General features: G+C 56.5%; 15 protein-coding genes, 1 long non-coding RNA gene, 1 other non-coding gene and 1 pseudogene across 57 annotated transcripts in view; 8 read left to right on the forward strand and 10 right to left on the reverse strand.

Moving 5' to 3' along the window:
* Positions 1 to 22,945: 22,945 nt before the first annotated feature.
* LOC125087330 (heterogeneous nuclear ribonucleoprotein A1-like) lies at positions 22,946 to 23,855 on the forward strand. Its single transcript, XM_047707536.1, has one exon. It carries the CDS (start codon positions 22,961 to 22,963, stop codon positions 23,687 to 23,689), a length of 729 nt encoding a protein of 242 aa, XP_047563492.1. The 5' UTR covers positions 22,946 to 22,960; the 3' UTR covers positions 23,690 to 23,855.
* Positions 23,856 to 27,519: 3,664 nt separating this feature from the next.
* CNTROB (centrobin, centriole duplication and spindle assembly protein) lies at positions 27,520 to 47,939 on the reverse strand. Of its 10 annotated transcripts, none has more exons than XM_047707753.1 (20): positions 47,805 to 47,939; positions 46,823 to 46,970; positions 45,936 to 46,020; positions 45,638 to 45,719; positions 45,016 to 45,172; positions 43,780 to 43,896; positions 43,450 to 43,566; positions 43,003 to 43,101; positions 41,799 to 42,035; positions 41,356 to 41,502; positions 32,531 to 32,664; positions 32,070 to 32,195; positions 31,737 to 31,899; positions 30,730 to 30,985; positions 29,686 to 29,822; positions 29,399 to 29,462; positions 29,052 to 29,222; positions 28,817 to 28,949; positions 28,280 to 28,352; positions 27,520 to 28,082 (listed from the first exon to the last, which is right to left on the reverse strand). In XM_047707753.1, the coding sequence occupies exons 2-20, from the start codon at positions 46,901 to 46,903 to the stop codon at positions 27,957 to 27,959; spliced, it is 2,505 nt and encodes an 834-aa protein (XP_047563709.1). In that variant the 5' UTR covers positions 46,904 to 46,970; positions 47,805 to 47,939; the 3' UTR covers positions 27,520 to 27,956. The 10 variants fall into 10 exon arrangements, 6 of the variants coding, with proteins under 6 accessions (XP_047563709.1, XP_047563704.1, XP_047563703.1 ...); XR_007123436.1 differs by adding an exon at positions 28,442 to 28,545 and having other exon boundaries at positions 28,001 to 28,082; positions 28,300 to 28,352; positions 46,823 to 47,939; XR_007123437.1 differs by adding an exon at positions 28,442 to 28,523 and having other exon boundaries at positions 28,014 to 28,082; positions 46,823 to 47,939.
* Positions 47,940 to 48,105: 166 nt separating this feature from the next.
* TRAPPC1 (trafficking protein particle complex subunit 1) lies at positions 48,106 to 49,812 on the forward strand. Its single transcript, XM_047707755.1, has 5 exons — positions 48,106 to 48,189; positions 48,300 to 48,398; positions 48,548 to 48,618; positions 48,981 to 49,119; positions 49,416 to 49,812. Exons 2-5 carry the CDS (start codon positions 48,300 to 48,302, stop codon positions 49,542 to 49,544), a joined length of 438 nt encoding a protein of 145 aa, XP_047563711.1. The 5' UTR covers positions 48,106 to 48,189; the 3' UTR covers positions 49,545 to 49,812.
* Positions 49,813 to 51,013: 1,201 nt separating this feature from the next.
* KCNAB3 (potassium voltage-gated channel subfamily A regulatory beta subunit 3) lies at positions 51,014 to 58,369 on the forward strand. Its single transcript, XM_047708774.1, has 14 exons — positions 51,014 to 51,685; positions 52,976 to 53,019; positions 53,106 to 53,143; positions 53,361 to 53,440; positions 54,620 to 54,664; positions 54,747 to 54,791; positions 55,056 to 55,099; positions 55,302 to 55,388; positions 55,664 to 55,749; positions 55,876 to 55,996; positions 56,080 to 56,174; positions 56,254 to 56,377; positions 56,563 to 56,651; positions 56,917 to 58,369. The coding sequence occupies exons 1-14, from the start codon at positions 51,444 to 51,446 to the stop codon at positions 56,992 to 56,994; spliced, it is 1,218 nt and encodes a 405-aa protein (XP_047564730.1). The 5' UTR covers positions 51,014 to 51,443; the 3' UTR covers positions 56,995 to 58,369.
* A 3,651-nt stretch (positions 58,370 to 62,020) lies between these two features.
* On the forward strand, positions 62,021 to 64,741 carry RNF227 (ring finger protein 227). Its single transcript, XM_047707075.1, has 2 exons — positions 62,021 to 62,648; positions 63,178 to 64,741. Exons 1-2 carry the CDS (start codon positions 62,144 to 62,146, stop codon positions 63,231 to 63,233), a joined length of 561 nt encoding a protein of 186 aa, XP_047563031.1. The 5' UTR covers positions 62,021 to 62,143; the 3' UTR covers positions 63,234 to 64,741.
* Positions 64,742 to 65,527: 786 nt separating this feature from the next.
* Positions 65,528 to 90,226, reverse strand: CHD3 (chromodomain helicase DNA binding protein 3). Of its 14 annotated transcripts, none has more exons than XM_047707047.1 (40): positions 89,922 to 90,226; positions 85,229 to 85,341; positions 84,550 to 84,720; positions 84,190 to 84,314; positions 82,680 to 82,963; positions 82,428 to 82,558; positions 82,106 to 82,256; positions 81,729 to 81,922; positions 81,229 to 81,462; positions 80,831 to 81,034; positions 80,261 to 80,472; positions 79,211 to 79,342; positions 78,706 to 78,805; positions 78,148 to 78,339; positions 77,752 to 77,952; positions 77,280 to 77,417; positions 76,934 to 77,055; positions 76,607 to 76,780; positions 76,337 to 76,478; positions 75,949 to 76,080; positions 75,217 to 75,334; positions 74,917 to 75,041; positions 74,482 to 74,713; positions 74,036 to 74,202; positions 73,441 to 73,618; positions 72,976 to 73,041; positions 72,426 to 72,511; positions 72,153 to 72,286; positions 71,478 to 71,622; positions 71,029 to 71,191; positions 70,805 to 70,926; positions 70,576 to 70,711; positions 70,361 to 70,462; positions 70,053 to 70,184; positions 69,595 to 69,703; positions 69,280 to 69,412; positions 68,772 to 69,013; positions 67,589 to 67,752; positions 67,235 to 67,361; positions 65,528 to 66,776 (listed from the first exon to the last, which is right to left on the reverse strand). In XM_047707047.1, exons 1-40 carry the CDS (start codon positions 90,196 to 90,198, stop codon positions 66,536 to 66,538), a joined length of 6,351 nt encoding a protein of 2,116 aa, XP_047563003.1. In that variant the 5' UTR covers positions 90,199 to 90,226; the 3' UTR covers positions 65,528 to 66,535. The 14 variants fall into 14 exon arrangements, with proteins under 14 accessions (XP_047563003.1, XP_047563018.1, XP_047563005.1 ...); XM_047707062.1 differs by having other exon boundaries at positions 68,818 to 69,013; positions 81,729 to 81,904; positions 84,190 to 84,311; positions 89,922 to 90,225; XM_047707049.1 differs by having other exon boundaries at positions 84,190 to 84,311; positions 89,922 to 90,225.
* On the reverse strand, positions 71,868 to 72,012 carry LOC125088264 (small Cajal body-specific RNA 21). The gene has a single exon (XR_007123660.1). It is a non-coding gene; the product is annotated as a small Cajal body-specific RNA 21 (non-coding RNA).
* Positions 89,701 to 96,365, forward strand: LOC125087118 (uncharacterized; annotated as a pseudogene).
* Positions 96,366 to 96,442: 77 nt separating this feature from the next.
* On the forward strand, positions 96,443 to 105,296 carry LOC125087119 (uncharacterized). Its single transcript, XR_007123356.1, has 3 exons — positions 96,443 to 96,607; positions 103,463 to 103,596; positions 104,952 to 105,296. It is a non-coding gene; the product is annotated as an uncharacterized LOC125087119 (long non-coding RNA).
* A 3,556-nt stretch (positions 105,297 to 108,852) lies between these two features.
* On the reverse strand, positions 108,853 to 113,959 carry LOC125087114 (cytochrome b5 domain-containing protein 1). Of its 4 annotated transcripts, none has more exons than XM_047707072.1 (5): positions 113,583 to 113,959; positions 113,402 to 113,478; positions 113,048 to 113,266; positions 112,282 to 112,423; positions 108,853 to 109,337 (listed from the first exon to the last, which is right to left on the reverse strand). In XM_047707072.1, exons 1-5 carry the CDS (start codon positions 113,782 to 113,784, stop codon positions 109,285 to 109,287), a joined length of 693 nt encoding a protein of 230 aa, XP_047563028.1. In that variant the 5' UTR covers positions 113,785 to 113,959; the 3' UTR covers positions 108,853 to 109,284. The 4 variants fall into 4 exon arrangements, with proteins under 4 accessions (XP_047563028.1, XP_047563027.1, XP_047563029.1 ...); XM_047707071.1 differs by lacking the exon at positions 108,853 to 109,337 and adding an exon at positions 110,127 to 110,940; XM_047707073.1 differs by lacking the exons at positions 108,853 to 109,337; positions 112,282 to 112,423 and adding an exon at positions 110,127 to 110,940.
* Positions 113,960 to 114,348: 389 nt separating this feature from the next.
* NAA38 (N-alpha-acetyltransferase 38, NatC auxiliary subunit) lies at positions 114,349 to 115,177 on the forward strand. The gene is made up of 3 exons (XM_047707077.1): positions 114,349 to 114,485; positions 114,680 to 114,863; positions 115,021 to 115,177. The coding sequence occupies exons 1-3, from the start codon at positions 114,405 to 114,407 to the stop codon at positions 115,131 to 115,133; spliced, it is 378 nt and encodes a 125-aa protein (XP_047563033.1). The 5' UTR covers positions 114,349 to 114,404; the 3' UTR covers positions 115,134 to 115,177.
* A 475-nt stretch (positions 115,178 to 115,652) lies between these two features.
* TMEM88 (transmembrane protein 88) lies at positions 115,653 to 116,758 on the reverse strand. The gene is made up of 2 exons (XM_047707076.1): positions 116,407 to 116,758; positions 115,653 to 116,300 (listed from the first exon to the last, which is right to left on the reverse strand). The coding sequence occupies exons 1-2, from the start codon at positions 116,614 to 116,616 to the stop codon at positions 116,031 to 116,033; spliced, it is 480 nt and encodes a 159-aa protein (XP_047563032.1). The 5' UTR covers positions 116,617 to 116,758; the 3' UTR covers positions 115,653 to 116,030.
* A 125-nt stretch (positions 116,759 to 116,883) lies between these two features.
* On the reverse strand, positions 116,884 to 138,680 carry KDM6B (lysine demethylase 6B). Of its 7 annotated transcripts, none has more exons than XM_047707069.1 (24): positions 138,529 to 138,680; positions 131,629 to 131,745; positions 126,578 to 126,697; positions 126,194 to 126,336; positions 125,959 to 126,100; positions 125,648 to 125,746; positions 125,324 to 125,543; positions 125,143 to 125,235; positions 124,897 to 125,058; positions 124,595 to 124,795; positions 124,155 to 124,499; positions 121,865 to 124,044; positions 121,652 to 121,778; positions 121,441 to 121,546; positions 120,452 to 120,657; positions 120,273 to 120,337; positions 120,119 to 120,187; positions 119,884 to 120,032; positions 119,588 to 119,702; positions 119,298 to 119,485; positions 119,034 to 119,175; positions 118,623 to 118,749; positions 118,343 to 118,513; positions 116,884 to 118,228 (listed from the first exon to the last, which is right to left on the reverse strand). In XM_047707069.1, exons 5-24 carry the CDS (start codon positions 126,093 to 126,095, stop codon positions 118,205 to 118,207), a joined length of 4,926 nt encoding a protein of 1,641 aa, XP_047563025.1. In that variant the 5' UTR covers positions 126,096 to 126,100; positions 126,194 to 126,336; positions 126,578 to 126,697; positions 131,629 to 131,745; positions 138,529 to 138,680; the 3' UTR covers positions 116,884 to 118,204. The 7 variants fall into 7 exon arrangements, with proteins under 7 accessions (XP_047563025.1, XP_047563019.1, XP_047563020.1 ...); XM_047707063.1 differs by having other exon boundaries at positions 120,119 to 120,190; XM_047707064.1 differs by lacking the exon at positions 138,529 to 138,680 and adding an exon at positions 134,267 to 134,407 and having other exon boundaries at positions 120,119 to 120,190.
* A 449-nt stretch (positions 138,681 to 139,129) lies between these two features.
* DNAH2 (dynein axonemal heavy chain 2) lies at positions 139,130 to 218,912 on the reverse strand. Of its 6 annotated transcripts, none has more exons than XM_047707042.1 (88): positions 218,833 to 218,912; positions 217,173 to 217,355; positions 213,664 to 213,725; positions 211,918 to 212,088; positions 203,982 to 204,210; positions 203,290 to 203,400; positions 202,876 to 203,114; positions 201,532 to 201,723; positions 200,907 to 201,064; positions 200,412 to 200,499; positions 199,709 to 199,914; positions 199,187 to 199,316; positions 198,795 to 198,977; positions 197,816 to 198,030; positions 188,832 to 188,978; positions 187,912 to 188,068; positions 187,458 to 187,697; positions 187,000 to 187,188; positions 186,654 to 186,801; positions 186,030 to 186,222; positions 185,445 to 185,645; positions 185,197 to 185,353; positions 184,715 to 184,889; positions 184,169 to 184,332; positions 183,147 to 183,308; positions 182,959 to 183,062; positions 181,736 to 181,892; positions 181,521 to 181,603; positions 181,226 to 181,406; positions 180,736 to 180,874; positions 179,153 to 179,370; positions 178,790 to 178,891; positions 178,339 to 178,464; positions 177,937 to 178,047; positions 177,495 to 177,683; positions 177,085 to 177,188; positions 176,789 to 176,978; positions 176,089 to 176,269; positions 175,515 to 175,642; positions 175,092 to 175,244; positions 174,698 to 174,823; positions 173,741 to 173,959; positions 173,444 to 173,561; positions 173,145 to 173,281; positions 172,529 to 172,666; positions 172,291 to 172,449; positions 169,210 to 169,362; positions 169,001 to 169,092; positions 168,549 to 168,747; positions 168,238 to 168,462; positions 167,398 to 167,502; positions 166,492 to 166,680; positions 166,301 to 166,386; positions 166,028 to 166,158; positions 165,783 to 165,932; positions 165,354 to 165,521; positions 164,954 to 165,114; positions 164,669 to 164,808; positions 163,494 to 163,626; positions 163,252 to 163,391; positions 161,830 to 162,040; positions 161,413 to 161,529; positions 161,100 to 161,241; positions 160,249 to 160,418; positions 160,015 to 160,131; positions 152,047 to 152,211; positions 151,419 to 151,544; positions 151,123 to 151,271; positions 150,931 to 150,997; positions 150,662 to 150,812; positions 150,315 to 150,463; positions 150,010 to 150,143; positions 149,748 to 149,892; positions 149,465 to 149,664; positions 148,340 to 148,466; positions 146,863 to 147,049; positions 146,616 to 146,764; positions 146,329 to 146,502; positions 145,926 to 145,958; positions 141,895 to 142,086; positions 141,576 to 141,760; positions 141,127 to 141,355; positions 140,898 to 141,049; positions 140,657 to 140,771; positions 140,081 to 140,257; positions 139,905 to 139,979; positions 139,589 to 139,739; positions 139,130 to 139,445 (listed from the first exon to the last, which is right to left on the reverse strand). In XM_047707042.1, exons 2-88 carry the CDS (start codon positions 217,339 to 217,341, stop codon positions 139,291 to 139,293), a joined length of 13,365 nt encoding a protein of 4,454 aa, XP_047562998.1. In that variant the 5' UTR covers positions 217,342 to 217,355; positions 218,833 to 218,912; the 3' UTR covers positions 139,130 to 139,290. The 6 variants fall into 6 exon arrangements, with proteins under 6 accessions (XP_047562998.1, XP_047562997.1, XP_047563001.1 ...); XM_047707041.1 differs by having other exon boundaries at positions 145,926 to 146,116; positions 146,319 to 146,502; XM_047707045.1 differs by lacking the exons at positions 139,130 to 139,445; positions 139,589 to 139,739; positions 139,905 to 139,979; ... (3 more) ...; positions 141,127 to 141,355; positions 141,576 to 141,760 and having other exon boundaries at positions 141,902 to 142,086; positions 146,319 to 146,502.
* A 5,738-nt stretch (positions 218,913 to 224,650) lies between these two features.
* Positions 224,651 to 230,859, reverse strand: EFNB3 (ephrin B3). 2 transcript variants are annotated; one of them, XM_047709085.1, is made up of 5 exons: positions 230,219 to 230,859; positions 227,755 to 228,047; positions 227,468 to 227,560; positions 227,253 to 227,357; positions 224,651 to 226,017 (listed from the first exon to the last, which is right to left on the reverse strand). In XM_047709085.1, the coding sequence occupies exons 1-5, from the start codon at positions 230,338 to 230,340 to the stop codon at positions 225,755 to 225,757; spliced, it is 876 nt and encodes a 291-aa protein (XP_047565041.1). In that variant the 5' UTR covers positions 230,341 to 230,859; the 3' UTR covers positions 224,651 to 225,754. The 2 variants fall into 2 exon arrangements, with proteins under 2 accessions (XP_047565041.1, XP_047565040.1); XM_047709084.1 differs by having other exon boundaries at positions 225,876 to 226,826; positions 230,219 to 230,858.
* Positions 230,860 to 232,443: 1,584 nt separating this feature from the next.
* Positions 232,444 to 243,208, reverse strand: WRAP53 (WD repeat containing antisense to TP53). 2 transcript variants are annotated; one of them, XM_047706891.1, is made up of 10 exons: positions 242,707 to 243,208; positions 242,451 to 242,549; positions 242,082 to 242,193; positions 234,679 to 234,767; positions 234,358 to 234,448; positions 234,118 to 234,250; positions 233,358 to 233,566; positions 233,041 to 233,144; positions 232,797 to 232,931; positions 232,444 to 232,708 (listed from the first exon to the last, which is right to left on the reverse strand). In XM_047706891.1, the coding sequence occupies exons 1-10, from the start codon at positions 243,060 to 243,062 to the stop codon at positions 232,462 to 232,464; spliced, it is 1,575 nt and encodes a 524-aa protein (XP_047562847.1). In that variant the 5' UTR covers positions 243,063 to 243,208; the 3' UTR covers positions 232,444 to 232,461. The 2 variants fall into 2 exon arrangements, with proteins under 2 accessions (XP_047562847.1, XP_047562848.1); XM_047706892.1 differs by having other exon boundaries at positions 232,470 to 232,708; positions 232,802 to 232,931.
* A 1,214-nt stretch (positions 243,209 to 244,422) lies between these two features.
* On the forward strand, positions 244,423 to 257,511 carry TP53 (tumor protein p53). 3 transcript variants are annotated; one of them, XM_047706893.1, is made up of 11 exons: positions 244,423 to 244,580; positions 253,296 to 253,397; positions 253,560 to 253,581; positions 253,672 to 253,905; positions 254,251 to 254,437; positions 254,524 to 254,636; positions 254,865 to 254,974; positions 255,254 to 255,390; positions 255,475 to 255,548; positions 255,896 to 256,002; positions 256,570 to 257,511. In XM_047706893.1, the coding sequence occupies exons 2-11, from the start codon at positions 253,324 to 253,326 to the stop codon at positions 256,649 to 256,651; spliced, it is 1,140 nt and encodes a 379-aa protein (XP_047562849.1). In that variant the 5' UTR covers positions 244,423 to 244,580; positions 253,296 to 253,323; the 3' UTR covers positions 256,652 to 257,511. The 3 variants fall into 3 exon arrangements, with proteins under 3 accessions (XP_047562849.1, XP_047562850.1, XP_047562851.1); XM_047706894.1 differs by having other exon boundaries at positions 253,684 to 253,905; XM_047706895.1 differs by lacking the exon at positions 256,570 to 257,511 and adding an exon at positions 256,499 to 256,553.
* A 5,861-nt stretch (positions 257,512 to 263,372) lies between these two features.
* ATP1B2 (ATPase Na+/K+ transporting subunit beta 2) overlaps positions 263,373 to 269,057 on the reverse strand; it is a 5,993-nt gene continuing 308 nt past the window's right edge. Inside the window, exons 1-7 of the mRNA XM_047706897.1 lie at positions 268,626 to 269,057; positions 266,719 to 266,847; positions 266,264 to 266,368; positions 265,965 to 266,170; positions 265,682 to 265,738; positions 264,855 to 264,953; positions 263,373 to 264,735 (exon numbers count right to left, since the gene is read on the reverse strand). The exon at positions 268,626 to 269,057 is cut by the window's right edge and continues 308 nt beyond it. Coding sequence (XP_047562853.1) covers positions 264,571 to 264,735; positions 264,855 to 264,953; positions 265,682 to 265,738; positions 265,965 to 266,170; positions 266,264 to 266,368; positions 266,719 to 266,847; positions 268,626 to 268,737 — 873 coding nt within the window. The 5' untranslated portion in view covers positions 268,738 to 269,057 and the 3' untranslated portion in view covers positions 263,373 to 264,570. The remainder of the gene's footprint in view (positions 264,736 to 264,854; positions 264,954 to 265,681; positions 265,739 to 265,964; positions 266,171 to 266,263; positions 266,369 to 266,718; positions 266,848 to 268,625) is intronic.

Genomic DNA, 269,057 nt, shown 5'->3' on the forward strand with positions numbered 1-269,057 from the left:
AGACAGGCAGTGTGAAAGCCGAATGGACAGCTGAACCCTTGGACAGCGTGGTGAGTACGAGACTCAGTCCTCATGGGGTTGGAAATTCGCACACAACTAGTGACTCCTTCCTAATATAACCAAGACTGGAAGTCTTACCAAAAACAGTCGGTGAAGTCATATTGTGTATGATATATGTATTCTGCACTGTGTTTTTAAAAATTTATTTATTTATTTATTTGACAGAGAGAGAGAGATCACAAGTAGGCAGGGCGGGGGCGGGGGGGGGGAAGCAGGCTCCCCACTGAGCAGAGAGCCCAATGTGGGGCTTGATCCCAGGACCCTGAGATCATGACCTGAGCCAAAGGCAGAGGCTTAACCCACTGAGCCACCCAGGCGCCCCTGCACTGTGTTTTTACAATAGAGTTAGCTAAAGGAAAGAAAGTACACTTAAGAAAATCAGAAGGAAGGGGCGCCTGGGTGACTCAGTTGCTTAGGAGTCTGGCTTTGGCTCAAGTTGTGATCCCAGAGTCCTGGGATCGAGTCCCACGTCAGGGTCCTTGCTCAGTGGGGAGCCTGCTTCTCCCTCTCCCTGCCCTCCCCCTGCTTGTGCCTGCCTTCTCCAGCTTGTGCTCTCTCTCTCTCTCTCTCTGACAAGTAAATTTATAAAATCTCAAAAAAAAATCACAAAGAAGAGAAAATACATTTTCAGTACTGTGCTGTATTTACCAGGGGAAAATAAAATCCTCATAGTCCATGAACCTGCGCTGTTTCAACCCGTGTTGGTCAAGGGCTTTGCAGAGGGCTTCCCCAGTTCCCCGAGTAGTGGAGCCGCTCTGGGGCAGCCACAGGGAAAAGTCTAGATCGCACCTGGCACTGGCAGATTCTCGGTCTTTCTCATCCACCCTGGTTTCCCACAGCGTGTAGAGGGTGTTCAGGGAGCACTGGGACAACACGAGGCTGCTGGAGTCCCACGGGGACACTTGTCCACCCTACAGGGCGGCGATCTCTTTTTAAATTCAGGACAGAGACCCTGAGAGCTGCAGAAGATGGCTGAATAGCACCCATGGAGTCTGGTCTGCATCCTGACCTGCCTCGAATGAGAAAACCCTAGACCTCGGGTTGATGCCACCCGTGTGAGGGGACAAGGACTGGGGCTCTTGTGGGAGGAAGCATGTGTGTCTTGTGGGCAGCATGTGGACTGTCGTGCCCGGAGTAGGGGCTATGGGAGACACACAGTGTGACTTTGACAGCAGTAGAAGTAAAATATCTCGCTTCTGGGGTGCCTGGGTGGTTCAGTGGGTTAAAGCCTCTGCCTTCGGCTCAGGTCATGGTCTCAGGGTCCTGGGATCAAGCCCCACAGCGGGCTCTCTGCTCAGCGGGGACCCTGCTTCCCCCTCTCTCTCTGCCTGCCTCTCTGCCTACTTGTGATCTCTGTCTGTCAAATAAATAAATAAAACCTTAAAAAAAAATCTCACTTCCTTCGACTCTGGAAGGGCTTGTCATCAAGGCAGAAGGGCTGCTATGAGCCTTCCTGGGAGAGGTCATAAAAGCCACCGCGTCAACAATCCGAGCGCCCTGAGACCACCTAGAGACCAGCGTCTTGCACACAGATGGGGAGGGGAGCGCTTTTGCGATTTTTCTTTGTAATCAGAGTTATTGCGGTACAATTCACAAGCAATAAAGGCACCCGTGTTCAATGTACACTTTGCTGGGGTCATGACACTTTTGGGCACCTCTGTAACCATCACCCCAGTCAAGAAATGGAACATTTGAGGCACCTGGATGGCTCAGTTGATTAGGCAGCTGCCTTTGGCTCGGGTTGTGGTCCCGGGGTTCTGGGATCGAGTCCTGCATGGGGCTCCCTGCTCAGCGGGGAGCCTCCTTCTCCCTCTTCCTGTGCCCCTCCCCCTGCTTGTGCTCTCTCTCTCTCAAATAAATTTTTAAAAAAGAAAGAAATGCAACAGTTTCACCACCTCAAAGTTTCTCTTGTGGCCACTTGCAGTCAGCCTTTTCCCAGCCCCAGCCACAGGCAACCACTTATCTCATTCGTTCACTCTAGATGAGTTTGGTTGGGCTTGAGTGTGTGTTTTGTAACTGATGTATAACTGACATATAACATTGTATTTCTTTTAGGTATACAACATAATGATTTTATATCTGCACATGTGGTGAAATGATCACGATAAGCTTAGTTAATATCCATCACCACACATTGTCAAAAAAATCTTTTCCTGGGGCTCTGGGCTGACTCAGTTGGAAGGAAGAGCACATGACTCTTGATCACGGGGCTGTGAGTTCGAGCCCCACGTTGGGTAAAAAATGTACTAAAATTTTTTTAAATAAAAGAAAGATCCTCGGGGTGCCTGGGTGGCTCAGTGGGTTAAAGCCTCTGCCTTCGGCTCAGGTCATGATCTCAGAGTCCTGGGATCGAGCCCCACATCGGGTTCTATGTGCAGCAGGGAGCCTGCTTCCTCCTCTCTCTCTGCCTGCCTCTCTGCCTACTGGTAGTCTCTGTCTGTCACATGAATAAATAAAATCTCAAAAAAAAAAAGAAAAATCCTTAAAAAAATTTTTTTTCTTATGATGTGAAATTTTAAGATCTACTCTGTAGAGCCCTGCACATACACAACACGGTATTAACTATAGTTACTACGCTGTACTCTATATCCATGGGACTTACTTTTTTAAAAAGATTTTATTTATTTGTTTATTAGAGAGAGAGAAAACAAGTCGGGGAAGGAGCAGGCAAAGGGAGAAGCAGGCTCCCCACTGAGCAGGAAGCCCAGATTTGGGACTTGATCCCAGGACCCTGAGATCATGACCTGAGCCAAAGGCAGAGGCTTAACCCACTGAGCCACCCAGGTGTCCCCTGTGGGACTTACTTTTCTTACAGCTGGAAGTTTGTATCTTTTGACCATATTTACCCGTTTTGTCTACCCACCCCCCTGCCCCGCCACTCCCTTTCCCAGCAACAACCCATCTGTTCTCTGTATCTGTAACTCTGGGTTTTTTTTAGATTCTACACATAAACAAGATCATACCTTATTTGTCTTTCTCTGTCTCACTTATTTCACGCAGCATAATGCCCTCAAGGTCCATCCCTGTTGTCCCAAATGGCAGGATTTCCTTCCTTTTTTATAGCTAAATAATATTTCATTGCACACACGCATGTGTGTCTGAGTGCAGAGTGTGGACTGACTGTGTGTATCACATTTCGGTCCATTCATCCTGGTTATTGTGAATGACGCTGCCGTGAACATGGGGTACGGAGAGCTCTTCTAAACAATGATTTTGTTCCCTGCAGCTAAATACCCCTCTTCTTCCTTCCCACGCACCCACAGCCAACCCGAAAGTTGGCGAGCCTCAAATTTCTAGAAATTCAGCTCCAGATTTTTAAATCTACATTTTCACATTGTATCTTTTCTATCTTTAGGATTCCTTCTCAAACATTTAGGACCAGCAGTTAAGACTTAACCACATGTTCTGGTTTCCTTTTCCCACCATTATTTCTTGTTTATCGTGTTTGCCATTTATTGTGTTCTAAATTCTGCCCCGTGTTTATGCAGCAGGGCTGTAAATCTCTGCGCACTTTCAGAAGTGCGACAGAGGCATTCCGTGTCTGACGATCCTTTCTTCCTTCCTTTGTCATCGCTGGCGGCAGGAGAAAAGACACTCATGGGATGGGTCATGGAATCTGTGTCCTGCAGATTAGATGTTCTCTCTGGAATAAATATACGGTCATTTCCAAGTTTACCTTCGCCCCAAAGGCTGTCCTCCCCCTCCTCCTCGTCGACTTTCCCAGGGATGGCTGTCTCTGTGTTGCCCTGGGCTGGGTCAAGGTCACCAATAAGTCCCACCCAGCCTGGGCCATGCTAGGCTCTCTGTGCCCACGGCCATTGAGGCCTCCTCTCTTCAACCCAGGTCTCGACTGGTTTGAGGGCTTCTCAGCCGGTTGGCATTCCCTCCATCTCCACGCCCCGATCTCCCCCATCGCACACAATCTGAGGCTTTTCTCTGCCCCCTCCCCCTCCCCCCATCTCTTCTGTGCTCCTGCTCCCATCCCTGGTAGACCTGGTTTGAACCATGTCCCCAGTGCATGTCCACAAGCTCCCCCACACCCTTCTGGATGGTTCCAGCATGCCAGGACCCCACAATTCCAAACCAGGAAGGGGAAAGAAGAACATGGGCCCAAGTTCCTCCACACACCTTTCTTTCCCCCTTTCCTTATCCTCCAGCACCTCAAGAATTGGGCTTTGCCTCCTCAGGGTGAAAAGCTAAGGTCTGTCTCTTAGGGATTGCCCCTATGTTTCCCTCTCTCCTGGCAGGGACCCTTAGCCTGGCTTCTCAGTCTTGAGTTGGGGGGGGAGGGTATAAGAGATGCTTTCTTTGCAGAACAGAATGATCCCTATGCCTTGGCCTTGGTAGACCTGATTTTTTTTATATTGGAACCACAGACTTGTCTGGAAGGAGGACTTGCTAAGGATGGGTTGATTATAAACCCAAGGAGGGTCCTCAAAAATGTTGTAAGCGAGTTCCTCAGCTGGCCTTGTAAATCGCGAGGTTTTTTGTTTTGTTTTGTTTTTTTTAAAAGATTTTATTTATTTATTTGACAGACAGAGATCACAAGTAGGCAGAGAGGCAGGCAGAGAGAGGGGGTGGGAAGCAGGCTCCCCGCTGAGCAGAGAGCCCAATGTGGGGCTCGACCCCAGGACTCTGGGATCATGACCTGAGCCGAAGGCAGACACCCAATGACTGAGCCACCCAGGCGCCCCTAGCTTCTGCATTTCTAAGAATCCTTTTTCTCTGCTCCTTTTTCTACAACAGGTTGGTTTGGGGAGGGAGCAAGGCTTTTTATTGTAGTAAAATACATTTAACCTAAAACTTACTATTTTAACCATTTTTATGTGTGCAGTTCAGGGACACCTGGCTGGCTCAGTCAGTGGAGTGTGTGACTCTTGATCTCGGGGTTGTGAATTCGAACCCCGCTTTGAGTGTGGAGCCTACGTAAAAAAAAGGTGTACAGGTCACTGACATCAAGTACATCGTGTAAACATCATGTAGAATATCTACACCCCCAACTCTTCTACTGTCCCCAACAGAACTCTGTGCCCATGAAGCAATTACTTCCCCTCCTCCCCTCCCTATAGTGCCTGGTAACTGTTGTTCTACTTTGTGTCTCTAAACACTCGCGTATTTTAAGGGTCTCACACGGGTGGAATCTATCCTTCCACTCCGGCTTACTTCACCTGCTACAGTATTTTCAGGGTCTATGCATGGGATAGCGTATATGGAAATTTTATTCCCTCTTACGGCTGAATAATATCTCATTGTGTGTGTGTCCCACAAACCAGGTTGGTTTTTACGAATACGGCATGCTGTCGTTAACATTTTCGAGGTGCTCACGTGATTATCTTTTTTTTTTTTTAAAGAGTTTATTCATTTGAGAGACACAGATCACAACTAGCCAGAGAGGCAGGCAGAGAGAGAGGAGGAAGCAGACTCCCCGCTGAGCAGAGAGCCCAATGCGGGGCTCGAGGGATCCCAGGACCCCGGGATCATGACCTGAGCAGAAGGCAGAGGCTTTAACCCACTGAGCCACCCAGGCGCCCCAGGGTGCTCATGTGACTACCTTAAGCACATTTGTTTTCCCTCCATTCCACTGGGGGACATTCCTTTCCAGCTTGTCCTTCCCAATCCCCTTTCTCAGGACACAGACCGTCCTTGCTCGTGAGGGGACCCTCTGTCCTCTCTTCACACGGTTGGTAGTGGACGCAGAGAAGGCGTGCAGGCTGATGTGAGCAGTCTGGGTGTTTACCCAAATAATTTCTTGCTTCTTCCATCAGGCCCCATCCCCTCGGTTGGCAGAGTGGAGGACTGTCGGCCCTTGGTGCTGTGTGAGTGGAGATGAGGCAATGGCACCTGTCCCTGCAGGGACAGGACCAGCCACCAGGCCCCCCAAGGGTAAGACGGGGACTGAAGGTGCTGGAGTGGATCAGACCCAAGGGCACCTGGGGGTTACTCTGCCCCCCACTCCGTGCAGCCAAGGCGGGGCAGGTCCCCTCTCTCCCCAGCCTCCCCTCCCATGGCTGTACCCTTAACCTATCTGGGTAATAACCTCTCCCAGCCACTTGGATGGAGGCCTTGGCAAGTCCCCGGCTGGCTTAGTGAGGGAGGAAGGACAGCGTGCTGGGCCACTAGGCACCAGCACAGCTCACAGACCCCCTTTCCTGGGGGTGCAGGCCCCCCTCCGAGGCCGTGAGCTCAGCGCTGGGGCGTGTGCAGGGGGTGCTCTGGGAACGGAGAGGTGAACGCAGGGGCTTGTCTTGGAAACCAGAAGCCAGTGAGGTCACACTTGACCAGATTTTAACATTCTACCACTTACAGTTTTCTGTTTTTCTTCTCTCCTCCTTGTTTTCCTCTTTTCCGATAGTTTCAAGAATGGATTCCTAGTGATCTGGCATGTTCTAATTTCACTTCGTGATTTTGGGAAAGCCCCACGAGCATGTTTTGTTCTGGATTATAGATCTGAACTACAAACTGTGTTGGGAAAGGACCGTAATCCAAATTATAAACAGCTGAAAATACAGATTGTGTGAACTAGGAAATCTGTTGTAAAGTAACCCAGAGAGACTCGGACCAACAAGACCCTTGGTAGGGCTGGAAAAAACAATGTTTGCCACCAGGGGGCGCTGCCGGCCACGCCTGCAGATTTTTAGGGGAATTGTTCTTTGTGTCTGTCTTGGGCCGCGTTTGAATGTGATTCCCCTGGCAGATGCAGCGAGGGCCAGAACACCAAACGGGCTCTCGGAAAGCCTGGAGGGGCTCGTGTTACTGAAAGCTCGAGAGATTGGGCTCATTTCAGGCACGGCTAGGTTTAGGCGCAGGCAACCTGTGTCATGTGTCAGACTTGGCTCTCGTCAGGGATGGGCTTTATTGTCCCCAGGGCTCTCCTCTCAGTGGCAAAGCGGTTGCAGCGGCTCTGGCCCCCCAGCCTCCCACTCACAAAGACCCCACTCGCCCGACAGTGTTAACACAAGTCCACGAATTGGGTCTCTGGGCTCCGATGGGCCTGACCTTGGTCAGGAGCCTGCTCCTGAGCCCAGCTCAGTCCCTGACAGCGGGATAGACTGGGAGACCCTGGGTCACAGGGGACTCAGGGTGGGGCCAGCCCAACCCAGAGGACAGGGACAGAGGGTGAGGGTGGAGGGGCCTGCAGACAAGACCAGGCTCTGCTCCTGGGAGCTGGGTGAATGCGTGCTGGGCGGTCCCCAGAAAACCTGGGGAAGACGCCGGAAATGGAGGGTCTCAGGCAGAGGTAGGGGTGAGGGTTGCGAGCACAGCTGGCAGGATCAGCTTCAGACCAGAGGAGAGACTCCTGGGCCATGGTGATGGGCAGGCAGGGCTGAACCGAGACTTCCGAGCTGGGGTGGTGCGGGGAGAGGGGATGGGCCCCCCAGAGTTCGGTCCTGGGAGGGCGCGGCTGAAGCAGGTTCTCCGCATGATGCGAGGAGGCCAGGGAACCAAGGGGACAGAATGATGGACAGACCCATGGCAGGGCCAGGGGCAGGGGGTGAGGGGGGCGTGTCTCTGGAGTCTCTGGAATGAGGACTGTCCTCTGGGATGTCCACCGGGGATGGGAGAGACAATCAGCGTGCTCCTCACAAAACTGCTGGCAGCGAGGAGAACACTGGTCCCAAACCTCCCCGCGCTGGTGTTGCGGAGGCCGGGAGGACCCTCCGAGCAGAGAAGCCCGTGGGTAAGAAAACAAGTGGAGGGGAAGGTCCGCGCATGAGGGACGAATTCAGGAGAAACAATGAACCCACAGATCGGTCATCTACTTATCTCCGCTCCATCCGAAAGCCCCACGGAAATAACCCTAAAGGAATCAGAAGGACGAGAAGGATGGGGGAGGGGATGAGAGACGCTGGCATTCTGGAAACCAGGGAGACGGTGGACATCCCCGCTTGACCTGGCAGAGAGGAGACAGCTCGACCCAAGGGCTGCTGGGGTTGCACATCAAAGAGGCAGAATCCTGGAAGCTTCTGGAACTGGAAATTTCACGTGTTTTGTCTCTTGGTTGCTCGGTAATAAAATGCCCAGACATTTAGTGACTTGTCCCTTGAGTACAAGCAGCCGTGTGTGATTTTATGATCTGTGGGTTGCCCTGGGGGGCTCTGCGGCCCCCCGTAAGGCCGACTGGGCTCTCAGGTGAGGACCTCTGTCCTTCTCCATGACTGTCTCCCTGGGGCCTGGGCTTCCAGCTCGGTGTTGCTGAAACCAGCCGATGGTTAGCTAAACAGGGCTCTTCCTCAAGCCGGTTTTCCCAATGCATGTGAGTATTAGGATCAGTATTATCATTAGACCTATTCACGGGAAGAGGTTGAATCGTAGCGATGGGGTCAGCAGACACAAGCTGAAACCCCAGAGCCAGACGATAACTGGCCCGTTAATAAGGTCCTCTCTGTCATTAGCCGTCAGTCCTGCCCATTGTTGCAAGCAGTGCCTCTTCGAGAGATGCCGGTCGGGCATGCAGGCTTTGATGCTGTTAGGTTCCAGAAGCTGGACTGGTCTCAGCGACATCTGGCTCCATGGCATTCTGGTCACTATCCCAAGAGGCAAAATCATCCCTTGCTCTGAGCCTCTCTCAAGGCATCGATACAGGGGCGCCTGGGTGGCTCAGTGGGTTAAAGCCTCTGCCTTCGGCTCAGGTCATGATTCCAGGGTCCTGGGATTGAGCCCCCCATCGGGCTCTCTGCTCAGTAGGGAGTCTGCTTCCTCCTCTCTCTCCCTGCCTCTCTGCCTGCTTGTGATCTCTGTCTGTCAAATAAATAAATAAAAATCTTAAAAAAAAAGGTATCGATGCAATATTGGATTTCTCTCACAGACCCTCACTTTCCTCCTCTTCCCTGTTTAGACGGGAACGTCTCCACCTTTGGAGGGGACATCAAGGTTGCCCACTGTGCTGGCCCAGAGTGTCCTCGGAAGCCACGTTCTGGCAAATGCCTCCCCCTTGGTCCCTGCTGTTCACCTAGGTAGGATCTCCGGGTACAAACTAGTGGTCTCTCCGGACTTTTGGGCAACACGCCGTACTCAACGTTAACCCCAATGTCGCCCGAATAGGTGAACACACAGTGCGGGGGTGCCTGGGTGGCTCAGTGGGTTAAGTGTCTGCCTTCAGCTCGGGTCATGATCCCAGCGTCCTGGGATCAAATCCCGCATCAGGATCCCTGCTCAGCAGGGGGGAGTCTGTTTCTCTCTCTGTCTCTCCCCCTCCTCCAGCTTGTGCTCTCTCTCTCTCTCTCCCTCTCGCTCACTCACTCTCTTTCTCAAATAAATAAATAAAAGCTTAGGTTTAAAAAAAAAAAAAAGGACAAAGCATGAGTCCATTAGAAATTCTGACACAAGGTTTAAGGGTGTAGTTTCTTTCTCTGAAATCACACCCCTGCTTCCAGTACCCACCGTTGCAGCCCGGTCCTGGGAACCAGGATCAGTAGGAAACTGGGAACCTGCATCAGGTAGGAAGAAAGAAAACAGGGGCTCCTGGCTGGCTCGGTGGGTGGAGCACACGACTCTTGAAACCGGGGTTGTGAGTTCGAGCCCCACGTTGGGTAAAAAGCTGACTTAAAAAAAAAAAAAAAAAAAGTAAGTAAGTAAGTAAGTGATATGGGAAAGAACAGTATGACTGCGTCAGCTTCTCTCCCCAGATCACCTGGAAACACGGAGTGATCTGCATGGTGGCTGCCCCTGTATGGATGTGGCCCCATGCTCAGGAAGGCGTGCAAGCCAGCTCGTTATGCCTTTGTCTTCCCGTTTTGGACAACAGACGTTCCCACCGTGTGTTCTGATTCCTACCCAGCCGTTACTCTGAAGACGAAGATGTGTTCCTGGGGTGGAAACTACGGCCCAGAACCATGGAGCAGTGCGGTGCTTCCTGTTTTCATCCTCCCGTAGCGTTTCGGGCATTGGCACCCGCCACCGAGTATGTAAAGCGTGTTCCTTCTTGGGCCCATTGGTGGCCACCTGCAGTCCCCGCCTCTTGCTGCCAGAGAAAAGGCTTCCGGCTGGTACCCCGCGCTTCCCAGGGCGAGGACAAGATGGCCTGACTCAGCCCAGCCCCGCTTTGCTCCAGGACATACACCCGTGTCCACCTGCTTTACGGACGCTGGTGCTCTCTTCGAGGAAGCCCACCAGGATATGCCCGGGCACCTTGACGTCACTGTCCAGCTCGGGAAGGGGGTTCTTGGGGTGGGCACTGGCGTGTCCTGCTTTAATGCACCCCCTAAATTCTCAGTGATTTTCACGGAGCCACACTGCACAGGGGTACCCTTCCATCATCCAGTCTCCTCTTGGTCCTCTGCGGGACCCTACGCTCAGGCCATCGGCCAGCACCCTTGCAAGGGTAAAAATTCAAACAGTGGGTCAACCCGCACGCCCCTCAGCCTCCTGAGCTGTCACCTGTCCCTGCTTCGATTAGAGAGGGGTAGTGGTCTTCTAAGCAGTGTTGCATGTTCATCTTGGAACTCCCATCCATGAACCAGGAAGCTCGCGACTGGCCCACAGAGAGCTGTTCCGAGGACCCCACCATAAGATCAGCACCCCTTCGGCTGGTTCTGGAGTTGGCCCTGGGGGAGAAGAGGTTACTGGCTCTGGAGGCGCTCCTGGCATCCCCCTAGCAGCACGTTCCAGCATAAACCGTTTCTGTTTTGTCGTGGAAGTCTGCCAGGCGCTGCCCTCCCCATTGGGCTGCTTCTCCTGCATTGCCCGAGGCCCTACAGGCATTCTGGTTCAAGATTCTTCTCTATCCTTTAGTCATGGGGGCCGTTTCAGTGAGCATCCTACAGCAAGCTAGTGATTGTCTCTCAAATGGAAACTCTGTGGCCCCAAATCCCAGGGCGCACTGGTGGTGGCACTTTTGCCACAACCCAAGCCCACGTATGTGGCTGTCGTGGGGACAATCCGTGGACACAGGGGCTCTAACTGCTAACGGGCAGGACACTGTGCTCTTCCATGCTCTGTCGAATTAACCACCAGTGTGGGCGCAGGCGAGTTTATGGGTCCCCAATTAGCGTGACCAGTATTGGCAGAAGGAAAGATTTACGCGCTTTTGGTATGAGCGCACCAGACAGGGGAAGCTGTCTCTGGGTGGATGCAGTGGCCGTCCCCAGAGCCCGCTGGTGTCAGGGACACCAGACCACCGCCCACGAAGCCTGTCCACACGTTACGATTTGCATCCGAAGTTTCCCTTCCGTCCCATCAGCTGCGTTCCCAAGTCCTCGCAAGCGAACCATAGCTCCCTTGGGGACTCACCACGGATCGGGAACCCTAGTGTTTGGGGGCTTCGATGCCAACGCATCCCAGAAGCATCTGTCCTTGGTCCCCTGACAGTTTTACCTACTCAGGAGCGAAGGCCTGGCGTCCCCAGCCAGGGTGGGGCCCAGGGACACAGGCCCTTTCCAAGGTCCTTATTTGGTTAGACTGTGGGACCGCCCTCCCCTGCAGTCTGAAGCGAGATTTTGTTGTTCTCCAAACTGCGGCAAATGAAGCAGACTTGCTCAGGGTCCCGCAGTGCTGATGAAACGGCAGGAGCTCCCGAGCCCACCCACGTCCCCAGGGTGCTGCAGGAAAACCTTTGTTTGGCCTCACCGTGGAGGTCCTTTTCACTCATCCCATTTCTTTTCTTTTAAAGAATGTATTTATTTATTTATTTATTTATTTGAGAGAGAAAGAGAGAGGGTGATCCGGGGGAGGGAGAGAGAGAAAATCTCCGGCAGATCCGGTGCTGCTGATCGTGGAGCCAAACCCAGGGCTCGATCTCACCACCTCGGGATCATGACGGGAGCTGAAACCAAGAGTCAGAGGCTGAACCCACTGACCACCCAGGTGCCCTGTCTCATTCCTTAATTACTCTTGAAAGATCTCCACCTGGCTGGGAAGGGTCCTTGAACTCCACGCGCTCTCTTTTCCCCATTCGCTTACAAACCCGTCTGTCTAACTGTCTTGGCTCTGGGTTGCTTCAGCACAGGGCTGACCTTTGGCAGTGACCCTGAGGCTTGCAGCTACAACCGGGACTGGCTGGAGGGCAAGGCTGGCCCAGTGAGACCCACCCCAGCGCTATCCCTTTCATTTCCGGGATTATGGAGATCAATGCCCGAGAGAAGGTTCGTTGGAATTTTGCACATCTTCATCCGTCTAGCGAGCAAGCTCGTCAGGAGTTCGAGGGACCATTTCTAAACCTCACAGGTAAGTCTGACCTCCCATAACGGATCACTGCGCCGCTGCAGTGTCGAACCAAGGGTGACCCACACTCAGACAGCAGGAGTCCCTGGGGGCCGCCTTGGGTCACCACCATGCAGGGTCATTTATTTCTAACGATGTCCCTGAATCATTGGGGAAGTTAGATTATGTCCAGCGGGCTCTGCTTTTTAAGGAAAGGGTTTGGGGACTATTTCCGATAAAAAGTGGCTAAAGTTGGGGCACCTGGGTGGCTCAGTGGGTTAAAGCCTCTGCCTTTGGCTCAGTCATGATCCCAGGGTCCTGGGATCATGGCTCAGTCATGATCCCAGGGTCCTGGGATCGAGCCCTGAATTGGGCTCCTTTGTCAGCGGGGAGCCTGCTTCCTTCTCTCTCTCTACCTGCCTCTCTGCCTACTTGTGATCTCTGTCTGTCAAATAAATAAATAAAATCTTTTTTTTTAAAAGTGGCTAAAGTGATTTAAAATGTTGGATCCCCGGTTGCCTGGGCCATCCACTTCTTTCCCGTCCTTCCTGGAGGGATGGTCTCAGCCCCATTTCTCTTGTGAGTGGGTGAACTCTTCTCTCTTGCTCCAAGGCTTCCCCAGTCCCGTGTCAGTTGCCTCAGGTGCACGGTCACTCCTCCACGGTCCCTCTCTGGCCCTGCCCGTCCTAAGCGACCTCAATGCTGGACTAAATCCTATGCAGAAACTGCACCCTAGGCAGCAGCGGGTGACCAGTTGTCCGGAGGGTGTGGGTTTTTTGTTTTGTTTTGTTTTGTTTTTCTGGACACCCGTTAATACAAAAAGCGATCTGTATTCTTGCCTCAGTTTGTGCTGTGTCTTCTTCAGGAAAAGGACCTCCTGCTGGAGATCCTTTCCCCAGAAACAGAGTCATCGGGGTCGCAGAGCTTAATTTCTCTCACCCTCTTCACTAAAGCAAGTGATTTATCCTCTCTTAACCTTAGTTTCTTTCATCTGTGTAGGAAGTAAAAATACACAACTAGATGAGTTTTAGGGTGGCGTCCTTCCCCAGCATTGTCAGGCTCTGCTCTCCCGTCCGTGGATCCCTGAGCTCCTGCTCATGTCCGTCGTCCCAAAGAATGGGGTAGAAGTCCCGTTCTACCCTCCCCTGCTGACCATCTCTAAGTCGTGGGGACCTTTTCTGGTATAGAGTGAAAAATCACAACCATAGAAAAAGGCATCACTAAGAAGCCAGGCTTTCTCCCTTGCCTGCCTCACTTTTCCCCTCCCTCCAACCCCTAGAGACCTTTTTCTCCCCTTTGTTTACAAATACGTATGCTGATCACCCTTTATCCCTAGGAAGCAGCAAGCCCTTTTTGTGGAGCAATAAACCAGTAACTCTAAGTCAGTACATGAAGACCCTTTTCTTCTCTCTGCCCACTCCTAGGCTATGTGGTCCCATTATGTACCTGCTTCATAATGTACCCACCAGTTCCCATTAGAGGACACTTTGTTGCCCTTACTGGATTCTTTGTTTCTAGCCTTTTGCTGTGAGACTGTCACATCTCATTGTCACGCACGGATCTCTATCTTGTGCACATGGCTGGGTCAAATGCAGAGACCCATTTGGATAAGGGATTCTTGCTCATCTGTTGGGTGGGAAAAAATGGTGTCTCGCTACAGTTTTCATTAGAATTTCTCTTATGAGGACGATGGAGCTTCTTTCCATGAACTTAAAAGATTTATTTTACCCTTTTGGGGAAACTACCTCTTCGTGTCCTTTGCTCACTTTTTTTTTCCCTATGGGATGGAGTGGCCTTTTTCTTCTCAATGTCTAGAAGCTCTTCGTACGTTCAAGCCAGCACTTGGTCTCTGATATGAGCGGCAAATATTTACCACTGCTCGTTGTAGGTCTTTTGACTTTACCATTTCTTAATTACATTTTTCATTTGGAGGCATGTGTAGATTCACCTACAGTAGTAAAAAATAGTACAGAGCTATCTCGTGTACACTTTCCCTAGCTTCTTCCGGTGGTAAATAAGCCTGCAAAATTATGGTGCGATATTGCTCCGATTTTTGTTGTTGTTGCTGTTACACAAAGTTTGGGGTTTTTTTGTTTTGTTTTGTTTTCTTCTCTTTTTTGGGGCTTTGACGGGGTGGAATTATCCGCCTGTTTCCAGCTCCTGGATTTGCCTGCAGCCACAAAGCTCCTTTTGCAATCTCGGTGTCACCGCTGGGGGAAGTAGGAGCCTCGGAGAATTTCCTACTTCCTTGGGCAGGGCAAAGGGGTTCCTAGGGAGGTGGTCTTGGCTCTCCCCGCAGAACCCACCTCCTGCAGCCTCCTCCTCCCACCCCTGCCGGGGGTGGGGGGGACAGGTTCTGGCCACCTGCCGCCCTATAAGTCTCAGGTCATTGTCAACGTCCCCTGCGTCTTGTGGCCATGATCTCTTGTTGCTTGGGGCAAACCTCTCCATGGCTGGTTTTGCAGCAGCGGATGGCTCTCCACTCTCCTGCCTTTCCTGTCCAGGAGAGAGTCAGGGACTTTGAAGTCAAACTCATCCCCAGGCTGCTATCGATCACCTATCATTTCTGCTGCTTAAGCCACAATTACTGCGCTTCCTACACTTGACCTATAATTGAATTTCCTTGGGAACTCAATGACAAGATTGATTCAGCCTAATTGAGTCAAAGATCGACTCTCGGTGCCATTCATCTAGTCCCTGTCTCTGCCTGGGGCTCTCGCCACCGAGGCTCCACGGCTTCCACAGATTTGGTCTTAAAAGTCAAGAATCAGGGGCACCTGGGTGGCTCAGTGGTTAAGCCTCTGCCTTCGGCTCAGGTCATGATCCCAGGGTCCTGGGATCGAGCCCCACATCAGGCTCTCTGCTCAGTGGGGAGCCTGCTTCCTCCTCTCTCTCTGCCTGCCTCTCTGCCCACTTGTGATCTCTGTCTGTCAAATAAATAAAATCTTAAAAAAAAAAAGTCAAGAATCAACTGATAACTTTTATGTATCATTTCTCCAAATGATCCTATGCAACATTATCTTTCTTTGCCTTCCCCTTTCGTGGCCAGCCGAGAGCAGAGGAAACCTGTTTTGAAGCTTGCTGGTGCTCTCTTCCCATGGATACTAAAATGCAAGTCCAAGGGAAAGATAAACCTGGTCTGGCTCAAAGCCAGGCTGGGAAATGTGTAAGGAGTCGGCGTCTGGGCCGTTCAGGAAATCAGCAATTTGTCCTTTCTAAATTCTCATGCTAGGGCTCAATGAGAAAAAGAAATGTTTCCCCATAGTAAGATGGGTAGAGGGTCCGGATAGACGTGTCTAAAGCAGATACACAAACAACCAACAAGCAGGAGGAATGATGCGTATCATCACTGGTCATCGGGGAACCCCAAGTCCAAAGCCCAGCGAGCAATCGCTTCACAGCCACCAGGATGGCTGGAAGCAGCCAGAGCACAGTGTTGGTGAGGATGTTGGGCGACTGGACCCCTCACGGGCTGCTGATTGGTGGTGGTGGGGGTGGTGTGCTAATGTTGCAACTGCTTTGGAATCAGTCTGGCAATCCCTCAAAAGGTTAACCACTGCCTTACTCCTATGACCCATCAATTCCAGGTCTAGGGATACTCCCTAGAAAGGAAAACAGGGTTTAGGGAGAAACATGTACACAGTATCCAAGCAGTAGTACCATTACTGGGGGATGGGTGGAGAGAACATGGTGTATCCACGCAGAGGAGTATTAGCCCGCCATAAAAAGGAACAAAGTAGGGGCGCCTGGGTGGCTCAGTCGGTCAAGTGTCTGCCTTTGGCTCAGGTCATGATCTCAGGGTGCTGGGATCCAGCCCCGTGTTGGGCTCCCTGCTCAGTGGGAGCCTGCTTCTCCCTCTCCCTCTTCTCTTCACCCCACTCCACTCATGCTCACTCTCCCTCTCAAGTGAGTAAATAAAATCCTTTTTAATATAAGGAACGAAGCACCGATACCTACTTCAGCGCAGATGAGGCTTGAACACACTCCACGAATGAAGCAATCATGGAAGGGTACATGGTGGAGAATTCCATTTGCATGAAGTGTCCAGAACAGGCAAAGATAATAGAAACAGATATCAGATCAGTGATTTTTTTTTAAAGATTTATTTATTTGAGAGAAAGAATGCGAGAGAGATGGGCACCTGGGTGGCTCAGTGGGTTAAGCCTCTGCCTTCCGCTCAGGTCATGATCTGGGGGTCCTGGGATCCAGCCCCACATCAGGCTCTCTGCTCGGCGGGGAGCCTGCCTCCCCCCACCACCTTTTTGCCTGCCTCTCTGCCTACTTGTGATCTGTGTCTGCCAAATAAATAAATATAATTTAAAAAAAAAAAGCTTATCTGGTAATCTCATGAATTAATGGAGATAAATAAAATTTTAGCAATCCAAATCTAATATAACTTTAAAAGGAACACATTACCCATTCCTGGGTTCTCTTTATCCCACTGAAGCTCAAGTCGTCGACATAATCAATAATATTATTGGAAAAAATTGTAAGAATTCACATAATTATTTCTATAAATGCCAAAAGGGGATTCTTCATTGAAACGCTTGCTGAAAGCAAGAAAAGGTTGCCTCTTTAGCATGACAAAAGGCTCTATTGAAAACCAAAAGTCAAAATTACACTTAATGGAGAAACATGAATTATTCCGCTTTGAAATGGGAACAAGGCAAGGGTACATTATCAGCACTATTTAACTTTAGCTCTAAAAAATCTGACAAAGCTCTTTGAGGAGAGAAAGAAAGATACACATAAGGGGGGGGATAAAACTCTGTTTTGTAAATGAAATGAAGAGCTCCTCAAAATTATGAGAGCTAATACTTGAGCATCAAAGAAACAAGATATAACACAAATTAATTTTGGAGAATTTCCATCGCTACCATAGTGCATCTCTTATCTTTGTGGGTTTTTTTCCATTTATCCATTTTTTAAAATTTTTCAGTAAAGCTTTACAATGTGATTCCTATAGGTCTTGCACATTTTAGTGTCCATCGCCACGGTGAACGGAATCTTTTCTCACCATTGCCTTCCTTTACTTTCTCCGCAAATATTTTAAAGATGGCATTTATGTGGCATCTGGGTGGCTCAATGGGTTAAGCATCTGACTTCAGCTCAGGTCATGATCTCGGGGTCCTGGGATGGAGCCCGGTGTCCCTCCCAACTCCCTGCTCAGCAGGGAGTCTGCTTCTCTGTCTGCCTCCTCCCCTGCTCGTGCTCTCTTTCTCTCTCTCTCAAATAAACAAAATCTTTTTTAAAAAAAGTAAATAAAAAATGTTTAGAACTCCAATCTCACTGAGAAAAAAAGAAATGTTAAATAAAACCGTAACAAGACACCAAAACAACAAATTGGCAATTTAAAAAAATAATCCCAGCCAGAAAACAAAAACAAAACTAGGCGCTTATGCCTTGCTGGTGGGAATGGAAATCAGTACAGACTCAAAATGGCATGTGTGCCCCAAACCCAATGAAGCCTGTGAAGGAGGGAAAAGGACGGTGGGATGAAATGATTTTCAATTTTTGGTTTCTTTTTTGTACTTCCCAAATTTTCTATGTATGTTTTATTATCTTATCTTTTCCTATTTTATCTCATTTTATTTTAAAGTAGGCTCCATGCCCAACCCGGGGCTTGAACTCACAACCCTGGAATCAAGAGTCACTCGCTCTACTGCGTCAGCCAGGTACCCCTCTGTGTATATGTAAATATGATACTTTCCTAATAAAATTATGCATATGCAAATGAAAGCCACAGTGAGATTTCACTAAACATCCACCAGAATGGCTAAGAAGAAAAAGATCAAGGATACTGAGTGCTGATAAGGGCCGGGAGTGGATGGGACGCTCACATATTACTAGGACCTGTAGACGCTGTTTCAGTGGCTTTGGAAAAAACCACCTGACGCTCTTCTGCTACAGCTCAGCAGACCGGCCAGCAATTGCATCCCTGGGTGTATACACCATGGACATAAGTGCGCATGCCCACTGAGAAAGCGTACGATGACATTCACCATGGCTTTCTCAGGTCCCCAGACTGGAAGCAATGTTAAAGGACAATGGGTAGGTTTAGTATATTCCAACATCAGAATACTACAGTGCAGGGGGAGAAGACAGAACGAGTAACTGAGAGGTATGATAATACCGATGAATCTCCCAGACGCGGTGATGGGACAAAAAGCCCAGGGGCCAGAGAGTGAGTATTGATGATTTTATTTATATGAAGTTCAAAGAGAGGCGAGAATATTAAATAGCGACGGGTCATAGTAGCCATTGCTAGGGAGTGGGTAGGCATTGACTGGGCGGGACACGGGAGGCTTTCTGGGTGATGAACATGGAAACGCTGTGGTCTGGTCTAGACATCTGTCTTTGGCTCAGGTCATGATTCCAGGGTCCTGGGATCGAGCCCCGTGTTGGGCTCCCTGCTCAGTGGGGAGCTGCTTCTCCCTCTCCCACTGCTCTTCCGCTCACTCATGCTCTCTTTCTGAAATAAATAATTTTTTAAAAAGAAGAAGAAAGAACTGGGGTCCTCGCACAAACATTTCTATACAGAGATGTTCAAAGCAACTCTGTATCACTACAAAGCCTTGCAGAGGAAACCCTACTGTCCCAGCACCAGGGGATTGATGACCCACAGTCATGGGACATCTGTGTGATGTAATACTCCACGGCCATCAGAATTCAGGATGTCTGAGAATGTTTCGTGGTCTGAAAAAAATGCTCATATTCACAGTATGAACTTATATTTAACTAATAAATAAGTTAAAGTTGCAAAACAGTAAGGACAGGCGTGAGTCCGATTATGTAGAAAGCAAAAGTAGATAAGCATAGAAAAAAACTGGGAAAAGCAGACATAATACTGTATTGTCTTTGGTTCCTGGAAATACAGGTATGCCTGCAAACATTTCCCATTAGTGACCCCTTTTTCTAGGATTAATTGAGACCTGCACTGAGGTGGCCTCAGTGCTCCCCAAAACCTCAGGCTTCCTTTGTAATTCTTCCTCCATAGCTTCAAGCAAGCATGTTCCTACTGTGAAAATCTTTAAGGGGTTTGATAGAAACCACTTCCCTGTGGAGGGTTGTCTGACACTAGAGTCCCTCTGTGGAAGCTGGAGTCCCTAAATTCTACCTAAAACTCTAAAATTACTACTTGTGTTGAGGGGGAAAAAATTACCTTTCCTCCACCCTCTTAGGTGTGGTTTTGGGACCTGTGAATTAAACTGACAGGAGCGAACTTAGCAAGACAAAAGACAAAGTTTATTCATGCGTGCATGCAGGAATTCACAAAGTAATTTGGCTCAATCACTAAAGATGGGAGCATATATAAAATTTATATATATTTATATATGTAATATATATTTATATCTATATAAATATATATAAATTTTATATTAACTTAAATTACATACACACACATACATACACATACATACTAGCAGGAGAAAGGGAGTGGGGAGGTAAAAGCTTCTATGGGAAGAACAATGGATTTCTTTAGGAAAGATGAATGGGCTTTTTGGGGAATAAAATGGGAGACAGAATGGTTTGTGATGTTGCCTTCAAGGCCATCTTCTTCAAGGCCACGAAGCTCCTCCAGAAAAGGGCTTATTATCATAGTTTCATGCTTGACCTCCTTCTCAGGAACGAAGCCACCCCAAAGAGGAGATTTATGGCGATCTCACTCCCAGAAGCTCTACTTTTAGTCAGCTAAGGGAGGGTTCAGGCAAAGCCTCTTCCTGCCTCTGTTAACTCTCAGCTCTCTTTGGCTCAAAATAACCGTTAGGCTGCTGTGATATAACGGGGATCCCTTCACTTGCAAAGAAGGATAATATTTTGAAGTATTATCCAGCTTTTCTCCACTTTTCCTGTTAAACACTCACCCTTTCCTCCTTCATTCTTCCAAGTAGTTATTCCACATTTACGGCCTCAGAGAAAGGGCAGTGCTCTCCAAACACAGAAGGAAAAAGTCAGCTTCCAAAGTCAGGGCCCTGTGGAGAACGGGGAGGATTCCGGCAAACAGGGTGCAGCTCCACTCTTCTCTCCCAAGACAGGAAGGCTGAGGGCAGAAAGAGGAGGGGAGTGTGTGCTGAACCCTCACCCCAACACCGGGCTCAACCCAAAAGGTGGGAGGACAGAATCAGAAATCCCAGATATGGGGTGCCTGGCTGGCTCAGTCGGTTAAGCATCTGCCTTGGGCTCAGGTTGTGATCTCAGGGTCCTGGGATCGAGCCCTGCATCCGGCTCTCTGCTCAGAGAATCTCAGGGGAGGCTCGAGGGAGTCTGCTGGAGATTTTCCTTCTCCCTCTGCCCCTCCCCTTGGTCTCTCTCTCTCTGTCTCTCAAATAAATAAACAAAAAGAAAAGGAGCTCATCTTTTGGTCCAGAATCTCCGTGATTCTAATTCATGGACCAACATGGCTAGACCACAGCACAGAGGTAGTTGGTCAAACACTATTCTAGATATTGCTGTGGATTCTAGATGTCTGTAGATGTTTTTTTCCAGGTTTTATTTATTTGAAAGAGAGAGAGAGACAGAGCATGGGGGGTGGGGGAGAGAGGCAGAGGGAGAAGCAGGACCCCCGCTGAGCAGGGGCTCGATCCCGGGACCCTGGGATCATGATCTGAGCGGAAGGCAGAAGCTTCACCGACTGAGCCCCCCGGACACCTAAGTCTGTGGACTTTGAGGAAAGCAGACAGCTCTGCACACAGGAGGTAGGCTCGTCCCATCAGAGGGAGGCCTGACCAGGAAGGCTGGCCTCTCCATGCGCTGCTCTGGCCGTGGCCGGCAGCCTTCCGTCTGAAACAGCAATCTTGCTCTGGTCCCTAGTCTGCCGCCCTTCCCTGCAGATCTGGGACCTGCTAAGCCTTGCCAGTTGCACGAGCCGATTCCTTAAAATAAATCTCTCTCTCTCAATACATGTACGTATTTATTTACATGTACACATACACCCTGTGGGTTCTATTTCTCTGGAAAGCCCTGACTAATACAACCTATAAATATTCATGTGCCATATTCACCCCCCCGCCCCCCCAAAGACTTCCCAGTGCAAAAAAAAAAAAGGCTTAATATTATGATGCGCGCAAACACTTACTTTGTGGCTGTTGCTCGTTCTTCCTCAGTCCGCCCAGAAGGCAGGGGTGATAAATTATTATCAACATTAGCTGCACTGACTTCTGCCCTGATGCGGCAGGACCCCGGCCACCAGCGCAATCCTGGTCTCAGAGCCCACAGCCTGGCTTTAAATCATGTCAGCGCAGCTACAAGGAGACGTCTTGTTCACTAGCTCCTGACCAGGAGGTAGTATTATATTAGAATTTTAAAAGAAACCTCACATACATGGTAAAAAAACAAAAAGACAAAACAAAATTCAAACTACAGAAGGAAAGGTCTCTTAGAGGAGCTCAGAAAATGGGGCGGCGGGGAGAAGGACACCTGCTTTTTCTTTTCGGTCTTTTTTTTTTTTTTTTTTTTTTTGCTTTGGTTGGTCTCTGCCCCCAGTTGCTGACACAGCACTCCTGAAACCCTCGTCATCTCCCGGGGAGTACGAGTAGCTTTCCTTCTACTGGGCCGGCTCTGGGTGGGCTCGCTCCTGCTAGGGGCTGAGCCATGACTGCGAGCTTGGAGTTGGCAGCTCGCCCCTCCTTGCCCCCCAGTCTCTCGAAAAGGGACAAGGTCTGGAAATAGACTTAGTGATCCATTGGGCATGGGTGATGAAGCCCCCATCAAAATCCCAGCAGTGTGGGGTCTGGGCAGTTTCTAGCTGGGTGACACACACCCCCGTCCCCCAGGGCAGGACATCCCCTACATTTTTTCACTGGTCATCGGCATCCATCCCTTATGATACCCTTTAATGAAATGGTGAGCCTGCGTGTTTCTCTGAGGTCTGTGCGCTGCTCCAGCAGATTAATCCAGCCCAAGGAAGGGGGCGGTGGGACCCTCCAACCTGCTCTATCACACAGCAGCTGCAGGTAGCCTGGGGCACCCACCCACTTGCAATGGTTTCTGGAAGGGGGGCAGTCGTGTGGGCCTGGGCCCTTAGCCTGTGGAAGCTGACACTGTCCCCAGATAGATCGCGTCAGATTTACCTTGATCCTGGGGAAATCCTGGAATTAGCCGTTTCCCCAGGAGTACTCCTTCGTTTTTGAGCAGAATGGCTTTCAAAAGGCAAGAGCTGGCTATTGCTAATCCCATTAACCCCACTGAACTGTGTCCCCCCAAAAGATATGTTTAAACCCTCACACCCCGCCCTGGACTTCTGAATGTGACCTTAGGTGGAGACAGGGTCTCCAGAACTTATATTTAATCAGTTTAATTTAATTTAATCAGTTAGGGCGTCCTAATTTAATCAGGACGAGGTCATAGGGGAGTAGGGGGTCCTAATCCGACGATCTGAGCCCTTAAACAGGGCCCGGCGAACACACAAGGGACCATGTCACATCGACTCGTCCCTCCGGAGCATCTGAGCATGTGGCCAAGTGGGGTCCACGGGGGTGCATTCAAGTTCTAATCCAAAACCGCCGACTTCCAGCTTCCTCCCTCTCCGCATTTTCTGGTTCTTTCTCCAGGAATGAAAATGCCAGCTTTCTGCCCGTGGACGCCGCCGAGCAAGCATCGTTCAAGTCTCCCCTCCCACCGCCTTTCATGTCCAAGTCAGAGTCTCCCAAAGAGCCCGAACAGCAGGTGGAAGCTCTTCATGGGAGGTCTGAGCTTTGAAACAACCGATGAGGGTGTGAGGAGCCATTCTGAGCACTGGGGAGCACTTACGGACTGGGTGGCTATGAGAGATCCAAACACCAAGTGCTCCAGAGGCTCTGGGCTTGTGACATATGTCCCTGCGGAGGAGGTGGAAGCAGCCATGAACGCATCCACACAGGGTGGATGGAAGATTGTGGAACCAAACAGGGCTGTGTCGAGAGAAGCTTCTCAAAGACCTGGTGCCCACTTAGCTGTGAGAAAGATTTTTGTGGGTGGCATTAAAGAAGTCACTGATGAACGTCATCTAAGAGATGATTTCGAACAGTGTGGGAACATCGAAGCAACTGAGATCATGACTGACCGAGGCAGTGGCAAAAAGAGGGGTTTTGCTTTTGTAACATTGGATGACCATGACTCTATCAACAAGGCTATCATTCAGAAATCCCATCCTGTGCATGGCCATGGCTGTGAAGTCAGGAAAGGGCTCTCTAAGCAGGAGATGGCTCGTGCTTCATCTGGCCAAAGAGGTCGAAGTGGTTCTGGAAACTTTGGTGGTGGTCGTGGAGGTGGTTTTGGTGGGAATGACAACTTTGGTCACGGAGGAAACTTCAGTGGTCGAGGTGGCTTTGGTGGCAGTCAAGGTGGTGGTGGATATGGTAGCAGTGGGGATGGCTATAATGGATTTGGTAATGATGGAAGCAACTTTGGAGGTGGCGGAAGCTATAATGATTTTGGCAACTACAACAATGAATCCTCAAATTTTGGACCCACGAAAGGAGGCAATTTTGGAGGCAGAAGCTCTGGCCCTTAAGGTGGTGGAGGCCAATACTTTGCCAAACCACGAAACCAACATGGCTATAGTGGTTCCAGCAGCAGCAGGAGCTACGGCAGTGGTAGAAGGTTTTAATTACTGCCAGGAACAAAGCTTAGCAGGAGAGGAGAGCCAGAGAAGTGACAGGAAGGCTACAGGTTACAACAGATTTGTGAACTCAGCCAAGTACAGTGGTGGCCAGGCCTAGCTGCTACAAAGAAGACATGTTTTAGACACTACTCATGTGTATGGGCAAAAAAACTCGAGGACTGTATTTGTGACTAATTGTGTAACAGGTTATTTTAGTTTCTGTTCTGTGAAAGGTGTAAAGCATTCCAACAAAGGGTTTTTTTTTTTTTAAGATTTTTATTTATTTATTTGACAGAGAGAAATCACAAGTAAGCAGAGAGGCAGGCAGAGAGAGAGGAGGAAGCAGGCTCCCCGCTGAGCAGAAAGCCCGATGTGGGGCTCGAACCCAGGACCTGGGATCATGACCTGAGCCGAAGGCAGTGGCTTAACCCACTGAGCCACCCAGGCGCCCCCAACAAAGGGTTTTAATGTAGATTTTTTTTTTTTTTGCACCCATGCTGTTGATGGCTAAATGTAATAGTCTGATCATGACGCTGAATAAATGTCTTTTTTTTTTTTTAAAGATTTTATTTATTTATTTGACAGAGAGAAATCACAAGTAGGCAGAGAGGCAGGCAGAGAGAGAGGAGGAAGCAGGCTCCCTGCTGAGCAGAGAGCCCGATGTGGGGCTTGAACCCAGGACCTGGGATCATGACCTGAGCGGAAGGCAGAGGCTTAACCCACTGAGCCACCCAGGCGCCCCAAATGTCTTTTTTTTAAATGTACTGTGTAAAGTTAGTCTACTCTGAAGCCATCTCGGTACATTACCCCAACAGTGTGGAGTTAGAATTCCTTCAGGGTGATGCCAGGTTCCATTGGAAATTTGGGCACAGAACCCATTGTCTCCGCCAAGTCTTGGTGTAGTTGAACTGACAGTAAATGTGTTGTGACCTGGAGTTCCCCATTAAAAGGTCACCCAAGCAAAGTCCTGAAGTTGATTTGGTTATTAATAGGATTGTTGGTACATCCTATGCAATATATCTAAATTGAATTATGGTATCAGATAAAATTATAGATGGGATTAAAGCTTGTGTATTATCCATTATCATGTGTAATCAATAAACGATTTAATATTCTCTTGAAAAAAAAAAGAATGAAAATGTCAGCTCTCTCTATCTGGATCGCCCCCCACCCCCTTACCGCGGACGCCCCCCGCCCGCCCCCCGCCCCGTCTCTGCCCCTCCCCCTGCTCGGACCACCCCACTCCCAGCCCTCGTCCACCCGGTCAGCCCCGCCTCCACTGCCTCCAGCGCGGAGCCCGGCGCCCGTCGGCCCTTCTCACCCCCTTGGGCTCCCACAGCCGCCCAAGTGGGATCGGGCCGCTCGTTTTCAAACTTGGCACGAAGAGCGCAGTGTGTATCTTCTGCCTTTTCCACTGGACATCCTGTGTGCGAGACCCGTCCCAACGCGTGTCACGAGCTCACGGCCTGGCGCCGGGGGGCTGCGTCCGTTATGGGACCCCGGGCGCTGGCGGGCTTCGGCCAGGACCTTCCGGCACCGGCGCCCCCGGACGAGTGTTTCTAGAGCTGGTCTGTACGGGTGGATTCGCGCGTCCTGTAGGTGGGCATCCCCCGCCCTTTACTAGGTGACCCCAAAACGTCCCCCAGAGGGGCCCGCCGGTTCTCTCCTGGGTCCCCTGCAGCGGAGTGTGGGTGGACGTCCCGCTGCCCCCCACCCCCCACCCCCGGCCTCGACGACCCCGGAGGCACGTGACCGTCGACGCGGCCCGCGCAGTGGCTGGTTTCGCAGTCTGCACCCGTGGGGCTGAGCTCTGGCTCCCGCTGTCTCGGCCCCTGTTCCCGCAGCATCCAAGGGAGTGCCCCTGGCCCCGGGGGGCTACACTGCTAGCTGCCCACCCCGAATCCATCCTTCCTTCTTCCCTGGTTCCTGCGTCCTAACAGAGGTGAGGGCCGCACGGCCATCTTCCGAGTCTCCTGTGACTCAGGTCCTGGCGACGAACCGTAAGCAGTGCTGATGTGTGGCATTTCCAAGTATGGGTCTCGAAACACCGGCCTCGGGCTCTTGCCAGCCGGGAGTCCCACAGGGCCTCCAGCTTGCTTCAGCCGCACAGATAATGATGCTGATCTGCAGGGAGCAGCGGACCGAAGAGCTGGAGGTCCCAGGTGACCTCGTGGACCAGGGCCCCCTGCTACTCTGGACTGTTACCAGGGAAACGCACTTGGCCCCGGGACCAGCGCACCACTGGGTTTCTTGGCTGTAAAGCGGCCTCATCACCCCAAAATATTCCACCGACAGACGCCCTGTGCCCACTCCCAAGGGGCTGTGGGAGGGCTCAGGGACAGAGTCTCCCGTCACACCCCGTCCACACTAAGTGAAGCCTTGAAAGCCTGCACCCACCTCCTTCACGTGTGGATGTTTCTAGAACTCGCAAAGTCTTTAATTCTGTCCTCCCTTGGAATGTTCCCAAGATGATTATGGGAGAAAAAAGTTGGAGGGCTGCTTGTCTGTGGCTTTTCTCCCCTCCCCAGCCCCTCCTTGCCAGTCTCCAGTGAAGAGACAGGCTTCTCGCATACACGACATGCATGTTACATGTAAGTACACAAGTCGCACAACGTGGTCCTGTCAGAACTGTGCCCCTTTCTGATTTTGTTCCCCAGAGTTGGGCAACGTTCTCCAGACCATCCTTCATGTCCGGAAAAATGTAGGGCATGGTGACAGATGGTGGCAAGCTGGAACCCAGGTGACGATGAGGTAAGACTTGGTGTGTTCATGTCCCCAGCTTTTAAAAATGGCATAAGAAGACGTCCTAGCAATGGCGACCGCATGCCACCAACCACAGTTTGTTCAGGTCAGTTTTAGGCACTTAAAGTAAAAAAGAGCAAGGTTAATGTTGTCCTAGGTCGGTAGAGGGACAGACGGGGTTTAGAGAGTGTCTCTCTGCCTGAGAGCGCAGCCCTGAGCGTGGGCACCGAGGCCGGGCTGTCCTGGCCAGAGCTGGTCCCGGGACTTCATCTCTCGAAGTTTCTCCGTGGAGGCCTGCCAAGACCCATGCGAGTATGAAATGCTGAGGTGTGTGCCATCGCGTCTATGCTGGCACTAATCTAGTAACTGGGGGGCAAAGTGACGCACCCTCCAGTCACAGAAGACACCCCAGGGCGGCCCGGCCCTTCAGAGCCGTACCTGGCGTCCTCACTGCCCGCCCTGAGCTGGGAGCTGCAGGGGCTGTGGGTCACGGGGTGTCATCCTGCGGACTCCTGGCTGTCCCTGTTCGTGCGGGGACACCAGGGCCTTCCATGGCTTCACACTCGGGCTTGTTCTTTCTTGTTCACTCTGGTGAGTAGGACGACACCAGGTTTGTAATGGTGGCTTTTTTCTTTTCCCCTGGCCAGCAGTCTAGTCTTTACCCCATGTCTTACCGCTGCAGTGTGTCTGTGGGTCAGGTCGGTCAGTGCCCTACTGATGCAATCTGCAAGCTTTACTCAACCTTATGGACCAATAATCTTGGGGCACCTGAGTGGCTCAGTCGTTAAGCCTCTGCCTTCAGCTCAGGTCATGATCTCGGGGTCCTGGGATCGAGCCCTGCATTAAGCCCCGCATCGAGCTCCCTGCTCAGTGGGGAGTCTGCTTTTCTCTCTGCCCCTCCCCCTGGCTTTGCTCTCTCCCTCTCTCACTCTCTCATAATAAATAAAATCTTCAAAAATAAAAAATAAAAAAGGAACCAATACTCTCCCCCCACAATCAAATTTTTACTCAAACTCTTTATACAATAATTTACTTTTATTACAAGTTTGTTTTTTCTGATTAAGTAATATACGCTTGTTTTAGAACATATGGAAATACAGAAACGTATAAAGAAGAAAATTAGAATCTTCCATAATTCCACCGCCAACTGCGGCTAAAATTGCTCTGCATGTTCTACTCTCGAAACACTGAGCCTCAGCTCACGGGAACTTCTCAGACCCAGCCAGAGGCTGTCTTTCTTCAAAGGCTTCATGTCTTTCCCACAGAATAGAAAACAGGAATGAACAACATAGAAAAAACATACTCAAGCAGAATGAGGTTTTTTTACAAAGTAGTTTCCTATAAAATCTCCATTTCTGCAAATGCCTAGCAGTCAAGAGACTTGAATGCAGACTCTCAAGCATTTATTAAAATAAGAGTAGAGAGGGCAGGGGGCTCATCTCCAGATGCCCCCCCGACTCCTCGTGCTGTGGGGGGCAGTGTGGCCACCTTTCCTGCGAACTGGAGGTTTTTCGGTCTTAGGGGCTGCAGCAAGGCGGCGAGGGAGCCCTTGGGAGGGGATCTGGCGTGAGGAGAAAAGGAGGCAGAGTCAGCCTCCCCGCCACTGCGGAAAGGCACCGAGCGCAAGGGGCCATGGTCACTCAGCAGAGGGGAGAGACCACGCTACGGAAGATGGACAGGAAGCAGGGGCCAGATCCAGCTGGGGACCGGTCAGTGAGAGCCCCTCCACGCCCCCATCCCTGCCCCACTACCCCTCACCTCTTTCCGGGGGATCTCACCCAAACGGGAGTCTGTGTTCCTTCTGGGGACGTCATCCCCTCGGCTGTCGGTCCTGCCACACAAACGGAGGGATGAGGATGGGGAGCTGCCCCCCACCCCACTCCCCAATCTGTCTTGGGAAGAAGAACAAACGAGACGGACCTGGGGGTCCTGCGGAAGGACACCCGGCGGACTCGCTAGGGAGGTACACTAGGAGTCACAGTCCTAGATTCTGAGCTCTCAGCTTCGGGGTAAAGAGCGGAAAACTAGGAGGACATGAAGACACAGAGGTGGCAGTCACAGGTGAGGAAACGGACACTAGAAAGGAAGAGACCAGAGAGAGGCGGGAGCCCCGAGGGACAGAGGAAGAGAGAAGACTGTGGGTCCACTGCTCCCCGCGCTTCCTTCCCCGGGAAGGAAAAACGGACGCCTCTCCGTGGCTCTGTGGTCCACACCTGGCCCGCTCCTCCCTGCCTGAGCCGGGCTGCCCATGGGCCACCCCCCCGCCCCATCCTGCACTGCCCTCCAGGCTGGTACCTGCTGTGTTCCTGCCTCTTCAGGTAGAGCAGCAGGTCCTCAGCTGGCAGCGCCCCCCAGCCCCGAGCCTGGTACAGTCGCAAGAGCTGAGACACGTCCATGAGCTGCCCCACGGGAGCCAGCCCGTCTCCACCTGAGAGGCGCAGCGGGAACCCAGAAGGGCCTTCAGTCCCAGGTACTGGCTCCGCACCGAGACATCCCCTGTCTATGTCCCGGGAAGCCATGGCCCGAGTACCGGTGTCTGGGGAGCTGCCGCTGGGACCGCTGCTCTGGGACTGGCTTGAAGGAAGCTCGTGCGCCCGGAAAAGACTGGACGCCATGGCCAGGGGCACTTTGGTTTTATGAACGGGGGGTGGGAGGTGTGGCACGCGCGGGGCTTCCTCCCAGGACGGGACAGCCAGCGGACCTAGCAAGAAGGATGAGATGCGACAATCAGGAAAACGGGGCAAGGGACAAGGAGATGTCCCCCCACCCCCTCTGGCCCTCACGAGGGTCTATGACCTTTGCCATCCCCCAAAGGTCCACAGTCAGATCCCGCCTTCCCCAACCCCGGCCCCAGCCTTCTCCAGAGTCGGCCCTCACCAGACTTCAGGGGCAACAGATCCACAGAGGGGGCCTCGCTGTTCTGGGGGACCGTGTCCAGCAGCTGTGGGGACAACACAGTAAGGTTCCCTGAGGACCAATAAAGAAAGACACCTGGGTCTGGGAGGGAGGCAGAGGCCAGGGAAAGTTCCAGAAGGGGGTTATGAGACAGAAATCAGAGGAACTGGGACAGAAGCACCAGTCCTGAAAGGGGGGGCAGCTCCAGGAGGAGAAAATGGAGAAGGGGAGAAGGAGGTGAGGTGGGACGGGCAGGGGCCCTCTCTCACCTGCTGCAAAAAATGCTTGAGGCCCTCAAGCTGGGAGGGGGGCGGCAGCCCCTGCTTGAGGAAGCTGTCGCCGTCGGACCCAGGATCTTCCTCAGGGAATGGCCGCTCCGGCCTGTGGTCAGGGTGGAAGGTCCCGGCTGGAAAGGGAAACAGCCTCGTGTGTGTTGTAGGGGAAGGGAGTCCGCTACAAAGGAACCCCAAATGCCCAGAGAAAAAGGCCTATTAGATACAGCAGGGGCATCCCAGCTGGGAGAAGGGGAGGGTCGGAGTTTGCAGCCGCTGGAGAGAGGCCCAGCTGGGTTCCGAGAAGCGTGGCGGGGAGGGGAAGGCTGTGCCACAGGGACTCTGAGCCAAGAAACCCCACCACAAGCTCCCCGAAGGCCAGAAGCTGATGTTCAGAACGGCTTGAAATTAAGGGACATGCTCTGGCGCGGAGGAGAACTCGCCCTCATTCTTTTTAATTGTGACTACTTATTTCTACATTTAAAGTTGTGATGTCACCCATCCCTCATTCTTCACTGGACCCGGGCTGTCGGGCCTGCACCCCAGAGCGCCTCTGTCCACCCAAGTGGACGCTGGTGAGCCAGGAAACGCCACCGCACCCAAGGAACAGTGACCGACCCATTGGGGCACCTCTCCTTGAGCTGGACCTGAGACACAGAGACACCGATGTCTCTACCGTTGTCTGGAGTACCGGCTGCGACCAGTGTCACAGCCAGTCAAACGGCGGAGGAGAGAAGAGCAAGAACCCGGCAGAGAGCATGATCCACTGAGGAAGGAGCTGTGCGGGGAGAGGCAGCAGCTGCGCGGGAAGAGGCAGCGTCAAGGGCCCACGCGGCCCCAAATTGGCTCCGGGGGGCACCCGGTCCCAGCTCCGCTTCCCATCAAGCCCAGCGGCGTCAGACTGCCACGAGCTCTCGCTCCCTCTATCCCGGCTCCTTGCACCTCCTGGTCTCAGAGACGGCTGGGGGCTGGGAGACTGCTGGAGCCCCACACAGAGAGGAGGTAAGAGGCTGCCTGTGAGGGACGCGGGTCCCCACTTACCGGAGGATGAGGTGAGCTTTGGCTCCAGGGGCTGGAAGGAGTGCTGGCTCTGGAAGGAGGGGCCCAGCAGGAGGCTGAGGTCCTCGGAGGGGCCGCAGAGGACAGGCGGCGGCCCTCCGAGCGACTCCTCCCCAACTTCCCGGCTCTGCTGCAGCGCGGGCTTCAGGGCCACGGCCACGGGAGGCAGAGGCCACAGCCTCCGCTCCCCCTTCTCCGGCTCCTGAGGCCCAGGGCTGGAGGGGCTGGTGGCGGGGACCTGGGCACAGAGGAAGGAAGGCGGCTCACGCCCTATGCACACGGACCCGAGACTGGGTACAGGCGCCTTGATTCCAAGCTAAAGATGACACGTGAGCAGAAAGCCCCTCGGAGGGGATCTGATAACAACCACCACCTCCCATCCCATTTTCCAATGCTTATTTTCAACCTCTCAGTTCCTGCTCCAGAAGCTGTACAGGTAAGACAGGCGGGCACGGAGACGTGTGCGAATGATAACTACATCAGCTCTGTGCGTGGAAGCAGGATGGAAAGGACGACTTTGATGCCACGAATGCACACTTGAGTCAAGTGAGAAGTCCCGCCGCCACGCACGGGAGGCCACCGCGGGGGCTGGGCGAGCACGAAGCACGAGCCTCGGGGGCTGCTTCCGGGCAGAGCGCCAGAGCCCATGGGCAGGGGAGGACGGAGAGCACGTCCCTCCGCACGCCTTTACAAACTGTTTGATTTCCCTTTTTTCACGTGCACATTATTATCTCTTCCAAACGAGATTTTAGCTTAAAAACTGACGAATTACGGCCAGGAAGTGGAAGATGTCGCCAGGACAAGGCGGGGTGAGACTCCTCTGGGGCTAGGGGAGGAGAGCTGGGTCCCCCCGGCCGGGGCCACCCTGGTGGAGCGGCGACCATGGCGAAAAGACTTTCTTCCTCTTCAAGGAAGCACACAAGGGTTGCCCCCCAATATGGTTCTAGGACCAACCTCAGGACCAGCCGAGTCCGAGGGGCGATGCCTACCGGGGGGTTCGCAGGCAGGGTGGGGGCGCTGAGCAGCTGGTTCGCTTCCTCCCAGTGGGCCTGCAGCATGGCCTGGAGCCTCTCCACCAGCTCAGCCCGCTGCTCCTCCAGCTGCTGGCGGCCGCTCTGCAGGTCGTGCACCCGGGCCTGCTCCCGGGCCAGCCTGGGGGAGAGACGACAGAGGGGATGGGCGGCCTCAGAGCAAGCGGGCACTCGAGACTCGGAGAGGTGCCCGGGCCGCTGCAGACGCGGACAGGCCCACGGAGGGGGCAGCTCTCTGCCCTGCCTGGTTTGGGCTCCGTGAGCGGGAAAGGGCGGCCGCAGGGACCGGACCTGAGCTCGTAGTCCTGCAGCACCTGCCGCTGCCGCTCCTCCCGCTCCGCTGCCTCCCCCTTGAACTGGGCCAGCTGAGAGGACAGTTCCTGCTGGTGCTGTGCGCTCAGGTCCCGCAGCTGCTTCCTGGGAGGGCGAGGGGGAGGACGGAGAGCTGAGCCCGGAGGCCAAGGTCATCAAAGGGGAAAGGGCCAGAAGCGGTGCCTGTGAGGGCGAGAGCGCCAGCCAGCCTGGTCGAGGCCTGGCGGGGTTCAGGAAGGAGGGACAGAGCGGGCGTCTCAGAACGGGGTCCCCGGGGGCAGACCCTGAGGTGAGGGTGTGTGGGACAGTGGCTCACTGAAGAAGTGTTTCCAGAAAACGCTAGTCGGGGAGAGGGGAAGCGGGAAGTAGGCCTGGGAGGGGCAGGGGAGGCCCAGCACTGTCCCCATCCAGGCAGGGGAGCACCCAGGAGGGCCCAGCACCTGTGGTGCTCCCGCAGGGAGGCGGCCTGCCGGAGGCTGCTCTCCTGGGCCTGCGCCAGCCGCTCGGTCACCTGCTGCTCCAGCCGCACGGCCAGCTCGGACTCCAGCTGCAGCCGCTGGCTCTCATAGCGCGCCTGGGGGCGAGAAGAGGTGAGCTGAGGGCTCCCCGGGCTGGGGCTGAGGAGGGAGGAGGGAGGCAGACAGAAAGGCCAGGGCCCCCGGCCCCACGCCAGAGGGAGGAAGAACAGGGAGGAGGGAAGGGAGGCTCCCAGGCGGGACTCCGGGCTTCATGCGAGGGAAAGGACAGGTGACACCGGACAAAAGAATTATCTGTGTAGCCTAAAGCAGGGGCAGGTCAAAGGAGCCCATCTTTATACGGGCAGTGAAGGTCCCTGTCCCCTCCGCCTAATGCATGGTCGGGCCGCATCTCAGGCTCCTTCCTCTCCTTCCTCACAGTCCTTCTGCGTCTCTCCAAAACCCGACTTCCCCACGCGGAACCGGACTTCCGAATCCCACAGTGATGATTCCTCATCTCTGTCTCATGGGGTCCTGCCTGCCGCACTGGCCACCCGCCAGCCCCGCAACCCCGCGCCCTCTGCTCCCCCCTCCAAGTGCCCAATGGGGGCGGATGCTTTCTCCAGATCCGTCCTCAGTCCTTTCCCCAACCACCTCCTAACATTCCGGGTCCCAGAGGCTTTCACGTGTGTTAGTAAACATGGGGCACTCGGGCTATGTTTTTTCTTACCATTTATACCTTTCTAAATCTGTCTCTTTCGCTGGACTTTTATGCCCACACACCCAGAAGCCCCCTGAATAAGGGTTCTTGGCTTACCTCAAACAAAACAGCTCCAACACTGAGCTCATCTGGTGTTTTATACTCGAACCTTCTCCTCCTACGCGACTTCTTGCCTTGGTTCACGGCATCGCTCTCCATGGGGACACCCGCACTATAGGTCAGCCCTGACTCTCCTGCTTCTGTCCACCTTACAAAGGGCCTTTCCGTTCTACCTCCTGAACATCTCCTGACTCTAGTCCCCCGCTCACGACTATGGCCATTCACTACTAGGTCACGCCTACTTGATCTGGCCTCTCTTCTACCCCGCACCCTCTCTCACGTTGCCCCAGGAGATCCTCCACTTTGTGCCCGAGCGAAAATTCTAGAACACAAATGTGCTCAATTTTTCCTTGTTTGAAACCGTCCAAAGGCCACCGCTGCCTGAAGAATGGAGTCTGGCTGCCCAAAACGGCTTGCACGGCAACCCCACACGGTCCGCTCTCCTGCCATGCGAAACCCTTCACGATTCTACCAATGTAGTTTTTTTTTTTTTTTAATTTTGTAAAAATTGTGGTAGAAAAAAGCACGTAATATAAAATTTACCTTCTTAACCACTTCTAAGCGTACAGGTGAGTAGTGTTAACTGTATTCACAGGACTGTGCAGATCTCCAGGAATTTTCATCTTATAAAATGAAAACTGTATGCGCTGTTCCCCATTTCCTCCCACTCCAGCCCCGGTCTAACTTCTGCGTCCCAATACTGACTGCTCTAGACAGCTCACTGCCTGCATTCTCCTGGTGGAAAACTTAAAGAGCTACTCCCTCGGAGCCGCCGATGGCCCTTAAGTAATCTGCTCTACAGAACGGGCGTCCAAGGCTTACGTACAATGACGCTCACAGCAGCACTACTTTCATAGTGAAAAAATTGGTGTCCGTGTACATTTCTCATCGAAAGGAAAATGCTTAAGAAAACTTATAATGCCCCCATTCACTGTGACATTACACAACTCTTCAAAGTCACGATGTCCATCTTTCTGCACGTACTGCGCGTATGGGATGTGGAAAGATGTCTCTATTAAGAGGTAACAGTGACAGGTTGCAGCAAATACATGTTTTTTTAAAGCAGCAACCCACAGGGCGCCTGGGTGGCTTGGTCAGTTAAGTGTCCGACTCTTGGTTTCGGCTCAGGTCATGATCTCCGGGTCCTGGGACTGAGCCCCTCACCTGGCTCCTCGGAGGGAGTCTGCCTGGGATTCTCTCTCCCTCTGCCCCTCCCACCACCCCCAGCTCCTTCTCTCTCTTCCCTCAAATAAATAAATACATCTTAAAAAAAAAAAAAAGCAGCAACGCACAGACTCAAATGAAAAGATCCTGAAAGGACACATACAAAGGGGTGTGGTAACAAAGGCAATCAGGAGGGCACCTGGGTGGCTCAGCAGGTTAAACCCTCTGCCTTCAGCTCGCGTCATGATCCCAGGGTCCTGGGATCGAGCCCCACATTGGGCTCTCTGCTCAGCGGGGAGCCTGCTTCCCTCCTCTCTCTCTGCCTGCCTCTCTGTCTACGTGTGATCTCTCTCTGTCAAATAAATAAATTTAAAAAAAAAAAAAAAGAAAGAAAGGCAATCGGGGCGCCTGAGTGGCTCAGTGGGTTAAGCAACTGCCTTCGGCTCAGGTCATGATCCCGAAGTTCCGGGATCAAGTCCCACATCAGGCTCCCTGCTCCACGGAGAGTCTGCTTCTCCATCTGACTTTCTCCCCTCTCATGTTCTCTCTCACTATCTCTCAAATAAATAAATAAAAATCTTTAGAGAAAAAAAGAAAGGTAACCAAGAGTTTCTACATCTGTACTATTCAAACTTGCCTGACAGATAACTTTTATATCATAAAAGTATTTTTAAAATTTCTTTGGGAACCTCCCAGCCATGTTGATGTTGGCTCCCTTCTTTGTCCATAATATTTACCTCCAATAAATTCACTTTGGCTGAAGTATGCGTGTTATAATTTCTAAAGTAACTCCTAAACAGACAGAAACTTTAAAACCACCTGACAAAAGAAGGAAAATGAGAAAAAAGTAATGAATCTCAAAGGTGACAAGGAAGGAGAGAAGAATAAACATTAAGTAAGACAAAAGGAAATCTAAAGTTAAAACATAGACCCAACCATAAATAAATAAACCGAATGTAAAAGCATTTGATGCTCCAATTAAGAGACAAATATATAAAGGCTGAAGTAAAGATTACAAAACTATTGGCCAGGCAAGCTCTACTTTAAGGAAAGAGCTTAAAAAATATTTTTGAAAAGGCTGGTGTAAGTCTAGTATCATCGTATTATGAGGCAAAAACTGATTCTAAGGTAAAAGGCCTGTAGAGATAAAGAGAGTTACCTCATATGGATAAAACATCCAATTTACCAGAAAAGATGTAGAATTTTAAAACTTATATGTGCTTAACAATGACCTTAAAGGGGCGCCTGGGTGGCTCAGTGGGGTAAAGTGTTTGCCTTTGGCTCAGGTCATGATCTCAGGGTCCTGGGATAGAGCCCCGCATCGGGCTCTCTGCTCAGCGGGGAGCCTGCTTCTCTCTCTCTCTCTGCCTGCCTCTCTGCCTACTTGTGATCTCTGTCTGTCCAATAAATTTTAAAAACTTAAAAAAAACAAAAACAAACAGAAAAACACAATGGTCTTAAAATGTATAAAGCAAAAATTGACAGCCTACAGGAGAAATAGAAAAATCCACATTCAGTAAGGTGTTAACAGAAAAAAAAAATCAATAAGGAAACAATGATTTAAATAGCGCAATTAAACTCAACACACATACAAATAGACACATACATAACACTTCACCAACAACTGTAAGATACACATTTTTAAGCACACATGAGACACTTAGAATAATGGACCATAGATTAGAACAAAAAATATGTATAAAAATTTTCAAAGAATTTAAGTAACAAAAATGATATATTCTCTCACATCTGCAAGAAACTCTCCAGTGATGGGGGCAGGGGAAGGGAGAGAGGGGGACAGGGAGGTGCAGCCAAACGGACGAATGTTGCAAAATGTCAACAGGTGAATGTAAGCGTCATTCATTATACTATTCATGCAACACTTTGTTAAGATAGAAATATTCCAACACACAAAGTTGTGTGGAATACACTTAAGCAATTTTTTTAAAAAGACCATACTCTGTAATCACAAAGTTAAGCTATAAATCAATAATAAAAACATAAGTAAAGGGGCGCCCGGGTGGCTCAGTGGGTTATGATCCCAGGATCCTGAGATCGAGTCCCGCATCGGGCTCCCTGCACATGGGGGAGTCTGTTTCTCTCTCTGCCCCACCCCCCACGTGTGTGTATGCGCGCGCTCTCTCTCTCTCTCTCAAATAAATAAATAAAACCTTTAAAAAATAATAATAAGTAGGGGGCGCCTGGCTGACTCAGTCAGTAGAGCATGCAACTCTTGGACCTCAGGGTTGTGAATTGGAGCCCCACATTAGGTGTGGAGATTACTTAAAAATAAAATCTTAGGGGCGCCTGGGTGGCTCAGTGGGTTAAGCCTCTGCCTTCGGCCCAGGTCATGATCTCAGGATCCTGGGATCAAGCCCTGCATCAGGCTCTCTGCTTAATGGGGAGCCTGCTTCCCCCCACCCCCCCACCTGCCTCTCTGCCTACTTATGATCTCTCTCTCTCTCTCTCTGTCAAATAAATAAATAAAATCTTAAAAAATAAATAAATAAGGGGCGCCTGGGTGGCTCAGTGGGTTAAGCCTCTGCCTTCAGCTCAGGTCATGATCTAGGGATCCTGGGATCGAGCCCCGCATCAGGCTCTCTGCTCGGTGGGAAGCCTGCTTCCCCCTCTCTCTCTGTCTGCCTCTCTGCCTACTTCTGATCCCTCTCTCCCTCTGTCAAATAAATAAATTTTAAAAATCTTTAAAAATAAAATAAAATAAATAAATAAATAAATAAAATAAAATCTTAAAAAAAAAGAGAGAGAGAAAGAGGAATGAGATTTGACAGGAACGTCTCCTGTGGAAGCCCAGACATTGGGATTACTAATCGAAGACATTGAATCAACATGCTTAAATATGCTCAATGAACTATCTGGACAACGAACTGGAAATCGGAATAATGAATGAACAAAGAGAAAAAGTCAACAGAGACATAACTTAGAAACAAACCAAACAGAACTTCTGGAGCAATAAAGTACAATTGATAATATTAAAGTTTTACTAGGTACCACTCCATACCCCTGTTTCACTATACACCCCTACTGAAATAACCGAAATCCGGAACGTTGACCACAACAAATGTTGGAGAGAATGTGGAGCAACACGAATGCCCGTTCATTGCTGACGGGAATGCAAAATGGTACGACAACTCTGGAAGACACGGTGGTGGTTTCTGACAAAACAAAATGTACTCTCACCACGCAATGCAGCAGCCATGCTCCTTGGTATTTACCCAAAGGAGTTAAAACACTTAAGTTCACACCAAAACCTGCACATGGCTGTTTACAGCTTTATTCTTAACTGCCAGAAATGAGAAGCAGCCAAGGTGTCCGTCAGTAGGTGCACAGCTAAATATACCGCGGCACACCCGGACGGCAGGATATTATTTAACACTAAAAAGATATGAGCTATCAAGCCACGGAAAGACACGGAGGAAACGTAAATGCCTACCACTAAGTGAAGGAAGTGAGTTTAAAAAGGTTACGTATCGTAGGACTCCAATTATATGACATTCTGGAAAAGGCAAAACTACAGAGGCAGTAAAAAAGACCAGTGGTTGTCAGGGGCTAGAGGGAGGAAGGCGTGAACAGGACATGCGCCAAGGGTTTTTAAGGCAGTGACACTGAGTGTGACACTATAGAGGTGGATACATGTCATTAGAAATTTGTTCAAATCCATAAAATGTACAACAGCGACAGGGAACCCTAACGTAATCTGTGGGCTCTAGGTGATAACGACGTGTAAGGGTAGGTTTGTCCATTGTAACCAACGTTCGACTCTGGTGGGGGACGTTGGTAATGGGGGTGGCTATGTGTCTGTGGAGGTAGGGGGTATATGGGAAATCTCTGTACCTTCTGCTCACTTTTGCTCTGAACATATAACTGCCCCCCAAAATAAAGACTATTTAAAAAATTCACCAAAGGGACTCACTGGCAGAGTTCAGCAGGAAGAAGAAAGGGCCAAGGAACCGGAGGATAAGCAACAGAAATTGTGCAATCCAATGAGCAACAAGAAAAAACCATCAAGAAACTGAACAGAACCCGAGGGACCTGTGGGACATCCCATAGATGCATTAGCAAAGTCCCAGAATGACAAGAAAGAGAGAAAGAACAGGAAAAAAATCTGAAAAAACAAAACAAAACAGCCCAAAACTTCCCAAATAACAGACATAAATCTACCCATCCCCCAAACTCAACAATCTCTAAACAGGATGAACTAAAGGAGATCCACACTACGACACAGCACAGTCATACTGCCAAAAGCCAAACACAGAGGGGCACCTTGGGGTTCAGGCCGTTAAGCGGCCAACTCTGATGTTGGCTCAGGTCGTGGTCTCAGGGTCATGGGACCGAGCTTGTGCTGAGCTCAGCGTCCGGCTCCCTGCTCAGCAGAGTCTGCTTGTCTCTCTACATCTGCTCATCCCCTGGCTCATGTGTACATTCTCTCTCAAATAAATATAATCAAATAAATATATAAAAATCTTAAAACAAAACAAAACAAAACACAGAGAAAAGAACAAGAGAGAAGCCCCTTGCCCCCTAGGATAGCACCTCTGTAAGACTGACTGCCGACTTCTTGTAGGAAGTCAGGGAGGCCAGAAGGCAGTGGAATGCCACATTTCAAGGGCCAAAAGAAAATCAATGGTCAAGTGAAACAAAATAGGAAAACCTTCAAGAACAAAGAAGAAATTAAGTCATTCTTGGATAAACAAAAGTTAAGAGCATTCATTTCTAGGAGACCTGACCTACCAAAAATGAAGGGAGGCCTGCAGGCCCGTGACCTGAAGCCATACGAAGAAATAAAGAACGCCGATGCACGCTGCTCCGTGAGTGAACACAGACACCTGAGCTACCGAGCTTTCCGTCGGTAGCTCCTTTCTTCCTATGGGATATAAAAGGCAGGTGCACCAAACAGGACGATTAACCTGTGTCTGTAAAACTGTGTAAGTGGAGAGACGCAGATGTACGGAACACTGGTTGTGCACTGTTGAAACTGAAGTTAGTGTCCTTCACTAGTGACCATTACTGTAAGACATTAATTGTAACCTCAAGGGAATCATTAAGGAAATGACTTTAATATAATGTACAGAAAAGGAAAAATGAAGAGAATCAAAAACGGTACACAAAATATTGATGAAATACTCCAAAGAGGGAGTAACGGGCGACTGAAAAATAGAAACAAGGAAGACGTACGGAAAACAAATAGTTAAATGGCAGAAATCAGTCCTTCTTTGCCAGTAATTACTTTAAATGTAAATGAATTAAACTCTCCAATTAAAAGGCAGAAATTGGCAGAAGGGATTAAACAACAAAATAAAACAGGATCCACTATGTGTGGTCAACAAGAGACTCACTTTAGATACAAAGACACAAAAGCCTGTTAAGTAAAAGGATGGAAAGAGACAGCCCATGCAAACAGGAACTAGGAGAGCTAGGGTGGGGACAAGATGATTGTTAGACAAAGTAGATTGTAAGCCAAAAAAGGTTATATCAAGGAAAAATGACAATATAAACATCTATGTACCTAACAGAGCCCTGAAATATATGAAGACAAACGGGCAGACCGCCGTGCAGTAGTGGCTGAAAGCATCAAGACCTCCCTTTCCATAACGGAGAGAACATTAAGGAAATCGATAACTTGAATAACGCTAAACCCGGGCACTACTGCGGGATTCGACGATGAACAAAAATCCTTGCCTTCAAGAAATCCACAAGATTTTAAAAGGGGCAGAAAGGAGCATATTAGGAGAAAAATTCAAACAGGAGAGGGAATGGGGATCGTCAGAGGCTGCGGATCCTACTCAGCGCATGAGGAAGACCTCACTGCAAAGATGACCCAGAGTCAAGAATCGTTCAGTCGCTCGACAGTCATCTATCACGCTACTTCAAGAACGTGTGTGCTAGACAGCCCCCCCCACAAGCTGATGGCTCCCCGTTGGGCCAGGACAGTTCCCAGCTCCCAGGACGCAGCACCCACAGCAGGGCTGTTGTGCAGACTCGGTGAACACCTGGCGAGCGGCATTCCGGAAGGCTATGGCCGCTCAGGCACCGCTGCGGAGCCGGACCAACATGTCTACCCTCGGTCCTCCACCAGTAGTTAGTTTCCACGTGGTCAGTCTGCCACTCCTGCGGGCTGGGTGAAAAGTAAAAGAACGGTCCTCTTCCCAACACTGGCCTCACTACCCCAGAAATTGGGTGTGTCCCCTTACATGCATCGTTAATGAGGAAAGTCACTCAGGCTGACTTGCTCTGGGAACCTGACAGGTGTGCACTTACCACAAGCTTTACACACATAGTAGTCCCCCCTCCACGGTTTTGCTTCCGGCCCTTTCGGTTATCTGCGGTCAACTGTGGTCCCCCAGCAGGCCATCCCCCTCCTGATGCAGGAAGGTCGGTAGCAGCCTAACACCATGTCCCATGCCTGCGCCCGCGCCTCCTCCACCCCCCCAGGTGGGCACCTCCCCATCTCATAACCTCACCTGGAGACCGGTGAGGGCGTGACAGTGAGCAGCGCAGAGAGACCATATTCGCATAACTTATCGTGGTCGGCTGCTCTAAGTGCTCAGGTTGAAAACTAGTGACCGTCCATCTCCTACTGTGAATACCTTGTAAATTAACCTTGACCGTAGGCGCGGCCGTACAGAAAACACGTGGTACATACAAGGCTTAGCAGGACGCGCGGTCTCGGGCACCGTGTGCCCCGCAGACGAGGCAGAAGGCTTTAGGGCTCAAAATTCCCATAAAAAATGGCAGCATTGGCCATGACTCCCAAAAGGTCCCTAGGCCTCAGACCGATGGCAACCTCAGGACCGCGCCGCCCCCTGACCTGCACCAAGCTCATCTCCAGCTGCAGGGCATCCTGCTCTCTCCGGGCTGTGTCCAGCTCGCCCTCCAGCCGCCGCACCTCCGACTGCACCAGTGCCAGCTGCTGCTGGGCCTCCCGCGCCGCCTGCGCCTCCCTCTGCGCGTTCCCCTGGGAGAGGAGATCCAACTCAAGTGCGAGTGCCCCTTCCTGCCCCCGGTCACCTCCCTTCCCCAAGGCATCCTCCCTCGCCCTGAAACCCAAGCTGCTGCTCGCCCTCTTCACACCTGACTCTCTGCTGGGCTCTGGGGCATCTCCCTCTTCGGTCTTCTGGGTACCAGGTGCCCCCCCAGGCCCCTCCTGCTGGCCCCGCCCCATGGACAGTTCCTGGCTCTCCAGCCCCTCCAACCCACATTCTGACGCCCGTCCCATTCTGTGGTCTCCCACCCCGCGACGGCTGCTCTAACCTTCTCCTTTTCCAGCTGCGCGCGCACCTCCTCCTGCAGGGCCCCGCAGCGCTCCTGCAGCTGGCGCTCCTGCTGGGCCCAGGCCTGCCGCTCCTCCTCCAGGGCCAGCCGCAGCGTCTCCAGCTGCCGGTGCTCGCTCAGCTGCCCCGCCCGAGCCTCATCCCGCTCCTCCTGCAGGGCCCGGCTCCGCTGCTGCTCCAGCTCCAAGTTCAGGGTCAGCGCCTGCCGCTCCTCCTCCTGGAGTCCCAGGGAAAACCGCGACCCTGAGCAAGCCCTCAAGAGACCAGCCGTCTGCCCCCGTCCTGTGTACCCGCTGAGAATCGTGTCCCCTAAAAACGCAACAGCTGTCAGGCCCACAGGCCCGTGACATGGCAAACAGGAGCGTCTGTTCCAGAACTCGGTACATCCAGGTTCAAATCTGTTTGCGTCCCAGCTGTCACTCGCTACGTGTTCGTAGGCACACCTATTTCTCCGCCCAAGTTGGCCTCATATCTAGGGCCTGCCTTGTGAGGATTACGGCAAAGAGCACACAGAGAGCAATGAGCCGCGTCGGGCACGCACTCAGCGCTTGATACGCAACAGCGGTCGCTATCGCCATTAAAAGAAGCTGCACCAAGACTAGAAGGTCCAGCCTCTGGTCATGAGTCAGCCAAGCAGCAGCCATGACCTGGGGCTGCGGGATAAAGCCCGTGAAGAGGACAAGGACCAGCTCGCATGTCGCCAGCACGTGTCACGCACACGACCAAGTTCCAGACCCGGCTAATTCATACGCATAATCATCGTACCATTTCAGCAACAGGAAACCTGACGCAGTCTCCCCCCATACTTATTCTGGCTCTGCCCTAGACCTGAGTCCCCAAACCTGGCTGCACAAAACCACGTAGGAAACTGCTGATATTTCGGCATATTTCAGGTCCCCAGCCCCACAACATATCTACTGAGTCAAAACCCCCGGCGACAGGTCCCTGGAATCTACACTGTAGGCTGATCCCCCAGAGGGTTCTGGTGAGGCGATGATTTGGAGTCTCTCAAGCCAACTTGGCAGCCAAGCCCCGTTCACAGAGGACCTAGCAGAACGAGCGTTCTAAGGGACAGGCTTGGAGAAACACACCCCTGGTGCAGCTCCCACACCCACCGATGGCCCACAGCACTCTAGAATTCGTGAGTGGCCTCCCCTGGAGTGCACCCAGCCCGGCCCTCTCACCAGAGTCTCTCTTTCCCGTTGCTGCAGTCTCACACTTTCCTGCTCACGAGTCAGGGCCTCCATGGCCTCGGAAAGGCTCTGCTCCAGGTGGGTCACTGTCTTTCAGGGACAGGGGAACACAGGACAGAGGAACGGAGGGGAATCCCCGCACGTTTACACTGCAGAAAGCTTCCGCAATATCAACTTTAAAAGTGAGCCCTAACTCCGTGACTTGGGGGCCTGAAGAGAAGACTGCGCAGTGTGGGAAAATCTAGGAAGACGTCGAGGACGCAAGTCTGGCAGCAGGAACAGTAAAGGCAGGGAGGGGGATGGGGACAAGAATGGCCAAGCTTGCAGCTCCGAGACTGAGCTCAGACTGCTGGGGACCCGGATTCGGAGCTATCTGGACCCCCTTCCCCTATCGATCTGCACCGCAGGCGCTCATGCTGTCCAATGCGGGTTGCCCACCTCCTGCTGCTTGATCCTGGTAAGCTCAGCTGCCTGCCGTTCCTCCTGGAGCCCCCGCAGCACCTCTGCCCGCTCGGCCTCATGACGGTTCCAGCCCTCCACCACTCGGGCCAGGGTCTCAGGGGAGGAAAGGCAAATGGAATTTCACAGTAATTTTTTGGCCCTGGTTCTGCCCGTGGGGGCGGGATCAACAGCCACTTTCTCCCGGTGGTCGGTAAACCCACCCGCAGCTCCTAGCATGAACAAAGAAACGCTGGGCGGCCACCCTGCCTTTCCTGTTTCTCGGCACCCCCCACGGAGAGACCCACCCGCCTTCTGCCACCCTGGCACCTTGTCCAGCTGCTCGATCATGACATCCTTCTTGCGGTCAGCAGTCACAGCCACAACTAACTGCTGTTGGAGCTCCAGCACCCGGGTCTGGAGGCTCTGAATATGGCGCTCACAATGCTGGGAAGGAGGAGGACAAGCCTGGGTGTCACCATCTCTAGTCTGATGAAAGCATCAAACTTCCCAGCGCCTCTCAGTGAAAATGGGCTGGAGACAGGGAGCCCAGGTGCCAAGAACAGAATAGGTCTGGAGAAGAAGAATCAGGAATCCTGAAGCAGGAATCTGGAGGCCAAGACCAGCTCAGGAGACAGGGCTTGGTTTCCAGGCTATTCTGTTTCCTGGATCTCCCGAGGAAGACTCCCGTGGACCTTCTGGCAGGACAGCAACAGCCCACACTGCAGAGTGGGAGGTGACTCGTGCCTAAAGCAGCTCACTGGGCACAATGGTTAAACGTGGCCAAGGAGAAAGGAGGAAACCTTTCATTCAGGCCCAGGCAGTTTCAAACAGACGAACAGACGGTTCCAAAAAGGACAACACAACCAATGACTGTAACCTTTCCCCTGCCTAGTCCACCTCTTTGCCCCCTTCAGATACGCTGAGGCTTGCAGAGACAGTCCATTGTATCACCAGTAGCCACAAAGCCTTTGCAAAAGCCAGCAAGGCCTGTTGTTCATTCCCTACACGCTTCTGGAACATATCCTTGTGTCAGGGACATTCCAGACGCTAGGAAGACAGTGCTGAACAAGATAAGGTCTGATCCTCAAGCAGCTTAAATTTTAGAGGAAAGAAGCAGACAAGATATCTGGGACTGTGATAAGCTATAGATATATATATATATTTTTTAAAGATTTTATTTATTTGACAGAGAGAGACAAAGCAAGAGAGGGAACACAAGCAGGAAGAGTGGGAGAGGGAGAATAAGGCTCCCGGCTGACCAGGGAGCCTGATGCGGGGCTCAATCCCAGGACCTTAGGATCATGACCCAAGCCGAAGGCAGATGCTTAACCGACTGAGCCACCCAGGTGCCCCTGTGATAAGCTCTATGAAGGAAGCACCCAAGGGACCCGAACGCCCACCCAGAGGAGAGGTGTGCATCTTAGACGGGATGGTCAAAGTCGGCCTCCCTGAAGAGCCACCTGAGCAAAGTCTCAGGTTACAGGCCCTCAACCCTCAGCCCTTCCCAGCACCCAGCCTATTTCTAATCTTTGCTACTTTCGAAAGAAAGCCTTGGTGACTCACCTTGCGACGGGTGTGCTCAGAATCCAGGGCATCTCTCAGGCCTTGGAAATCTGGGGGATTGACGGGGGGCCCTGGGCGAAGACTGGCGTAGCGGGGAAACAACTCCTCCAGGGCTTGGGCTGAGCTAGACGGAGACAGGTCTTGCAGGGGCCGGGTGCTGAGCAAAGCAGGCAGAGAGTTATCAGGCTGTGGAAAGCTTTCGAGAGCCCCTAGTCCAAGTGTGATATTTTACAAACAACGAAACGGAAACTCAGAAAGAGCAAGAAACTTGGCCAAAGTCATAGAGCTGGACAGCACTTAGGTACTGTGATTCACTCCGCACTGCTCCTCCCTACCACGCTCCTAGCAGTAAAAGTTTTTGCAGGAACAAGCCAACTCTTCTGGCGGAAGAAGGACTAGAGGTTGGGAGAAAGCCAGGTACTAGGCAACAGATGCCCACGTTCAAGGAGTAAAGGGGGATAGAAAATAAGAAAAGGAAAGGATGAAAACCAAAAAAGCTAAGGGACAAGCCTCTTAGGTCCCAAAGAGACAGAAAAGCAGGGAAGACAGAACTAAGGAAGAGAACACGCAGCTTTCCGGAAAAAAAAGCTTGCAAACTAGGAGAACCCCAAGGGGAACTCACTTAAGCAAGGTGGCTGTGCTGTCACTGTCAAAGGAGTCCTCTTCTCGTCTCTCTGAGCCGGGACCTGGAGTGACAGGATCGCCTGCAGGCAGCCAGAGGGACCGCACAGCCAGAGTCAGGTAAGGATAGGAACAGGGAGCACTTGAAGACGAAGAGAGGAGAGGGCCTTTCCTTTTGACTTTATGCACTCCTCCAGCCGCTCTCCCAAAGAACTGGAGCCTTTCCTCCTGCCCTCTCTTGTCTCAGATGCCTTCCACTCTCCGCCTTCTCCCACCCCTTAAATCTGGGTTTAACTCACGATAGGCCACATCCCGGGAGTTCTGGAGCATGCTCTGTAGTTGACCCCGAACACTTTCCATCTCAAAGATATGCTTGGACCCATCCTAGAAAAAAAGCAACATGGAGATCAGAAGCAATCTGAATGACTTATGTTCTACCTATTGCCAGGGTCCCTGGCATCTGGGTCCTCTAAAACCCAAGAATTTTTACTCCAGCACCTGGGATAGCCAAGAAAACTGGAACTGACTCAATAAGGGTTGAAATTCAAATGTCTACAGAAACCAGGTAAATAAATAAATTAATTGGGCACATTAAGACAAGCCTGGTGAGGATCCTTGCCAACTAGAGAGCAAATACCTCATCTAAAGACCATACAGTCCGGGGCTATCAGTTTTCCAAACTGCTCCTAGTGCCTGTCACAAGATACCTCCGGTTTTCCAAACCCAACCAGTGTGCAACACTAATAACCAACCTCTCTGTGACATGCATAATTGATTAGACTGTGTTTTAATGATTGTCATGCCCAACTGTAAACCATACAGTCAAACTAGCTTTGAGCTGGAAGGAGCTTAGCAAATTTTGCTATCCTTGCGTTCCTAGCTCCCTCTTGAGTTGAAGAAACCTTATCCTCGTTCAGTGCCCAAGTCAAGGCACAGCAACCAGTCCCATGGTGCAGGTGTCTCTGAACACAAAACCCTAGAAGCTTCACAATTTTCCAAATTATGGCATCCCCCAGGCCACTTCCACCCCCATAAACATTTGCTCCCAGGAACAAGTAGAAGGGACTCTGTCGCTTAAAGGAATTTGAAATCCAACAACAGGAGTTCAAGTCTCAGAAAAGCAACATTTTTTTTTTTATTTTAAACCAGCGCCCATTCCAAGATCCTAGAGGTCGCCAAGACACACCTCTCTCACCTTTTTCTTCAAGTTGTTCTCCAAGCCAACCGACAAGCTGCGACTCAGCTCCTGGGCCAAGCCATCTAACATCTCATGAGGAGGTGGGGAGGTGGTGGGGAGATACAGCTGGGCTCGGGCGGTGGCCTCCGCCTGGCGACTAAGGTGCAAAGAAGCATAGAGCTGGGAGGTCACCTCAGAGGACACTTGGTTCAGCCCGGGGGCTTCTGATGAATCACTCAGGAGATCCTCAGCCCGGAGAGGTGAGCCGGGGCTGGTAGCTGATGTCGCCATGAGTACAAGCACGAGACAACTCCAGACAGCAGAGCTGGGAACTCCCGGTCCTGCTTTAGGAGACCCCAGGGGGGCAAGTGCACCCCGAAAGAAGATCTGGGAGAAAGGAGGACTCCAAGCCAAAGATCCTTGGTGAGTAACAGCAGGGAGGCTTTCTGGATAGAGGAAAGGTTTCCAGCGGTTCCAGAGGCCATGGGAGAGGGCAAAAGCATTTCCTTCCACAGCCCCTGGAACCGGTGGAAAAGGAGGGTGCAGCGAGGTGGGGGTGGGGACAGAAGACCGAGGGGCGACAGCACAACTGCAGGTCCCCTGGAGTGCTGAAGACCAACTTCTGGCACAGGCTCTTATACTCTCCCACCCAGAACGTGCAAACTGAAACCCAATCCAACAGGGGCCTGATTTCCCTCCAGCAGTCTTATTTGGCCTTCACCTATCCCCGGGTCTCCGAGAGACAGGACCCTCACGCTCCCCACCTCCTCACGGCCCCCGCCATGCACCTGTTCTACACACGGTCAACCCTCCTGTGTATCCCCTCCGACCGCTCCTGGCAAGAAAGCCATAGCAAGGCTCCTCGGAATCCCTCCTCCGTGAACCTTAGGCCATCCCCTCAGACCTCTCTAAAAAAGTCCGCCGCCCTCCAGCCTAGCCTGAGACCCTCTATCCCGACCACCCCTAACGACTCCCCGCCACACAACCAGACCTCAGTCCCGCTCAGTTTGCCAAAGTGTGGACCAGGGATTGTCCCCCTCCCCTGGGCCCCGGTCCGGGAGACCAAGGACCCCTGCACAGCCAGCCCCGCCGCCCTCCCCACACTCAAAACCGTTGGCAACCTCCCGCCCACCGTCCGCAGCCCCGCCTCGCTCTCCTAGATGACGTCACCAGCTCTGCGCTCTCCCTCGCCGGCGCCCAGACCGCTTCTAAAGCCCGGGAGCCCTAGATGCGCGTGCGCGGCGCCCGGCGGCACGGATTGGCTGAGGGAGGCATGGGGCGGAGTTATGGCCCCACCACTGAGGTTTGAGGAGCCGGTGGGGCGGGACTCCGCGGAAACCGGAAGTGTCTTATGACGGGCACTAGGAGCAGTTCCGGTGAGTCCGGGGGAGGGGTTCCCGCCGGGTTGGGGGAGTCAGGGACCGGGAACTGGAGCCCCCGGGGTGTGGGCGGTCTCGGAGCGAGCCTTACACTCTCTGCCCTACAGATGACTGTTCACAACCTGTACCTGTTTGACCGGAATGGAGTGTGCCTTCATTACAGCGAGTGGCACCGCAAGAAGCAAGCGGGGATCCCCAAAGAGGAGGTGACGAGAGGGCCCCGCGCAATCCGGGTGACCTCTCATCTCCAAACGCACATAGTCTCAGCCCAGCCCTTCTTCTCCAAACCCCATCTGCTTCCCACCCCTATCCCGTCTCCAACAACCGAGAGCTAACTCTGTCCTTCTCCCTCCAGGAGTACAAGCTGATGTATGGGATGCTTTTCTCTATCCGCTCCTTTGTCAGCAAGATGTCCCCGCTAGACATGTACGCTGTCAGAGCGGATGCTGAGGGAAGGAGGGCTAGCCTTGGGAATTTGGGGGGCGGGGGAGATTTTGTGGAGTGGAAGAGACATTGGCCCCCAGGAGAGGGAAAGGAGACAGAGAGAGAGGGGAGGGAGAGAAAGAGGCTGAGTCTGGACCGAGAGCTGGTCTGAGAGGCAGAGGGGAAGATCTGAAGGTAGAGAGGTTGGGTGCGGGGGCTAAATTGAGGAGTGAAGGTGGGAGGTGTCTTTACTAAATCAGCCTGCTATAAACGATGATGTTTAGGGAGTTGACCTAGACAGGATCAGAAGTATCTCTATGGTAGAGATCATGCTCCCACTCCTTAACATCCTCCCATCTCTGCAGGAAGGATGGCTTCCTGGCCTTCCAAACTAGCCGTTACAAGCTCCATTACTACGAGACGCCCACGGGGATCAAGGTTGTCATGAATACTGACTTGGGTGTCGGACCCATCCGGGATGTGCTGCATCATATCTACAGTGCGGTCAGTGCCAGCCCCGGGGACCCTTCCCTTCCCTAAAGCTCCTCAACAGCCATGGCCACTTAGTGAAGCCTCAAGACTCCTTGAGCTTCCCTGCCCTAACCTTACTGTACCATAGCTCTGTTGAAGTCAAGAGTTTTCTCAAGACTCTTTAGGTCCTGAAACACTTTCTCGTCCGGGAGGCTTGCATCCCAACCCTCGATGCTTGTGCATTCGCACAGCCCTGAGATCCCATTAGGTTTTGGGGTTGGAATCAAGAAGGATCTGAAGCCTGGCTCTAACACCCTTCCCCTCCATAGCTGTATGTGGAGCTGGTGGTGAAGAACCCCCTGTGCCCACTGGGCCAAACTGTGCAAAGTGAGCTCTTCCGGTCCCGGCTGGACTCCTACGTCCGCTCTCTGCCTTTCTTCTCTGCCCGGGCTGGCTGAAGGAAGCACCCTACCTCACCCCCCAGGAGAATCCCTGTCTTCCTGGGCCCCTTCCTAACCTGTTTTATATGAAGGTCCCACTGTGTGCCCCTCTACCACCTGCTGTTCCAAAACAGCCCTCCCAGGGCAACAGTGTAAAGCCTGCCCTCGTGCCCTCCCGGTCCAAGGAAGGAAGCCTCCAGGAATCCCTACACTCCAAACCAGGCCCTCTCCAGTTTTATCCCCTCCCTGATGCTACAACGTACAGAATAAACTTTTTGTCACCCTCTACAGCCTAAGCGTGTCAGTTTGTCAGTTTGGTTGGTTCGTCAGGGTCCTGCCCCATTCAGGAAGGCATAAACCGGGTGGCCCCATACTGTGAGCCTGTAAAGAGGCTTTGTCCATGGGCATCTCAACAATGACAGATCTCACTCCACTCACAATGGGCTTACGTCCAGATAAACCCATCATGAGTTGAAAATATAAGTCGAGGGACACCTGGGTGGCTCAGTTGGTTAAGCCACTGCCTTCGGCTCAGGTCATGATCCCAGGGTCCTGGGATCGAGTCCCACATCAGGCTCCTTGTTCTGTGGGGAGCCTGCTTCTCCCTCTGCCTCTGCCTGCCACTCTGTCTGCCTGTGCTCGCTCTCTCTCTCTCTCTCTGACAAATAAATAAATAAAATCTTAAAAAAAAAAAAAGAAAATATAAGTCGAGAATGCATTTAATTCACCTCCTCTAGCAAACATCATAGCTTAGCCTGGCCTGTCTTAAATGTGTCCAGAATACTTACATTAATCCACGGTTGGGCAAAATCATCTAATATAAAGCCCATTTTACAATAAAGTGTTGAATATGTCATGTGATTTATTGAATACTGTACTGAGAGTCAAACAACGCAACAGTATGGTTTTTAAGTGTATGGGCAGTTTACACTTGGGATCCAGGGGCTGAGTGGGGGCCGAGACTGCCCTGCCACTGCCCAGCATCAGGAGGTATCATGCAATATACTGTCAGCCCAGGAAAAGGTCAAAGCTCAAAGCACAGTTTCTACTGAATGTCTGTTGCTTTTGCACCATCAAAAAGATAAGAAAAAAAAATTGTAAGTCAAACCATAACTAGGGACCGTCTGCACTGACAGTTTGGGGGCAGGGGGAGCTGTCCTGCGTTTTGTCCTGGCCGTCACTCAAGCTGCTGAGAGCACATCTCCACCCCCCAGTCCCAGTCACGACAGTCAAAAATGTCGCCAGACCTTGCCACGTGACCCCTAGGGTACAAAATCACCCCCCACCTGAAAACCACGTTGCTGGAGGAAGGCGGACCAGCTGCGGGTCCCAGCAGGTGTGATAACCACCCACCCGGGTTCCGCCATCCCGGCTTCTCGGTGCACACAGAATATCCAAGCTGCGGAGCTTTCGAAGGCGGGGCTTATGCAGATGAGCGGCGGGGTTGGCTGGGAGGCGGGCGGTCTTATGCAGATGAGGGGGCGGTGTCTGCATGTTGATTATTTGGGCCCGCTGCCGACGCTGCTGGGAGCCTGGCGGTCCCGCTGCGGTTTGGGCTGAGGTGGCATCTCCCTTCCGCCACCGCCCCTCGTCCCTAGGTCCCTATCCTCCGAGGACCGCCTTCGACCTTTACCCTCACCCATTTCCCCTCCTCCTCCCCGCCCCAGGGACCCCGTATCCGAATATCTGCCCTCGTGCCAACCCCCGCGTTTCTCCCCCCCGCAGCAAACCCCGCGACCTCCAGCAGCCCGCCCCCGCGGGCCCGATCCTGCCTGGCGGCTCCCGCCGCAGCCTGCACTGCCTTCCCGCTCTCCCAAGACTCGCGCCACTACACTCCCCGCCGTCCGCGCCCGGGCTTCCCTGTTCCCGACTCCTCCCGCCCCCTCGGAGCCCCCTCCCCCGCCCCGGCCAGCTGGCATGCAGGTGTCTATCGCGTGTACCGAGCAGAACCTTCGCAGCAGGAGCAGTGAGGACCGTCTGTGTGGACCCCGGCCGGGCCCCGGGGGCGGTAATGGCGGGCCGGTCGGCGGGGGGCATGGGAATCCTCCGGGGGGAGGAGGGTCTGGCCCCAAGGCCCGGGCCGCACTGGTCCCCCGACCCCCAGCGCCCGCTGGGGCCCTCCGAGAGAGCACCGGCAGAGGCACTGGCATGAAATACAGGTATGGGGGTGGCCGAGCAGCCCACCCCATCTGCTCCCCTTTCCTAACCCCTTAGGCTTCCTGGGATGCCGCCAGGAGCCCCTCAGTCTTGCTAAGAAGGTCCCAGCCAGCTCATTCCATCTCTTCCTCCCATCACCGGGGCGCTCCCTTACTTAGTCCCTCTCTTTGTCTCCGACGATACCCCTGACTAGGAGAAAATCAACTTTACCAAGGTTGACCCGTCCTGTCAGAGCCAGGCGATGCTCCTGAGCTTGTCTCCTTATCCCCAGGAGGGCCAGGGATACACGGATCTCCAGGCTGGGCCCCCTCTGGGATGGCGTGTCCTTGGGTCGATGTCCTGGGAAGGGGGTGGGGGAAGGAAACAGCTTCTCACTCTGGCCGCCTCAGGATGCCTGACCCAGATACTGCCCTCACCTGCCCCAAGGACCAGGTATCCTGCAACCTTTCTTGGTGGGGAGGGCACTGGGGCTCTTGGAAGCATGGACCACATCTCTCAGCCCCATGCTGAGGACAGATGGGGGCCTGGTGGAGAAAGTAGACGGAATTGTAGCGGACTTTTTCAGAGAACCGCTGGACTCTCAGAACTTGCATAGGGGAGGAAGGAAGGGGCTCCTGCCTGGGAGTGAGCAGAGGTCGCTCATCTGATCTCCTCCATGTGTTGGCTCTGATTGAAAAACTAAGCCAACGACCTGGGTGAGGCGGCCTTGGGAGGAGGGGGCTGTCTGGGTGAGAGGCAGACGCCACAAGCCCACAGGAGTGGAGGGAGCCGACGAAGGAAGAGGGACAACCGGCCTTTCCTGTCACACTCCCCACCCAGGTGTCCTACCTGCGTTTGGGGGGCCCATTTACCTACCCTGTCCAAGGACCCCTTGCCTGCCTGAGTGCCTGAGCCTGACTTGGTTTACCCCTTTGCACTGGAGTGTCTGCCCCTCAGTATAACCCTCTTTATCTGCGGGTCTGTTTCCACAAACTCATCCCCGTCAGCCTGTCACGTTCCTCCCAGCCCCAAACTGCACACATCCCAGAGATGACGCAAACACAGACGAGACCTCACCATGAGAAACACAAACCAGGAAGCAACAGAGGCTCCGGATGTTGTCTCTAGAGTCATTTACTCGTTCACTTACGCTCCAGGCGGAGCCCTGCCCAGCTCGGTGGGCCCACTGGGCCTAGTTCCTTTGGACTGAGCTACCTGAGGGCTTCTGATTCTGGAAGGAGAGGAGCTGGGGGCTGATGGTCTCTGTCCTTAATGGAGGCTCCACCCCTTCCTGCTGCTTCTGTATCCTGCAGGAACCTAGGCAAGTCTGGTCTGCGGGTGTCCTGTCTTGGCCTAGGTGAGTCAGACAGCAGAGGAATGATGGGAGGGGGCATTCGTGCCTTGCCGCCCACTGTGGTCCCATGCCTGGCTTCTCTCTTGCAGGCACCTGGGTCACGTTTGGTTCTCAAATCTCGGATGAGGTATGAGTGATGGGCCCTAGAAGCAGGGTGAGGGGGTGGGAGGGGATCAGAGAAGAGGGGAGTGGACTTGGAGAGGGGTTTGGACGACAAGCACGGGGAACTGTGGGCCTGAGGCTGGAGGCTGGGGCTGGGGCGGAGGAGCAGTGGGGCTGGGCACAGAGGGAGCTCAATGAGGGCCACAGCCATTGACCTTCATCTCTTTCTGTCACCTCCCTAGACGGCAGAGGACGTGCTGACAGTGGCCTATGAGCATGGTGTAAACCTGTTTGACACAGCTGAAGTCTACGCAGCGGGGAAGTAAGGACTGGGGTAAAGGAGCCAAGTGAGAACATTGGGGGCTTCTTATTTCCCTCTAGGGAACCCTGGGAACTCCGTGAACACTAAGTTCCAACCTTCCAGCCAATGGGCTCCCGATGCACTATGGGAATTGTAGTCCCAACATTAGTCCCTCTTCAGTGTAGAGCCCAGAGGGTGTCCTGGACAGTCCAAATAAAATAAAGCCAACACGTACCCATGGCTTCACGCTGGGTCCTGTCAAACCTAGCCAAAACCTAGGAAGACCTTCCCCCACGTCTTCTCCTATCTGCCACACTCTCCTGCTCATCTTCAAGACTTGGCCCGATGTCCGCTCCTCCAAGGAGCCTTTGCCCAGCTCCCCAGATTGGTCAGCACCCACCTCGGCTCCCACAGCACTTATACTGTCCTCTGACCCACCAGCTGTCAGTTACTGGTTTATGTAGCCGTGTTTGCTGCTCAACTGGGAAGCTCCTCCTTCCATGGAACTTGTCCAAGTCACCTATGTCCCTACACAGAGCCTAGCCCAGAGCAGGCACCACTTGTGGGACGACAACATGCCCTCCCAAAACTCACGGTCAAAGTGGTCAAGCAAACTGAAAACACAAGGAGATATGAGAGGTTAAGTAACAGGGAAACCTCGGTAACCATCAGATGTAACAAATTAAGACCTGTCACAGACTAGTGCATAATTAAGTGCCAAAGGATTGAACCAGTAGGAACTATGGAAGGTGACAGGAAGGGCTGAGCACAGACCAGCAGAGAACATTTTCAATAAAATGAATCAGAATCCAAGCTGAGCTTTGGAAGATGGGATTTTGCAGAGATTCAAAGAAGGGGGAGGGCAATGCAGATGGTAGGAACAGACAACAAGGTGTCCTCCCCGCTTCCCTAGGCTGTCCCTGTCCCCTCGTACTCTATCCCTTCGACACCCGGAACAGAGCTTGGCACATAGTTAATGTACAATTGATACTTGTCGAATGAATGAAAAGTACAAGACCACACCCCAAGTGCTGGGAGCCCTTCTTATTTTGTCCAGGATGGGGCTGACAGCCTAATGAGCTCGTGGTCTATGGTCTGCTTTACCAGAGAGGAAATGGGTAGAAGGGAAGGGTGGGGAGGAGGGGAAGGAACTGAGCCATCTTGGAAAAGTCGGTGTTTCTGACATGATCTTCCTTCCAGGGCTGAAAGAACCCTCGGGAACATCCTTAAGAGCAAAGGATGGAGGTGAGTCTGGGTTTGAGGGGCTGCCAGGGAAGTACTCATCCCAAATCCCTTTTCTTGCTCCTCTCTTTTTGTCTTTTTCCAGGAGATCAAGCTATGTCATCACCACCAAGATTTTTTGGGGAGGACAGTAAGTGGCTGCCACACTCTATTTGGGGAGAGCTATAGAGAACGTGTGAAGACACATGGGAGAGGTGGGGTTTGGCTGTCACCCCAGATCCGCAGCGTGCCCCTGGGGGATCCGTGCAATCCCAGTCCCTCGGGGGTTTGGATGTCACCCCAGATCTGCAGCCTGCCGCTGGGGACCCGTGCAATCCCAGTCCCTCATGGCGCCAGGCCATCTCTGCTCCCCTGTCTTTGCCACACCTCATCTTTGACTTCCCTTTTCCTGCAGGGCAGAAACTGAGCGAGGCCTGAGCCGTAAACACATCATCGAGGGTGAGAGTTCGGGGCTGGGAAGAGCGGCTGCATACAGAAGCCAGAAGAGTTGGGAACGTTCTCTGAAACTTTGAGTTGGAGGCTGTGCATGGAGAGCTGGGAGTTAGGCGGCTGTGGCAAGAGGGTAATGTCTGAATCCTGAGCAAAGGGAGGCTGAAGCACTTACCTTCCTCCCCCCCCCACCACCCCACCCCTGCTCCAGGCTTGCAAGGATCCCTGGAGCGCCTCCAGTTGGGATACGTGGACATCGTCTTCGCCAACCGCTCAGACCCCAATAGTCCCATGGAGGGTAAAAGCAGAACCCCCACCCCGGCCATCCTTCAAAATGGCACTTCCTCAGACTCTCAGCAGGAAGCCAGTCCCTGCTCAGGAGGCCTCCCAAGCTCCACGGTGGGGGGCTCAGACCCTAGCTCTTGGACAGGGAGGGAGGTGAACAGCAGATCCCCATCTCTCTGATTAAACAGAGATGACCGGGGTCTTGGTGGGGCCAGCCAAGGTGCACAGATATGGAGCCCTGGATGCCAGGAGCCTGACAGGGAGGTTCTCTCTCTCCCGTGTGCCTAGAGATTGTGCGAGCCATGACCTATGTCATTAACCAGGGCCTGGCCCTCTACTGGGGGACATCCCGGTGGGGAGCTGCGGAAATCATGGTGAGTGTGCCACCCCGCTTCCCCCTTTTCACACGGCCACCCCAAAACCCACTCTACCGGAGGAGAGGCAGTGGAAGAAAGTGGGGAAGAGTACTCTGACCCCCGTCTCTTCCCTGCCCAACCCAGGAGGCCTACTCCATGGCCAGACAGTTCAATCTGATCCCCCCAGTGTGTGAGCAAGCTGAGCACCATCTGTTCCAGAGGGAGAAGGTGGAGACGCAGCTGCCGGAGCTCTACCACAAGATCGGTTCGCAGCCCCCCACCCTACCTTTCCCTGGGCCTATCCATCACTTAGGTCCCTGTCCCCACATCCAATCCTCTTGCCCTTAGGTGTTGGATCAGTCACTTGGTCCCCTCTGGCCTGTGGCCTCATCACTAGCAAGTATGATGGGCGAGTCCCAGATACCTGCAGGGCCACTGTCAAGGTGAGATCTAGGGGCTCGGGATGGCAGGACTGGGCCATCTGGGCCGCTCCGGGTGGTGCTCATTCTCCTTGGCCTCCAGGGCTACCAGTGGCTCAAGGACAAGGTGCAGAGTGAGGGTGCCAAGAAGCAGCAACAAGCCAAAGTCATGGACCTTCTTCCCATCGCTCACCAGCTGGGCTGCACCGTGGCGCAGCTGGCTATTGGTGAGCCACCACCAGCCCTGGGCCCTGTGGGGGGTGGGGGTGTCCTCACCTCCTGCCAAGACACCCCCAAACCCAAGACTGGTTTGCCCCTAGGGAGGACCTCTTCCTCAGAGACACTCCTCAAGTGTGGGTGCCGAACGGTGGCTGTTGCCATCAGTTCTCTTTCTTTTCTCCTCTGGCCCCAGCGTGGTGTCTCAGCAGCGAGAGTGTCAGCTCGGTTCTGCTGGGGGTGTCAAGTGCAGAGCAGCTGATGGAACACCTAGGAGCCCTGCAGGTGAGCTGGGGACTTAGAGGCGGAGCCCATCTCTGTCCCCTTCCCCGGAAGTCAGGTCCTCGTCCTCTCTGTCCACCCTGGAATGGGCTTGGGAGGTCAGCCACTACAAAGGCCTCTCGCTCCGCAGAGGACAGGTCCCGGGGCCACAAGGCGAGGCTCTTTTCCCGCCACCTGGCCCCGCAGCTCTGCTCCCCTACCCACTCACATCCCTTGCTCTTCTTCCGGGAGCCAGCATGTGCCCCCACCCCACTGCCTTCCCTTCCAGGTGCTGAGCCAGCTGACGCCGCAGACGGTGATGGAGATAGACGGGCTCCTGGGGAACAAGCCGCATTCCAAGAAGTAGTCGGTCGGGGGCGCAGGCACCCGCACCGGGGCCGCCGCAACCGCCAAGGACCGTCTCCCGCCGCTGCCTCCCGCCCGCCCCGAATCCCTCCAAGCCGCGGCCGCCGCCAGGGAGGCCCCACCCCCGAACGAGTCCCGGCTTCGAGTAGCGACGCGCATGAACAAAGCCATATCCTCCCGCAGTGGGGCTCGAGAGGGAAAGTAGTGCGCCGCCCTCCTCGCGCTCCGCCGGGCCCTCTTGCTAATCCCGAGCATGAACCACCGGGCCGTCCCCTCTCTGCCCTTTGGTTTCGCTCCCTTCTCTTCTTCCCCTAATCGCCGAGGCCCAGGGGAAAACAAAAAACAGAGCAGATCCAGGAAACATGTCAATTACCTCAAAAGTGGCCCTGGAGCTGTCATCGAGGGGTAATAACCTAAGAAACAAGTAGTGACGCCAGCTGGGACAAAGGAACCGGGGCTCTTGCGTTACTCGGTACAGAGGAAGCCAGGCTGGTCCTGGCGGGAAGTAAATGCTGATCGTTGAGGACCCTGCCTCCCAGCGGAGTTGGGGGGGGGGGGCTTAAAACGAGCGCCAGTCAGTACTTTGTTCTTGCAAAGAAGGGGGGAGTGGGGGGGGAGAGATGCAGTGACAGCCCTGAAGCAGGTGAAGGGAAGTGTGCTGGCAAAGCAGTGGGGATGGCCCTGGGGAGAAGTTGGGCTGTGCTTTGCAGGACATGGTGACAGCCTTTGGGTCACAGCAGAGACCTGGGGCTAGGATGGTCATGTCTGGGGACAGACTTTCGAGCCTGGAGCAGGATTTCCTACCTAGCAGTGGAGGACTACAGTCTTTCTCCTGGCAATAATCTTAAAGCAATAATGCCGGCCTTTCTTCTGTAAGACTTTTCCCAGGAACTATAAATAAAATCTCAGCTTGGTCCTCACTCCTGGTGTCTGAAATTGCAGGGGTTGGGAGGGTAGGACCTCTGTCTCTGATGACTGGCCCTTGTCTAGCTCCCTGCCATTAGCTACAGCGGGAGCTTTCTCTCCGCGGACCAAAGCATCATGCCGCTAGTCACTGCCAGCCACTGCCCTCGCTGAGGACCCAGGTCCTGCATACCCCAGTCCCTGGCCCCCGGCTTTCTTCCTTCCTGTAGTCACCACATCCCTCAGAGCCCAGAGATCTGGCTTCATAATTTCGCTGCTCCTCCCTCTGACACCCTTGTCTTTGTTTTGTTTAAAGTTGCATTAGCCACCCTTCTCGTCCTGTACTTCTCATCTCCCTTCTGATACCCACACAAATGCTGAGGAGCTCTCTGGAACTCTCTGGAACTCTTTCATTGTGGCTGAATGAGAGGGGCTGAGCTGAGGCTGGGGCGTTGGGATTTGGTGAGGGAGAGGTAAGATGAAAACTGGCCTATGGTGGAGATGACATGGAGGGAGGGAGTTATCATAAAGGAAAAAGGGAAACCAGTGAAAAATCAGCTTTCAGGGCGGCAGAAAAGCAGACTCCAATGTGATCATGTCAGAAACGACCCTTAGTTTTCCCCCAAAGGACTCGGATTTCCCTGGGACACAAAGTGGGTGGAAAGTTACAACCCTTAGAGATCACAAGACAGGAGAGGATGCTCTCTGCCTTCCTTAAATTACAACCTCCCCGTCTCCCTTCTACCCATCCTCACCCTTTCCTCGATCCTGAAACCGAGAGAGCAGCATAAAACCAATTTCCAAAAAGAGAAAAGTCAGCAGCCTGCGATTTGCTGGCTAGCAACCAACCAGATCAACTAATGAATACTTACATCCACTCCTAACATCTCCCACTCGTTTTGGAAGACTGTGGAGGAAACAACCAGGCACAATGGATGGCTAAACCATGATTAGTTATTCTGTAATAAACATACAAGAATTCATAAATTCAAAATAGTATTCTCCTTAAATGGTTACTTTGGAGGACTCCTTCTTCATTTCAATAGAAATATCTCCCCCCTTGCTCAAAACATTAAAAAAAAAAAAAGTCCTTTTAGGAATTACCTTCAGGGGCTGTTTGGAAAGCCCTTGTAAGAGGCCTTCCTTCATCCATCGTCACACCTCATTTGCCATATTTGTCACCTACTTCATTCATTAACTTAACAAGTATTTAGCTACTGAGTCCCACTATGGTACAGGGATACAGTGGTGAGCAAAACCAGACTCGTAACAACCTTTGCAGAGTTTACAGATGGGGGAGAAACCAACAAATAGCCAGCAAACAAACACAAGTTGTCCAAAGTCCAGAGGTGAGCGCGGGCCACTTCCAGAGTCTACAGTGGCATCTGACAAGGTGAGGCCGTGCTCACTGGTGAAGGGTCAGCAGATGAAAGCAAGAGGGCTAGGAGAAGCGTGCAGAAGGGAACATGCACGCCAAAGGTCTCCAGAGCTAGAGGGTGCCAAGAGCGGATGGAAGCAGAACGAGAGACTTGGGTAGTTCGGAACATACAAGACCACATCGGGCACTTTGGAATATTATCTTCATCCTAGGGGGACTAGGAAGCCGTTCCTATCAGTTATTCAGTGATACATACAAATCACCCCTCCCCCAAATTTAGTGGCTCGAGACAACTTTTTAAAACTTTATTCCCCCCCCCCCCCATTATTCTGTGGTTTGGCTGGCCCCTCTGCTCTTTGCACCTGGGCTCACTCATGTGGCTGGAGTGAGCTGGCAGGTCAGCCATGCGAGAACATCAGCTGGCCTCATTGCTACATCTGGCCATTGGCTGGGACCTCTCAGCTCTCCATGCAGCCTCATCTGCTGGTAAATTCCCTTACATAACAGACTCAGGGCCGGGATCCCAAGGGATGAAGGCAGAAGCTGCAAGGCCTCCAACGGACCGTGCCCCAGAACTCACACAACATCACTTCTGCCACATTCTGTTAGTAACAGGAAGTCATGAGCTGAGCCCAGATTCCAGGGATAGGGAAACAGACCCCCAATTTTTGCTGGGAGAAGCAGCAATGTCACATGGCACAGGAATTTGGGGCTACTGAACTGAACTATTACCACATGAAAAGATTTTAAACAGGAATGGAAATGATGTGTGGTAAGACCTGGTTAGGCTTGAGATCTGGAAAGGTCACTGGTGATCTTGGGAGGAGGGTCCTACCAGGGTCTGAGCAAGAGATGATGGCAGCCTGGACCCGGCTGGTGTGCTGTGGGTGGAGAAAAGTTGGCGGAGCAAGGAGACATTTAGGAGGCAAAATGAACAGGGCTTGCTGAGAAGTTGGTAAAGGAAGGTGACAGCAGCAGGGAGGGGGTGGTTAAGGATGACACTTTGGTTTCTGGAGCTGGGTAAAGAAAGACGTGGGAAACACTGGAGGAAGTGAGGACTTGGGACAGAGAGATCATCACTTTGGGTTTCTGAAGACAAGCAAGAAAGGAAGGTCTGGAACTTAGAGAGGCTTTGACTGTCAAACATTTTGCGTTGAACATTTATATAACACATCTACCCTAAAAGTTTAAGATGTAATCATCTACCAAAGATATCAAAAAATGTGAGGACAGGGTGCCTGGGTGGCGCAGTTGGTTAAGGGTCTGCCTTCAACTCAGGTCATAGTCTCATGGTCTCAGTGTTTCAAGGTCATGGGAGACCAAGCCCTGAGTCAGGCTCCCTGCTCAGTGGGGAGTCTCCTTCTCCCTCTCCCTCTGCTCCTCCCCCTGCTCATTCTCTCTCTCTCTCTCTCAAATAAATAAATAATCTTAAAATAAGTAAATACAAGATGTGAGGAGACCTCTGAACAACATTCCAAAGAGAAGTTGCCAAACAGTTTTGTTGGCATAAGTCGATAGCTTCCCCCACGTGACCGTGAAGACACTACAACTCAGAAGTTCTGAACTATTTGCTAGCAGATAATGGTATACCTCCTTGCAAGAGAGTGTCTGTCAGGGCTGTGGCAATCTAGTTAAAGAACAAAACCAGCTCCCACTGCTTGTTAAAGCCAGTCCATGCGATGTGTGTAGAGAAGCCCACCTTGTACTGACTGAGAGATGGGTGTTGCCAACGTTGGGTACTGAGAAAACGCAATGTACGCTGGGGGCACAGGATAAAAGCAGCGAGCACGGCCTGTTTTCTGTGGCCAGGCCCTGTTCTGAGCACCTTGCTCATTCAATACCATTAATACCCACACTGTCCAGATGAGGAAACCAACCGGCCCAGAGAAGTTAGGTCACTTGCTTGGGATGTCACAACCCCTGAGTGCTGGAGGCTAGGATCTGACCTCAAGCCAGCGGGCCATAGAATCTGCCCTACTATCTTCACAACAGAACCTGGGCGGCAGGTCCAGGAGAGGTGGGGTGGGGAGGCAGTCGGAGGTGGGCGTGGTACCACGAGGCAGCGTGGGCTGTGTGTTATGTCCTGTTTACTCGTGGGGCAAATCACACCCTGAGTCAGAGCTCAAACTGGGCTGCTTTGCTGAAACCATCATGGTGTGTGGGTGTCCAGGCCTGGCTACTCCCGAAGGAAAGGATTCCCAGCATTCCTGGGAGGAGGCCCATCCAGGATCCTGGCATCCAGGTGTCTCCGTAGACTGAGATGTCAGCTGAGAGGCGAGCAGTTTGAGAATGAGTCTGGGAAGCTGGCCTTACGAGAAGCCAGGGAGGGCATGTATAATACAGCGAGTTGAGGGCTGCGTCCGTGCCAGTGTCCAGGAGCCCATAAAGATGGGCAGAACGGGCAGTGCCATTGGCTCCGACGGTCTGTCTGGGTGGGGCTGTGAATGGAGAGGGCGCAACTAAACCAGCAGGCCAGACGGGCTGCGGGGACCTGACCAGTGGGCAACCGAGGGCTGGGGTGCTGCAGAGTCCTGGAGATTTGCACACTGACAGGGGGAGGGCCAGCTCGGTGTTGGGGGGCGAAGGAAGGCGCGGAGGGCGGGAGGGGCGGCGCGCCCCCCACCGTCCCCCGCCGCGCAGCCCGGGGCCGCCGATCCGGCACGGCAGTCGCTGGCATCCCCGGCTTCGCGCCTCCGCCGCCCCCACGCGTGCCGCGGCGGGGAGCGGCCAGCTGGCGGTGTGACGCCTCGCGGGGCGGGGCGGGCTCTCGCTATTAAAAGGGGCGGGAGGCGGCGGCGCCCGCCCCAGGAGCCGATCCAGGCGCGAGGAGGGCTGGCTCGTCGCGTCAGCCGAGCCCGCGGCGGGCACCATGCAGCTCCTGGTGAGGGTGCCGTCCGTCCCGGAGCGGGGCGAGCTGGACTGCGCCATCTGCTACCGGCCCTTCAACCTCGCGGGCCGCGAGCCCCGCCGCCTGCCCGGGACGGCGCGCGCCCGCTGCGGCCACACGCTCTGCACCTCCTGCCTGCGCGAGCTGGCGGCGCGCGGCGACGGCGGCGGGGCGGCCGCGCGTGTGGTGCGCCTGCGCCGCGTCGTCACGTGCCCCTTCTGCCGCGCGCCCACGCCGCTCCCGCGCGGCGGGGTCGTGGAGGTCTCCGTGGACCCGGACTTGTGGTCGCGGCTGGAGGACAGAGCGCGGGCGGAGCGCAAGCCGGATGAGGCGGGCGGCCCGGTACCGGGAGGCGGCGACGCCGACGACGAAGACCAGAGAGAGGAGGGGGCGGGACCCAGGAGCGCGGGCTGGCGCGCGCTCCGGCGGCTGGTGGAACGGGTGCTGGCGCCCGCGCGCCGCTGGCGGCGGCCGCTGCCTAGCAACGGTGAGGGGCCGCGGGGGCCCTGTGGAGGCGCCCGGGATAGCCGCGGGAGGCTGCGGGGGTCGGAGGGTGAGGTGCGGCCGCCGGGGGCGAGGTGGGTGTATCCAGGGTCACGGGGGAGTCTCGGGGGGGCCGGTCTTGGGGGCGCCCTCGGAGGCGACGGGGTGGGGGGATTGCCGGGGGAGGTTCCGGGGACAGGTGAGTGGACTCCCGGGGAGGCGGGGTGGGGGGATGCCCGGGAACGCCGGGGGAGGCTGCGGGGACCGGTGAGGGGACCCCGGGGGAGATGGGGTTGGGGGGCTCCCGGGATGGCCTTGGGAAGCTGAGGGGGGGGCGCTGGAGGGTGAGTGGGGCCGTCGGGGGAGGCTGCGGGCGCCGCGGGGGGGGCGTGTAGCGGGGTGGCCGGGAAAGGCGTCCGTGGCCGGGCACCCGCAATCGCCCGGGGAGGCTGCCGGGGTTGGGGTGGGGGCGCCCGGGATCGCCAGCCTGGCCGCACCCTCCCGCTGACACTGACCCTCCCCGTTTCCCCCAGTGCTGTACTGTCCGGAGATTAAGGACTTGGCTCGCATGAGCCCCTGCACGCTGTGACCACGGCGGAAGGAAGGTGGGCGCTGCATTCTCGAAGCGTGCTGGAGTGCAGGAGTGAGGCCAAGGCCACCGCGCGCCGGTCCCGTGATTGACTTTTGCAGGAGTTAAGCCTAGGGCAGGAAGGGCCGCCCTAGCGAATGGCCCCGGCAACACGGTGTACTGACTGGGCGAGGCTCGCGTCCTCGGGGGAGAGGCCCCGGGATGGTGGAGACGGGTCCGCATTCTGGTGGGAAGGACAGTGTGTGTCCTTAGCTGTGACTGGCTTTTGTCCAGGGCAGCTCTGGCCAGTTGGAACAATCGGGCCCATTCTAGCAATTCTGTGTCAGTGGTTTTAAATTTTTTAAAATGCTAGGGCAAAGAGGCGGATTTCTGTGTCCTGTTAACTGTCACTTCTACGGCATGTTAGCTGAGAAAAATTGTTATTTTTTTTTTTGCCCAGGGCTGGTATGCTCGTCTGCCCAGAAGGGTAGTGTGTTCCTAAAATTATTGAGATGCCTCTGTGCCTCACTTCATTTCAGTCTCTCTTCAGCCTGTGAGGGCAGGTATCAGGGTCCAAAGGGCATTCATCCGAGGCACCTAATTAGGGCCAACCAGGGATAGGAAAGCCATTTGGTAAAGGCATCACATTTTAACTTTTTTTTTTTTAAGATTTTATTTATTTACGTATTTGTCAGAGAGAGAGAGAGAGCGCACAAGCAGGCAGGCAGAGAGAGAAGCAGGCTCCCTGCTGAGCAAGGAGCCCGATATGGGACTCTATCCCAGGACTCGGGGATCATGACCGGAGCTGAAGGCAGTGGCCTAACCAACTGAGCTACGCAGGCATCCCTCAAATTTTATCTTTTATCTGTCATCTTTACAATCACACGGAGAACACGGTCACGACTGGAAAAAAGACGTGTATCCTACTATTATTATTATTATTTTTTTTTTTTAAAGCAAGCACTCGAGGGGGCGGGAAGGACAGAAGGAGAGGGAAAGGCGCTCAGGCAGGCACTCCACTGAGCCCGGAGCCTGGCCTGGGACTTGAGCTCATGATCCTGACTGACACCATGACCGGAGCTGAAATCCAGTGGGAAGCTTAACCCACTCAGGCACCCCTTATCATGCAACTGCATGATCTCCCCCTGGACTTGGTGCTTTCTATTTTTAAATCCTATAAATACCTTAGGAGAGTAGAGTAGAGTGCGGAGCCACAGCCACATCACTGGAATTACAAAATCTCCAGATTCCCCTTCAGACTCTGAGCGTTAACCAGAATCCTGGGTGATGTGTAGGCAGGTAAACATTGCAGCGGCACCGACTGCGGTCCTAGACTTGCTAGGACGTCCCCTTCTGTGGGGGCAATATTTGGAACAGTTGGTATAAAGGATATAAATTTCACTGGAGGTTGTAAAGGGATGTTCTGTGACTGAAGAAGTCTGTGTGTGTGTAGTTTATTTATTATGTGACATTTTCCTGTGTTAAAAATGTGAATTTAAGAAATATAAACTTCTATTTTTATAACCGTATCTTGGCATCTTCCTGTGCTCGAGTTTGTTTCCGTGTTCCCTCTTGGGGGAGGCCCTTCTCAGTGCTCCCCGGAGCGCAGCCCCCACCCTCCCAGGTCCTGTTCCAGAATGTCTGCCTTTGTTTTCTGAGGTGGGAGGGCAGAGAGAGCAGTGACTGCCCTGTCACTGTGGTGGCTGCTGGCGTTCCGGGGGAGCGGGTACTCAATACAGGTTTATTGCATTTAGCCTCAAAACCGAAGTGTCTGGTCCCAACCCCTGAGAAGGTCTGGGGGTAGTGAGCACATGTCAGGAAGGTACTAGCAGTTCAAATCTTCCACAAGGATGACCCGGCCCCCCAACTCTTTAAAAAAGGGGGGGCTCTGCTGCAGACCCGGGGTTGCACCTGCGGAGCTGTACTGACCTCTGCTGACTCTTGGGGGAACTGGGCAACTGGAAGGCAGAAAGAGGCTCCGGAAGGGATGAACGAGAGGCGGTTCAGATCCTGCCAGGCGCCCTCCCGCTTCACCTCTGCCCAGTAAGCCCTGCCATGCCCTGCTCTCAGCTTGAGGACCGCGTGGGCGTCCTGGCGCTCACCCTCCATCTCTCCAGCAGGCTCTTCGCGTGGGGGTTGGGGCCAGAGAAGGAGCCTCGGAGTTTCAGTTGATGATCCAAGGAAAAAAAAAATAGGAAGTCACGGGATCAAAAAAACCAGTGGAAGACGGTGGAACATGAGAAAGCAATGCTGGGTCTTTGCTTACCCCTCCCCCCACCAGAGAGGTCCCGCACTCAAAAACAACAGAGCACACAGAAAGGAAAGTATAATTTATATGTACAACCAATACACCTGATACAGAAGAGGGGGTTGGGACAGCCCGGGAGTGGGTGTGAAGAGACCGGGAAAGGGGCAGCGAGAAAGGGAAGGGGCCGCGAAGAGGAAGTGGGGGGTTCGCCATGCAAACTGCCACTCTCCCCGGCCCCTCCTGGGGGGGAGGACATGCCCATGTCTCCCCCGCCTGCCCTCTGCTCTTTTGTTCTGGTCCCAAAGGCAAGGCAGTCCAGCGACTACGTCCCCTGCCTGATCCACTCAAATTCAGTCCGTATCGAGGCCTTCAGGAGGGAGGGTAGAAGTACTCCAAGGACCCGAGCCCCTGAGCTGGGGGCTCCCCCACTGTGGGCCTGTAGCGTTTTCTCCCACCCTTTCTAGGCGACCCGGGTCCCTAGAACAGATTGGGGAGCTCCTCTTTGGCTTGAGGGAGTATCGCCCAACCATCACTCTCTTTGGGGAGTCCCTGGTCCCTAGGGAGAGGGGAGACCCCCCCCCCAACACAACATGCCATACGCACGAGGTCACTGAGCCAGGGAATGGCGCCTTTATTCTGAGGCTGAACAGCAATCGACTCCCTCCCCTGCAACTGCTCCACCCTCGTTTCGGGGAGAGGAAGGGGAAGGAAACATGCAGCTCCCCCCTCCTCTTCCCTTCCTCCCTCTCTAAAGTCCCCTTCCTCTCTTCAAAGCTCTTCCCACCAAAGTTCCTATAGGACCGGCGAGGCTGATGCCCCACGTCTGTAGATGGAGCTAGGACTGCAGGGGTGAAGGCGGCCGCTCCGCCTCTCTCCTCCCCCCAAGCACATCTTGGGAAGCCGCGCCGTGTTCGGTGGGGGGTGAGGATACTTGGAAGACCCTGCTTCACCGCCTCCCACCCAGACCTCTTCTCACCAGCACAGTCTTCGAAGCGTGGTGGGAAAGGCGCAGGGGAGTGGAGAGAGACAAGGGGCCCTTCTCAAAGAGGAGTCATAGAGAGGGGCAGGGGGGCGCCTAGCCCAGAGGTGGCCCAAGGGGTGGGGAAGGTGGAGGATTGGCAGCAGGTCCCAGAGCCTGAGCTGGGGGTCGGCCTCGGACACGGGGCCTGGGTGATGCGGTGGCCTGGGAGCCCATCAGTCGTCTATACAGATCACCTCCCCGGCTCGGGGCTCCTTCCGATCCAGCCCGTCTGACACCAGCGCCCCCACCATTTCCTTCTCCTTCTTCACCAGCACTGGAGGGCCGTTGGTGGCGGCTGTTTGGGAAGGGGGCAAGGGCGTGAACCCCAGCTTCGCTCCCAAACGCGGCCTCTTGACCGTTAGCATGTGACAGCTAGGTTATCTCCTGCCACTGCTACTTAGTTCCCAGGGCAGCAGGAATGGGAGCAGGGCGAACCCCTGTCCCTGGGAGTCCCGATGCCCACAACAGATCCCCGTGCTGACTCTCACCACACCCCCTTTCCGAGCTCCGATTCTCCTTCCTGGAGGTAACCCAGGTGGTGGGGGAGGCTGGGGAAAGCCACTGACACCTTTGGTGGCATTTCGGACAGTGGGAACGGAAGAGAACTCGGGGGTGGGAAGAACAAAGACCAGAACGACTCCATTCCGTAAAACCGTAGAAACTCGCAAGGAAGCGAGATGGGCTGGACCGGCAAAGGGGGGCTAGGCAGCGACGAAGCTCGGACAAGCAGGGAGTGGGAGGGCACCGGCTCACCTGTGATGAAGGAGCCTGCAGGCATCTGGCTGTAGTTGGCGCCGGCGGCGGCCAGGGCCCCGACGGGGGCGGCGCTGAAGGCCGCCCCGTACCCCGGAGGTGTAGCATAGGGCCCCGGGGGAAAGGCCTGGAAGAGAGCGCATGCCCACGTGAGAGGCTCCGAAGTCCGAGGGAACAACGGGGACCCAGCTCCGGCACTCCCGAGGGGATCACATACAGGCGGGGAGACTCGAGGGTGAGGAGTGTGTCCCAGCAAGTCGTTCCTCCACACTGTCGAGAGCTGCCGGAAGCGTGTGTGTGGGGGTCGGAGGAGGACCAGCAGGGACAACTGGAGTTGGGGGGAAAGAGGGTTACCGGTGTGGGGTGAGGCTCCGTGCCCTTGCTGGCCAACCGGCTGAGGATGCTGCGCTCGGACATCTGTAGGCGGGCTGCGATGGGGGGGATTCGGGACAGCGTGGCCGGCAGGCGGGTCACGTCCGCCTTCATGTCGCTCAGCAACTCCTCCAGCTGGTTCAGAACTGGGGCCCGGGCCACGGAGAAAGAAGGGCAAGAGAAAGACAGGGAAAAAGGGAGGGATGGAGCCAGGAAACGAGGAGTCAGAGGAACAGACACACAGAGAGACAGAGAGAGAGAGAGAGGGAGAGACACCACGGAACCAGAGACCAAGAAGATGACAGAAGGAGACAGAAAGAGCGACTCGGAGGATAGAAAGAAGGAGAAAGACCAGATGAGCGGAGGACAGACGGAGAGAGCGCACAGGACACGGGAGGCAGGAGGACATCGGGAGACACGGGGCGGGGGGTCGTCAGAACATTCCATACTGCAAGAGTGACGTTTTGGGGGTGGGGATGATGGGGAGGAAATAGGAGACGTGGGAGGCGGTAACTGGTGTCACAGATTTCAGGAGTCAAGGTTTTCATGTGTGAGGGGAAGGGAGATTAGAGAATCAGCATTACAGATTCGGGGAATTAAAACAGGAATCCAAGGGGCCAGGAGTCAGCTGCTAGTCGGATAGGGTTAGACAGTTAGAGAGGTCTGGAGTCGAATCTATCATCATCAGGGGAAAAGGGTTTGGGAGGAAGGGTTGGAGGTCAAAGGGAAGTTTCGGGGAGAGGGTCACAGGGTGGGACGGGGGTAGTTTCTGCCTGGTGGGGTGAGCGAGACGCGGTGGGGGGGTACATGACTTGTGCGATCGGGGGTAAGGACTCTGGGGGACTACACGCAAGCCACGGCCCCGGAGAGGGTGCTGTTAGCTGTATGGCGGGCGCGTGGGTCAACAGAGGAGTTCAGCCCTGCGGAGGGATGAGCCACAGTCTCACAGAGTCTGGGCGAGGGGGACTGGTCCTTCCATCGGGCACTGGTGTGAATGCTCTTAGGACGGACGAGGGCCGGCTTGCACAAACCCAAGAGGCTCAAAACCACGGGGTGGCTGGGGTGGGGGGTTGGAGGTGGGGGCAGAGGTCAGAGGGGGGTGGTGCGGAGGGTAAAGGGGTCAGAGGGGTGGGAAGATTTTGAAGGGTGCGGGGTGAAGACTTACGCAGCGCTGTGGGCCCTCCCCCGCGCGGGGCCGCCGCGGCCCTTACCCTTGTGCAGGACGGCGTTGGCCGGCTTGTTCCCCGCCAGCGACTCCTTGGAGAGGTGCTGGTGGCTCTCGGCCAGGCATTCGGCCTCGGCGAAGCGGGCGTGGAGGGCCATGGCGGGGTGCGCCGGCTCCTGGGACAGGTTCAGGTAGGCCGCCCGCCGAAGCTGTTCCTCGATCACCAGCGCCTGCTCCAGGAGCTGGGGGCCCACGGGGGAGTGGGGGGGCGTGGGCATCTGCCAGCAGCCGGGCCCGCTGGAGACCCACGCTGCCCTCCCCGCCGGCCCAGAGCACCCCAGCCTCCCACCAAGCCCACACTGACCCCACACACCCCGGTCCCGGACACAAGGGTCCGCCCCGCTATCCCCCTCCAGGCATCAGCCGTCCCCGTGTTCCAACCACACCTGGACCCCCACTCTGACTCGAGCCCCTCTTCAGCACGGTCCCTCCTCTCCCAGGTCCCCACCTTGAATCTCCGGGCCAGGAACTTATTTTTCATCTCCAGAAAATTCCCCTTATTAGCTTCAGTTTTAAACGGCTCATTGATGATGGCAAACTGAGCGTCATTTTGGATGTCCTGCCACCGTGCATAGCCGTGGCTGCGACACAGGAAGGGGCCGTCAAGGAACCAAACAGGGAGGCACTGCGCGGTCCGCACTCATTTCCTCTTGCCCGTCCCCCAGGGTGGGATACGACACCCCACCCCTTCCCGGGGTGTGGACTCCTCCCCACTCCAGATTGAAAAAACCACTTTTTTTCCTGTGTTTCTATCGAAGGATACAGCACGATCCCGGCCAGAAGCCAATAGTCATGTCTTCGGTGCCAGATCTCATTGAGTTTCCCAGAGCAAATAGCCGCTCGCTCCTCGTTCTGCCACAGCGTATGAAGCTCTGGAAAGTGGGCCGGAGAGAGAGACACGGGGCGTCAGCAGTGTGGGAACGACGGCCAGCTCGGTGGCAGGCAGAAGGGAAGGACCCGAGTGGGGGGAGAGCACCGAGGGCCCTTTAGGGAGAAGGTGGAAAGGTCTGGTTCTCGCTGAGGACCAAAAGCTGTTACAAGCAAGGCTCAAGTTCAGACCAGGAATTGAGGAGGGGTAAAGAGGGCTCCGGAGTCTGGAGTGCGGCCAAGGAAGACCGCAGGTGGGGTGTGAGCTTGCCCCACCAGCAGCAACTTGGAACAAAAGGCAGGCACCACGAGGGGCCCCGGGAGGGCAAGCACATCCCGGTGAAGGGTGCCCACCTGTGAAGCCTCCGTCTGCGATGTTGAACATGAACCGGGGCTTCTCCGCCTTCTCCTCGCGCCGGCTGTTGGGCCGTGGCTCATCCCGGGGAGGCCCCGGCCGCACCTCCCGCTCCCCTTTTACGTCTTCTGCTAGGGTAGACGGGGCAGAGCTCATCGCCGTGCTCGGGTCCCTTCCGGCTCCCAACGCTACACCCTGGACTGGCCTGGCCTGGAGCAACTACCCCCCAGGCCCCAGGCTTCGGCTCCCCCGGACTCCACCTCCCGATGCCCTCAGGGACCCGGGGCACAGCGCTTCCACCCATTACCTCTCTTGCCCAAATCCCCTGTTTCCCCCTCCGGCCTCTCCCTGTGCTCCTGGCCATCCAACGGCTTCTCCTCCCCCCTCTCTCCTGGCGTCGACTCTGTGGCTGTGGGAGGGGGTAGGGGACAGGAAGGGAGGATGTCACCCTCATCCCGTGGCCCCAGAAGAGGGAGCTCCCGGAGTCTAAGCCCCTCATCACCCCTAAGCCCATGCACCCACCTGACTTCTCTCTGTCCCCCCGGTACCCAGGCTCGGGCTCCATTTCTCCAGGAACTCCAGGCACCTCCTCCTCTAGAGGGATCTTCCTGGACTCCAGCCGCTCCCCAAGTGATGGGGCTGGGCTAGGGACATCAGCCTAGGAGTCAGAATGCAATCAGGATGAAGCAGAGCGGTCCCAGGCACCAGGCCCTCTCGCTCACCCCCCTGCGGGAGCCAGGCAGCCATGTACCTCTGACTCCATCTTCTCCCCGATTTTGCTGTTCTTCTCGGGCTTCTCCTCCTGGTTTTCCGCTTCATCCTTTTCAAGAGGTGTCCTCACACCATCTCCTTTCTCACTAGGAGCTGGGGTAGCTGCAGCGGGAGGCAGAGTGAGGAGGCAGAAACCCCCACCCTAACTCCAGTCCCTGCCGTAGGGCTCCAGCCCCACCCCCATCTCTCCTGCCGTCCAGTTACCAGGCTTTGAAGTGCAAGGACTGTTGGTAGCAGAGGCCTCAGGGGTGGTGGGAGACGTTTTGGTAGGAGAGGAGGCTCTGGAGGAACGCTTAGAGTCGGCGCTGGGGTCGGGCATCAGCTCGGGCATCGACCAGCGCCCATTAATGTGCTCAAATTCCTGTACCTGAGAGCAGCAGGGGGCGGTAGGGACGGGTCAGCTACAGGCACTGAGGGGGTAGGGGGTGATAGGGACGGGTCAGCTGCAGGCACCAAGAGGGGCAAGGGGTGGTAGGGATGGGTCAGCTATAGGCACTGAAAGGGGCAGGGGGTGGCAGGGACGGGTCAGCTGCAGGCACTGGCCACACAGGAAGCTCTCCCACCAGTCTGAATCCAGAACCTGGGGATGCCAGGCAGCGTGGGGATGGGGCCTAGGGAACCCGCTCGACTCTGGGTGAAGGACAGACTGATACCTTCTTCTTGACAAGAGACATGACTCCAATCCGGGTCAGCACTTGCTGGCGACTCAGGCCCTCCCGAGGGACGCCATCAGCAAAGGTCTCCGAGCCATCTGCCCCAGGCTCACAGAGGTGACGCATGAACAGAGACACATAGGCTCTGGGAAATGTAGGGCAGGATGCAGGTTAGGAGGGCCGGGCAGGGAGTGGGGGTGATGAGGTGGTGATGGGGGCACAGGGCTTACTGACACCCTAAAACCCTACACTGCCCGGGGCCTGCCAATCTCCCCACGACCAGCCCTCCACACCCCCCCACCGTCTCTCCCCAGGGTCCTTGGCCTTGGTACTTCGTTCCTAGGCCCCATCAGTCAGCTCATCATCCTGTCCACCAGCTCCCTGGCCGGTAAGTGTGAGGCCAGGACAGCCCGGGGCCAGGCGCCCGTCTCCAGGGCCTCTCCCCTGCAGGCAGAGGGCAGCCAGGCCTCTGTGCTCTAGGCTCGGCTGAGGGGAGGTGGGGCAGGCTGAGCCCACGTCCCAGGAAATCGAGCCAGGAAAGACCGAACCAGACCTCGTGGCCGAGAGCATGGCGGTCAGCTGAGTAAGGTCACATCACGTGGTGGCTGCCAGGACACGAGCACACCCAGAGTTCCCCCGGCCCTAGCCCACTGGGCCCGCAGCACCCGCGCTCACTTGAACTCCTTCTCTGTCTTGCCCCTCAGGTCCCGCACCAGCCACTGGGTGGTGAAGGCGTCCTGCGGCGGCATCCCCCAGCGCATCACGGCGTTGAGGAAGGCCTTGCGCTGCCGGGTGTTGAATCCCAGCACCTGGGGGCCGCAGGGGAGGGCATGGGCCGTCAACGTCTGGTGGGGAGGGTCTCACTACTGGGAACCCCCAACCCCAGGGAACTCAGCCTCGGGGCCCCACCCCCAAGGGGACCCTTGGAGGCCTGAGGCCGGCTCCCACCTCAATGTTGCCCCCAACTCGCGCCAGCAGCGGAGGGAGCGGCTTGTCCTTCTCATTCCGGAGCTGCCTCTTTGACTGTCGACGCCCTGGGTGTGGGGGAAGGGAGGGTGGCCTGGTTAGGGGGTCCCCCACTTCCTCCACCCCTCAATCCTTCTCCACACCCAGCCCCCAAGATGCAGAATCCAGGGAAGGCCTAGCTCAAGTCTCAGGCGCTTCTAATTTCCTTTTATGCATTTTTCGACCCACCCAGCAAGGAGGTCTAGAAGAAATGGTCTAAAAGAAACGGGTTCCCTTAAAGAACTAGTAGCCGAGCCAGCGGGGAGAATGTTAACTATAAACTTTCTCAATTTTCCTTCTAGACATCTCAGTCCGTACGATTCTCTACGCCCCATTTTGACAATGGAAAAATTATGGACGTTCCGTCTTTTTTATCTGCGACCTTTACTCAGTCAACAGAGAAGCACTCGTTTATGGAAAAACCGCGGACTTAAGGGACACCAGGGAGTGAACCGGGAAGAGCTACAGCGGGAAATCAGGAAACAGGTGCCACCTTCTGGACGCTCATCGAAATCTTCATCCTCCTCCTCTGATCCCACTGAGTACTCAGACTGGTTATCTGTGGGGAGAGGGCGCCACATCAGGGCCAGCTCCCGAGGTAAGCCCACGTGGGGGCTCTTTCTGGCTGGAGCCCCCCCAGCCAATGCTGTCAGACTCTGGGGCCACATATCCTGGATGGGGTCCAGTCACCATGAACCCGGTCCCCAGCCCTGCACCTCGGGTGCCAGGCGAGGACCCTGGGTGTCCGGGGGGCCCCTGCAGCCACCAGCTGGCTGGGACCACCCGCAAGCCCGCCCAGCCTCTCTGGGCAGCTCCCACAGACCCTTCCAAAGCTCCTGCCCCTCCGGGGGGGGCCCTGACCCTGAGGCCTCCCTCTCCATGTGTCCGCCCCCTTGCCCAGGCCTCCAGGCTCCTGGCCAGAGCACCTCCCTTCCCGGTCCCTCCCTCTGGGGCTCACCCTGGTCCTCCTGGGCGGCGTCGTTGTAGTTGACCTGCTTGCGGACCCGCTTGCCCTTGCCCAGGTTGCGGGCCAGGTCCTCCTGCTGCTGTTCGTAGTGGTGCCGCAGCAGCTTCTCCCAGTAGTCGGGGTCCACGTTCTCCTCCTGCTTGATGATCTCTCGTTCGATCTCCTCGATCTGCAGGCAGCACAACGCATGCTCGTGGCTTCCCTTGCCACTGCCCAGCGCTCACGGCCCACAACCATGTGCCTACTTCCCGTTGCCTGGCCTCCGTGACTTCTGGATGCCGCACGTCCTCCTCGTGTCTTACCTGCAGCGGGCTTCTCCTCCCTGCTCCCCCCGTCTCCCCTGAGCCTGTCCTCCGGTGCCGCCCGTGTCCGTCCCGCCCTGACTTGCAGACACTCTCTGTGTTTTGGTACTTTCTCCCCCCAGGTTCTCCCCAAAGTCTGGTCTCACCCCTTAAACCAAAGAGCTGTTCCGCCTTTTGCCTGGCGCTACGGTAAGAGCTCAGACTCCCTGCAGACTCCCCGCAGACCCACGGACACTTACCCGCAGAGGTGGCCTGGGGTACACCGCACCCCCCCAGCCTCTCACCTTGTCCTCCTCCCGCACCACGTACTGGGCCACCTTGAAGGAGCTGAGATACTCGTTCATGTTCTGCACATCCGTGTCCTCCGTCGCATCCTGGTTCCGGTCCAACAGCCGAGCAATGGCCTCATTGTCGTAGTGAATCACACTGCTGTCCTCCTCCTTGTTCTCCCCTGGTGGAGACGGGGAACCAGAGGGGACTGTGAGTTCCAACCGGAGGAAAATCCGCGCAAAGCTTTCTAACTTCGCTTCCTTTTCACGGGAGCACTGAAGAAGAAGGCCCTTCCCCAGGGAGTCTGCGGACATGTGTTGGGCCTTCCAACCCTCAGTGGAGAAAGGGCCACACTTCTCCCAGGGGCCACGTGGAAGAGCTTTTCTTCGTGGGTTCCCGAAGACGAGTGCACCCAGGAGCACAGGGCCTGGCTCCAGGAGGCCGCAGGGCAGGTTCTCACCCTCGTTCTCGTCCTTGAACAGCTCCTCAGTGCCGAACTTGAGTATGTCGTCCAGCTCCTGCTTGGACATGGAGCCGGCCTTGGAGCCCAGCCCGGGCCGCACCACCAGGTGTGTGAGCATCATCTTCCTCTTGGCCACTTGGGTGATCCGCTCTTCCACGGACGCGCGGGTCACAAACCGGTAAATCATCACCTTGTTGGCCTGGCCGATGCGGTGCGCGCGGCTGAAGGCCTGTGCGGGCAGGAGGCGGAAGTGCGATGGACGAGGGGAGCGGCCGGGGAGATGGGCCCCACGTGCTGGGGAAAGGCCGCCGGCAAGGAAGGGTCTCCTACCCCCACTGAAAGCTCTCTCTCTGACCCTGGACATGACCCCCTCAGCCAGAAACCTGCATCCCCCTGCTACGGGCACGGGGGATCCAGGAGGCCAGCTCCCACCTGGATGTCGTTATGGGGGTTCCAGTCAGAATCGAAGATGATGACCGTGTCGGCAGTGGCCAGGTTGATGCCCAGGCCCCCAGCACGAGTGGACAGCAGGAAGCAGAACTGCTGGGCTCCGGGAGCTAGGAGGGGACAGCAAGATTCGGCAGCCGTGCTGTGCGGCCAAGTCCAAGACGCTCCCCGGCCACAGACCACCATGCCACCCACGCAGCAGCCAGGTGACAGATACCCTCCCGTTTCAGGGACCCAGGTGCAGGTGGCTCAGGCCTTGCGCGCCCAGCAGGCATCCCCCCTCACCATTGAACCGATCGATGGCCTCCTGCCTCAGGGCACCCGTGATGCCGCCATCAATGCGCTCATACTTGTAGCCTTCGTAGTCTAAAAAGTCCTCCAACAGGTCCAACATCTTGGTCATCTACGGCAGGAGAGAAGGACGGAGTCTGGAATGACGAGGCAGTGGGCCAGGCACAGCGTGTCCTGACCACCCTTTGTTGCTGCCACCCCCCTTGCCCGTGACGCCCACTCCCCGGGGGGTACTCCCCGACCCTTGCCCTTCCTCGCCCCGCTTTCTTGTCACACGTGCTTGACTTAGCATCCCTTCCCCTCTGAGACCAAGGTTCCAGGGACATCTACAAATGCCCGGAAAATCTGTATGGAATTGTCTGTCTGGGTGGCTTTCTGGAGAGCAGACCCATTGCTTCCATCAGCGTTCCAAGACCTCTGTGCTGTGCTCTCCTCTCCTCTCCTCTCCCATGGCTAAGGAACACTACCGGTCCCAGAGACGACCTCCAGGAGACGACCCCGAGGAGACATGGGCTCCCCCTCCCCCAGCTCCCCGTCCGGCTTCCAAGAAGCTGGCGGGCAACTTCCAATGACCTAAGCTAAGAACAGGGGTCAGAGGCCAAGAGGAATGCCGCCAGACCAGAGCCTCTCGAGTGCCACCTCCTAACCTCTCACACCACGGGAGCCATGGGGAACAAGGTAAGGGACTGGCCTTGGGGGCGACACAGAGCTACGGGTGCGGGTCACCTGTGAGAAGATGAGCACTCTGTGTCCTTGCTCCTTCAGCTTCCGTAACATCTTCTGCAAGAGCATGAGTTTGCCAGACGCCTTAATAAGCGCCCCACCCTCGTAGGCCCCACTGGGGAGTTTGGGGGACTCCTGCCAAGAAGGGAGCAAAAAGGACGAGAAGGTCAGGGAGTGCGCCCCCGTGTTCCGACACACCCAGAAAGCCCGGGGCCCGAATCCAGTCTCCGCCCCTTGTGACCTCCTGCTCCCCTGGGCAATCCCATGCCCGCACCCCACCACAGCCCACCGCCCAGCTCCAGGCCTGCTTCCGTCCCCCGCCCCTCCACTGGCAGCCCGCCACCCCGTCTTCGGACAGCAGCACGCCGGCAGCCCCCCACGGGTGCGTCACCATGGCCGCCACGGGGAAGAGGTAGGGGTGGTTGCAACACTTCTTCAGATCCATCATGATGTTGAGCAGCGACACCTGGTTCCCGCCACCTCTCGAGTTCAAGGCCTCAAAGTTCCGAGTCAGGATGTACTTGTAGTATTTCCTGAACACCAGGGTGCGGGGCGCGGAAGAGACGGGACCAGGGGAGCAGTGAGGAGGCTGCCGCCTCCTGGAAGGCTGCCCTCGGCGCCCCCAGCCCCCTCAGCCCAGGTGGCCCAGCTCTCGTCTCACTTCTGCATGGGGCTGAGCTCCACCCGGACGATGAGCTCCGTCTTGGCCGGCATGTTCTTGAAGACATCGGCCTTGAGCCTCCGCAGCATGTGCGGCCCCAGCAAATCGTGCAGCTTCTTAATCTGGTCTTCTTTGGAGATGTCCGCAAACTCCTCCAGGAAGCCCTCCAGGTTGCTAGCAGGCAGAAGGAGACAAGGAACTGAATGGGCCGAGTTCTTCGTGCCTGGCCTCAGGCTTCCTTCTTCACCTCGGGGAACCCTCCGCCTGCCCCTGTTCTCAGCCCCTCCTCGCCGCAGCTCCGCAGACCACCCTGGGGGGGTCACTTACTTAAACCTCTCTGGGGTGAGGAAGTTCAGCAGGTGGAAGAGCTCCTCCAAGTTATTCTGCAACGGAGTCCCGGTCAGCAGCAACTTATGATCTATCTTGTAGCCATTGAGGACCCTGAAAAACTAGAAAATGGGGCAAGGAGAGGCAGGAGAATGGGCCCGTTAGTGGCACGCGGCTGGACCACACACCCCGACTTTTCCTCTGCTCCGTCCCGGATTACAGGCCCCGAATCTCCAGTCCTCCCTCTCCCCTAACCTGGACTCCTCCCTGTTCTGGGCTGCCGAAAGTCCAGAACCTTCCTTCTCACACAGAGGGCCAGACTCAGAGGTCTGGGTGCATCACTCACCTTGGACTGGTTATTCTTGAGCCGATGGGCTTCGTCTACGACGAGGCAGGCCCAGCGGATGGAGCCGAGGGCGGCCTGGTCGATGGTGATCAGTTCATACGAGGTCAGCAGAACGTGGAACTTGACCTGGGCCTCCCTCTGCCAACACAGCCATGGTCCGTGCGGCTGCCACTCGATGCCCGGGCACCCAGACCTCTAGCCCCGTGCTTTCCCGGACACCCCGTCCTGCCTGCGCCTGCCAGGGGGAGCCAGCCACCCCATCCTGCCATGTGGGCTCCACGCGGGGATGACTGGACATAGCCCCAAACCTCTACCCCATGTCCAGGATGGGCAGAAGTGTGTGTCTCCAGCACAGGAGGGCAGGGGTGGGGCGGGGGGTGGAGGAAGGAGAAAGCTCAGAGGGTTAAATGCCAGTGGGGGACAATGAAATAACACCTGGGAGTCTCCGAGAAGACGAGCTCAAGGGACGTACCTTCATCTTAAAAGCTTTCTTGCCACCTTTGATGGCGTTGTCTTCAAAGGAAAACTCATTCTCACGGATGATGGCCCGGCTGTCCTTGTCACCCGTGTACGTCACCACGTAGAACTTGGGTGCCCACATCTGGAACTCCCGCTCCCAGTTAATGATGGTTGATAGGGGGGCGCTCACCAGGAAGGGACCCTTCGTGTGGCCCTGGGAGTCGAGGGTGGGGCGGGGACTGTCATTTGGGGGTTGAGGCGGTCGCCCCAGTCCTCTGGCTGCCGCCCCCCTCCCCGCAGTCCTCCGGCTGCCACCCCCCTCCCCGCAGTCCTCCGTGCCCTCAGCCTCCATCCACTCCCACCTTTGAGAACCTTCCCCAGTCCCTCCGGGAGCCCCCGTGTCCAGCACCTCCTTATAGAGCGAGTAGAGGAAGACGATAGTCTGGATGGTCTTGCCCAGCCCCATCTCGTCAGCCAGGATGGTGTCGGTCCCCTGGGCCCAGGAGAAGCGCAGCCAGTTCAAGCCCTCCAGCTGGTACATGTGCAGCGTGCCGCCCGTGGCCGTGATAAACCGCGGCTGGCTCTCGTATTTCACCGTAGGCTGTGGAGTCAAGACGTCCGAGCACTCAGGGGGACGGTCAGGGCTCCTCCGCCCCCCTCGCTGGCATGGAGCTCAGGTTGGATCACGGTTCCCTCCGTGATGCCTGAGCTTTCAGAAGTTCTAGACTTCGGTCCCTCCCCCTCCAGCACTGGCATGAGGAAGGCAGCAAGGATGGGGGGAGCCCCGGGTGCTGGGGCGTCAAGCTTCTCTCTGGCCCTTTAGGCCGAGTTCCTAGCCACGCTTGGGGCAGGCTGGACACCGTCCAGGGAGGCTGCTGAAACTTCGGGAAGTCCTGTCCAGAGGCCCGGGGCAATCTGCAATCACCCAGATCTAGAAATGGAAGAGAGGCCGAGAGGGAGGACTTACGTCGTTAGTAGGAGAACTGGGTGGTCCGTCGCCCTGCAGCTCCTTCTTCTTCTTCTTATACTTGCGGGGCTGGGCAGGGTCCTCCCCCATGATCAGTTCTCTGGGAGAAGAGCGGGTGTGAGCGAGGCCTGCTCCTCCGGGCCTCGCTCTCCTCTGAACCCATTCCAGACCTCCCTCCCACTTCCCTTAAACATCTCATAGTTCCTTTCTTCCAGAGTTTTTACCTTCACCCCTTTTACGTCCAGTGCCAACAGCCGCCCCCACCCCTGCCCCAGTCCTCGGCATCCCCTCTCCCCATGACGGGCACCTGACGTCTGTTCCTCACACTGTTCCTTCCTCCACCGGTCCCACCACAGACAACCTAGCACCAGCTGCCACTCCCTCAATTTCAGGTCGGCTCTGCCCCTCCTGGCCCGCCCCTCCTGGCCCACCCCTTGCTCAAGGGGCTGTGGGCTTTCGCTCCCCTGTCCTCAGACTCTCTCCACCCCATGGCCCGGCCCCTCACCGGTGTCTCCAGTAGCTCTGTTTGTGGTCTTCATACTCGGGGATGTTCATTTCATCCTCCTCCCACGTGGACTGGTCATAGGGCAAGTCCCGCCATTTCACGAGATAGTGGTAATTCCCCTTTTTATCCACACTGCGGGACAGAAGACCAAGAGAAGGAGCAGGAGGAGAAAAAGGACACGGACCACAAGCAGAAAGAAATCATCATAAACATGATTATCAGCCAACGGCTAGTCTTTGTTGCCTCATCCTCAATGAGGGGCCCCTGGGAGGGAATTTAGGACGGCTGAGTCCCACCCTATGCTTTCCAGCACCGCTGCTTAGAAATCTATGACCAGAGGGGCACCTGGGTGGCTCAGTCGTTGGGTGTCTGCCTTCGGCTCAGGTCACGATCCCGGAGTTCTGGGATCGAGCCCCCATCAGGCTCCCTGCTCGGCGGTAAGCCTGCTTTCCCACTCCCACTCCCCCTGCTCCTGTTCCTGTTCTCGCTATCTCTCTGTCGCTGTCAAATAAATAAATAAAATATTTTAAAATTTAAAAAAAAAAAAAAGAAAGAAAGAAATCTGCGACCAGAAAACCCCTCGGGGCTTCGTCTAATCGGTCTTAACTAAACAGCCATTGGGCGGGAGGCCCCGTTCCGGGTGGGGCTGACTCAGCAGTGAGGCACCAACAGACAAAGGACCCCAAGTCCACGGAGCTCACGCTCGGTGCGGAAGGCAGTGACGACCCGGGAAACATGAGCGTGGAAAATGTTTGGTGATAACGTGCACCAAGCAGCACGACAAACACGGGCCCGGCTGAACCGTGTTTCTCGAGTTGGCTTTTGTGGCCTGATACCCAGCCTCGCAGGTCATTAGCTCAGAGGCCACGGGGAAGGGGTCACTCAGGCCTGGACTCTACACCTGGTTTCTCTCCACCGGGACCCCCGGGAGACGAGGCCGGAGTCCCGCAGGCGCACCAGGTGCCAGGCGCGGTGACACAGCCTCCGACAGGGTGGCAGTGGCAATAGGGGAGGGGATGGCGAGGGTGGACGAGGAGGCCGGAGGCGCACCTGTGGTTGATGATGCGGTGGACGGTCATCCACTCCGGCTTAATGCCGAAGCGATAGTACTTCTCCTCCATCTCCGCGTAGTGCGGGTCCTTGACCTTGCGCTTGTCACTCTTGCCATCGTCCTCGCCGGAGCCGTAGTCCAGGGGCGGGGGCTCGTCCATGTCGTTTTTCCTCTGGTAGTTCCGGTACATCACCAAGTGGAAGATCTCCAGCTGACGGGGCACAGAGGGAGGGGCCGAGATGGTCCCAGCATCCGAAGAGGACCGCAGGGGACAGGGGACCAGCCCCCGGGGGGAGCGGCACAGGAAGGACAGATGCTCAGCGGACTGGGCAAGCACGTGACAGGCTGATGGGAGCAGGAACACGGTGGACCGAGGGCAGAAAGGGAAGGGAGGCTGGCGGCAGGAGGAGTGGAGGCTGAAGGAGACTCCCACGGAGACTAAGGACGGAGGGAGGGTATGAGGGCCGGAGGCCCGAAGCGAGCAAAAGGTCTGGAACAGCGGGGCAGGAGAGAGGAGTGAGACGAGCGGCGCAGGGGGTCCCAGAGAGCGGGAAGGACAGGCCGCGTACCTGAAGCTCCTTGGCCCAGGAGCAGTGCCAGTAGGACAGTCCTACCCACTTGACAAAGAACTCTCGCTCCGATCGGCCTTGAAGAGGACGGGGTGGCGGGGCATCGGGGTTCCCGTCGGCCTGCTGGGGTGCCGGCACGGACACGGGCGGCTCCCCCCACCGCCAGTGCAGGATCTTCTGCACACGGCCTTTCAGCACGGGGCACTTGGGGACAGGCGCGCACAAGGAGGAAACACGGGGAAAAAGTGCCATCATTAGAGGAGGAGGAGTTCGGGGTCCCACGAGGGAGTCAAAGGCCAAGTGCAGGGACAGGAACGGAAAGGGGAGCCGGACGGTGGGTTCCCAGAGATGGGTAGAGTTGGGGCTGCCAGAAAACCCGGTGGGAAGGGCCGACTCACCGTGCATCGGGGACACAGCCATTCCCCATTGGGGATGTCGGGCAGGGGTGGGTTCAGACAGTGAATGTGGTAGGAGGAGATGCACGCGTCGCAGCACAGGAGCTCTCCCCCGTCCTTACACACGCGGCAGTACTCCATGTGGTCGTCCTCCTCCTCCTTCTCCCCTTCTTCCTCTCCCTCCTCCTCGTACTCCTCCTCCTCCTCCTTGGCCTCCCACTGCACGCCCTCCTTCTCCTGGGAGACCAAGGCCCGACACAGAGATGGGCAGAAGGGAGAAGACAGGTAGTGAGACCGGAAGCCAGGGACAGAGACGGGACACCTGACTGCCAGAAGGGCAAAGGAGGCAGGCGGGAACGAAGGAATGGGACACCTCCATCCCCAGACACATGGATGAGGGAGCAGAGGGATGGGGGAGGGGCCTGGCCAGGGAGAAAGCCAGGAGTCTGGGGGCAGCAAGCAGACAGGTGGGTCCCCAGGGGGAGGGGGGAGCAGGTACTCACGCAGTGGGGGCAGCTCCATTTGCCCTCAGGAGCTCGGTCCAGCTCCGGATCAAGGCAGACGAGGTGGTAGGCACGAGGGCAGGTGTCGCACAGAATAATTTCCCCACCCTGTTGGCACACCTCGCAGTAATCCTGGTGATCCGTCTCGTAGCCGTCAACCTCGTCCTCCCCGGCCACTGCGGGACAGCCCAGGACTGTCATGTACACCAGGGCAGGCAAAGGGCACAGAGCGAGAGAGAGACAAAGAGAGAGAGAGAGAGAGAAGTGATGGGAGAGAGAAAGGCTGAACAAAGCAGTTAGAGGGGGACACAAAAGGGGCCCTCAAGGGACGACAGGTGACCAGACGGACAAGGTCACACACAGCTGGTACCCCTTACCCTTCCGCTTCTTCCTCCCCGGCCGACCTCTCTTGAGCTTCTTGGTGCGGACAGGCCCGTCCGGCCGGCCCGAGGCGCTATGGACGCTGCCGCTGTCCAGGTCTGACTCCTCGGCCTCCGGCTCGGGGCCCTCATCGCTCTGCAAGACATACTGCCCGGAGCCCCGGGGCGGTCAGGGAGGCCAGCTTCACCGCGCTCCCCTCCCCAGGCCTCCGGCTCCTGCTTCCCTCAGGGACCCCTGTGTCTGGACCCCTGTGTCTTCCCTCTGGACCCTGACCACCCCAACGCCGGAGCGCTTAGCCAACGGGGACAGGCTGCTCACCGAGCCTCCCTTCTTCCTCTTGCCACCCAGCAGCCCGAGCTTGATTTTCAGGGGCGCCATCTTCTTTCCCCGAAGCTTCTTGCGTCCGTCAGGCACTCGGGGGCTCTTACTCCGCCTTTTATGGCCTGGACCTGAAGGAGGAGCGGGGTGAGGGAGACACATCGGACGTCACGACCTTCTGGAATAACGCAGTTCACGGAGGCCTCGGAACCCCTGGACAGCGGTCCTAAGCAGGGGGGGGGGTCCCCTCACCTTTGCCCTCTTTGGTTTTGGCTCTTCGGATGGGTGGGGGCTGGGTATCGGCAGAAGGAGGTGGCGGGAGGGTGGGGGGTCCGGAAGGTGCTATGGGGGCGGCTGATGACACGGCAGCTGACACCTGCTCGGCCACAGCTGCGGCTGCTGCCGCCGCCGCCGCCGCCACCGCAGCTGCCGACCCCTTGAAGGGATTGTTGGCACTGAACTCTCTCCACTTGGCCCCGAGGATGGTCATCATCTTAGACATCGGGATCTTAGGATTCTTCTTCGCAATCAGGGGCCTGTAAATGCAGGAGCAGAGGACATGGGACCTTCACAAATGGTCCGGACTCTGCCACACCCCTCAGGGGCTGAGTCTGTGTTCGTGCTTGCGCTCCTGGGCCGGGAGGCTAAGACCCATCAGGAACGACCTCGCTTTAAAGGTAACCCGATATAGAGCTTAAGAGAGAAAAAACCAGGGGCGCCTGAGTGGCTCAGTGGGTTAAGCCTCTGCCTTCAGCTCTGGTCATGATCTCAGGGCTCTGGGATCAAGCCCCGCATTGGGCTCTCTGCTCAGCGGGGAGCCTGCTTTCCCCTCTCTCTCTGCCTGCCTCTCTGCCTACTTGTGATCTCTGTCAAGTAAATAAATAAAACCTTTAAAAAAAGAGAGGAAAAAAATAATAAAAACCAAGCACACGTACGAGGAGAAAGGAAACGTACACGCACAGCAGATGAGAAAAGATAAAACAGACAAAGACGATGATAAAAACGCTTCCAATCTTTTCCAGTTTGTAAGATCCTATCACATATATTAGCGAGGTCGTGTTTCATCCTTGTGATGATACCATGAGTTGCCAGGATTCTCTGCATTTTTCCAGCAGTTCCATGGGCCCTAGCATATACAGCCTGACAGGCCAGGAGGATTAGGCTCTGTGGCGGGGTGTCAGACTTTCGTGAGGACACGGGTGACCATGGTGCTCACAGCAGCACGATTCTCAGTGGTGAAGCAGGAGAGACAGGGTATGACGACAGGGAGGGAACACTCGCCGGGCTTGGGCCACTCTGCTATCATCTACTCTACTCGGAGAGTGGGGGGGAGGCGCTGAAGCCCAGGCTCCACAGCCAGTGGGGCGTGACTGTTAATCACGGGGTCCTAAGCCAAGGACAGAAAGGACTTGATAACTGAGCAAAGGAAATTGGGCAACACTCATTTCTCTCGGTTTCAGTGGAGAGAGAAGTCCTGCGGGGGGAGCCAAACGGTTGGGGCGGGGAGGGCCATCAGCCCTCACTGTCTTCTGTCACTAGGGCTTTCAAACCCTGCACTGGAATCAGGACCACCCCTCCATCCTCTCGTGAAGGGATCCTGACCGGGGTCCCTGGACCCTGCGGCAACCAGGGTCCTCTCAAGTTCTGTGCAGAGTGTGGTGTGTCTGTGCCGTGCGTTTCTCTGGGGAGCAGCATCCGAGAGTTTCTGAGGCTCTGCAGGCCAACCCCACCCCCCCGGAAAGTGTCCACCGGCCTGTCCTACCTCATGAACTGGCTGAAGGCTTTGTAGTTGGTGAGCGTGTGGTAGTCCTCCTCGGAGAACACATGCTCCACGTCCTCCAGGCCCCAGGTCAGAAGCAGAGTAGCAGACGACTTCTGTTCTACCTGCTGCGAGTGACAAGGTGTCATGGGGCTTTCGGGGCGGGGGTTCCATGAGGCAGGCGCTTCCCCGGCCCCCATCCTGGGCCCCCCACATGCCTCCCTCCCTCCCCACTAGCTTCCAGCTGAGGCTCTGGGGTGACTTCTCTAGCTTCTCCACTGAGCAGCCCCTCCTTGGGGTGCTCCCTCCCCAGCCCCGTCTTCAACACTGATGTGCGTCCCCCCAATCCCTAATTCTACTCACCTTTTGCCCCCCGTCTCCCTCCCCCTTTTTCCGCCGCTTGGTCTTCTTTTCCTTTTTTTCTCTGTGCTTCCGCCTCCGTTTCCGACCTGGTCCCGTTCCATATTCGCTGCCCCCACTCTCTGACTTCTCCCGGTACTCATCGCGCTCGGAGCCAAATTCCTCCTCACTGTCCTGAGGGAGAGAAATAAAAATAACATTTCTTCAGTCCTACCATGTGCCAGGAACTGTTCTTAGCCCATAACACGTATTATCCCTTTTAATCTTCACAACAATTTTCTGGAAATAGTAACTTATCTATTTTTAATCTGCTCTTTTTTTTTTTTTTTTTTTTTTTTGCAGATAAGGAAACTGAGGCACGCGGAACTGAACAAACTGGCAAGGAGACGTGGGGCTGCTAGGCTCTGGAAGCATGCAGTCCGTGCCCACAGCCTGCTCTCAACGGGGGCTCCAGGCTGCTAAGGTGAGTCACGTGGACACCGGGGGCTCTGAAGCTGGGGTCCCAGACCTGGGAGCTACAGGGCCGAGCCGGAGTGGGGAGGGGGCGTCAGACCTCCCTGACTCCCGGATGCCCCCTACCCTCTACCTCCACCCTCCACCCCGGAGAAAATTCGAGAAAATGAGGGTGCCTGGGAAGAGGTCTGCTGAGCCTTGCGTGCAGACAGGAGTCCTTCACACTTACAAGCTTCTTGCGTTTCCGGGGTTTTCCTGGCTTGTTCTCCTTCTGCTTCTTGGGTCCTCGTTTTCTCTTCTTTACACCCAAAGCTGAAGGCAGCAGCCGGATGTCATCCTTATCTTTGGAGCAAAGAGCACCAGAAAACCTAAGCCTACAGGTTCCCCGGCTCGGCGGCCCCTAGACCTCAGCCCTCCTCACCTCTCCCGTTCCCACTCTCTAGGAACTAGGACATTAACTCCTCCAAACCTCGCCTCCCTTCACTGGGTGCAAACAGAGAGTGTTTCGAGTACTCTGGGATGCTTGGGTTCTGAATGGGAGGTCAGGGGTCAGAAAGGAAGAGAGGCCAAACCACTCCCTCCTCTCTCCTCCTACTAACAAGGGAGCAGGCTCTAGGCCATGGGCTCGGACTGTGGCAGGTCCTTTCAGTCGCCGCCAGGGCTCCTCCTGCCTTCCCCCTCACTTAGCCAGCTGGCATCTTGCCCGGGAACTGGGGAAGCCATGCCCAGCTGCTGGCCTGGCCTGACCCCAGCACTTGGAGTGGGGAGACACAAGCTGGCAGCTCCCTGAGCCAGATGCTGAGACGGGAGAGCCAAAGGTGGACACCTGGGATCTCACACTAACACCCGGGGCCCTCACATCCCTTCCGCCACGAGGGAGGCCTCTATTTATACTTCCTCAGATGATCGCCAAGCCTCCTGTCACCCTAACACGGCCCTGGAGGAAAAGAAGTCCCTGCCAGTCATTTTCACATCTTGCCCGCAGGACCGCAGCGTCTGGCTCGACCATCATACCCTAACCCTACGGGAGCAGTCTCTGAATTACCTAAGCATTCCTCCTCTTCCCAAGTAGCCTGGAACCTCCCCTCAAATCTATTTCCGTAACCTTGCTCCCTCGGAGAACTCAGGGGCCCTCCCCTTTGTCCCCTGGTCTCACCCTTCGCCTCCAAATTTAGTCCCATTCATACAGAAGCAGCAGGGAGACCCAAACAAAGCTGGAAACAAAGACACACCCAGCATATGCGTTCTCAGACGCACATGCGAACACAGGCCTGAGCACAAATCCAGACGGCGGCTGCGTCTACCTGCTTTCAGCAGGCCTAGGTCCCGGACTTTCTCCCTAGATGTCTCTATCAGGGCCGGGGCTTCCCTAACGTGTTCCCCAGCCCAATTCTCCATGACCCCGACCTCAGGTCTGGGGAGGACATGGATGCCACAGACCCGGGGCCCTACTTGGCCTCCCTCCCCCCCAGCAGGCACTAGACTAACCAGCCAGACCTGTCCTGCTCCAGGCAGAGGAGGAAAGCCTGGGCCTGGCCCAGCCCCTTGCTCTAGGACACACAATTTTTCGGCCCACAACAGCCAAGGGAAAATTAGCCACAATTAACAAGGCTTCCACTGCCTGGGGATCCCGGCACCTCCTTCCTCGCTACCTGTCCTCAGAACGCCAGTATCCTGTGTCTTCTGGTGCAGGATCACCCTCTAGGCCGGGGCCTGTGGGGGGGCCGTGCAGCAGGCCCTGGGCGTGCAAAGAGCGTGCAGACTAGAGTAGGAAGTCAGCAAGACGCCATGCCCCCCCCCCCTGCCCCCAGCAGCCAGCTCTCCCCAACCCCCCGGGACGTCGCTTAATGTGAACATGGAAACGGAGGCCGCCGGGGCGGTGGCAGGGGCAGGCCAACTGGCTCGGCGTCAGGGACGAGGCCTGGGCCGCCACCCTCCCCTCGGGGGGCTGGGGCACCTGCCCCGGGGACCTCAGCCGCCAGTTCGCCGCCCTCCCCGCCCCAGCAGGAGGCTCCAGAACTCGCGGCGGCGGCGGGGAGAGGCAGAGCGGAGCGGCGAGGAAGGGAAAGGGAGGGCAATAAAGCAAACCCAAGTCCCAACCTCGGTCTCAGCAGCCACTCAATGCTGGCCCGGCGCCCAGACTCTCCCACACCCCGGCTCGGATCCCGGGAAGCGGGCGGGGGCGGGGGGCGGCGCGCGGCGGGGGCGGGGCCTGGCGCGCCGGGGCAGCGGGAGGGGGGGAGGCGGGCGGAGCCCGGCCCAGGCCACGCCTCCCGCCCGCCCCGCTCTCCCTCTAATCTCACCATCAATCTCTCACACATATATTTATTTTTTCTCAAATTCCCCTCCCTCCCCCACAACGCACCACCATAATAGGTCTGCTGCACATGCGTACTGCACGCAGGGGGTGGGTTTGTATTTTCAGACCTTTTGCAAAGAAACTACCAGAATTTTCCGCACCACCCACAATCATTCCCCACCCCCACCCCCAAGGAATCACATCTATATATTATGTTATATTATTTCTCGAGACTTGCCAGAAGGGGGAGGGAGGAGAAATGAGTTTTGGCTTCCTGCTCCCTTCCCCCACCAACACAAGCGCTATTATTTTAAACGTTTAACAATGTAAGGAGCCGAGAGGGGGGGGGAGGGATAAAATCGGTCTTGGGTAAGAATGTAAAACAAAATGGTGAGAATCAAAGCCGTCAGAATGAAAAACAATAGACGTCTAAGACGCGCAAATTCACACTCCGGAGAAGGATGAGGGAGGGCAGCCCGCACACATTTCCTTCCAGGAGGCTTATTTTGCCCGCACTTAGGTAGACCGAAATAACGAGCGGACCAAAAATATTTCCCCAAAGTTTTGCCTCCGAAAGTCATCTGAGGGTCTGCATCTGGGTCACTCATTGGACTCGGAGGCTGAAAGGGGGGCGGGGATGCAACGGCCCCCAGGAGAGCGAGGAGGTGGGTTTTCATTTCAAATACAAATTTTTTTTTAAAACATTTGACGTTTTTTCTCGGCTGTTGAGAGAACAGAGGGGAAGAGGGGGAGGGAGGAACTGACACAAAGACCCACCTCGACCTCAGATTCTTTCATGCCCCTCGCTCTCTCTCACATCCCCAAATCCGGGATCAAAAACACCCAAATACCACATTCCACGTTGGCCGCACAAATCAGGCCCTGACACAACCTGACATCCTTTCTTTCTCTTCTTTGCTGCGTCTGCCCGGCTCCAGGCATCCCCCTCCCCACGATTTTTTATTCCTTCTCCCTCTTGCAAATCCATGGGTTCTCTGGGATAACTTTGTAAAAACTTTTCCCTTTTTCAGACAGGCCTGGTGGTGGTGGGGGGTCCCTGTTTCCATCAGACACGCACCAGCCTCCACCGCCCCCACAAGACACCCCTTACTCCCTTCAAAGGTGCTCTCAATTGAACAGGGACATTTGCTACATCACCCACACAGATCAATGTGACAGTTTTACAAAGAGCGTCCTGAAGCTTGGTGCATTTGTGCTGCGTGGCACCCAGAGGCCTGGGAGTCTGGATGTCCCCTTTCACGCCCCCAGCAGATGTGAGCACCCCCAAAGTGCTCCCCTGTCCTCAAGAAGGTTAGAAATCACTCCACTAGGAGGGTGGTCTGAGTGGGGCCCTTGCTGCCCCCCCCCCACCATGCGAGGCAGCAGTGTGCCCCTTCCACCCCTGGGGGAACTGCCCAGAGAGCGGCCCGGGTGCCTTGTCATCCCCAGAGAGAGGTGCCGAGTGACGGTCAAGCTGCACAACAGCTGGGTGGGCAGTTCACGCCCCCCAGCGTGATCAAGGTGCGGGTGGTTTCCGCGAGAGAGTGAGTGACAGTGAATGGCAGCCACGTGAGAGTCACAGCTGGGCAGCTCGGCCACCCCAGACTGACGGGGTCACGCTGGGGGGGGGGGGGCGCACTTGACACAAAAGAGCCCGGAGCAGAGTGGAGATAAAGGGGGTGGAGTTGGGGGCATCTGGTTTCCCAGACACTCTCCCCGCGCTCCCCAATGTTAAAGGAGTGCTCTCCCCGGGACGAGCTGGGGGGACAGGCTGCAGCATCAAGTCTGACTCCAGGAAGTGGTCTGCGTGGAGTGCGGCCACCACCTGCCCCCGGTCCCCAGCCGCCCGCAGACATTCACGCGACCCCTCCCCCACGTGCCACCGCACGCCCGGGAGTTGGCGGGCACCGGGGTCCCCGCAGGTGGGGGTCCGATGGAGACCCACCCCCGCCCCCGGCCCCCGCCCCCCCCAATCCTGAGGTGGGGGTTGCTTAGGCCCGCGATCCGCTCCACACGCGGAAACCCCCCGTTACCTCAGTGCAACCCCACTCGGGCCGGAGCCCCAGGGGCGCCCGCGCGGCCGCCCCTCCCCCACGCGCCCCTCCTCCACGCCGCCGTCCGGCCGCCAGGGTCTCCGCGGTCCCTCGCTCGGCCAGGGAGGGGGCCCTGGCTTCGCCGCGGCCGTTTCCTGCCTACCCCCTCCCCGCCGAGGGTAAAAAAAAAAAATCTCCTCCTCCTCCTCCCCCGAAAGCCGCGACCGAGTGGCCCGGTCCGCGCGCGCAGCTCGTGCCCAGCGCTCTCCAGCCCGGGCGGCGGCGGCGGCGGCGGCGGCGGCAGCGGCGGCAGCAGTGGCGGAGGCGGCGGCGGCGGCCGCGGCGGCGGCGGGGGAGGGGTGCGGCGGGGGAGGGGAAGAGGCCTGGCCCCGCGGCGGCCGCCGCAGCCCGCCCGCCCGCCGCCGCCCGGCCCGCCGCGGGGCCCCGGGCCCGAGACTGGCGCCCCGCGCCCCGGATTCGCCTCGGCTCGGCCGCGCGGTGGGTGCCTCGCCCCCGCCCGGCCTCGCGCGCCCGCGGCTCCCGCTCGGGCTGGGGGGGGGGTGCGGGGGGGAGTCGGGGCGGCCGCTTACCTGGCGGCGGGGGCGGCGGCGGCGGCGGGGGCAGCGGCGGCGGCGGCGGCGGCGGCGGCGGGAAGAGGTGGCAGCCGGGGGGGCTGTGGCGGTCGCGGCCCCGGTCGTGGCCCGGCCCGCGCCCGAGCGCTCCCTCGTCGTCGTCCTCTTCGTAGTCCTCGTCGGCCGCCTCCACCTCCTCCTCCTCCTCGTCGCCCTCTTCTTCCTCCTCTTCTTCCTCCTCCGACACCACCATCTCCTCCTCCTCCTCCTCCTCGTCCCTCAGAGGGGAAGCCATCCTGTGGCTCTGGCCCCCCCACCACCCCCCCACCCACCGCCCGCCCGCCTCCCCCACCGCTACCACCACCACCTCCTCCTCCTCCTCCTCCTCCTCCTCCTCCTCCTCTTCGGCGGCGGCGTCCTCCTCCTCCTCCCCACCGCCTCCCCCAGCCCCCCAAACCCCCGGGCCACCCCCCTCCAGAACCCCCCCCTCGGGGCCGCCGGCTGAGGAGGGGGGCCGAACCACCCCCAAAAATTGTCTTGGAAAAAATTGAGAGACTTTTTTCCCCCCTCTCCCCTTCCTCCCAAGAGAACAAGAAAGGGGGATTAAAAATATATATATATATATAAAAGTTTTCGACTTCTCTCTGCCCCCCTCTCCGTTGCTTTAAATATATTTAAATTCTGAGGGGGGCGCTCAGAAATATTTCTCAGAGCTGAGGCACTAAGATGGCCGCCTTGAAATTATTTTTAAAACAACCCCCCCCCCAGCACCGCCACCCCCTCCATGAAGAAAGGGAGAGGGGGGAAAAATCCCCTTTTAAAACAAAATGGCTGGCTTAATATTTCAGTTTTCACCCCCCCATTCTCCTCCCCTGTTACACCCCCATCTCCAAGCCTCTACCCAGAAACCCACAAATTTCTCCCTTTTTTCATAACTGATTAGTGCACAGATTAATAGAGATATTTTCCTTGTGTACTGTGTGTGTGTGAGTGTGTGTATGAGTGTGTGTGCGCGCGTTGGGGGGGGCATGAAGGATTTCTGCATAAAACAAAAATGGCTGCTCTTTCTAACTCCCCCCCCATAAAAAATATTTGAGGGGGGGCATTAATCAGTACTCATGCTCAGTCTGACATCAGCATAAATTGTTAAAGGTTAACTAGTTAGATACTAGTCCAACTAGATTTAAATATTTTTCTTTTCTTTACTAGTCTCTTCCTCCCCACCTCCCTTCTCTTAAAGAAAAGCTTTTTTTTTTTTTTTTTTCTGAATACTTCAGAAGGGAGTGGTTTGATGTGAAGGGTTTTTTTTTTTTCCCCTTCAGGCTTTGAAAAGGAAAAGATGAAATATATGTTTATATATAACTCTGTTTCTGCATACCTCACTGGAGTCAAAACGCATTTAATTGTGTACGTATCCTTCAAGTGAGGAGCGGGGCTGGGTTTTCTCCCCTTTCTTTTAAAAAAGTGACAGAAATTCTAGTGACTTTTGGGGGAGAGATATGAATAGATACAATGATTGAGTTTTTTTTTTTTTTTTTTTTCAAAGGAGTCCATGTTTGATTCTCCCCTTTGCCCAGGCTTTTCGGTGATTTATAATTGTTGTAAATTCTATCTGCACTCTTTTCTGCTTTACCTCGCCCTCCCCTCCCCCCATGGCTCGACGATAAAATTCATCTGACTTGGGAAATTAATTTAGGGGTCAGGAGTACAGATTTTTAGAATAAAGGGGAAAGAGTCAAGTCGGAAAAATTGTGAAATTGTTTTCTCTTTTCTCCCTTTGCAGTCTATTTCCCTTTTCTCCATGATCTCCGACACTGGTACAGTAGAAGAAACTGAGGTACCGTGAAACAGGAAAGTCTCTGGGACTGAGAAAAAGAGGTAGGGATCCCCCTGGCATTTTCATCCCACTTGCCTGGCGCATGGTGTCCCACCGTATCACAGTGTTTATCTTAGGAGTGGAGCCGGGAATCGGATGGAAGGTTGGAAAGGAGTCCCAAAGTAGCTCTCTCATCCAGAGATCCAGCCGAGAAGTCCTCTAAAACTTGCCTCTTGAACAGGGCCGGCAAAGGAAGGAGGGCAAAAAGCTCCTTTCTACCCTTTTCTGTCCTTGTCACCTCTCCTAACTCCAGCTTCTTCCCATTCTTCTGATCTCCCTTTGCCCCGTCCTTGCTTCCCCTCCCTTTCCCCGGGTAGCCCTTTCTCTCCTGGGTTATTTCTCTGCCCCTTGAGCGGAGCTACCGTCCCTGTCCCCCCATTCCCCTGCAGGCCCAGCAGTGCTCAGGAGCACCTCAGGCGGGAGGGGTAGGTAGGCAGCAGACAGAAAGTAGGAATGAGAGGGAATCCTGTGCCAGCTTTGCTTAGGAGGCTAGAAAATTCTTTATTGATGCGCCACCCCCCCGTACGCACACACTGATGCACTTGACCGAGCCAGGAGCTCTGTCTCTTTCTTAACCCGGCCTTTGAGAGTCTCCCGGCCGCCTCCTGCGTCGGTCCTGCGCCAAGTCTACCTCCTGTCCCTCCTCTGTTCTGTTCTGTCCTGTTCCTTCTCCGGTCCCTTTGTGCAAGGCCATCTGGGTATCCCCCTCTTTTTGTGCCGGGGCTTCTCTGTATGGGTGACTTTATTTCCTCACCGACACTGACTCCCGGCCCTCCCTCCGGGCTCTCAGGCTCTGTCACCTCTCAGTGACTTTCCACCCCTGTCTTGTTTCTGTTTACTTCTGTCTTCTGGGCGCTGCCTCCATGTGTCTGTCTCTTCCTCTCGTGTGCCTGGCTCCCTCCTCTCCCTGGCTCCTCGGCGTGTGTCGGGGAGGAGTGTCCCCACGTGGATGTGGGCCACCCCTGCACACCGGGTGCGCCGCAGCCTGCCTGCCTCGGCGCCCCCTCCCCGTGGGCCGGGCACCCCTGCCCGCCCGCCGCCATGTGCCAGGAGCTGCAGGTGCGCCCCTGTCCCCACATTCGTCATTCCTGCAAGTGTGCTTTACGTGTGGATCTGCTCGTGGGCTCCCTTCTCTCTTCTGTCCACGTCCCCCTCTGTCCACCCACCTCTCCTCTCCTCTCTTCTCTCCCACCGACCTCTCTCGCTTTGCCTCCCTGGATCCTGATCCCGCCTGCCTCTCTACCTGCTCATCCTGTTCTGGTGTCTGCCTGCCTGCCTGTCTGCTCCTCCCTGACTGGCTGGCAGCCTCGTTCTCTGGTTGTCTGTCTGCTCTCCTGGCTGTTTGCCCACCGCTCTCTCTCCAGCCATCTGTCTCCCCGCCTGCCTGTCTCTGTCACTTTTTTAGCCTTAGTCTCTTGGTTTGTCTACCTTCCAGGCCCTGCCATGCTTTCCTATCTGGGTTTGCCTCTTATCTTTCTCCTCTCCGTGTTCTTCCCCTTGTGTATGCCTGCTAAGTCCGCGATTTTCTGCTCGCTTCCCGGAGCGTCCGTCTGCTCGCCAGTCCGCCCTGCCTACTCTGCTGCTGCTGGCCGCCCCCCCCGCCCCGTCCAGGGCTCGCCTCCTTTTCCTCCGGTTGCACGTCCACTTGGGCTCCACGGAAGTGGCCTCACTACCCCAAAGCTGTCAGTAACTCCCTTGCCCTGACATCTCTGGGCCTTCCTGTCGCACCACCTGCCCTGCCTTTCCCCGCTGCTGGCCTTCGCTCAGGGCGGGCCTGCTTCTGCTGCATCTTATCTCTGGCCCCTGCGATGCTCAGGCCACATCTCCGGCCACATCGGGTCCACATCTCTGCCCGCCTTTCTTCTCTCGTGGTCTTGGTGCGTCCCTCCGCCTCCCAGTCAGTAGCCCACACGCGGCACAAACGGTGTGAGGCGCTAGTGGAGTCCCAGGCCGTGTGGGCCACCCCCTGCCCCACCCCACCAGTCCCCTGCCCCTGAGGCAGCCGCCACTTCTTGCTTCTCGGACGTCGTGCCAGATGAGGGTCTCCGAGGATCTCAGTCTCCCCTCCTCCCTGCCATTTGCTGCCCTCCTTCCTCCTCCTCTCCCAGTCCTTCCGGATGCTGCTTTCTCCGTCCCTTTGTCACTGGGCCTGCCGGTTCTTGTCCCGTCTTTTCGCTTCTACTCTAGGGCACCTGTCTTCCTGGCTGACCAGCTGCTCGCGGCTTGCTCGAACTGCCAGGACCTGGGGCGCACCTGTCCCTCCCAGGGGCTTCTCCTCCGTGTAGGGAGCTGCCTGCAGAGAACCGAGCACCACCGACGGTCCCCTCACGTCCCAGCCATGCATCAGCTGAGACAGGACGTGGGGGCCCCCAAGGACCTGAAAAGTACCGAGTCCGTCCGTCGGGTGCGGTTACTAAGGGAGCCCACGGGCCCAGCTCATGTGCACGCAGAGTGCGGGCCTGCCCTGCCTCCCTGGCACGTCTGTGTGCACGCGGCGTGTGCAGCCCTCACAGGCCTCTGATTCTCCACCCCTGGGCCTGGGCAACGAGCGCGGCCTCTTCCCGATCTGAAACACCGCTTCCTCCTATGACTTTTCTCCCTCTGCCTCCTTCCCGTGGGCGCCTCTGCCCTGCCACCTCAGGGATGGGGAGGCTCAGTCCTTGGGGGGGAACAAAGACACGGCCTCTGTGCGGGTCTCTCCAGGGGGACGACAAGGAAACTTCTGCACAGGATGCACTGCTCTTTACCTGCCCGCGTTCCTGAACCGCACTGTGGCAGCCCCGGCCTCCAGGCCTCTGGCCCCTTCCCCCCCCCCCCCCCCCGCCCTCTCTCACTTCTCTTTTCTCGGTTCTGTCTTTCCCCTCAACTGTCTGTCTTGGGCTGCATTCGAGCGTCCCTCTGATTGGCCACCTTCCCCCTCTTCTGTCTGATTGGCCTGCATCCCTCCATCACCCCATCTGTCTGCTGGATTCTCCCTGTCTGCCTGCAGTAATGGATGTGATGGCATTTATCCGTCACACAGCCGCGTGCGGCCGCAGACTGTTATCACTTTGTCTTCTCTCTCCTCATTCTCCTCCTTCCTTGGTCTGTCTGCCTTCTTGCTCTCCCCACACCTGTTTGTCCAGCCGCGTCTCTCTTGGTGCTCTCATCGGCCTCCCTGTCACTCATTCCCCCCCACACACAGCCTGTCTGTGTGTCCGTCCTTACGCCTTTTATCTGGGCCTGCACGTCTCCCCGTCCCTGGCCACTCGTCTCCCCACCTGCCAGTGTCCACGTGGACGCCTCTCCCTCCTTGTTCCATCCCTCTGTACTTGAAAAACTAAAAATCCAGTACAAAATTAAAATGCCATACGACTCACAGCTAGAGGAGGATGGTTTTTTTTTTTACTGAGAAGACCATTAAGGTGAGAACAAGGAACTTAGGCACACAGCCTGTCAAATGCAAACCAGAAATCAGACGCCCCCTCCCGCTACGAAAGAACTAGAAGAAAACAGTGAGGGACTCCTTAGCCACAAGAAGATTATTTCCTTAATGCAAAAGTAAGAAACGTACCCAGAGCAAGAGCTTCTAATCTTTTTTGGTTCGTGGAAAGTTACAAGCCCTTAAACAGCACGAATTTGAACTGCGTGGGTCCACATACGTGCAGATTTTTTTCAATAAATATATTGGAAGATATTTTGGAGATGTGCAATAATTTGAAAAAAAACTTGCAGATGTGCTCTATAGCCTAGAAACATTGAAAAAATTAAGAAAAGTATAGGTATTTCACAAGTGCGTAAAATACACACAGGTACGATTTTATCATTTGCTACCTGAAAATATCACCCAAATCTTTTTTTTTTAAGTTCGAACTTATGCACAAAAACAGAGACCACATGCTTTCTTTTTATCTTTAATGTCTGGTATTAGTAACTCACGTCCACCGTGTATAAGGTCTCGAGGGTATCGTGTCCTGTCAGGCAGTAGAGGCCAAGGTACTGAGAGATGGTTTGTCTCGTAAACAGATGATGTAAACTTACAGAATCATTAAATACAGAACTATAGGTGTATTTTCCTTACGATTGTCTTAATAGCATAGTATTTTCTTGCAACTTTATTGTAAGAATATAGTATATATACATGTAACATGCAAAATAGGGGTAACCAACTTTTATGGTATTGCTGGGGCCTCTGGTCGACCGTAGGCTGTCATTAGTCATGTTATGGGGGGTTGAGAGTTTTTCCACTGCACAAAGGGTCAGAACCCCTAGGCCTTGTGCCGTTCAGGGATTTTGTTGGTATATGCAGAATACCACATACATTTTTATGGTATTAGGAACACCCGGACGTCTGCGGACCCCAGGTTAAAACTCTGATGTAGGGACCAGTGACAGCGATTTGTTGGGCACAGACGTGTCCTCATGTCCCCCAGGCAGGTCAAAGGACTGAAAAGATCACTCTGCACTCAGTGATTTTTCTACTCAAGGAAATATTAAAGAGGTTCCTAGTTGTCTTTGGAGATATATAGATGAGGGATCATGAAAGTCACATAAATATGGAGGATATTCCAGACTTAATCATGGAATTTTATTTTATTTTTTTTTTAGATTTTATTTATTTGTTTGACAGAGAGAGACACAGCCAGAGAAGGAACACAGGCAGGAGGAATGAGGGAGGGAAAAGCAGGCCTCCTGCAGGGCAGGGAGCCAGATGCGGGGCTCGATCCCAGGACCCTGGGATCATGACCCAGGCCAAGGACAGTTGCTTAACGACTGAGCCACCCAGGTATGCCTCATCATGGGACTTCAGAGAGAAGGGTGCCTTGACCAGTGGTTTCCAGATGGCTAAGTAAGCTTGCTGCTTGTCTTTCCCTGGGAAGGTCTGTCCTTTGTTTTGAGGTTACATGTTTTTCTATAGATTTTTATGCGGCGTAAATAATAGAATATACTATATTATATATAACAAGTATATGTTACGTGTATATGAATGCTTACAGATTAATAGCGTATTTGTTAAAAAGGTCCTTTCTAAAAATGAGATTGATCTGCATGGAAGGAGGGCCATCATAGATTTTATGAAGGAAGAGAAAGGAAGACTTTTTATACTTCTATACAATTTGAAAATTTTTCAACATGTACTTCTTTTATAATCATACGACATTTTAACTTCCTTTTTAGTAAATAACAGAGATAGGTATATAGGTTTGAGTTTTGTTGTTCTTAATGTACTTAAGAAAAAGTCAGCAACTCCCATGTAGATCACTGACTTTTCGGGTTTTTGTTTGTTTGTTTTTACATTTTGCTGGTTATCAAAATCCAAAACTCTGGGATCTACAGCTTTAATCTACCTCTTCTTGATTTCACAAAGAACTTCAGTTCTTCGTGTATCACATTCATGTTTGGCTGTATTTGCATACTGCCCTGTACTGTGGTCTGCTTGCTAGTTTTCTTTAAGTCGTTCACTTTAAGTTAAAGGTCCTTCAGAATTTTTTTTTTTTAAAGATTTTATTTATTTATTTGACAAACAGAGTCACAGGTAGGCAGAGAGGCAGGCAGAGAGAGAGGAGGAAGCAGGCTTCCCGCTGACCAGAGAGCCTGATGCGGGGCTCAATCCCAGGACCCGGAGATCATGACCTGAGCTGAAGGCAAAGGCTTTAACCCAATGAACCACCCAGAATTTTTGTTTTTAAAATTTTTGTTTTTAAAGTTTATTATTGGGGCACCTGGGTGACTTAATCATTGGGTGTCTGCCTTCGGCTCAGGTCATGATCCCAGGATCCTGGGATCAAGCCCCTCATCAGGCTCCCTGCTCGGCAGGAAGCCTGCTTCTCCCTCTCCCACTCCCCCTGCCTGTGTTCCCTCTGTCTCTGTCAAATAAATAAATAAAACCTAAAAATTAATTAATTAATTAAAAAATAAATATAGACCTTGCTACTCTAGCTAATGTAAAAAATAATTAAGTAACTAAGTTTATTATTATTTTTTAGTAATCTTTACACCCAGCATGGGGCTCAAAGTCACAGCCTGAAGTCAAGATTGCATGTTCTATCGACTGAGCTAGCCGGCACCCCAAACACATGTTCTTTAGAAGGTAAATTTCATGTGACTGAGAAAGAGTATCTATAAACCCTTGATTTGACGGTGTAATTACTTCCTAATTTATTTTACTTTTTAATATTTATTTATTTAGAGAGAGTGCAAGCAGGGGGTGGGGCAGAGGGAGAGTGAGAGAGAGAGAAGCAGACTCCCCAGTGAACATGGAGCCCAAGGCAGGGTTCAGTCTCATGACCCTGAGATCATGACCTGAGCCAAAATCAAGAGTCAGACACTTAACTGATTGAGCCCCCCCACGCACCCCATTCCTTATTTATTTTAAGCTACAAGTAATTATTAAAATAAAAATCAAGAGGAGCTCCTGGGTGGGTCAGTCAGTTAAGCGTCTACCTTCTGCTCAGGTCACGATCTCAGTCAAGAGCTCCCTCTCCCCTTCTCCTCTGCTTGTGCTCTGTCTCTCTCTCTCTGTCAAATAAATAAAGAAAATATTTATTTAAAAAACTCAGTAGAAATGAAAACATCTTGCCTGCAGTCAATGGTGTTGAGACCGTGTTGTAGGAAACCTCATTTCATCTAGTTTTATGGTAGAGAACGGGGGCCCACAAGTGGAAGTGATTGCCTGAGATCAAGTTGGTTGTTAGGGACAGAACCAGGACATGAGCTTCTACCTTCCAATTTCTAGTCTGCTGATCTTTCTACTACATATGAGATGACTTCTAAGTCAATGAGATGTCCTCAGGTCTTAAAAGAATTAATATGTGAAAGTGATGGCCATATATATAACTTATTTTCTGTAACAACTATATTGTAGGACTGGCAGTAGTCAGCTTAATTGTGTCTAGTACACTTTTTTTTTTTTTAAGATTTTTTATTTATTTGACAGAGAGAGATCACAAGTAGACGGAGAGGCAGGCAGAGAGAGAGAGAGGGAAGCAGGCTTCTTGCTGAGCAGAGAGCCCGATGTGGGACTCGATCCCAGGACCCTGAGATCATGACCTGAGCCGAAGGCAGCAGCTTAACCCACTGAGCCACCCAGGCGCCCCTGTCTAGTACACTTTTAAACTTTTATTTTTTAAGTTATGTATCTGCTCAATGTGGGTCTTGAACTCACGACCCTGACTACTGACTGAGCCAGCCAGGCGCCCCTCTAGTACACCTTTAAACATACATGTTTTCTTTTTCTTCTTTTTTTTGTTGAGATTTTATTTCTTTATTAGAGAGAGAGCACGGGTAGGCAGAAGGACAGATGAAGAAGCAGGCTCCCCGCTGAGCAGAGAGCCTGATGCAGGGCTCAATCCCGGGACCCTGGGATCATGAACTGAGCTGAAGGCAGAAGATTTAACCCCTGAGCCACCCAGGCGCCCCCAGAATCCCACTTCTTACCATCTACCCTGAGAAAGTCATCACACTTGTGCGTGCACATGAAGGCACGTCCAGAAGATAACCTGTACAAGACTTCCATTACAGCATTATTTGTGAGAGCAAAAATTGGAAACACCCACATCTCTGATAGTAAGGAATAGCTAAATCAACTACCCAGCAGGTAAGAAGTCGGTTACATCTACGTGGTAGGATTCTTTCCTAGATTACCGAACGGCAGAAAGCAATGTATACTTTGTAATATCATTTAGCTTATGTCCAAAGAAACTGAAATCAGTGCTGTATATTTCTAAAGACTCACACACACACATAAATACGTAAATGCTTTTAAAAATTCTGGACATGGGACGCCTGGGTGGCTCAGTTGGTTAAGCAACTGCCTTCGGCTCAGGTCATGATCCCGGCGCCCTGGGATCGAGTCCCGCATCGGGCTCCTTGCTCAGCGGGGAGCCTGCTTCTCCCTCAGCCTCTGCCTGCCATTCTGTCTGCCTGTGCTCACTCTCTCTCTCTCTGACAAATAAATAAAATCTTTAAAAAAAAAAAAATTCTGGACATAATACCTATCAAATTGATAAGAGTGGTTACTTTTGGGAAAGAATAATGAGGGGTATTTAGCTCTATTTAGAATTCTGAATTTTTACAATGAGAAAATATTATGTGTGTGAACAGGCGCACCTGGGCGGCTCAGTTGGTCGAGCAGGTGACTCTTGGTGTCTGCTCAGGTGTTGATCTCAGGGCTGTGAGATCGAGGCCCGTGTCAGGCTCCACGCTCGGTGCGGAGCCTGCTTCTACCGCTCCCTCTATACCCCCTCCCTCACAAATACAAAAACCTTTAAAAAAAAGAAAAAGAATTTTAAGTAGCCCTATGATCTCATTAGCACGTGAAGCCAAGTGGGACAAAAGGTAGTATAATTTCTCTAAAGAAATCACTCTTCACTCATTTCTAACTCTTTGGGGAGAAAAATACAGAAGCAAGGTATAATCAATGAATGTGATGTAAGTTAAACTTTTGAAAACAATCGTGAGGTTCAAGTTTAAAAAGGAATAAAAGTAGGAAGGGAAGAAGGTATAGAAGATCACAGATATAATATGGTATTGTTGATGAGACAAAAAATATGTAAATATCCATGAAGTATTTCTAGAATATATGAGAAACTGCGATAGTTACCACTGGGAAGGACAATATTTTCTCTCTGTGCATCTTTTAAAGCAGCCTGGGAATTTTTTAGTGACCAAGGGATTAGCTGGGAGGAGAGCCATTTGAGTTCAGACATAAACAAGCCAAACCGTTAATTAACAATGTGGGGTAGTGATCATTGCTATGGGCTGTGAAATCAGAATTGAGAGAAGAGAGATCTTGGTGGGGAGAGGGGGATCACTGAAGACCTTTCCTGTGTAGTTGCATCTGAAGTAGGCCCCCAGAGAGCACTAAGATTTATAGCAGATAGGAGGAAGAAGGGCGGTCTATGTCGATTAAGAAAGTACTTAGCAGGGGCGCCTGGTGGCTCAGTGGGTTAAGCCTCTGCCTTTGGCTCAGGTCATGGTCTCAGGGTCCTGGGATTGAGCCCCACATTGGGCTCTCTGCTCAAGAGGGGAGCCTGCTTCCCCCACTCCTGCCTGCCTCTCTGCCTCCTTGTGATCTCTTTCTCTCTGTCAAATAAATAAAATCTTTAAAAGAAAGAAAGTACTTAGCAAGTAGTGTGTTGACCCCATCTGGCTAGGGTGGTAAGGTCGTGATAGAAAGTTCTAGTAGATGTTGGTAGCCCTTGAAAGGGTAAGAACTGTTGGTTTATCAAGTAAAGAGTAGAGGCCAGACCCTTGGAGGAACTTTGAAGAATGGGCGGGAGCGAAGAGAAGCCAAAGGGAAAACAGAAGTTGCTAGAATGGTAGGAGCGCCAGATAGGGTTACTATGGTGGAACAAGGAGACAGCTTCTGGAAGCAAGCATGATGGGTACCGTGGGTTGCTTCGTGGAGGGCAAGAAAGGCACCAACTGATGCTCCTCGAATCGTACACACAGAGTTGCCACGTGACCCAGCGACTTCTGTCTTAGGGAGAAACGAGATACAAAAAGCTGTATATCGTTTTCCGCTTCTGCTAGAGGTCAGAATAGATCGATTCATAGAGGCAGAAAACAGAGTAGCATTTGCCCCAACTTGACGGGAGAAGACCTTGGGGAATGAGTGCTAATGGGTCGGAGTTTATTTTTGTAGTGACAAAAACACTCTGGAATGAGGGAGTGGGGATAGCTGCACAGTCTTGTAAACCTTCTACCAAAAGCTCGGGGGCGCCTGGGTGGCTCAGTTGGTGAAGCGTCTGCCTTGGGATCAGGTCATGATGCCAGAGTCCTGGGATCGAGTCCCGTGTCCAGCTCCCTGCTCAGCGGGGAGCCTGCTTCTCCCTCTCCCACACCCCCTGCTTGTGTTCCCTCTCTCGCTCTCTCTTTCTCTCTCTGTCAAATAAATAAATAATTTAAGAAATAAAATAAAAACTCTTGAACACTTTAAAATCATGAACTTCATGGGATATAAATTATATCTCAGCTTTTTTTTTTTTTTAAGTGCAAACCGGGGTAAGTATTCTCTTTGGCAGTGTCACTTTTTTTTTTTTTTTTAAGATTTTGATTTTTTTTTTTTTCAAGATTTTATTCGTTTTTAGAGAGAGAGAGCACGAGTGGTGGGGAGGGGCAGAGGAAGAGGGAGAGAATCTTAGGCAGATTCCCTGCTGAGCGTGGAGCCGGAAACAGGGTTCGATCCCACGACCCTGGGATCATGACCTGAGCCAAAACCAAAAGTCAAGACCCTCAGCCCACTGAGCCACCTACATGCCCCAGATTTTAATTTTTTTTTAAAGTAATCTTCTACATCCAGCACAGACTTAAACCCACAACCCCAAGGCCAAGAGTCCCACACTCCACGACTGAGCCAGCAGGTGCCCCAGCAGCTGGCCACCCTTCAAGGGAGTTTTGGTGAGAGAGTCAGATAGCAATGAAAGATTATGAGAAATGTTAAATGTTACTTAAAAATGTTACTTGTGGAGGTTTTTAATTGAAAATTTTTGATCTGTTATTGAGAACTATTCCAGTCTCCCAAGAATAGATGTGACATGTGTCAGCCATGAAGACTATTCCAGGGGACATGTGACTCCATCGTCTGTAACAGACATGTAACAACAGTGATATTTTTTAAAGCCTTGTCTGATCTGTATACCGCTTTTTTTAAAATTTGTGTTTAAATGCCAGTGTAGGGGGGTGCCTGGGTGGCTCAGTGGGTTAAAGCCTCTGCCTTCGGCTCAGGTCACGATCCCAGGGTCCTGGGATCGAGCCCCACGTCAGGCTCTCTGCTCTGCAGGGAGCGTGCTTCCTCCTCTCTCTGCCTGCCTCTCTGCCTACTTGTGATCTCTGTCAAATAAATAAATAAAATCTTTTAAAAAATTAAAATAAAATAAATGCCAGTGTAGTTAACATATGGTGTTATATTAGTTTCAGAAGTCAAGGTCCGTGATTATAGTTGCCTAGAACACCCAGTGCTCATCACATCACGTGCCCTCCTTCATGCCTGTCACCCCGTGCCCAGCCCCCCACCCCCTCCCCTGCAGCAACCCTCAGTGGGCTCCCTATGATTAAGAGTCTCTTAGGATTTGTTTCCCTCTCCGATTTCGTCCTGTTTTTCCCTCCCTCCCCATACGATCCTCTGCTTTGTTTCTTAAATTCCACATATGAGTGAGATCATGAGGCATATGTCTGTCTCTGACTACTTTCACTTAGCATTATCCCTTCTAGCTCCATCCATGTCCTCGCCAATGGCAAGATTTCATTATTTCTGGCTGAGTAATATTACCGTGTGTGTGTGTACCATGTCTTTATCTGTTTGTGTACCGATGGACACCTTCTGTGCTCCGAATTGGGCTGTCGTAGATGATGACGCTATAAACATCAGGGTGCGTGAATCCCCTTGAATTCGAATTTCTGCGTCTTTTGGGTAAATACCAAGTAGTGCGATTGCTGGGTCATAGGTAGCTCTATTTCTAAGTTCTTGAGGAACCTCCATGCTGTTCTGCAGAGTGGCTGTCCCAGCTTGCCCTCCAGCAAGAGCACAGGCGTGCTCCCCGTTCTCCACATCCTCACCAACACCCATCCTTTCCTGACTTGATACCTACATACTCTCCTCGATTCACTGATTAACCTTTTCCCCATTGACAAAATGGCACGAGCAGATGCTCCCGATCTGATTTCATTTTGGTTTTTGTTCGCTCGCTTGGGGGTTTTTCAGGCGTACGTTTTGGGTTTGTGCAAATATGTACTCCTGTGTGAACACCATTCCAGTAAAGATACAACGTATTTCCAGCACCCCAGAACTTTCCAGTGTCTTTCTGGTTTGTGCCTCTCCTAGAGACAACCACCGTTGTAAGTCCTACCCTGGTTCCCTTTTAACAACTTACGATCTGATGTGAGTCGCATAAAGCAGTAGAAAATCATACGTGTAGTATAATCGCAACCACGTGGGAAAATACTAGGAGGATGTGGTTAGGACGTTAATGCGAGTTTCTGCTGAGTGATAGGAATAACAGCGATTTTGTTTTGCATCTTTACGCTTGCCTTACCTGGAATTTTCTGTGAAGGGCCCGTGTTCTACAACGAAAAGTAAAACGAAGCTTAAAAAATTTTAACTTAGGGGCGCCTGGGTGGCTCAGAGGGTTAAGCCTCTGCCTTCTGCTCAGGTCATGATCCCAGGGTCCTGGGATCGAGCCCCACGTCGGGCTCTCTGCTCAGCAGGGAGCCTGCTTCCTCCTCTCTCTGCCTGCTTCTCTGCCTACTTGTGATCTCTGTCTGTCAAATAAATAAATAAAATATTTAAAAAAAATTTTAACTTAAAAGACAATACGGGAAGAGAAAGGATAGGAGATGACATCAAATATTTGGTCACAAAGTTCGGTGCGTTTACAGTAATGTGGCAAATAAGTCTAGAGACCACACATACGTAAAGGAATCTATTTCTTTTTTTCTTTTTTATTTTATTTTATTTTATTTTATTTATTTATTAGAGAGGGAGAGAGCACATGAGCAGGGGGAGGGACAGAGGGTGAGGGAGAAGCAGGCTCCCCGGCCCAGGGATCGTGACCTGAGCCGAAGGCAGATACTTACCAGACGGAGCCATCCAGGTGCCCCAAAGGAGTCTGTTTCCCCATCTCTGGGGTTGACTCCAGGTCCCCAGTCATGGGGGGCCTGGAGCTTCCGCAGCCTGGCTGGGCCCCCCGACACTTCTCCTTCTGGCCACATGTGCTCGTCCTGGTCCTGTCCCTCATTCACTGAAGGGCACCTGGTTCAGTCCTGCCCTCGACTCCCTAACCGGAGACCTTTCTCTCCATTCCACGCCCGTCCCACCAATGTACTTAATCTCTTCCGAAGTTCTAGATTCAAGCCCCCTGCTTTACTTACAACTTTCTGTCTCTCCCGCTCTCATCTCTGCTGCTCTTGGACCCATAAGACACTCTAATGCCTTCACCGTCCATTATCCCTGTCCAGCTGAGAGCCCATGCTCAGTCATTTCAGCCACTGTCTTGCCAGGGGTCTCCGTGCCCTGTCCTCGACTTCCTCCCACACACCTCGAACCATGGCCACTTCTGCTGCCTCTTTATACCCGGCATGCACAGCGCAGCCCAGGGAACCGCCCCCCCGCCCGTCCCTGCTCAGAAATCCTTTGCCCTAGCCTGCCACCTTTCCATTCCCCATGGTGACTTTTCCCAACCTTCCTCCTCCAGGAGGAAACCTTATCCTCGCCTTCCAGGAGCCAGATCGCCAGATGAGGGCTCCCCGGAAACAGCCACACCCAGACACTGAGCCTGCGGGCTTTCCTCCTCCCTCCTGTTGGTCCATCTGAAGCTGGTCCCTCAGGGGGGGCGGGGGGGGGGGGCCCAGGGCTCTGCCTCCCACCCCTGCCGCCTTCTTGGGGCCCAAGGGTTCACCGAGACCCTTACTGCTCCTTCAACTTGCTCCTTCTCAACCACGTCTCCTTGTCTTTAAAAGAAGTCCTCTGGGGGCACCTGGGTGGCTCAGTGGGTTGAGCCTCTGCCTTCGGCTCAGGTCATGATCCCAGAGTCAAGGGATCAAGCTCTCTGCTCAGCGGGGAGCCTGCTTCCCCCTCTCTCTCTGCCTGCCTCTCTGTCTACTTGTGATCTCTGCCTGTCAAATAAATAAATAAAATCTTAAAAAAAAAAAAAGTGCTCTGGACCCCCGCCACCCCCCACTGCCCCCCACCTCCCTGTGCCCACCGACAGCTGCACTTCCTGAAGGAACGACCTGCCTCCCTATCCGGTGGCCTCCTTGAATTTCAGTTGGTACCTGCTGCCACCAGGCGACCCCCAGCCCCTGGACTGCCAATACAGAAGCTATTTCTGAGTCCTTCCCTTGCCACCCCCTTCTTGAAATAGTCCTCGTGTGGCTTCTGTGATCTCACATCTGCTTACACTTCTATTGCTGGCTTTTCGCGAAATCCGTCCCCTTGCTCTTGGTTGCAGAGGAAGCTCGAAGCCTCAAATCACTGTCTTTCTCTTCTCCGATCCTTTCAGACCCACACCGCTGGTCAGGGAAGCTGAGGGGTCCTGCACGAAACGGCCAAAGGCAACCCCTTCCCCCCACTTTCGACATTGCCTTTTAACGGTGTCTTCACACTGCTCCACTGGCCAGCCAGCTGGAAATGCCATCTAGTGTCAGCCAGCTGTTTGAGCAGGATTGCCCTGACACCTTCCCTGGCTGATTAATTGTCTTTGAGATTATAGATTTGTCACGGTCAATGCCAACCCCACGCTGGCTCCCTCCTGCCCCTTGGCTGGGCTTGGGCCTTTTTGCCATCTAGCTTTCCAGACAACGAGAATCATTTTGGGGTTTTGTTGTTGTTGTTATTGTTTTGTTGTTGTTTGTTGTTTTTTTGTTTTTGTAAGATTTACTTATATACTTTAGAGAGAGAGAGCACGCATGTGCGTGAGCAGGGAGAGGACAGAAGGAGAGAGACATGGGGACGTGTGTGACACAGGGATGTGAGGGCCTCCCTCCCAGGGCTGTCGGGATCAGGGGAGCTACCTTGCAGAGAGCACGGGCTGTAAGATGCGCAACAGTTGGTAGCTGTCACCCTAAAGCACCCTGTCCACGGTGGGCATTTCTCACCGTGCAGAGATTCACTTAGCGTGAATGAAGGAGAGAAGATCTGCAGCCTGGGGTACAAACAGCACTTCCCCTGAAGGGCTGCCTGTAGCTTCTCCTGCTCCCAACAGTTGGCCCCATTTCCAAGCTCTTCCCCGGGGCCAGACAGTGGGTTGTCATCCTCGTCTCCTCCTTCTGCCCCACATCGGCCCCCATGTAGTCATGGAGCTGGGCGATTCTGTCTTCACTCTGGTCCGCCTTCCCTGACTCCCACGGCCCTGAGCTTAGTCCCCGCCACCTCCATCCCTCTCCAGACCATCCCCACTTTTCTCCCCTCCCGTCCCTTCTTTTGACATTGTAGGCAACTCACCGCTTTATAATGCAGTTCTGACTGTGCTGTTCTCCCTAGAAAACCCGTAACCCTGGAGCGGTCAAAGGGTGAATTTTACAGCCCAGCAAACAAACCAAAGCCAGGTTCGGAGAGCCGCAGCAGACCTGGTCTGGCCTCCACACCCCTCATGGCCTCTGTCTCTTACCCAGACCTGGTCTGGCCCACCCTCCCTGGCCTCTGTCTCTTACCCTAAACTCTGCCCTATGCGTGCTGTTTATTCTTTGTGGGAAGCCTTCTGTCCTCTCCTGCTCCTCCCTCAACTTTGGCTCTCAGCTGCCGGTGATGCCTCTCCCAGATGCCCTCACTGATCTCCCCAGACGTGCCTCATCTTAGCCTTTTTGTAGCATTTATCACCTCTTTGAGTAACTGCCCTGGGCTGAGCACCAAGGGAGGGAGGTGCGGGGCTGTCTGCCCCCTGGAGCTTCGAGTCTATGAAGGGAGGAAAGGGACACTAGACTGAATTACACTAAATACTTCCATTGCATTGAGAGAGAGAGAAGGAATGTTTGACATGGCTGGAGGGGTCTGGAGGAGGTGACACTGAGCAGAGCCTCTAGGGGACAGAAGCTGGGGCAAGCCAGGAGTGGGGGGGGTGGAGTGTTCGGAACAGTGGGGGCCGGGGGGGGGGACAAGGTCTTGCCAAAAGGGAGCCTGGGGGGGTTTCAGAAGATCTCACGTCCAGCCCGGATTTACTACAACGTAACTCTGACCCCTTCCCTCTGAGCAGCGAGGCCTAGTCCCCCTGGATGGGAGGCTTGCTTCCTCCTGCTTGTCCAGAGCTTGTGCTCTAGCATCCCACCCCCGGGGAGGAAGGTCACGCTGCCTCATGGTGGGGGGGGCACACAGAGGGATGCCCACGGCCAACAGCACCTGGGGGCCGTGCCCTTGAGCCACTTTGCAAGTGAATCTTGCAGCTCCACGTGCCACTGGCCTGGTTCCCCAGACCCTGCCCACATCCCAGGTCCATTAGCAAAATAAAGATCGGGGCCCTTTGAAGGCCCCCAAGTCTTGGGCTGGCCCACATCCCAGGTCCATTAGCAAAATAAAGATCGGGGCCCTTTGAAGGCCCCCAAGTCTTGGGCTGGCTTTGAGCAGCAGCCACCGGCAGCTGGACCAGGCTGGTGTCCTGTGTGTGTCCAGCGGCGGGTGGCAGGTGGCGCTCGCTTGGTGGCTAAGTGGACGGCCCTCACCAGGCCTTGGTTGGGAGCCCACCGCGGCTACTCACCGCGTATTTGTGTGACCTTTGGCAAGTCCGTTCATCGCTCTCTGCTCCCGTGTCCTTCGCTGCGCAGTGTGCACAAAACAGTGTTTCCGTTTGTTGTGACGGCGGGTGATGGAGTAAGTGACGAACGCAGGTGAACGCAGGTCTCCAGGCAATACAGACCGGCCGTGGCAGCGTCGGGACAAGCCTCAGGGCGGCTGACCGTGACTGTGGAGTGGCTCTGTTTCTGGTTTTAGAGCATGCGTGTGCGTGCACGTCTCTGTGCTTGTCTCTGCGCGCGTGTGCGCGTTTGCCTGCGTGCGCGCGTCTGTGCGCACGCGCACGCACCTGCCGCATCCGCTTTCAGGCCCATGTGCCGCGGCGCTGTCTCTGTGTTCACCGTTTATCCCACGAGACGGCCGAGCCCAGGGCCCGACTCGACTCGACCCTCCTGCATACCCAGGACCCGAAGCAGGCCCGCACGCGACGCGCGTGACAACTGTGTGGTTAATGAGTGCGCGCGCAGCGCTTGCACGAGACGTGCGAAGACAACCCCGGTCCCGACCGGCTCCCGACCGGCTGTATGTAGGGTCCCTCCGCAGCGCGGCCCCTGCCTTTGTCGTGCGCGTCAACAGAAAACACGCTGTCCCTCCGCCCTCGCAGCCAAGGGTCCTGTACTACCTGCGTCCTCTCGGATGTGCTTGGGGGTCGGCCAAGGACTGCTGGGAAAATACTGAAGCTTCACCAGGCAACTGCTTAATTGCGGGCAGTGGTAGGATAGACAGCTCAATGAGACAGAACGTGTGCTTGCTTTAGAATGAGTCTTTTTTTTTTTTTTTTAAGATTTTATTTATTTATTTGACAGAGATTACAAGGAGGCAGGCAGAGAGAGGGGGAAGCAGGCTCCCCGCTGAGCAGAGAGCCGGTTGTGGGGCTGGATCCCAGGACCCTGAGAACATGATCTGAGCTGAAGGCAGACACTTAACCCACTGAGTCACCCAGGTGCCACTAGGATGAGTCATATTTTACTTGTCACTTCGTCCTTCCGTTCATCACTGTTTGTTACAGGCCGGTGTGCTTTGCGTCAGTCCTCATACTCAGCAGAAGGAGACGCTGAGGCAGTTGAGTTAGTGCAAGACCTGGGGCATCCACTTGTGACTTGCCCTGAGGGTGGAAACCTTTTCCAGACCCAGACTTACTCCGTGGCCCAGTACTGTCTTCATTCAGCTTTCACGCGTGTGGGTTTTATCCTGTGACAGCAGGCCGCCCATGCAAGGACATAAGGGTCTTGACTCTCCTCAGCGATCCGTGCTCACAGGGACGGCGGCTCGTGGGAAATCTCAGCCAGCTGAGTCCCTTGACGTCACTGTGGATGACTGAGGACAGGCCTGTCACTCCGCCTGTCACCACACCCGGCTGCAGAACGAAGGAGGTCACCACAAGAGGACTTGGAGCCCACGCTCGTGTGCTGTCGACTTTCTAGATTTTTGACGAGGCGTTTATTTACATTCTCCTCCTGCAAAGAGCCGGCCTTGGATGGGTAGGGAACGGGAATGTCTCGTGAAAAGCTTCACTTGCGCACACACACACACACACACACACAGACACAAACACGTCGGTAAGTATCACTAAGGGAGTGTACCGTATCCTCATTGAAATGCACGCTCTGTATTCCTTCCACAGTTCTGCACGTCGCCCTAAACACACCCGCATCTGTCATCAGAGCCCCTACCTGTGCCATCCCGTGGGTTTTATCCCTCAAACTGGACTCCTTTCCCGCTTGTGGACAAAACCTAGACTGGAATGTGGACTAACGCTAATGAAACAGTAGCCACCTGGTGTTTCCTTTTTCTGGGTCCTTCCCTCCCACCTGTCCATTTCAGGGAACCACGTTTGATTGCGACCTCTTTAGAGCTTGGGTGGGGTTTCCCTCCCTTGCCCCCCTCCGGACCCCCCCAACCTGCCTCTGTGGGTGATGACAGCCACCTGGTGGCCAAATGGGGGAATGGCAGGTGGATTCCCCCCAAAAGGGAAAGAGGGGAAGGCCTCTAGTGAGTGGTCTTCCTTCTGAGGGAACAGGGACAGGGAAGCCTGTGATAGCGTGGGAACCAAATGTCCTGCTTCTCGGTCTCTCCTTGCCTCCCAGGACACAACGTCCCATCCACACTCATTCTTATGGACAGATGAATTCACTCAACAGTGAAGGACATTCCATCAAAATTTATTGAGCAGCCACTGTGTGCCTGACACTGGGAACACGGTGGTGACCAAGATGGACATGGGCTCTGCCCTTGTGAGCTTAGAGTCCAGCCGCCAGCCAGCCGATCACATCCGTAATCTTAAAATTTACACTGGATTAGTACTCTGAAATAAGTGTGATGCTAAGAGACACTCTAATAGAAAACACTGCTTTCTACACCGAGGAGTCAGAAGAGATCCCGAGGAAGAAGCATGTAGGGTCAGCTAGTTGGGGGATGGCAGGAAGCATGTGGAGGCAGAGGGAACAGTGTGTGTGAGGACTCTGGGGCAGGGAGACACTCCGTGGGCTGCGAGACGGCCCGTGTGGCCGGGACACAGGGAACAGGAGAGGCATTGGCAGGGGACGGGGCACCTGCTGGTTTGTGCAACATCTCTGGATGGACGGGACTTTGTTCCCGAAGCACCCAGGAGGCACTGAAGACTCTGAAGGAAGGAAAGTCAGATGCCTGGGTTTGGTTCTCAGCGCTCACTCAGGCTGCTGTGTGGGGGTCAGACGTGGAATTGGGAGGCTGGTGGGAACGTGTGCACGGCAGTCTGGCCAAGCGGTGATGACGGCCGAGAGGAAGAGGACGCGTCCCAGAGGCACTGTGGAGCTGGGGTCTATTGGAGAGTGACCAGGGTGCGAGGAGAGGGGGGCGTTTCCAGCAGGAGGCGCTGCGGTGGGAGACTCTGGGGGTGCGGGGGGTGGGGGGGGCAGTTTAGGCAGACCAGAGGCTGGTGCTGGAGCAGCAGCATAGCTTGGGTTCTCCAGTCAGTGTCACTGAGAGGACAAGATACACGTGAGACCACTGCAGAGCTGACTGCACATCAGAAAGCTTCTGTGAATTCACGGCCTCTTGTATCACATGGGCCTGAGTGGAAGCCCTCAGTCTCCTGTGATTCAGAAAGTCCTGAGGCCGGGACAGGTCTCCGCCTCTGTCCATGCCTTTCCTGGCCAGCCTCTCCGAAAACGCCTGGGCAGCAGGCCCAGTGCTTCCTCTCCCCTGCCTGGGCTCTGGTGCCCCCCCCACCCCCCCTCCCTCCTGCCCCACTCTGGCCAGGCAGGCCCATGCACCTCTCTCCCCGATCCTTTCTGGCCCAAGACTGTTGAGAAATTCACCTCCTGTCATCCTCATTCCCCTCCCTCACCGGGGTTAAAGGAGACGAACCCGGCCACTCTCCCCTCAAAGGTGGCTGTCTTTTGTGACCAGCCTAAGACAGGGAGAGCCTCTCTACACAGGAAGAACATCAGCTTCAGATTTAGACTTGAGTTTGCACCCTGGCCACTAACTAGTGTGCCTTCCTGCCCTAAATCTTGCCGAGCTTCAGGAGTTCCCTCTACTTGCTGGATGGGATGCTGCCTGGGGTCATCAATCATTTACTAAAGCCAAATATGGAAAGAATCTTTTAAGCTTCAAAAAGAAATCTAAAAATCGTGTAAAATCGTGGTGATGGTGCCCATCTCTCGGAGTAGTTGTATTTAAAAGGGTGTATGAGGCACGTACCATAAGCTCCGGACTGAATTACCAACTACCCCTTCACTTCCTTTCTTCCCTTTGGGGTTTCAACTATCAAGTTCAGAAGGCAGATCAGCCAGTTCCGTATGGCCAGCGATGGACACTTCCCGTTCCTGTCTGTGGCAGTCCCATCCTCCTGCAGCCGTCCCCATTCCCATCACTGCCATGAAACTTCTCCCATCCCTCATCCCTGTGTAGGACTCCTCCCTTTCCGACCATCAGAAAGTTCTGCCTGAGCTCTGGCTGTCTCCCTAATCCAAAATACTCATCTTCTCGTGTCACTCCTGAGAATGAATGAATGTGCTTCTAGCATTCTCCCTAACTTTGAGCTAATCACAGTGGGCCTGGGAAGTAGGACCTCTACGCTTCAGAGGGACACGGGAACCACAGGCCAGTTCCCAGAGTGGAGTGGAGGTCTACGTCCCGCACCCCGCACCCCGCACCCCCCCTTCCAGGGCACAGAAACAGCCAAATTCAAAATACATCCTGAGTCTACATAAGCTTTCGGCTCCACTCCTACAGCTCTGTGAGGTCATCATTGAAGTAGAGCAGAATGGCAGGTGTGTAGAGGGCACCGTCCATGTTGAGATAGTCAAAATCTTCACCCTCATCCCGGATCCCGTTCTCTTCCAGGGTGAAATCCATGTTCAGTTTCTTGCCCTCATACTTCCATGTATAGCTGGCTGCGTGTGCATTATAGGGGAGATAGCGGTGCAGGATCTCCCACATGGACTCCTCAGCCCCCACCTGCAGAACATGAAAGTGCCCCCCCCCCGATTCTGGATGAGACAGACACAGGTGCATGTGGGCCCCAAGCCAAGGCCAGGAGCACAGATGGTAGTGCTGGGACCAGCATGTCTCCCTTGGCAGCCTCTCCCAAATGAAGCCAGAGCGCCAACGTGCTTTGAATAGCCCAAAAGTGTCACCTGTCTCTGTGGCAGCCACTTCTAACAAACAGATGGCCCTGAAGGGTCAAAGTCACTGCCCCCTTTCCCCATCCCTTCCTCAGAGAACATTAATAAGAGTCCGACTGCAAGGGACGCCTGGGTGGCTCAGTTGGTTAAGCAGCTGCCTTCGGCTCGGGTCATGATCCCAGCGTCCTGGGATCGAGACCCACATCGGGCTCCTTGCTCAGCGGGGAGCCTGCTTCTCCCTCTGCCTCTGCCTGCCACTCTGCCTGTGCTCGCTCTCTCCCTCTCTCTCTCTGACAAATAAATAAATAAAATCTTTAAAAAAAAAAAAAAAAAAGTCCGACTGCAAATGCTACCCAAAACACAGCTCCCACTGGTTACGGAGAGCCGATGGCCTAAACATCTCCGAGGTTCGCTGGGACGCCCAGTTCCCGCCGACCTGCTGCCGCCGGGTTCTCACCTCCAGCGTGTGCTCCTGCGACGTGAGCGTGTTAATGATGCGGATGTTGCGGGTCTTGGCAGACAGCCGCCCCACCTCATAACGCACCCCCTGCCACCAGGGCTTCCCGAAATCATTGGCCCAGTCTGAACGCGGCAGCTGCGGCGGGACGTGCAGGAAGCGGCCCCGGGGGGTGCGGTATCTCAGGGTGCCGGTCAGCGGGTCGACGTGCTTGCGGATCTTTAAAGCAGCGATCGCGGGAGATCGATCTCCCCCGATCTCCGGCTCCAGCCAGCTCCCGCCTTTCCCCCCGCCCCGTCCCGCGCTCCCGCGGCCCGATTCCGCCCTCCCACCCCGGGCTCCGGCAGGACTCACGTCTCCGGTCTTCGCGTCGAACCAGTGGCTGATGTCCTGGCCCGCAACTTCAATGATGGGTTTTAGCAACAGGTCTCCTGGGAAGGAGCAGCCGCCGTCAGTGCCAGCCGCCCAAGGACCGGGCACCTGACCCCCACCCCCCGACGCACACCCTGACCCTGGCGTAAGGCGCGGCTCTGACCCTTGTACTTGCGAGCCAGCGGCGTCAGGTCGTACACGGATCCCAGGTAGGACACCCACAGGTCTTCCGGCACGTTGTGCTGGGCCACCTCGGCTGGCGTGAAATAGCGACGCTGGAAAAACTCAAAGTCCGGCCCCTCCACGAGGCCTCGGCGCGGCATGGCTCTTGCACTACCGGCCACCCGCATCTCTGGTCGCTTCATCGTCCTTCAGCACGCACTCGCTCACTCACGGCATCTTTCCCCTGGCGAGCGCGTGGGCCCGCTGACATGGAAACCATTGTCCCTCTCCGGCCACCGTCTACTGAGATCGGACGTGGGTGCGGGGTGGGGGGTAGGGCGGGAGCTGTGCGCGCTCACGGGAAATGTAGTGTGAGTCTGGCTTTCAAGTAACTGAGTTCCCTCCTCCAGAGGTCCGCGGGAAAGCGCACGCTCCCCGTTTTCAGAGTGGTCTGGGCTGGAGCGGATATTCAGGACTAACTGGCGAGGCAGAAAAGCAAGGGAGGATGGGGTGGAGTGCGATGACAAGAGGAGGTCATTCCGCTCAATTCCAGGCCTTCTGAAGGAACTGTATGAACCTAAAGCGGTGAAACTTCTCGCGATATATTAAGACAACCGGCGCCATAGGGCGCAGTGAGCCCCGGCACCCGAGGAGTGGGAGAAGCTCGCGAGATCTCTGCAGTTGCCCCGGAGACGAAGACGAGGGGGAGGAGGAGAGGTGATCTCGTGAAAGAAAAGAGGTCGGGAGCACTCGCGAGATCTCAGACCAACGGACTCGAAAGGTTCTTAGGAAGTTGACGAGCCCTGAAGAGGCCCCAGGGCAAATGGCCGGGGCTGGACCAACCATGCTCCTACGAGAGGAGAATGGCTGTTGCAGCCGGCGTCAAAGCAGCTCCAGCGCCGGGGTTAGCGCGGGCTCGGGTTCTGGGATCGAGGGGCAGCCTGTGAGCAAGATGGGGGGCCGGAGGGGGAACCACAGCTCCCGGCAGCCTCTGGGTTGGGTGGGAGCGCCCCGCGGGCTGTCGGGAGCTGTGGTTCCGCGGCGGGGCGGGGAGGGGGGGTTGCGGTGCAGTCTCAGCGCGTGTCCCGCCCTGCGCAGGACTCGGACGGGGAGCGCGAGGACTCGCCGGCCGCGCGGGCCCGGCAGCAGCTGGAGGCGCTGCTCAACAAGACGATGCGCATTCGCATGACAGATGGACGGACCCTGGTCGGCTGCTTCCTCTGCACCGACCGCGACTGCAATGTCATCCTGGGCTCGGCGCAGGAGTTCCTCAAGTCGTCGGGTCAGTGCCTGGGGGATGCACGCCCACCTGGTGGGGCGGCGCTCCCTCCTGGGAGGCGCTTCCCGCGCACGGTCTGGCTGCACCCCTGCTTTCTGGGGCTGGAAGGGGCGGGACCGACGCCGGCCTGCCTCCCTGACGCTCTGCCCCTTCTTTCCAGACTCCTTCTCTGCGGGGGAGCCCCGTGTACTGGGCCTGGCCATGGTACCCGGCCACCACATCGTTTCTATTGAAGTGCAGCGGGAGAGCCTGGTGGGGCCTCCCTATCTCTGACCGCGGCTGCGCGTGCTCGGCAGACCATTAAACCTGCAACTAAGTGCCTTGTGTCCGAATGTAGCTGGAGTGTCGGGAGCACTGTCAGCCCGCCTTCCCCACCCTGGACGTGCAGGCCCCAGGGTGGGCCCCTCCATCTTCCCTCCCACGCCACTGCTCCAGGACTGCGCCTGGAGGGGGTGTCATCCTGCTCCGGAAGGCCCATTGTTTCCCTCCCCGGCCTGGCAACACCGAGTTCCTCCAAGCTGGGGTCAGAGAACGGGCTCGGGTCCCCAAGGGGAGCAAGGCAGGCGATAGAGGCCGGGCCCTCTCCACTCTATTGAGGGGGAGGTGACTTGAGAGTCAGGGACAGAGCTCTGGGGTCTGGCCAGGAAGAACAGGCCACCGCGATAAGGGAAGGCCCCCGGGAGGCTGAAGGATGCGCTCCGCAGCCCTGGCCCCATGTTTCCTGCTTCTGGGCACAGGGCAGGAGTGACAGGAATTGTGCCATCCTCCTGTTCACAGGATCCCAGGGACGCATTCAGCTCATTCTTTATTGATGTGCGGTCGCTCCCCCTCCAATCTCGCCCCCTCAGCCCGTAGATCCCAGAGGAGCTGCACCAGCCGAGGGACCACACGAGGTTCAGTTGTCCTGAGGGACGGGAGAGTGGGGGATGGGGGTGGGCAGGGTCCAGCCCAGATGTTCAGGATTCAGGGAGGAAAGTGGGTTTTCCGGGGTGTGGCGGATTTCCGCCAGCTTTGGGTCCACGAAGGCTCCGGTTTCCCCGAGGGGATGCTGGAACCCGCACAGGTGGCAGCGCAGTAGGTCAGGAGACACCCCCCACCCCGTTTTTTTCAAGTCCTTGGGCCAACTGGAAGTGGGGCCAGTCGTCAGGGTGGTTCTTGACTCGCGGGTCCTCAGACCCAGACCTTTCCTGATGTGGGAGCGGCCTGGGCCCCTGGTGAGGCCCGGGTCTGCCGCGGCTGCGGGGCGCGCCGGCGCCGGTAGAGGGCTCGGCTGTAGGGCACGAGGCAGTCGGCCAGGCGGAGGCGCAGGCAAAGGCGGCGGTAGCTAGCCAGGGCTAGCACGAGCAGCGGCACGAGGAGCAGGAATCCGGTGACCAGCAGGGCCGTGAAGCCCGGGTCCCGCAGGTGCGCGGTGCAAGGAGGTGCCTGGGAGCGCAGGAACTGTGGGAGGAGAGCTGGCGTCAGGCCCAAGCCGGCCGGACAGACCGGGAGGGGAGCTGCGGCCCGCGGACCCCACCGCCACCCGCGCACGCAGGGCCGAGCTCACCTGGGAGTGGCAGAGGAAGCCGAAGCCGAGCATAGTGACAGCGGGTAGCAGGATGGTCCCCAGCACCAGCGCCAGCAGGAGGAGGTTGAAGGCGGCCACCAGCAGGTTCTGGGCCGTGACCAGCACAGCGCAGGCCCAGCAGTCCAGGGGGTCCCGAGGCTCTGGGCCGCCACCGGCAGCCGGTCGCTGCGCGCCGGGGACATCCGCCATGGCCTGCCTGGCTCCCGCCCGCCGGGGCCACGGCCCTTATAGCCCTCTTTCCTGCCCCTCCCCCGGCCCAGCCTCTCCCCACCCCCCCTCATCCTGGAATGCAGCTCCAGGATTAGGCACCCCCCAGCCCGAGGAGCGGACCAGCGCTCTGGACATTCCACAGGCGCCTCGGGGAGGGGCTCGCCCCGCCGGGGTCTGCGCAGCCGGGCCCCGCAGCCCTCCCCCGCGTGCGCGCCCCGCGAGCTCCAGCACGTTATCAAAACCGGGTGTTTTTCTCTGATTTTATTTTTCATATTAATATTCTCACACAAAAATCACCGAAAATAGGGGTAGGGTTGGGAAGACCCCTCTGCCCCTGGGGCAGAGAGACAGTGCAGTGCGAGGGGGCGGGGCTGTAAACCCCCCAGCCCTCCGCAGCCCCAGCGTGGGAGAGAAAAACCACCGACCGAACAAAAATAAAGCCCCGGAGAAACTCATCCCGGGGTGTCCCTGCCCCAGTGAGGCCCTGGCCCTGGGCTGGTTCACGCTTAAAAAGAAAAGGGGAGGCGGGGGGATGGGGGGTGAGGGGAAGGTCCGTGTTTTTAAAATTGGCCAGGGCTGGGAAGGACGGGGTTCCTTTCCTCATAGTTCTTTCTTTAAAACTTTAAATTTTTTTATTTATTTATTATTATTTTTTTTTTACAAAATACCATTTCAGTTCCCACTTCTTCCCCTACAGTACAGGAGTCGCTCACCCTCAGGCGGGGCTGGGGTCGGGTCGGGAGTGGGGGCCTGGTCCGAGAAAGTGCAGGACGTCGGGGAGGGGAGCGGGTTTGAGCACCATGAGAGCCCGGCGGGCGCCGCGGGCGGGCGGGCGGGCGGAGACGGACGGCCGGCCCGGACACACACTGGGGCGCAGGGAGAGCCCCAGGGCGGGCGGTCCCCGGAGGGGCGGGCGGGATGGCTTAGGGGAAGGGGGTGGGTGCGGGAGGTCGGGTTTTCCCAAAAATGAATAAATAGAGGTGAGTGGGACTGTTATAAATTAAAAACAACAAAAAAAACCTAAAAAACAAAACAAAAAAAACCCAGAAAATACAAATCATAACCAAGTGAATAAACAGAGACATGTACAGGGGTCACAGCTAGCATTGGAAGTAAAAAAGGAGGTCCTGGGGGAGGGGTAAAGCCCATAGAAAGAATCTCATTAAACCTCGGCTGCCGTAACGTCTATGTACATGCACGGGCCGCGTGCGTCTGCGCCGGGCGGGCGGGCGGCTGGCAGGCGTGAGGGAACCCGTATGTGACCCCCGCCGCCGCCGGAGCCTGGTCCTTGTGTCTGTTGCTAGAAAGGCCAAAGTCGGTGAGGGGAGGCGCTGGTGGGCGAGGGGCTGCCAGCCCCCTCCCCCGTCTCCCATTTTTTTTCCTTTTTTCCTCTTATTTGTTAAAAAAAAAAAAAACTTTTTTCTTAATAAATTAAGTGAAGGGGAGCTGCCAATGGGGTGGAAGGGCTGGGCCCGACCCCCTTCCCGGCCAGAGGCGGGACCCAGGTCCAGCCCAGGCGTGTGCTGGTGGCCCCGCGGCGCCCTGCGGGCGGGCGGGGCGTCCGGCCTCATCGCGACGTGCTGGCGGGGGCCTGCGGGGAGAAAGCGGGCCCTAGGCTCAGCGGTGGGCTGGGCGGTGGCGGGCGCGCCGCGGGGGTGGGGTGGGGGGAGAGCCCGCCCGCCGCCGCGGCTGGCCCGGGCCTCACCAGCGAGAAGGCGTCGTAGGCCTGTGCCAGCTCCTCGGTGCGATACTGCTCCAGGACCACCACGCCCTGCAGGCCGGCGCTGCGCCGCCGAGCGCACGCCTCGCAGTGCACCAGGTACGTGTTGCGGCTGCCATTCTCGCTTGTCACGAACAGGATGTTGAACACCTCCACCTGAGACCCGGGGAGGGGGGGCGTCAGCGGGGAGGGGGGGGTTAAGGGGTGGGGAGGGCAGTCCCAGGACGGACGGGGAGGGGGGCAATCACGGGTCGAGCGCACTCACGTCGCACTCGTTGCAGTAGTAGGCGGGCTCGTCCTTGACGCGGCCCTGGTAAGCGATCTTCTTGCCGGCGCGCACCAGGCTCTCGCGCTGCACCTGGCAGTGCTTCATGGACTGCAGAAGGCAGAACCTGCACATGGTTGGGGCGAGGGCGTGGTGAGGGCCGGAGGGGGGAGGGAGGGGTGTCACAGCCCCTGACCTGGGGCATCTGTCACAGCTGACATTTCGTGTGGCTTTTGTCTACTTGGATCAGAGAAAAAGAAAGCGCCAGGGAGCCGGGGCCCATGGCCATCCCAGCGCCGGCACAGTGCGGGACATGGGGGCAAGGTGGGGCGGCGGGTGACGCTGGACAGGAAGCACTAGACCGGGGCCTGCTCGGATGGAGACGGGCTGCTTCCCACACGGGGCCCTCACTTGATCATCTTGAACAAGTCCGGGTCGCTGATCTTGACGGTGCGAGCCACGTTCCAGGAAACGTGAATCATGGGCACGATGGATTTGACGTTCTTCACCTCGTTCCACTCGTATCGTTCCAGGGCCAGCTGGTACTGATAGGCTGCGGGCCACAGGGGGTACTGAGGATGCGCCGCCAGCCCAGACCATGGCGCAGGAGGGCAGCGACAGGCCCCTTCCTCACAGCGGGCTGCACTCCCGCCCCGCGCGCCCCCGCCCTCTCACCGGTGAGGGGCCCCACGTTCCAGGCGATGTTGTTGCACCAGCCGGTGGCCTGCACCCAGTGCACGGTGCCCGCATTAATCCACACGAGGTCTCCAGGGCGCTGTACGAAGCGGTACACGGGGATATTGGAAGCATAAAGGTCATCCAAGATCGGCCACCAGGAACCAGTCAGGTAGTCCACACCATGCCTGCAGGGTGGCCACAGGGTCAGAGGGGAGGGGAAGTCTGAGGACCCCGGGCCGGGCCTGCGGCGGGGCGGAGGGACGGGAGGGAGGCAGGGCGGCACGCACCGGTCGCAGAAAGCACTGATGGTCTCCCAGTAGTGCTCGTGCACCGCGAACCACTCGCAGTCGCCAGGGCCAATGTTGATGTTGACGGAGCAGAAGTTGTTGTTCTCCTGGTGGCCTGCAGGGGGCGACAGAGAACGGCGTGCCTGGCCAGGGTCGAGCCTGCGCTCTGCGCCCGGCCCACCCTCATGCCCTCATTGGCTGGCGGAGCCCCCCCCCCCCCCCCCCCCGCAGCAGCCCCGCCCTCCGCCCCCCCCACCTCGCGCACGCGCGCGCGCCTGCCCCCGCCAGGAGCGCACCTGGAGTCCGGCTGCCGGGGACCTTCATGTATAGCTGCACCGTGTTCATCCCCAGGATGGTGTGGCCCACGTGGCTCAGCATGTTGCCGGTGGACGTGACCCGCATGAAGGCGGGCAGCTTCAGCAGCTCCTGCAGCTGGGGCTTCCACCTGCGGGGGCGAAGGTGCCACGGAAGTGAGAGACTACCCCCCCAACTCTGCCCACCGGGTGGCGCTCCAGCCCCCGCCCCACTGACCTCTTGGCATCGGACAGGTCGATGTTGGTGCCGAACTTGATGATGTGATGGTTCTTCGGGTCAGGCGCGCTGCTGCCAGGGCAAAGGGCACATGGGTTGGTGGAGAGGCACGAGAACCAAGGAGTGGGGAAGGGGAGGGCCCAACTGGACCTACCTGGGAGGGGTCCCCGTGGTGCTGTCCGGCTCCTCAGACTCCTCATCCTCGCTCTCCTTTTCCTCCTGCTTGGCCACAGAGGGGTGGGCGCAGGCCTGGGTCAGCACCCGCCCCCGGGTGCCCCCGCGGCAGCCCCCAGATCCTGACCCCCTGGGTCCAGCCAGGCATGTGCCCCTCACCTGCAGGGACTCCTGGAAGGATGAAGCCTGGTACTGTGCATACTTGGCAATGGTGGTGTGGGAGCGGGAGCTCTCGCAAGGCCAGATCTGCCGCGTGCCTGTCAGATCCCAGTTCTCGTCCGAGGGTTGCTGCACCTGCGTGCGCACCTCCACCGTGTGCTCGCCACTCGCCTCCACCAGCGTCTTGGTGGAGAAGAGGCCCAAGTCTGCAAGGGAGGACCGAGCAGGGCGTCGGGGCAGGGGCAGAGGGTAGGGAGCTCGGGCCTTCTTACTCCCTGAGCCCCTGACGCAGGGTCAGCCCAGGAGGACAGGTGACGAGGCCGGCCCCACAGGCAGCTGGCGCGGTTGGCCGTCCCGGGACGTGGCTCTCATCTCGGTCACCCCCAACGCCACCTCCCACTGCTGCCCCGAGTTGGGGCCCCTCCAGCCGTGTCCTTGGGTGTGCATGGGGCCACAGGCGCATGCCACCTGGCACTCAAGAGGTGCTCAATGGGTGGAAGTTTCCTTATCACTGGATCCAAGGAGATGGGGTGAAGTGAAAGCCTAGAAAGTGCTTCCAGGAGCTCAGCTGAGAGAAGGGAGGCTATGTGGGGAGAGAGGACGCTCCAGGTACACGGGAGATGTGATTTTTATGCTTCTACATGGTTTCCCTTCCTACGTCTATACCTTTGTCTGAAATTCTGCACAATAAAGGACTGGAAGAGGGAAAGCCTCAAACCATGGGCTGGCCGAGGCCCTGTGTAATCCATGCCCTCACTCTCACTGCCAGGAAAACTGAAAGGGACTCCAGCTGGATCCTGAGATACATCCCTTTCCCTCTGCCCACTGCCGGGGACACACAGATGGGAGAAAAGCCTGAGACCGGCGGACTCATCACTCAGAGTACGAGCTACATAGGACTGAGGAGGGCTTGCACTGGCCGCCGGCCGGGGATCTCCAGGTTCGGGGACCCTCAGATGGCTCTGCCCCACACCCCCTGCCACACTCACTGAGCCGCAAGGAGCCCGCCAGGCCCCGGATCACGGTGATGGGGTTCCGAGGGTCTGTACAGAACTGCAGCAGCACCGGCGAGAAGGCATCCCGTTTGCTCTCCAGCTGCAGCAGGAGAAGACAGGGCAGGGGTGAGGCTCAGGGCCCACCCCCCGCCCCCCGCGGCCCCCAGCACGGCCGCGAGCCCAATGGCAGGGGTGACCCACGTACATAGATGCTGGGGGTGGGCGGGTTGAGTTTTTCCCGGGGCAGCTTCTCCTCAGTGTTGATCTTCGGTTTCACAGACTGGGCAGGGGAAAGGTAGGACTCTCGAAACTTCCCTTTCACCTTGGCATTCCTGTGGGGAGGACAGAGAGATAAGGGCAGGGCTACCAGGGTGACCCGGCGGGGACAAGGGGTGCCGGGCGCCGGCCCCTCGCTTACTTGCTGGCGCGCACCACGTCGGCGGCGCAGTGGCTGATGGTGAGGTCCGCCATGCGCAGCCTCCGCTCCTCCACCTCAGAGGCCATGAAGGTCTCCTTGTCGCCGCTCTCCACCTTGATGAGGCGGATCTTCAGCTCCTTGGGGGGCCCCTCACTAAGGGAGCGCAGCTTCAGCATGTCAGCGCGGCTGACGCCGGGGGGCCCTGGCACTTCCTCCCGGGTCTTCTTCCCGGGCGCGGGGGTGGAGGGGGGCATGGGCTGGGCAGAGGGCGCGGGAGCCGGTGGAGGGGCCGGAGCTGCGGGCGGCTTGGCCTTGGAGGCCCCACCGAGATCGGGCCGGGCCTTCTCGCGCCCCTGGATCTCCTCGCTCTGCAGGTCCAGGTTGCCCAGCACCCGGCGGCTCTTCTCTTTGGGGGCCTTGGCCTTGGTCTTTGCCCTGCCCTCTCGGGGCCGCCGACCCACGCCATCCTTGCAGGTCCGCCGGTGCCGCCGGTGCTCCTTCTGGTGCTCCTTCTGCCGCCGCTTGCCGCTGCCTGGTCCTGCCGCCGCCCCCGCCCCACCACTCTCCTCCCGGGCCTGAGCAGGAGGCAGCAGCCGCTCAGTCCCACTGTCCACCAGGCCCGCCGCATCCACCGGGCCCACCGCATCCACCGGGCCCGCCGGGTCTGTGGTGCTACGGCCCACCCGCTCCACGAGGGTCTCACAAGCCCGACTGATCTCTTCTAGCACCTCAGACTCAGACCGAGCAGGGGGCAGAGGGAGGGGTGGGGGCAGCGGTGCGGGGGTCATGGGGCCCGGGGCTGGCTCTTCGCCCGCCCTGCGCTCCCGGGCCCAGGGCCCGCCTGAGGTAGAGAACTGAGATGACGAGGAAGCGGAGGGCTGTGGGGAGCCCTGGGCGCCGGGGGCCGCTGAGGTGGATGGTGGGGCGGTAGCACCTGACGGGGGGCCGGGGGAATACTGAGTGGCGGCCAAGGGCCCAGGCCGGGTGGCAACAGCTGCTCCAGACCCCCGGTAACAGTACTTCTGTCCCTCCAGCACGGAGGCCAAGGACTTGAGCAGGCCGGCCGGACCGGCCGCTGGGGGCAGCGGGGCAGCCACGGGCGGGGGCTGGGGTGGGAACTTCGCGAGAGGCGGTGGCGGCGGCAGGGCTGGTGGTGGCTTCTTCTCCTCTTCCTGGGTGGCTGTGGCGGCGGTGGCGGCCGTGGCGGTGGTGGCGGCAGCAGAGGCGGTGGCGGCTGGGGCTGTGTCACTGGGGAATGGAGGCTGCAGAGATGGAAAGGGCTCCTTCAGGGGGGGCGGGGGGCCCACGCCTGCCTCCTGCTGCTGCTGCTCTTCCTCCTTGCGGATGGACTCGTCCAGCATCTTCATGATGTTGGCCAGCCCGTCGGGGAGGATCTTGAACTCGGCCGGCTCCTCGAACTGGTCCTCCAGCGGGGTAGGGGGAAAGTCGAAGAGCCGTGGGCCTCGGGCAGGCAGCTCCCCAACCCTGGGCGGCGCAGGCTGGGGGGCTTTATTCAGGGGGCCTGGCGACGGCCCCGGCCCCACCTCGGGGGTCTTTGGGAAGGAGACCCTGGGCCGAGGGCTCTCCGGGCGCCTGAAGCTTCCTGAGGTATTTTGGTGGCAGGAGGAGGGAGGAGCTGGGGGCAGGGGAAGAGTCAAGGGTGCGAGAGGTGGGTCCTGGGGGCTCAGTGTGGGGGTGGGGGGCCGGGGAAGGGGGTCCAAACTTCTGGCCAGGTAGGGAGGCGGGGGGAAGGACACAGGCCCCGTAGGGCTGCTGCTGCTGCTGCTGGTGGCTGGGGGGGCGGGAGGGGTGTGCGAATCCTGAGTGCCCACAGAAAAGCGGGGAGCCGGAGGCCCCAAGAAGCCCTCACGGTGGGGGAGGGGTGGTGGGGGAGGACGGGGGCGTCCCTCAGCCCCGAAGAAGAGCTCCTCTAAGATCTCCCCATCCTCGCGGGGTGCCCGGCAGGCCGGACCCTTCAGCCAGGCAGGGGGCGGTGGGGGACGCAGGAGACGGGGACAGGGTGGCGGAGGAGGTGAGGGGGGCCCGGGCGGCAGGGACAGGTGAGGAGTGGCAGCGGGAGCCGCCAGGAACGGTTTCCGACTGCTGTGTGCGGAGGGCCCCAGGCGGCCTTGGTGAGAGGAGACGTCCAGCGCAGGGGTCTGGTAATGGTCAGCGCCGGGCTGCGAGTGGAGGATAAGGGTGGCGGGGGGGTCAGAGTGCCACTCCAGCTCCCCCACCCGAAGAGGAGCTCCCAGGCCGGTGCCCCACTGCGCCCACCGCCAGCACTCACGATGCCTGGGCTCGGCTCCGTGCCCCGGAGACCGGTGTTGCTGCTGCTGCTACTGCTGCTGCTGGTGGTGCCGGGGAGGCCAGGGGGCCGGGAAGGGGCGTAAGGCACGCAGGCGGTGGTTGCTGCTGGTGAAACGCTGGAGTCCATCCGCGACCTCTGAACTCTGCTCTCTCTAAGGTCACTTCCGGGGGGACGGGTGGCAGGCGGGCAGCCATGGCTCTCTGCTCCTGGGGGGCGGGGGCCGGGGCCTGGGGGTGCGGCCGGGACCAGCCGGTGGCCAGGGGGGTGCGCCGTGTAGGCCGGAGCCGGGTATGGATACGGGTGGGGTAGCGGGTGCCGCTGCTCCTGTGGGAGAGGAAGGAGGGCCACCAATGAGGGACAGAGGACAGAGGACGCAGGCCTGGCACCCAAGAGGTAAGGGGCAACGGACGGGAGCTCACCTGGCGCTCCGGGGGTGCCGAACCCTTGCGCTCGGGGCCCCAGACATCTCCATGCAGGGTACTCCAGAGCCCTGGCTTGGTCAGCTGAAAGGGAGGGCTAGTGGCTAGGCCAGGCAGGGGTGGGGGCGGTGGTGGCGGCGGTGGTGGCGGCGGCGGTGGCAGTGGCGGTGGTGGCAGCGGCAGCCCTGGGGGAAGGCCGGTCTAGAAGGAAACAGAGCGTGAGACCCCACTCCGTTCCCCAGTCCTGCCCTCCGGCTACTTGCCTGCCCACCGGCCCACACACGGCCCACACACAACCGTACCTGCTCTGAGCTGCAGCCTCTCCTGCGCTTGCCTCCAGGGCTAAGGCCCTCATCCCCCGAGGGGCCTGAGAGTGCCACAGGAGGCACGGGCTGCACCACTGGGGGTTCAGCGGCTCGCTTCACTGGGGGACCTCCCCGCTTGGCCCCGTAATTCCGCTTGTGCTGAAGACAGAAAGGGGAGAGAGAATGACACAGCTCCATACCTGGCCCAGGCCTCCTCCCTAGCCCAGCCAGCCCCGGTCTCACCTCGAGGTGCAGCAAGTTCCACACTTGCTCCAGGGGAGGCAGGACCTTAGCTCTGTGCTGGCAGGAGCCAGCATGAAAGTTCCAGAACTGGGCCTGAGGACAGAAGCACACACTAAGATGAGGGTACTGAGGGCGGAGGCACAATCCTACCCCCTCCATCCCAGGGTCTGCCTCATCCCACCTGCTGCAGTCGCCCAATGCGGGGCCCCAACTCAGCCAAGCTTCCTCCATATCGAAGGGCGCTGTGGTAGCAGCGGATGGCCTCCTCACTGTCGTGCTCAGACTCGTACAGCTGCCCAAGCTGCTCCCACAGCCCTGGCTGGGCCGGCTCTCGGAGCAACGCCTGCACACAGCCATGCAGGGATTCCAGCTTCCCATGGAGGGGTCTTGGAGTGGGGGTCCTACAGAGCAGAAGGGGTTGCAGGCGTCGGGGTCAGGCTTCGGGGAACTCTTCCCGGACCCCAGACTTACCTCCTATCTCCAGCACGTTTGAATCCTCACTCACCCTGGAGCATAATACGGTTTGTTCGGGTGCCCGGAACTACTGCCATGTGAAGGGGGTAGGGGCGCAGAGAGCGGGGGCTGCCCGATGCTGGCAGAGCACCTAGAGAGAGAAGCGGTCTGTTAGCACGCAGTAACGTTACACAGTCCTGTCCCTACCTAGGAAGGAGGGGACTGAGGCTAAGAGACAGCAGCCGAGGATGGCACTGAGGTCCACAGAATGGCAGAAACCCAGAGAATGACACAGAGACTAAGGAGTCGAGGGGATAGGAAGAAGGGTGCCTGGAGACAGAGACAGAGGCCCCAAGTTCTCACCTGCCTCCAGGCAGCCATGCGCTACGAGGAGGGGGATGGGGCGGGCAGGAGCTCCAGGCCCCAGCACAGCTCAAGCCCCCAAGGGCAAAGGCTTCCCGTGCAGCGCGGGCCCCTGGAGGGTCCACTGCCCGATGCATCCAGCCTGAGCCAGGAAGAAGAGATTACGGTCTCAGTGGGGGCGCAGCCTGAGCCAACAGCCTGCACACCGCCAACCCTGCCCCGGCCTGTCCCTTACCAGGTCAGCAGTGGCCCCAGGAGCCCTGGAGATCGGGCACGGCCCCCTGCCCCAGCTCTCTGGGGCGACGGTCCCGCTCCAGCCGCTCTGACAGGAGTGCCCACTGCCCCCAGACGGCAACCCAGGGCCCTTCACAGCCAATTCTACAGAGAAGAGGAGGAGGAGGAGTGAGGTGAGCAGGCCAGCACACCGCGGAGGCCCGGGGCTGGGCCGGGCGGTCATCTGCACTGGGCGTCCGCCCCGGCTTTCCCTAAGCGGAGGCCCCCTGCGGCCCAGGGCGGCGGCGAGGCGCCGGGACCGGCGGCGGAGAGCGGCCCGGCCGGGCCGCCGGCAGCTCGCAGTCGGGACCCACTGGAGCGGACCCGCAGCGGCGCGGCGGCTTACCCGGCCTCCGTGGGAGCGTCCTCTCCCGGCGTCGGCGAGCTCCCGAGATCTAGCCAATCACAGGACTTCCTCTCTCCCCAGCCAGCCAATCATCACCCGTGTCTCCGCCTCAGTAACAGCCTGGTCGGGACCAATGAGAGCGAGGTGAGCCCGGCCGGCCGCGGCCGGGGGAGGAGGGGCGGCGGAGCCGGTCAGACGGGCTCGGCCTGGGGTGACCCCGGTGTGACCCCGTGGCTCCCACCTAGGGTCTCCACCTCGCGCCCGGCGCTCGGGCTGGCGGCGCCGGCGGGGCCCGGGACCCTGGCGCGTGAAGGCGGCGAGTCGCACGCTCGGGCCCGCCTGGCGGACGGCGCTACCCTCAAGTCCCACGCACCCGCGGAGCCACCGGCGCTCCCGGCGCGACCGCCGAAGCCGCCCCGCGCCCCGCCGCCGTGAGACCGACTGACGGCCAACGGACGCCCCGCGCAGACAAAGGGGTCGCTCCCCTTCCTCACTTCACCCCGCGCACTGCCTCGCCTCCCACCCCGAGTGCCGCCGGGAGCTGCGGAGGGCTGGCCGGTCACGGCGACTTCTCCGGTACCCAGACCCTCCCGCTCCGCGACCTGAGCGCCCCATCCCCGACGCCTGACCCCATCCCAAACCACGGTCAGGCCCCCGGCCTCGTACCCAGTTCCTTGAGCTCCTCCATTTCCCCGCCTGTCCAGACCTTCAATGCCAACCGACCCCCCAAACCAAAATCTCCCCTCAATCCCCCCAACTTGTGAGAAGTCGCGCACCGCGGTCCCGAGTGGCCCCTGTCGCGTGGCTCCCGTATCCTCTGTGCCCTTCCCCGTCGGGGCCACGCGGTTCCCCGCGGCCCACGTGGCCCCCGCCCCCCAAGGGAGGGGGGATTTCGGGGGTTGCCCGTGACGTGGCTACTTGCGCAGCGGAAGCGGCGTGTGTAAGTGTAAGGGGGGGTCCTTCGGGAGGGAGGAGGGCGGGGCCCGACAGGCGGTGACATCACCCCTGTCCCACTCTCACCGCCCACTCCCTTAAAGAACCCAGAACCCGTTTCACTTCCTCCTTCACCGCCACCCCCCGCCCCTTCCCGTCGATGCTGCCTCGACCCACGACGGGCGCCTTGCTCCCCTTCTGGGCACCTTCCCTTTGGCCCCAGTTCTTCCCTCTCGCCTCTCTGAGCCCAGGCTCCCCGTCCCCGCGCCTCCCCGTCGCCTACCCCGCGTCCCCGCAGGTAGGGCGCCGGCTCCGCTCCCGGGATCGGTCCATTGAGAGTCTAGAGTACAAAGAGCTGAGAGAGGCGAGCGTAGAGTACAAAGCGGCGGGGGCGGGGCCAGCGCTCCAGCTGGAGCTCGCGCCGGGCAGGAAGCCGGGGGAGAGCGCGCGACGAGGGGCTGGGGGCGGCTGGAAAGTTCGCCTTCGCCGAGAGAAGTCTGCGCCGTGGGGAAATTTCCACCCAGCCCGCAAGGGCAGGGGGGTTTCTGGTGAAAACAGTCCTCCCTCCGCGGGGCAAGGTCGTCTGTTTACAGGCTAGCTCTCGGACCCCGCAGGTCCCGGCGCGCCCTCCCCGCTGAGGCCGGCTCACGCCCGGGCTCTACGGACCCTCTCCGCCGCTCTGGCGGAGTTTCTGCCCCGAGCTCTCTCTCCTCGCCACACAGACTTTCTCTCAGTTCCCAAGCCCTGGCATGAGCAGAGCGCTTAACGGCGGTCCCAGTGTAGCCCCGGCCAGAGTCCCCCACCCAAGTCCCGGACCACGCAAGGGAAGACGGGGTGGGGAGGGGGTCCGGGGATCCGGGCATCAGGGGAACAGATCCCCGCTTGCGAAGGGGCGCCCAGGGCGCCACCAGTTACCAGGAAATGCAGCTTCCCCTAGTGCGATGATGACACTTCCCCTCCACCACTTCCCCTTTCCCACGGGGAACTGACTCAGCTTTCCCTAAAGCACTGAGCCCCGTCCCTCCAAGCCCGTTTCCACCTTTGTCCGGAACCCCCCACGCCGGCACTCAGAACACAACAGCCCTCACTGGACAACAAAAACTTCCTGTACACTAAGCACACACTCACTCTCGCCAACGACCTCGGATCCCTGTCCCCACCGGGGACCCAGGCTCCTGACTCCCCCCGCTACCCCCCTCCCCACACACACCATCCGCCTCCGGTACAAAGACCTCCCTCGGGGTCTGATTCAGGTTCGGGGTGTGGGGGGGGAGCGTGAGTCACCCAGAAAACCTTCCCCTATTCCCACTGACTCAGTCCCCGCCTCCCTGAACACACACAGACACACAGTCAGAGGCAGACACAACTCAGCCCACACACCGCTCACCACCGGTCCCGCGGAATTTCCCCTCTCGTCTTCCCCTACGACGGCCCCTCCCCGCGAACGCCAGCCTCGACGCCCCGCTCACACCTGTTCCCGCAGGCGGCTCGCGGTCCACTCTCACCTCCACTCTCGCTTTGGGGCAGGAATAGCCCTCCCCGACTCCCGGTGTCCCTACTAACCAAGGGGAGGGGACAACCACGGGCAGGCACAAAGACAGACGCCCACAGACTCCTCGAAGGCAGATGAGAGGAAGACGCACGCGGCCGGAGTCAGGCTGAGAGGACGGTATACTTCTGGGGCAGACATTCCATTCCAGACTCTCCCGCCCGCCCGCCCCGTGTCCCGGGGGGCCAGCCGCCCAGAAAGGGTTAATTCTTCTCCTGCCGAGGCCACGCCCTCTCCATCCGGGCACTCCCGGCTGAGCCCAGCTCCGCCCCTTCCATCCGGGCTCTGGACTCAGGGACTTTAACCGACCCCCTCCCCCGGAGCCGCGAGAGAGACCCACTCCATCAATCACACCCACTTAACCCTCTGCGGGCTTGAGCCCGAGAAGCCCCTCGGCGCAGCGCTGGAGCCGCGCGGGGCGCGGGCTGAGGGGCCAGACGTGCGCACGCAGACTCACATGCCGGCCACAGACAAGACCCCGCAGACACGGTGTTCCCCGGCAGGCGATCGGCAGACGCGCGCCACGCGCGCCGAGGGGGTGGTCCCGGAACCCAGCCCCATCCCGGTCCCCGCCAGGCCTCCTCCGGCCCGGTGGAAGCGAGGGGTTACAGGCTCGCTTCTTACCTGGGGGAGGGGGAGGCGGAGGGGAGGGCCCCCGGCTGGGGCGCCGCTGTGACTCAGCCACCCGGGCAGGCGGCCCGCTCGGGATTCCCTTCCCCAGCCTTCCCCCGCCGCTGGCCCCTCCCCGCCCCCCACCGAGGAGTGACAGTGCCGGCCCCGGCCCGCTATGTGTCACTGCGAGCCTTGTGTCTGCCTCTGACTGGACCGCTGTGTTCCCCAGTGTGTCTGACAAGGTCGGCTGTGTGTGGGTCCCGGTGTCTGTCTCAGTGCACCTGCATATCTGCTCATCTTGTCTCCTTCAGGGCCTGCGTCGGACGCGTTCCTGTCATTATGCCTGTCTACATGACTCTGAGGGGCTGTCTCTGTCTGTGTGTCTGCCTGGCTCCTGTCTCGGTCTTTTGTCTGGGTCTGCCTCTGCATCACTTGCGTGATCACGTGTGTCTCTGCACATGCCCTTCTGGGTTTGCCTTCATGTTCCTGAACAGAGTCTGGGAAACACTGGAGCAGGCTGACCCTGCTGACTCCTCGCCTCACTGCCCGGAATCCTGACGCTTGCTGGATCAGTGATCCTTCTGTTTGAGTCAAATATTTGGGCGTCTGTCTGCCTTCAATCAAGTTCTGTCCTATTCCTTAAGGTCCTTGCTTATCCTCCCAGGTCCCTGCAGCTCCCATTATGATGATAATTGCTAGCATTTTGTGAATACTTATTACATGCCTGCCACCGTGTTAAACACTTCACATACATTTTTAAAACTTCCCCCCACCACCACCCCAAACCTAAGGTAGGAGGTACTTTTTTTTTTTAACCCCATTTTACAGATGAGGAAATTGAGGCTCAGAGAGGTTAGGTAACTTCGCGAATTTCACTCTGCAAGAGAGTGGAAGGGCCGGGCTTCTTCCCAGGGCCTCAACTCTTTGCACTCTTCTAAAAGGCCTCTGTCCTAGTCTCCATCCCTTGGTTTTATCCTCACAGGCCATCTCTTGGGTCAGCCTGCCCCCGGGGTTCTACCCCAGGCATCTCTACCATCCCAAATGTCTCACGTCCTCTAGAGCGGGTGTGGGCAGGAGACTGTGTAGCAGATCTCAGAAGCCATTACTTTCTTGGCAAGAGAGCGCATTCAGTTAACACATTCATTCAACACAATTCCACTGAGGTAACCCAATGTGCAAACCATCCTTCCAAACAGACACAGAGGAGAAAACAGTCCCACTCAAAAATTCAGTGAATAGTGGAGAAGAGCGGCACACGCTCGGAGAACTCAAGTCCCCGGCTTAGGTATCATCTTTTCTCCTAAAGAATGAGGGATGGAGGCTCTGGCCTACAGAGCTACAGGCAGAGAACTGGCAGAAAGAGAGGCGAGGAGAAAAGGGGTAAGACTTGAGGCGCCGGGCAGCAGGCAAATGCTGTAGCGCAGTGGGAACAGGACAGAACAGAAAGGGATCTGGAAGGAAAGGTGAGATGCCACGATTGCCATGGCAACAGCAGGCGCTTGTGCCAGGGGCCTCCACTACCTCTCAGAATCAATTTCCAATCACCATCCAGAAACCAGACTGTTCAACAACTCTTCTAGGGCACCCCCACCCCATGAAAAATCCCTCCAGGGTAGCTCACCTCTACCGCCCGGCTTGCAAACTAGCTCAAGTCCATTCAATAAGCAACTGGCTTGTAGCACTGGGGTGGGGGGCGGGGGCTGGGGGGGGGGCTTGGTGGTCGTGGAGAGGCTGTGAAGCACCGGGCTGAACCACTCAGAGGCAACAGAGGGGGGCTCCATAAACCAGGAAGGCTGAACCACTCCAGCACCACATGGGGGGGGATGCATGCCACCAGCTGGACTGGACCATTCTGGGGAGTGGGCATGATGCAGACCGTACCACTCTTCCTCAAGTATGTTGCACCGAGCTGGACTGTTGTGGGTGGGGGGAGGTGTTGCTCGGGGGCAGGACTTACCAGATGGAATCTGATGTGTCCTGTCTCATTGGAACCAGTGCCCCAGCAGTGGGGTGCAGCAGACCACCGTGGGTGGGATGGGTGGTACTACGGGGCTGGCATGGTGCCTGGGGGAACCTGAAAGAAAAAAAAAAAAAGCCAGTTAGAAGTGGGGTCTCCCAGGCTGGAGAATCTTCCTGTGCTCCCTGTCTTCTTGAGGAGCAATCAGCCGCTGGTGGTCAGATGGGATGGGAGAACCTGTTTCCGTGGCAACCAGAAAAAGCCATCCCCAAAGTGGTCCTCCAGCCTTCTTCCCCTTTAGGAAGCAGCTTGGAGCAGGGGGTGAGAGGCACAGGCGATGGCATCTGTGTAGGTCCTCGGTGGACACCCAACTCATGATGCCTCCTGGGACTGACCCCTCCCGCTGAGTCCTGGGTCCCAGAGGAGCCCCCTCGGCCTCTGACCTCCGCGCCCAAGTCAGCCTCCATCCCGAGCGCTTCCCTGGCCTTCAGCTCAGCCTCCTCCCTCACCTTATCACACCAGTCAACCCCACCCTCTGGACTCTGCCCCCTCCCCTTTCCCCAGGCAGGGCGCAGGCAGGTCTCTGCGAGCAGCACAGGTAGCCAGACAGGACAAACGGGCCCAGCGTGGAAGAGCCTCTCTCTGAACAAGGACTGACTCCGGGCATGGGTCTGGACGCAGGCCTCCCTTCCATCCCACCCCTCAAGGCCATATCCTGTTTCTCCATCACCTCCTTCCTCTAAGTGGCCCAAGAAGGTGACAGAGGCCCACCCCTTCCCCTCCTGTCACAGACAAACAGCTAGGTCTTTTAACAGAAGTCCAGGGCCAAGAATCAGGTGTCCACCTCGGGTCACACCTAAGTCTTGCCTGTCCTCAGACTCAGTCCTCCTCAGGGACCCATGGTTTCTGCCTCCTTAGCCACCGTGCTCGGCCCTTAAGGTCCCAGACACTTGGGCTCCCAGTGCAGTCTCTCCATTCCCTGGCTTTCCAGCCGACATCCTTCCTCCTGCCCCAGAGACTCAGGCCTCCAGCCCCCAGCCTCCATGATGCAATGTGCAGCAAGGTGCCTGGGCTGCTGACGACACAGCCCCGAGGGAGATGCTACTCCTGACCCGGGGGGGGGCTGCTCTGTGGGCCAGGTCGCAGCTGCAGGCTAGGGAGGCCAGACAGGCAAAGTTCTCCTGTTGGAGAAGGAACCTTCCAGGACAGAGATGCTGAAAATGTGGGGGAAGAGGGAGAGAGAGAGAGAAAAAGAGATAGAGAGAGAGAGAGTGTGTGTGTGTGTGTGTGTGTGTGTGTGTGTGTGTGTAGTGTTTGTGTATGTGGTTGTGTTGGAGGGGAAGGTCAAGCCTAGAGAGAGGGGAGTGGCAGGCCTCAGGACACACCAAAGAAGGAGTGAGGGGCAGCCAAGGGGGTCACAGAAGTGTGTATGGGGTGTCTGGACACCAAAGTGGGGGGAGGGGCCAACAGCCATTTAAAGGGCCAGCCCCAGAGCTTTAATCCCTCACCAGCCCTGGCCCCAAGCCGGAGGCTCTAATTCATCTGTCCAACAGCTGGGGTGGGTGTGGGGGGGGCATGTGGATGGGAAGGGGAGCTGGGGGAGGGGCTGGGGCTTTCTTGTGCACAGAGCCAAACAACAAAAGGGGAAGCTGCGGGCCAGCTCCAATGTGCCCGGGCCAGACTGCTGACCTGCAGACCCACCAGCGGTCCCCACCTGATGGCCCACAGACTCCACAGTCTGCACTCAAGGGCTCTTGGCCAAGGAGTCCAAGCACCCAAAGGTGGGGCCCAGGAGAAGGCCCAGGCTGAGTGCCTCCCTTCCCCCGCAAGCTGTCACCCCTCCTTGCAGGTCTCAGCCACACCATCCTGGACCTGGCAGGCCCCACTACAGATCCAGCCTCAAATGCCCTGTTCACCGGCCCAGCCTCCCCAGACACGGCCTGCCGGCTCCCCCTCCCGCCGGCTCGGGGTGGCAGTGGCCACACCGAGCCTGTCCCTTTAAATCATTACCACCCTTGATTGTGTGCACAAACCGAGGGCCCTACCCCCCAGGCAGGCAGCTTGCCACCTCCCCCCCCAAGAGTCCCCAGAAATGTGAGGGCCATTTAAAGGGACAACAGGGAAGCAGCCAGGTCTCCAAATGCCCCCACCCCCACCCCCCACACACTCACAGACCCTTTCCCCAGCGACACACAGCCCCTTGCCCCTCCAGAGGGCCCCCCAAATTCCGGTTCTCTCCCCACCCCCAGAGACTGCTAGAAGGAGAAAGGGGGCCAGAGTTGGGGGGGCGGGGAACAGGGGGGAGCGAGAAAAGGACAGGGACTGCCTCCTTACTCAGAGCCCCAGGGGACAGGTCGGAAGGAAAGCAAAGCCCAGAGAAGCAGCGAGACAGAGCCCCAAAAGGTGTCGCGGGCAGACCTGGGGCGCAGAGGCTGCCGGGCGAGGGGAAGGGAGTCGGGCTGCACGAGACAGCGGCACGGCCAGCGGGCGACAAGCCCAAGTGGGGGTGATGGAACAAGGAGGGCCAGGGAAAAGAGGCAAGGCCGAGGAAAACGGGGAGACAGAATCGGGGAAAGGGGTCATCCGGGAGGGTGTGGAGGAAAATCTGACAAGGGAGGGCGAGCCAGGCCGGGGTTACCTGCTGGGTGTCTGTCCCCCGGCGGTGCCCCCGGAGTCCGGGTAGGGAGGGGGGGAGCAGCGGGGGGGGGGGAGTGGGGGCTGGGGGGGCGGGGGAGACGGTCCCTCCTCTGCCTCCTGGGCCTGCCCCGGCGCTTGCAGCCTCTGCCTCCCTCCCTCCTCCTCCCCGTCCCTGAGTCCCGGAGTCAAACAAAGAACTGTAGCAGGCTCTCCCCAACCCCCTCCCTCCTCCTCCTCCTCCTCCTCCTCCTCCTCCACCTCCTCCTCCCCTCCCTCCCTACCCACCAGTAGGCTCCCTCCTCCTCCCTTCCGGTCTCTTCCTTTAACTACCCGCCCCCCCCAGCCCCCAGCACTAGTCTCCCTCCACCCACCTACCCAACCTTTTACACACCCCTCAGCCAAGCCCAGTCCCCGAAAAGAAAACTGTGGAGTCCCTCTGCTAAATGGAAAGGCCCCAGAGAACAACATGGGAGGGGACCCGGGTCTTGCTTAAAAATCAGGAACCACAATACAATTATTTTATTTTCACGGCCAGAGGAATAGTCTGAGCTGTTTCTTCTCCAAGAGGAGAGAGAAAAAAATAATAATCCTAAAGAAAGCAATACAAATCTGACTAAAGCCCTCATCAAATAAAGTGCACAACGCAGGGAAAGCTAATCCCGAGCCCCCCTCCCTCCCACCCACCAAATTAACACCAACTCTCCACTCCTCCCTGACCAACCCCTGAGGTCCTGGCCAGGCTGAAGCCGGTGGAACAACTATCATCGTAAAAATAATAACTATCCCCATTTAACGAGAAATAGCCTTTCCTAACAAGCATTCATGCAGTTTTTATTCTGTGCCAGGCCCTGTGCTAAGTGCTTTGCATAAATTATCTCAACCCCCCCACTTCCCCGGCCTAGAAGGTATGTATTGATATTTAAATTTTCCAGATTAAGAATATAAGGCTCTGGGAGGTGGTGACCTTTCCAAGTCCCTATAGCCACTAAGTGGCAGAGCTGAGAAAGGAATCCGGGTCTGATCTGACAGCTCTAAGGTGCATTATAAGAAAAATGAATTTTTTTTTTCCAATTATCATAACCAAACCCCAGGACTTAACTCAATAGGGAAAAGCCCCTGCAGCTATGAATGGAGTTCTCCTCCCTCAGGAAAGTGATCCACCCACCCACACAGAATAAAGACCCTGACTTTTCAGTCTCATACAGTTTCCTGACCCTCTTCCTCACTGCTGGGGTGTCACTGATCCAGGTCAGAGGTGAGCTGCGGTCCAGTGACCCCTCCCACACCACACGCAGCTCTCCTGGGAGTTGCTATCTTGCAACCACTCCCCCTTCTACTCAAAATGGGGAGAGGGGCAACAGGACACTTGGCAATGCAGCAGGTGGGAAAACAGAAAGACGGCTGGGAGGCTCTTTCAAGGGGAGGAGGAACTGGGAAGGAAAGCTCTCCCCACCAATCTGGGGCAAAATGCCGCAAGGTTCCCGTAGCCCAGCTAAGGGGCAAAGTCTTCGGGCCACACCACACCCGTGCCCCTCCCCCTCAGAAAACTCCAGGCCAGGGTTTCCCACCTGCAGGCTGCTAAGGCCAAGGGAAGGGAGAGGGGGAAAAGATGGCACGGGGTTGGAACCGGACTCGGGGCAGAGGTTGGGGGGCGGGGGTGCGGGGATAGAAAGGGGAGGAGGCCTCCAGCCTGGCAACCGTCCCAGGGCACGTGCACTGGTGACATCATCCCAGGCCACCTCTAGGACAGACCTTTGACCCCTAGGGGCGGAAAGGGGCCTTTGGCTAAGCTTCCTGGGAAATAGCCTTAGGAATTCTGGGAGCCCAAAAAGCAGGGGAGAGAAGGAACCCAGGCGGCTTGCCTTTATTTCTTCTACCCCCAATGCGGCTCCAGTCCCCGGGACTCGGGCTTGCTAAAGCTCCTCCTCCACGCCTCCAGCCCTGACCTCCCAACCCACATTTCTGACGGAGTCCCGACACGCCTCTCGCAGATACTGTGCCTTCTCTCTCCCGGGCGAAATCGCGGGTAGGGGGCGGGGGCAGAAGGTGAGGGACGGGGACACCGGGTCCCGCGGGGCTCCGTCTCCCATCTGCGGGATTCCCCCGTGGCCCAGCCGGCAGCCAGCCGGAACCTGTCTGGGTCCCCAGCTCTCCTGCCCCTCCCCGCGCTGTTCCAGGGCGGAGTCTGTGGAGTTGAAACCAGGACACGGCGAGAGGAAGAGTTATATAACCGGGAGAAGCCGAGAAGGACGAGTGGAGACCGGGACACACAGCCCGGAGGGAGCGCCGAGAAGTGCAAAGAGCACGGGGGAGAGCGGGGAGGACACGTTAAGGATGGAAAGGATTCTGGTGTGCCAGTCGAGGGGAGGAATTCCCGCGAAGGGGCATCAGGACCCGCAAGAGTCACCTGGGCCGTCCGGGGCTTCCCCGCAGCGCCCTCCCCCGCCACCTACTACAGCTGAGCTCGAACAAGTGAAGCTTCGGGAAGGGGCGCAGACACCCGTTCCGTTCCCCTTGGGGAGGCAACCTCAGCCGGAGCCCGGGAAGGCGCCGGCGGAGCCTAAGGGGCCGGAAACCGCAGCTCCGCCCAGCCCACCTGGGAGAGTGGGGCGCCAGCTGGGGGGTCGGTGGGAAACAGGTAGCCGGCCCCGCCCACACAGGGCTGGGCTGTAAAGGTTCGAGACCCAGCGAGAGAGGACCGGCGAATCCAGACGCCCGGGTCCCCAGAGGCTGAGGAGCGCAGCCCAGGAGTAATTTGCAAACACAGACTCAAATGGGGGTGGGGGGAACGTGTGCGGCGAGCGCCGACTCGCCGCGCAGGCGCAGGGGGGCACCCGGGCGCGTGCGGAGGAGGGAGGAGGGTGGGCGCGAGCGTGTGGGAGTGCACGTGCGGGTCCCGAGCAGCTACCCCCCTACTCCGCCAATCTCCTCCTCTCCCCTCGCCCCTTTCCCGTGGCTCTATGAAGCCTCCAGCACATTGGCTGCCAGGGCCCTGATGTCAGGGCCGTCCGCCCAAGCGGATTGGCCGGACGCGAGAGTTCGGGAATCCGGCTCCCGAGTCTGGCTCTCCAGTTACTCGGGCAACAGGGCAAGCAACCCCCGGGAGGGCCAGCGGAGCGGCGCTCGGGGCCGCGCCTGGATCCCGCCTTCCCCCCGGACGGTCGCGGCGCCCTCCTCTGCGGCAGCGCGGCTCACGCCGTCCCTTCCGTCCTTCCCGGGCTCTCCGGGTCCCGGGGAGCAGGCGCCCGGCCCTCGACCTTCCCCGCAGTCGGCCCGCCCCCCGCTCGCCACAGACCGCCCCCCCACGCCCGGTCCCCAAGTAACGGCCACCAGCCGCAGCAGACAGGAAGCGAATCTGCGTTGCTTAGTAACCAAGCCGCGTGCCCCCTCCCCACCATTTACCGCGGCCCGGGGAGGCGGAGACTGAGTCCCAGCCCCCTCCCCACGTCTTGCACTTCGCCCTCCCGCCCACAATTTCCTGTGAGGGGCCGAGATGACAGGAAGCCAGAGGCGCACCGCCGCCCACCTTTCTCTCCCGCCCGGCGGGGGGCTTCGGCCGCCCTCCGGGCCACAGCGCCCACCCCGCTCCCGCGGCTCAGGCTGCGTGTCTCGCCCTCGCCATCTCGTGGCTGCGCTGGGAAGGTCCGCACTTAGCCGGGCCCGGCGAGGGCGACGAGCGGCCGAGTGGGGTCGGCCCAGGGATGGAGGGGCTAGCGGGGTTCGGCGGAGTGGATGGAGGCGAAGGCCGTGACCGGGAGGCCGGCTGCCGGCGCTCCCGCCGTGAGGGGCAAGGCTGAGGCGACACACTTCACCGTGCGGAGAACCGGAGGGACACCCAGAGGTGGCCCCGGGCCCGGAGACCCCTGCCAGACTGGCCACGCCCGACCTCAGGGGGTGGTCGCACCCGCCCAGCTGCGGACTCCGACCTTCGGTCCTGCCCTTCTGTCAGGGGCCGCCGCACCCCGCCTCGCCCCGCCCAGGGTCGGAGAGGGGAATCCCAGCCCGAGGGGGACTGGGAGCCCTTTCAGGCCCTTCTGGACACCCGCACCCCCAAGTCTTCCGCCTCCCCGCTCTTCCCCCACCCCACCCCGCCCGGCACTCTTCTAGGGAACCCTGGCGTCCTGCGCCCCGCTCTCCTTTCAGTGCCTTTGCCTAGACCCAAACGTCCATCCCCGGCTCTACCGGTCCTGAAACTCGGGCGTCCCGCCCCCCTGCGCGGAGATGGGTTTCCCCCTTTCAGACGCCCTCGCAGCTCCCCGTTACCTGTTTCTGGGGAGTCCCAGGTGCTCAGGCTCCCCGAGGTCTCCCAGGGGGTCGAGCGGGCCCCCCCTCTCCCAGGCCAGGGCCGGGGGGGCCGCTCCGCCCCGTGGCGCAGTTGGATTTTCCAACACAAACACCGCCCCCCCTGCGCCCCAGCCCCGCCCCCTTCCCCGTGGTCCCGCCCCTTCTCGCGCCGGAGTCCCTCTCTCGGGCCCCGCCCCGCCTTCTGCGGGTCCCACTAGCCTCAGCGCAGGTGCGCAGGAGGATGCCTGATGCGGGGTGCCGGGTTCGGGGTGCAACGTACCGGGTCCAGCCCCGAGCCCCGCCTGACAAACCCTTATTCCATTCGGATCACGCGCCATTCCGAAGTAAGCCCCGCCCCACCTGCTCAGGGCCAGCCCCGAAATTTAGCCCCGCGCGTTTCTGGTCCCACCGCCCGGCCCCTCGCTCAAGGCCACGTCCCCTTCCTCTCCTGGCCTCCCACTTCCCTAGCAACTTCCCCATCCTTTAGCAGCGCGCGGGAGTACCTTCCTCCGTAAGGCCTGGGCTTCCTCCCTCCCCAGACTCCCGGCACCCCATTGAGAGGCTCAGTCAGGGCTACGGTTGAAGGCGTTTTACTGCTCTGAGTTCCTATACAATTCTTCCACCTTTATGGCCAGTACACCTAGCTGTCTCCCGGCCCCCATTCTGTGGCCCCCGTTAAGTCCAGCCTCCGTCCCCAGAGTCCCCGACCCTCCCTCAAGCCGGGAGGAAGAGGAGGCCTTGTCAGTTGTCCAGGCTCATGAGCAGAGCAGTGCCCCTCTTGATCCAGTGATCAGATGTCATGGTCCCCGACCGGAGGTCGATGCCGATGACGAAGGAGGCTCGGTCTGAGCTGCCCGCCCGGTTGGGATAGTAATAGCAGGGACAGGAGTACAGACCTGGGGGAAAGGAGAGGAGGAGGAGTCAGGAGTCAGAGCCCCGGGGCGCCTTGGAGAGAGCAGGGCCCCAGCAGGTGTGGGGGCGGGGGGGGGGGGGGCAGGGTGGGTTGGGATCCAAACGAAGTACTGGGAAGGCAGCCTACCCTTGGCGCTCTTCTTGCGACTTTCTGTAGGCCTGAAGTGGATGGTGGGCATGAGGCAGACAAGCTGCATGGGCTCCGCCTCTACCAAGCAGGAGTTCTTCCTGTCCCAGCCAGCACCCTCCAGGTACAGGCCACGGACCCAGACTCCATCCTGGAAAGACACGTTGGGGGGCGGGGGGGGGCAAGTTGGGGGAGAAGTGGAGACCTTTGGCTGCCAGCACCCCCGAACTGCCACCTCTCTTCTCCCTTCTTAACCAGTTGAGTAAACCCGCGGTTTACTCCCAGCACCCCCACCCCCCCAGACCTCTGCTCCCACCTTGGGCGGATACACTAGGTTGCTGTCATCCACGGTGGAAACAATGAACTCCCAAGAGAGGTTGTCCACCGGAATCTGGGGGTTAAGGGGGAGCATAAGGGAGGACCCTTAAGGAGCAGAGCAAATCCGCACCCCCAGCACCCACCCCCATCCCGCCTCCCACGCTGCTCGCTCACGTTGTTTTGGCGGGCTGAGGACTGCAGCACCGCGGTGAGGAAGCCGGTGGGAAAGGTGAACCCAGACAGCCAGAAGATCACGGGAGGCCGGGCACGGCTGGCCCACAGCTCAAACTGTTCCACACGTGTGGCCAAGTCCCGGGTCCAGGAAGCCAGTGGCTTCTGTGAGGGATATGCCTGGAGGAGGAAATAGGGCGTGTTATATACTCATTGACTCGCGCACTCAAATCTTGATTTCGAGCGCTTGGCGTGCAGACCTGGAAGAAAATCTGTCGTGTCAGCCCATTTCCCAGCTGCCGCTGGGCCAAGCTCTCCAAAAGCCAGCTCCCAGGAAAGAAGCACCGACTGAGAGGGACGCACAGTACCGAGTATCCTTGAAATGTCCTTGGGGGAGGCAAGGAACTTGTCCTAAGTTTCCAGGTTAATTACTCGGTGCAAACCCAGTCTGTGAATAGCGGAGCGGGATCTCCCCCTTGAATCTCTCTGGCTCCGAAACCCAGGCACACTGCATGTTGCCATATGCCTCCCAGAAGCAGGGGAGGAGGGCACAGGGGTCTGAGAGTGATGCAATCTTGCCTTTCCCCAGAGTGGAGGGACGTGGGCATCAAAGATGCAATTGAAAATCTCTTCGAGGCTTGTAGACATCACGATGAGGCCCTGAATGCCTTTCTCGAGGTCTGTTAGTGAGAACCTGAGCAGGGTAAGGTGGGAGCTTAGAGATGGGAGGGGCCTGGCAGAGCCATCCCTGAGGGGCGGGGGTGGGGAGCGTTGTGGGGGTGGGGGGGGAAGCCCTTTCCTCTTGCCCCCTCCATCTTACAGGATGGTCTCCATAAGCCTGTTGTATCTCTGGATCTCCTGCAGAAGGACCACATTGAGAGGGGAGGGGTCCATGGCCAGCAGTTTTCGGGTCCCCTCATAGTCGATCATTTCAGGGATCTTCTGTTTCACATCAGCAGCCAGCTCGAGGACCTGGCATGGCAGGACCCTTGAGTGGCGGCCTCTCTGCCGCCTTGCTTGCCCTTCCTCAGCTGTCGGCCCGCTCCTACCTTCTCTTCCCGGCTCTGGCTTCCAGCCCTGGCAGGAGTAATCTGGGGTTGCAGGGACAGCAGAGTCTCAAAGAGAGTCCGTGCCTCGGTGATCTGGGAGGCCACGTCCGCGTTGGGGTGCTGGCCAAAGGCCTCGGGGGGATCCATGCCCGGCAGCATGCTGACGTACTCCTTGTAAGAGGCCAGGCTCCCGTCTTTGGGGATGAAATAAGCCTCCAGGACCGACAACCTGAAGGCCCCCGGCATGACCATCACCACGCTGCGGGCCTCTGGGGCTCAGCGCCAGGCCAGGACCCCAGCCACTCTGCGTGGCCCCTTCGTGCTGCCCCTGCTCCCTTCCTGACCCCACAGACTCGGCCTTTTCTCAAACGTCCCCGCTGCCCCCAGTCCTGCCCCCTCGGGCAGCTGCTGTTCTCTGGGCCCGTGTCCGTGCCCCCTCCCCGCCTCACCGGTGAAAGGGGGTCGACAGAGTCTGGTCACAGAAATAGTCGTTGATGTAGGTGGTGAGCAGGCGCCGGTCCCAGTCGTCCGTCACGTGCCCACCGTAGTTGACACCGGCAATGAGGTACTTGAGGGCGTCCCATGGGGTCTCCTCGTACTCATCCAGATAGAGACTCAGCAAGTTCTCCGACACCTGTGGACGCCCCGGCCCCACCCCCACACGCAGTTAGGGCAGGAACTCATTCAAGGGGGGCTTTCTGTCTGCGGCTCCTCCCACCGGGACCCCACTGGGCAGGCCTGGGGTAACAGGCCCCTATTGGTGCAAACCTCAAAGTCAGAGTCATTGAAGCCATAGATGATGTTCCAGCCAAGCTGCAGGAACTTTTTGCGCTCCAGCAACACAGAATGGAAGAAGCAGAGGGCAAACAGCAGCTTCTTATACTTGGCAGGTTTGGCGCAGCGGGAAAACTGTGCTTCCGTCATCAGCTGGTAAAGACGCGTCATGTTGGCCTTCAGGCCCTGGAGACAATGCAGGACATTTTATTGGGATGTCCTGCATGGGATGACCTGCATCATGCTAAGCCCTGCCACTGGCACCACCATGTACGGTTGTGGAGGTTGCTCACTGCACAAGGACGCTGGCTGAAGGGGGTAGTGAAAGCTGAAATCCAGACCTTGATCTGCATGCCAGGATGTGCACCAATTCACAGGACTAGGTGGGTGCCTTTCTTTCTTTCATCAGCACACGGGCACTGTGTGGGCTAGTGGCAGCTCTACCTTATTGTCCCCCCACTTTTGATAGTACATGCAACTATTAATGGACAAAAATCTATACGATGCCATATGCAAAGTTTCAGGGTAGATTAAGTGGGTCATAGCGTATCATCTGTGTGATAGATTTTTCAGGCTTTGTGAACGCCCTCGTGGGTCAAGATGGGCAGAGTCTCACGGAGGGGAAAGAGATAATGAGGCTGACAGGAGGGCGTTGGTTTCATGGAGATGGAAAGAATGGAAGGGATAGAGGCTCAAAGCAGAGAATAAGTGAGAAGATGAGTCTAACTGAAGTCAAGGGCAAGGACCCAGGTGGGGTCAGAAGAGCTATGACCAGATGGAGCCATTAGGACTTGATTCACCAGGAGTCAGAAGGCCACTTTCTATTTTGGGTTTTTTTGTTTTGTTTTGTTTTGTTTTTTAATTTTATTTATTTATTTGAAAGAGAGAGAGTGATCGAGAGAGAACACACAAACGGGGGAGGGGCAGAGGCAGAGGGAGAAGCAGGCTCCCCCCTGAGCACAGAGCCTGATGTGAGGCTCGATCCCAGGACCCTGAGATCATGACCTAAGGCTGACGCTTCACCAACTGAGCCACCTGGTGCCCCGGCCACTTTCTGTCTTGAGCAGGACAGCAATATGTTGTTGACACAGTGCTTTTAAGAAGACGCATCCATTGGGGCACCTGGATAGCTCAGAGGGTTGGGCATCTACTTTCGGCTGGGGTCATGGTTTCCAGGTCATGGGATCGAGCCCCATGTCAGGCTCCCAGCTCAGCGGGGAGCCTGCTTTTCACTCTGCCTCTGCTGCTGCTCTGCCTGTGCTCTCAAATGAGTAAATAAAATCTTTAAAAAAAAAAAAAAAGATGCATCCGTGACAGACAGAATGTAGTGAAAAAATTAGAGTAAGAATACTATCATTGACAACACCAAAATACGTAAAGTTTCCAGGAATAAATAAAAATGCACAAATCTTTAAAGCAAAAATGGAAAAACTTGATTGAAATAAAGACTACATGGAGAGATATACTATAATCATGGATGGGGAGGCGTAATATACGAAAGATGTTGATTTCCTCCAGACTGATTAAGAGATTTTTTTTTTTTTTGTAGAATTTAACAAAGTAATCCCAGCAATTCTGTTGCAGAATAAAAGTCCACGAGTGGCCTGAAAAAGAATGCGGTAAAGAGACTTGCCATACCAGCAAGCAAGGACTATTACAGAGCTATAGGGTCAGTGAGACCGTGTCTTTTGACCCCAATATGAACAACCTGACCAATGAACAGAATAAAGGGCCCAGAAACCTACACATATATAAACATGTTTTAAGGCTTAGCAGGCCCTGCAGATCAGAAGGGTAACTGTACGTTGTTCGATGATGGTACTGGGAGAAGTGGTTATCTGTGTGGCCAGAAAAAAATATTGGACCCCTACTCATCCCACACTCGTGAGAATCCACTTCAAGTGGTTAAAACACCAATATGAGAAAGTCAAATTATAAATGCTTCTGAAGACAAGTATGAGAAACTGCCTTTACCACCTTGGAGTAAGCGATTTTTTGAACAACACCTAGGAGCATAAGCCATAAAGAAGAGCTGAATTCCACCTCATAAAAATTAAGGATCTCCATTCATGAAAAAAAATAAAAAGGAAAAAGACAACTGACAAGACACATGACTAAGGACGGATTTGGATGGGGAGCGCATCGAGGAACCAGGAACCGCGAGCATGAATGAACGTCGAGTACATTGCACTGAATGGGAAAGGCGAGTCGCAGGTTACTGGGGGCCCGCGGCCAGCTCGGTGCCTCCAGCCGATGCACCTTGAGAAGAGCGGTGGCTGCCCAGCAGGCAGGGAAGGCGATGGGAAAGAGAGTCCTCGTTCTTACCTGGGAAGGTGGGCACACGGGTGTGTGTGGAATTGGGATCCTTTATGTCTTGTATATGTTTTATATTTCTTTGTGTCTGTGGGATGTTTAATTAAAAGGAAAAGGCCAGACAGCAGGCAGTGATCCACAAATATACTCCAGAGCCGTCCCCCAACTGGCACCTGGGGGCTGAGGTTCTGCGGGGGGATTTTATAAAGGATATGATTGGGTCACTGAAGAAAACTGGAAATATATAATAGATTTAGGTTAAAACATCATCAGGGATGCCCAGGTAGCTCTGTCAGGTAAGCGTCTGGCTCTTGATTTCCACTGGGGTCATGATCTCAGGTGTCGGACTCCACACTGAGCGTGGACACTGCTTAAGGTTCTCTCTCCCTCTATCCCTCCTTTCCCACCCCCCGACTTGCTTGCTTGGTCTCTCAAAAAATAAAAAAGGAAAATGAAAAAACTAAGGGCACCATTAACAGAGAAGGGGTAAGGAGGCTCTCTCTGGTGGCAGGCTGGCAACTTGCTTTGAGAGTGGGGGATTTGGGGGCACCTGGGTGGCTCAGTCGTTAAGCGTCTGCCTTTGGCTCAGGTCATGATCCCAGGGTCCTGGCATCGGGCTCCCAACCCATACAACACAGTCCGGTGTCACAGCAGGCTGGGGGGGGGGGGGCAATAGGAGTAGGAAGGTCGTATGTGTGTTGGCCTAGACCTGGAGGGCAGAGGCTTCTTGAGGAAGTGATGGTCCCCGGCCTGAAGTGGCAGAGGAGAGGTTGAGGAGGATGTAGGCCCAGCAGCAGGGGCTTTTAGAAGTCTTGGGAGCGGGGGGAAGAGTACAGAGTCTGGAGGAAGATGGACAAGGCATTTTAAAGATTAATGGTGTACGTAGAGCAAAGGAAAGGGGAACAACATTTTAGGTGTAGCCGGGGGTGGGGGGGGGACAATGTGATGGGTGTAGCAGGGGTTTGGGGGTGGCACAGGTAATGCTAATACAGGTTTTGGTCTTGGCTAAAAGCAGTAGAAAGCTACCAAAACCATTCACGCAGAGGTGAACAGGTAGGATGTGGGAACATGAGCCGATCTTGAAGGATTAGGACGGTTGTGCTGATGGTGACTTCGTAATACGGAGATCACCTTTTCCAGAGCTGGAGGGAGGGGTTGGGGTCCAGCGGGTGTGGCATCAGGGAGAGATGCAAGGAAAGGCTGTGAGGCAGGAAGGTTCTATGGACAAGTTATTTTCTCTCTGTAAAATGCAAGGAACAGTACTGATGAGGGTGTGCGTTTTAAATGAGTTAATAAATGAATGATGCCTGGGCCATGATTGTGCTCAGAAATGTTTAGATATTGGAGCAGCAGGGTGGCTCAGATGGTCAAGTGTCTGTCTCCGGCTCAGGTCATGATCCCAGGGTCCTGGGATCAAGCCCCACATCAGGCTGCCTGCTCAGTGGGGAGTCTGCTTCTCCCTCTCCCTCTGCCTCTTCCCCTGTTTGTGGTCTCTCACTCTCTCAAACAAACAAATAAAATCCTTTTTAAAAAAATGTTTAGATATTACTCCTAGGCTCTAAGGGTTTGGCGTGTAGAGAAAAGAAATGAGGTGGAAGGCAGCAGAACCAAAACGCGGTGCTGTCATTATGGCCAGACCTCTCGCGGACGCTCCCAGGGAGCCCTCAGGGCCAGATGGCCCAGCTGGAGCTGGCCATCTGCAGGCGCCCTACCTTCGGGGGCTCCGTGGTCATCTTGATGCTGGCCTGCAGGATGGAGATGGGGAATTCAGGGTGCGGGCTGGAGCTGAGCCAGAGGCGGAAGGACGGGTGGGGCTCTGCCACCTGCAGCTGCTCCACCAGTTTGTCCAGATTAGGCATCCAAGACAGGGACAGGTGGCAGTTAGCGAGGAATACCCAGTGGCCTGCGAGGAGATGCCGGTTCAGTGGGAACCTGTCCCCGAGCCCCAGCTGTCCCACACTCTGCACCGGTCTGTGCGTGCATGTGAGGGGCAGGAGTCCCAACCCAGCTCGGCGGGGTGCAGGGGCCTTCCGGGGAAGTGGGGGGCTGTGGTTACCGTTGTGGAGCTGAGGTGGGGGCTGGGAGGGGGCAGGACGGATACTGACCCTGACTCACACCCTCCCGGAGCAGCCGGGCAGCGATGGGGGCCTGGCCCTGGCCCAACGACAGGGCGTGGAAGCGCTGGGCCATGCCCGAGTGCTCCGCCAGCTGCAGGAGGGCACTGGTGGGGTCCACGCCGGGGGACAGGATGAAGACCAGCGGGGTTCGTGGACTGGAATCCTCCATCACCTGCCAGGAGCACAGGGGCGTGGCCTCAGGCAGGAGGACGCCCCGCCCCGGGCCGTCAGGCAGCAGGAAGAGGGACGGAGGGACCCCGGGCGGCGGGAAACCAAGCCACTGACCAGCTTCATGTTCAGCACAGGCGGCTCAACGAAGCGGGAGCCCAGGTTGGACACGATGAAAGAGGTGACGCAGAAGGCCACGCGGTCCTGGCGCAGCGAACGCACGATCAGCATACGCTGCATCTCGTTGCACGCGTTCTCCCACTCACCTGGGGCGGGGGCAGGGCTCTAGCGCGGGCAGCTGTAGGGCTGCTGCGGGGAGGGCGGGGGGGGGGGGGGGGGGGGCAGGGCAGGCGGCGGCGGGTACCTGGCAGCATGGCCTTCTCGGGAGTGGCATTGGTGTACCACAGGTGCCAGTCCCGGGGGTACTGTTCGAAGGAGTTCATGAGTCCGTGGAAGTTGGTCAGCTTGTCCAGCTCGGTGATGTTATCCCAGTAGGCATCCGCCAGCCAGCTGGTGCAGGGGTTGTCCATCTGGCCCTCCCGATCCAGGACCTGGGCCGGGTCAGAGGGCAAGGGATCGACCGGGAACACCTCCTGAGAATTACTTTTTTCTTTTTCTTTTTCTTTGGCCGGGATGGCCAGATGAAGGAAGGAGGACAGGAATCCGCGGTGCCTAGGGACGGCGGTTGGGGGTCGGGGGCTCGCCAAGCAAAGTTAGGAAGCTGGCGCCCTCTGGTGGTTTCCCGGGATTACTGTCCCTCGCCCCGAGGCTCTCGGCGGTGGCCTCACCCCTCAAGGTGGTTTGTGGGTTCCCTTCTTCAACAAATACTTACTGCTCACCGACCATGTGTTTTCAGCGCTTGGGACACGTGACTGCGTAAAAGGACAGAGTCCTCGGCCCCGGAGGAGCTTAGTGTCCAAAATGGGAGGGCGGATGATGAGCCAAAACCCGGGACAGATCATTAAATGATCTAGTAGGTTAAAGAGGGCAATGCCATGCAGAAACAAAGTTGAGGATAAAAAAGACTAGAAGTTCTTGGGGGCTGGGGGGGTGCTGGAGTGTTAAATAAGAAGGGGCGCTTGGGTGGGCCAGTCTGCTGAGCCTCCCACTCTCCACCTCGGCAGGGGTCCTGATCTCCAAGTCTGGGGGACCAAGCCCCACCCCACATCTGGCTCCGCACTCAGCTGCCCTTCCCCCCACCTCAAATTGATAAATACAATCTTAAAAAAAAAAAAAAGAAAAGAAAAGAAAAGAAAAGAAAAAGAAAGTCAAGGAGGTCTCAGTGAGTGAGGTGGGATTTGAATCAAGTCTTGGAGGAGGTAAGGGAGGGCCCCACCCCAACTTGTGGCAGAAGGAACAGGGGACACAAGGGTACTAAGATGGGCCACATCTGCCAGTTCCAAGGGACTAGAGATTTCAAGTGAGTCTGTCCTGCGTGGGCATGCTTCGCTGCCTGGGGCCAACAGGAGCAGGAGGGCGGGATCCAACCAGACCCCGGTTTTGCCAAGCAAAAGCAGCATGGGGGTGGGCGGGGAGGGTGCTCAGGAGGGAGAGAGCTCGATGTGACCGTGGCAGCCAGGCTGGGGGAGGAGTGCTCGAGCAGCAGGGAAAGAGGCAAGATCACACCAATCTGCGGGTCCCAGGGAAGAGGGGCCCCAAAGCTCTGCCCATAAGGCGAGCAAGGGAGCCCATGGCAGGTGCACGCTCCGCACCCTGGGGGAGCACCTGCTCCTGGTGCTTTTCCTTAGCTCGCGCCCTAGAGCCGTGGGCCTTATAGGCTGGCTTGGAGTCCTTATCACACGTTCCCCTGGCCCCGACCTGGACACCTCTGCCCCACTCACCACGCCCCCGCGCAGAAAGAAGTTGTACTCATCCATGTTGAGCTTGCCGGAGGTCTCCAGGATTTTGGCGCACATCTGGAAACTGAATAGCAGCTTGTGGCGCTCAAAGAGTGTGCGGCAGGTGTACCTGGGAGACGGGGCAGGGGGAGGGGGCGGGGAAGCCAACATGAAGGCTCACTGAGCCTGACACATGATGAGGGCCCCAGTGGGTGTCTAAGCCGAGCCTCCCAGAAACAGCCACATGCACAGGGACCTGGAAGGTTCACTGGGGACATCAGTCATTCGTTTCCAGCAAACAGCCCGCAGTGTTGGTGGGACCCCTACTCTGTGCCAGGCACTCAGCCAGGCCCCGGGGACACAAAGGTGAATGAGCCCCAGACTCTGTCCTGGAGGCAGTCGGGTAGAGCGGGAGGACAGCCAGCCAGCCCGGGGATTCTTGTGTGACCTGACAGGTCCTGCACAGGGTGGCCGCGCCACTGGGGGATCTCAGGGTAGGGCCGCCCCCGGACAGTCTCTGAGAGGAGCAGGGGGCCGCAGAGTCATGAGCATGGTGGAAGAGGAAGAGCAGGGGGGACCCAGGGAGAGCAGGGAGCCGAGGCAAACAGGCTTGCAGGGCCTGGTGGGCAGACCTGGGCAGGGACCTTTGCAGAAAGACCCATGAGCAAACCCTGGGGCTTGATCCGGGGGTCAGGGAGAAGAAGGGTCAGGGAGAACTTCTGATTTCTGGCTTGGGGAACAGGGAGGTGGGTATCGGTGCTGTCCGGGGGTGAGGACCCTTAAGGAAGGGGGGGATGAAGTGTTTCAGGTGAAATGAGCTGAACTCAAGGGGGCTGTGGGACCTCTGGGTGAAGAGGTCAAGATCGCTGCTGCTCAGAGCCTGGTCCCCAGACCAGCAGGGAGCTAGCTAGAGATGCACAACCTCAGGCGGCACCCCAGACCCGCTGAATCTGAACCTGGATTTTACCAAGATTCCTACTGCTGGGCTCTAGGCCCACAGACAGGGCTAGACCCTCAGTGGACGCGCTGCCCAGGGAAGCTGCAGGGAGAGGGGAGCAGGGCACCAGGAGCCGGGGCCTGGTGACCCGAGAAGGTCTGCGTCTGGCACGCACAGCTGGGGGCGCCAACCTGTAGACTGCGTAGGTGTGGTATTCGTTCAGGTAGTCGATGCGGTCCTCCAGCTTGTTGCTGCGGTGGCTCTTGTCGATGCTGAGGATGAAGAGGCCGATGTAGGCGTCCAGCGAGAACTGGTACATGGGGTCGATGCGGCCCATGTCGTTGAGCACGAAGAACAGTACCGAGGCCCGCTGGGCGCAGGGGCGGTAAGCCTGTGGGGGAGCGGAGTCAGGACCATGGGGGCGGGGCCGGGCCGAACCCCCTCCCTCCCCCAGTCTCCAGGGCGGGAGCTCACCTCCCGGGCCAGGTCGATGTTGATCTCTGTGGTCTCGCTGGTCTCCAGCTGCTCCGTCACCTCGGTGGCCGTCACCTTGGAGGTCCGCAGGGTGTTCACCAGCTGCACGTCGTCCAGCAGGGAGCCTGTGGCCTCATTCAGCAGCCTGAAAGGAGGCCCCCAGGGGCGGGGATGCAGAGGTGAGGGGCCTGGCGCTCCTCCACAGCCCTGGGTGCCTGTGGGCCCCAGTGGGGGTCGGGGTGGGCGTGGAGGCCGCTCTCACCGAAGGATCTCGTCCTCCAGCTCCTTGAGCTTCCTCTTGCCCGCAGCGATATTGATGACCAGCGAGTCCTTCTGCTCCTCGAGCTCCGGCCGCTCCTTCCGGACCACAATCCCCAGCAGCTGAGCCTCCAGGCCCTGGGAGCGCGGGTGCAGGGGGACACTCTCTCTGGGGACCTCACTCTTGTCGCCCCATCACATCTCCCGGCCCCTCGTCCCCTGCTGCCCCACGACATGGGCCTCCGTCTCCATGCCGCCCACGCCTGCTCCGCTGGAGTTGAGTTCCTCCCGGCGACAGCCCCCACCCACCTGTTCTTTGACGGCAAAGTTGACAATGGTGGTCTTGGCCGAGGTCTCCGGGCTGTAGTGGGGGTTGGAGAGCTTGGTGGTGATGTAGAACCGGAAATTCGGATTGTACTCCACTTCCTTGTCTCCAATGCGCATCAGCAGCCGACCACCTGTAGCAGTGGAGTCGGAGGGTGGTGGTCAAGGGCAAGGACCCGCTGTGGTCAGCGTGCTACAGGCCCCCCCCCGGGGGGGGCTGTCTGAATGGAGGCCCCCCAGCCTGGGGACCAGCCCTTCTGTCCCCCGGGTCCCACGTGGCTGGCCTCTCGGATGCCCCGCAGTGTGAGCCCACAGCAAGCCTGGGCCCCCACCGATTCGAGTTACAGATTTGTTGAGCACGGGGTTGAGGGTGGGATCCAGATACTCCTGCACATTCTGGAGCAGCACGGGGTATCCGAACTGGATGGCCTTTTCTAGAATTTGGAGGTAGTCACTCATCTGCAGGTCGATAATCTGGAGGCCCTAGAGAGTAGGGGAAACAGTGGGAGACCCACCAAGGGACCAAAGGAAAACCAGGCTCATGCGTAGTGGCTCGGGAAGAGATAGGCTTGGGGAGCAACGCCCCCCCCCCACCTTGTACCTGGTTTCCTTCCATGTTCTTGATCCACTTCAGGGCCTGGGCCTGGGGGTCAATCATCAGCGCCCACCTGTGGGAGGACGGTCAGCCAGATCACAGGCATGGCCCCCCACCCCTGCCCCGTGGCAGCGTCTTGACCTGTTGCCACGGGTGACCATGATGCCCCCCCACCCCTGCCCCCAGCAGCTTCCTGACCTGTTGCCACGGGTGACGATGATGCCATTCTCCGTGGAAAAGGCATCCGAGGGCAGTCCCTGGATGTTCCAGTCTCGAACTTTGGTAGGATTGGACAGGAAGTTATCAAAGGTAAAGCGGGGTGAGCACGGGACATGCAGCTCCCAGATCTAGGTGGGGAAGAGCCCTGAATTTCAGCCTGGAGACCTGAGCCTGTCCTCCCCCCAGCCCTGACCCCTGCCGGATCTCCCTCGGTTCCTCCCAGAGGCTGTGGTCTCACGGCCCAAGAGATCACTCACACCTGACCACGGCCTCACCCTCTTCATCCAGATCTGGTTGACGATCTCGTCCCGGTAGTTGGTCAGGAAGGGGCCCATGTAGGACAGGAAGGCAGCAGCCAGGAGACAGTCACCCACCAGGTAGCCTAGATCCTCCTCCAGGCCCTGGGGGGCAGGAGGGGGTATAAGCCAGCGGAGGTGGGGGGGACACACTGGGAGTGCTCTGAAGGCAGTCTCCTGGGGACACTTTCTAGATCAAAGGGGTGCTTCCCCTCTCCTGAACCTTTGGCCCTGAAAGCTCTAACCTGATTCTAATTACTTCTGAGCTCCCGGTCTTTAATAGCGGTTCTGTTTACACTCTGGTGATAAGGCCGGAGCCTTTCCTGAAGCCCAGAACACAATAGAGGCAAAGACAAGATGCCCCGGGGCTGTTTCTACCAGCTCCGCAGCCCCATCAGGGGCCCCAGAGTGAACTTTCCAGGCCTACAGGGCAGCAGACCCCTAATGGCATGAAGTCTTTCCTTCCACTCTTCTCCTGAAGTGGGAGGGGGAGAATGCACTGACACCCCATGTCCCCACGTCCCTCGACCATCCCTCAGCTGGAGGCAGGTGCAGCTCCGGGCAGGGTGCGCAGGAGAAAGGCGCGCCAGCTGGCGGCCCGGCTCACCTGCACGGTCTCCTCCCACCGGGCCTTTTCGCCGGCCAGCCCAGACACTAGCAGCCCCGCGCGCTGAAGCTTCACCTCCATCTCCTCCGACTTCTTCCGGAGCTCCTCCTTCTGGGCCAGCTTCTCGTCGTACTGTTTCTTCAGCATCTCCAGTTTCTGGGCCACCTGGGAGGGACCAGAGCCCAGGGATCAGACCCAGCGCGGGGACAGACTGCTCGGGTCCCTCTCGCCAGTCCGTTGTCCGGGGCCCCCGTGGCCTCGGATGAATCCATCTCCGAGCTCCGGGGTTTCCCGGTGTGCAAGAGGACCTTCCCGACACCCATCCTACGGGCTGGTCATGGAGGGAAAGCAAGATCAAGTTCACGCGCTGAGATGACTTTTCTCTCCCTTCCCTCCGCCACGGTTTCCCCGAGCCTGGAAATGGCTTGTAATGAAACCCAAGGCTGGGCTAGAGACACATCTCTTGTAGCAGAATAAGCCACACGATATACGTTGTTGGAAGAGAGGATCAAGATAGCGGGAGAAGGGCTGCCCGTCCGTACCAGAGGGCATGCACCTAAGGCAGACCTGGAGAGAGAATGGAAAATCAAGAAGTGAGCCCAGGAACCGTTGGGAGAAAAGGCCCAAGTCCGAGGACCCACACAGGGATAGGGACCTGGGAAGGGCTTTCCCTCCTCAAGACGCCTCCCCGGGCTCTGCCACTCAGCCCGGGATGTGTCGCTCTGATCCAAAGCACAGGACTGGCAAGTCTCTTTGGGCCCCAAATGTGTGCCTGACCGGCCAGCAGTGACCATGACCAGCCAGCAGAGACCATGTCCAGCGCACACCATGTCACCGCCTTTTTCATGAGGAACACGGGGTCGGCAGGCCAGTAAGTGCCTGGCACGTAGCGTGCACATGACAGATGTCCGTCCCCTTCCTGCTGCCCCTGCCGGGAGCAGCAGCCTGCAACCGTGTGGAGCATGCATCCTCGCCTGCCTCCCTGACGGGCCCCGCGCAGGTTGTCGGAAGGAGTGCATGGGGCCAAACCCAGAGGCCGACCCCTAAGATCCTGGAAATGCGACACATGACCCCCCAAATTACTGTCCCTAAAGCAATGTCACCTTCAGGGGACAGTGTGAGCCTCGGAAGTGATGTGTTAAAAGGCACTAATCGGTAAAGAAAGAAGGGGTGAAGTGAGCTGGGCCATGCAAAGGAGGAAACACGGCTGGGGGGGCCCGGGGGGGGAGGGGCACCCTGTCTGCCCCCCCCACCCCCACACATGTGGGTTTCACCCCAGGTAGGTGAACGTGACCGCCTCCCTGCGCCTGGTCCGAGCTCGTCAGCAGCCCTGATTATGACTGGGCTTCCCGCCGAGATGTGTCTGCAGGGAGGCTCAGCCCACAACCGTGCTGTATTTCATTACTGGCTTTGCATGTGGTGTTGTCTTCACTGTTTCTATTTTTTATACAGGAAATGTGTGCATAAGGTGAAAGGCCTAAATGAGATGACAGAAGCAGTCAGAATGACCAGCGAGAGTCCCTTAGCTGCCTCTTCAAGCCGCTCCCACCCCACCCTGCCGCAGCAAGTCATTCTGTAACTGTTTCTCTTCTTACGTCTTCTGGCAGGTGCCTCTGTATATTTGGCTATTATACTTAGGCTAGTTTTTTTTTCCTTCTTTTTTTTTTTAAGTAGATTGCATGCCCAGTGCATAGCCGATGCGGGGCTCAAACCCACAACCCTGAGATCAAGACCTAAGCTGAGATCAAGAGTTGGTCGTCTGACTGAGCCATCCACACGCCCCTGTAAGCTACTTTTTAAAAAATACATACATATCTATATATTCATCTGTTTGCATTTTTTAAATGGTCACAGTTTTAATCCTTTTAATTCAAAGACAGTGAAAAACTGCAAACCTAGGGAAAAGAATCACATGCCGAACCCCTCTATACCCGTCACATTTAACAATTGTTTGCATTTTGCTATTTTTATTCTTGTCTCCTGGTGTTTTGCCAAAGCATCTTAAAGGAAGTTATGACTTCATGACATTTCCAGCCTCCAGACTTCCTAATGCCTCCTGGGAACAAAACAAGGATGTTCCCCACGTGACGGTAACCCCATTATCACACCTAACCACAACGTCGTCTTTAAAAAAGTAACCATGGGGCGCCTGGGTGGCCCAGTTGGTTAAGCCACTGCTTTCAGCTCAGGTCATGATCCTGGAGTCCCGCATCAGGCTCCCAGCTGTGCGGGGAGTCTGCTTCTCCCTCTGACCTTCTCCCCTCTCACGTTCTCTCTCACGCTCTCTCTTTCTCAAATGAATAAAATCTTTTTTAAAAATTAAAATTAAGGGGCGCCTGGGTGGCTCAGTTGGTTAAGCAACTGCCTTCGGCTCAGGTCATGATCCTGGAGTCCTGGGATCGAGTCCCGCATCAGACTCCCTGCTCGGTGGGGAGTCTGCTTCTCCCGCTGATCTCTCTCTCCTCTCATGCTCTCTCTCTCTCTCTCTCAAATAAATAAATAAAATCATCAAAAAAAAACTTAAAAAAATTAAAATTAAAAAAATAAAAATTAAAAAAATAACGATAATCATATTCATCTTCTAGATCGTTCTGTAAAGAGTGAATGCACATCAAAAGGAAGGAAGAGCACACACAGGGGGAAGATCCTGGCTTCCTCTAGGTCCTGAGCCAGCCCCCTGTGCCTGTGCTCACTTGGAAAGCTTTCCAGACAGGGTCCAGTTGGGCAGGCTGGGCACTGAGCCAGTGCGTAATAAAGTAAATACAAGCCCCGTGAAGGCAGGACCTTGCTCACTGGCTAGATCCTTACACTTAGAAGGCTGCCCCACGCTCAGGAGATGGTTCGTGCCTGGGTGAGTCTTCTCATGAGGATAAACGCTGGCATACTAACGCGCTTTACTATTTTTTCCTTGTCTCCAAGTCGGCTCGCATCAAACTGCCTCATTCTCTTTAACAGCTGCAAAAGCCGCTTGTGAATGACTGAACCATAATTTATATAACAAGCCTCCTTCTGATAGACGTGTGTGTCTTTCCCACATTTTCTATTCTTAACCACACTGGGATGAACGTCCTTGTCCGTGCGTAAGCACATTTTGACACGGCTGTTTCTTTTTTGTTTACTTGGTAAACAAGTCACTTGAAAATCCAGAAGGCACAAGGGCCTGGAAAGTGCCCCAGCCCTACCCTTGGTCCTCCCTGCTGCCTCCTCCTTCTTGAATATTCACCCCTCCAGAGGTATTGTGCACTCATTTGAGCACATTCCACAGGGCTGTTTCCTGATTTTTCCATTCGAAACTATTTCTATGACGTCTGTGCTACGAGGGAGGCAGGTGTCGACCCTGACCCTCCACGCCACCACCTCTTTGTCCCTGCTCCTCCGTTTGTTTGTTTGTTTGTTTGTTTGTTTTAAGATTTCTTTTTAGGGGCGCCTGGGTGGCTCAGTGGGTTAAGCCTCTGCCTTTAGCTCTGGTCATGATCTCAGGGTCCTGGGATCGAGCCCCACATCGGGCTCTCTGCTCGGCGGAGAGCCTGCTTCCCCCTCTCTCTCTGCCTGCCTCTTTGCCTACTTGTGATCTCTGTCTGTCAAATAAATAAATAAAATCTTTAAAAAAAAAGATTTTTTTATTTTTTGAAGTCATCTCTACACCCTAGGTGGGGCTCGAACCCACAACCTCAGATCCAGGGTCGTGCGCTCCACTGAGAGCCCCCGCCGGGTGCCCCTCTCCTACCTGTTCTAAGGCTGCTGCTTGTCACCTTAATCCTGCCTATAACATCTCCAGACCCTGTTTGATCTGATCTCCCACACAATCATTGCCCAGTCCTTCCCCTCCCCCACCCACCCCGCCTCCCACCCCTTAGCTGTGTTCTCATTTTTATGGGGCCAAGCTTGATCACGACGCTCCCACTCATCAGTCACGGTCTTCTCGAGGTCCATGGTGACTGGCCGAGCCACCTGTGGCTGGGGCACCTTCTGACGGGGTCACTGAGCCCACTGCCCCAGTTGTGAAATTTTTTCCCGTCGCGTCTGATGCTGCGCTTTTCTCTTGCGGAAATTCCCATCAGTTGGATTGGGTCTCTGGTCGCTGTCCCGCGGAGTTGCGTTTGCGGTTGCTGCTTCTTGCCCTTCTGCTGGCTGTTGGACTTTAAGCATTTTTAATTTTCCCAGGATTCTGTCTCTGTTTTTGCAATTTTTTTCCCTCTCAATGTCCTTTTTTTGCTCTCCGGGTGTCGGCCCTTCCTCCATCACCTCCTCTGATGACAGCCGTGTTTACCTTGGTTTGCTTTTTAAGCACTTCTCCCGAACCTGAGTTCTCTCTGGGTTTATTTTTTCCTTCTGGGGCCATGTTTTGTTACAGTTTCTGATCTTGGCCGTTCCCTCGTTCTGTTGGAAGACTTTCCCCAAGGCCTCATGCGCCCCTTCTCCAGGGGCCGCGCATGGCTGATCTGACTGACACAGGCACCTGGAATGCTCTGGACCCTCCAGTCCCTTCCACTCTGCCCCCCACCCCCCCAGCAATACCCAACACTGGGCAAGCCTGTCTGATGACAGCGTCGCCTCTAGTTGGACCGCTCGCCCACCGTGTCGGCCACATCCTCCCACCTAGTCTCTAACGGTGATATTTTGGCCAAACTCCTTTTATTTTTTGATGTGTTTAGAACCCCAGGAATAGAAGAAGGCTGCACGTTCTCAGATTTCTCGAGAGAATCTGACTGGGAAACCACTGAGAAGCTGGGGGCAGGAGCAGACACCACACGTGGACCTTGCGGATACGCACGTAGGTTTTGCGTCAAAGGATCTGTCCAGGCTCCTATCAGGCCTGGTGGGTCTTTGCACCGAGGCCAACCTGCTGTGACAGTCTGACCTTGGCAGGTGACAGTGGCTTTGACCACAGGTGGGTGGCCGGGTCTGGGGAGGCAGGACTGCTTGCAGGCGTGGGCTGCAAGGGTGGGCGGCCCAGGATGACAGCTCCCGCAGCGACAGAAGGGCCTGCCACCAGACTAAGGGGCAGTGGGGGCGGAGTCTGAGGCGCACGCAGACAGCGTGTGACATTGGGGGAGCTTCTATGGCAGGACAGCGGGCTCTGCGCAGATGGCCAGGCCCATGTGGCCCTGGACCAGCTGTCCTGGGCTTCAGCGTCTCACACTCTGGGCCAAGGAGGCGACGGTGGCAGGACGGACCTGAATCTGCTCGGTCTGCCCACAGGCTTGTGGGAGGCTGAGACTGCATTTGGGCCAAGGTTCCAGACCACGCAGTTATGGCAGGTGGCACGTGGGTGTGACCTGTGCCTTAAGGGACCAGGCCCGAACAATCTGGGGGGCTCTGGAGGGGACGGTGGCTGTGTCTTCAGATGCGACGGCAGCGGGCTGGTTTCCTGCCAGGCCCCAGGTGTCAGCAGCAACAACGGCGGCTGCAGCTCAAGACTCGGCTGAAGGTAACTTTCCAGCGAGGATAAGCAGGGGACGGGGTGAGAGGCCTCCCTGAGCGGCAGCCCTCGTGGGCCTCAGCCAGTCCACAGGGAGCCGGCCGTGCACTGCTGTGGGGTGGGCTGACCGCGCCTCACCAACACGCAGAGCGGGAACCTGAACTTGAAAGGCCCCGGCTGGGGTTTCCGTGTGCGCCGGGGGCAGGCTCTGGACTAGATGCTGGGGTGGCTGCAGGACATGGCCAACGTCTCAATGCCACCGATGGGCAACGGAGGGTCTGCGGCAGTCAACCCTGTGTGTATTTCAACCAGTGACCACCCGCTGCGAAAGATACGCGTGCACCCTCGGCCTTGCAGCCTTCCCCGATTCAGCCAAGGTCAGATCCTGTCTCAAATCAATCTGTTGTGGGAGGCTCTCCCCGCTGGAAGTTCACAGGTGGCGGTTTCCAGATCGGGGACATTCCAGTGGAGCTAAAACCAGGGTTATCTCCGAGAATCCTTCCTCCTGCAGACGCCGCCAAATTTTTAATGCGGTCTCGGGGACCACAAGAACAGCTGGTCCCCAGGAACGTCATTTTATCTGGAAGCCGTGCATGCCTTAAGGCCCCTGATTTTTTTGATTTTCAAACACTGCTCACGAGAGACGTGATTCAGAGCCGTGACAGCCCCTGAGGCCCCATAGGCAGCCCATTTCCACTGAGTGACCGCCAGGGCCACGGCTGGAGGATACAGGGTCTCCCCCGATGCTGGGGGTCCCTTGGCAGAGACTGAGCAGAAACTGAGAGGGTTTGGGGATGTTAACTCAACAAGGTTGGCTTCTTGATTTTTAACTCTCAAAAGAAGATGATTTCAGATTTTTACTTGGGCTCTAGTTCACGCGAGGACTTAATCTTTGAAATGCACTGTTCCCCCCTGCTCAGGGTTCTGCTCAATCCCTGCCTACATATGTCAGAATCTGGCCAGGGGAAAGGTCTTCTCAGGTCTCCAAGCAGGGGAGTCAAGGTTAAAACTGTTTATTCAGGACTTGAATTGACGCGCCCGATGGCGGAGCTCTGGGCCTCTTTCCAACACCCTGGGCCCTCGCTAGATCCAGGCTCTCCTGCCCCGGCTGGCTCTGACAGGGAAATTTTCAAAATGCTCGTTCCCAGGCTGTCCCAGAGACGGGTGCCCACAGGTCAGGCCGCGGCCTCAGTTCGGTGTCCTCATGTGGCCGGTGAGGCAGGCTGGGCGCTCGGCTCGGAAACTTCAGAGCGTTTCAGTGACGAAGGGGAAACGTGGGGTCCTTGTCTGCTTCCTCTCGTCAGCGAGGGGCTCCCAAGAGACCTGACACGCGGTGCCCTAGGACGCCTGTCCAGTGCATGACATTGTTGGCAGTGGACGCTGCGGGCCCGGTTTCTCACACGTCAGGGGAACAGTTCCTAATTGTTCATTCCAGGATATGAATCATTGTGAGTGCAAGACCTTTCCAAATGAGCTGTCAGCCCCGTGATTGTTCACTCTTGCTAGAGAGAGAAGACCGGCTGCTGTGAGAGCGGCAGGGAGGGGACATGCCGTGGGGACGGGGCAGGGGAGGGGGTGCGTGTGCAGGCTGAAGCCACGGGCCCAGCCTGCCTGGCCCTGCTTGCAGGGAGTCAAAGAGGCCCCACAAGCAGCTGCGTTTCCAATGGCAAGGATGTCTGCGGCGGGAAGAGCGGGGCTGGGGGCCCGGAGCATGGGTTCCAGCCTGCTCTGTGGGTAACTGGGAAGTCACTTCCCCTCACCGAGCCTCGGGGTCCTCATTCCATTCCAGGACTAAGACCCGCACATGCTCCCTTGGCGGTTTCGGGGGAAACGCTCTGGGATGGCGTGACCAGCTTTGGCTCCATAAAAACGTAAAACCTCGCTGCGGATACAGTTAGTGTCAACAGCCTTTGAGGACATGTGAAGACCAGAAGCTTCGGGAGGACAAGCATCTCCGCCAGAAAGGGACACAGGGAAGTAAACAGAGCCAGGCAGGCGAGCATCAGAGAGAAATTCAACCTCGACATACTCAGCTACACGAGACCAGACGGCGCACAGCAGTGTATATAATGAGGAAAAAATGACAAAAATGTGCTTGTACAGCAAACAGCCCTGGACGGCTGCACAGAAAGCTGTCAGCGAGGCTGCTTTCCAGGAAGGGGAGCGCCAGGCGCGAGTGAGGCCTCTCGCTAGCCTCTCCCTATACCTTTGGAATTTCACACCATGTGGATAGTAAAGACTATTGAACCGGGGGCAGGAACCATGGGAGGTGCTGTCCCCAAGTCCGCTAGGAGGGCACCTGGATATGTCACTGGCTGGCAGAGAGTGGTTCCCTCCCCTCCCCGCCAGCCCCCAGGTCAGCGTCTGAAGGGGCTGGTCGGGGCGGTGGCCCCCCTGCCTTTGCAACCTCTGCCAGGGACACACCTTTCTGAGCCAGAGGCAGCCCACCTGCAGGGGCACAGGACCATAACGGGGGAGCAAATGGCCGCCAGCACCCCAGAAATCAGGGACAGTGTCCACATGGAAGAGACGGGCCTGAGGCTCACCTCCCGCAGCTTCTCCTGGGCCTCGGCCAGCGCTGCTTGCTTCTCCTGAAGCTGAGCCAGGGCAACGTTCATCCGAATCCGCTTGGGCTCCACCACGCGGTACAGGCGCCCGTACAGCTGTGGGGAGACAGCCCGGCTACGGTGGCCTTGCACCTGCCCGCCCGCGCCCGCAGGGCCTCCTTCCTGTGGGGGCCTCCTGCAGCCTCGCCCCCACCCTGCATGCACCCCGCTCACCTCCATGGCCCGCACCCACATGCACAGGGACTTGGCCGCAAGTGAGACTCGGCCAATGATGTCAGGCTGGAAGTCGGGCTGTGCGCAGTAGGCCCCGATCTTTTTTAGAACCTTGTCCGAGATATTGTCTTTATCAAAGTGGATCAGGGACTTGATGAAGTTCTGCTCCCCTGAGGGGTGAAGACAGGGGGGCCTCAGCCGGAAGTCTTCTCCAGCTTCACCTCCACAGCTCGGGCACAGCCGTGTTCTTCCCGGCTTGGCTTACCCGGCCTCACCCCAAGGTCCCCCGCGGACCTTGCCTCTGTCTCTGGAAGCTCCAAGCCCCCGGGACCCTCCCCAGTGGTACTGGCCCCATCTGCCACCACGTCCCTTGGAGACTCGCAGCCTAAACCCCTCCCACCCAACACACACATGTGCACACACGTGCACACACGCGTGCACAATCACATGCACACACACACACCATCACTTCTGTATGCCTCGCGCTGACTTTCCAGGGCAGGGGTCCCCCACCTACAGCTTGCTTTGTCCTACCAAGTCTCCGGTTTCATATTTTCTGATTTTTGTCCTTTTGGGGGTGCCCAGAGGCATTCTTGCCCTTGGATTCTGAGATATACTCCTGTATTTTTATGACGATTTCGTTTTCTTTTTTTTCAATCAAGAGGAGTTGTTTCTGTCACTTACGACCAAAGAACCTAACTACCAGTTACATCTCCTCCTACGCACTGGGCTCTACCCGCTCTTGAGGGTGGGAGGGACGCCTCGCTTGTCTGTGTCCCTGAGTGCCCGGCGCACAGCAGATGGGTAAGTGTGGTGGACGGGCGTCAGTCACCCCGTGCGCTCCGGCTTACCTAGCTGCCTCTTGGCCTCTGCCCACGAGGGCTCGTTGCCTCGAAGAATCATGACGGCCTGCATCACCATTTCCACTTGGGTGGGGGGCCGTCCGTAAGACTTGATCTCTCCTATATCCTTCTTGTTCAGGGACTCCAGGGCCTGGGCAAAGGGACTCACTCAGGGAGCAGGGCCCGAGGGGACTCAGGGAACAGGACAGGTCCCAGCTAAGGCTGGCCCGCCCCGGCCCGCCCCTTCCCGCTTCCCTGGGGGAGTCTGGAGCACAAAGCAGGCTGGTCCCATTCTCTTCCCTGGGGCTTCCCGCTCTGATACCCGCATGGCTTCCTCCAGGGCTGGCAAGGCCTCTTCTAGATCCTTCTGGGCATTGTCAGCCAGTGCCTGGCACTTGACTTCCTCGACTGCGATCTTCTCACTATTGGCTGTGACTGCCTAGGGACGGAGAGGACTCCTCTGGGCCGTGGGCGAAGGTGGGGGAAGTGTTGGCGGGGAGGATGGAAGTCTGAGGAGGGGCCTGCGTGTCCCTTGACATGGTCAGGGAGGGCAACCTGGAAGCCCCTGCGGGAGGGCGCTGACAGCTGTGGGTGTGTGGGGCGGGGCCACGGCCCGTTGGGGGCAGGGGGGCGGGGGCGGGGCCACAGCCCTTTGGGTGGGAGGGGTGTGGGGCGGGGGCCAGAGCCCGCTGGGTGGGAGGGGCGTGGAGCGGGGCCAGAGTGCCAGGGCCCAGAGCACCTTCTGTTGCTCGTCCGCTTCTCGCTTCTGCTGCACGATGATGACCAGGTACTCCTCGCACTGCTTCTGGAACTCAGCCACCTTCTTCTTGGCGTCCTCCAGCTCCAGGGACATCACTTCCACCTTCTCTCTGGTTTCGTCGATCTTGAACAGTCCCGTCCTTAGCTTGTTGGCCTGGTCCAGCAGCTCCTCCCGCTTCTCTCCCAGCAACCTGGGGGGCACGAAAGGAGACTGTGCCTGGAGAGGCTGGGCCCCCGGAAAGGGGAGCACCCCGCATGGGTCCCCGTCTCGCTTTCTGTTACCGCCGCCGCCAGCACCGTGACGTTTTTACAGCCTCCGGCCTGAATCAGGGCTAACAGCTCCCCAGCTGTCTCCCCGCTTCCCAACTCTCATCCCTCCACGTTATTCCGCCCTGCAAAGCACGGGTTACGGGCTGCAGTCCTCACACCCGCTCCCCACTCTCGCTCCCACTGCGCACCGAGCAGGGGCTGCCCTGAACCAGCACACACCAGCCTGTCCCCAGGGGATGGCCACCCCTCCTCTCCACCCCATTTTGACACGATTTCTGATTGTTAAAGAAAACCTGGAAATCTGGATTTTACTAAGCCTCTCACGTTAAAAGTTAGCAACTTACTCAAAAAGTTTTCAACACTGCTCAGGCCCAACCCACCCCACCCCACCCCACCCCAGCAAAAAATTCCATGCAGGATCCTTTTCTGAACTAAGTGAGAAAATATGTGTGAAGGGCTGAGCACAGCGACTGGCCACCGGTCACCCAGGTATCTAGGGAAGGCAAGAGCTTTCATTGCTCACAGCGGGACTGCAGCACTGGGAATAGTACACAGCACATAGTAGATGCTCAGAAAATACATGAAGTGGATGAGTAGGTACAGGTGATCATTCTTATGACAAATGGCTTTTTCCTCGCCTTGATCACAACACAGAATCCAGTCAATGAGGTGGGTTTTGCAGGGTTTTTTTTTTACATTTGTTTTAGGTCTTTCAAAGCAAATTGGTATTACGTTGCGCACGTAAAGACGCATACGATACAACTTAAAGGAATGTCTGATTCTCGAGATGGTGCAAAGTCAAGGAGAGGTTGGAGAGAAGAGGACTGGTACCTGCCTCGCGGGCATACACGGTACCATCACCGTTGTATTGCACTTGGAGAGAGAAACGGCATCGTGGAAAACAAAGACAGAGCATAGAGGGTGTAGAGAGGAGTCCCGGCCCGAAGGCTCTGAGATGTGAACCCCGGCTCTCTCTCACCACCCCTCAGCAGGGTGGAATGAGACCCCCACATCTCGGCCTCTCCCCTCAGGGCGCCTGGCTCCTTGGCCTCCTGGGCTGGCTCCGGATATGTCCCACCCCATCATGTCACCGAGCTCCCCGGGCCTCCCCGCCCTCCATGCCTCTGCACACCTCTTGTACCCAGACACAAGCTCCAAGTAGTTGGTGGGGGTGACGTAGTTGTGTCTCCGCAGCTCGAGCAGCATCTTCTGGGAGTACTGTGCCACCGACCAGTGCATGGTGACAAAGATCTTGGCCACCTTCCTGTGGATCTGAGGCCCATGGGAAAGGACGGAAGATGCGGAGTGAGGGCAGGTGGAGGAGGGGCGCAGGAGGGGGCCTGGGGCTGGGTGCCGGGGGTGGGGGGTGCTCACATTCTCCTGCATCCCCAGGTCCACCCCCACGAGGTACTTCTCCGCCACCTCCAGCAGGGCCTCTCGGGGCCACTCTGAGAACCAGTTGATGGTCGTGCAGTTCACTAAGGCTGGGTACTGGCGGATCCAGTTCCTGGGGAGGGGTTTTGAGAGGCAGTCAAGCCCCTTTATGGAGGCAGGTGGCCTCCACTCCCGGCCTCCACAAGGTCCGTCTGCTTTCCTGGAACCTAGGTGTCCCATCCCCATGCTCCTGTGTGTCCCTGTCTTGACCTTGCTTCCTTCAGGGCTAGCTCAGTGTAGAACATAGGAACGGGTTCTTGTTCTAGCTGTGGATCTCAGGCAGATGCGCTAACCCTCCCCTCATCAGTTTCCTCATCCCTAAAATGGGAGTAACATGGGGATGCCCCGGGGGCTCATTCGGTGGAGCGTCCAGCCCTTGATTGCGGCTCAGGTCACGATCTTGGGGTCGTGGGTTCGAGCCCTGCCTCAGGGTTTGCGCTCAGTGGGGAGTCTGCTTCACATTCTCTCTCCCTCTGTCTCTCCCACCACTCGCTCTCTCTTGCTCTCTCTCTCTCAAAAGTGAATACACAAAACCTTAAAAAAATAAAATAAAATGGGACTAACAGGGACACAAACCCGAGCTGTCACTGGACTCGAGGTGACATGTGCAGTGTAGTGCCCAGTGCGCGGTAAACACACCACGTACCACAGACCCAAGAGCGAATAGCTCGCGGAAACACGATGGGGCTGGTGGTTGCCAGGGGTTGGGGGGGCGGAGGAAGTGGGGAATTATCCAGTGGGCATAGAGTTTCAATTTCGCAAGATGAGGAAGTTCTAGAAATCTGTCGCACGACGATGTGATTATGCTTAACCACATGAGCGGGACACTTGCAAAATGGTTACGACAGTAAAATTTGATGTTATTTTGTTTTTGTAGAATGACAACTAAAAATTTAAAAACGAAACACAAAGTGACAACAGGACATTCTAGTCCCTACCTAAAGGGAAGGTACGCCTCCTCTGTCAGCAGCAGCACTGGGGACAGAAGGCGAGGTCTAGGGAAAGGAGCGGCCCACGGTGGAGAGAGAGCCAGAGCTGTTGAGGAGACTTGCTCCCAGGAGGCAGGGGGACCGGAGAAGGGTGGAGGCTGGGGGAGAGGCTGTCACAGGGGTCACCTGAAGGGGTCGCCCACAGGGCTGAGGCAGAGAATGATGTGCAGGTTGTCGCGCACGCGCTCGATGAGGTAGGTGAAGAGGCTGTCGGAGGACGGGGACACCTGCTCCGCCTTGGCCTGCTCCATGATGAGTGTCTGGATCTGCACAGAAGCCACATCAGCTGGGCTGGTAGGGCTGCGGTTGGAGGGCAGAGCCCCAGGGGGCGGGGCCCCTGTGGCACTGATGAGAGGGAGGGGTGGTCAGAGGGGCTCAGCTGCTGGTGGAGGGTGGGGGAGGGGCTCGCACCTCTTCGAATTCATCAGCCTTGTAGAGATTGGGGACCTCCCCTGAGCTCAGGATGTTGTTGATGTCCTCCAGGAAGGACTCGTCGGCGATCTGGGTGTCCACGAAGAGGAAGGACGTGGGCTTGAGCTCCACTCCCGCCTGGCGGTACAAGCGCTTGATATCTGGGCCGGAAGAGGGGAGGAGGCAGAGGGCACAGGTGGGTGTCAGATGCGCCATCCCGTCCCTTGTTCCCCTTCCCGTGTCCCCTGGCCTGCAACCCGCGCACCATGCCACCTGCCGCCCACCAGGCCTGGCAGGCTCAGTGCCCGCCTCTACCGCCCCTACTCTTGCCTCCACAGGAAGGCGGGCATCTGACCTTTCACGCCAGCCCCCAGCCCACCCGGGGTTCCATCGGCTGCACCTTCTCGGAACTCCTGCTTGCGATAATGCTTGGTGACCTCGATCTGGAAGGTGATGTACTCGCAGATGGAGGAGGCCAGGCGGGCCAGACTCTGGCGCCCGCTGCCCCCAATGCCCACCAAGAGCATGTTGCCCCGAGGCTGTCCGATGACACGCACGATCCGCGCAACTGGGGAGGGGGACCCGGCAGTGAGGCCGCGGAGCCACGGTGGGGGGCAGGGGGGGACCCCGGGGCTGGAGATGGGCTGCCTGAAACTGAAGGACCTGGACAGAGAAGTGGGGAAGAGGCCGGGGCCTGGGGCACCTCGAGCAGCTGCCCCTGGGGAGGACAAGCCCTCTGGGAACAGAGAGGAAGGCTCCTTCCCAGACATGCCCGTGCTTGGGAACAGCCCGCCGCTGGGGTGCCGGAGGGACGGGAGGGGGTGCTCACTGTGCTCGATGGCCTCTCGGAAGAGCACCAGCTGCATGGGCACCACGGCGGGAGACAGATTGTACTCGCTAAGCGCTGCCTCCATGGCCGCCTTCAGGGCCACCAGGTCCGTCAGGTCCTCATACACCTTGGGCTCCCTCATGAAGTCCCCTGGGCCAGGGGAGCAGGGCTCAGACCTCCAGGGCCAGCCCAGCCCTCCTCCCAGGCCCCCTCCCACACCCGCAGCAGCCACAGCACCCACTCACCGAAGATGGGAGAGCGCTTGGTGGGGCACAGATTGTGAAACGTGAGGTCGAAGAAGTAGCCGAGCTTGTCGCTGATGATGCCCACGAAGGCCTCCATGTCTGCCGCATCCACCAGCCGGTCGGAGAAGACTCTGTTGGGAGGGAGTGGGCTGAGCCCCAGGAGTGCAGGGCACAGAGCCCTGCGGCAGGGGCTGGGTGCCAGGCCCAGGAGGCCCGCGACTGGCGTCTGACGGGGGCGTCTGTCCGGCCTCGAGCGGGGCACAGGCATCTCACCTGAAACACTCGTGGATCCAGAGCCGCGTGATGCTGGACTTGGTGTCGTGGAAGTCCTTGTTGGCCCTGAGCATGCCCTGGAACACCTGCGGGAGGGGCGTGGCCGGTGGGAGGGGCGGGACTCCTGGGCTGCAGCGGGAAGCCAGGGAGGCTGGGCTGCGAGAGCCCCACCGGAGGGGAAGGCTGCTCACCTTGGAGATGTCCCGGAGGTTGAACAGGTAGTGGATCTTGGCGGGCGTGGGCAGGAAGCGCTGCACCACCGTGTTGTACACGTCCAAGGTGGCCTCGGTCACCACGTTGCCGATGGCCTTCACCTCCTCCTCAAAGTCCTGCAGCTTCTGGTTGATCATGGTGCCGAATATTCGGGTGATCTGCGACTCCTGGGGACAGGCCCTGACGCTCGCCTTTGCCGGCTCCTGGCCTGCCCACCCACCCCCGGGACCCCGGGGAGGCAGCTGGCTTTAGGGGGGCACCAAAACCCCCCCAAAGTCGAGAGCAATAAGGTGTTCGTGCGATATTCAAAAATCAGCGGATATGCATGACGAACGCACACCAACAGCTCACACAGGGATGGCGGTTTCCGTGCCTGCTGCCCGCACCCCTGCCCTGGGCTGGGCCACCGCTCGGCACGCGCCCATTGCGTGCATTTATGTAAAACTGGGGTGTTTGTGTGTCCTCTATTTTTGGCATTAGCTGTTTTAAGATTGCATTCAGCTGTGCTTTATCTTGATTACTGAGGCTCTGGGGGCACCTCTGCAGGCCCCGCTCAGCTCCCCGAATCCGGGTGCTGCTCTCGGCTCTCAGCTGCAGGATCCACCTTCCTTTTGTCTATGCAGGCCCCCTGAGCTCTCTGCCCCCCACCGCGTGTCTCATTCCAAAAGCCCCAGCTACACTTGCTTCCTGCTGCCCTTGGGGCTCAGAAGCTAGGGCTCCCACAATAGCAGCCCCTGCCCTATGTGACAGCCCCCGCACGCACCTCTACTCAGGGGTTCCCCCAGCCCTCCTTGATGTGCCCGCTCAGTTCTCTGGGACGCGGTCGGTTTTGCCCCTGACAGCAACCCCCCCCCCCCACCCTGCCGGCCCCATTGTGCCCTCACTGTGGGAAAGGTCATGTTGATGATGTTGAAGCGACCCTGGAGCCTGGGGGAGATGGCGGTCCGTCCGCCCCCGGGGGGGCCCATGGCGGCCATCAGGAACATGTCCTGGGGAGCAGAGACAGGGCCGGCTGGAACAGGTGGGAAAGGTACGAGACAGGGCACGGGAGTGGAGCGGAGGGAGTGGGAAGGGGGAGAGGGCCCGGGACAGAATGAGAAAGAGAAAGAACAAATGGAAATAATGATGCAGGGAAGGTAGAACGGAAGGAAGGGATTGGGGCCGTTTCCTTGAGAATCAGCAAAGAGACGTGTTTGTTTTCATTTCATCATGATCCATGTACCAAAACCAGAAAATACAGGTCAGTGCAAGAATGTTTTCGACTCTTCTTTTCCTTCTGCGTGTGTGTGTATGTGTGTGTGCACATCTGTTCTCTTTCCCAGAAACAGAAGAACGCACTGTTGGTCGAGTTTCTGGGGGCTGGGTGATCAGGCACCCCCGCAGCAAGGATGGTAGGGCTGCCGCCCGTCCATTTGGGAGAAAGAAACCACCATGATGCTCAGAATCCTGTGGGCGCAGAGCCTGCCTGGAGGGAGATGCTGGGGGGATGCAGGGAGGTGGGACGGGAGTCAGGGACCCTGGGCACATGGGCCACTCTGGGAAGCGGCAGGGCTGGCATGAGAGCTGCGGACAGAGCGCGGTGGGGAGCACGGGCCGGAGGCACAAGATGCCGGCAAGGGCTGTGTGGGTGCAGAGGAGTACAGGATCCCGGGGCTCTTTCCCGGGGTCCCTGGGGAGTAGGAGCTGAACCTCCAGGGCAGGGAGCAGCTTCTCGGGAGGCTTACTCGGATGTACTTGATGGTCTGCTTGGTGCGGTCGTACCAGAAGCCGTAGTCGATCCAAAGGCGGATCAGCTCCAGCGGGGGCTGGGACCCGAACATGTCCTTCGCGGGCATGTTCAGGTCGTCCATAAAGGTGATCATGCTCTTGCCCCCAAATGGGACGTAAACACCCTTGGTTCGCTTCTCCACCCGGCTCTCGATGATGCTCTGCACGTTGTTGGACGTGGTCTGGTGAACGGACACAGCATAAATGCGGGGCCTCGCCGGGAGAGACCCAGGGCCGGAGGGGCGGAGCCCCGGGCCCCACGGCGCACCTGTGCGGACATGTTGACAATCAGCACTGACCACTGGCTGGAGGGCAGAGACTGTAGGACGCTCTGGGCGATGGACGTCTTCCCGGTCCCCACGGGACCCACCAGCAGGACGGGGTTCTGCCTGGCCACCAGGGCGCTCACCAGGTAGTTGTAGCGAACGGTGTCGACGGTGGGCACCATGATCTTATAGAAGGGGGAGCTGGGGAGGAAAGGGAGCCTTGGCCAAGGGCCTGGGCTGCTCCTTCTCGACCCGGCTTCCCCCTGCCTCCCTCACACATCCCCCTGAGGGGCCTGGAGATGGGGCATCCTGCCTCCTCCTTAGGGCCCTTGTCCCGGGCCCTCCAGATCACACTCCCTCATTCCAGAGGCACCGCTGTCTGCAACCCCCCATCCCACAGCTCACCTGCCTCTGGCCCCCTCCCAGCAAGCCCCGCCCCAGGCCCCACTCTCACTTGGGAGGGTAGCGCCAGCTCTTCGGGAGCTTGTCCTCAAACGACGTCCAGTTCCGCATCTTGGGGTCCACGAAGTACTCGTACACTGTGTCCTAAGGAGGGAAGGCGTGTGAGGCTGCCAAAGCCGGCGTCCGCTCCCCCCACAGGCGCAAACGCTCACAGGCCCCCAGGGGGAGGACGGCCGAGTCGGCAGGTCCGAGGGTCCCCACCTTATTGGGAAAGGAGCCCTCAATCTCCCGGACGTAGCTGTCAATTCTCTTGCGTCCCTCCTCGTCCACGGACGCGCACACGGACCAGATCATGCTGAACACAAAGGTCATCTCCACCATGGAGACATAGTTTTCACTGTCCGCCGGGTTCACCTGGACGGACGACAAGGGAAGTAGCCTCCTCATATAGGAGATGGACGGGGCGGGGAGGCAATTCTGGCAGATGGCCACAAAAGCTTGGAGCTCGCCTCCCTCCCTGGCTCCGTTCGGGAAACCGTGTTGTTGTAGATGACCGTATATCTAAAACAGGGAGTTTTACCCGAAACTTCTGCAGCTCGGCCATTGCCCCGAGTCTCGTCTCCGCTATGTTATAAAGACACGGCATTGGGGCACCCGGGGGGCTCTGTCGGTGAAGCATCCGACTCTTGATTTCGGCTCAGGTCATCAGAGTCCTGAGATCGAGCCCTGCGTTGGGCTCTGCGCTCAGCGGGGAGTCTCTCTCTCCCTCTCTCTCCGCCCCCCCTACTTGCACTCCCTCTCAAATAAGTAAATAAGTAAATAAATAAAATCTTAGAAAAGAAGAAGAAGAGGAAGATGCCACAGAAGTGACGCAGCCACACCACATGGACCCTGAGCAAGGGCCAAGGGCGCTCACAGAGATCGGTCCAGGGGCGCTCACGGTGACTTCTCTGTAAGTGCAAAAAATCAGAGAAGACCCACATGTCCACCGATAGAGGGACGGAAAAATAATATGTCGTGTTCCACAGTGGGATAATATCCAAGATTTTAAAAAAAGCAATGAAATTAATCTACACGCAGAGACACAGAACTCAAAACCATGCCACTGTTTAGTAAGCATATTGCGAATGTGGTACATAACAGGATACCATTTTTTTTTTTAAGGTTTTCATTTACTCATAACAGAGAGAGACACACTGAGAGAGGGGACACAGGCCGGGGGAGAAGGAGAGAGAGAAGCAGGCTTCCCACTGAGCAGGGAGCCCGATGTGGGGCTCGATCCCAGGACCCCAGGATCATGACCTGAGCCGAAGGCAGATGACGATAGACTGAGCCCCCCAGGCGCCCCCAGAATATGGGTTTTAAATACATTTTCTATGGTGATGTCTGGGCTCGCAGGCAAATACGTATTTAAAAGGTCTGTGATGGGGGTGCCTGGGGGGGGGTTCAGTTGGCGAAGCGTCTGCCTTCAGCTCAGGTCATGATCCCGGAGTCCCCAGACTTGAGTCCCACTTTGGGCTCCCTGCTCAGCGGGGAGCCTGCTTCTCCCTCTGCCCCTCACCCCACTCTTGTGCGCATGCGCGCTCTCTCTCTCTCTAATAAATAAATAAAATGTTTTTTTTTTTTTAAAGGGGGGAATTAGGGGCGCCTGGGTGGCTCAGTGGGTTAAGCCGCTGCCTTCGGCTCGGGTCATGATCTCAGGGTCCTGGGATCGAGTCCCACATCGGGCTCTCTGCTCGGCAGGGAGCCTGCTTCCCTCTCTCTCTCTCTGCCTGCTTCTCTGTCTACTTGTGATCTCTCTCTGTCAAATAAATAAATAAAATCTAAAAAAAAAAAAAGAAAAAAAAAGGGGAATTAGATTCAACTATTACTCGTGTAATTAAACATGAAATTAAAAAATAATAATGAGATTTTACAGTGTACCGAGTTCATGGTAAACAGCATGTATATGTATTATGCAAGCTGCACGCCCAACGTGGGGCCTGAACTCATGACCCAGAGATCAAGAGTCACATGCTCCGCCGACTGAGCCAGCCGGGCGCCCCCAGAAACAGCATGTCCAGGCTCCTGCTCTCAACTACCCCCCGAGGGCTTGTGGCAGGTGCCTTCAGCGGGGTGTGTGCGGCACACGGGGCTGTCTCGGCGACAGTGGCCCACAGGCGGCTAACTCAGCAGCGCTCGCCCCATCTCTCACCTGCCGCACGCAACATCCACAGGCCGGGAGCAGGGAGGCTCCGAATTAAGATGCTGAGAACCACAGATAACACGGCACACAGGATGCCGTCCGGGCCAGGATATCGGACTTGGGGTCAGCACAGTCCCCCATCATAAGTCGCAGGTGGGAAACAGTGCTGAGACTTGACTCTCTACCGTATTCAACGCAGAGGCCTTAGTCCGTCCTTCCAGCTCGCCCCAGGCGCTGCACACCTCCCCCCACCCCCGTCCCCTCCAGGCTCTGCCCTCCGCCCGCCTCCTCAACACCCGTGCACTGAGGCTATAGGACTGTCTTCATCCCACACATGACCTTGCAAGTTCATTTGCAGAGTTTCCACTTGCGTTGGCTCCGCCAGGAGAGACACACACTGTTAGAGACCATCATCGTCCTGTAACTGCCTATGAACGGTTCGGTTATCTAGCAATGTCTTCAAAAACACTAGGAACCATTGCGGGGCAGAGGTTTAATCTCAACAGAAAAATATGCATGTCTGGTCCTCACTCCACAATTCTAAACTGAACAACATTTTTCTTAAGTACCAATCAATCTGCAAATTTCCTTTCTTCTTAAAATTTTTTGAAGATTTTATTTATTTATTTACTTGAGAGTGCGTGCCCACAAGCAGAGGGATGGGGACAGAGGGAGAAGCAGGTTCCCTGCTGAGCAGAGAGTCTGACGACACGGGACTTGATCCCAGGACCCCGGGATCATGACCTGAGCCGAAGGCTCAACCTGAAAATTTCCAAAACCCTGTCATCAGATTAGACGGGGAGCTCCTTCCAGCAGAAATGGTATCCCATACCCTCCCATATACCAAAATTTAATAGATATTTTTCTAAAGGATGGAGAAACGAGGAACCAAATGAACCACCCTCAGGTCCCAAACAACGGTAGGAAATGAGAGCGAGGTTTCGCTGTGTGCAGTAAGCGACCGGGAGTCCTGAGTCTGGCATCCCGCCTCACGTGGACACGGGCCCGCACGGCTCCGTGGGCCATGAGACCTCCCCTCGGGGTCCCTGCTGCACTCACACCTGGGTTCAAACCGGGTCTCGGACACATGGCTGCTCTTGGGCTGTTCCCGAGAGGCCGCAGCCCCTCCCGCCCCCGCACCCTGCGGCTGCCCTCACCCCATTCTCCGGCGTGGCCAGGGCCGAGTAGAGCTTGCAGAGGGAGATGATGCCGCTGTACTCCGGGACGGCCACCAGCTCGGCGCAGTAGTCCTTCTTGAAGGCCAGCATCTTGCTAATGAACTTCTCGAACATGCGCTGCAGCGGCTCTGTCTCCGCCTGGAGTCGGACAACAGGCTCTGCCTCTGTGCTCCGCCCGCCCCAGGGCCCCGCGGCTGCTCCCCCGTCCACCCCGTACCTTCGGCCTCTTCTCCAGCCAGGACTGCACGTAGGGCTTCCAGCCCAGGTCGGCGTAGTCGGTGTAGACCATCCCGCAGCGGGACACGGTGGCGGGAGATGCCACGGCCAAGTTCTCCACTTCGAACAGGAGGGACACCTGGGGAGACACTTGGTCAGGGCTCCGTCTTTCCCGCCACCCAGCCTCCACGGGGAGAAACACGCAGCCCCCGATGTCCCCCAAGTGCCTCTATCCAAGCACTGAGCGTGGCACAACGTGCCAAGACAAAGGTCTACAAAGGACTTGCTTTTTTACAAAGAATTTAGGGCTTATTCGAGGTGAAGCTTCCGGAAAACCCCCCTCTGGCTCGCACTGAGTGGATGAGAAAGGGGGGCGTCGCAGCCCATGAATCCGGGCCAGGCGGAGGGGGAAGGAGGCCAGGGAGGTGCGGGAGGGCTGACTCCTGTGCACAGGGCTTCCCTTCCCACTGTTCCTCCCCACACCCACGGTTTACCTGGCCTTCTTCCCTGGGACACAGGTCTCCCTGAATCCGGCGCCCTCCTCCTCACCTCTCCCGCTGGAGCTCCTCGTCTGGGGTGCCCCGGCCCCCTCCCTGCCCCTCCCCACAGGGTCACACCTGCTCAGGCATCGCGATGCGCTCCCCGTTGATGAGGGTCAGGACTTTGTTGTCGTCCATGACCGAGTTCATGCTCTCGATCCACAGCGTGTCCACGGGGCCGTCAAAAAGGATCCACTTCTCATCCGGCTTCTCGTCTTGGTAGGAGGAGGACGGTCAGGAAGCTAGAACCTTCTCCCCGGACCACCCCTCATCCTCTGCTCCTCAGAGAGGCGAGCACACTCCAGCCCGGCATTTTCCTCCCAAGTGGGGTCTTTCCGCCCCTGGACTGCTGGGGTTCCCTCCCCGTGACGTGGCACCTGCACATGCCGTCCGCATGACGCTGGACAGGATGCCGTCTGTCCACTCGTTCGTGTTGAGGTCATACTCCCCGTACAGCTCCCCCAGGGATAAAGCCTTCGGGTTCAAGGGGAACTCCTAAAAGGGACACAGAGATCTCGACTTATACCCAGGTCAGCCCCGTTCCCAGATGTCCGGACTTGCTCTCGGTCTCCGGTCTCTCCCCGGTCCCCTTGGGCTGAGCCCCACCCTCCTGGCCAGCACTGCCCGCCTGTGCTGCGGTCTCTGGCAGGCGTGTCCCCGTCCCCAGTCCGCACCCTGACCATGTTGAAGTTGGGCTCTCCGGCACGGCACAGCGAGGACAGGGAGGCCTGGAGGATACGCCACGAGGTGGTCTTGCCGCTGCCTGTACAGCCCACGATCATGGTGGAGTGGCGTGAGTTCTTGGTCTCGTACAGCTGGATGACCTTGGTGAGGGTGAATGGTGTGCTCTGCAGGCCCATGTCGTGGATCTCCTGCTCGATGGTGTCCCGCAGCTGAGAGGGGCGATAGATGGCGGGAGGCCTGTAAGCCCCACCGCCGTGGCACCCAGGGCCCCCCTACTCTGGCCATCGCTCACTCAGGAGCCCGCTGGCCGCTGCAGAGCTGCGAGGCTGGGCTCTGGGGTCAGCCAGCCAAGGACCCTGAGGCAGGGACTGCTCTGGGCCTCAGTGTCCTCATCTGCTAAGTGGGCGCAATGAGAGCGCTTTCCTCAGCAGGCTATCCTGTGATTTCCCTGCTTTCACCCCTCCCCCCACTGGCCCAAGAATTCTCCTTTTCTCTCTAGCGATGTATTTGCAAAGACATATTTTTAGCTAATGTTTTATGGGTTTCAAGGGAGAAGGATCATTCCGGGTATCTGAACCACCACTCCCCCAGAGAAGAAAATCCTTGTAGCATTTTCTAGAATTTCTAGAACTTCCTAGAATCCTCCTGCCCACCGTTCCTATGCCACTGCTCTGACACGGCAGCAGGAGCTGGTGGGTATAAAAAAGGCAAGAAGGGCTCTGAGGGCACCAGAGAGGCCGAGGCCAGCCGCGCCGGGGGTGGTGGGATTGCGGCCAGAGAGTGGAGTGTTTGAATAGGTCTAGGTCGTTCCGTAGACAAGGAGGCCCAGAGAGGGCAGCGGACCCCGAAACAGTCACAGCTCGTGGACGGCAGGACAAGGCCCAGAAGCCGAGCGCCAGGTCCACAAGCACATAGGCGAGGTCGGCGGGAGGGGCGAGGGCAGGCACCGTGCCGTAGTCGATGGTGGGCAGCTCGACGCTGGGGAACAGGTCTTGCGCGATGGCACTGAAGAGCGGCACGTCGACAGAGGTGAGCTTGGCGATGTTCATGTCTCGCATTGAGAGCAGCAAAACCTGGCCAGGAAACGAGGGGGTCTCTGGCCTGAGGAGGGGGGCCGTGGGCACCCACCCGGCCCCCCTTCCTGTCCAAAGGGTTGAGCGGCAGGGGCAAGAACAGTGCAGACGTCCAAGCGAGGCGACGCAGGGGACAGGCGACGCAGGGACGCAGGGACGGGCTGTGGGGTGGGGATCCCAGTCTGGGGAGAGGAGCCGGAAAGCGCCAGTGCAGGCGGTATGACCAGGGACCCTGGAGGTCAGTCCCAAGGGCCGTGCCGCGATCTACCTCTTCGTCGGACAGGTCCGGCTGCACGCGACGCTTCCTGCCCGCATAGCGCAGGAGGGAGGTGAGGGCACGCAGGCCGAAGTCGTAGTGGTCCTGTCGGGACAGCTGCTGCACAGCCAGCGAGTACAGCGTGTACACCTTCTTGGCCAGAATCTGGGGAAGGAAAACCGAGGAGGAAACCGCGGCCTCACGTGGGGACAGCGACAGACGCACGCAGCGGGGCCCCGGGCCTCCAGCAGGCCAGGCTGGGCTCTGGGGACAGTCCTAACAGAAGACTTTGGGAATGGTGCTGCCGCGGATTGGGAACATCCCATGGGCGGGGGAGGGGGGCTCCACACCCTCCTGACCGCAGCCCGCCTCCCTTGGAGATGCCTCTGTCTGGGGACTCATCCCAGAAGGGACGTCAGAGCATTGGCGACATACCTTGCAGTTGCCAAAGCCCTCCCCGAAGAGGATGATCTCCGCGATGAGAGTGGAATCGGGCACCACCATGGCGATGGGCCGGAACATGGATTTCAGGTTATCTGGCAGCTCTGTGCGGCCGGCATAGCCTGCAAGACAGCACCGTCTGTGTAGAACCCAGGCCGGTCCCCGAGGACCCCTACCCATTCGCAGCCCCATTTTCCCCAACCCCGGTTCACTCTTTCCTGGTCTCCCCGCAGACCCTTCCCCCAGCTGTTCCCGGGGAATGGTAATGACACAGCCCGGGCCCTGCGTGCTGGCGAGAGTCCCTGTGCCTGCACACGGGACGGCGGACACACCAGGACCTGGGGCCGGCCCAGCTGGAGAAGATGGCAGAGTACCCCAAAGGACACAGGGCACATACAGACACACAGAGGTTACGGCAAGACCTCCTCCCCTTCTCCCAGAAAGCTGGGTGTTTGTCCTTCCCTCTCCAGGCACCGTCTTTCACCGCCCTCCCCTTGGGCTGAACCCACTGGCCTGAAAGGGGGAGCAGGCAGACAGCGAGCTGCCCTGGACAAGCCCGTCCCCGTACCCGGGTTCATGGTGATGAAGATCCCACAGGACCACACCAGGTTTATTTCAAAGCCCTCGAAGTAGAAGCGGGTGAGGCCGGCGGCCAGGGCGGACAGGATGGACAGGATCTGCTGGGCCACCACGGACAGCACCTCTATGTTGATGCGGTTAAACTCGTCAAAGCAGCCCCAGGCGCCGGTCTGTGGGGGGGCAGAGTTTTGGGGGGCCAGAGAAGCACCGTCCCCTCCAGCGGGGAGCCCCGAGGGGCCAGGGTGGGCAGCCCTGCCTGACATGTCCCGGCAGGTGTGGCGGTCTCCAGAGCTCGAGTGCTGTCTGGGCGGGTTGGCGGGGCAGGGAACCCCAGGGGCAGTCCTGGCCCAAAGCTTTCCAGCCGACAGGACAACCTCAGGGACAACCTCGGGGACGGCTGGAGCCAGCAAGCACTGGGAAGAGACCCTGGGGAGGGAACTGGTGAGCCCGGAGGCCTGCTCCTGGGACAGGTATGTACACGTGCATGACCTTGTTGAGCCCTTACGTCATCTCCTAAGTTTCCAAACAAGTAAAAATGAACTCGAGCGGAGCTCGGGGAGGTGCAGGGGTTTCCACGGTCGTGAACACTGAGGGCAGAGAGTGCTGTACACTACACAAAGCTGGGGACCGGACCGGGGTTCACCTGACCTTCCGGGACCGGGAAGGGGTGGCGGGGTGGGGGGACAGACCTGGGCCAGGCCTGAGTACATCCTGCCCATGGACTTGTAGTCTAGGCCCTCGGAGCAGTTGACCACGATGACATATATGCCGAGGGCCTTGCCCAGGTCCTTGACAGTCTCTGTCTTCCCCGTGCCCGCCGGGCCTTTGGGGGAGCCCCCCCGGTGCAGGTGCAGGGCCGTGGTCAGGGTCATGTAACACCTGAGGATCGAGGGCAGGACGCCAGTCGGACTCCTGCGAGTGCGCCCCCCCACCCGCCCAGCAGCTGCTGCTCCCCAGGCCACCACCCTGTCACCGCGTCAGCCACCTGTCGGTCAGCGGGGTGATGACCAGCCGGCCAGAATTCCCCAAGTACTCGTAGCTGTACTGGAACTGTGTGTTGGTCTGGCGGATCAAGCAGTCGTCCAGATCCTAGAGCAACAGGGCAGAGGAAGGGAGAGACGGGCTTGGAGGAGGAGCTTGGGGGGTTGGGGGTTGGGGGGGACTGGGAGGCTGCAGTTACGAGACCAGGGTTCCGTCCGGACCACGAAGGGAAGGGCCTACAGCCCACGCAGAAGGTGATATTCGGGCTGCACAAATGCCCACGGCCTTCCTGAGCCCGACCAGCTGCCCCCGCAGTGAGCTGTCCTGCCTCGGGAGACGGGACAGGACCGAGAGCAGAACCAGGCCCAGGGACTGCAGTGCCAGGAGGGTGTGGGTGGCAGCATGGGCCGGCACCTTGTCCCAGTAGAAGCGCAGCTGGCTGAGCCAGTCAAAGGAGCTGATGTCCATGAGGCCGGCCTTGTACAGCTTCTCCAGCACGTCCCGCGCGTGGACTTCTATGGTCACCAGCGCCACGATTTTCAGCCGCATGATTTTGGTCAGGCTCCCCCTGATTGCTTCCGAGTACTTGTTCAGGATGGACACCTGTAGGACAGGGGGCAGCGGGGAAGAGCAGAGGGGGGGGCGAGGCCGGCACAGCTCGACGGCGCCTCACCCGGCTTCCAGCACCGGGCCCATCCCAGCCCCCCGCAACTCCGGACCCCCAGCCCTTCCAGGCCCCCTGGATTTGCCTCGCAGGACTCCCACCACAAAACACCATCGCCGTGGCCCTGACCCGGACCCCAGAGTGTCCCTCCAAGGCCCCCCAGGCCCGCCACACACTTGGAGGGCCCCCCACCTGCTTCTTCTTCATGACCTTGAGGATTTTCTTGTCTCCTCGCTCCTTCGCCGTCAGCAGGCACTTGGTGACGTCGGCTGTCCACTGGATCTGACTGGCCGTGATCACCACCTGGGCCCACGCAGAGGCTATATCCTCGGGCCTCGCTCGCAGCCCAGCCCCCAAGGCCCAGCCTCTTCTCGGCCCCAGGCGCCAGGGCCCTCTCAGAGGGCTCGCTCTGCCCTGCAGGGGGAGCTCAGGCCTACGGGCAGGAGCTAAGGGTCCAGTCTGCAAAGCAGCAAGGCCTTCGCCCAGAACAGGGGCAAGAGGCCTGCATCTGGCGACACTCGAGATTCTGTCCTGACCTTTGTGGCTCCCTCCCACCCCTTCCACGCTCCCTCATTTCTGCTGACCCTGGCTCACCTGGCCAGCCCACTCCTTCACCCACTTGTCCCTCTTGTTAAGAAACTTCTTGAGGGCCAGGCGACAGTTCCGGAGCAGGTCCCGCAGGGTTACCCTCATGGTCCGCTCCACGTCACCAAGCCAGGACTGGGGGGGAGGAGGGGACAGGGCCGGACGGCCGGGCCTCAGGGCCAGAGACAAGCGTCCCCAGAGGGCGGGGGCTTCGGGAGTAGGTCTCTGGGACTTTGGGCCCCGCGGGACGAGCTGGAGCTGGGCGGCAGCTGGATTGGGTCCCAGAGGGAAACGGAGGCGAGGGGGCAGACGGTCTGCTTTTCAGCGTCAGGGGACAGGGTGGGGGTTCAGCGACGGTAGGAGGGTCCCTTCGTGGAGGTGCTCTCCCCTCACAGAGCCAAGCACACTTTCCAAGGGGAAGAAGAATGAGCTCGGCTCTTAGACCCTCACCACTACTCACCTCCACAGGCCCCTCCAGAAGGACGGGGTGGAGGAAGTCAACGTACTCGCCGTCACCCGAGAACATTCCCACGGCTTCCCACTTGCTGCCAGGTCCCCCAACCTGCAAAAACAGGGAGCTGGGAGCGGTCTGGCCCACCCGCCCCTCCAAGCCACCTAGAGGCCCCCGGGCTCTTCAAGGGGAGTCTCCTCTACTCTCCCCTGACCCCAATATTACCAACTCCGAGCAGTTCTATCCCAGATAATCCAGAAGCATTCATGCCCCCCTCCTGCTGGGAGGCCACGGTCCCCTCCAAGGACCCCAAATCCCTTGACACTGCCATCCCCCCCTGCCCTTCATCCCAGCCCAGCCGGCTCAGCTGACCTTCTGCATTCTCAGCAATTTGACGTTGTCGAAGCACTTTTTGAGGTGTGGCTGCACGGCCTCTGGGTTGCGGGACTGGCCCAGAATCTCCAGGAGGTCATCGTTGGACAGGAAGTAGAAGCGGGGGAAGACGTGGCGCTTGGTCTCCAGGTACATGTCCAGAGACTTCTGAATGTCCTCCAGAATCGTGTTCATTTGTGTCAGCGTGTCCAGGAGGCCTGGGAGAGGACAGCCAAGGACATTTGAGGACACTTCACCGGAGCGGCTCTGAGCATGCGACTCTGCCCACAGTACCAGCGTGCAGACGTCGGGGTACATCTTGCCCTAACGGTGGCTGGAAGCCGAGACGTGTCCGAAAATCACTCTACCACGCTTAGTCTCTTCCTAGTTCATCACAAGGGCCCGTCACATACAGGTGCGCGTATTGTACGACATGCGTTCGGCGTACGGGATTCCACTAATACGACCACGTCTCACCTCCCTTAGGTCCTAGATGGTCCCATTCCTGCAGCTCTGCAAGCCACCCCAAGAGCTTCTGGGAGGGAGAGACAGCTCTGTGCAATTCTTAGACGTAAACACAGGTCACGTGCACACATTGTAAGGGGGCTGCGAGCACGGGCAGGGGGTGCCGGTGTCCCCCAAGGTGCAGGGAAAAAAGCACTGGACAGAGGGACAGACCACAGCCAGGCAGAGTCTGTTCACCCACGAACCAGCAGGTCCACTACGCTTGCTGAGCGCTCCCCTCCTTGTGGGTACGACACTAGCGCCGTCCGCCTCAGAACTGCCTGAGGTACCGCGTACAGTGGATTCCTGGTGACAGGTTCCCAATCATCTCAGTGTCCTCCCAGTCTTGGTTTTGCTGGTTTAGTCCCCTGTTTCCCCCGCTTCTAGCTTCTGAGGAGAATCTGGAAGCCCTGGAATCTGACACGATCCTTGCGTCCTCAAGGACAGAGTCCACCGGCCGCCGTGCCTCCGGGTGCTGACCCGGTAGCCGTGGGCGAGACGGATTTGGTTTCTGTGTTCCCCAAATGGGTGTGCATTTCGATGGCTTTGCTTAGAATGTGTTCCAAAATGTAATTTTGCCAATGATCAACAAATGCATGCTGTCCCTCAACTTTGCATACCTTCCGACACATTTTATCAGAATAATTAAAATGTCTTTTTAGCACATACCCCAAGGTTCTTGGGAAAATGAGGAACCTTTAGTTGGCCCAAGACGAAACAAAGAAGTCGGCCGCATGGCCCCCAGACACAGCTCTTCTCCTCAGGATCCCCCTCTCGGCGCCCGGCGCCAGACCTCACTTCCTGATTCTTTACCGGAATCCCCCACTGCCAACCAGGCTTTCTCCGTGTACGTCTCCGTCCCACCCCCTCACCCCACCCTACTACCCTCTACTCCTCCCGAGTATTTATGGATTTGTGGGGTTTCGTTCACTGAACTGTTCACGGTCAGAAGAGGAGATGGTGATGGCGGGAGGGCCAGGCGCAATGGCCCTTTGATAAATGAAGCCCATGGCTATGACCTCACGCACTCCACACCCACCGAGCCCCCATCGGGATGAGAGCGCATGGAGCCAACAGACCTGGGCGGTGCGTGCTCTGCAGAGCGTTGCTGTCCCTGCTCATCTGGTCCATGATAGACTTCCAGCTGCTGTTGACCTGGTCAAACAGGGCTGACTCATTGGGCAGCTGCTTACGGATGTCCTCTCCGATAAAGATGTTCTGGGGGGCCAAGAAGTGGGGTGAGAGGCTGTTTCTCACGTGCGCCCCACGCTCTGCTCCCCACTCCCAGACCAGGAACAGCAGCCGAGGGCAAGAGAAGGAGCATCAGAACCAAAGGGCGAAATGCCCACGTTCAGGAAGGAAAGTTGGGGTCAGGAGGCCAGACCCCCAGGTCTGAGAAGAGAAACAGAAGGAAAACAGGACTTTCAAGGAGGGAAGTGACTGGGACGGGTCATCACTATTACGCTCGGGGCCCAAAGGAAGGAGGACTTGAGAGGTGGGAAAACGCAGCTGAGAAGAGGACTGAGATGTAGGTCGTGTGCCAAGAAAGGAGCCAGAGTGGGTCCTGACCTCTAGGTACATCCACTGGCGCTGCACTGTCAGCACCATCTCCACGACCTCCAGGATGAGGGAGAGGCAGCGCTCCCAGTGGTCCACTTCCTTCTCAAAGGCCTTGACAAAACGGGACGCCTTCATGGTAGACAAAGCCACCTGGTTATCTTCCAGGGCCTGGAATATCTCCTCTGTGCCTCTGGGGTGGAAAGCATCAAAATTCCAGTCCATCCCCATCTGCCAGACCTCAGGAGGGCCTGCAGCCCAGGGCGCGCAGCCCACCGCCCCCCCCGTGCCCTGAAGCCATCTTTACCGGAGTCGGTGATGGCCTTTGTCCTTATAGGGGACAATGTCCAGCTGGATCACGTTCCAAGTCTTGGCAATGTTCTGTAACGCCTGTGGAGAGAGACCAGGAGACAGAACCATCCAGTATTCGGTCCCCAAAGGGACCAGAACTCGGGAGGGGCCATGGGATGCTGAAAAGCTAGCCGGGGCGTGGAGGGGGGGCAGGAGGGGACTCTGACGCACCAACTCTATGGCCAGCTCTTTGGTCGCTGACGCAGAGATCTCCCCGATTTTCTCCACATGCTGGTCCATCCCGAGGTCCACGATCTGCTCCAAGGTGAAGCTCTCAGATTCCTGATCAAATTCCCGTTGGATCTCATCCCTGACCTGATCCCAGTGCCTGCAGCCAGGGACAGAAGGTCAGACCATGAGGCCAGACACCAGGGTGCACTGGTAAATGTTTGCGTCGACGAGCAGGCTTCCTCTCCCCAACAGGAACAGGGTGAGTCCGTATGTGTATCGATATTATTCATTAAATAGGCCCTAAGATGCCCCCCCCGGGCACTGCGGGGAGTTCAGAGGGAGGGACTGACTCTGGAGAGGGGGTTCAGACCGACCGCTGCAGGTCTACGGTGGACAGATTGCGCACGGGGCCAGCGCCGGGCCCGCAGAGCTCATCCAACTCACACGCCCATGATCAGAGAGGAGCCCCGGGTCCCCTGAATCCGAGGGGGTCAGACAACTGAAGCGGGTGAAGTGGTCAGGTGACACTCAGCCACGGGACACGTGAGGGCAAACCTGCCGGAAACCCTGTCCGGGACGCAACGCGGAAGAAGTGAAATCCCTTCCTTCTGAATGCATGACCATTACACCATTTAGAGAAGAGCACATCGCGTCCTCCACAGCCTCGAAGGCCTCCTCTCCAACCACGTGGCAGAGTCCACGCGCATCGAGAGAGTAAACTTGCAGAAGAAAATTACAGAGTATTAGAGGGAAGTACGGAGAGAATGCCGGTTGAACTCGGGGGAGGGGTCTTCTTAGGCGAAGCCCAGAATCACAGACCAGGAAGGAAGAAGGGGATACTTTCGGCGAAATCAGAATAAAACCTTTTGGGGCGTCCGGGGTGGCTCAGTCAGTTAAGTGTCCGACTCTTGGTTTGGGGCTCAGCTCATGATCTCAGGGTCCTGAGATCAAGCCCCGTGTCAGTCTCCGAGCTCAGGGCAGAGTCTGCTTGACATTCTCTCCCCCTCTCCCTCTGCCCCCCCCAAAACATAAAATAAATAAAATCTATTTTTAAGAAGAGAATAAATCCTTCTGTAGACAGAAGACACCAAGCTGAGCGGTGATAGAACAGAGTGCGGCTTCCCCAGGAAGCGTGTTTGTGGGTGGACGCGGGGAGGGGACAGCGCGAGGCCCAGGCAGCCAGGGCTCAGGGGCCAGCCCCGAGGAGCACGCAGCAGCCTCACCTCTGCCTCAGGGCCGGGTTGCGCAGGTCCGAGATGAGCGGCATCGTCCTCTTGAACTGCTCGATTTTGGCGCGGGTGCTCTCAATGATTTCCCAGTTGCGGTCCTGGGAAGACCCGGGAGGCGTCAGCAGCCCCACCCAGCATCCCCGCACGGTCCCCTTCCTCCGCCTCCCACCCGCCCCGAGCACCTTGTACTCCTTGGCCAGCCTGGTGAGCCGGCGGAACAGCCCGTGCGCCATGGCCTCCATGGCCTCCGTCTGCAGCATCAGGAACCGGCCGGTCTTCCACTGGCTCCAGTTCTCCTCCCAGTCCCGGGTGATCTCCCACACCTGCTGCAGGGCCTCCAGCTCCTTCCGGGCCAAGAGCGGGAAGAAGCAGTGAGTGAGGCCCCCGCCCCCGTCCTGCTCCCTGCCAGGACTCAGGCCAGGCCCCACAGGGGAGGGCTGTCTCCCGGGCTCATGGCTCCTTCTCCACTCTCTGGCCTTAAGAGCCGTGCCAAGATCCTCACCATCTTTAGCCCTGAGGGACACACAAAGCAAAGGCACCACTTCACACCCAGCAGGACCCCCAGGCCCAGAAAAGGCATGGGGGGAGGGGGAGCGCCCAGGAGGATGTGGGGGCCACAGGGGAAGGGAGCCTGGCAGCCCCACACACGCTCATGGGAGAGCTGCCGCCACTCCCCCGCCCGCACCCCGGGGCCAGGAGCAGGGCTCAAGCATGTCAGGCACACACACGGTGCCAGCAGTGAGATTGCTAGAAGGTGGGAACCAGCCCACTGTGCACACAAGGAAGCGCCCCGGCCGGAGCAAGGTTCGAACCACCAACACACACTAGAGCCTGGGAAACGTCCTTCCGAGCCACCAAGCCAGACACTTAAAGCCATCGGTAGGGAGTGCACAGGACAGGCAAATCCATAGACAGAAGATGGCCAAGAGGTCGACGGGGGCTGAGGGGAGAGGGTGCAGGCTTCCGTCCGGGCCGTGGAAGGCTTCTGGAGCCAGAGAGGTTGACTCCGTTGTAAATCGTGAATGTACGGGATGCCGCTTGCTTTAAATCAGTTATGTTGTTACCTGGATTTTACCTCCATTTTTTTTTTAAAGGTCCTGGCATTCCCATCTTCCTCCTGGCCTGGCCCTCGGGCCCCAGGCCCCTGCCCGCGGCCCCCACCGCTGCCCCCACCGCTGCCCAGCGCGAGGCACTGGCCCAGCACCTTCTCCAGGTTCTGCAGGTCCTTGGAGGCCGGCTGCTCGATCTTGAAGATGCCCAGGTTGGAGCGGAGACTGTTTTCCTCTTCCCGCATGGCGTTCAGCATGGCCCGCATGTGTGCGATCTGCTCCAGGGCTGCTTGGTGCCCCACATTACTGGTGAAGGGGCCTGCGGCAAGTCCCAGGTTAAGGCCTTCGTCCCCGGGAAGGACCATCACGGCTCTCCTACCCCCTTGGGGGCAGATCTCCCTTCTCTCCCAACCCGGCAGGGTCGGGAAGGGAAACGAGGGAATGCGCAGCAAGGATGACGGTTCGCTTTAGTGAAAACTCCTACCCCTGATGTGAGAATCCGAACCGGGCGGGTCATGGGGAAGAAAGAAAACTAGAAACACCGCCCTGAGCTGGGCGGCGCGGCCAGAAGCGCCAGGCCTCCATCCCCATCCCCGAGCAGCATCCTTCCCTGCTCATCCTTGTCCCCGCCTCCTGGGGACCAAGGCTTTGAGACCCTGGGTCAGAGCAGAGGTCCAGCGGGAGAGCTCGGGAGCGGCTACCTTTGGATTCAAAGTCTTCCAGGAAGTTATGTGCTTTCTTCTTGAAGTCGTCTGCCGAGTGGATGAGGCCTGTCTTGAATTTCTCCTTGTGTTTCTTCAGCATTTGCTCACTGTCCAACAGGATTTGTTGGAAGACGACCCACTCCCCATTGAGACTGTCCAGCATCTCCAGGACCTGAGGACATCCAGGAGGGCACGGTGACCCATGAGCAGGAGGTCCAGCCCCCGCCATGCTCTTAGGACCTCATTTCTGACCCTATGGATGGCAGTCTTAGAGCCTACCAGAAATCCAGAACCCGACCCAAACTATCAGCTGAGTTCTCTGACTCTCCAAGGCCTTGGGATCTCGTGCCTTTGGCCCAGCTCACTCCCCTGCCATCCCTCCAGGCGGCCCAGGACCTACGACGTCGGGGTTCAGCCTCCTCCGCAAGCTGCTGCCGCCACACACCGGAACCTGGGGACGGCCCGCTGCGGGAACTCACGTTTTCCTGAACCGGCACCTCATACTTCTCCAGAATGGTGAACTGCTCGTGTATGGGGGGGATCTGGGTCTCCAGGTTGGGCAGGTCGTGCTGCAGGGTCTCCATGAGTTGCAAACTGACCCCCAGCTCCTCCAGCGTCTGGGGAGGGCAGCTGATTCTGAGGGCAGGCGGAGAGCGGGCCGGTGGGCGAGCGGGCAGGACCCTGGGCCGCCCTCCTGCCCCCACCCCACCGCCGGGGGAGCCCATACTTCTCCCCGTTGTCCCGCAGGTAGGTGTGCAGCTCCAGGAGGTGCCGGGCCGCCATCTCCTTGAGCAGGGTGGTGAACTTGTTCTGCCACTCGTTGCAGTGCTGCACGAGCGAGAACTTGAGGTGGGAGCAGTCCAGCAGCACAAACTGGATGTTGAGCACCGTTTCCTCCTTCTGCACGTTGTTGGCCACCTCCGTGTAGCTGCAAGGGCCCGGGTCCCCGCTAGGGCGGTTGTCCCTCGGCAGCCGAGCCCGCTGCCCCGTCGCGAGTTTGAGCTCTGGTGTCCAGCACCCCCGCCCCAGACGGCGGTGCTCCTCCACTCCGGGGCTGTCCCAGCCCCACGGCCAGGAGCCTATCATTTCCCCAACCTCTGCCCGTGAGACAGCAGGCAGACCCCCTCGGCTGGCATTCGAGACTTTAGGGACGCACAGATCTGAGTACCCACTGCTGCCCCCCAGCTCTGTGACCTCGGGTTATCGAAACTGTTCTGGCCCCGAGCTCTCACCTACAACGCGGCAGTAACAACAGAACCCACATCACAAGGCTGGCGAGAGAGGGATGTGGTCTGCCACCTTCATGCCTTACCGGGCAATGTCGGCATCGAACGAAGAGACAGGGGGGTTGAGGCGCTGGTAGCGGCGAATGAACGAGTCCTTGTTGATCTCCCAGATCTCCCGGTACAGATCCCAGGTCTTGAGGTAGTTCTGCAGCAGGGCCGCGTTGTTGGTCATGCCACTGCTGATCTGGGCCTGGATCTTCCTGATGTCCTCGTCTCGCTCTTCAAGAGCCGGCACGATGCTTGTCACTCACTCCCAGCCCAGCGTAAGCTCCAGCCTGGGCCCCGGCCCCCGGCTCCCAACCCCTCCTCTCCAACACCACTTGCCCAAAGAAATGCAGCTCAGCCGTCAGCACTCGAAAGCAGAGGGGGCAAGGACTGAGAGGGGCGCCTCCTATCCTACCCCTGTCCCAAACTGTCCTTCCACATCTGCCACCTCAGTCCCAAACACCTTGAGCGTGAGTCACCTGCCATCCACTCTCCCCACCATGCTTACTCCCTTCCCCTGTCTGGCCCCCCACCTGGCCTTCCCAGCATCATGGAGACGACCGGCCCCCATGTCTGGAGACAGCCCTGGCCTCTCCTCCTGGCACTGCCCATCCCGAAGTCTCTGATGGCCCTCGAACCCGGTGCCCTCCCTGCCGCGCACTCACCCACGATGACGTGGATGGGGTCACGATGAAACTTGCGCCTGATGAGAATCTCGGGGAGGTGGTGGAAGACAGAGATGGTGGAGAAGAGGTGGTGGCCAATGTCGTTGACCACGCCTGCCAGAGTCTGGAGAGTGGGTGAGAACTCCACCTGGGGGCGGGGGTACACAGCAGAGAGGGCCTCAGCATGGCGGTGGAGGAGACCAGCCCTGGGACTGAGAGGGCCGGACCCCTAAGGGAGCCCCAGAGGCCGCAGGATGAAGTCAAGGCCAAGGGCCAAGTTTAAGGACGGAGGGAAATGGAAAGGAGAGTGAGACAGTTTGGGAACATCAGGAGTTAAGGTCCCCACCTGTGCCACACCTCCCTGTGTGTCGTTCTGCAAAGTGACCAGGACTCGGAAGAGGGGGTTGGGTGTGGTCTTCCCATCCCCGTTGATGGCCTTGGACAGCTCCAGCAGCGACCACTTCACGTTGAGACGCAGGGCGTCCTCCAGCATGCGGTCCAGCCGGACCGTGTACAGCATCCACTGCTGCTGGATCTGGGGGCACGGGCGGAAGGGGGGCCTCAGGGGAGACAGCGCCGGGGTGGAGGTGGTAGGGGAGGAAGCCGGTGAAAGAGAGAGGTGGGACACAGAGCCCCGAAGGAAGGTTTGAGGGACTGAAGGTCAGGTGAGTCCAAGATGACAGCAGGATGTCTGAGAAGCGCCCCACAGAGGATGGAGGGGAAGAACCAGGAGAAAGTTCTGATGGCCACAGGTGGGGCTGGGGGGCCTCGCGCAGCCACAGAGCCGGGCCCCAGGAGCCGCACCTCTGGGCCGTCATTCTTGAAGACCTCATAGGAGTTGGTCATGATGGCCACCACGTCCTGGTGCAGGCGCTGTAGCTTCTGCAGCACAGCCGCGCGGTGCTCCCGCTGGTCCTCCTCAAATTCCAGGTCCCGGTACACCCGTTTGCCACTGATGCGCACCAGCAGCGTCTCGGAGATCTCCTGCGCTCGCCAGCCAATGGTCAGAGTGGAGGTCTTGAACTCGTTCACGATGGCCTGCACCTGGAGGCGGCCCGCACGCCGGAGGGGGGCCTCAGTTTGGGAAGAGACCCTCTGGGCTCCGTGCTCACCTCCCACCTGTGCTCCAGCCACAGCTGCTGACATCAACAATAACGCACGCGGACACGCTTCGTGTCCTTCCCACACTCCCTGGGCTCCATACGGACCGTCCACGCACTGGCCCTCGGGTCAGCCGAGTCGAGTGCCTGGGACGCACCTTGCTGGCATGTATGCGGCACTCCGTGATGAAGAAGGCACTGGCCCCCTTCAAGGCCCAGTGCAGCTTCTTGAGTCCAGGATGGATCTTCTTATCCAGGAATCGGACTCGCTCTTTGAAGAGGGCCTGCTCGTCGAGGGACAGCATGGCGATGATCCTGTGTGGGACAGGGGACCAGCAGCAGCTGGGACAAGCTCTGCAGGCCGCCCCCCGTGCCAGGGAACTCGGTGGGGCCATCTGGAGCTTTCCGAGGAAGGTTTCTCTTCCGCCTATGGCGGAAACGCTCTGCACTTTGTGCTGGCCACACACCAACCACGTGTGGCAGTGCCGCACCAAAAACATGGCCTGTGCCCATGAGTGACTCAGCTGTAATACTTCACGTAATTCCAAGTAAGTAATTAAAACAGACACAGCCACATGCAACTGGGGGCCGCCATATTGGATGGTGTCGTTCTAGACTCCCAGACGAGACCGCGGGCTCCACCAGTGGACTTTACCTGGGCTGAGACCGGCACCCAACCCAGAGCAGAGCCTTGGGGCAGAGATAAGCACCAAGGGCTCCAGGCAGGGGGCCCTGGTTCAGGACCGCTGATGCTTTCCTCAATCCTAATGCCCCCTCTCACCGTGCGTTCCTAGAGAAGTGACCCAGCCCATAGTCCGCCTGGCCCCAGTGCCTGTGGGGCTGGAGGGGACCTGGCGGGGGTGTTTTGGCTTTCTACCCTGAAGCTAGAAGACAGAAGTGCAAGGGACAGGAAAAACCGCAGGGCTGTGCGAGAGAGCAGGAGAAAGCATTTTTTGAGACGGTCAGACCTAAAGGAGAGATCCTGCAGGAGACAGGCGACATCACGGGACAGATCATATAAAGACACCGAGGAACCCGGAAGGCGCGCAGAAGGCCACGCGGAGGGCCGCGGCCTCACCGGTTGTAGTCTCGGGCCACGAGCAGCAGGTTCTCCCGGAGAACGCGCAGGTCCTCGGCGCGCTCTGCCACATTCGTCACGTAGTGGGGCGTCTCAAAGAGCAGCCGCTCCCAGTAGTCAATCTCCACGAAGAGAATCAGCAGGGACCTCAGGGGAAAAACAGCGAGGCCACTCACGGGACTGCTGGAGGGCCTGGCTGCGGCCCCAGGCGCAGACACAGATGAGAAATGAAGCAGAACGTCCCGGTAAAGAAGGCTGCGGGACTCCCTGCCAAACCGCCACAACAGCGGGAAGAGGGGTGCTGTGTGTTTAGGGCATGAGCCCTCGGAGGCAGACAGGGAGCAGAGGGCCCAGGGGCAAGGAGCAGAGCAGACATCCTCAGCTGGGGACGGAGACCGCTGAGAGGCCACTCCGTCCACACCGTGGGGCTCTCTGAGGCCCAGGCTGGTGTCTCCAAGTGTCTCAGGAGGGAAGGTTGTGGAAACAGCGCCCCACCTGTGCCCACCCCGAATCTGCACACTTAAACAAGTGCCCTTGTCACCCCAGCAGAAGATGGAAGGCTTCTTGTCCGGAGAAACGTACAGAGACAGACCGATGGAGGTTCTTGGACTGGGGACCCCAGGCCCGGCTGAAGAAGGGGGTGTACTAAGAGAAAGGGACATTTAGGGTCACATGCACACTGAATGTTAAGACCCCCCCCCCCCAGGCTTCTTTTCCCAGCCACTGACCGGGCTCAGACAGCTGGACCAACACCCTCCAGAACAAGGCCCGGAGGACTGTTTTCCATGGCCTCTGGCCAGCCTGAGGGGTGAACCCCAAGGACAGTCACTGCAGGGGTCCCCTGGAAGCAGCCCACAGCTGACGAGCCCCACAACCTGCTCAGCAGTGTTTCGGGTCCACTTTCCATCTCCCTGCCCTTGAAGATGGATGACCAAGGATCACAAAACATCGGTCTCTGTCCTTTCAAGCACAGAAGGCAGGAGCCAAACAACCAAAGAGAAGAAAAGCAAATGCAAGGAGAGATGAGGGGATGGGCCACATAGAAAGGAGGCAGAAAGGAGGCCATCTGCACCAAGTAAGACCGGACAAAAAAGGAGCATCCGTGACCCAAAACTCAGAAGAGCTCCTGGAAGTTAGAGGAGAGACATTAACGAACAAACAAGCCCATTAACAATGAAATCGACAGAAATCTCTCGGAAAGCAGAGAAAAAGACGCAGAGATGGAAGGCAAAGGAATTTGCATGAAAAAAAGAACAGAAAACTCCCCAGTAGTAATCTTTATATTTATTACATGTTGGAAGGATTGTACGCAGGGCGGCGTTGGGTTGGGTATTAAAACGGATCTCAGCTGTTTCTTGTTCCTCTCTTAGAGGCAGTACCAGAGGAATCGGACTTGCGCACGTGGCCCCCGCATCCGGCGAGCTCTCCCCCTTTCCTCCCAGCTGTCATGCCCACCTCTGAGATCAGCCCCTCAGACCCCCCCTGCTCCTGAACCCCGCCATCTGTCACTTCCACGGCCCTCCTGCCACTCCTCACCGGCTCCTTGGCATAAGCCACTTGGCGGAACCCCAGCCTGGCTCAGTCTACTGCCACGTGCCTGCCCTGTGCGCCCATGGAGGGGGCCCAGCAGGGCGGGGCCACATCGATGAGCACCCTGAGGGCTCCCCAGGCTGCCCTCCGTCCTGTTCTCCTGGCCACCGCCAGCAGCACCTCACCACTCTCTTGGACCCGTCCCTCCTTGTCTCTGTGGAAAGCCCACCTCCTACACCCCAGGGAGACTCCACGTATTTCTTGCTGTCAAACCCAGAAGGCTGGGGACTTGAGTCCCACCCAAAGCTTCTGCCATTTAGGACAGAAGAGGCCCTCCCCACCCCCAAGGCCAAGGTCTCCAGGGCTCCACATCCTGACACGGAACATGGCAGCCCCTCCAGCTGTCCTCAGCCTGCAGTTCCTCCCATCAACAGTCAAGGAAGGCCAAGGTTCTACCATCTTGAAAAAAAACAAACCAAACCTAGCCCCCCAGGACTCTGTAACCCCCTGTGGGCCCTGTGCCCCGCACTCCCATCGACCACGTACCTTCCGTGCAGAGCTGTCAACGCAAACTCTGTGCCCTGAGAGCTGCCCCCTTAGCCTCCACAACTGCCCTCGTCAAGTCTCCCCAGGACACCTTGTCCCCAAGCCCCACAGGCCTCCTCAGTCCTGGCCCTCTGTCCTCTCACCCTGGAAAGCTCCCTGCCTTGCCTGCCCAGGACGCGCTCCATAGGTACATGTGCTTCTGAACCTAGCACCCACTACCACCACCACCCACTACCACCTCCTTGGGCTTTTAGAGGCAAAGCCAAGTTCGGAAACTCCACTTTCTCCAAGGCACCTGTGACCCTAGCGCAATGTGAAACGGCAACTGGATATTGGCCTAAAGTTGATCGAGAGAGCACGCGGCTCTTTCCACCTGTCCCAAAGAGCGAAGGCGCCAGGGAATTGCCACCACCTGTGGGAGCCCGGCGTGACTGCGGCATCCGATCTCTCAAGCAAGGCCAGAACACAGAACTAGTTTCCAATATAAAAACCAGTAACCAGTTAAACATTCTCAGGGAAGAAAAGAGATCCATGACCATTAAAACCATAAAAATAAAATACCCAAATTAACCAATTAACAAGTGATGTTTATATATAACATTTGCACGCAAATTTATAGATGTGTTTATATATATATATATATGATGACATCTCTTGCTCATTGGTCAATGTATATGGAAAAATGACTTATAGACATTTTATATGGATTTAAATACATTGAAAGAAAAAGTGTTATTTTTGGGTGGAAAGACTCAAACCTTAAAGATGTTCATTCTTCTTCAGTTAACCTATAAATTTAACCCAATCCTTATTCCCATAAAAATAGGAACAGAACTATTTTGGGTACTAAACAGATTGATTCCAAACTTCTTATGGGAAATAAATATTAAAAATATCCCCTAAAAACTCGGCAAAGGGAGAGGAATGAGGTCAATAATTGAAGCAGTTTTGTTCCTTCACATGAACAGACAGACATACCAGCACAGAAAAGCGAATCCCAAAATAGACACGACTCTCCGTGGGAATTTGTTATGTTATATAAATGAGATCGGGTCAGCGGGCTAGCCATCTGGGATTAAAACACACAACCCAGCCGCATGTGCAGCTCTCTCCCTACATCAAACTAAGTTTCAAATAGATCAGACATCTATATGTAATGAATAAAATCATGAAATGCCAGAAGAAAATATAGAATATTTTCAAAATTAAAAAAAAAAAAGGCTTGACTAAAAAATCAGGTGATTTGTAAAATCGGTGTGGTTTCTTTTTTTATTGTTCTTTTTCTTTTGTCTTTTTTTCTTCTTTTATTTTTTTTTAAGGAAAGTGTATTTTTTTATCACAGCCCAAAGCCCCCACGATCTGGAGGTGTTCTCACGAAAGTCCGTGTTCTGAATATTACTGAAATGCTACTTGGAAGCACAATGAGAAGAAAATTCCAGAACATTCTGTGTCTGATCTACAGGCAATGGCTGAAATAACAAGAAGAAATGATCTTGCATTTGAGGTGTTGCAAAGGGTTATAATTTCACCTTCCCTGGAGAGGAAAATCCCAGTGAGGGAAATTATTTTCAAGTGAATAGGCCTCTCTTACACATGAGTGAACAGTGCATTACCAGGCGTGGAAGGAAACCCTCCAAAGAGAGAGAGAGGCCAAAGCCAGGGAAAATTCCTTTTGCCCTAGGATTCCAAATCCAGTCAAACGTCCAACAAGGGGAGGGCAGAAGACAACCGTGGCCAATCACATGAGAACTCAAAAGATTTCCCTGCCACACACCATTTCTGGGAAAGCTACTGAGAAATACACTCCACCAAAATGAGGGCCTAACCCAAGAAAGAGGAAGACAAAGGAGGCTCCAGGTGCAGGGGAAAGTTCCAGGCTTCGTAGCAAGCCTTGAAACCAAGCAGCCCTACTGACTCAGGAGGAAAGGGAGTTTGAGCAGGGGACAGCTCTAAGAAAAACAGGAAGCCAGTCAGAGAGTGAGGACAAACATGATGGGTCTGGGAGAATTAACGTTAGCAAACTGTGCTAGCAAAAATAACAAGGAGATTATCGGTCCCGAAAACAGCAAACATCAGACAAGCCAAGAAAAGAAGCATCACCAGGAAATCCCTCCGTCCAGCTGCAAACGAGACTAACAAGGTCACGTTAAGCTAAGCACTAGATACGGACTTAACCCCAAACCTGGTGTGAGAGCTATGCCCGTCGGAGAGTGGGGTCTGAGCATTTCTTCAGACTAGAGGCCCCGAACCAGTCTCCCTGATCAGCACCGCGGCCAGCCCATGTGGGCAAGTGTGCTCCCCAGCACTGCACTCGAATATCTCTTCATTTGGTCATTTTGGCAAGATCTGCAAAGTAACTGAAGGCCTGTCGTCAGGTTTTAACGTGTTGGCCGACAGGATGGACTTGGATGATGCCATCTTGATGTTGAGCTGAGCTCAAACATCCTGGGAGGAACTCTTTCCACAGGGTTGTGGCTCTGATGGGGCCAGAAGTGTGTCAATTAATGTCCAGAATGCACATTTTATTTTACTGACAGATGAAATCTCTTTTTTTAAATACTTATTTATTTGAGAGAGGGAGGGAGGGAGCGGGCACAGGCACAGGCAGGAGCAGAGGGAGAGCAGTGGATTCTGCTGAGCGCGGAACCCGACTCGGGGCTCAATCTCACGACCCTGAGATCGTGACCCTAGCTGAAGTCAAGAGCCGGGCACACGAGCCACCCAGGCGCCCCAACAAATAAAGTTTCCTTAAAAAAAAAAAAATCAGAGGTGCCTGGGTGCTCAGTGGGTTGAGCCTCTGCCTTCAGCTCAGGTCATGCTCTCAGGGTCCTGGGATCGAGCCCCACATCGGGCTCTCTGCTCAGCAGGGAGCCTGCTTCATCCTCTCTCTCTCTGCCTGTCTCTCTGCCTACTTGTGATCTCTGTGTGTCAAATAAATAAATAAATAATCTTAAAAAAAAAAAAAAATCAGCCTGGGAAATTATTTTGTAAGGTGTTTCCTCATTGATCCTCAGAGCCGCGGTTGGGCCACAGAGGCAGGAAAGGGAAGCCCATGGAGTTTAGAGTGACAGTCTGGAGTGAACTGACCCCACAGAGAAAGCCCCTATATGGGTGGGGGACAAGGAGGAAGTGCAGGCCCTACAGACAGAAGACCGAGAGGCGTCTGTCCCCATGTCCCCTCTCCTGCTGGGGGCGGGGGGATGCATGGCGGCACAGGGTGGTGCGGGACACAGGGACCACACGGCTGTCCTCAGCCAGGGGAGAGACGACATCTGGAACACATTTGCGCTACAGGCAGTTGGTGAAGCCAGTCTGGCCGTGGAACATGGTAAAAGCCCTTTGGGACTTCAGAGCCCCAATGTTTGGGATAGAAGGTGGGATAAGAAAGCCCCTTGTGAGATAAAACAGACTCTCTCAGGGCCCGGAAGGCTCCGAACTCAGGGGGAGTCGGGTAATTCGGAGAACACTCAGGACACTTGAAAAGCAAGCATATTTCGAGATGTTATCAAGACCCCTGAGCACAGAAGAGTCAGCTGATAAAGCCATCGGCACCTCCCCAGTAGCACTTTGTACGCCGGACATTTCTTTACGGGTGGGATGAGCCCAGGCTTGGCAGAGTCCTTCCCTGGGATCATGGGTTGGGTTTTTTGTTTTGTTTTGTTTTTCCCTTCCCCATACAGAATTTACCCAGCAGAGGCAGCCTTATCTTGAAACCACAAAAATGTAAAGAAGCTTACAGCAGATCCTTCTAGTAAACAACCCCGGAGGGACAGAAACACTCCCCGGCAACAAGCGTCTGGCCATTGTTTGGGTTTCACTTAAACCGGTGCCATAACTATTTGGCCCGGAGCTGCCTTGCTAGGCGGTGCTGTAAAGATTATGCAACCAGTATGTCAAGTTATTTCACGTGCTTCTTGATGGGAAAGGTCTCCTACGCCTCTCAAAGCTCCACGGGCATCCTGCCCCAACGTCGGGCAAACGCACCACAGTGCGGGGACAGGGCACAAGGTCCAGGCAGAACACTCAGGAGCCGTGCAGACATGTGCAACCCTTGTAAGTCCATGGGTTTGGAGTGGACTGAGCCACAGTACAAACCACGGCACAGCAGACACCACGGAAGCCACCATGGCCTTCCTTCTCCCGGCACAGAAGGGGGCCTGCCCCTCCCCCACACGCGGGTGCCGGTGACTGTGACAAAAGCCAGTTGCAACAGTCCGGGTTACAGCGTGCTCCCATCCTGTGCGCCGCGGCTAGTATGGCTTCTCTGTGACCCACAGGACCTCCAGGGAGCGGGACGGGTGCTGGAGTTTCACTGTTTCCTATGTATACGTCCACGTCCTTTTTTTTCTTTTTCTGTTTTTTTTTTTTTAAGATTTTTTTTTTTAATTTATTTATTTGACAGAGAGAGAGCACAAGCAGGCAGAGGCAGGCAGAGAGAGAGGAGGAAGCAGGCTCCCTGCTGAGCAGAGAGCCCGATGCGGGGCTCGATCCCAGGACCCTGAGATCATGACCTGAGCCGAAGGCAGCGGCTTAACCCACTGAGCCACCCAGGTGCCCTCTTTTTTTTTTTTTTTTTTTTTACAGTGAGCAGGCACTATTTTTAGTTTAAATTTAAAAATACCCACTAAAGGTTTGTTGTTGTTTTTTTTTTAATCAAAGACAAAAAAAAAATGTATGAAGTAGGAGCGTCAAGAGAGGGGGGGGAGGATAAACCAAACCACCAAGCGTGGTTATCGCTGGGGAGACTTTCTTCTCTTTCCTGTGTTTTGCAAGTTTTCTAAAACCGTCCATACTTGTATGATGGGAAATTAATCATTGTGAAAACACTTTGGATGCACAGTGCACGTGGCATGCTATTTGTGTAGCTATCCACGCCTGTCGCTGGACTAGGTTCCCCAAGAAACTAGTGACACAGACTCCTTGGAGAGAAACTGAGTCACAGCTGGGGAGCCTGACTGTCGCCTCTCTACCCTGGTGTAACTTCGGAGTTCTGTAACATGGGCCTTAGATCACCCTTTGTAAAAGGTTAAGCTGTTGTAAAAATTACCATTATATTTTTTTTAAAATGATGATACAGGGGCGCCTGGGTGGCTCAGTGGGTTAAAGCCTCTGCCTTCAGCTCAGGTCATGATCCCAGGGTCCTGGGATCGAGCCCCACAGCGGGCTCTCTGCTCGGCGGGGAGCCTGCTTCCTCCTCTCTCTCTGCCTGTCTCTCTGTCTACTTGTGATCTCTGTCTGTCAAATAAATAAATAAAAATCTTTTTTAAAAGTTAAAAAAAAAAAAAAGATGATGCAGAGCATTTACAGAGCAACCCTGTCACCTTGCCAAATCTGCTGGGAACATTCTTGTGTTCCCACAGCTTTTCAAGGCAGTTCCTTTGGAGGGAAATCAGGTTTGTGGACTGTTTGGGCTGCGTGAGGACTTCCACACACCATCGTGCCTCGTGACAAGCTCAGAGAAGGATTTTTTGATAAAAAAGGATAAGGATAAGGAAACTGGGCTTAGAGGAATTCCGCCGCAGCCTGAGGTCACACAGTGAGGCCTAAGGACCCCAGGGTTCACACTCAGCCCCGAGAACTGGGAGGAGGCACAGGCTGCCCCAGGCCACCTCTCAGCCTGCTGGCAGCTGACAGTGACACTGACACGCTTCGCCTCTTGCTGGACCCGTCTCCTCTCAACTTAAGATGTAAATGCAGACCGATGGTGCTAACCGTTCTGTCGCTGGGATACAACCCTCTGATTCCAGAGGAACAAGACAGCTTCTGGGCTATGCACGTTCATGTCAGTGTCACTACAAGTGCGTCCATCCGTCCGTCTGTCCCGGGGTCACTCCAAGCACAGCACCTTGGGGAGCACCCTGCTCGGGCGGGACAGTATGTCTTGCACAATGTCCCAGCGAGGGTAATACCGGCCTCATCTTCTGTCCCCCCAAACTCAAGAGTGTTGACTTACAGAGCCGTTAGGATGGGCTGCAGCTTGGCCATCCCTCCAGAACCCACGGGCCTTGTCAGGGCCGCTCTCTTACACGCTGCCTTGCTAAGGATGGATCTCCGCCCTCCGACGTCTCTGTCCTTCTCACAAAGGCCTCCGCCTCCCCTGACATGCGGCACTGCTCCTGCACCCCAGTCCCCCCCCATGACGTATCCTCCTGCCCTTGTACCCCCTGTCCCCTGGCCTCCATCTCCCCCCAGGCCTTTTCTAGCAAAGCCCCTCCTGCCCAGGCCCAGCAGATGAAGACGGCCTAGGAGTCGAAGCCAACATGACGAGCCCAGGAGCCCGGGAGGCAGCTCGTCTTCCATGGCCCGGCTGATGACGACGGAGAGCCAAAAGCAATCAAGTGGAAAGTGATTTCCTTCCAATTAGGAAAAACTGTCACCAGACGGCGTGCAATCTCTGTAGACAGATGTCTTACAGAGCGCCTTCCTTCGTTTTCTCTTCTGCATCTCACAGCGAGCGGAAGCGCGGCCGAGGGCCAGGGCTCTGCCATCCGCACACTCCCGGCACCTACCTCAGGTCCCAGCATAGGGAAGGCCCTCGCGGCGCAAATACGGATATCAGTCATGCAGTAAGGGACTGGAACGTGAAATTTTCCTACCTGGAAAGCTGTGGGAGACAGCGTGACCCGCCAACCCTGCCAGGTCCTTGCCTGTGGCCGGGGTGACTTAACTGGGCCGCCGAGGCCATCTAGTGGCCGCACACCTACATCACGGGCCAGTGGGTCCCTGGGATGGGTTATTTTGGAGAACCAGGGCGGAGGAATCAGAGGCCGGAGGTGGTGGTGTTCCCCCTGCGTGGCACAGGAGAGTTGGAAACCAGAAGGACACGTGGAACCAAGAGACAGCAGTTGAGCTCTGGAGTGAGCAGGGGACGCGCTCAGCGGGGCAAGGAGTCCCACTGGGTCTCGTACTTGTCAAAGTTGACGTCTAGCATGCCCGGCTTCTCTTGGCTGACTCGTAACAGCGGCGTGTCCAGCCGCCGGATGCAGTCCTTGTCCACTGTTAGCGTCCAGTCTTGGAAGGTTTTCCGGACCAGTTCGTCGATGGCCTGAACCATCTGCTGGTAGGTGTGCGCGCTCTCCTCTCCACTTCCGATGTGGGGCAGGAAGTGGGCACTGGAAAGACACTGAGGGGAGGGACAACAGGTGGCCGGAGCCCACAAGCCACCGTCCCCCGCCATCCGGTCTCGCACACCACGCACCCACTAGGCCTGCGGCTCGCCAGGGAGGCCCGCTCTGACCACTCAGGGGGGTCACGGGGCCACACAGCAGGGTGAGAGGAGGACACCAGGGCATGAGAGAGAGGAAATCACAGCATGAAGGGAAGCAGAGGTTCAGCTCAGCAAAAGTTGGCTAAGAAAGGACATTACAGGACGTGAGGGTTGGAGAGGGATGAGGCTGAAATCCAGTATGAGCCCTTGGTCACCACGGTCCAAGCTCAGACACTGGGAAGACACCTTATTCTCACCCAGAACCAATTACACGACGCCAGGCCCCTCGGTAGCCTGCAAACTACATTCCCCAAAAGGCCTTTCTGGGGCATTTTCTCCTGTTTCCTTGTGCGGTTCTTGTAGCAGGACAAGGTCCTCGAAGGGCCTGTCCAGCTCCCTGGATCCTGGGCTTGTACATACTCCTCTTGGTGGCCCAGCTTCCCAGAGGCCCACCCTATTCCTCCTCCCCGCCTTGATGGCCAAGGCCTGCCATGACCTGTGTCCGCCAACCACACCCGCCATCATGAGCCTCGGAAGCCGTGGCCCCCTCCCCGCCGGCACTGGCGCTCCCCTCCCCCGGCCCCTAGGGAAGACTCTCAGGGAAACTGGGGAGGGGGCACACCCCACCCCTGCAGGCCTGTGGCGCAGTGTGCGACCTCCACGGGCTCCCCAGAGCTCACGTTCATGACCCTGTCGATGCGATGCCGTAGGATCCGCATCCAGTACGCCTGCCCCGAGTACTGGGCCCTGTAGGGCTCCAGGTACAGCCACTTCTTGCTCAGCTCGCGGTTCACCAAGGCCAGCTCGCTGTTGAATAGCATGTAGAGATCTACCGCCTTCTTGTCATAGGTGCGCTTGATGGCCTGAGGAAGGGGAGGGGCCTGACCACGCGGCCTGGGGGTCCCACCCCCTCCCCAGGCCGTGCAAGGAGGCTTGCTCCCTAGCCATCAGGACAGGGACACGCAGGGAGCAGAGGACGCAGGGAAGGGCACGCAGGGGGCTGGGACTGAAGGGCACACAGGGGGCGCGGGCGGAGGTGGCGGGGTGGGGGCGGCCAGGAGGGTGGCAGCACCTCCCGCGTGGCCAGCCTGTGGAAGGTGTCCAGCAGCAGCACTCCCTGCTCCACGTCCCGGACTAACTCAAAGGCAGAGGTGATCAGGTTCTGAGTCATCACCTCCAGGTCCTTGACTCCATTACGAAACCTGCACCGGCAGAGGAGTGAGGGGACTGGCGGCACCGCTGCGGGCCCTGAGGACAACCCACCTCCCCCGCCCCCAAATAAGAATCCCGGGTGCCCGCTGAGGGCGACCCCCCACCCCGTGCCAGGCACACGGAGCGTTAGGTGCGTTCATCGTCTGCGCCCCCAGAATGACACAGTGTCACGCTGGCTTTGTTAGACAAGGCAATGGGCCTGACGGAGGGACGGGCTCCCGGAGTCACCTAGCAGCACGCGACCCAGGGGGACTCCAGCCCGGACCCTGCGTCTGAGCGGTGGCTCCTTCCTGCCTGGCTTTGCCACCTGCACGCGCTGCTTGGCGCTCGCCCCCATGCCTCCCTTCCTGCGTCCCGCCCAGCCGCCCGGGCCCCCACCAACCTGTTGTAGTCCTCGTGCCAGGACGTGTTCTTCACGTCCAGGATGCCCCCACGGACAGCCCGCAGCATATTGAGATACTTGTGAAAGATGTCCTCGATCTCCAGCAAGTTCCGTGTGATCTGGGGTCCCTGGGCCCCGAAGAAACAGGGGAGCGGAGCCTGCTGGCCGTCCTCCCAGCGGGCGAAGTGGTACTGGCAGTCACACACCTGAAACAAGGCCTGCATGGGGGGATGCTGCTCCCTCTTCTGACCTTGTCAGGCCTGGGCACTCCAGCCAGCTTGGAGTGTCTAAAACACCAGGGATGGGGCACCTGGGTGGCTCATTGGGTAAGCCTGTGCCTTTGGCTCAGGTCATGATCTCAGGGTCCTGGGATCGAGCCCCGCATTGGGCTCTCTGCTCAGCAGGGAGCCTGCTTCCCCCTCTCTGCCTGCCTGTCTGCCTACTTGTGATCTCTCTCTCTGTCAAATACATAAATAAAATCTTTTTAAAAATAAATACACCACCAGGGAGGACCACCAGGAGCAAGGAGCTGCGGGAGGAGCTTTGGCTGACGAATGAACGGCGAGATACCAGGGCCCTGAGACCGGCAACAGTCTACACAGTCCTGGGAAAGAGCCTGCAGGGCTTGCGCCCCTCCCGCCCAGCCCCCCCTCGGGTCCAGAGCCCTCTGGGACTCTGCTCTGCCTCTTCCAGGTCTGCCCACCTCAGTGAGGTCCTTGCAGCGCTGCACGAAGGCATCCACCTGGGCGAATATGCTGGTCTGATCTAGCACCCAGCCCCGGCTGGAGAACCTGCGTTCACAGAAAGACAGACTGAATGCAGGCGGAGGGACGCCAGGGACCAGCCTCCCTATGCAAAGCTAGAACCAGGAGTCCAGGGAGGGGGGGCTTAGAAAAAGGGACCCCGAGATGCAGCTCTCCTGCAGAACTGAGGAAAAAAGGCAAGATGAGCAGACAAGCATCTCCGTTCAGGAAGAAGGTTTGCACGTGAAAGAATTTCGGGGAGGACGGTTAAGAGAAGCAGCAGAACGGAGGGCCAGGAGCTAGGACAGCTATACCCAGAGATGAAACGGGGACCAGGTCTAGGGAAGCGGAATCCGTAGGCTTTTGAAAAGTGCAAGGGAGAGGGGCCACTCTGGTTTCAGGAGGAACCATGGGGGTTAGAGACCCAGCCGGGGTGGGCGGGGACCACGTCTCACTGGGTATGCATCTGCACGGCCCTCAGGTAGTGATCTTTCCAGGCCTGACAGCAGGTGATACAGCCCTGCAGGTCCTCCCTGCTGGAAGTGACATAGCCCTCGAAGATGCGGTCCAGAGAGATGGTGTGGCAGCACAAGCGGATGATCTCATTGCTCATCTGCAGGAGGGACGGACAGCCCCCGCTCGCAGTCCGAGTCTCCCCGCCGGCCTCAGGCCTTGGGTCTCAGCCTCGCAGGCTTGATTGCACTCCTGGTACCCAGTAGGTGTGGGTGGCGGTGGGGGAGTACCCCCTGGGGCTCTACCTGCACCCCCCAACTCAGCCCAGCTCACTTCCCAGCGAGCACTCAGCCTGGGATCCGTCCTCCCCGCCTCCCCCGCCGCGCTTCCCCCCTTCTCAAAGACCGTCTTCCCACCTTGGCTACCCCATCCCAAAGTGAGCTGTGCGGCCCAGGCCCCAACCCAGAGCACGCTAGGGTGGGAGAAGCAGGCAGAAGCCCATGGTCTCTGTCTGACCCCTGAGCCCTCCTCGCCCCTTTCACCGCATGCTTCCTACTGCGTGAACTCCCGGGTCTCCAGCAAATCCGCTCATGCCCCCCGCGCCCCCCACCCCATGCACAAACACACCTTCCGGAAGAGGGAGGTCAGCCTCTCCCGAGTGTTGTAATGTGGAGAGTTGACCCAGATGATGCGGATGAGATTGATGAGCTTGGGGAGTTTACTGCAGATGTCTCTGGGCCGCATGTAGGCCAGCTCCTGGTAGGGCTCCTTCAGGATCGACAAGAACGTCAGGTTCGACTGCGCTTGCCGGGAACCATCCTGGCGGTGAGGAAGGACGGGGAGAGCAGACTTGGCCGTGGGCAAGAACCCGTTCAAAGCAAGCACCGCTGACCCGGGGGGGGGGGAACCCACCCTGAGCGGCCTCTCTCGAAACCTAGGAGCGAGCATCTCAGCTCTGCGGGGCCGCCAGACCGGGGCACCCAGCTGTCCACCCTCACTCAAGAGCTAGTTCCCACCACAGTGTCCCTGTGACTCTTCTCACGGTGAGCCTGTCCCCCCATTAGACCCCATTAGCTCAGGCTTTGTGTCCACTCCTCCGGTTCCCCAGCCGATGTCAGAATCCCACATGAGGTCTATACTAACCGGCACCCCCACTCACCTCGTTTCATCCAGCGCCCTTACCCTGTTCTCCACCAGGCTTCTAGACTTCTCCACCTGCCATGGCTCAGCTCCCTTACCCCTGAGCGCCACATCCCACTGGGGGAGGGAAGCCCTCCACGCCCACATTCCACAGAGCACCCTGCCTGCTGCTGTCCCCAACACTAACATAATCAGCTTGTCGTACTTGACTGAATTTATTTTTTTGTTGATATTTTATATGATGATGTGCCAATCCATTCTTTTTGTTTTGTTTTGTTTTAAGATTCCATCTATTCATTTGACAGAGAGAGAGAGAGAAAGCAGAAGCAGGGGCGCAGCAGAGGGAGAGGGAGAAGCAGGCTGTCCGCCAAGCAGCGAGCCTGATGCGGGGCTCGATCCCAGGACCCCGGGATCATGAGGCGAGCCGAAGACAGACACCCAACCGACTGAGCCCCCCAGGTGCCCCTCGAATCTGTGTTTTGTGTATTTATCTTACAGTTCTCTTGGCTGACCACTGTGGGCTCCCCTTTGACCCCGTGCCATCTGGGGGTCCTGCTTTGTGCAAGCCTGGTTTTCTGAGCCGGACAGTAGGGGCTGGGCTCACAGAGGATGCTCCGTGTGGGTTGGAGTCTCCCTACCTACTCCGGTGAGCTCCCTGGGACCCTGCGTCCCACCACGTTTGTACCCTCCCCAAGTGCAGGTCCAAACACTGGGGGCCTGCCTCCACTGTGGAGGACTCCGCTGGCTCCCTCTGCTTGCACCCGACTAACGACTGTCCCCACCGCTATCCCCCCCGGCGCTAAGCCTCCATCCTTAGGCCCGCTCACGCACCTGGATCTGCTGGGCCAGCTTCATAAAGGGCGCAAGGTAGGAGGACTTGGCAAGACGCAGGATGGACTCAATATGCTTCACGCCGTCCTTCACCAGCTGCTTACTGATGCCGGACAGGTCCATGCACCGGTTGCGCCAGAACTCAATCTCCTCCAGCGGACCTAAATTTTCTCCCATCTCCACAGACTCCTGTGCATTGAGCACCTCCTTTATCTGCCGGGTCCAGTGGATCATGGAGGCTGCGGGGGAGAATGCAAAACCCCTTACACTTCTCTGTGCTGCTCCCCAGTCGTGTCCTTCCCCCTGCCACCGACTGACTGACGACACAGCCCTCCTAACCCGGCCCCTTTCTCTGCGTCGGGCCCTCTCCTCTCCCAGAGCACCCGCGACACCCTGGCACTGCTGGCCACTCACTCTCCAGCCGCTGTACCAGCTCCTTGTCCTTCACCACCACCTCGGGCGCCACGTTCATGGCCTCCACAGGAATATAGAGCACGGTGTGCCCCTCCAGTTTGTACCGAGTATCTAAGGACAGGACAGGACCGCGGAAGTTCACAGAGGGGGGTGAGTTCATGCCACCCCAGCCGCGATCACAGCTCACGGACTGGGGCCCCGCTAGGATGGTGGATTTCAGAAGACCCGCCAAAAGAAACGATGACTCAGCATTTTTCAGGGCCGGGGTAGGGGGTGGCTATCAAGAGGGAAAATGACAGAAGGCAAGAGGGAACCCTCATTAAGGTAAAATAAGAGATGATTACAAAATAAGGTCAAAGAGCTGTACCATGTCCTCCACATTCTCTGGTGTGACACACACCTTCCCCTCAGGAAACACCCCCCCCGGCCTGCATCTCCCCTTACCCCACGTGTACTCTTGGAAATATCCAACTCTACTTTTGGGCAGGTCTGGCCCACTTTCTACAGCAGAAAACTGCATCTGTACTGGAAGGCAGTTTCTGCTCCCTGAGCCACTCGTTCAACAAGCACATATGGGTGCCTTCTCCGTGCCAACGCACACGGGCTCCTGGGATGATGCTCCCACCCGCCTCTTCACCCTCCTGTCAGCGCAACACCGGAGAGAAACGAGGCCCTCGATGTTTTCTGCTCACCAGTCAGGCAGGCCAAGAATCTGTGCAGATGAGAAGCAAAATGATTCCGGATGCTCTCGGGCCAGGTCGTGTTTGTAAAGATCTGGGGGGCAAAGACCCCACTGAGCAGCCGCAGCAGGGCTGGGATGTAGGAGCCCCGCACGGTCCCAAACTGCACAGTTGCCTCAAAGTTCTCCGGGGTGATGGGAACCGGTGCGCAGCGAATGAAGTAGACAATCTGGTTCTGGGTCTGCGTGGAAGACAGTAGATGGGAGATTGGTCTCCAGCCCCTGCATGGCACATAGCAGAATCTGGGACGCCCATCGGGAACGCCTGGCTGAGTCCTTCGTCCCATCCCCTTAGCCTATTCTGATCCTTCCCCAAATGGAACGCGAAGGGCTTCCTGTTTCTTTTGGGGACACAGCGGAGTCCATACCCAGACCGGCAGGGAGGAAATGCAGAGAGCGCGCCTTGAAGGTAGGGACTGTGTGTTCAGCCCTGCTTGACTCCAGGACCTCGCACGGTTGACAGGACGTGTTAGATGCTCAGTGAATGTTGGGTGGGTTGGATAGAAGGAAAAGAATTGAATGGAGGAAGCCCTTTTAGCCAGAAACGAGAAAGAAAGGAGGTCAGAGGCGGCTGTCCAGGATCTCCCATTTCGGCGGCACACCCCTGCCGCCCAATGTCTCATTCACCCCTCGGTCTGGCTTCTGGTGACTCTGTGTGGCTGGTGCTGATGTTCACATTCAGACACGGTGTGACCTTCCTGTTATCCCCTTAAAGTTCCTGACTTCTACAGGCCTAGAAAAGCCATTCCTCCTGAAGATCAGATTCACTTCTCGTGTGTGCCTGGTTTTGTACCAGTTCTTTATAATGTATGTGACTTTTAATAATGAAAATAAAGCACAAAGAAGAAATTTAATAATCACCCATCTTCCCACTACCCAGAGTTAAATTTTGGCATTTCGAGGTTTTGTTTTTTTTTTTTTTTTAAAGCTTAACACCATTATTTCTGTTAAAATGATATACATATGTAATGCCATATGATTTTACTCATGGGTGGTATTTAAGAAACAAAACAAACGAGGAAAGGGAAAAAGTGTGAGAGAGAAACCAAGAGACAGACTCTTGGGGCGCCTGGCCAGCTCAGTGAGAAGAGCTGCGAGTCTTGGTCTCGGGGTTGTGAGTTCGAGCCCTACGCTGGGTGTAGAGAGTACTCAAAAATAAAATCTTTAAAGTCTTACTGTTTAGGGGCGCCTGGGTGGCTCAGTTTTTAAGCATCTGCCTTCAACTCAGGTCATGATCCCAAATTCCTGGGATTGAGCCCCGCATAGGGCTCCCTGCTTCAGCCAGAAGCCTGCTTCTCCCTCTCCCACACCCTTTGCCTGTGTTCCCTCTCACTGTGTCTCTCTCTGTCAAATAAATAAATAAAATCTTAAAAAAAAAAAAAAAGAAAGGAAGGTGAAGTAAGGCCTTAGCATTTAAAAATGAAGCCTTAGGGGCGCCTGGGTGGCTCAGACGTTACGCGTCTGCCTTTGGCTCAGGTCCTGATCCCAGGATCCTGGGATCGAGCCCCGCATCAGGCTCCCGGCTCAGCGGGAAGCCTACTTCTCCCTCTCCCACTCCCCCTACTTGTGTTCCCTCTCTTGTTGTGTCTCTCTCTGTCAAATAAATAAAATCTTTAAAAATAAAAATAAATAAAACTAAACAAAAAAGAAGTCTTGTCATTTAAAAAATGACGTACGTGTATTATAAATAACTGAAATACAGAAGAGTGTGACCGCTAAACTGTCATCTACAATTCCACCACCAAGACACACTGCTGTTCACTTTACAGAAAATGTTATTCTAGACATCTTTCTACAGACCAACACGAACAGAACAAATTAAAGGTCATTGCAGAAAGGATCGTGCTATTTTTTATTAAAAGTATTAGATTAAGGGACGCCTGGGTGGCTCAGTAGGTTAAGCCTCTGCCTTCGGCTCAGGTCATGATCCCAGAGTCCCAGGATCGAGTCCCACATCAGGCTCCCAGCTCCATGGGGAGTCTGCTTCTCTGACATTCTCACCTCTCATGCGCTCTCTCTCTCTCTCTCTCTCTCTCAAATAAATAAACCCTTTTTTAAAAATATATTAGATTTAATTTTACTTGGTTTATTTTTTTCCTTTCTTTTTAAGATTGTATTCTTTATTTGACAGTGAGAGCACGTCCATGAGTAGGGGGAGCAGCAGGCAAAGGCAGAGGGAGCAGTAGACTCCCCATTGAGTGGGGAGCCCAGTGTGGGACTCGATCCCAGGACCCTGAGCCAAAGGCAGACGCTCCGCCGACTAAGCCACCCAGGCGTCCCTACTTGGATTTAATAGAATAAAGACTCCGGTGTGAATAAAACACAGGCATCACCGAGCTTCAATAAATGTTTCTTCACCAGCAAGAGAGACTTCTTTCTGAAAGACCTCTTTCTAAAATCATATGAGATTATTAAAACTATTGAGGTTCAGGGCATCTGGATGGCTCATTCGGTTGAGCATCCAATCCTTGGTTTCAGCTCAGGTCACGAGCTCAGGATCATAAGATAGAGCCCCGTAGTGGGGTCTGCACTCCGCCCAGAATCCACTTCTTCCCCTCTGCCCCTTCCCCTACTCGCATACTCTAAATAAATAAATAAAAACCTTTAAGAATTTTTGAGGTTCATTTTCCACTGCCTTTCAACGTGAGGTCCTAGTGACTGGCTGCTTTGAGAAACAAGGACACCAGTACCTCACCCCGGGTCTCCTGCTCAGCCCTGCTCTGTGCGTGTTATTTTGTTATATTTACCCTCTCCAGCAGCGGCATTTGCATGCCACAGCATAACAGAAATGCCCGTGGTCATTTAGTGCTGGTGTTTACTTAAATGAATTGAATGTTCATAGATTCTCTATTCCCCAGTTCTTTATTTGGTTCATTTTTTTTTTTTTTTTTAGATTTTATTTTTAAGTCGTCTCTCCACCCAACGTGGGGCTCAAATTCACAACCCTGAGATAAAGAGTTGTGCAATCTTCCAACGGAGCTGGGCAGCCCCCCATCCCCCCACCCCCATTTGGTTCATGGCTGAAGGGACTAGATTTCCACTGATTGCTTCATTTCTGTTTTATACGGCAGGGTTCTTTCAAGGTTGAAAAGGACGACGCACTTGTTCCCTACGTATTTGACCATCCTGGCTGGGAATGAAAACGTCGGGGGCCCTCTGCCCCTCCTGGAGAACTCTTTGAGGCTGTTCTCCCGGGAGATTGGAGAAGTCTGCTACCAGCCTCCTCTCTGTAGACCATTTGCATTTTTGACTAGAGGGCTAAATAATTCTTTCCCAAATTTTTATTTTGAAAATAATTCCAACTCACAGAAAAATTGCAAGAAAAGTGCAGTGAACAACATTCCCATCATCTGGATGCACCGACTCTTCACGTTTTGCCCCACGTGTGCTCTTACTCTCTCCCTCTCCCCACCAAGCTATTAGAGAGTGAGATGTCGCGCCACACTGCACCCTTAAATATGTTAGCACACGGCCCCCCGAAATGAGGATCTTCTCCAATATACCCCACACTGTCATTACCACACTCAGAAAATTAAACTTCTTATAATGCCTTACACGATACACCAGACACACTCAGCTCTCCCAGCGGTCCAGATAATGTCGTCTACAGCTGTTCTCTGCCACCCTGGACCCAACCCAGGATCGCACGTGGTCATCTGTCCTCAGTCCCCTCGAATTCTGCAGTCCCCGAGCCTTTGTCTTTCCTCTGTGGCACTGATCTTTCCAACGGTTCAGGCTGGTTGTTTTCCAAAATGTCCCTCGATTTGGATTCCTCTGATTGTTCCCTCATTATTCAAGTTGAATATTCTTGGCAGGAATGCCACATTGGTGATGTTCCTAAAGAATTAATTTCCGTGGAGTTTAGCGCTTGCCTAAGATGTGTGTTGGCATGACACGTCGCAAAACAAATTTCGCGGAAGGAAGTACCTGCTTTCAGGCCCCCCATTCAGCTCCTGCTGCGGGTCTGGGACATTCTTTGTATCTTACCTTGAAACTTACATTGTTTCCTTCCTCTGGGCTCTGTATTAGATCACCCTGTCTCGTTAACTTTTCCCTAATTATGTTGTCATTGGCTTTCTCTTCCCCGCGCCCTGTAATTATCTCGAGCCTCCCTTTTGCGGCAACTCACACTTGCAGCAACAGCCGGTCAGTGCCTTGCTGTTTCTAACCCACGCGTTTGCGAGCATGCAGATTTATTTCCTAAGATCTGCAATCTCCCTTTTCTCTCTCTCTCTCTCAAATGGCAGCATTTCGTCTCTCTGTGTTTGAAAAATTGAATTCACGCTCTTAGTAAGTCTTACTGGAACCTGGTGCTGGTGGATTTCCTTCTGCTCCCCTGTTCTCTGCCTGCTTTGTTCCAGGTTTTTGCCCTCGATGTAAGACGCTTCCCGTTGCCATGTAATTTCTGTCCTCATGATTGAGCAGCGCCGCGAATCCGTCCTGCTCTGCTCTGCCGTCTGCTGGGTGACTCCTTGATGTCCTGCTCTGAGAGCCCAGTTCCTTCTCCCCACCTCGAAGTGAAAGGGAAAGGACTGGGTCTTTTACGTCCTGTTCACTTCTCTCTGGCCTAAGAGAAATACATGACAGGACGGGCAGGGGGTTAAGGCGCATCTCAGACGGTGTAAAATCTTTGTTAAAAATACCTGGGTTCCTTCTCCCTTTCCAGATGTTGTTCAATGTCCAGCTGAAGTTCCCATCTTGCTGGGGGTCCACCATTTCCATGGGGAGGGCGTTGTCCCTAACTCAGTGCACAGACCTTTCATTGGTCACCCCCTTTTTAAGTTGATTAGATTAGATCACGCTTCTTCTCTACTCTTGAGTGTGTCCTTCTCTTTCTCTTTCTTCTTTCTCCCCTTCCTCTTCCTCCTCCTCCTTCTCTTCTTCTTCTTCTGGTTTTACTTCTTGCCCATTTTATCAAGAGTAATAATTTTTTAAGGAACTTTCAATGGGCCATCTTTTTTTTTTTTTTAAGATTTTATTTATTTATTTGACAGATAGAGATCACAAGTAGGCAGAGATAGAGGAGGAAGCAGGCTCCCTGCGGAGCAGAGAGCCCGATGTGGGGCTCGATCCCAGGACCCTGGGATCATGACCTGATCCAAAGGCAGAGGCTTTAACCCACTGAGCCACCCAGGCACCCCTCAATGGGCCGTCTTATCCCAAAAGTACACCCGGAAGTCTGCGATCTTAAGTATATGTCAGCACACCAAATAAATTTTCTTCAGCTTCATTAAGGCAGAATTGACAAATAAAAAGCTGTATATATTTAAGGGGTACAACTTGACGTTTTGATATACATAAACATTGTGAAAGGATCACCAGAATCAAGCTAATTCATATGTCCAGCATTTCACGAGGTCCCATTGTCTTTTCCTGTGTGTGTGTGCAGTGAGAACACTTAAGATTCACCCTCTCAATAAACATCATGTATAACACAGTATTATTTTTTCCCTAGATTCCACATATAAGTGAGATCCTACAGCATTTGTCTTTCTGACTTATGTCACCTAGCATAATGGCCTCGAGTTCCATCAGGTTTTTGCAAATGGCAAGATTTTCCTTCTCGTTGCCGAATACTATTCCACTGCATGTGGAAAGAATTTCGTTCATCCTTCCATCCATCGACAGACACCTGGGCTGTCCCCATGCCTTGGCTATTGTAAATAGCGCCGCTGCGAACTTCTCGAGGCAGTCCTTTCATTTCCTTTGGCCGTGTACCCAGATGTGGATTGCTGGATCACAGGGTGGTCCTATTTTTAAATTTTTGAGGAATGTCCACACCATTTTCCTTAGTGGCGGCACCAGTTTACAATCCCTCCGACAGCGCACGAGGGTTCCCCCTTCTCCGCATCTTCTCTGACATGCGTTATCTCTTGTGTTTTTGATGCCAAGCATTCTAACAGGTAGGAGATGGCATCTCGCTGTGATTTTGATTTGCATTTCCCTGATGAGTGATCTGGAACGCTTTCTCCAATACCCGTTGGCCATTTCTGTGTCTTCTTCGAAAAAAATGTCCCTTCAATTCTTCTGCTCATTTTTTGATCAGATTGTTTGCTCTTTTTGCCACTGAGTTGTAGGAGTTTTTTTTTTTTTTAATATATACTTTGGATATTAACCTCTTACCAGATCTAGGATTTGTACTTATTTTCTCCCATGCCTTATGTTGCCTTTTCATTTTGTGGATGGAAGAAGCCTTTCTAGGCAGAAGCTTTTTAATTTGATGTGGTCCCACTTGCTTGGTTTTGCTTGGTTGCCTTTGGTTTGGGTGTCAGAAATTCCACACCCTCTGACCAACATCTCCTTGTTTCCCCCTCACCCCAGCTAAATAGATTTTTAATGGAAAACTTTGTTTTCCAAATCTCCCAGTCCTATTCATTGAATAATCCATTCTTCCCCACAGATTTTTAAATGGAATTTTTATGAAAAATGATTACATATATGCATCTATATTTGTGTCTTTAATGTTGTACCTATGATATATATTCCTGGCCCAGGAAAACTGTTTTATTTTTATTTTATCTTATATTAATTTTATTTTATGGAGGCTCCATGCCCAACACAGGGCTTGAACTCATGACCCTGAGATGGACTCACATGTTCCACCAACTGAGCCTGCCGGGCGCCCAGCTCTGTTTTAATCACTACAGTTAGATACGAGATTTCCATATTCACAGCTCTCCTTCAGTACTTTCCTTCTTCATCGTGTTCTTTTGTCCTTTTCCTGCATTTTTCTGGATGTATCTTAAAATCTTTACACAAGAGATCTGGGGACTGTGGCACTTTGATTGGAGTTGCGTTAAAATGGTGCATTTGTTTGGATGGAATGATCTTTATAATCAAGATTCCCACTTAGAAACAGGATATGGCTCACTGTGTAGTCAGATTTTCTGACAAAGCCTGCAACACAGTTGCTTTCTTTCATATAAATCCTACACATTTTTGCAAATTTTTGTTCCTTTTATGAATGGGATCTTTTTTTGTTTCTCTTTTTTCCCATGTCATCTTATAGCTGATGATTGCCCATGGAGAGGAAAAAGCGACAGTCTGTTTTTGCTCTTGTTTAATCTGGAACATTCCACAAGTCGTGTCACCACACTGGGCCACACTCACGTTTTTTATCGTTTCGATTTTTGTACGTGTGCTGCCAATAAAAACAATGCAAAAGCCTCTCTCTTTTCCAACATTTTATTTCAAAAACACCAAACATGTAGGAGAGTTATGAGAATTTAACAATAACGACCTGTACCCCTGCCGCCCAGAGACTACCGCGAATGTTCGACTGTACACCTGTCCGTTAACCGTCTCCCTCCTGGTGGTTTACCCCTCGCTAGCGGATCTTCCACATTGTCAACGGTTATCTACCTAGTCTGTGCAGCCCTTCCCTAGCTCCCCGGAGCGAGGCCGGACCGCTAACCTAACATACAAGGCTGTCCACACACTGCCCCCCCAACCATTTCAGGATCATATCCCAAAGCTCTTCTTCTCACATAAAGTGTTCTTTACCAGAACAGCTCTTACCCAGACTCGCTGAAACCCTATTTACCTTTCCTCTCCAGCTGAAATGTCACCTCCGTCGCCGAGCCCCTGCAAGCTGTCTGCTGGCTCTCTCAGTTGCCCCCATCAACCTCCCATAAAGCCCTGCCCATGGCATCATAACACAGTCAATATTCTGTACGTGTCCATCTTCTCCACTAGACCATGAGGTCACCAAAACCAAAACCCTCCTTATTTCTCCTCTGTATCCATCCCACTGCCAAGCCGGATTCCTGACACACCGTGAGGCTCAACAGACCTCCAGTCCAGGAGCTAAGACTCCAAGATGACGAAGATAGGCACGACCCTCAGCTCTCTGGCAGGCCGCCTCAGAGTAGGGGGAGCGGGGTACCCACCTGCACAGGCATGCCCAGATCTAGCTTCAGCCCCATATAGGGGTCGATGTAGATAGTGAGGATGACCTCTGAAGGGTCCTGGGCAAAGTGTTCCAGAATGGCGTCGTGCTCGGCTGTCCAGACGGCATCCACTAGTCCCGTCAGCACAGCTCGGGACCGGAAAAGGGGCTTCTACAGAAGGAGAGCAGAGAGCCGAGGCAGGTACAGCTGTTAGGATGAGTCATTTCTCCCACTCACAAGTGCCCATGAGGACATGGGAGACGGAGACGGGAAGTCAGAGGGGTCGGGAACATTGAACAGAAGGCTGACAATGAACTGAGTGATAGGCTTCAAGCTTCTGAAGAAACAAAACAATCATATTCCCTTGCTTATGCAAGTAAAACTAGACGAGATCACTAGAGGGAAAGTGGGGGATAGTATCTTCCCAAGAGATCTCCTTTATGCCTGTGGTTGTAAAAACACATCGTCAAGCAATCCTCAACCTCAAAGTAAATCTAAGTCAAGGGAACCTGTAGGATATTAGCCTAAAGCAAGCAACCAGGAGCAAAGATGGCATGCCACAAAAAAGGATAAGGCCGCAGCCTCTCTGGGGTATCAAAGTAAAATGAGATATCCCGGGAAAGCCAACTGGCATAGGAGAGAAGAAGAAGGGAGGGGAAAAGACAAGACTGGGAAATATCAAAGAACACATCAATTCAATGAAAAATAAATTATTACTGATAACTTGGAAAAATTTCATCTGTAGAGCTCCACTAATAAATTCAGGAAACTTGGGGCACCTGGCTGGCTCAGTCAGAGGAACACAGGGCTCTTGATCTCAGGGTCGTGAGTTCAAGCCCCACTTGGATATAGAGATTACTAAAGAAAATAAATAAGCTTTAAATATTTTAGGAAACTAGAAGACGTGAAGATGAACGGGGGGAGTCACCTTGTCCTTCTCCCAGTTCTCCTGGAAGATGAGAAGGAAGTCTCTTTCACTTAACATTTCCAAGTCAAGAAAACTTGGTGCTCTAAGAAGGCCCCACATAAACACGCAGACAAGCCTATGAGGTGTGAGTCATGTCACGTCATTGAACTCAGAAAGTGAAAGTATGAAAAAACGTCCAATTTCACTTGAAATCAAAGAAATACAATTAAAAATAGCAAAGATAGGGCGTTTATGGCTACACTGCTAACACGCAGACCTGGAAAACGCTTGCAGCTCGTGTGAGGCCAGAATGTGCAATTCATCTGGAAGACAGCCGAGCGGCACACACTGAACTAGCCCCAGTGTGACTTCAGGTGGGTAGACAAAGAAGCAAAAGCTTCGAGAACTGTCCCTCACTTAAATCCCTTCTCCTCCTGCGGGGTAGGGGGGGCGGGGGGGGCACAGACAACTTTGTCCTTTACTCAGTGGAACAGATTTATGGTGAGCAGGAGAGAGTAAGCAGAAGCAAGTGACAGACTGAACAGAATTCCTCATACTGGGGCGCCTGGGTGGCTCAGTGGGTTAAAGCCTCTGCCTTCGGCTTGGGTCGTGATCCTGGGGTTCTGGGATCGAGCCCTGCATCAGGCTCTCTGCTCAGCAGGAAGCCTGCTTCCCCCTCTCTCTCTGCCTGCCTCTCTGCCTACTTGTGATCTCTCTCTGTGTCAAATAAATAAATAAAATCTTAAAAAAAAAAAATTTCTCATTCGCCATTTTAACAACTGAGCCTCTGATTCACCGGTTATCGGGGAGGAATATCTCGGCGGAAAAGCCTAACTTACCACATCCACCTTGGGCTCCTGGAATTCTTCCTTCTCTACCTCGGGTTCCTCCAACTGTGGCTCTGGGAAGAATAAAAATTCCAAGATGAAGGCATTCCTTCAAAACTGAAACCCAGAGTCACCCCATGACCTCCCCCTACTTACTCCACTGCTGGGTGTGTCCCCGAGAGCACTGGAGGCAGGACTCCAAGAGCCGCTCCGAGCTCCCTGCTCCCAGAAGCATCCTTCCCAGCAGCCAGAAGGTGGAAAGAACCCAAGCGCCCATTGACAGACGATGGGTCTACAGAGGGCAGTGGACCGGGACTCCGCTATGAAAAGAAACGGAGCCTCCGAGCCTCATCACGGACAAGCCTTGAAAACATGACATGAGATGAAAGAAGCCAGTCCTGAGAGACAGCGGGCGGGGTGACTCCATTTATGTGAAATGTTTAGAATCAGCAAAGCCACAGAGACAGGAAGTGGACTGGTGGTCAGCAGGCTATGTGGGGGAGGGGCTGCTAAAAAAGCCTGGGCTCTGGTGTGGTGAGGACACAGGGTCACCCAGGGGTGCCGGGGTGGCTCAATCGGGTGAGCATTTGACTCTCCATTTCAGCTCAGGTCATGATCTTGGGGTGGTGAGATCTAGGCCCCTGTCAGGCTCTGCACTGAGTGTGGAGCCTGCTTGAGATCCTCCCACTTTCCCTCTCTCCCTGCCCCTCCCTCCCTCCCGAACATGCACTTTCAGTCTCCAAAACAAAAACAAAAACATATCGGGTTATCTGGTGCCAATTTTTCAAGGCGCTTGATGTGGCTTTCTTGGTGGGAGCTGATGAAATATACGCTTGGTGGTGCTGGTTGAAAAGCTTTGTGTACCCCTCAAATCAGGGAAGTGCTCTTGAAAGGGGTGAATTTTACAGTAAGTGAATTCTATCTCCGTTTTCTTGAAAAGCTGATGAGGGAGGAGGAGCAGAGCTGGGGGGGGGCATGAAGGCGGGCAGTGCGGTGTTAAGGTTATCCTGGGGGGTGGGGGGGGGATTCAGCTTCCGGCCTTCCTTGATCTTCCCACGCGGACAAGTCCCACCCACGGAAAGCAGCCCCTCTCCAAACCAAGACCAGGCCGAGGATACTCATTCCCACGGCACCCACTCTGCTCACCCGTAATCCCCAGAAGGGCCTTTTTCTACCTCTAGATCTGTAGCTGACACGAGAGATGGGTAGAACCAGTGGGTTTCCCATCTGCCGTGGGCTAAAAAGAAGAAATGAGATGGAACCAGAGAACCTTGGGGGACAGGACCCTCCAGCTTCCAGAAAGAAACACTAAGAGGGAGGTGCGCCTGGGGGGCTCCGTTGGTAAAGCAGCTGCCTTCGGCTCAGGTCATGATCTCAGGGTCCTGGGATAGAGCCCCACATCAGTCTCCCTACTCAGCAGGGAGTCTGTGTCTCCCTCTTCCTCTGCCCCTCCCCCTGCTTGTGTTCAAGCTCCCCCCCCAATAAATAGAATCTTTACTTCAAAAGCTTTTCAGGGGTGCCTGGGTGGCTCGGTGGGTTAAAGCCTCTGCCTTCAGCTCAGGTCATGATCCCAGGGTCCTGGGATCGACCCCCGCATCAGGCTCTCTGCTCAGCAGAGCGCCTGCTTCCTCCTCTCTCTCTGCCTGCCTCTCTGCCTACTTGTGATCTGCCATATAAATTTTTTTTAAAAATCTTTTTAAAAATAAAAAGCTTTTCAAATTAGAAATATGGAATTATAAACCTGTCCTTCTTTTCTTCTTAATATTTTATTTTTTTAAGACCTTATTTGACAGAGAGAGAGCTCACAAGTAGACAGAGAGAGAGAGGGAAGCAGGCTCCCTGCTGAGCAGAGAGCCTGATGCGGGGGTCGATCCCAGGACCTGAGATCACGACCTGAGCCGAAGGCAGAGGCTTAACCCACTGAGCCACCCAGGCGCCCCTCCTTCTTCTCTTCTTAATGGGAATGGAGAAACACTCAAGGAAGGAAAGGTTGTGAATACAGACCGTTGGCCCACCTTTACCAAGAAGCGTCTTCGACCCTCTTTCCACCCATCTATGAGAGCAGATAACACCTGCTATCACAAATACCACAGACCAGGTGGCTTATAAACACCAGACACTTATTTCTCACGCTTCTGAAGGCCTGAAGTCCTAGATCAGGATGCTGGCCTGGTCCCTGGGAGCCTTCTTCTGGGGCACGGGCTTCTCGTGGTGTTCTCACACGGAAGAACGGGGCCAGGGATCTCAGAACCAGTTTCCTAAAGCACTTATCCCGGCCACGACATAGTGTAAGCACTTCCCATGACATAATCACCTCTCAAAGGCCTTGCCCACTAATCTCATCACATTGGGCAGTAAGATTTCAACATACGAATTTGTTGGGGGGCGGGGAGGGGGGAAACCACAAACACTCGGACATGGCAGGCCCCCTGTCTCCAGTGGGACAGGACTCAATCCCTACCCAACCCCAAAGGTGACAGGGATTGCTGTGTGCTCTGGGGCTGGCAGAGAGACCCCAGGCCTCTCTGAACGTCTGCTGGGGTTATGCATCAAACAATAAAAGGCTTAGAGCTCGGGGAGCCCCAGAATCTTTGTATTTGCTGGTTAGTGCTTTCATCTAGAATCTCCTTCCCTTCCGCCACTGGAGGGTTCTCCAAACTGAACCTCCTGCATCTCCTGCTTCCCCCCTGTGCTCCAGGCCACCCAACCTCTGGGAGCCGGTCCCCCTTGCAATGCTTCCAAGAGAATTGCCGGTTTCTAGCGTCTGGATCCTAGGGACCCCGCAGATCCCGGACCCTTCTCCCACACCCATGTCTAATCTCCCCGCTGTTAATATCAAAAGGAGATTCCATTCCTCTCCCTCTCAACAAGCTGCCAGCCATGAGAAGAAGACCCATGGAAAAGAGGAGGCCTGTGCTTAGTTCATAGTCGTATCCGCATGGGCCGGTGCTCTAAGGGACAGCCCAGGGACACCAAACCTTCCAACCCACAGGGCCGGAGTCCCTCGGATCTAAGCCGCAGGAGGCAGCCTCTTTAAACTCTTTTCTCCCCCACCCCCATGGAGACATCAGGCTGCTTTTCTCGTGGCCCTGAACCCGACCCCCTGAGCCGATCGACGCCCCTGCCAAAATGGAAGGCAGGGCTACAGAGCTTGAAACAGATGGGAGAAAGCAGCCGTCAGGCTTAGGATTCAACGGGTGGCAAAGTAGGCGGTCTCCATGGTGATGGGCTTAATGGGAGAAAAACATTATTTGTTTTGCCACCCAGGGTGAAAATGGGAAGAAGGAGGAGATCACACCCTCTTCGGTGTGGTAGAAGGAACCCCGAGGCAGAGGCCAAGTTAAAGCACCGGCTGGTGAGCTCTTGGTGCATTTGCGGGGGAAGGGGGACACAGAAGAAGGACCCCAGCAGCAGGCCTGAGAGTCCACCCACCCCCAGCTTCTAACCCAGAAGCAACAGCCCTCGGATCCTCTTTAAACGCAAACACTCTGCCTCCGAGCTCAACCCCAGCAGGTACCCACCGGGCTCCTCCTTGAGGGCCTCAGGCTCCGGCTGGGGCTCCTCGGAGGGCAGGAGGCTCTCCTCGGCCTGCGAGGCCAGCACCTCCTGGGTAGTTCTCCTGCGGGTGCCTCCGCGGCCACTGCTTGCCCGGGTGCTCACTTTCTGCTTCTTCTCCGCTTTGCTGGACATGGTGTGGGCAGGACCTGCAGGCATGCGGGCAGCTGGGGGTCAACCACCTGAGCCACCCCCACCTCCACCCCCCATACCCTGTCTGCTCTGAATACACAAACTGAGACCCCCCCAACTCCATATCATAATCTCATCTGGGGATACCCACACCCTGCGCCGTGGACCACAAGGCACCTTGCAGACCCCACTCCTTTCCCTGGAGAATCCCACTTTCTTCAGAGCATTCAGTCCAAAAGCAGTGAGTCCCTTAAAGGCTTTGGGAATGAATGGAAGCTGAAGACAGTAGCCTCTAACAGACACCCCACTAAGAAGGGTTTAGGAACCCATCTCTCTGCCCAGAAGTGTGGGAACAGAAGATCAGGAGGGAAAAAAACCTATAAGCTGCGATGTTGTACACTCCCTCTACCACCTTACCCCTCAGGGCCTCGGGTGAGGGAGACAAGGCCCGGGGAAGGGAAGACTGCCCCTGGGTTCCCCACCCTGTGTCTCCACGTCAAGTCCACGAAACACACCAGGACAATTTTCCCATGTAGCTCCTTTCCTCCCAGCTTACTAATAACGTCCTGCAAGGGTGGGGTGGGGAGATGGAAAATTTTCCTCCTACCCACACTAAAATGTGCAACCTCCTTAAGCGGAGAAAAACCGGATTTGTGACATGTCGCAAGGGTGGGGGGGAGGAACCCTGTTTTGCGTGTACTGAAGAGGTCTCTGGGCATAGCTGACCCAGTCACTCTGGGCCAATCTGCAAGGAAGACCAAGATCCTCCCCGTTCCTCGGGCCCTGAGGACAGCCTGGGGAAGCAAGGAGGAAAGTCACCCAAGGTGCAATTCCGCCTTGTGTCTGCAGGAGAAGGCCCTGCGGGAAGAAGGCCTCGCTCTCGCTCTCAGGAAAGCGGGAGCACCCCTGTCGGCTGTGGGAACCGCTGGGGCCACGTGGGGCCGGCTGCTGGGCATTCCTCCTGCAGCCAGCTCCAGGCCCACAGCCACCTGTGGCTGTCCTCCCGCCCCACGGGCTGCCCCAGGCAGGGATCGCAGGTTAGGAGTTTCAGACTGAAGGATGTGGACTTTGCTGGAAGGAAAAACGTCCTACTGGGCCCACGCATCGATAAAGCCAAAGGCAGCAGCGCTGCGGGTCTCCAGAGAAGCTTCCCGGCCTCGGGCTGCAGCCCCACCGGCGTTCGCGGGCCAGGCGAGGGGGCACCCTCCCCACAGGGCTCTTCCCCCGGGCCCGCCTGGAGGGGCTGCTCGGCCGGCCTGGGGACCCGCGCCAGCGCCCGGGGGAGCTGGCCCTGTCCTCCAGCGAGCTGCCCCACGGCCACCTTGCCTACAACGGTCACAACTGCCCCCCACCCCAGCCCCGCCGCGGCGTCCCGACCCCAGCGCGCCTTCCTCTCCCCTCCCCCCACACCTGCCCCTGCCGCCCTCTGCCCCAACCCGGCTGCCCCTCTCCCCCACCACGGCCCCTTCTCCCCTCTCTGCCCCCGACACACACCTCACGACGCCGACCCTGTCCACCCTAGGCCGGCCGACCGCCCCTCCAGCTGGGAAGGCGCCCCGCTAGCCCCGCTCCCGCCCGCGCCCGCACGCGTCGCCAAGGCAACCCCGCGCGGGGAGGGGCGAGCGGTCCGGGCGCGAGCCCGGCCTCCACGGCGCAGGCGCAGGGCATCCCCGCTCCGCCGCCCGGCCGTCGGACCCGGCCCGCGTGCGCCCCGCGGGGACCCGCGCCCGCAAGGGCCGGCGAGGCGGGGCCGGCCACTGTGTCTGGCAGGCCGGGACGGGCCGGGTCTGGTCCGAGTACGGGCCGGCGGGGCTGGGGCTGAGAGCACGAGCTGCGCTGCCGCGGGACCCCGGAAGGTCGGGGGCGTCCCGGCGCCCGGGTCTGCGGGCTCGCTCCCGCGCGCGGCCGGCAGGTGGCGCCCGGGGTCCCGCCGCGGTGCTGGAAGGCGCTCCAGGATTTCAAGGCAGCCGCGGCTGCTGCTGGGTCCGGGGGAAAAACCGGGGCTGGAGCACCCCTGCCCTCCCGCCCGTTTCCCTCGCCGGCGCTCGGACCGGGGTCTGGCAGCGCCGGGCGGCGCAGGGCGGGGGAGCGCAGGGAAGAACGGAACTGGAATTCCGGGAACCGGGGGATTGGCTCTGGGAAGCGTCGCCCGTTTTGGGGGGAACGGGAGGCGGGGACTCCCTGGGGAAGGTGACCGGGCCGGGGAGGGGCTCGGCTCTGCGTGAGAACAAAGGCTCAGTCCTGGGGAAGCGAGAGGAGAGGGGACGTGGGGGGCAGACCTCGGCTGGGGCTAGGGGGCGCTGCGGGCCCGGGGCCGCGGAGGGGGCGCCTGGAACCCTGGGCTCTACCTGCGGCGGGAGAAGCTGGAGCGCGGAAGCCGAGTCGGGGGATGGGAAGGCCCCCCTCCCTGCTTCCATCAATAGTGCCTAATTAAGACAAAGCCAGCAGCGAGCCCACTGATTGCATTTCCATGAGGAGCTAAATTGATGACATTTTCTTTGCTGGATGCGGAGGGGGAGAAGCTGGCACCTCAGGTCCCCCCTTTTCTGGTTGGTGTTCACACCTGACGGGTCTCTGACATGCCAGTCTGGCACCACAAGGCTCTGCGGCCTCGGGGGCTCCTGAAGGGCCCTTGGGTCCATCCACACCCAACCCTGACCCCACCATCCCACCTGTCCTGATTTCCAGAATGAACAGCACCTGCCCTCGGGACTCCCCTACCCCCGCCCCGTTATCCTTAGGTTAGGCGTCTGGGCGGCTCTGATTTGGGGCTCCCTAGCCCAGGCCGAAGTCCTATCGCTGAAGGTTGAAGTTGTGAGGGGTCCTGCCACGCCCCAAACCGGCTGCACTGCAAGTGGGACTAAGTGGGTGATCCTCGAGGTGACACCATTGGGCCCCGTCCCCCAGGGAAAAGTCCCAAAGCAACGAAGATTTGAGGGGAGGCGGGGGATGTGAGGTCTTAGAGGCAGGGCTCCTGGCTCCCACAGGAAAGGAACGTTGTGTAGACCCCGCTTCTCTTCTGACTGCCCCCCCAACCTTGGCTGTGCCTAGGGATCCCAGCCCCCTACATTATGCTAAATAGGTAATCAAACATCTTGCTTTGCTAATTACCGCTCAATCCGATTAAACGCTGCTGAAGCTCATCAACAGAGGTGGGGGGGAGGGGGCTGAAGGGGAGCCAACCACGGCTGGGGCGGGGGTCTTGTCCCCAGGAGCTCCAGGGGCCAGCCAGGGCACCAAGACGAAGGACCCCCCCAAAGGAAAGGGACAGAGGGGTTGTACCGGTGAGACCTTTACCCTTACTCCATCCCCCAACCTCAAGGCTTTCCCTCCTCCCAGACCTTCGTTACCCCCAGAACCCAGGCATCCGGCCATTCCCACAGCTCCCCCCACACACCCCTGCCCCAGATTTAATAAGTTCTGTTCTCTCACTGTCAATATTTGATGTCTCAGAGCCATCTCCACGGAGAGAGGGGGACTCTTCCCTTGCTTCCCCCCTACCTTGGCTGTCTTTTGCCCACCCCAGTCTCTTTGTGCCCCCAACCTTCTCCAACGAGCTGACTTAATGAAATGATATTAAAGTCTTGAACAACTCCCACAGAACGGTTGTTATGGTGAAGGGAGTGGGCAGGACGCCTGGGTCCCTGAAGGGGGGGAGAGCGAGCCAGAGGCTAAGGTCTTGAGGCCTCAGTTCCCAGTGGGGAGCAGCAGATCTGGGGTGAGCCGGGGGCTGGACCTCTGTATCTTGGCGGGAAGCAAAGGGAGTGAGGGCTGCGGGCCCAGGAGAAGATGGGAAGAAAGGACATTCCAGGGGTCGGGGTCTCAGCCTGTTGTCCAGAGCATCTGTCAGGGACGGAGAGGCCAGCGGGGGGGCAGGGCCTCTGTGCCAGCAGCCTCCCGCCGACTGTGCCCTGGGCCGGTCCATGAGAACCATAGTAGATCCCTCTTCAGCCCTGACTCATCCGTCTTCCCCCCCTTCTCCCCCAGCGGACCCCCACAGGTGATTTGTAGCTGATGCCCTCACAATGGTCGGGACCAGGAGAGAGCCATTCTGCAACAGGATGAGCTGAGAGCTTCCAGGAGAGAAGAGAAGGAAAAGAGGCCAAGAGATGGGGAGCCAAGCTCCCCCCCTGTCTCCCCCCGCCCATCCCCATCTCACTCCCCTGGGGACCCTGGCCCAGCCCCAGTCCCCTTGGGGTGGTGGGAATCCAAGGACATTTGGCTGGGGCTGATTGATGAGGGAGGAGGCAGCCACCGGGCACTGAGGCTGCTGTTTGCTGAGCACACAGATTCCCTCCCCACTCACCAGCTGCTGCCCCCCGAGGCTGTTAGTCTCACCAGCACCAGCAGAAGCAGCAGCATCCCTGGCATTGGAGTTGGGGGGAACTGGTGCCTGAATTTCTGAGGGCATGGGCAGGGTGGTGGAGGAGGGGGAGAACCAGGACCCCAAATCCTTCAATTTCCCATAAGAATGGTGGGTCCCTGGGATCTGGTGCCCTGAGCACTCCTCTCAGGCCACCACCATCCTCGCTACCTCTCAGACATCTCTCCTCCTCCTGCCCCTCCTTTCGGTGCTGCCCCCAACTCTCCAAGCCTATCCCAGCCAGCCCCCTGCCTCCAAGCCACCCTGCGGCATTTCCCCCAGCCTGCCTACAAATCTTGAAACTTTCCCTGAGGGAAAGTTCGTGATTCCCCAGATAGCCCCTTACGAAGCTCCATTTTTTATTCTAACTGAAATTCCGCTTAGGATGTTGACCATTTCCCATCAAAAATTCCCACTGGAGTCCTTTGCTCTATGCCCCTCTCCTTGACCCCCCCCAACATAAACCACAGGCGTGCGCATACACACACACACACACACACACACACCCGTCCACCTAATTCACATCCTGCAAAGTGTGAGACTGTCTGCAGCTCAGGTCCCAGAACAGCCTCTGCTGTTTGGGATGGGGATGGGGACAGCTTCAGCCTCTGCGGTCCCTTCTCTGGGTCCCCTGACTACCTCTCTGCCTGCCTTCTCTGCACCCTGTACCACCCTGTACCAGCAGACATCCCCACAAAGCTCAGAGCACCTTCCTTGCCCTCCCAGAGCTTCAAATGTAGTTGAGGAAAACACAATGCACGCGCAAGACACAAAGGCAAGGAAAGGAGTACCAAGTTAGACCAACTTCCTAAATGTGGATTCTAGACCCTGCGTGACCTGCTCCCCTCCAGGCCGAGGCTGCAGAAGGATGTGACACAGCTGGGGTGTCTGCAAGGTTGCGAGGTCCTTCTCGCTCACTCTTCCGGACATGCCAAGATCTCACCTCTGAGCTTTGCATTTGCTGTTCCCCGTGTCAGATGTGCCCTTCCCAGAGTGCATGCCTCCCTCCACATCACTCATGGTCAGAATCACATGTCACCTCTTCGGTGGGACCTTCCCGACCTCCTAACCTAAGGCACCTCCCCTGTCACTCTCCATCCCCTTTGTCCTGTTACTCTGATTTGTCTGTGTCACCTGTCACTGCCAGCCATGTTACCAGGTTGTCCCCAACCCAAAGGTGGGCTTGGCGACAGCGGGGACTTTGCTGCATTTACTCTATATTCCCAGGGCCCGAAACAGGACCTGGAACAAAGTAGACACTCAATACGATGTTGAGCGAGGGAGCGAACGACAACAGCCAATATGAATGCCTTCCCGGCCCTCTGTTCCTTTCAAGGTAGTCGTTACCCGGGGAGCGCGTTGGCGTGTTTGGACCCAAGAAGAGAATAGGATGGCATGTGTGGTTCTGTGTGGAAGTCACCAGGGCTTTCCAATAGCCCGAGAGCCACCCATGTGGCAGGCTGCGGATTCCCTACTGTCACTGCGTGCCTGCAGAGCAGGGAGAGTGCAGAGACGCCAGCGTTCCGAGAGGGTGTGTCCCAGGATGTTGTGCGGAACACGCTGTTCCTCTCCCCAGCTGCGCGTCTGTCCCCAGGTGTCTTCCTGTCGCTCAGCGTGTTGTGATGTCTTGGCTGCTTGGGTGAGGTGTTTGTCACCGAGACTGTTTATCCCTACTTCTCTTCCCTCTTGTCCCTCCACCTGTGCCCCTGGATGTCTGTTGGTGGGGGGTTCTCCCTTGGCTCCCTTGCCCCCGCACACACACGCAGCCCTGCCCCGGGCTCGGACCCCTCCCTTTCTCACTGGGCCCTGTTGCTGGGCTCTGAGTTGCCATAGTGACGGTTGCCAAGTCCCTGAGGCTGATAGCCAGCGATGGGGCTGTCGGCTCCATCCACGCGGGAGGCTGAGGGGGGCTTCCCATTGTGTGGAGAAGGGGATGTTGCCATGACAACCAACCCCCACTAAGGGGCAGGGACCAGCCCTTCCACCCCCCTCAAGCGTCCCCACCTCGGGTGGCTCCAGCGCGGGCTCCGAAGGACAGGAGTAAATTCCAGACAGCCCAGCACCTGGGCTCAGTCGGCAGCTCCCCTCCCCGAGCGCCCGCACCTCTCAGGCCCCAGGCATCCCGCTCAGACAGGGGGAGGGGCCGGGGTCCCATTGGATAGAGCAGGGCAGGAGGACCCCTTGACCTCCAGGCAGATGGGAGACAGCGGGAGGGGACCTAAAGTCAGGGGAGGGGCGGGCAGGGCAGAGGTTGTGACCCCTGCTGACTGGCTCTGGAGATGCTCGGTGCTCCGACGGCTGCTTTTGTGGCTGGAGAATGGGGCTGGGTCTAGGGGGCTGGGCACCCAGGGTTTTTTAGGGAGGAAGAGCCTGGGGTATGGGTCCACGGGGAGCCGCGGGGCAGGCGGCTTGGTGCCTGGGCCCCTGGGTCTTCTGGGTAGTCACGCCACTTCGGCCCACACTGGTACCCAGCAGCAGAACTCCCCAAGTCAGGGTGCCTTGGGCAGGGGTGGTAGGGGGTACACTTGAACCCCTGAGCATATTTTCTCCACTCTGTTTCTGACTGCGACTTGCCTTGTCTCTGGCGCTTTGGTTCAGCAACAGCACGTGTGGACATGGGCTCACATACGTCCCCACTGGATGTCTCAGCAACTTCTGCCCCAGCCTGGGTTCCTCTCTCCCTCCCCTGGAGCTGGCTGCCTTCCTCGGCCTTCTCACCCAGCTCTGGCATCCCAAGCCCCCCATACTGCCCACCTCAGCCCTCCAGCCCACCCAGCCCGGCATCCCGCCCCCCTGTACTGCCCACCTCACCACCTCACCCCTCCAGCCCAACCGGCTCCCCACCCTCCCCCCTTGGTTCCATGGGATCCAACTCTCATCTTGAAACCCTTTCTACCTGCCCTCCCTTCCCAACTCAAGCCCATTCTCCAGCCTTCTCATCAACTTTTAAAGTTTTTTATTTTTTATTTTATTTATTTTTTTTTTTGGTTTTTGTTGTTCAAATTTCCCTTTTACAGTAAAACTATTGAGGCGACTGGCCATACCCCGCCACCTCCCCCCATGGCAATACCAACTTCCTGTTCTCTGGAAGGAGCGATTAGAAAAACCAGGAAGGAGCTGGGGAACTACAGCACCAGAGAGATGACTGGAGCTCTGGCGGACAAAGTGACCGTCGTGGCTGGTGACTGAGGTGGCCGACGCGGTGCCCAGGGGCAGCTCTGATCTCGAGAAACGGAGCTGGGAGGAGAAGAAGGCAACACCCGATTTGTGCACTACGGGGCAGGTAGAGAGAGGCACGCGCTGGTTGCTATGGAAACAGTGGCAGCAGCTAAGTACCACCGTCCCTAGACCAGTCAGTAGGCCACCATTTTGGTCACTGAGAAGGGAGCTGTGTCGGGTCTGAAGGGACGAGGAAGTGTACGATGTGACGAACAAGACAGCCCTCTGGGTTACTGGGGACAACACGTGGGTTCTGGGGATAGTCCTGTTGATTAACAGAGATTATACTGGGCTGGGGAGAGGGAAGCACGAGACAAACCGGGCCTGCCCCAGGCGACAGCAGTCACCTTGGCTGTCCTACAAGCAGCCCAGGGAACAGGGAAGAGAGGTCCCGGGAAGTGCCACCGGAGACCAGGGGAAATGTCCTCAGGCCACCCTGTCCTCTACCAGTCGGTTCCAGCTTCCTCCTGAAACAGGAAGTTCTTCCTACCCCCCCCACCCCACACCTCACAGAGTAAGAACCATCCGCAGCCCCACACCCGCCCCCCAAGACTAAGCCACTTGGAGTTCCAGCCAGACCACTTCCTGTTCCAGAAGTGCGACTTCCTGTCCTGGATGAAGGCACTTCTGGCACCTGCGGCACCGCTCCTGCCCTCTTGGCCAGGCCACGTCCATCCAGGGGGGCACCCCTGGGCACTTCTTGTCTGGACAAGTCACTTCCCGGGCCAAGCGGGCCCCGTTCGGCGTCAGGCCCAATCCACACGCATGTCCCGACCGGGTCGGATCTTGCTAGTGGCCACTGACAAAACAGGACACTTCTTCTCTCGGCAGCTATCACGACCCAACCACCCCAGACGGGCTGGAGAGGAGGAGGCACCGCTGCCCACGCCCGCAGCCGGGCTGGAGGCCCCAAGCCTTCCCCATAAGGCCCCCGTTTTTGGCAGACTGAGGGGAACGGGTGGTGAGAGAGGTCAGAAGGGGAAGCTGCGGGGGGGATGCTGGCGTCCCCCCACCCGGGAGATGGGAGAGGGTGAGGAGAGGAAGCCAAGAGGGTAAAAGGAGACGCAGGGAGGGGGTCGCTAGGGAGAGGAACAGACCTAGAGACAGGAGAGAAAGAGAGAGAGAGAATCCGAAAGAGAGAGAGAGAGAAGAGAAAAGAAGAGAAAAACAGTGAGAGGCAGAAAGGAGAAGGTGCCAACCAAAAGGCAGACTGTCCCCGCCCCTAGCTCTGGGTGTGTGGGGGCACAAGGACGGCTGGGTCACGGTCAGAAGAGGACACTTGAGTCTCTGCGGGGGATCACGCAAGGCCAACCGAGGGCGGGAGTCGTGGGGAGTCCTAAACGTAGGGGAGGGGTCCACAACAGCGGGGGCACAGGAGCTTGTGGGGCAAGGGGCCGAGGGGTCACTAGAGGTGTCCCTCCAGCTGTGACTCACTGGAGGGGGACCCCTGCCCACCAAGAAGGGCTGGATCCAGGAGAGCCACGTAGGAGAAGCCCTCATACCTTGTAGTAGATGTTGGGAGGGCTCTGGGGGGGCCCATCCTGCACGATGTACACAGGATGCCCATAGTCACCACTCACCTTCTCATAGTGGGGACAGAACGGGGGGTCTGCGGCCCCACTGCCCCGCAGAGCTATCCCTAGCTCCCCAGGCTCAGCCTCTCGAGGCCCCATCCCACTGCCGCCGCCCAGGCCCAGAGACCCTCCCCTCCCGAAGGAACCAGGACCAGGGTGGCGACTCTCCGAAGGCTTGGCCCGCCGTCTCCGCCAGCACATGGCACCCCCAGCCCCTGCCACGCCCAGCAAGAGCAGCGCCAGCCCCCCCGCTGCCCCGGCCACCGCGGGCATGCTGGGAGGGGGCAGGGGGCCTTCAGCACCCCGGGAGGTTGCATTGCTGGTGGGGTCACCTGGCAGGGAAGGGGTGGAGGAGGAAAGAGGGGGAGGGGCTGAAGGAGCCACCTGGACATCTGGACACCCAGCCTCGGGGGTCCCCGTGGGCTTCCCCTGCAGTGCCCAAGCCCCCCTGGGGACCCCCCCCTCCCTTCCCCCTAAAGCCCACTCCGAATCCAGGTGTGTCCAGCCCTTCAGCTCGGCGCCAAGCAGTTTTCCCACTTCTCTCGCAGCTCTGATTGAATTGGCTAATTAGTTCTAATCGAGTCTTTTCCTCATTTGGCTTCCACTCGCCTCCCACCCTCCCGTCCTCTCTTCTCTCTCCTGTATCACCACCCCCCCAACTGAAGGCAGAGGGAGAGGGTGAAGGCAGGGCAGCTGGGGTCCGAGAGCACAGGACACAGGGTAGGGGGGAGGCAGGAGGCTGGACCCCTCGCTCCTACCTGGCATGTTCTCCTTCCCGGGGTCCAGGCTGTGGGCTGCCCCCCGGTCTCGCTCCATGGGCATTTCAGACACAGGCTTTCTGGGGGCGGCCCCTCCTCGGGGACCTGGAGATAGGGAAGAGCCAAGAGAGGGGCTGAGACGGCAGCCCCCGATCAATATGGGACTACTCTAACCTCCCACAGCTCCTGGGAGGTGTGCCCTGGCCCCTACTCACTTTGTCCCACTCGGAGAAGCACCTTCATGCCTCTGGTAAGGCACACACCTCCCTGCAAACTCTCCAGGCCTTCCCGGGTCCCGTCCGAAGTGGCTGGGAGAGGAGAGCCAGAGGGAGAGGTTGGCCGCCCAGAGTCCAGCCCTGGTCCATCCCCATTCCCGGACCCAGACAGCTCTCCGGGGGTGGGGCAGGGGGGATGGGGAGGAATCAGGGGTCTCTCTGGGTTCCTCCTCTGCCCTCAGTCTCGGGGGCACCTCCCCCAGACCCTGCCCTCTGCCCAGCAGTACCAATTATGTAGTAATCGTGGTGCGAGCGGAACTCGTGGCCCCAGAGGTTAGGGCTGTACTCCTGGAACTTAATGGTGAAACGGAGATCCAGGTCCGGCCGGTCACAAGTGAGGAGCAGGTTGGGGGCAGGGGGTGCCTCACAGCGCCGGCCCTGGGCACCCCCGACCAGGTACAGCTTGTAGAACTCGTAATTAGGAGACGAGTGGGGGCCGGGAGGCCGGGCCCGGGGGCAGAGGAGGTCTAGCCGGTCCCCAATCTGAGGGTACAGCACGTAACCGCCCTCTGCCTGGAACCTGTCAGAGGGCGAGGTGGACAAGGAGAGCGCTGTCAGAGGTCTGTCCCCCCCACCCCGCCCCCGCCAGAGCTTCGTCTCCCTCACCCGCACATCCCTGCAGGCCAGCCTTCACCTGTAGGCATGGCCTGCTCCCCCAGGTCAGGCGCTAAGGACTCAGCAGCAGCGGGAAGCCAGGCTCAGAGGTCATTGGCCCCTTGGTGTGCCCAAATGCACTCTCCAGCCCGCCCTCGCCACACGCACACTGCCATCGCTCGCTCCATCACTAGCCCCGTTGCCATGGAAACGGGATGCCAGTTACCAAGGAGCTGGCCTCTCTGGAACCACAGAGCCCACCCATCCCAGGTGATTTCACTATTCCATGGCAGTCAACCATGGGGGCAGAGCCTCCCCTCCCCCAGGGCGTCGCTGAATTTGAGGGCTCTCAGGGCAAGAGAGGGGTGGGGATGGGAAGGGGGGGATACCCAGTGTGGAGGGTAATCTGGACCGGTGTCCCAAGTTAGCCAGGCAATGTGACAGGAGTTAAATGCCTGGTCTGGCAATGGTCCTCAAGGAGGCTAATGGGAAGCAGGGTGTGGGGGCCAGCTGCCCCAGACATCTCCCTGCTCAGTACCCTCCTGCCCTGGGGCTCAGACTTCCCAGAGAAAGTCCCCTATTGCTCTAGGACTGACTTTGCTAACCACAGCCCCCAGGAGCCCACACCTCCTCTGCCCATGACTGCAGCCTCTCCCTGTGCATGAATGGGGATGGGGTCTCAGAGCTGGGTCCCCAGGGAGCACTGACGCTCGGGATCTTCCCAGACTCCTAAATGACCACTCCCTCCCATCCCCCATCACAAGGAGCCCCCAGAACACCCTACCTCTCCCTCTGCTCGACCCTATCAGAATAAGCCTAACTTACAGCCTCGGGCTGGACTCAGACCGCAGCTGGGAGTTGCTGGATAGCAGACTGAGAAAAGATGTTTGGGGTTTTACCCAAAGAGACACAGCAGGGAGGGAGGCTGGGAAGTCAAGAAAAGACAAACAATAATCCTAGTTCTCCTTCAATGAGCATGTCATGCGTTCAAACACCTTACCTCTCTAATCCTCATAAAAGGCGGGAGGACTGAGGATACAAACTCAGAAAGGTTAAGTGGCATGCCCAAGGCCACACAGCTGAGAGCACCAGAGCTGGGACTAAGCCCTCGGATGCGGTGGGCTCCAAGCCCACCCCCTTCCCCTTCCCGTGGCCTCACACAGCCTCCCCCAGGGAAGTGGGAAGTTTGCAAAACACAGAACTCTTTTGCTGGGGGGGGGGGGGGAGCGGGCTCCGCTTTGAGGCCAGGGGCCTGGATGACCTCCCAAGGGTTCCGATCTACCCAGTGTGACTTGAAGTTTCATGTGACCCCTGGCCTTTTTTCAGAGCAAAGCAAGCAAGCCAGGGGAGGGTCTGGTGGAAGAGTTTGCAGCAAAGATGGGGGAGGGGGCAAGGGAGTCCTCTGGACTCTAGATGCAAGAGAGAAAAAAGGGGCTCCAGGCTTCTTCCAGAAAAAAAAAAAAAAAGTCTCCAAGCCAGGAAGGCAGGAATATCTTCTGGTTGGGAACGCCATCCGCCAAGGGCTCACTGACCCTCTGGCTGTGGGCAAGAGTTAGGGGACAGACGGTGTGGAGAGTCCAGAAGCCTTGGGTGAGTTGTCCCCAGGGCCCCCAGACGGAGCCCCCTTCCCTCCCCTCCTCTACACCGAGTCCCTTCTGGGGAGGGAGGCACCCTGCCCTTCCCCTCCGCGCTCCGCGGCACCTACTCAGCGGCTCTCTCGAGAGCTGACATTAACCAGGCTCCCTCCAAGCCCAGCCCCCGACAGGACACAGGTCCCTCGCAAACCCAAATAACCACACCACCAGCCTCCAGGCGGCTACCCAGTAACTTTCGGATCCTGGCCCCTGTGGGGTCCTTCCAACTCCCGACACATGGCTGTCGCCACCCACATCCAGCTCTGTCTGTCTGCGACCCGGGAGGGAGTCTGGCTCCCAAGATCACCTCTGTCTCGCTCCCCATCAGCTCGCATCAGAGCACCAGCACCCCTCCCTCCGACCTTCTCCCAGCTCCGAGAACCGCCCCCCCCCACCAAATCCCCAATGCGCCCCTACTCCCTGCCCGAAGGGTGTGGGGTCTCCCCAGCCCGGGGCCACTCACCTCTTATTCGCCGAATTCCAGTAGACGGGCTCCAGGCTGAGCCCAGACACCAGCCCCAAAACGCCGAGCAGCAGCAGGGCCCCGACTCGCACGCCCCCCGGCCCAGAACGGGGGGCCCCCATGACCCCGCCAAGGCCTGGGGGGCGGGGCACCAACTCCCCCAAAGTCGCTCGCCCCCTGCGGTGACTGCCTCGGCGGGCCCGGCTCCTCGGCCCCGACCACCCCGGCGGCGGCCGCCCCCCGCTCCCACGCGGACCCGCTTCCTGCTCTGCCCGCGCCCCTGCCGCGGAGCGCTCAGCCTGCTAGAGCCCTTCCAGGGGCCGCCCGCGGGCGCCCTATGCCCCCGGCCCGCGCTCCGGCACCCCGGGATCGCGGGGCCGGCCTAAGTGGGGGACTGGGGCAGCCGGGGGCCGGGCGGGGGCGGCATGGGGCGCCGGCCGAGGGAGCGAGGGAGGGGCGCGAGCCGGAGCCCCAGCCTCGCCGGGATTGAGGGCAGCGGGCTCGGGGAGGAAACCAGTGCCGAGCCCGGGAGGGGGGAGTTAAAGGAGTGGCGGGGAGGGGGAGAGGATGGCGGAGGGAAAAGCCGGAGCTGGAGCCGGCGTCGGAGCGGCGGAGGAGCCCGCAGCCCACGCCCCTCGCACCTCCCTCACCTCGCGCACCTCCCGCGCGCCCCGCCGCCGCCGCCCCCCGCGCCCCTCCGTCCTCGCCCCACCCCTCCCCCCGCCCCCCCCCGCCGCCGCCGCCGCCGCGGCCCCGGCGCCTCTGCCCTGCGGCCCAGGGGCCGTCCGGGCGGCTGGAACCTTCCGCGCCCAAATCCAGAAAGGCGCTCGCCCTCGCCGCCCCGAGGAGCCCGGCCCCTCTCGCTCCCGCAGCCTCCTCCCCCTGCCCCCCCCCCCCAGCCCAAAACGCCACGGCGGCTCCCGGCAGGTCTGGGGAGAATAGTCATAACCTTGAAGGTTCCGCACTTCACAAAGTGGGCTGAGTTGGTCGTCACGACTACCTGGGCGAAGTGGGAGGGGCAGAGCCACAGGGGGCCCATTGTAGGGATGAAGAAACTGAGGCTCTGGATGGGGGGCGGTACCGAGACCGGCCCAAGGTCACACGGGGAGTGGGCGGTACAGGCGGCCGGCCCGGGTCGCCGCACTCCTGCACCCAGGCCCTCTCGCGTTACCTGGGACGGGGCGCGAGGCAAGAGTTCGGGGGTAAACTGGGGCCCTCGCTGCCTGGCGGCGGGGAGAACCGGAGCCGGGGGAGAGGAAAGGGAGTACCTACAGCCCCAAACCCACATCAGCCGGAAGGGCTGTTTCCAATTATCCTGGGGGAAGGGAGGAGAATTTGCCTTTTCGGGTGTAAGAACCCTGGCTTTCAGCACCTCTGGGCAGAGGTGACATTCCTCTCCCCGACCAGCCTCGCAGGCCTCGGGTCGCCTCCCTCTGACGGTGAGGTCCCAGTCAGATCCCCTGCCCGCAGGCTCTGCAGAGCCCCCTTCTCAGTGTTCGACGAGGCGGGGGGTGGGGAGCGGCCACTGCCCAAAATAACACAGTCACCCCCCCACCCCCAAAGCGCCCAGATAAATGGAGACACACAGGACCGGTGACAGCTGCCGACTGAGCCGCTCCCGCCCGGGCCCCGCGTCTAGCGGGAATATGGAATGTGACGTCTGTGGCTTCTCGGCACCTTTACTCCCTCGTGTGTGCCCTTGACTCTGGCTACTCAGTCGCCTGCCTCCTGGGGGAGTCCAGGGGTGGAGAGGCGGGCGCTCCCGCTCCCCTTCCCCCAGAGCTGAGTAATGGTCCCTCTGCTGCTGGGTGGTGGCGGCTAGCGTGGATCGCGAGGGAGCGGGTGTCTTGTCTGTCACCGTCTGCACGGTCTCACGCAGTCACACCCAGCAGTCTGACACACAGCGCCTGCCACTCCTGCTCAGCCACGCTCACCCTGACCCCTGCCGCCTCCACCTTGGGAGTGAGATTTCAAACAGGTTCCCCCCTTCAGTTTACGGAGTCGCCTAGCAACCCGACAGTCAATGGCATGGAGCCCCACCCCCGCTCCCTTGACTTCACACCGAGCTTGGCAGTCCCATTGGCTCCCGCCTAGTCCCACCTCTAAACCCTGGTTTGGGGAACAATATGCCAGCCTCTTGTGCTACTGGACAGGGGAGCCCACAGGTACCCCTCCCAGCCCCATCTCCATCATGCGCCTACCAAAAAAGACACAAAGGCTCACATACGGTATAAAACCTTTTTTTACAGAAACTCGCCCCCAGATTCCTGGGTCCCTCCCTGGCCCTTCTTGCCCTGGTGAGCATCGGCCATCCCCGTGCCCGGGCCCCCCCCACACCACCAGAGCTGAAGCTGACATTCAAGGTGGACGTGGCGCATGGAAAGCAGGGGAAGGTCCACCTCCTGCTCCCCTTCGTCCTCGCTCTCCACGGGTTCCGGAAACACGCGCTGACCCGAGGCAGTGGCCAGCAGCGGCAGGCTGGGGTGCAGGCTGCAGGGAGAGACAAGGCCAGCAGGGGTGCGTCAGCGACCCGCCGCCCTCCCCACCCCCAGCCCCAAGATCCATGGTAGTGGATCACCTCACTCCGTTCGTGCAGTCCTTCTGGGGCAGAAAACTCAGCACTGGCTCGGGCTTCCCATCCGGTCCAGCCCCGCTGGTGTCCCACACGGACACAGCCCCGTTAGTGCTGCCGCTCACTAAGAACTGCCCCGTCCTGGGGAAGACAGACGCTTGGTGACATGGACTCCTCACCCCCCTGGGGCAGGGACCTGTCACATCCAGGGGCTCTGGCATCCCAGGGCAGGCAGGACCCGGTCACTCACGGATCCAGATCAAAGTAGATGCGCTGATTGGTGGCCACCTCTCGACTCAGGGACCACAGTGGGTGACTGGGCTGCCGAAGGTCCCAGCACAGCAGTTCGGCATCCTGGAGACACAGAGCACAGGGGCCTGCAGTCTGGCCCTCCCCTGCCCACCCCCCTCCACCCCTTAAGACATCCCTGCTTCCCACAAGGTTTATAGACGCTCCCTTAGCTTGGGTTGAATTTCTTCCCACAGCTGCCCCCCAACACAACACAGACGACATCCCCACCCCTGCCTTCTGTGTACCCTCTCTGGACTCTCAGGGTGTGACCCCTACCTTGCGGGCTCCTGAAAAGAAGCGGTTGCCATCAGGGTGAAAGCAGAGGTGAGTGACACCTCCCTGGTGTCCTCCCAGCAAGGCAAGAGGGGAGCCGTCATCACTGGCATACAGACCCAGGGAACGGCCATAGGAGCCGCAGGCGTAGAGGGGCTGGACGGGGCTGAAGGCTATGCAGGAGATGATGCCACTCTGGCCCTGTTTTTTGGCTAGAGAGGGAAGGAACAACGCTGGGCAGAGGGCAGGACTGCTGACACTAACCAAGCTAATCAGAGGTGCACTCGGTCTCCTGTCCCGTGAGCCCAGAATGAATGCCTCCCCTGTCCAGTTCGTCACAGCAGGATAAAGACCTCCGAGGCTCCCCAGCTCCTTCTATCCCCACAAAGGACCTAAACGCTCAAGACTTATTTCTTCCTTCTCAAATCTGTGTCTTCTTGGAGGGATGGAAAGCTGAAGGCTTACAGGAAAATGAATCAGCTTCACTGCCAATTTCCTAGATGTACCAAGATTTTGGATAGCGAAAGGGACGCGGCCGACAGGGCCTAGGCTCAGGAGGGAAGCAGCTCCTTACCCCGCAGCTTGACCCTGGGAAGGTTCCACGCTCCCTAACCTTTCTCCTCTGTGCACAGAGTACAGCCTGCCTCCCTGGGCTGTCCAGAAGAGGATGGGCCACACCTGGTCCCCTGGCTCACACAAGGGCCCTCTGGACGTGGCAGTGCCCTTCTTCCTCCTCCCCTGGGAGGCACACACAGATGCTTACCAAACGTGGCTCGGACCTCACAGTCACGGCCAGGCCGGGCCGTGGAAAAGACACGCACAGCCCTGTTGAAGCCACAGAAGAGCTGGGAGCCGTCCGGGGAGAAACAGAGCGAGTGAGCGGCTGTCAGCTCGTCCTAGGGGCAGGAAAGCACTGCAAACAGGCCCAGCAAAGCCTCCGTTGTCCCCATGGAGGGAAAGCAGGGCCAGGCTGAGCCCTGGGCCTGGGTGGGGAGCTCCCTACCAGGTGGTTGTAGGCCCGAAAGGAAGCCCGGAGCTCTCCGGTGAATGCATCCCAGATGTGAATGGGGTTCTCCCGGCTGCTGCTGGCCACACTGAGAGAGACATGGACACTGAGGTCCCAGTGCTGTCAAAGGAAGGGGAGGAAGCCAACTGACCAGCCCTCTCCGCTCGCAACTCAAGGGCACACCAGGCTGTCCTCCCCTAGAAACCCCTAGCGGCCCCAGCTCCCTCTCAGTAGAGGGTCCCCTTGAAAGGGAGGTGGGTGGAGGGGGGGGACGGGATGGGAAGGGAAGACAGGGGGCAGGCAAAGGACATCACTTACTAGGAGGTGTCTGGCTCGGCGGAAGACATCAGAGAAAACCAACAATAATCATATATAGTGTCACCTTCCACCATGCGGAGGACAGGGGCCTGCGCAGAGATGCAGGGATGCCTGGGTCACTGGCAGGAAAAGGGGGCAGAGTCACGCCTCTAGCAGGGTCAGGACAGAGTGGCACTGTCAGCACTTGACCAGGCACAAGGCAGACGGGGTTAACAGGAAGAATCCTGATCTCTGTGTCTGAGGGTTAGCTCAGACCTTGAGGTCAGATGTGGGCCGCCAAAAGCCCCACAGGTTTATCATTTTGCTTTTTAAACACTTAGGAAGAAGCAAAGAATATCCCCACACAAAAACCAAGAACCAACCATTGATACACTTCCTGAGCACCTACTAGATCCCACCCGATCCTTAAAAAGATTAAGTGGTTTGGGGCGCCTGGGTGGCTCAGAGGGTTAAAGCCTCTGCCTTCAGCTTAGGTCATGATCCCAGGGTCCTGAGATTGAGCCCCACATCGGGCTCTCTGCTCAGCGGGAAGCCTGCTTCCTCCTCTCTCTGCCTGCCTCTCTGCCTACTTGTGATCTCTGTCAAATAAATTTTAAAAATCTTTTAAAAAAAATATTAAGGGGCACCTGGGTGGCTCAGTGGTTTGGGCCGCTGCCTTTGGCTCGGGTCATGATCTCGGAGTCCTGGGATCGAGCCCCGCATTGGGCTCTCTGCTCAGCAGGGAGCCTGCTTCCTCCTCTCTCTCTGCCTGCCTCTCTGCCTGCTTGTGATCTCTCTGTCGGATAAATAAATAAAATCTTTAAAAAAAAAAGAAAATATTAAATGGTCCAAACATGCAAAGGATTTTTTGGTTTTGGGGCTTTTTTGGTAAGACAGCAAAACAAAGTTTATGGAGCGATGGTACAAAACCCCTGAAGAGGGAGGGGACTGGAGAGGGCTGCCCAGCAAAGAAGAATTTTTCAAAAACTCTTGTGACTCCTCCAATCAGCCTATAAAGTAAAACATAACAGTTAAAACTTCTTCCCAAGGAAACCTGCCCTCAGAGGTAAATAAATTCGTCATTCTCATACATCTCTTTAAAAATACGTTCTTGGGCGCCTGGGTGGCTCAGTGGGTTAAGCCGCTGCCTTCGGCTCAGGTCATGATCTCAGGGTCCTGGGATCAAGGCCCGCATCAGGCTCTCTGCTCAGCGGGGAGCCTGCTTCCCTCTCTCTCTCTCTCTCTGCCTGCCTCTCTGTCTACTTGTGATCTCTGTCAAATAAATAAATAAAATCTTTAAAAAAAAAATAAAAATACGTTCTTACTGGGGCACCTCATGGCTCTTTGGGTTAAGTGTTCAACTCCAGATTTGGGCTCAGGTCACGATCTCAGGGTCCCAGGATCGAGCCCCGTGTTGTGCTCCAAGGTCACCGTGGAGTCTGTTTAATCTCTCTCCCTTTGCACACACGTTAACTCACTCGCTCTAACAAATAATAAATCTTTAAGAAAAAATACATTCATACAAAAAACACCCCAAACACCAAGTATACCATTGTCTTGGACGCCTTTCGGTTCAGTGCCCACGGTGCCAGACACGTGACCTCCCTTTGCGACCGGGAGACGTCACCACAGTGCCGTGTGAGCTCTAACTCCGGCCCCTCCGCTGCGGGACAGCAGCACGCTCACTGCCCTCCTCTGCTGACGGCCCCGGTGTCTCCCGTATTCCGGCAGGCGTGCCCAGAGCGTCCAGGAGCATGTGTGCGAAGCCAGCTCCGCGCATGCACGTCGCCCCCTCCACTAGATGCGGTCGCACTCCAGCCCAAGTGCCCATCGGCAGCCCGGGGCTGCCTGCTGCTCCGTGTCCCATGGAACTCAGCTGGTCTGGGAGGGACCTGGCTCCCGCCTCCTTGAACCTCCTTGAACCTTCCGCTCCCCCTGGGCTCCACAGCCAGACATCTAAGCCTCCCATCTGAGCACCAGCCTTGACCCCAACCTCTTCACTCCCTTTCCCCTCCTGGTCCAGCCTGTCTGCGACCTGACAGCTGCTGGCTACAGGAGCCCTGCCAGGCCCGCCTCTTGGGGCTCTCCTGAACGTGTGCGCTCCCTCCCGGTGCCAGGCCCAGCCACTGCTGTCCTGCCAGTGTCACCGCGTCGCAGCAAGTACTCCAGGCCGCTCCACGCTGCAGCCAGGTGCAGGCCCCAGAGACCTTGCTAAGCTGGAATTCTGTCCGGCAACACACTCCTGCTTAAAATGTTTAGCGAGCCCGCATACCCTCAGCACGAGCCCCAACAACCTTACCAGGGGACGACCCCCTGCTCCCCTCTCATGGCTCATCCTTCCGGACTCGCTCCTTTAAAATCTACCTCCCGTTTTGACTCCCAGTGTGCCAACTCACCCCACCTTCGATCTGCAGACATTCACTCGTGTCCAGGTCTGGAAGGTTCTCCCTTCACCTCCCTCAACAACTCCTTCTGGTTGAATCCTAATCACCCTTCTGGTCTCTTAGAGGCTTCTTCCACGGGGAGGCCCTCCCTAACCCCTCAGCAGAGCAAGCTGCCCCACTCCGGGTTCCTACAGCCCTCCGTGTCCCTCACCCCACACCATACCCGTCTAAGGAAGCAAGGATCCTATTCGGCTCACCCTTGTCTCCCCAGCACCCAGTGTATCATCAGCAGTCAATGCCAAACATCTTAATGAGCGAAGACAGGAAACTGTTAAAGTAACATAAGGCCCCGATAATAAGACCTCAATTAAAGCAGGGGCAGCGGTGTGCGCAGAAGCAGATGGATCTGAAAGCTTGGGGCGGGGGCTCAATGGAATCTGGCCATTAACTGGAGGTCGGGGGTCAGGGAAAAGGAAGATTAAAGCATGAGACCCAGCCTTCTGGTTTGGATACCCCTAGTCACCGAGATGGTGGAAAGACTTGGGGTGCACAGGAGAGCCATGAGGTGCCCCCGTCCTTGGTGGATGAAGGAGACTCAGACAATGTAAGCCTCGAAGGAAAAGTCTTTACAAAGAGAGGGCACAATGGTCTAAGTATGGCTTCTAGGAACGAGGACAGCACCCCCTCCCCGAACCTGAGATATGCGGGGCACAGAGGATGTGGGATCTCCCCTGGGTAGGGCTAGAGGGAGTGAAGGCCTCGGGCAAGATCTCCACGGTAGGAAGAACACTCAGGGCCGAGGCCGGGGAGTTAGCAACGGGAGTTCCAGAAAGCTCTGTGAAAAGTCAGAGACGGGAGGAATTAGGAGACTACGTTGGGAATCGGGAAACACTCCAACTGGGCCTCCCCCAATGTCCCCGCCCGCTAACTGTCCATTTGCACACACTGAGCTTGTAGACACAGCCAGTGACATTCTCTAGGAGTGGAGCTGTGACGGACCTGGACGTTCACACTAACAGCGCAGGACACAAAGCAAATACCGACGCTACTGACCCAGGGTCTTTCTTGCTCATAAGATCTCTCTTATGAGAAGAATCTCCATCAAAACACGCGAAGAGGGGCACCTGGGTGGCTCAGTGGGTTAAGCCACTGCCTTCGGCTCAGGTCATGATCTCAGGGTCCTGGGATCGAGCCCCGCATCAGGCTCTCTGCTTGGCAGGGGGCCTGCTTCCCTCTCTCTCTCTCTCTCTCTGCCTGCCTCTCTGCCTGCTTGTGATCTCTCTCTGTCAAATAAATAAATAAAATCTTTAAAAAAAAAAAAAAAACACGCGAAGATGGGGGCGCCTGGGTGGCTCAGTTTAAAGCCTCTGCCTTCGGCTCAGGTCATGATCTCAGGGTTCTGGGATCGAGCCCCGCATCGGGCTGTCTGCTCAGCAGGGAGCCTGCTTCCCCCTCTCTCTGCCTGCCTCTCCGCCTACTTGTGATCTCTGTCTGTCAAATAAATAAATAAATCTTTAAAAAAAAAAAACACGCGAAGGTGGCCACTGGACAATTTATGACACAAAACTCCTGGAAATCTGACTGTCTGAAATAGGGGACTGGGTACAGGAATGACTGATCCAAGGCCCCCAGCACAGACAAGGGGACACGGACCATGGAGACCACTTCGGACACGACTGTTAAGAAATAAAGCAGCGGCTATACGACCACCGTCTACAGGCTCACAACCTCAGAGAACGTTTCTGAGGGGTACAAGTTTGGAAAAAATGGACAGGTAAAGGTAAGGGCTGACTTCTGTAGAGCCGTGGCTGATGACTACGGCTTTCTCCCTTTCGAGCATTCCTGTTCCTCGTAAACTGGCCGGTGGGATCCATTCCCAGCCAGCCACATTTCCAGACGCTCTTCTCAGCAGCCCCGCTCCCGGGCTCTTGCAGGAGAGCCCAGCACACCTGTCCCGCCCTGAGACCCCACTGGTTTCTGCTTCAGGAACCACGGGCAAGTGCAGGGCGGCGGGACCTGCTCCCTGCCTCACTCCCCACAGATTTCCAAGGTTCTCGGTGACGTTCACTCCTGCTGCAACCCGAGAGCTCAGTCCTCTCTGTGCCCAGTATGTTCGCCCCCAGATGTCAGCTCAGTTCACTCCCTCCCTTCCTTCACATCTCTGCTCAAACGTCACCTTAACAGTGAGGTCTTTCCCAACCGTGCTTTTTTTTTTTTTTTTTTTTTTTAAAGATTTTATTTATTTATTTGACAGAGAGAGATCACAAGTAGACGGAGAGGCAGGCAGAGAGAGAGAGAGAGAGGGAAGCAGGCTTCTTGCTGAGCAGAAAGCCCGATGTGGGGCTCGAACCCAGGACCTGGGATCATGACCTGAGCCGAAGGCAGCGGCTTAACCCACTGAGCCACCCAGGCGCCCCACCAACCGTGCTCTTTTAAAATTTGCAGTCCGTGGCCCGGTCCCCCTGCTCACTTTATTTTTCTTCAAGGCCCCTGCCAGGTAAACCATTTACTTGGTCGTTTCTTTATTCCCTATACCCTGTGCTAGGTTATTAGCTATCACACAAAGAGGACGGGGACTTGTGTGTGTCCGTTTTCCTGACTAATCCGAGCACCTGAAACAGGACCCAGCACATAGGATGAGCTCCACAAAAATGTGTTCACCAAAGCAATCATCGAGAGAACGAGTGGGTCCCTCCAACACTGCTCTCTACCAGTGGCTTGCCTTCCGGAGCACCCGCAGCCACCACCTTCCCGTGTCATCGGCCGCCACTCCCACAGCCAAGTCCCGCGCCCTGTCACACCCCAGCCTCTGCCTCTACGGTCTCCCACCCACCCAGCTGACTTGCTCTGTTTCCGCCACAATTATTCTGCTTCATCAAGAGCGCATTTCCAGTCCATTTCCTGGTCTGCTTTACATTCGAGTCAACTAGCTACACAGCCCATCCCGCGGAGGCTCTCAGGACCCCAGTCCTTCTCTGCCGCCAAGCCCAGCTCGACAAGCCCCTTATTCCAGGCCTGACTCAACTAATACCGACAACTAGTGTTTACTGAATATAAAACAGGCCCCGGTTTGTCCATGTTACGTTAATTCCTTTAATTCTCTCAGCTACCCTGTGAGCTGGGCACCACGACGCCCACCCTCACTTTACCAACCGAGAAAATAAGCCCGTTCACTGGCTGCGGGGAGACAACTGCACGATGCAGTCATGGGGCCTCACTTTAGACGAGTGGCAGCGAATTTCCAGGGGGCGCTGAGCACAGAACAGCCACACTACCACGTTCCTTGCTGCCTCGGATCTCTGCCTCCCCGGGACCAATCATTCACACCCTCTCTGCTACCCCACGCACCCGCTTCCTTCAAATGATAACCTCCCTTTATGCTGCGTCGAGAAGCCAAGTGAGGAGAAGCCAAGTCTTCCGACCACCAGCGAGTTGCCTCTCTTCCTACTCCAGGAGAGGACTTTGCATCTAACAAGGTCCTGCTCCGCTCCGGATCCTATCCTCAGCCTGCCGCTCAGGGACCTGTTCCCCGCCCCTCCCAGCACCAATTCCTCCCTGTTTCCCGGCTTGTTCCTGACCCTGCGGAAGCACCCCGTTAGCCCTTCTTTGGCCTCATATTCCCTCCAGTCACCACTCCATTTCTCAACTCCCTTCCACAAGAAAACTTCCCAAAGAATCATCTCCACCTTCTCTTCCCCTCGCCCTACTGGGCTTCTGCCGCCGTCACTCCTTGGAACGTGTTCTTGCCAAGGTCACTGTCTTCTTGAGTCGTTCTCTCAATCTGTCTCAGCCTCAAGAGCATTAGACCCGACTCTTTGTCTCTGCTTCTGCTGCCCCTGCTGCCCTCCACTCCGTCTGCTGGAGTGCCTGCTCCAGCAAGCTTTGCTAGTCCTCTCCATCCCCAGCTACGCTCCAGACTGGATCCATTCACAAAACACCAGGTACTATCCACATGCACCTCCGCTTCCCAAACTACACCCCCAACCCCAACGTCTCCCTCAGCTTCACATTTCACAGATCTAAGGACCCCTGACTTGCCCCCATACCTCTTCCTATCTGTTTCCTCCTGGGTCAATCGTGCCACCACCTACCCGGCTGCAAACACCCGGACCCTTGATTGCTTCCTTCCCTGCACCTCCACGTCCTATAAAACACACCTCGGATCCATTCACGCCTCGCCATTTCTCCTGCCACCACCGCTTCTCACCCAGATCATGACAGACACATTCACTTTTGTTCACCATAATCCCTTCTTTAAACTTCCACCATCATTCTGCTCTTCCGTTTTAAAACTCTCCTCTGGCTTCCCAACTCCAAATGGCCGACCCACCAGATGCAACACAGCATGGGTCACGGCATCCATCCTCACTCCCCCCCTCGCTGGCCTCAGTCCACGCATGCCGGCCTCCTTTCTGTTCCCTGAACACACAAAGCTCCTGCCCCATTCTGGGTCTCTGTAGTGTCGCTGCCTCTTCCCACGAGGCTCCTTCTACAGCCCTCCATGCCTCATCCCACCATCCCTCACATCTCAGCTCAAACGTCTCTTCTCCTGAGGGCTCCTTCCTAACCACTGTACCTAAAGTAATCTCCTCTAGCCAGTCCCTCCTCATCCCGTTTCTTTCCTCCACGGCATTTATCACGATGAGAGATGAACCTCGTTCTTTATCGGTTTTGCGCCTATGTCGTCGAGCTCCCCACGAGAAAGCAAGCCAGCTCTTCATCTGCCACCTTCCGCCCTTTATCCCAGCGGCACACACAGTAACTGACAGGTCGGTGGTCACTCAACAAACATCCGTTAAGTCACTGAAACGCTTCCCTGAGAAACCCGCTACTCTCTTACGGACAGCACGTATTCCCGACTAAAGGAAACCTGGACGCCTCTTAAACACCTGCACATCCTGGACAGGAAGTGCCGCCTGCGTACACTCATGCAAAAACGTCCTGTGAACAGGAAACACGTGGACGCAACCTTCTCCACCCACGTGAGGGACTAAAATGTGCAGTGGCTGGTGAGGGGGCACAGGTAGCTCCTACCCTTACCATCTCCGAATATTCCAGCTGCTCGCCCTCATTGTACAGCTCGGGGGGCAGGTTATAAATCCGCAGAACGTTATCAGCACTATTGGTCAAGATGCAGGAACCATCAGGGGCCCTGTAGGAACAGGGAAGAGTTAGAAAGCTGGACAGGGCTCTATTTTCCAAGCGCAGGGCTAAGACTGAGCCTATGCCTGGCACAGGTAAGCCTCCCACCACGCGCAAGGCCTTGACAAAAACAAAAGAGACAAAACTCTACACGAAACGTAAACTCAGTCCAAAACGACCTCTTACTTCTCCCAGATAACTGGGGCTTTTATTTTATGGCAAAAATCCTGAGTACGGTTATCTCCCAGCCCCATTATTCTAACTTACCACTTGCAGCCTTTCAAGAAGTTCTCGGGTTGGGTGCTGAACTCTGACCAGGAACCACTGAGAAACCGAGGCAGCTGGGAGAAGCTGTAGTTCCAAGGGCTGGAAGGAAAATGGGGAAGGGGGACAAGAAGGGGGTCGGCAAAGCAAGGAGGAAGCGGGAGGGCCTGCACAAGCGGGGCCAAGGACGAGTGGTGCACTCCCACGCATCTGCCACTCCCGATCTCCTCGGGCCGCGACGGCCCCCATCCCCACTTACGGGTATCCCTCGTCCTCCGGGGCGGGGTCCTGAGACATGCCTTCCCCGGCCTCTCCCGGCCCCGATTCTGGCGCGTTCGTCTCTTCTGCAGGAAGGCTCACGTTTTCGCAAAGTTCGGGCTCCTCGATTCGAGGGCTCAACTCGCGAGGAGCAGCGAGGCCCGCCTCCGGGGAGGGGGAGGCAGAAGCGGAGCCGCACGCCCCCGCCTCCTGGGAACCAACCGCGGGATCCGGGGACTGGAGCGGCGGCGGCAGCAGGGCGGGATCCATACTTCCGTCGGCCGGGGAGGCAGGAGCGGAGTCCTGGTCCGCAGCAAGGCAGTCCGCGGCCAACCCGGGCGCCTCGGGCGCGCTCATGCTGCCGAAGAAGCGCGGACGCCGGCCTCGGCCGCAACCCTCGTCCCGCGGGGACCCACAGCGCCCCGAAGTTCACTCGGTCCCGGACGCAGACCTGAGAGCCCGCGGGGCCTTCCGCCTTCTTCCGGGAGGGCGCGGAAGACCCCCGGGAGGCGAGCCGGAACAGTGGACGCGGCGAGACCGCAAGCACAGCGTCCCTCAGCCCCGCCGGTCACCGAGAGCCGCTCGCTCTCGCGGGATTTGGCCCCACCTTTCCATTGGCCCTCCGCATCTCCGATCACATTTCGCGGGCAACCCACGGGAGGGGTGGGGCAGGCACGCAACAGGTCACGCAGGTTCGTTCCCATCGAGCCGCGGGGCCCCTGGTGGCTGCCGGGTGTTGTAGTCCGAGAGCTAATGCCTCGGCGAGAAGTGTCTGAGCTCCCCCTGCCGTCTCCGTCGCGCACTCTTTTTTTTTTTTTTTTTTTAAAGATTTTCTTTATTTATTTGACAGAGAGAAATCACAAGCAGGCAGAGAGGCAGGCAGAGAGAGAGGAGGAAGCAGGCCCCCCGCCGAGCAGAAAGCCCGATGTGGGGCTCGAACCCAGGACCTGGGATCATGACCCGAGCCGAAGGCAGCGGCTCAACCCACTGAGCCACCCAGGCGCCCCCTCGGTCGCGCACTCTTAAAGCACCCACTGCCTTCCCTCACCCGCAGAGGGCGCGAGCGCTGTGTCTGATTTTACAGGTTTTGACCCTCTTTTGCTTCTCATGCCACCAAATTTCTGACTTCGACCTCTTTCCATTCATTCGTTCGGTGTTTATTAGGGAGCCCATCCTTGCTCCCAGTCCTGCACTAGCACTGGGAGAGACAACAATGGATAAGATGGGAGGCAATGTCTCTGCCCCTAAGGCTCACGCTGCTGTGAGTTTAAGGCGAGGAGAAATCTTTGCGGAGAACGTTTGGGGCTGTGAGGGCAAGTCAGCAGGATGGGGTGATGCAGAGCATCTGAAGGAATTCGCTGGATTCGGATACTGAGGAAGTCCTTCCTAACAGGTGACGTTTTAGCTGCCGGGAGAGGAATGACAAGTTCAGAGGACCTTCTTCCTTCCACCTTCGCATGTGACACGGCGGCAGGAGTCTTCTAAAATGGTCTCCACCAACTCAGCGCTCGCAGCTCCGGCCTGCCGAACTTCCCCACCCGCAACGTCGAGCGGCGACCGCACCCGCCCGGCGCGAAGCCCGACTATGTCCCCGCCCTCCTCTCGGATTCCACGCCCACCGCCTCCGCCCGCCGGCGAGCGGCTTGCCCTTACTTGTCATGGCGACTGTCCAGCTTTGTGCCAGGAGCCTCGCGGGGGTTGCTGGGATTGGGATTTTCCCCTCCCATGTGCTCCGACTGGCGCTAAAAGTTTTGAGCCTCTCAAAAGTCCAGAGCCACGATCCTGGGCGCAGGTAGCCGCTGGGCTCCGGGGTCACCGGGCGTCCGGCCTCGGAGCGTGCTTCCCGGGACGGTGACACGCTCCCCCGAGGTTCGGGTAAGCTCCTGACTGAGCCAGATGAGTCCCCTCTGAGTCACCGGCTCTCGGCTCCATGTGTTTTCAGCTCGGGAGAGTCGTGGGGGGCTGGGGGTGGGGCACTGGGGACGTAGCGCTCTGTGGGGCTGGAGCTTTGGCTGGCGGCAGCAGGTTAGGAGTGCAGTGCGGGGAGGCCTGGGTGGCGGTGATGGGGATGTTAGGACCAGCCGGACTCGCGGCTGAACAGGACAGTGGGACCTGCAGCGGCCTAAGGGGTGCCTCGCCGCCCCACCCCTCCCAGAGCTGGGTGCGGGAAGCCCTGAAACAAGACGCACAAAGAATCAGGATCTGAGATTTTCGGATCTCGGGATCCCGGGGACCGGTGGCCCCAGATTGTCGAGCCCCCCGCCTTCTGGTGGCATCCCGGGCTCCATTCCACTGTGGTTATTCGGGGGCCGATGCAGGAAGCCCGAGCTGCGTTGGTCCCCCAACTTCCGGACCTTTGTCCTTCACGGAGGGGGCTTCCCCGCCGGCCCCGGCTCCGCCGGACGGAGAAAACCCGGCCGGACCGCCGGTCGCGGGAGTGGGAAGTGCCCCACGCGAGGCCTGCCCGCGCAGCGGGGGGCCCGGCCCGGCCCGGGCGGCCCGCGAGCCCCGTTATTGTGCGGCTGCACCTATACACTCCTGCCTGCGCCGCAGCGCTTCCGGTTTCTTTTTTCCGGAGCGGCTCACTGTCCCCCGACTGCGGGGAAGCAGAGAAGATGTCACGGAGCCGTGCTCTACTTCCGCGCGGACGGGGCCACTCGCCCCCTCCCCCACTTTTTTCCCCCTCGCCGGACCACTCCGCTGTCAGTCTGGGGCGGGAGGGAGGGTCTGTTTGAACGCAAACCTCGGTCCCTCCCCCTCTGTGAATGGTGCGCTCCACCCCGCCGGCTCCGCCGCGCGGACGCGACCACTGCGAGGGACGGGGCTCTCAGCGCGCCGACGGCAGGCCCCGGGGGTTTTCGAGAGCGGGTGCGTTTGACACTTGACTGATGACAGTGCGACGACGCGCCATTTGTTTGTGGCCGAGACACGGTCTCTTTAGCATCCAGCTCGCGGGTTCATCCATTCCGATTTCCTACGCAGCGCGAACGTCGTGGGGGCGGAAGGGGCGGGCCTGGAGGGGGCGGGGCCCGCGGAGCCGAGGGGAGCCGGACGGAGCCGGACGGAGCCGGACGGAGCCGGAGGGACGGGGGTCCGGCCTCCCGCGCGTGCGTTCTTCCCGGCGCGGTGCTTCCAGCCTGCGCCCATTCACCTGCGCACCTGCTCCGTGCCCGCCTGTGCGCGCGCCGCGTGTGTGCAGCTCGTTCCGAAATCGAGGCCGCATTTACACCCACTGCAATTAGACGAGTTTTGGCAACTCACTCCCAGCCTGTCAAAATAAACGTTTTCATCGCCCCCGAGAACGTGCTCGTGCTTCTCCCCAGTCAGCCGCAGACCCTCGGCTTTACTTTGAGTTCCGTCACCGGTTTTGCCCGTTGGAGAGCGTCGTGTAAATGGACCCACGCCGTCTGCGCTCCTTGGCGTAGGCTTCTGGTGGGCAGCACCGTGCCTGCGACGTCCCTCCATGTCCCTGAACGTATCCGTCGTGTGTCGGTGTTCTTGGTCCTTTGTATTAGCACATCTCATCGCAGGACTAAAGCGTGGATCCTTTATCCGTTCTCCTTTCGGTGACCATTTGAGTGGTTTCCTGTTTGGGGTTATTTCGAATAAAGCTGCTATGAATATTCCTGTACAATTCTTTTCGTAGTCCTATGTTTTCATGTTTTGTTTTTGTTCGTTTTGTTTGTTTGTTTTTTGGATAACTGCTTGGGCATGGGGCGTGGAATTGCTAGGTAGGAGTGGAGACCTAAACTTGATGTTTTAAATTCTCATATTTCGCAGTGGTTGTCCCGTGTTCCACTCCCACCAGCAAGAGCCGTCCTTCCTCACATTTGGTTTGTCAGTCTTTCTAATGTGGCGCATCATTGTGGGTTTTTGGGTTTTTTAATATTTTATTTATTTATTTGACAGCGAGATCACAAGTAGGCAGAGAGGCAGGTGGAGGGGGGAAGCAGGCTCCCCGCTGAGCAGAGGTGGGGGGGGAGCAGGCTCCCCGCTGAGCAGAGAGCCCGATGCTGGGCTCCATCCCAGGACCCTGAGATCCTGACCCGAGCTGAGGGTAGAGGCTTAACCCACTGAGCCACCCAGATAGATGCCCCATCATTGTGGTTTTAATCTGCAATCCTCTTAGCTGGGAGCAGTTTCCACGTGCTTATTGGCCATTCCTATGTCATCATGGAAACGGCTCTTCAAATCTTTCCCCCATTTTTTTAAAGTGGGTTTATTTGCTTTCTTATTTTTTTTAGGATTTAATTTATTTTTTTTTTGCAGAGAGAGATCACAAGTAGGCAGAGAGGCAGGGAGAGAGAAGGGGAAGCAGGCTCCCTACTGAGCAGAGAACCTGATGCGATGCGGAGCTCGATCCCAGGACTGAGCTGAGGGTAGAGGCTTAACCCATTGAGCCACCCAGGCGCCGTTATTTGCTTTTTTAAAAATTGTGTTCCACTGCGGAGCAGTTCTTTATATATTCTGGATAGGTCTCTTGTCAGTATATGTGTTTTCTCCTGACCCGTTGCTTGCCTCTCTGTCAGGGTCTACAAAGGAGCAACAGAAGATTTGTCTTCTGTCTTTCAAACGTTTTCTGTGACCTGTTTAGAAAATCTTTGCTGACCCTAACATCATGAAGATACTCTAGGATATTTTTTTTCGAGAACCTTTACAGTTTTAGGTTTTATACTTAGGTCTGTGAGCCATAATTAATTAATTATTTTTTTATAGATTTTTATTTATTTATTTGACAGACAGATCACAAGTAGGCAGAGAGGCAGGCAGAGAGAGAGGAGAAAGCAGGCTCCTGTGGAGCAGAGAGCCTGATTCGGGGCTCGATCCCAGGACTGTGGGATCATGACCTGAGCTGAAGGCAGAAGCTTTAACCCACTGAGCCACCCAGGTGCCCCTATTTTCTGTTTCTTTGTTCTTCTTTTCAAACATTTGAGGAAGAAACAATACCAATCTTATTAATTTCATGATTAGTTAACTAATTTAATGATATCCTGAGAATCCTGATACCAAAACCAGACAAGAATGTTAAAAGTAAAGAACATTCTTGCTATATTTATATATATGCAAAATCTGACAAATCTTAGCAAATCAAATCTGATAATCTATAAAAATGGTAGATACATCCGGACCAAGTAAAGTTTATCTCTAGGTAAACTCTAGACTGCAGTAAGGTTGTAACATTTTAAAAATCAGCCAGTTTAATTTGCCACATTAAGAGATTGAAGGATAAAAATCCTATGATCATTTCAACAGATGCATAAAAAGCAGTTGACATTATCCAACACCTATTCATGTTTTTAAAAAGAAAAGAGAAGCCAACCTCCCAGCAAAGTAGGAAAAGGGAAACTTTCTCAGTCTGATAAAGGGCACCCCCAATCAAATTACCATCAACACATAATCGTGACAGACTGAATGCTTGTTTTCTAAGATCAGGAACTAGGAAAGAATTTGAATCTCATCCCTTCACTATTATACTGAAGGTATTAACCAGGCTAATAGAGGTTCCATTGAAAAATGGTCATGAGGGGCATCTGGCTGGCTTGGTTGGTAGAGCATACAACTCTTGATCTCGGGGTTGTAAGTTTGAGCCCCACGTCGGAGGTAGAGACTACTTTAAAAATAAAATCTTGAAAAGAAAAACTACCACGAGTGATAAGTGATTTTAGCAAGGTCACAGATTTCAAAAACAATATACATGAATTATATTTTTATATAATAGCAACCATTGAATCTGAAGTTGGGTAATGAATTGTTAAAACAATGCCACCTGCAAAGCACCCAAAAACATGGCGTACCTGGGGATAAATTGAACAAAAGATAGACAAGCGTTCTATATTCAAATTGCAAACTACCGCTGTGTGAATTTAAGGAAGATTTAAATAACAGACTACCCTATTCCTGGATGGAACACCCAATATTGGTGAGATGTCAGGCTCTCCAAAATCATTTAATTTGATCCCAGTCAAAATCCTAACGGGTCTGTTTGTAGAGACTGACAAGCTGATTCCAAAATGAAAATGTAGTACAAAGTTGGAGGTCTTAAGCTAGCTGACTTCAAGATTACTATAAAGCTACTGTAGGACAACAGCCGTGAACAGAAGAGAGCCCAGGAAAAGACCATAAGTGTAGTCAAATGGTTTTCTAACTTCTTTATGTGTTTGAAATTATCCATCATAGGTCTTATGCAATTTTCTTTTTCAGTTTTGTTTGTTTTTTGTTTTTTGTTTTTAGAAAAACACTGATGAGAATAACACAACACTCATAGTCTCACCAAATAATTATAACATTTAACATTTTGTCCTATTTGTGTTCCTGTTTTAATCTACAAGTAATGTATGAATACCATCCTCTTTATTTTTCTTCATTAATCAAGCTAGAACCCTTTGACCAGTACCCCCAGTCCCATGAGCATACGTATCTCCCCCCTCTGAGAGCATCACTGTCATATCTTTGTAAGTTTTTATTCTTGCCTTTCATATTTTCACATATATATGTTTGTAAGCAATAAATACAGTTGACTCTTGAACCGCATGGGTTTGAACTGCATGGGACCACTTATACATGGCTTTTTTCTGATAAATACAGTACAGTATCATGAATGTCTTTCTTTTTTCCTTGTGATTATAGTATTATCTATAGCTTGCTTTTTTTTTTAAGATTTTATGTATTTATTTATTTATTTGAGAAAGAGAGAGAGAGAGCACGAGAAGGAGGAGGGGCAGGGGAAGAAACAGGCTCCTCCCTGAGCAGGGAGCCCAATGAGGGGGCTCGACCCCAGAGCCAAAGGCAGACGCTCAACTGACTGAGCCATCCAGGCACCCCTGTCTCTAGCTATGTTAAGAATATAGTATATAAGGAGCCCCTGGGTGGCTCAGTTGGTGAAGCATCTGCCTTGGGCTCAGGTAGTGATCTCTGGGTCCTGGGATCGAGCCCCTCATTGGACTCTGCTCAGTGGGGAGTCTGCTTCTCCCTGTCAAATAAATAAAATACTTCTTAAAAAATATATAGTATAAAATAAATATACAAAATGTGTGTTACTTGATTGTTGTTTTTTGGTTTTTTTTTTTTTTGAAGATTTATTTATTTGACAGACAGAGATCACAAGCAGGCAGAGAGGCAGACAGGGAGAGGAGGAAACAGGCTCCCTGCCGAACAGAGAGCCCTATGCAGGGCTTGATCCCAGGACTCTGGGATCATGACCTGAGCCGAAGGCAGAGGCTTTGAGCCACTGAGGTGCCCATTGATCGTTTATGTTATCGGTAAGGCTTCTGCTCAGCAGTGGGCTGTTAGCAGTTACATTTTGGGGCACTCAAGGGATACACATGGATTTTCAACAGCACAGGGGAGCGCTGCCCCAACTCCCACATTGTTCAAGGGTTGACTATAGTTATTCTGCATTTGTAATTAACATAAACTACTTATATTACTGTGTTTGGCTTTTTTTTTGTCCCCCTGCAAACTAATTTTTTAAATTATTTATTTATTTGACAGAGAGATCACAAGCAGGCAGAGAGGCGGGGGTGGGGGGAAGCAGGCTCCCCACTGAGCAGAGAGCCCCATGCGGGGCTTGATCCCAAGACCCTGAGATCATGACCTGAGCGGAAGGCAGAGGCTTAGCCACTGAGCCACACAGGCGCCCCATTGCAAACTATTTTTTAATCATCTTGTATCTGAGCTATGTCGAGTTCAATACACACAGATAAATTCATCTCCTCAAACTGAGGCAGTGAATGTGTCTTGTGGGCATTTCATGTAGTAGGTATTTCCCTACTGATACATAGTAACGTTTCTCATCATCTCACAGAGAACAACACTGGCATCAACATACTTGTGCAAGACTTGGGATGCTTCCCAATGGGACAGTCTTCTAAGGGGGTCTGCCTAGATGTGGTTTTGCAAAGTAGTAAGTTGCCAGACTCTGCCTTATTACTTTGCAGAATCATCTTGTTTTTTTGTTTTTTGTGTTTTGTTTTCCGGTCATAGCTTTCAGCAAAGAAAGTTTGTTACACCAGACTCCGGATGTATTTAGAAGCCTAATTATTTAGAGCTTGGGTGTGGCTTTGGACAGCCCAGGTTCAAATCCCTCGCCCTGCCCTGGGAGAGGTTTCTGAACCTGGGTAAGCGAGTTAATTCCTTCAACCTCCGCTCCTGCATCTGAAGATGATACCTAGGGTACTGCCTTCTTGAGAGGATTAATGGGATAAGCCACCGGAGCAGTGGGCCCCGTGGGGATGATAAGCAACCCCCACTGTTGGGATGGTGGTGGGCTGGGCGCCTCGGAGGAGAGTCTGGGCTGAGTTGGTGGCCTTCTCACCAGGGAAGGTTCTGCCTCCCCAATCGTCTGGTTCAGCTTTGGAAAATTTAATGGCCCTTGATTCTCACCCCTGGGAAGGAACTTGCTCTGAAAAGGTTTTCTAGTGAGTCTGCCTGCAGTATAGAACTAATAAAATGGGACAGTCTGTAAACGCACACGTTTGTTGAGCTCTTATTATGTGCCAGGCACTCGTCTCAGCTCTGCGCATTACCCATAATAAGTAGGGTACTATTTTAAAGCAGAGGACACTGAGGCCCAGAGAGGTTAAGTAACCTCAAATTACACAGCGATTAGGTGGTGAGCCTGGGATGCAGGCCTAGCCTGCTGCTCCTGTCTCCGGTCCTGGGTACTTTTCATCAAGCACATAGAGATGAGCAAAACTCCATGCCCCTATGTGAGAAAGCCGAAAGGCTAGCCCTTGGGGTAGGGAAAGTTGCCCCGCAAATGTTAGGGAACAGTACAATGTCAAACTCAGGGCTTTTGACTTCTGAAGTTCCCTTCCATGAAAATCTCAAAGTTCTTTTGATCATTGATGAGGGGCGGAGGTCCTGGTCCTTCCCCACCAAGCAAATGTTCGGGATCTCGCCCCCTGCCGCCCCCTCTTGCCTTCCTCCCTGCACGGGCATTTCCATCCCTCACTCCCACCAGTTAGCGTTGGCGGCTGTGATAATGAGCCCTTTGCCAACCTCCTCACTGGAGAACTTTTTTCTTTTTTTTTAAAGATTTTGTTTATTTATTTAACAGACAGAGATCACAAGTAGGGAGAGAACCAGGCAGAGAGAGAGAGGAAGGGAAGCAGACTCCCACCTGAGCAGAGAGCCTGATGCGGTGCTCTATCCCAGGACCCTGGGATCATGACCTGAGCCGAAGGCAGAGGCTTTAACCCACTCAGCCACCCAGGAGCCCCTGAATGGTCATTTTTAACAGAAGCTCAGTCGTTCACCTGTGTGTGTGCTGTGGGCGGATCCCTTCCCCTCTCTCTGAGACGCAGCTTCCTCACCTGTGGGGGTCACCTGTTGGGGGGAGGTTGCCTAGGGCGGCCAGTGTGGTTCTCGGGACAAATGAATTAACACACATGAATGGATTTCACAAACTCTTGAGTACATAAGAAATCAGGCCCAGGAGCAGGTGAATGTTGGGAGGGTGGGGGAGGCTGATGGTGGGAGGAGCCTCGTGGGTAGGGTTGATGGGCTTGTCCCCGCTCTACAAGACACAGAGACAGGGACATCCACAGGGGGTGTGTTTTTTCCGCAAAACTCATGTCAAACTTGGGGAAGATGTCAGGAGGCGGTGGAAGCATAGCCTGGTAGGTGCCCGGGCCGGGGCTGGGATCATCCCTGTGAACTGCTTGCTCCGTGGACAACCCTGGCTCACGACCTGGGCACAGCCATTCACCTGCTCACCGCAGTCAGGGAGCCCGACCGGGCAGTCTTTGGGTGGCCTGGGCAAACACCCCAGAGGAGCTGTGAAGATGAGGTCCCAGAACGTGCCTCCCCCGAGACAGTGGCTGACCCCAGGGTTCCCAGTAGAGGGAACCACCAGCGCAGGGTAAACCGGCTGTGTGGTAGCAGAGAAGGCTGCCAATGGCTGGAGAGTGCTAAAAGATGAGGTCAGAGAGGCAGGCCAGGGAGTCCTGAGCCGGGGGTGGGAGTGGAGATGGTGGTCCTTCAGGAAGCTTCGCAATGAAGGGGGTCAGGTGGGGAATGTGGGCATCCGGGGAGGTATCGCCCCCCCCCCCCCGGTGGAGGATGTGGGCTGACATGCTTCATCCTTATTACCAAGACGGAGGGCAAAAGTAGGGTACCCTTGGGCGCCTGGGTGGCTCAGTGGGTTAAAGCCTCTGCCTTCGGCTCAGGTCATCATCCCAGAGTCCTGGGATTGAGCGCCCCATCGGGCTCTCCGCTCAGCAGAGAGCCTGTTTCTCTGTCTCTCTCTGCCTGCCTCTCTGCCTACTTGTGCTCTCTGTCCGTCAAATAAATAAATAAAATCTAAAAAAAAAAAAAAAAAGGTAGGGTACCCTTTCAGGAAGGCTGTGGACCCCCTGGTGGGAAGCCTGGAATTCCCTCTCTGGTTATCTTTGTGCCTTGAGGACAGGTGGGCTGGGCTGCGCCATCGGGCTGGGCAGGCGCAATGCCCCGGCTCCTGGGGAGGCCGAGGCCAGGGCCATGGCATCTTGGACCCGGTATGGTGTTGGTGGAAGTGTCCGCCCTGCCTCAGGGTTGGGGGACCTGGGGTTGGGTGTGTCTCACCTGGAACCCCCACTTTGCTCTCCCCAGTGGCCACACTCCATTCCCAGGAGCTGCGATGCAGGACCCACAGTCCGAGCTCACCATCGACCCCCCTCTAAGCCAGGAGACATTTTCTGAATTGTGGAACCTGTAAGTGGAAGGCGGGGCAGGCTCCTCACCAGCCTCCCGGGGCCACTTCCCGTTCTGCCCGTCCTGCCCACCCACCCCCAGCCCCAGCCCCCTGGTAGAAGCCCTTGGTGGAGGGGGGGGGGCGGCAAACGCCAGCGCTGACTTCCTGCTCTTGTCTTCCAGGCTTCCTGAAAACAATGTTCTGGTAAGGACAGGGTGTAGGGAGAGCCGGTGGGGGGCTGCAGGGCCAGGGGCTGGGGACCTGGCCCTCTGACTCTTGTCTCCGCACCTGCAGTCTTCCGAGCTGTCCCCCGCAGTGGATGAACTGCTGTCAGAAGGCGTGAACTGGCTGGGAGAAGGGTCCAATGACGCTCCCAGGATGCCAGCGACTCCTGCGCCCGCGGCCCCCGGACCCGCCCCCTCCTGGCCCCTGTCATCCTTTGTCCCTTCCCCGAAGACCTACCCTGGTGCCTATGGGTTCCGTCTGGGGTTCCTGCATTCCGGGACAGCCAAGTCTGTTACTTGCACGGTTAGTGGCCCTCAGGGGCTGATTTCCATGGGAACGTTGGGTGCCTGGCCACATGCCCCCTGGCTTTTTCTGTTCAGGACTTTGGGGTGCTTCTCCAGTCTGCACTTGCTGTCAGTCTTACCTGTTTAGTCCGAGACCTTGGGCTTTCGTCCTTCCCATCATATGGGGCCCTGGATCTCTCCCTCGTTTCCTTTGCTCATTCAGCCCTTGGCTCTTTAAAGTAAGCTTCTAGGATGCAGACCCTCTAGCCCGGCTGTGTCTGGCCACCCTCTGCACACCACTCGCAGCCTCCAGGGGATGCTTGGGCTGTTTGTCCGTCCCCTGACCCTTCTCCTTTCCTTACAGTACTCCCCCTCCCTCAACAAGCTGTTCTGTCAGCTGGCAAAGACCTGCCCCGTGCAGCTGTGGGTCAGCTCGCCACCCCCAGCTGACACCTGCGTCCGGGCCATGGCCATTTACAAGAAGTCGGAGTTTGTGACGGAGGTGGTGCGGCGCTGCCCCCACCACGAGCGCTGCTTGGACAGTAGTGATGGTGAGCAGGGCAGGGGCACAGACCGGGCGGGGCCGGTGCCCAGAGACCCCAGACCCCTGACTCCTCCCCAATGGCTCTGCTCACAGGTCTGGCCCCGCCTCAGCATCTCATCCGGGTGGAGGGAAACCTGCGGGCCAAGTACCTGGACGACAGGAACACCTTCCGGCAGAGCGTGGTGGTGCCCTACGAGCCACCCGAGGTCTGCTTTGGTGTCTGAGCTCTCTGGGAGGGGAGGGCTAGAGGGGTTTGTCAGGTGGGACATAGGGGAGCTTTCTCCTCCTTACTCAACCTCCCCACAGCCCCTGGAGGGGTGCAGAGCCGGATGGGTCATTCCCATTCCTCGGTGGGGGAAACTGAGACCTGCGGAGACTACAGTCCTGTCCCCAGGGGCGGGGTGGCCTGACCTTGGGCCTGTCTGCTGTCTCAGGTGGGCTCCGACTGCACCACCATCCACTATAACTACATGTGTAACAGTTCCTGCATGGGGGGCATGAACCGCCGGCCCATCCTCACCATCATCACTCTGGAAGATTCCAGGTAGGTCCCCTTCCTCCCTTACTGACACCCGTCCTCCCCACTCATTCCCGTGCCCACATGTGGACTCTTCCCGGCTGACTCCCTCGCTGCCTCCCTCGAGCCCTCCGCCTCCCCCGGTTTCCTTTCTGTAGCTTCGGAATCTCTCTGGCCCTGTGGCTTCTTAATATTCCTCTGGCTCAGGCTCCACAGAGGATGAGGGTGGTTGGGATTTGGGGGGTGCGCGGTGAGAGGGCTCACCTCCCTCACTGCCGCCTGCTTCTGTCTTCTTGCCTGGGGTAGTGGTAACGTGCTGGGACGGAGCAGCTTCGAGGTACGAGTCTGTGCCTGTCCCGGGAGAGACCGGCGCACAGAGGAGGAAAATTTCCGCAAGAAGGGGGAGCTTTGCCCCGAGCCGCCCCCCGGGAGCACCAAGCGAGGTGAGCAGGCAGGACTAGAGGAGGTGGGGGGAGCGCGGGAGGGTGCAGTTCGGCTCCCAAGGTGTCCTTCTCTTGTCTTCGCAGCACTGCCTCCCAGCACCAGCTCGTCTCCCCCACAAAAGAAGAAGCCACTGGATGGGGAGTACTTCACCCTTCAGGTACCCAGTCTCCAGGGGGGACAGGCAGTCTCCCACTCAGTGGGACCAGAGGAGGGAAGAAAAACTGTGAATGGGGCAGACGGGAGGCTGGGCCCTGGTCCTCTGTCCATCCTTCCCTCTGCTCCTGTCCTTGATCCTGGAAGTGAATATTACTGGCTTGAAGATGGATTTCAAGCCCTGCGCCCAGAATGCTGGCTTTTTTCTGGGCTGCTCTGCCTGCAATTAGGCTCCCTGCCTTCAGGGGGCAGCTGTCCCTCGCCGTGGATTACAGCTTACCTCAAACCACCGGTGAATGCCCTTTGGGCTTTGCCTTCATGCTTTTCTCTCCCCCTCCTCCCCTGGCACAGATCCGTGGCCTTGAACGCTACAACATGTTCAGGGAGTTGAATGAGGCCTTGGAGCTGAAGGATGCGCTGAACGGAAAGGAGCCAGGGGGAAGCAGGGCTCACTCCAGGTGAGTGACCGGGGCCCTCTCCCAGCCCCCATCCCCTGCCTTCCCACCTTGGAAAGCCACAGGATTGCGTTCTCATCCTACAGAGCTGATGCCCTCAGGGTGGGGCCCATGGGGCCCACCCTGCCCAGACTTGCTTCTGTCTCCCACAGGTCAATTCCACAACCCCATTCCAGCCTTGGGAGGTCCCCAGACCCTTCAAGGGGTGAACAGTGGGGTACCTCTTTGTCATTTCCAGCAACCTCTAGCGCAGAGCTGGGGGCTCAGATAGGGGCCTGATAACCATGGGACTGTATTGGACACAGCGGGGTTGGGACAGACCCTCCAGCCCGGCCAAGTACGAGCATGTCCATGTGGCCTTGCGACTGCTCTTCTTGGGTTCCGTTTCCTTGATTGTCAGGGGGTGGGGGAAGATGGAGAGAAAACATGGAAGTGCCCCAGGTGCTCAGCCAACATGTCTGTAGCTGGCTGCAGCCATTTTAACTGAAATTTCCCTTAGCCTACATCTAGGACAAGGAGCCCAGCCTCCCACTCACTGATGTCACCTCTCCCCGCCTTGTCTCCCAACAGCCACCTGAAGGCTAAGAAGGGGCAGTCCACCTCCCGCCATAAAAAACCGATGCTCAAGAAAGAGGGGCCCGATTCAGACTGATGTCCCCTAGCTTCCTGTGGCCCCCGCCCCGCCCCTGCTGACCCTTCCCCACCGCCCCCGGCCCTCCCTCCCTGGCATTTTGGGAACTTGGAACTCCTGCTTGGTGTGTTGACTGCTTTGGTACAGGTGTACCCCACAGAAGCCCTGGCTTCTTCCATCCGCCTTGCCCTAACGCACTCCTAAAGGAGGTGGCCTCCAAGGTCAGTTGGTTGGGGGGGACGTAGGACGTTCTGGCTGGTTTTTAAAGATTTTTACTGTGAGGAACCATGGGAAAGGTAGGGAAATGTTCCTGAATATCAGGTGCGTTTTTGAAGCCATCACAGACTAGGCTCTGAGCCCAGTTCTCTACCGTTTTAGCCAGTGGTTGAAATTTCCTAATTTCATAGCCCATTTTTATGAAATTCTGATAACCATACCTACCTCACGAAGTTTGTTGTGAGGGTGAATGAAGTGATGTATGTCTGACCCCCCCAGACAGCCCTTTTCTCCCATGGTGCCTATGCCTTGGTGCCTTCGTGGGTGTCGTCGGTTCCCTGTCCCTGCTGGTGGGTGGGGTGACAGCTTCTGTGACAGGGGCAGCTGGCGAGGGGTCCCCTCCTTGCTGGCCCGGCCAAATCCTGTCTAACCTCTTGGGGAGCCCCGGCACCCCAGCATCTCATCCCATCTCGCATCCCAGAGGACTGATTGCATCCCTGGTGTCGGGTCTGTATCTGCCGAGGGCTTTTGCCTCCCTGCCTGGTTCAGGGTGAATTTCTTCTGCACTCTGCACTCACCACCCATACCCCCTCCTCCTCTTCCCCTTTTATATCCCCTTTTTGTACCAGAGTCTCATTTTACAATAAAACTTGCTACCACCTGTGCGTCCGCGGGGCGGGCACCTGGGCTGGCTGCGTGGGGCCCGCCGCACGGCGGGGGTGAGGAAGGAGGGGATGCTGGGAGACAACCACCTGAGTGTCCCGGGAGCGTGGGCTGGGGGGCGCCCAAGGCCGGGGCTCCCGGAGGAGAACAAAAGCTGGAGACTGGGTCAGTCTGCGGGCTGCATGACAACAAGGGAGGGGGGGGACTCCATTCATAACTCGGGAACCAACTGTCCCTCCTCCCCTCCCGCCAGGCCTGGCACGAGGTTCTCTCCTGCCCCTGCTTCTAGGATTGGGCCGCTGCCCCCCTCTGTCAACCTCTCACCGAGGATTATGGGATTTAAATGTCTGATTTAGCAAGACTGAGCCTCTGGGGTCGCCATCTGCTCCACAGGAGAGGAGCAGGACACCTGGGTCCCCGAGGGGAAAGGCGGCAGGTGCCGTTGGATGAAGAGAGGGAGCAGGGGAGGCCTGCCAGCCTGGGTCCCAGGAAAGTGGGGGCGGCTAAGGTGAGGGCTGGGGTGTGGGGCCGGGGCCTTCCCGGCATCCCCTCAAACTGGGCCTGATGCCAGGCAATTCAATGAATTGAAGCTTTAAACTCTGCCAAGAAAACCTTTCAAAGGGCTTCTTGGAGTAGGGAGGAGAGCTGAGGTTGGGGAGCCCAGCACCCCCGCCTGTCCTATTCCTCGGTGCTGCTGGCTCCCAGGGAGGGGGGCTGGGGACGAGCTCTCCCTGTCACCCGCTGCTGGCCGAGCCAGTGCCTGGAGGGATGGCCAGACAGTGGGAACATGGCTTGGCCCACCTCCTCCCTAAAGGTGTGGGGGCGGGGGCGGGGTGCTAAGGTCCGGAGAAGCTTCTGAGGCCACTGTCTTCTCAGCCTTATCAACCAGGCTTTGAGTGCCTGTGGGAGCACCGTGGCTTGCCCCAAGGATCCAACCTCCCTGGCCTCAAAACTGCCTTCTTTCTCTTTCTCACCGGGGAATGCCAAACACTCCCCAGGAGACCTGGAACCATCTCCTTGAGAGACGGTTCTCCTACCTTGGCAAACCAGAGCTCTCGTCTCCTCACTCTGCTAGATGGGTCACCTTGGAGCTCCCTTCTGACCAGTGTCCAGCACCCCTGACTCCCATTTCCCTGCCTGTGGCAGATGCAGCAGCCTCTGCCCTCAAGCTCAAAGCCTGAGCCCAGTACCACTGCGATCCAGAATGCTAACCAACTTACCTCCCTGATTGCAGGAACACAGAGTTCCCAAAGCTATGAGACCCAGCAAAAGATGTACTCTGAGGAAAATGCGTAGCCACAAATGCTTTCATTATTCTAAAAAAGAGAGAGAGAAAGAAATAAAAGGAACCTAGCGTGCATCCTAAAAAAGAAACAAGTTGTTGGAAGAGAAAGCAAACTTGGTTGAAAGGGTAAATCCAAAAGCAGGAGCTTAGGGGGAATAAAAACCATTAATTTAAAAGAGGAAAGAAAGGTGCCTGGGGGGCTCAGTTGGTGGAGCACGCAACTCTTGATCTCAGGGTGACGACTTTAAGCCCCATGTTGGACGTAGAAGTTAACTTTAAAAAAAAAAATTAGAAGTAGGGCCCCCTGGGTGGCTCAGTTGGTTAAGCCTCTGCCTTCAGCTCAGGTCATGATCCCAGGGTCCTAGAATCGAGCCCCACATCGGGCTCCATACTTGGTGGGGAGCCTGCTTCTCCCTCTGCCCACTGCTCCCCCTGCTTGTTCTCTCTCTCAAATAAAATCTTTTGAAAAAATTTTTAATAAAAATTAAAAATAATTTAAAAAGAAACAGTCCAGAGGTTATTGAGGAAGACACAGCAAAGACCATCGATTGGTCCAATGCTACTTAAACAATTCTGTGCCACAGGAAAAGAATGAAATCTCCAATTTATGGAAAGTTTTTGTGGTTCCATGAATAGAAAAACCTGATAAAGACTGTAAAAAGCCAGAAGCTAAATTAACTTACGTAGATGCAAAACTCTCAAAATGGTATCAGAATGCACTGAAGAATCAGAAGAAGATTAACACTGTATGCAAAGGTTTATTCCTGGATTACAAAGTCTGTTTAGTAGAGAATCTATCAACATAATTCATTACATTAACAAATTAAGGAAGAAAAATATGATCATATCAACAGATGCTGAAAGGAATTTGATTAAATTTCAGCATCCACTCCTTTTAAAAAAATCTTAATTAAAAATAGTAGTGGGGGGGCGCCTGGGTGGCTCAGAGGGTTAAAGCCTCTGCCTTGGGCTCAGGTCATGATCCCAGGGTCCTAGGATCAAGCCCCGTATCAGGCTCTCTGGTCAGCAGAGAGTCTGTTTCCTCCTCTCTCTCTGCCTGCCTCTCTGCCTACTTGTGATCTCTGTCTGTCCAATAAATAAATAAAATCTTAAAAAAATAGTAGTGGGATACAAGGAGGTATTATTATAATAGTTAAACACTAAAGTAATTTTAGTTAAGATAAAGAACAATGCAGGGTTGCCTACTGACAATGTTAAAACATGTTCAAGAGGATCAAAAAAAAAAAATCAGCATTGGTGAAATCTCTCTTTCCCGTTCTGATCGTATGATTATGTACGCCAAAACTCAAGAGACCAGGGTAGAGAATTGTTGGGATTAAAAGTAGATGGACAGGGGCGCCTGGGTGGCTCAGTGGGTTAAGCCGCTGCCTTCGGCTCAGGTCATGATCTCAGGGTCCTGGGATTGAGCCCCGCATCGGGCTCTCTGCTCAGCAGGGAGCCTGCTTCCTCCTCCCTCTCTACCTGCCTCTCTGCCTGCTTGTGATCTCTCTCTGTCAAATAAATAAATAAAATATTTAAAAAAATAAAATAAATAAAAGTAAATGGACAGGGGCACCTGGGTGGCTCAGTGGGTTAAGCCTCTGCCTTCGGCTCAGGTCATGATCCCAGGGTCCTGGGATCAAACCCCACGTAGGGCTCCCTGCTCGGCAGGAAGCCTGCTTCTCCCTCTCACACTCCCCCTGCTTGTGTCCCCTCTCTTGCTGTGACTCTGTCAAGTAAATAAATAAAATCTTTAAATATATATATATTTTTATCTTATCAAAAATTACCGCTGAGTGGGGCGTCTGGCTGGCTCAGTCATTGGAGCAGGCGACTCTTGATCTCGGGGTCATGAGTTCAAGCCCCATGTTGGATGTAGAGATTAGATTCTTAGTAATTAAAGAGATAAATAACTTTTTTTTTAAAGATTTTATTTATTTATTTGAAGGACAGAGATCACATGAGGCAGAGGCCGGCAGAGAGAGAGAGAGAGAGAGAGAGAGAGGAGGAAGCAGGCTCTCCACCGAGCAGAGAGCCCGATGCGGGGCTCGATCCCAGGACCCTGAGATCATGACCTGAGCCGAAGGCAGAGGCTTTAACCCACTGAGCCACCCAGGTGCCCCGATAAATAACTTTTTTAAAGGGGGCGGGAACACCTGGCTGACTTGGAAGGGAATGCGACTCTTGATCTCAGGGTCATGAATTTGAAACCCATGTTGGGGGTAGAGATTACTAAAAAAAATAAAATAAGCAATGGAGGAAAATCCAGTCTCCTTGCTAGACTTCAGAAAACACTAAAACTGTTGAAATCAAACCAACATGGCTTGTTGTGTGCAATCATAGACAAGTACCAAACTCAAAAGCAAATCTCCGGTACACAGGGATGTCTCTTATCTGGTAAGGTTGGCATTTCAACTCAATGGGAATCAATTACAGGTTTTTTTTAATATCTTTTAAAAGATTTTATTTATTTATTTGACAGAGAGAGAGAGAGAGAGATCACAAGTAGGCAGAGAGAGGGGGAAAGCAGGCTCCCCACTGAGCAGAAAGCCCGATGCAGGGCTCGATCCCAGGACTCCGAGATCATGACCTGAGCCGAAGGCAGAGGCTTAACCCACTGAGCCACCCAGGCACCCTTAAAAAATAATTCTTTTGTTGGGGCACCTGGGTGGCTCAGTGGGTTAAGCTGCTGCCTTCGGCTCAGGTCATGATCCCAGGTCCTGGGTTCAAGCCCCGCATTGGGCTTTCTGCTCAGCAGGGAGCCTGCTTCCTCCTCCCTCTCTGCCTGCCTCTCTGCCTGCTTGTGATTTCTCTCTGTCAAATAAATAAATAAAATCTTTTAAAAAAATAATAATAATTCTTTTGTTGAGTAAACTACGCCCAACCTGGGGCTCAAGCTCGCCACCCCGAGATCAGGAGCCCCGTGCCCTACCGACTGAGCCAGCCAGGTGCCCTCGATTTTTTAAAAATAAAGTGAAACTGACAAAACTAGAAAAAGAAGATTGGACTCCCAGTTTACACACACACACACACACACACACACACACATCAGAGGGATTAAAGTGAATGTAGAAGTTTAAATGTATTGAAAATCCTGCCCCCACTGAAAAAAGGGCTAGAAAATATGAGAAGATTCTAGTGACTGGAAACCCAGAAACCACAAAAGAGCCAAGCATGTTGGACCATCTGAAGACCTAATGCTTCTTAATAGAGAGCCAAATTAATGGCTTGGGGGGAATTTGTGCAATGTAGAAAACACTTTGTATCTATAGCTATCACGGAGCTTGAACAGATTAACAAGGGAAGAACAACCCAACAGACAAAATATTACACAGCCGTCTAAAATATATATATTAATTGGAGCTCTACCAAGTGAAATAGTGGCACAAGAAATTTATTGAGTGAAAAAAGCGGAATGCACGAACATACCAAAAACATGATGCAATTTTGCACAACTGTGCAAAACCAGCGCCAGACCCCAGCGATCCTGGTGCATAGGACACATTCGTGATAAAATTGTGTGTATATAAAAAAAAAATTGTGTGTATATGTGTCTGTGTAATAAAGGTAGTTTTCATGGCAAATACTAACCTGGAGACCGACAAAAACAAACCCCAAGAAAAGTAAAAATTGGCTCCAGACCCATCCCCATAGGTCACAATAAACACTATTACACGGACCCGCCCATCCTTTTCTCTACAGTTACCTGTATACACGCTTATGCAAAATTAGGATCATAATGGTTCATACGGTTCTGAGATGTTTCTTCGGTTCAGCTTCTCTCATGTCCCTGGGCGTTTGCCGATGCTATGTTCTCTTCCCCAAACACCCCATCCTTTAAGCCTCTAAGAAACCTGCCATCGGAGGCCCCCCAATAGAAGGCAGTTGGCCCCCCTGGATTTTGTCGTCGCTGGCTTTGTCCCCTTCCCGGAAGCACGTTTGTGTAGGTCTACCTGGTAGGAGAGTGTCTCGTGGGCTCCTCACCTCTCATGTTAAACTGGGGAGCTCCCTGGGAGCGGGAACTCTGCCTCTTTCATCAGTGTGTCCTCACGGTGCCCAGAACGCATACAGTAGGCACATCATAAGTATCATCGCTGTACAGCAGGGTGTAGGCTTCCTGCCCCTCTTGTGTGGAGCGATCTCAGACGGTGCAGGTGAAGGGGTGATCTGGTGACTTGGACACCGGATGGTGAGGCCAGAGCTGGGAAGGAGGCCTGGGCAAGCCCCAAGGGACCCCCACCCAGCACCCCCACTCCCTTTCCCAGAGCTCCTCCGAAGGTTCGGCAAGAAACAAGCCTGCACGCAGGGCTCCGAGTAGGATATATATTTATATACAGAATGCTCTCTTTTTATTGTACTTTATCCTCTTTTTACAGTAGATCTGACACAGGCATTGTATAACTGCAGAGAGACCGTGGGGACGAGGGCAATGCAGGAGGACATGGGGACCCGAAGGGAAGAGACTCCGATCCAGCGAGAGGGGAAGCAGGGAAGGGTCCTTCTGGGGATGGGGTGTAGGAGCGGCAGTGTCAGAAAAGAGACGGACAGTTAGAGAGGGTGGAGATGAAGGGCGCTATCGCTGGACGATGCCAGAGGCCCCTCATGGGGCATTCTATGGGCACTATGGGTCGTTTAAAAACGCCAAGGGGTCTGGAGGAGACGGGGGCCGAGACATTCAGAGCCTAGACTGAGTGGCTGTTTGCCCCGTTCAGGCTGACATGCGGAGGAGAGGGAGGGAGTTAGGGACGAGCTGCTAACGTGCTAAGAGAGACTGGAGAGAGGCCGGTGGGGGCAGCTCGGGCCCAGAGGGGAAGGAGGTGAAACCGTCCCATAGCCAGCTGGCGTTTCCAAGGTGGCCACTGGGGACCCGGCCAAAACGGCTGCCCCTCCCCCAGGGCTCCGGGGAAGTGGAACTTGAAGGATATTCTGGGAAAACAAACAGGGAGAAGTGAGCCATCAGCCAAAACAAAGTGGACGTTCAGCCTAGGTCAACCCCATCCCTCTGGGGGCGTGCCTCTTTGGGTGACAGGAAGAGAATTTTCAAGAAGAACCAACAGGGACTCCTCTTCCAGACCCTGGTTCCCAGCGCATGCCGTCACCAGAGGGTGGGAAGACAAATGTGCCAGAAAACACGGGAAAGGCCACTGAGCCACCTCATCCTGGATGACACACAGTTGTCTTTCAGAGGAGGGAAGCGGGGTGGAGAGGAGGTGGGGACAGGCCACAGGGGGAGCCAGATACGTCAAAAGCCAATAAGGCAAGGACTGTGTGGATGAGGCAGGAGGCGCAGGAGACACAGAGAAAGGGGGAATGGAGTGTCTGCAAGTTGGAGCTGAACAGAGATGCGCGTGTGTATGTCTGTGTGTGTGTGAGAAGAGGATGAGTGCGAAGGCAGGTGTGAAAGTGGGCGGGTGTGAAGGTGGGCAGAAAGGCATCTTCTATAGTTCTCTGGGGACAGGAGGGGTGGAGACACCCCACTCACAGCTAACACAGAACCAGAACAGCTCCTAAGTCCTCTGGGGCCGTCCCGGGATCCCGTCTCCCTGCCTCTGACCGAGCTGGAGTCGGGAGAGGAAGGGCGGGGACAGGAGGCCAGGAATCACAAATGGCCATCACCAGGTGGGGTTCACAAGTAAAGAAAAAGGGAGTGGGGCTCAAACAAGTCATAGCTCTGTTATAAAAAATACCTTTGGGGCGGGTGAGGGAGGGATCAGGCAGGGTCGGGGACATTCCAGAAGCATCCATAGGAAAGAGGTGGGGGCAGGAGGAAGGGGCCTCAGGTTTTGTTGACACGGAGCTTGAAGGCCACGCGGCCGGCGAACTTGTCCCGCTCGTCATCCGTGGCGATGTTGGCGGCATTGACCCGACATTCCACGTTCACCTCCACGTTGGGGGTCACGTTCAGGAACTTGACGGCCACCAGGGGCTGCGTGTAGTTCACCTGGGCCAGAGGAGGAGAGCGAAGGTCCAGGACAGCCGCGACTCAGCCTCCTCCCCAAGAACCACCCCTCATCGCTCCCCTAGGGGTGCCGCGAGTCCAGGCCTCCCACGAGGACTTACGTGGAACTTTTTGCCATAGTAGGGGAAGTACATGAGGTCGATGTTGCCATTGGCAGGAAACATGACAAAGTTGCCAAGATTCTCAGCATCTTCATCACGCTGTGGGGGCACAGGAGTGGGGGGAAGCATGTTAGGGTGCCGGGAACCCAAGAGCGCTCCAGGCTTCCCTCTGCTCTTCCTTCAGCCCAAATAATTTCTGTCTTTGATCAGTCTCCCTTGGGCTGTGAGCCTGTGTGTGTGTGTGTGTGTGCGCGCGCGCGCCTCCTCCATCAGACTGGGAAGTCCTGAAGGGCGCTCATGATCCGGACGCCCCCCACTGCACTCCCACACCACATTCTTACCCCAGTCTCAGGAATCGGTTTCTGGAGCAGAGCCAAGAGAGAATAGACACATGAGTTAAGGGCTCAGTAGGCAGGGGAGGGGGCCGTGGTGGGAGTGAAGAGGACAGAAAGCTTCTAGAGACGACAGAGGTGGGGTCCGAGGACGCTGAGTCGCGGTAGGTAGGGCTAACTACCAGACGCCTAGAAGTACTGAGGAAGGAACAGGTGAGCGGAAGTCACGGTCATCAGGGACTAGATGAGAAGGTGGGGGTTAGGGAAAGAAGCCAGGGGCGGAGGCTTGGGTGGAGTCAGATGGTGGGGCTCCTGCATCCTAAAGAGAAGCGGTGCGGGGAGAGCCCCTGGGGAGTTTGAGCCACATGGGGACTCACTCTTACCCCCTTGTGACGGGGCCTCTGACAGCAAAGAAGATAGGGAGAGATCCATGAATTACATGGAAACCACGAAGGGCACACAGGTGGGCAGGTGGGCAAGGCCAGAAAAACTCACCTTCCCAACACAAGTGACATTCATGCTCTGATTGGCTCCTGCGTAGAAGTTGATGACCTGGAGGGAGGAGAGAGGTATGAGCTTGGCCAAGACACACGTATCCAGCCTTCCCTCCCCATGTCTCAGCCTCCCACAGCCCCATCTTTCTTGCTCTCCCGGCCACTCAAACATCCCCAAATCTCTCTAATGCCCAGGAGCCCCAGTGAATGGAAGCATCTGCCAGCGGAGGGTGGCCCCAGCCCCCTCCTTCTGCCTTCTCCCCAGTGACCAAGGTCACACGTACCCGGTTCATCTTGATGAAGACACAGGGCTGACCAGTGCTGTAACCGTAGTGGGTTGGGTCCCCGATGCCAGAGCAATCCCCCAGCTGGGTTCGGTTGAACTGACAGGCACGCTTCGGGTAGTTGAGAACCCCATTATCCGGCTGTTCATAGTAGCGCCCCGGGCGGCAGACATCGTTCTTTTGGGCTTGGATGGAATCATTGTAAGCTAAGGTGGCGGAAGAGAAAGGGTCATGGGCCCCATGTTCTGCCTCCTGGGTCCTCCAATGCCCTGTCCGAGCTCCCGCACCGCCACACTCACGCTCCAAGAACTTGTTGAGCTTCTGAACGTGTTGGTCCCAGCTCTCGGAGTCACTGACGTTGACAATGACATCAAGATTCTCGGTCTTGGGGCGAATCATCAAGCCTATAGCCCACCAGGGCAGGAGTGGAGAATACATATTTATGAGGAGGGACCACACACAGAGGGAAGAAGGTGGACACAGGGAGCAGCAGGGGGAGGGATGGTGGGATGAAGACGAGAGATCGGCTGCATAGGAGGAAGATCTCCTGGAAACATAGGGCACCTTTCCAGGTCACAAAGCTCTCAGCTGTAGGAAACGGGAAGAAAGGCAGACTTCAAGCACTCCTGAGTGCTCGGCTCACCAGAACCAAGCCTCTGCAAACCGTGAGTTCTTACCAGGCTGTAAGGTCTTTTTTGGAGGTTTGGGGGGCACAGAGCCGGTTAATTGCTGGCAGGAAGCGTGCACCACTCACCTGGCGTGGCCAGTCGGTCCTGGTACTTGGGGGTATGGTCAGAGACCGTCTGCAGCATGACCCACATGGTAAGGGTGAACATCGCCGTGAGGAAGCCATAGAAGACGAGGTAGAAGAGGAGGATAAAGGCTAGGGAGGAGGAAACGGGGTCAGCAGGTTCAAGGCTCCCGGGATGACCTCGCCTATCCCCCACACACCCATCTCCCTCTCCGAGGTTCAGCACGGGCACGGATCACAGAGTCTTGGGGACATCTTTGAGCCTTCCCTTGGGAGCAAAATGAGACAAGCTAGAAACAGGCAGTTGCATCTGGCTTCCAGCCATGGCTCCCAGCCCCCTCCGGTCCTATGGCGCAGTGAAGCCCAACCTTGCCGAGGCCACAAGAGACCTAAATTCTCGTTGCTGGGACAACCCCAAGTATAGGCCACAGTCATTCTGCATCCAATTACGCTTCCAACTTCTCGACCATTCATGGCCCTGAAAAGGCGCCAAGTCTGTGACTGCTACATGGGTCCTCATGCTTAAAGCCGTTCATCCAGAAAAAGGACTTTTTAAGCCGACTCTGGCCGCCATTCACACCTAAACTCTCAGCCCATCCTTCAGACTGCAGACCCTCACCCTCAAACAGCAGAGACCCTGCACACAGCTCCTGCCTACCCATGACATCTCTCAGCTGTGCAGAACCTTCAACAGTCACACCAGCCCCAATTCACGCACAGCCCCCAAGCCAGAGGCGGAGAGGAAAGATGGACCGTCCCAGAGCCTTCCTGGCACAGAGCAGGTGCTTGGTGGATGCGACAAGAACTTCGTCACTCCTCCGCCTAGGGTGAGTGTTTGCTGTTGCTATCACTCAGGACCCCCAATCCTTCCATCTCAGAAGACTCGTTCCCTATGAGGTTTCTCCAGATTTCCCCCAAGCAGTCAGGGACCCCTCCAATCCCAGGGGCCCGGCTTGCAGAACCCCCAAGGCAAGGATTACCTGGACCCGTCTCCAGGGCCCCAGGGTGGGGAGGGGGGGTGGGGGTGGCACTGATGGGAATAGTATGCAATCAGTGTGGATGAATTGCAAATTGTGTCACCCAGGGTCCCCAAGTCAAGGCTTCGCTTGGACTTCCCAGCCTCACAATCCCTTTTGGAAGAATGCCGGCCACCCCCTGCACTCAAGCCAAGCACCAGATCCCCCGACTACACACCTCGAGTCCTGCTATGGGTTGGGAAGATCCCAAGGAACCCCAGCCCCACAGACACGCTCTGCCCGATGATGTACGCCTCTCACCACCATTAGCATCCACTCCTCCCTCCGCCTGCGACATCTGAGCCGAATATCCAATCTCCAAAACCTCCTAGGGCCACCCCTCCTCAACGGCCCCCCACCCACAAAGCAGCACAGAAAAGCTCCAAACGTTCAGCAGTGGGATACTGACAACTTCCGCTGTGAAGAACCCCCCCCACTCCCCACCTCTCCAAGACCCGCCCCCTCATGAATGTTCCCAGGGTCCAGGGGATGGGCACGAGCTAAAAATAGACGGGCTTGGCTAGCTAGTGAGAGCCAGAGGGAGGGAAGGGGCGCTCTTCTGCGGAAGGGGGGGCGACCGTGCGGAGCGGACCTGCCCCGGGAGGGAGCGCGAGCGCCACGGCGCGGACACGCGCGCACGGCCCGCGACCCCCCGCGCGAGGGGGCTCCGCGGGGGGCGGGAAGGCGGCAGTGACCTACTTTCTCCGCCTCCGCAGCGGCCGGCCGGGGAGATTAGACCCGCGATTCGGGCCCCTCCCAGGCCGGAGCCCGGCAGGGGGGCCGGACGCCGGGGACCCGGGAAGGGAGCTGGGGCCAAGCCGGTGGGACCCGGTGCCCCCCGGGCGTCGCCCGGAGGACCCCCGCCCCGCCCCTCGTGCGGCCCGCCCTGCGTACCCCAACTGGTGCCGGTGCGGCCCATGAACTGGTGCGTCCTCGGGTTCCACACGAACTCCTTCCACTCCTCAACCACCTGCCCGCAGCTCTTCTTCTCCTTCTGGATGACCATCTTGGCGGCGGGGGGCGAGTCCCGCGCGGGTCGGGGGGCTGCGGAGAAGCTGGGGTGCGGCGCGCAGAAGCCCCCCCCACGCTCCGGAACGCGCGGGGAGCAAAGGCAGCGGGGGCGAGGGAGACCCTCCTCAGATAGGCAGCTGCTGCTAATTCCGGGGCGCACGGCCACGCGCTGCGGGGTGCTGGCAGCGCGGCGTAGGATGCACGGATCCTAGGCCCCCCAGCTGCGATGAAAAGGGGGACTGTCAGATCAGAGGAGGATAGAAAGGGGAAGGGGTGCGGTGCAGCTTCCCCCCCTCCAAAAAAACCTTCTAGAAT

Source organism: Lutra lutra, chromosome 16, assembly GCF_902655055.1.
Source record: "Lutra lutra chromosome 16, mLutLut1.2, whole genome shotgun sequence".
In the NCBI taxonomy this organism is placed as follows: domain Eukaryota; kingdom Metazoa; phylum Chordata; class Mammalia; order Carnivora; family Mustelidae; genus Lutra; species Lutra lutra.

Excerpts from the sequence above, each read along its gene's own strand:
- TRAPPC1 (XM_047707755.1), top strand. The coding sequence starts at position 48,300 with ATGACTGTTCACAACCTGTACCTGTTTGACCGGAATGGAGTGTGCCTT. Across the intron at positions 48,619-48,980 it reads AAGATGTCCCCGCTAGACAT|GAAGGATGGCTTCCTGGCCT; the intron begins GTACGCTGTCAG and ends CCATCTCTGCAG. Across the intron at positions 49,120-49,415 it reads TGCATCATATCTACAGTGCG|CTGTATGTGGAGCTGGTGGT; the intron begins GTCAGTGCCAGC and ends TCCCCTCCATAG.
- CHD3 (XM_047707047.1), bottom strand. The coding sequence starts at position 90,198 with ATGGCTTCCCCTCTGAGGGACGAGGAGGAGGAGGAGGAGGAGATGGTG. Across the intron at positions 85,342-89,921 it reads GCCGCCGCCCCCGCCGCCAG|ATAAGGATGACATCCGGCTG; the intron begins GTAAGCGGCCGC and ends TTTGCTCCAAAG. Across the intron at positions 70,712-70,804 it reads GGGAGAAGATGGAGTCAGAG|GCTGATGTCCCTAGCCCAGC; the intron begins GTACATGGCTGC and ends TCTGACTCCTAG.
- RNF227 (XM_047707075.1), top strand. The coding sequence starts at position 62,144 with ATGCAGCTCCTGGTGAGGGTGCCGTCCGTCCCGGAGCGGGGCGAGCTG. Across the intron at positions 62,649-63,177 it reads GCGGCCGCTGCCTAGCAACG|TGCTGTACTGTCCGGAGATT; the intron begins GTGAGGGGCCGC and ends CGTTTCCCCCAG.
- TP53 (XM_047706893.1), top strand. The coding sequence starts at position 253,324 with ATGCAGGACCCACAGTCCGAGCTCACCATCGACCCCCCTCTAAGCCAG. Across the intron at positions 254,438-254,523 it reads CTGCTTGGACAGTAGTGATG|GTCTGGCCCCGCCTCAGCAT; the intron begins GTGAGCAGGGCA and ends CTCTGCTCACAG. Across the intron at positions 254,637-254,864 it reads TGCCCTACGAGCCACCCGAG|GTGGGCTCCGACTGCACCAC; the intron begins GTCTGCTTTGGT and ends CTGCTGTCTCAG.
- LOC125087114 (XM_047707070.1), bottom strand. The coding sequence starts at position 113,784 with ATGAAGCGACCAGAGATGCGGGTGGCCGGTAGTGCAAGAGCCATGCCG. Across the intron at positions 113,267-113,401 it reads TCGACGCGAAGACCGGAGAC|ATCCGCAAGCACGTCGACCC; the intron begins GTGAGTCCTGCC and ends GCTGCTTTAAAG. Across the intron at positions 112,424-113,047 it reads CGCAGGAGCACACGCTGGAG|GTGGGGGCTGAGGAGTCCAT; the intron begins GTGAGAACCCGG and ends CATGTTCTGCAG.
- DNAH2 (XM_047707041.1), bottom strand. The coding sequence starts at position 217,341 with ATGTCCAGCAAAGCGGAGAAGAAGCAGAAAGTGAGCACCCGGGCAAGC. Across the intron at positions 188,979-197,815 it reads CTAGACGTCAACTTTGACAA|GTCCCTGCTGATTCTCTTCG; the intron begins GTACGAGACCCA and ends TTTTCCCCTGAG. Across the intron at positions 165,522-165,782 it reads CCGAGAGGCCATCGAGCACA|TTGCGCGGATCGTGCGTGTC; the intron begins GTGAGCACCCCC and ends CCCCCTCCCCAG.
- KCNAB3 (XM_047708774.1), top strand. The coding sequence starts at position 51,444 with ATGCAGGTGTCTATCGCGTGTACCGAGCAGAACCTTCGCAGCAGGAGC. Across the intron at positions 55,750-55,875 it reads GGGGAGCTGCGGAAATCATG|GAGGCCTACTCCATGGCCAG; the intron begins GTGAGTGTGCCA and ends TGCCCAACCCAG. Across the intron at positions 55,997-56,079 it reads GGAGCTCTACCACAAGATCG|GTGTTGGATCAGTCACTTGG; the intron begins GTTCGCAGCCCC and ends TCTTGCCCTTAG.
- NAA38 (XM_047707077.1), top strand. The coding sequence starts at position 114,405 with ATGGCCGGGGCTGGACCAACCATGCTCCTACGAGAGGAGAATGGCTGT. Across the intron at positions 114,486-114,679 it reads AAAGCAGCTCCAGCGCCGGG|GACTCGGACGGGGAGCGCGA; the intron begins GTTAGCGCGGGC and ends CGCCCTGCGCAG. Across the intron at positions 114,864-115,020 it reads GGAGTTCCTCAAGTCGTCGG|ACTCCTTCTCTGCGGGGGAG; the intron begins GTCAGTGCCTGG and ends CCTTCTTTCCAG.
- KDM6B (XM_047707063.1), bottom strand. The coding sequence starts at position 126,095 with ATGCATCGGGCAGTGGACCCTCCAGGGGCCCGCGCTGCACGGGAAGCC. Across the intron at positions 125,059-125,142 it reads GGAACTTGCTGCACCTCGAG|CACAAGCGGAATTACGGGGC; the intron begins GTGAGACCGGGG and ends TTCTGTCTTCAG. Across the intron at positions 118,750-119,033 it reads GACTTGTTCAAGATGATCAA|GTTCTGCCTTCTGCAGTCCA; the intron begins GTGAGGGCCCCG and ends AACCATGTGCAG.
- TMEM88 (XM_047707076.1), bottom strand. The coding sequence starts at position 116,616 with ATGGCGGATGTCCCCGGCGCGCAGCGACCGGCTGCCGGTGGCGGCCCA. Across the intron at positions 116,301-116,406 it reads GCTTCCTCTGCCACTCCCAG|TTCCTGCGCTCCCAGGCACC; the intron begins GTGAGCTCGGCC and ends CTCCTCCCACAG.
- LOC125087330 (XM_047707536.1), top strand. The coding sequence starts at position 22,961 with ATGAGAGATCCAAACACCAAGTGCTCCAGAGGCTCTGGGCTTGTGACA.
- CNTROB (XM_047707747.1), bottom strand. The coding sequence starts at position 47,104 with ATGGCGACATCAGCTACCAGCCCCGGCTCACCTCTCCGGGCTGAGGAT. Across the intron at positions 43,102-43,449 it reads CCAGGATCAAGCAGCAGGAG|ACAGTGACCCACCTGGAGCA; the intron begins GTGGGCAACCCG and ends TGTCCCTGAAAG. Across the intron at positions 31,900-32,069 it reads CTGCAGGACTACGAGCTCAG|GCTGGCCCGGGAGCAGGCCC; the intron begins GTCCGGTCCCTG and ends TCTCTCCCCCAG.
- WRAP53 (XM_047706891.1), bottom strand. The coding sequence starts at position 243,062 with ATGAGCGCGCCCGAGGCGCCCGGGTTGGCCGCGGACTGCCTTGCTGCG. Across the intron at positions 242,194-242,450 it reads TTCTTGAAAGGCTGCAAGTG|GGCCCCTGATGGTTCCTGCA; the intron begins GTAAGTTAGAAT and ends CTGTTCCTACAG. Across the intron at positions 234,449-234,678 it reads GCCGAGCCAGACACCTCCTA|TGTGGCCAGCAGCAGCCGGG; the intron begins GTAAGTGATGTC and ends TGTCTCTCTCAG.
- EFNB3 (XM_047709084.1), bottom strand. The coding sequence starts at position 230,340 with ATGGGGGCCCCCCGTTCTGGGCCGGGGGGCGTGCGAGTCGGGGCCCTG. Across the intron at positions 227,358-227,467 it reads GCTTCTCCGAGTGGGACAAA|GTCCCCGAGGAGGGGCCGCC; the intron begins GTGAGTAGGGGC and ends CCCTATCTCCAG. Across the intron at positions 226,827-227,252 it reads CGGGAAGGAGAACATGCCAG|GTGACCCCACCAGCAATGCA; the intron begins GTAGGAGCGAGG and ends CTTCCCTGCCAG.